The sequence below is a fragment of the Halichoerus grypus genome, chromosome 6, assembly GCF_964656455.1.
Source record: "Halichoerus grypus chromosome 6, mHalGry1.hap1.1, whole genome shotgun sequence".
NCBI classification, from domain to species: domain Eukaryota; kingdom Metazoa; phylum Chordata; class Mammalia; order Carnivora; family Phocidae; genus Halichoerus; species Halichoerus grypus.
The window spans coordinates 31,526,539-31,752,914 of NC_135717.1; the positions used below are offsets into that span (position 1 = coordinate 31,526,539).

The window sequence follows — 226,376 nt, forward strand, 5'->3', positions numbered from 1 at the left end:
AGAATCTCTCACTGAGGAAATTGTGGAGACTTGGAACAAAGGGAGTTTTCAGCTAGGGGCCCCAAAATTCCAAGTGGCACATTGACAGGTGAGAAAGTGGGGGCCAGGATCCTGCGGCTGGTCGTAGGCCAATTTCCAGGTCCGCAGGCCAATTTCCAGGTCCGCCTCCAGCCCTTCTTGTCTTAGAAATGCTTCTCTGTGCATTAGGCATGCCTCCTTTCCCGTGGCCTGTGGTCACCCTGGGCTTCATGACCTGGGGCCTCAGCGCAGCATGGAAACGCAGGGCCCCCAGTTCCCTAAGTCTTCATAGATTCAGGATGGTAGCTGCAGGGTGTTGGGCTGAGCACGGTCTCCGCGGTGTAGGGCCTGTGGGGCTGCCCTGGTCACATTTTCTGATTTGAACGGTGAGTTTGGAATGCCTCCCTGTGGATTTGGAAGTCATGGCAGAGCCATTCTGAGGTGGGGAACACGGAGCTCCCCAACCCTGATGAGCATTTCCTTCATCTCTGTGGGGATGCGCGGGGGAAGGTGGATGGAGAATCGCCTTTAACGAGTTCTTTTAAAGGGGCAGTCAAGAAAAACTACTCTCAGGGGCCTAATAACAAAGTTAAACAAGTGGGGAGGGAGGAAGGAGACCCCCTCGTTGGCTCCTTTATTCCTCCGCTGGAGGCTCCCTGTAACTATGACAACCTGGCTGTCCCAGCCAACCGCCCAGGGCCGCAGAAGGGGCGCTCGAGGCCGCGCTTTTCGGTGGCAAAACTATGGCTTTGCTCTTCTGCTGAACTGCAAGATGCTTTCCTCTTTGTCCCAGGAAAAGGAGCACAGGTATTAGATGGAATTGTGCTCGCACCTCAGCACATCGGTGGCCTGATCTGGAGGGACAAGGGTTCTCTGGGGACAGTGGACTGTGTGTGTGTGTATCTGTAGGTGCATCTATCTGTGTGTGTGTGTGTGCGCGCGCGCATATTTGTGCGGGTGGGGGTGGGAGGGAGGGGGGCTCTTTGCCCCCCTTGAAGAGTTCCGCCTTGGGGGGCAAGGACCAGGAGGTGGCGGCAGGTAGAGCAGACCCTCCTGGAGGGGGCGGCGCGGTGGGTGGCTAGCTGGGCCCCCTGCCCCCCTGGGGAAGCCCAGTTGAAATGGTTGCGGGGGGAGTGTGGGGAGAAGAAGAAAGAGCAGGAGGAATGAGCGAAGTGGCATTTCCTGGCCTGGGGCCTGGGGAAGGGAGGCTGTGGAATTTATTTAGAAAAGCCTTCAAACCAGCTGCCTACGGGTTTTGTTTTGTTTTCACTCCCCTAGCCCGCCGCTCTTGTTCCTTTTCAGCATCCTAAGCGTTGTTTACGAGGCTGTTTGGGACAAAATCAATGTTCCCGAGAGGCAGGGTCCTCAAGTTCAGAAACTAGGCTGCGGCCACGAGACCAGGATGCCCGTGTGCTAAGCAGGCCGGCCTTGATTTCCAGAAGCGCAGGCCTTTCCTTCCTTGAGAGGAAAGGAGCCCCCCCGCCCCCCCAGCACCTCATGTCCGCTCTGGACAACAGACTCAGCTGCCTTGGGTCACTTTTGGAGGAGGGAGCAGTGGTTCTGAAGGGGAGGGATTCGGCTTCCGAGTTGAGTCATTGTTTCCCAGCGGTTTGACCCAGGCTTTTTTTTTCTGCACAATTTGGGGCACTCCAAGGTCTCCTTTCCCCTCCCAGAGCTGTCCGCTAGCCACCGCAGCGCACCGTACTATTTTAGGCCCTCTGTCCGCCCCGGTGTTTTCGGCCCTTGCGGTTTTCTGCTGTGAGTCAGTTTTCATAATAAATTGTGTAGGCAGCTGGGGGTCTGCCTTTCCTGAAACAGGAAGGGACAGCGAGTCCTTGACGTTCGGAGAGGTCGTGAATTCCTCCAGCGCACCGAGGGAGGCGGCCGGCCCCCACCTGGAGTCTGGTGGGGCCAGAAGCGGCAGCTGGGGGCAGGGGTGGGGGGGGCGGTGTTCCTGGGGAAGGAACATCAGCCAGCTTCGGGGGGTGAGCCTGGTGAAGAAGTGTCCTGGGGCTGCCTCCCTTCTTCCTTCTGCTTTTCCGTTCCCGTCTGTCAGAGGAAACTGACAACATTGTATAACCACTTTGCACAATCGTTTTCTCATTTTTATATCCGGGACCCGTTTGCACAAAGATGCCCTGCGATCTCGTCAGCTCCCCTTCTGCCTTCCTCCTGATTAACTGTCCCCGCAGACTTGGATGTGGCCGCCACCCACCATCCCCCCCCCCCCCCCCACAGCCAGGGCCCTTCCAAGGTTTGCCTCTTGCTCCAACAGACCTGCTTCATCTATGCTTTCTAGGGTTGGACCTTTCCTCTTCTCTATAACCTTCCATGACTCCCCGTGTTCCATTGTTCTGCCGTCCTGTAGAAGCAGGAAAGTGTGAGCCACGTGGGTAGTTTAAACATTTCTTAGTAGCCATGTTTTTAAAAAATACAAAAACGGGTGAAAGGAATTGCAACAATGCATTTTACTTAACTTCACTTATCTAAAATGTTATCATTGCCAGTATAAAAAAATTACGAATGAAATATTTCACGTGAATGTTTTACAATTTCTCAAAATCCAGGGTGTATTTTATGTTGACGTCATATCCCAAATTGGATGCTAGTATTTTGTCAGAAACGTTTGATCTAGATTCAGAGCCCATGACGTTTGCTGTTGGAAAAGTAGATTCATATAGCCAAGGTGCCCCTCGGAAAGGTGGGAAAACTTAAGTTTCTATAAGCTTATGGAATTTTCCAGTAATTGCATGGTGTATTAGATTTGTTTAATTTTTTTTTTTAAGAGAGGGAGAGAGTATGCGAGTGGGACCAAGGGGCAGAGAGAGAGGGAGAGAATCTTTTTTTTTTTTTAATTTTTTTATTGTTATGTTAATCCCCATACATTACATCATTAGTTTTAGATATAGTGTTCCATGATTCATTGTTTGTGCATAACACCCAGTGCTCCATGCAGAACGTGCCCTCCTCAATACCCATCACCAGGCTAACCCATCCTCCCACCCCCCTCCCCTCTAGAACCCTCAGTTTGTTTTTCAGAGTCCATTGTCTCTCATGGTTCTTCTCCCCCTCCGATTTCCCCCCCTTCATTCTTCCCCTCCTGCTACATTCTTCTTCTTTTTTTCTTTCTTAACATATATTGCATTATTTGTTTCAGAGGTACAGATCTGAGATTCAACAGTCTTGCACAATTCACAGCGCTTACCAGAGCACATACCCTCCCCAGTGTCCATCACCCAGTCACCCCATCCCTCCCACCCCACCCCCCACTCCAGCAACCCTCAGTTTGTTTCCTGAGATTAAGAATTCCTCATATCAGTGAGGTCATATGATACATGTCTTTCGAGAGAGGGAGAGAATCTTAAGCAGACTCGGTGCTGAGTGCAGAGCCCAACGTCGGGTGGGATCTCACGACCCTGAGACCATGACCTGAGCCGAAATCGAGAGTCGGACGCTTAACCGACTGAGCCACCCAGGCGCCCCTGGATTTTAAATTTTAAATCATGTAACCTTGAAATACAATGTAAAAATTCAATTCCTGGGTCCCAGAGGCCACACTGAATGCCAGTGGCTGAGTGTTGGGGGGGGGGGGTGCTGGGCAACCATATCGGACAGCCCAGATGGAGAACATTTCCATTCTTCCACAAGGTTCCAGCGGGCAGACTTACACAGTAAATCCCAAATACCTCCATAGGGCTTTCAGATTTCCTACAGCCCGGCCCCAACCTGTCTAGCTTTATTTATTGACTCTCTTTGACATGTGTCCACTTTCCCATGCTTCTCTTTCCCCTCTGAAATCCCCTGTCCTCTCCTCCCCCAGAGAAATCTCTTTCCGTCTCTGCTTAAAGACAGAGAGCTTCCTCGAAGGAGTCTCCCCTTCTCCCCGCGGCAGAATTAATTGCTGCCTCCGCTTCTCATGGGTTCCCAAAGACGAGGCAGAGTGTGGGGGGGAAGAGGCGGCAGGACCGTGGCACGCCGCCCTGGGAGCTCATTTCCCCATTTCTCCTGAGGCAGGTTTGAATGGATCTTCTAAGGCTGCAGTAGCCCTGCCCCTTTAGAAAAACACGGTGACACAAGGGCCGCACTGTGTCTTCCAGCCGCCCCGGGGCTGGGGCCGCTGTGCACAGGGCTGCAACAGGAACACACCCTGGGTACCGGCCACGTAATTCTAGGCGGGCATCAGCTCTACCCCCACCGGGGGGGGGGGGTTGGAGCGGGAATGGGGGGGGACCCTTTCTTTGCCCTCACAAAAGGAAATATGTGCCTGGCTCCGATACTCCTTTCTCGAAATGGGAGCCAGCGTGTGTGTGTGTGTGTGTGTGTGTGTGTGTGTGTGTGTGTGTGTGTGTGTGTGTGTTTTTAAAGATTTTATTTATTTGACAGAGAGAGATACAGCGAGAGAGGGAACACAAGCAGGGGGAGTGGGAGAGGGAGAAGCAGGCTTCCCGCTGAGCAGGGAGCCCGATGTGGGGCTCGATCCCAGGACCCTGGGATCATGACCTGAGCTGAAGGCAGATGCTTAACGACTGAGCCACCCAGGCGCCCCATGTTTACTTTTTAAAACTATAACATACAAATAGAAAAGTGCACACATCGTAATTGTACCACTTGGATGTTCACGTAGTGTGCACACCATGTGACCGCCCCCAGGTGAAGAAAAAGCACAGGAGTGGCCCCTTAGAAGACCCCCGCACCCCTCCCTTCCAGCCTCCACTCCCCACCCCTCCAGGAACAACCGCTTCCCCGACTTCTGGCCCGTGACTCATTCTGCCTGCTTCTGGATGTAAATGGCATCACACCGTGTGTCCGTCTCTGCCTTCCTAGTCTGTGGTTGAGTTTGAATGCCTTTGTCTTTTCCGGCATCTAAAATGCTTTTATTTTTTTTATTTTTTAAAGATTATTTATTTATTTGACAGAGACACAGCAAGAGAGGGAACACAAGCAGGGGGAGTGGGAGAGGGAGAAGCAGACTTCCCGCTGAGCAGGGAGCCCGATGTGGGGCTCAATCCCAGGACCCTGGGACCATGACCTGAGCCGAAGGCAGACGCTTAACGACTGAGCCACCCAGGCGCCCCTAAAATGCTTTTAGTAAAAACCACAGTGGTTAAAAAGAAGCAGACAATGCTCCATGTGAAAGGCAGGCCATTGTTACTTGGTCCTTTTCAAGTGTGAAGAAGAAAAGCTTCTGCTCTAAGTGGGGTGATGTGTGCCCATGGCATTTTTCTAGGTTTTGATGATTTGGGGTTGTAAGTATTTACCTTTTAGCTTCATTTAGGGAATCCCTTGTTAGGGTGATCATTCTTGGGTCTGGGAGGGACATTAGCTCCCTTTCTGGCTTTTGACAAGGCTGGACACAAGCCTTGTCTTCATGTTTTCTGTTTGTCCGGTAGAAATTGGAAGATTCGGGTGGAAAAGGGAGAGGGAGAGGGGGGTGTCACTCGCATTTCTGATCCCGTGTCTTCTGGTTTTGCTTTAGGTAAAATGTCTGTTCCAGGATCTTACCAGGCGGCCGCTGGGCCTTCCTCGGTGCCCACCGCACCCCCATCCTATGACGAGACAGTGGCCGTCAACAGTTACTTCCCCATGCCTCCTGCCCTCGTGCCGGGGCCGACCACGGGGCTGGTGACCGGCCCGGACGGCAAGGGCATGAATCCGCCTGCCTACTACACGCAGCCCATGCCCGGCCCCAACCCCAATGCAAGTACGTGCTACCTCCTGCGCCCCCCTTACCTCTCCTTGGCCCTCCACCCTGGCCTTGGGGACTCTGCGAGAATCAGGGGAGCCACGGAAGCGCGTCTGCTTAAGGGTCTAAGCCAAGTGCCGGTCAGTCCGGCTAGACCCCTCGTCCTGGAACGTGTCCCATCTAGTCTTCTGGGTTCCACACCTCAGGGGCTCGCATCTTTTCCCTAACAAAGCAGTTTATGAGCTCTCCCAAGTCGGCCGCAAAGCGACCCTTTGTGCTAACCACAGAGGCCCACCAACAATCCCAGAGAAACTGGGGAATGGGAGTGGGCTTTTAAGGGGCCCCACCCTTCCTGCTGAGGCCAGGGCTGCAGTGGGAGTGGGGGGAGAAGAAACAGCCAGGAGTTAGGAGCTGGTGAGCAGACACTGGCCCAGCCCACGCCTGCGTGGCTTCCCTGCCTTCCAGCAACTTCTTTGTGGCCTTGCCCCCTGGGACTTCCTGCCACCCAGGTGTGCCCAGGTGTGTAGCTGATTCAGCATCCCCAGCAGCCAAGGAGGGAGGAATCGCCAGCTCAGAGAGTAGGCCCGTGAGTCAGACTGCCTGGGTTCGCCTGACCGCCTGGTGCCTCAGTTTCCCCACCTATAAAATAGGGTTCATCAAGTGCCTCCATCAGTGGGTTGTTCAGATGAAATAAAGTTCTATGAGTAATCCTTTGATAAAAGTGAGCTATTGTCGTCGTGTTCAAGTAACTTTGACCCCTTCAGGTAGAAGAGAACAAGGTGACTTCAGACTGATCATGCTCTGATCAATAATTTATTGCACCAAAAAAAAAAAAAAGACTTTAATACAGTTTACATGTGAGTGGTCAAGTATGCTTAAATACTGCTTTTCTGGAAGGAGAGTCTTTCTAGGAGTATTAAGTTCTGTTGGCTTGGACAACAATGAATTTCCCCTAACACATAGATTATAGAAATGGCATTCCAGCACCACAGAAAGGAACAGAAGGAAGTCACTTTGACAGAAATACGAGCTCAAACAACTTTGCCAAAACCCAAAAACATTCTGAATGCTAAGGACTTCACGATTTATATCACTCCAGGCTCTCCTCTGGTGGCTGTGAACGCCTGTACGAGTTTTTCTTACCGTTTTCTCTTTTTAGCACGATTTTATGTACTCATTTCATGTGTCAGCTCAATTCCCAGACTCCTTGCAAAGCCTGGGCCAGCGTCCCCAGGCTCAGTAAATACCAGCCTTATCACTGGGTGTTGGACTTAGTCAAGAGCCCCATGTGAAATGAACGAACTGTGTAATCAAGGGTTCGCCATGACCTGGAGTGTGAGCTGCTTTACTATCCTTATCTTATGGAATCCTGGCAACAACCCTATTACTTCCATTTTTAAAAATAAAAGCGTTACGGAGATATAATTCCCGTCCCCTGGAGTTTAGTCTTTCAAGGTGTCTGATTCGGTGTGGTCAGTATAGTTACAGAGCGCAAGCATCAGCACTCATTCCAGACTCTTTCCACCACCCCAGAAAGAAACCCCATCCCCCCTGCCCCTGGCAACCACTAATCTATGGATGAAGAAAATTGAGGCTAAAACCCCGTCATATCGCCATTTCTGGAGTTACCATCTGCAGACCACCTTCGTGGAACCACACAGGTTGCTGAAAGAGCCTTCTGGGGACCTTGCCCCGGACCTGCTGACTCCTCCTGTCCTGGCTGGGGGGGCGGGGGGGCCGGGGGGCCGGGGGGGAAGGAACCTGCATCAGCAGTAAACTCCCCACCCGATTCCGTGGTCAGTGGGTTCGAAAGCCTGGTCGTGCTGAGCCAAATCCCAGCTCCAGGAACTTCTCCCCATCTCACATGGGGGGGAGGTCGGGGCGTGGAGAGCCCCCCAAATGATAATGCTGGAAATCTGCCACTGTTTTGGTAAAATACACGTCCCGTCAAATTGATCACCAGAAGCGTCTCTCGGGGTACAGTTGAGTGGCATTAACAAGCACATTCACATTGTTGTGCAATCATCACCACCATCCCTTTCTAGAACCTTTTTTTTTTTACTTTTTTTATTGTTATGTTAACCACCATATATTACATCACCAGTTTTTGATTGTAGTGTACCATGATTCATTGTTTGCGTATAACACCCAGTGCAGAACGTGCCCTCTTTAATACCCATCACCGGGCTAACCCATCCTCCCAACCCCCTCCCCTTTCTAGAACTTTTTAAATCTTGTAATCACGGAAATTCTATACATGCCAAACAGCAGCTCCCCGTTACCCCCCTGCCTCTCTCCCAGCCCCTGGTGCCACCGTCTCTTCTCTGTCTGTGAATTGGATGATCCGGGTGCCTCATATACGTGAAATCCTGCCGTGTGTGTCCTGTGGCTGGCTTACGTCCCTCAGTGTCATGTCCCGAAGGTTCGGCCGTGTTGTAACGTGGGGCAGAATGTCCTTTTGAGGCCGAGCGAGACGCCACTGTCTGGCCAGCCCCCATCATGCTTATCCGTTTGCTCACGCGTGGACACTTGGGTGGCTCCCCCTCTTTGGCTCTCGTGAACGGTGGGTGGGCCAGCCCCCCGTGGAGACCGCCCCCCCGGTTGTCTGACGGGTGCTTTCCCCATTCACCGATCGCCCCTACCTGTTCCCACAGTTGCTGTGCAGACCGTGTACGTGCAGCGGCCTGTCTCCTTTTTCGACCGTCCGGTCCAGATGTGCTGTCCTTCCTGCAACAAGGTGATCGTGACCCAGCTGTCCTATAACGCCGGCGCCCTCACCTGGCTCTCCTGCGGGAGCCTGTGCCTGCTGGGGTAAGTCCGGGGCCCACTCGGCTCCCAGGCTGCTCCTCGTTCCTCTCTTGCAGGATTTCTCCAGCGCAGCACGTCTATCTGTGCCGCTCAGACCACTCCCTGCGTGTAGGGCAAGCACAGCAGCCCCGGCATCAGTCTTAGTTAAAAATCAACATTCTGAGGAATGTCTTTTTCTTTCTTTCTTTTTCTTGAAGAATTTCACGACCTAAATAATAATGTTTGCCCGACTGTGAGAGAAGCTTTGAACAACTTGCACATTAAAATACTTCACAGTCATCTCTTCAACACTTCTTATCCTTTTAGGACCCCGAGTATTTTTCCCATGGTCTACACAGGGAAAGTGTGTCTTTATGTCTGCCCCAAGGGTATTATACTGAAAGAGATCATAGTTTTTGTTCTGGGAGAAATTTGAGGAAGCACAGTTTATTTATTTATTTTTTTTCCCCAAACAGATAAAGGCAATCGCCTTATTCCTGGCTCTGTTTTCTCCCTCGAAGGAAACAGTGTCTGTGCATTTCTCTTTTAGGAGCCCTGGCCTCTTGTACAACTGGCTTGTTCCTGTTTGTGGCTTAGCCTAAGAAGGAATGATATTTCTCTTCTTTATTTCGAAGGGAGGCGCAAAGCCCCAGAGAGCTTAGCTTCCTTGAGGACACATGTTCAGTGGGGGTAGAAAGGAGAGCAGACAGGTTTCTTGGCACTGGATTCCCTGTCCTGCCCACGGGACTGCAGTGAAGGCTGACCTCTTCAGTCCCTGGACCAAAAATGTGAAATAAAAGCTCATCGTCCTTGGACATTTTATTAAAAAGCATTTTTTTTTTTTTTAATCTTGGAAACCAGGGAAAGACAGGATGAGAACTCTTGAATGTCAGCCTCTGCTGATCTAGCTCTCAAATCGAGGCAGCTTTTCTATCCCTCCCTCCTTTTCTTCCCTTCACGTGGCGTTGTGGGTTCAAGTCCTACCTCTCACTGCTGTGTGACTGTGGGCAAGTGACTTCACCTCTCTGTGCTCCAGTTCCCTCCTCTGAAAACTGGAGGTAGTAATGCCCCCGCCCAGGGGGGTTGTTGAGGACAAAATAAGTGAATATGTGTGTCCCACAGCTCGTAGCTCGGAGCTCTGTTTGTATTCGTAAGCGTGCGGTAAGGTTTAGTGCTAATGCACTGAGGCGCCCTTACTTGAATTTGGGTAAACTTAGGCAGTAGGAGGAAGTTTTTTGCATGAGGTTGTTTCCTCATCAGGCTGTATCCTGTTTCTCCTTTATGTAAATCATTGTCTTCCTGTAACTTGTTTTTTTGTTTTTTTTTTTTAACTGAATCATAATTGACATGCAATAGTATATCAGTTTCAGACCTACAAGATAGTGATTCGATATTTTTATACATTATAAAATCACCATGATAGGTCTTGTTAACCATCTGTCGCCCTGTCAAGTTATGACAGTGTTACGGATTATATTCCCCATGCTTGCGTTATAAAATGTTGATTTTTAACTAAATTTGGACCAACATTTGTTGTAAGGCTGTGGGGGTGTTTTCTGATACCGTCTAGCTCTCCAACAGCAGCTGGGTGTCTGGTGATTCCATTCAGTTCTGACACTACTTGGAGTTAGTGCAGAGCCCACGGCTTAAGGACCCAGTGCCCTAGACTGCCCCCCAGTAGAGATGCGAGTCGCAAGCCTCGGGCCACCCGGATTTCTGACAACCAGCTATAAATTGAGGGTCCTACCATCCCTTCTTCCAGTTTGCTAATTTGCTAGAGCAGCTCACAGAACTCAGGAAAGCACTTTATTTACATTTACCAGTTTATTATGAAGGACACACACGAGCAACAGCTTGATGAAGAGGGACAGAGGATGAGGTCAAGAAGGGTCCCCAGTGCAAGAGCTTGTGTCCCTGTGGACCTGGGGTGTTACCGCTCTCTTGGCACGAGGATGCGGTTACCAATCCTGAAGCGCTCCAAATATAGTTGTTCAAGTGTTTTTATAACCTGACCCCAGCGCCTGTCCCCTCCCTGAGGTCTGTGGCTGGGGCTGAAACTTCTAACCTTGGAACCACAAACCAAGGATCTTTTTGGTGACCAGCCCTATCCTAAGGCAGGGACCCTGCCCTGGTCGCCTTATTAGCATAAAATCAGGTGTGATTGAAAGGGGCTTGTTTTGAATAACGGAAGGCACTCACTCCGGTCACTCAGGAAATTCCCAGACTTTTGGAGCTAATTGCCAGGAACTGGGGACAGAGACCAGATCTATTTCTTACTCTACCACAGGCTGTCTGAAACTCCTACCTGGGTGCACGGATAATGGATTATGTAGATTAAGAGATGTTATTTGGGGAATTTTGTTTGGTGGTTACCGTAAGAAGCGCCCTCTCCATATGGAAGAATAATCAGTCTAGACACCGGGGTTAGCAAACTACAACCCTGGGGCCAAATCCAGCCCATTTTAGTTCTATGGGAACATACCACACTGTTTACAGATTATCTATGGCGGTTTTGGCAGAACAAGGTCCATGTAGCCTAAAATATGTACCATCTGGCCCTTGACACAAGAAGGTCACTGACCCCAATCTAAGACTGAAAGATGCTGGCACGCCCCAAGAGTTGAAAATACCCCCAGGACGGTCTGTCTTGAGAGAACAGGCTCGGTGTGGGTTGCTGTATTTGTTGCCGTGACAGATAACCACAAACGTGGCGGCTTCAAACAATACAAATCTATTCTCTCACAATTTTGGAAGCCGCAACACAAGTCCACAGTCAAGGTGCTGTGCTCCCTCGGGTGGAGACTCTAGGGTCCTTGGCTCGTGGCTGCAAGACTTCAGTCTCTGCCTGCATCATCACGTGGCCTTTATCCCTCCCTGTCTTTCTGTGTATCCCCTCCTCTTCTTGTAAGGACATCAGTCTTTGAGTTGAGGGAGCCCCCCTGGATCTTCCAGGACGATCCCATCTTGAGATCATTCATGACACCTGCAAAGACCCTGGTCCTAAGGACGGTCAGAACCAGAGTTCCTGTGGGCTTAGGACGGCCGCCTATGGTGGCCGCCATCCACAACTGTGACAGAGGGTGACACGCTCTGTGTCTGTTTTTGTCTTCCAGGTGCATAGCAGGTTGCTGCTTCATCCCCTTCTGTGTGGACGCCCTGCAGGACGTGGACCACTACTGTCCCAACTGCAAAGCTCTCCTGGGCACCTACAAGCGCTTGTAGGACTCGGCCCGACCTGCAGGGCGCCGCATGCTGCCGGAAGCGCTCTCCGCCTCTCACCCCGTCCTGCCCCTGGTGTGTGTGTGGGGGGGTGGTCCCACCTCGGTAGCCGCATCTCTCCAGGGGCTTCACCTTCGTGTCTTCTTTTGGGGGAAAAAAATATCGCAAAAGTAACACACCTCCTCCAGAACCGCAGAGATTGCTGCTTGGAGTTGTGCACAGGACATGCAAAGACATTCACCTCGAGTGCTGGTTCCCGCCTACCGTGTCGCCAAGTCATCCCCACCTAACTGACTGTTGCCCCATCGGAATATCTTCTGGCGATTGGCCATCGGCTGGCTTCACTTCTTGCCTCCGTGGGCCTTTCTGGGGGGAGGTCTCAAGCTGAGAAGCCACAGGTTGCCTTATTTTTCGAGACTGTTCTGGCCCAAATACGGCCGACCCCGCCTTTAGTGCCTGCGTCCGTCCACCTGTTCCCATTTCTGGTGACAGAAATCTTTGCCTCATCGGCGAAGGGCTTGGCTCTCAGAGCCTGTCACTGTGGGCTTTTCATTAGCACACAAATTCACTTTACTTTATTCATTCCTTTTTTAAGTGCCAGGGGGAGCTCTTCCCACCCACGAGGTCCTACATGTGAGCTGGAGATGCAGGGCTGGCTCTTACCGGGGACCTGCCCCCCGCCCCGCAACCCCATTCTCGGCACCAGATCCTCAGCCCCTTCCGGGGAAGGGCTTTTTTTCTTCTAGAGGAATTGTTTGTCTTAACAACCGTTTTTTCTGACCTCCTTTTCATCTTAATTTTGAAAGGAGGGATTTATAGAACCATTTTTCTTAACCATATGATTGCTACCACTTCCTGTTGATCAATGCATTCTTTTTTTTTTGGTCCTTAACAGAAAAAGCAATGGATAACTTTATCCTTTTATCCACTGCCTCTACTTGGGTTTAGTGCGGTTCTTAAAAACATCTGTAATGGGACTCTTCAAGGGGGACCTCTTTGGGAAACCCAGTGGTGTGTTTAGAGAGACAGAGGAACGCACAGGGTGAGCACATCTGCGTATCATGGTGCTGGAGAGCTTGGGGACCTGACGCTTCAAAGGAATCTAAATTCTGATTTTATTTTTCAGAAATAGAATTTGTTGTAGGACATCAGAAGACATGATTTCTAGGACTCAATCAACAAGCCAGAGTTCTCGGTTAGCTGCTGCGTCATCTCCAAAATCAAGATAAAGCTGGGCTCGACTTTCTCGAGAGTCCCCGTTTTGATAATAAATAGGCACAGGGAATGCATGTGAATAATAATATGTAGAAATCCAGCCTAGATCTGGAACGAAAATCTGTATATTGGCCGAAAATTATAGTTGTAACCAGTGATCCAGCTTATTCATTCGATGTTTTGAAAGTTCCAGTAATTATTTTTGCAACAAATACGGATACTACATAGTACTTTGGTGTTATCTGCTTTTGAAAAAATAAAGTCTTTGGTTCACTCAGTGAACTATTTATCAGTTCTTAACGGTGTGAAGAAAGGTCTTGTGTTGCGTTTCCAGCCACTGATACAAAGAACCTTTATTTGTTCCATGATGGTAGAAAACCCTTCATGATAAAAACGTCAGACTCGCTGAATATCCCTCCATGTCAAGATGACCGATGGTGAGTTGGGTGGATGGCCAACGAGTCCGATTTGGACGTTAGGCTGTTGGAGCTCACTAGGCATTATCTATGGCATAAGGCACAGCTTTCAAGTTTTAATAAAATGCACAGAAGAAAGCTGTCCTCATTCATTTTCCAAACAAAACATGCTTTGTTAATTGATCGGGGCAGTTGTGAGATGCGAGAAGGGGGGCATTGTTAACTCTGCCGGGAATATGAATGTCATCCACCCTTCTCCTACCTGGTGATAAAGCTTCATTCCGGAAGGCACAGGACAATCATGTCCTCTTGGTGTGGCCGACGTTGTCGTTTAAACTCTTAACTTCAACAGTCCTGAAAAAATTGCTGCTCACCCGATCTTGAGCGTGTGTTTTCCTTTCATTTGACAAAATGAGGGCTGTGCATATTTAGCGGTTTTGCTCAGATGGGGGTATATAAATTGTCTCAAGCTGTTATTAATTACATATGCAGAGTCTACAAAACAAGAGCCCTATTTCAAGGACCATAAAACATACACTCTGTGGGACTAAAAATAATGTCAGATGCCTGGAGTAGGAAGCCTCCATCTGTCATTCCCTTGTATTGTGTGGAGTGTGGGCTTACTCATATATGGTTACAAATTAAAAGGCTCTTTTGTTTGGCCTCTGTGCATCGGGGACGTCAGAGTTAAGTTTGTTAACACGGAATCACATTCAACTGATGGAAGAGCCCTATATCTGCTTAGACCTCAAAGTAGGATTCTGCCAATTTCAAGCCCCCGATGGCTGTCTGTCTTAACCTGCTGTTAGTCCGTCTAGGAGAGGTGGGCTTCTGCAAAAGTGCGGGGTTTGTGTCTTGTTAACAAAAAGCATTCAGTTAGTTATAGCTTCTATTTAAGCCAACTAGAAGCACATGACTGGTTCCTGGCTGACCACAGCGCTACCCATGAAAATGTTTTCTCTGGGACAATCGGCTTCCCAGTTGCTACTGTGAGCACTTCTGTTGGGCACTGAGCTATTCATAAACGTGGCTTCATACACTCACACAGCTTGGCCTCGCTTTTCTCCCCAGCGACAGCCTCTCGTGTTCAGGATGTTAAAATCCTTCTCTGATATTCTGGGCTCAAAGATCTCTATTAGGAGTAAATGGAGACGTTGGAATTTTACTTCCAAAATTCTGATTTCCATTTTGGATCCTATTAAAGTTATCTCCTGCATTTATGACTTAAATGTTTACAATGAGCCGTCTGTTTTTCATAGGTGCATGGGAGAATTGTAAGTAGATCCAGCAAGGCATGAAAGAGAGAAACCAGGAGGGGTTTTTTTTGGTTGTTTTTTGTTTTTTGTTTTTTCCCCAGTCTTAAGAATTTGAAAGAAACAAGATTCTAAGGCTCAGATTAAAACACACACACAACACACACACACACACACAAAACCCCAGTTCACAGCCAAGGATACCAGCTAGCACATTTAACCGTTTTGTGACTAATCTCCTCAGTATTAGGAAAATGTTCACGCATTTAAGTACGTTTATTTCCCTTTTAAAGAAGCTATCTGAGATCAATTTTAGGTTCACAGCAGATCTGAGTAGGAAGTACAGAGATTTCCCAGGCATCCCCTGTTCCCCACATATGCACAGCCTACCCCCACTAGAGGGGACATTTGTTACGACTGATGAACTTGCACGGACCCATTAACACCCAAAGTCCGTAGTTTCCATCAGGGTTCATTCCCTCCTGGTGGCGTACCTTCTATGGGTTTGGACAAAGGTGTGATGACATGTGTCTACCATTAAAGTATCCTCCAGACTAGTTTCACTGCTCTGCGCTCTGTCTGTCCATCCCTCCCTCCCCCTTAGCCCCTGGCAACCACTAATCCTTTTACTCTCTCCACAGTTTGGCTTTTTCCAGAATGTTCCAGAGTTGGAATCATCCAGGATGGAGCCTCTTCAGATTGGCACCCTTCCCTTGGCATTATGCATGTAAGGTTCCTCCCTGTCTCCTCATGGCTCGAGAGCTCATCTGTTTTGGGTGCTGAATAGTGTTCCGTGGTGCGGACGTGCCACACGTTCGAGTGGATCTAAAGCTCTCGTGCTGCCGCATCTCCCAAGTGCTCGTGCACTGTTTCCCAATCAGGCAGCATCAGCCTCGTGGTGCGTGCAGCGTGACGGGGCAACGCAGAGCACAGTGTTGTTTGTGAACCTGCGTGTGTATAGTCGTGCATGTGTGTAGGGATCACAGTGCAAAGTGAGTGCTAGGGGCGACCTCTGGGAGCCTCCGATCTGCCACCTCTGGTCTTCGTGTTATCACTGATTGACTCCTGCCTGGTCATACAGCTGGGGTACCAAACACCGCCCTGCCTGGGAAGACTGAGCAGTGGGCCCCGCACGGCCCTGCCAACAGGTCTGGGGGCTTCTGTTTTTTAAGCTAAAAGTCACCTGCCACGAAAGTGTCGCATGCCGTGTCGTTTGGAATGTTCGAGGTGCTGTGCAACCCTCACCTCTACCAAATTCTGCACATTTTCATCGCCTCCCCCCTGCATAAAATTGCACCCCCGTGAAGCAGTCATGCCCCTTCGCCTCCTCCCCGGGCACCTGGCGGCCTCCCCTGTGCCTTCTGTTTCTCTGGATTTACCTAGTTGGCGTATTTCATGTAAATGCGGTCCTCTGATCTGTGGCCTTTCGTGTCCGGCTACTTTCATGCAGCCTGTTTTTGTATTTGAGGTTCATCCATGTTGTAGCAGGTCTCAGTGCTTCCTCCCTTTTAGCGGCTGGAAAGTATCCCTCGGTGTGGACACACCACTCCACAGTTTGTTTGGGCTGTTATGAACAGTGGAAGCTGCCGTTTACGTTGGCTTGCGGGTTTTCGCGTGGACGTCTGTTTTCGGTTTTCCTGAGTATCTACCTGTGAGTGGAATTGCTGAGCCATACGATAATTCGGTTTAACTTTTGAAGAACCTCCCTGCTGCTTCTTTTTATTTTATTTTTTTAAAGATTTTATTTATTTATTTGACAGAGAGAGACACAGCGAGAGAGGGAACACAAGCAGGGGGAGTGGGAGAGGGAGAAACAGGCTTCCCGCAGAGCGGGGAGCCTGATGCAGGGCTCGATCCCAGGACCCTGGGATCATGACCTGAGCCGAAGGCAGACGCTTAACGACTGAGCCACCCAGGCGCCCCTCCCTGCTGCTTCTTAAACACATGTTTCCTATTGCAAAGCCACCTCTAGCAAGGGATCCCCTTTGCGAACTGAGCTGGCATGGAGAACTTGGTCATCTCCCGCGACAAGAGCCATTTGGAGCAGCCTAGTGGCCACAGAGCTGGGTTCGGAGCAACCTGCCCCCCAGGCTGGCCCGCCTCGATTCCTGGGCTGATCTGAACCCTCTTCAATCCTGGGGCTCTTACTGAGCCTGAAAAGTGAGGAGGGGTGGGTGCTGCATCTCAGCCCTCTGTGTGGACCCTCTTTTGGGAAGGTGCTACGGACTCCAAAAGAGAGTCCTCAGGTGCAAACTTATTTACCTGTATGCTCGGCTTGGGGTGCAGCAGTGAAGGGGGACGCTGTCCCCTCCCTTGTGGCATTGACAATAGAAGGGGAGAGAGAGACAGCAAATAAACCTAACATTACAAACTGTTACAAGCCAGGAGGGAGAAGGGCGGGGAGACAGGGCTGGGCAGTGATGGCATGTGTGGGGAGGGGCGCCTCATCCTCTAGGGGAGCAAGTCATTCTGGTGTTTTCTCCTTGGTAGGAGGCGGCCTATGGCAGAGGAGTCTGAAAGTTTGCTGCTCTGTGCGACTTAATTTGCTGTTTCTCCCTCTCTGGGTGGAATCACCGGATTCCTCCCATTTTCTTTGGAAGAGCAGCCGTCCTTGAAACCTAATCCTTTCCTCTAGCTCTTGTCTCCTGATTTCCTGTTGATAAGCAGGAAGTGCGGGGCTGGCTTCCAGTAAGTGGTAGATTCTGGTGGGATGTGGCTCTGCCCACCTGCCTCTGGTCGGTGGAAATGGGACATCTGCCCGCAGGGCTGCATAGTTCTCCTAGGTGTCTGCCCCTGAGGGTGGGGACCCCCTCCTGAAGCCGGGTCACCCGAGCAGACTTTGCCATCCCGGTAAGGACACTGTGGGGACGTCCAGGGGGGACGTTTCTGTCGATTTGTTCCCAGGGTGTCCCAGGCTGAGAGAGGAGGGGAGGGCATAGATGGTAAGAACACACACAGCATCTTAGGAGAGTTCTAGAAACTCTATTTTACATTTCTTGTTCATGTTTGAAATTAAAGTGGTAGAAAAAAAATCCTCATCATGAGGCTGGTGGGGAGGTTGTGCGTTGGGGTCTCGCCTTTCTGCACATTCTCAAACCCGAAGCTGTTAGCACAGCAGTGACCTCCTGCATGTGTGTGTGTGTGTGTGTGTGCATGCGCACACACGCGTGTGTGATCATGGCATGTTTGTCAGTTGGCATCTGGACCATGGAATTACAGGATTCTTTCCCCATATCACTGAGAGCCTTTCTTTGTGGTTGCACTGGTTAACTTTCCCCTGCTTTATTGCTTTTTAAAATTAATTAATTAATTTTTTAACTTTTTAAAAGATTTTAAAAAGGAGCGCCTGGGTGGCTCAGTCATTAAGCGTCTGCCTTCAGCTCAGGTCATGGTATCGAGCCCCGTATCGGGCTCCCTGCTCCGCGGGAGGCCTGCTTCTCCCTTTCCCACTCTCCCTGCTTGTGTTCCCTCTCTCGCTGTGTCTCTCTCTGTCAAATAAATAAAATCTTTAAAAAATAAATAAATAAAAAATAAAAGATTTTATTTATTTGAGAGAGAGAGAGTGAGCACAGGGGGAGGAGCAGAGGGAGAGGGACAAGCAGACTCCTCTCTGAGCGAGGAGCTCAACGACGCGGGGCTTGATCTCACGACCCTGAGATCATGACCTGGGCCAAAACCAAGAGTCGGACGCTTAACTGACTGAGCCACCCAGGCGCCCCAAAATACACTTTTGAATATATTTTTATGGAGGGAGGAGCCCAGGGATGTCTGCATGGGGCTCCCGTGTGCCCCCAAGTTGCAGAGCCTGGTCTGGGGTTTGGTTTTCATTTCAAAGCTCTATCATTGATGTGACGGACTCGATTGTGCCTCTTTCCTTCAAGGAGTGCTTCCTGGACGTGTAGCATGGTCCAGGGACACAGCAGCAGACAGAGACGCAGGCTCCTTGCTCTTATTTATTTATTTGAGAGAGAGAGAGAGTGAGTGTGAGCGTGCTCATGAGCATGGGGAGGGGCAGAGGCAGAGGGAGAAGCAGACTCCCCACTGAGCAGGGATCCTGATGCAGGGACTTGATCCCAGGACCCTGGAATCATGACCTGAGCTGAAGGCAGACGCTTAACGACTGAGCCACCCAGGTGCCCTGCTCCTGGCATTTTAAACAAGAACGTTATCATTTTAGGATTGCCTTGCATGTTATAAGGTTATCTTGTGTACTAACGCTTCTTTGCATATTGTCTTCACCAATCCTGCCAAGAATGCTTCCAGATGGAAAGGAAAAACTTCATCCCCATTTTACAGATAGAGTAATGGAGGCACAGACCAAGTGATTTACCAGGGACCACTGAACAATCCATAACAGAGAGACTTCTGGTCCTGAAATTCACCTCATGCTTGCCAAACTACAGATCCCTGGGCCTTTTGCCTGGAGATTCAGATTCAGAAGGCCCGGGAGGGGCTCAGGAGTATGTATTTTTTAAAAAACCATGGGTGGTTCCTCGGGCCCCTGGGTGGTTCAGTTGGTTAAGCATCCGACTCTTGATTTCAGCTCAGGTCATGATCTCAGGGTCGTGAGCTAGAGCCCCGTGTCGGGCTCCTCACTCAGTGGGGAATCTGCTTGAAATTCTCTCTCTACCTCTGCCCCTCTCCCAGCTCACTCACTCTCTCAAATAAATAAACAAATAAAATCTTTAAAAAAAAAAAGCATGCGTGGTTCCTAACGACAACTGAGTCTGGGACATACTGCAACGTGGGATCAGATCAGGTGAGGAACTGAGGACAGACACTCTTGGAAGCCTGGTCCAGATCATCCCTTGTTGGGGGGCGGGGGGCTGTCCCGTGCACTGAAGGGGGCGGGGCAGCATCCGTGGCCTCCACTCATCAGATGCCCACAGCACATGCCCCAGTTGTGACAACCAAAAATGCCTCTAGACGTTGCTAAATGTCCCTCAGGGGACAAAACCACCCGTTGACCCCAGTGCTAAGTACCTGGATCAAAGCACCATCTCCTCTGTTTGGGAGTTGGTGTGTTTCTCATTGACCCAAGCATGTCGTTTTAAAATATGCCCATTTCCGTAAAAAGGCACTGATAAATGCTACGACGTGGATGAAGCTTGAAAACACGATGGCCGGTGAAAGAATGAGGCACAAAGGCCACGGTGGTAGGACTCCGTCTGCACGAGCTCTCCAGAGTAGATAAATGCACAGAGACAAAGCAGCTTGCTGGCTGCCCGCGTCTGGAGGGAGGGGGCTGTGGCTGCCTTGCGGGTACGGGGTCTCCTCTGGGATGGATGAAAAGGTCTTGAACTAGACAGAAGCGGTGGTCATGCAACACTGTGAGTGTATTAAATGCCACTGAATTGTTCACTTGAAAATGCTTCGTTGTAGGCCAGGTGAGTTTTACCTTCATGCAAAATGCGCCCACGTGTGTGATTTACTGTGACAGCCGGTAAAATGGGGCCAGAGTGAATTGTGCGTGCAGGGTAAATCAGAAGGGATATCTCGGGGCGCCTGGCTGGCTCAGTTGGTTAAGCGTGTCCGGCTCTTGATTTCAGCTCAGGTCGTGATCTTAGGGTCGTGGGATCGAGCCCCGTGGTGGGTTCTGCACTCAGCAGGGGGTGTGTTTGTCCCTCTCCCTCTGCTCTTCCCCCTGCTCACTCTCTTTCTCTCATAAATAGATAAATAGATAAATAAATAAATAAATAAAATCTTAAAAAAAGGGCTATCTAAATGAGCTTGTAACCATTAACGAGAATAGTAAGAGTATAACATGTAATTAAATAATATTGGTAAAGCAAAGGGTAGAATTTGAGGGCAGGTCCTCTGTACTACCGTCTTTGGAACCAGGACAGTGCAGGGGAAGGGGGCAGTCCAGGCTTGCTGACCTCCAGAAGGAAAAAGAACTGAAAGCAGCAGTTCCATCAAGAACTGTGCCTGAGTCACCTACAGCCTGCATTGTAGTTGGGGCAAGTCATTTAAACTTCCCTGGGCCAAGTTCCTCTCCTCTCGAAAAAGAGGCAGGCTGATCCTCCCCGCTCTAAAAGTCTGTGCTGGGGAATAGGCGGGTCCAGGGGAAGGCTATGGAACATTCCAGAAAGTGCAGGTACATGCCAGGACATGCTGGAATATGGCAGGGGCCGGCTCTCTTGGCCTATCAGGGTCAAGCTAGGGAACTCAAGACACATGCTCAGCACCAAGCAGTCAGTCTCACTTAGGACCAGGCAGCGTTCAGCTTAGATGAGCAGGATCAGAAGAGCCAAGCAATGAGACAGCCACAAGAACTGACCGCCTGGGTCTCCTTTCCACCACCTGCTGCCAGGTGTGAGTGGCCGCCTTCCTCCCCCGCCTGCAAAGCCATCATGAGAGCGTCTCTCTGGCATTCACGGACCTCAGGCGAGGTGTTTCTTCCTTGGGTCGTGATTAACGGAGCCCATTCCCTGGAAGCAGGAACGAATACATGCTTGGATGTGGGTTCTAGTCCTCATAGGAGCTCATTGATTACCTTGCAGGCCCCAGCAACCGGTGGCGAGGTGGCTGGTGAGTGTCTGAGTGGGGAAAAGTGGGGGAGAAGGGGCTGGGAGAGGCAGGCTTCTGAACCCAGAAGTGTTCAGACTCCCCTGTGGAATCTCCTCTGTAGACAGCCGCGGACAAAGAGTTTCAGGGTAAGAGCTTTATTGTGGGGAGGGGGCAATAGCTTTATTTTATGGAGATAGAATCCGCCCATTTTAAGTGTACGATCTATGGGATTTTTGGGGGGGTATATTCATTCATAGAATTTTGCAACTATCACCATAATCAATTTTACAACATTTTCATCACCCCAAAAACAGACCCCGTACCTTACAGTTGCTAACCCCCAATCTCTCCCCAAACCCCCACCAGCCCTAAGCCCCTACTAATCTACTTCATCTCTATGGGTTTGCTCCTTCTGGGTATTTCATACAGTGTGTGGTTTTCTGTGTCTGGCTTTTTTTTTTTTTCACTTAGCATAATGTCTCCGAGTTTCATCCATGTTGTAGCAGGTGTCAGGAAGGCTTCTGCTGTGCGGATCGACCACATTTTGTTTCTCCATCAATGGCAACCTTTTGCTACGAAATTCATGGTTGTGAAATGGCAACTTGCTGTATCCGCCGTTCAAAAAAGAATCAGCTGTGTGCTATTTGTTAGTAAAATGATGGCTTGTTAGACAGTTTTACTCTGTGTTCTTTGAAGATTTTTCTTCTTTTTTTTTATTATTATTGTGGCAAACCAAGGTAGGAACTTTCGAGGATGAACGGGGTTGCTGTTGATGGTTGTACGAGGCGGCAGGTGTGAGTGGGGGTGGTCCTGGGCAAACCGGCGGTATGGATGCCCGGCTCCTGGACCAGGTGCGCGCAGGGAACTATCTTGCTCCAGCAGACCCTTGATAAGGATGCTGAGGAGGCCAGCCCCTGCTGAAGACCCTGTGTGTGATTTCTCAGGCTGACTGCAGGGCTCACTGCTTCCCACTCTTTCCCCATCTCCCTCCAACTCAGGGTCCATAAAACAACCACAGCCTTTTGTTTTGGGAATCTCCCAATGGCGAGAAGACTCCCCACGTCTGGGCTGATCCACCTGAACCTCAGTGGGCGCCCCGTTCCCCCGGGGCGGGGGTGGGGGGAGAGGAACAGGAGGGCGTCCCACTTACCCCATCACATTGAGTGATTGAAGGGTTAAGGGGTCATTTTAGGCTGGTTGCTTTAACCAGATGTTCCACATCTGAGAGCTGCGGGAATGGGTCCTTGGTCTTCGATTTGTGAAACGGAGCCTGTATTGGGAGGCCTGCAGCTGGTGTGTGAAATGAACAGTAGGCAGGACAACCCGACCCGCTGAAAGAGGAGGGGCCAGCCACCCACGCGGGGTCCGTGGGCAGGTGGTTCTCTACGCATCAGAGACCCCACCTCGGGGAAGTGAAACCTACAGGGTCATTTTCATTGAAGATGTAGTTTCAATACACCCGCACAAAGGAAGTAGGGTCACAAGATTTATTATGGAAAGAAATGGGGTGGGGCCCCAGTGAGTCAGGGGACGGGCAGTCCTCTGCTCCAGGTTATGAGGGAGCAGGGGATGGAGAGCAGGGTAGTCTGCACCTGTGACTTACAAGGCGGTAGGGTGGAGGACCCTGGCTTTTCAAGTGCTCAACTCTAAGTGGTTATCGTAAAAGGTGCCCCCCCCCCCGCCCGGGGAACGCAGGGTGGGAACTTGGGGCGGGAATCCTAAGCTGGGGTTCTCATCTTAAATGTGCAGACACTGGGTGTGAGCTGGGTTGTCCTTGGTCACATGCCTGCATAGCAACTCAGAAGAGCTGACTTCTCATCACAGCTGACCCCGCAATGAGGGATACAGAGGGAAGGGTGGTCTTTGCCCTGGACATTATTACACTGTTGTTTAGAGTTTTGCATCCCTGGTGCTTACCTGCCTTCCCTCTTTCCTGTAAAACATCCAAATGCCTTTTGTGTTTCTTTTCCCTCATTCTTCACTAGCTGCCAGTATTACATGCAGACTTCTTGGCCTTTCACTCATAAACAGTTAAAAGTTCTTAAATGTTCCCAATAATGTCTTTTAGAATATTTTTTAAAGTTTATCTTTTAATCTCTGCACCCAACATGGGGCTCAAACCCACGGCCCCAAGATCAAGAGTCGCATGCTCTTTCAACTGAGCCAGCCAGGCGCCCCCATAAACAGTTAAAATTTTTTAAAAAGATTTTATTTATTTATTTGACAGAGAGAGTGCAAGCAGGGGGAGCGGCAGGGAGAGGGAGAGGCAGGCTCCCTGCTGAGTAGAGAGCCCGATGTGGGGCTTGATTCCTCAGATCCTGGGATTATGACCTGAGCCAAAGGCAGATGCTTAACCGACTGAGCCACCCAGGCGCCCCAAACAGTTAATTTTTGAATAAGCATTCTATGCCTCATAGCAAAATTGAAATGGTGCAGTAAGAATGGACTCTTCCTCACACCTCTGGCTCCCCGACCCAGTCCCCCCCAGTCCCCTCCCCCAGACAAAACCACGGTTACCAGTTCCTGGCAGGTTCTTGCCCGCAGTGTTCTACACATTAACAAGCAAACACATTTATTTTCTCTCTTGCTTCGATCTTTTAACACAGGATGATGGCTTAAAACCTGTAGCGCTCTGCATCTTGCTTTCTTGATGGTGGAAATATGGGGAGCACGGTGGTCACTGATGTCCACACAAAGGCCCCTGGAACCTTGATGTTACAGTACAAGGCTAGAGGGATTTTGCAGATAGGATAAGGTTGACAGACCTTCAAATAGAGAGACTATCCTGGATTATCTGGGTGTGCCCAATGTGTCGAGGTGAGTATGGCCCCCTAAATATGTTCACATTCTGATCCCCAGACCCTGTGAATGTTACTTATATGACAAAAGGGACTTTGCAGATGATAAATGTAAGGACCTTGAGTTGGGGGAGATTATCTTGGATAATCTTTAAGATGGGGACAGGAACCATAAGCCAATGAGTGTAGGAAACCTCCAGAAGCTGGAAAAGGCAAGGAAATGGGTTCTCTCCACTCAGCTTCCAGAAGAAATCAGCCCTGCCAACACCTTGATTTTAGCCCAGTGAGATCCACCTTAGACTTCTTTTTTTTTTTTTTTAAGATTTTTAAGTGATCTCTACACCCAACATGGGGCTCGAACTCAGAACCCTGAGATCAAGAGTTGCATGTTCTGCTGACTGAGTCAGCCAGGCACCCCTGAGTCTCTTTTAGCTGGATGAAAATCTATTGATGTGTTGTTTTCTGTGAAAAGGGTGATCGTATATATACCTGGTTCATTTATTGAATAATCTTTCTCTCCAACTGTTCGTGATGCTATTTTTATCACATGGTAACTCCTGTGTGTACTTTTTTTTTTTCCTGGTCCCTCTGTTCTCCACTTGAACACAATATGGAGCCAGAACACACTAGACCGATAATTTCTAACGCCTTTATTATGCCAATGAATAAATAAATCCAGAGAGGTCACGTGACTTTTCTAAGCTCACACTAACTGTGCAAGTAAAGAGATGAGCTAGCGTTCCCCACCCCACCCCAGCTTTTCCAAACTCACTAGTCAACAGGGAGCAGGCTTTATTTCAAAGATAAAAGATACGGCAAAAAGTAGAAATCATATGATGCCAGCTCTGAGATTATAATGAAATTAAACTGGAGACTAATAATAGATAGCAGGGAAATCCCAAAATACTTGGAGATTAAACAATACACTTCTACATAACATATGGGGCAAAGAAGAAATCTCCAGAGAAACTAAAAAGTATTTCAAACTAAATGAAAATGACAGCACAACTTAACCAAAATTTGTGGGACTCAGCAAAAGCAGTGCTTACAGGGAAATTTATAGCATTGAATGCACACATTAGATAAGCAGAAAGATCTACAATCAGTTATCTAAGCTTCCACCTTAGGAAACTAGAAAAAGAAGAGCAAATCAAAGAAAGCAGAAGAAATCCTAAAAATTAGGGCAGAAACCAATGAAATTGAAAAAGTATATCAGAGTCCACAAAACCAAAAGCTGGTTCTTTGAAAAGATAAATAAAATTTACAAGCCTAGAGCCAGGTTAACTAAGAAAAAGAGAGAAAGGATACGAATTATTAATATCAGAAATGAAAGAGAATGCATCACCATAGATCCTGTGGACATTAAAAGAATAGTAAAGGAATATTAGTCACTCTAAACCCACAAATTTGATAACCTAGACGAAATGGGCCAATTCCTTGAAATGTACAAGCTGCCAATACTCATATAAGAAGGAAGAGACGATTTGAATAGGCCTGTATCTATTAAGGAAATCAATAATTAACCAATCATTAATTAACCTTCAAATCAATATTTAACCTTCCAAAACAAAGCAGCCCAGATGGGTTTGCTGGTGAACTGAACTCTACCAAACATTTAAGGAAGAAATGGTACCAGTTCTCTATAATCTTTTTCAAAAGATAGAAGCAGAGGAAATACTTCCTAACTCTGAGGCCAGCATTAATCCATTACTGAAATCAGACAAACACAGAAACAAAACAAAAAACCCAAACAGAAAACAAACCACAGACCAGTATCTTTCATGAACATAGATGCAAAAATCCTCAACAAAATATTAGCAAATTGAATCCAACAATGTATAAAAGGAATTATACACCACGACCAAGTGGGATTTATCCCAAGTATACAAGGTTGGCTCAACATTTGAAAATCAATTAATGTAATCCATCACACCAAACAGACTAAAGAAGAAAAATCACATGATTTTTATCAGTAGATGCAGGAAAAGCATTTGACAAAATCCAATACCCATTCATGACAAAAACTCTCAGTCAACCAGAAATAGAAGGGAAATTCCTCAACTTGTTAAAGAATATCTATCAAAAAATCTGCAGTTAACATCTCACTTAATAGTGAGAATCTAGAAGCTTTCCCACTGAGATCAGAAATAAGGGAGGGATGTTCCCTCTCACCACTCCTTTTCAACATTGTTCTGGAAGTTCTAGCTAATGCAATAGGACAAGAAAAGGTAATATAAGATATACAGATTGGAAAGGAAGAAATAAAATTGTTTTTCTTCCCAGATGACCTGACCATCTATGTATAAAATCTGAAAGAATCGACTAAAAGACTGTTAGAACTATTAAGCTATTATAGTAAAGTTTCAGGATACAAGGTTCATATACAAAAGTCAATTGCCTTCCTATCTATTAGCAACAAGCAAGTGGAATTTGGAAATAAAAATACCATTTCTAGTGGTATCTCCCAAATGAAAACCTAGGTATAAACCTAACAAAATATGTGTAAGATATACACGAGGAAAACTATAAAACTCTGCTGAAAGAAATAAAACTAAATATATATGCAAAAGACCCTAACAGACACCTTATAAAGATCTATAGATGGCAAATAAGTGCATGAAAAGATACTCTATATTATATGTCATCTGGGAAATGCAAATTAAAATAATGAATTTTACTTTATGCCTATTTATACCTATTTGAATGGCTAAGATCTGAAACACTGACAACATCAAATGCTAGTGAGGATGTGGAGCAACAGGAACTCTCATACGTTGCCCTTGGGAATGTAAAATGCTGCAGCCACTTTCAAAGACAATTGGTGGTTTCTTAGAAAACTAAATATACTCTTACCATGTGACCCAGCAATCATGCTCTTCGCTGTTTGCACAGAGGAGTTAAGAACTTACGTTCACACAAGGGCGCCAGGCTGGCTCAGTCGGTAGAACATGTGACTCTTGATCTCGGGGTCGTGAGTTCAACCCCCACGTTGAGCATAGAGCCTACTTAAAAAAACAAACTTATGTGCACACAAAGCTCTGAACACAGATGTTTATAGCAGCATTATCCATAATTGCCCAAACTTGGAAGCAACTAGGGTGTCCTTCAGTAGGTGGATGGATAAATAAACATGGTACATCCAGGCAATGAAATATTACTCCGTTCTAAAGAGAAATGACCTATCCAGCCATGAAAAGATGGGAGGAAATTTAAATGCATATTCCTGAGTAAAAGAAGCCAACGTGAGAAGACTACATGCTATGTGTATGTACGTGCTATGTACATGACATTCTGGAAAAGACAAAAGTATGGAGACAATAAAGAGGTCAGTGATTTCCAGGGACTGGGAGAGGGAAGAATGAATAGGTGACTTGCAGAGGATTTTTATGGCAGTGAAATACTTTGTATGCTACTATGGTGGGAGATATAGATCATTATACATGTGTCCAAACCCACAGAATGTACAGCCCCAAGAGTGAACCCTAAGGCAAAGTATGAACTTTGGATGGTAACAATGTGTCAATGTAGGTTCTTCAATTGCATCAAATGTCCCACTGTGCTGGGGTCATTTGATAACAGGGGAGGCTCTGCATGTGTGGGGACAGGGGGTATATGGGAAATATCTATGCCTTCCTCTCAATTTTGCTATGAACCTAAAACTGCTCTAAAAAATGAGGTCTTAAAAAATATGGCGGGTGTGGTTCATTAAGGACAAGATCTTTTGTGAAATGCTCTACCCAGGTAAGAAGAGCTCACTGCGCCCCCTACTGGTTAGTTCTCTAGAATGGGATATCTCTTGCCCTACCTATGCAAAATAATGCCATCTTTTTTTTTTTTTTTTAAGATTTTATTTATTTATTTTGAGAGAGAGAATGAGAGAGAGAGAGCACATGAGAGGGGGGAGGGTCAGAGGGAGAAGCAGACTCCCTGCTGAGCAGGGAGCCCGATGCGGGACTCGATCCAGGGACTCCAGGATCATGACCTGAGCCGAAGGCAGTCGCTCAACCAACTGAGCCACCCAGGCGCCCTGCCATCTTTTGATGGATTAACATGGAGGCTTGTTAATTTTCATAAGTCTGACTTGGGTGCAATAGGCCTTAATTTATCCTCTGCCTTAATTCAGAACTGGGAGCTCAATCCCCAGTTATTGGCAAGCCCAGCCCTGCCATCTTTTTTCAAGGAGGAAGCTGGATTTAATTTTGGTGGGAGCATGAGGGGCTGGGAAGGCTTGTCTAGGAGGGTCTTTCTTCGAATCAAGTCCTTGAGTCCTGGTGCTCTGTCCAGCAGGTTCATCAGCTTTTTGTCCAGTAATGATAGAAACATGGAGAAGTGGGATCAGAGATGCAGGGAGCCTTACTCTGGCCAGCTCCGGTAGAATAGGGTGATGGCACATTCAACTAGTCATCAGAATGGTCTGGAGGGAGTCATCCCCACCCACGCCCCCACCGTGGTTCTGATTTTCCAGGCCTAGAATGTACTGTGTTGACTGGGAACCACCATGTAAAACATAGCAGGGTTTTCTCTCAAATTCCTGACCATGAGCAGGGGAGGATTCTAGGACTGTGGACAGAGACTAGAGTCTCCTGGAGAAGATGCAAGAAGTGATAACCATTGAGCTAAGCTGCAGAATTGAGAGAGAGGAGACTCAGGAGCCCGGGGGAGTCCAGCTGTGTGACTTGGGACAAATGACTTAACCTTTCTGTGCCCCACTTCCTTGTCTGTACCCTAGGATATTAGTTGCACCTCACTGGTGGTTTTTGGTGGTGGGCTGAGGGGGAGGTTTGACTGAATGAGTTAATATTCAGTGAGGGTTTTGCCCCGTGCCTGATACAATTTTTTTTAATTGAGATTTATTTGACACACAATAATGTATAAGTTGGAGGTACACAACGTCTTGACTTGATATTTACATTGCAACATGGTTACCATTGTAACATTAGATAACACCACTGTGGTGTCCCATAGCCATCATTTCTTCTAGTATGGGGGGCAACTCAGATCTAATCTCTTAGCAAGTTTAATGTTTATAATCCAGTTTTCTGGTCTGTGATCACTGTACTGTGTATTAGGTCTCTAGGACTCTCTTATCTACTGGTTGCAAGTATACAATTTTCTAATAGCATTATTATCTGTTGTTTTGTTTTGTTTTGTTTTTGAGGTTTCAAGGCAATCTCTCCTTCGTAAACTCCCAGTGATCCTCGGGCATAAAAACCATTCCTTTCTCAGAAGTAAGGCTCTCCTCGGTACGCTTCACGTCTACGTGTGCATCTCATTTCCCCACTGGGATTTTAGCTCCTATAGGCCCGCCCATTCGATGTATTTTCTTCTTTTCTTTATAGCATTTGGCACCACCCAGAACATGTTGTTGGCCTCCAGGCAGCTGTAAGGGGACTTTTCAACCTTCAGCCCTACAGGTTGGGGGCCAGTGAACATGTTTGAGCTGGCAAAATTCCTGGTTTCAAAATAGGAGAAGAAAGTGGACCAAGTATGAGTATAATTGATGGTTTCCCGAAAACATCATGTGTCAACCAGTCAACTGTGTCTCAGTTTAACTCTAAGAAAGTAACATTGAATGTACACTTCACTGTCCATCAGGGGATGATGAATAAACAATCTGTGGTTTATCCGTCCTATGGAATAGTACACAGCCACAAAAAGGAGGAAAACGTGGACAGCCTGCTACATGGCACGTGAGCCTGGAAAACAGGACGCTCGGTGAAGGAGACCAGTCACTAAAGGCCCCATAGCAAATGATTCCGTTCCTGTGAAATGTCCACAGTAGGCAAATCCATGGAGACTGAACGCAGATCAGTGGTGATCAGGGACTGGGGTGACAGGGAATGAGGAGGCTCCTGGTGATGGGGTTTCCTTTTGTGGTGATGAAAACGTTCTAAAATTGTGTGTGGTGATGGTTGCACGACTCTGGTTGGGCCGAAAACCATTGGGTTGTGCACTTTCAATGGGAGAATTGTTGGATCTGTATTATATCGTAATAAAGTGGTTTATAAAAAGCAGATTTATTGTGTGAGGTAGGTGCCAATGAAGAGGTGCTGGGCCCGCAGGGCTGAAGGAGGTGGTGGCCCAGGAGGTTGGCTGCCTGGAGTCTAAAACCAAAGGTGCGGGTGGAGGTCAGTTTGAGCTGAGGAAGAGGAGGTGGGGTCTGGGAAAGGCCACAGAGCACAGGTGAGCAGACCTCCCCCTCTTTTTTTTTTTTTTAAGATTTTATTTATCTAGCAGAGAGAGAGCAGAAGCAGGGGGAGCAGCAGAGGGAGAGGGAGAAGCAGGCTTCCTGCTGAGCAAGGAGCCCGATGCGGGGCTCGATCCCAGGACCCTGGGATCATGACCCGACCCGAAGGCAGATGCTTAACGACTGAGCCACCCAGTCGCCCCTCCCCCCTCTTCTTAACTGCTGGTCCTAATGTGTCAAGGAGGGAGGCCTTGGGCCTGAGCTCTGAGAGACCCTGCAGCTGTCCTGTTTGGTGACAGCCATGGCTAAGGCCTGGCTTCGCCTACCCAGAGCAGTGGGACAGACAAGCCCGACCTAACGGTGATGATGGTTTCACGACATTGTGAATGCACTCAGTGCCACCAAAGTACCATTTAAAAATGGATAAAATGGTAAATTTGATTAGACCCCGTTAAAAGAAAAAGAAATCAAACCATGGCCATGTTTGCCTTCTGCCCCGAGAGCTCCATTTACAAGGCTTGAAGAGGCAAACCTTTCTTTCCTCTATACTGAAAAGGGATTTTCCCCCTCATTGGTCAGAAGCCCCCCCACCCCTCCTCCTGGGTAGAGTGCTAAGAACTTTATTGGACGCTTCTGATTGGCTGGATCTTTGCTCTGGAAGCCCCCTCCTCCTCCTCCCCATCAGCCCTGGGATGGGAGAGTTGATCCAGGCTGAGCCCGCCTCTTTGGGAAAGAAAATTCCTTTCAGGGTGCTCTGTGCCATCAGAGAGGCTGATGGTGGTGATGCTGGTGCCCATGGGGCTCCTCGGTCTGGTCCTGCTCTGGGCGCTGGTGGCAGTGACTTCGGGGAGTAAGTAAAGCTGGCGTGGTGCTGGTTCTCTCTGGGGCGGAGCTGGGCCAGCAGCTCATCCACCTGGGACAGTATTTTAGCAGCTAGATGCCTGTTCACCTGTTCCTCTGCCTCCCTTGGTTTGGCCTTTCATGGGGAAAAGGAGAGCGAGCTTACGGGTGGATCCCTCATTTCTTGCTCCTGTCTTCCACCAACATCCTCTGAAACCTGAGACCAGATCTGTAACCCCGAGCGATGAAATGCTGACCTTGGACTCTTGAGCCCGTGTGCGGGGATGCTTAGCTGTCTGCCGGGGTATATGAGGTGGTGAGCTTGAAGATACTAAGTGGCTCTCTGATGCAGGGTAACTGGGTGAAATGAGCTTTTATGTGTTGTCTGTTTACTGCAGAAGGGTCTAGGGCAGCTCTATCCAATAAAACAGAATGGGGGCCAATGTGTAATTTGAAAGTTTCTAGCAGTCATGTTTAAAAAATGTTAAAAATGAACGGGTGACATTAATTTTAAGAATATATTTTACTGGACCCAGTATAGCCAAAATCTCATTAGAAAATGTAATCAATGTAAAAAAGTATTAATGAGATTTATTTTCCGTTCTCTGAGATCCAGTGTGTATTTTATACTGGGAGTGTATTTCAATTTTTTTAAGATTTTATTTTTAAGTCATCTCTACACCCAATGTGGGGCTCGAACTTACAACCCCGAGAGCAGGAGTCGCGCATGCTACCAAGTGAGCCAGCTGGGTGCCCCCATATTCCAGTTTGGATACTAAATTTTCATTGCAAATACTTAATGTGTGTTTCGATTTCCTAAGATTTAGAGTTGAAAAAGGAGTTTTGTATACTAAGTTGTTCTAAACGTACTTAAGTTTTCCAGTGGCTGACTTCAGTATCGGTTTTTAATTTAAAATTAAATGAATAACAAAAAAATTATGTTAACAAATTACAAAATGAAAAGCTCCTCCATAACACCAGCCACATTTCAGATGCCCGATAGCCACACGTGGCTGGCATCTGTCTATTGCCCTGGATGGTGCAGGTCAGATTACAGCTGTTTTTTGTTTTTTGGGTTTTTTGGCTACATTTTTAGCACTTATTTGCCTGGTGCACAGTAAGTACTCAGTAAATCTGTGCTGGATAAATGAATCAACAGGGACCAGAACTGACATCTGAGAAAGCTGAAATGAGTCCTGATTTCATTTCTAGGCTGTAGAGATAACCTCAATTTCAGTCCCTTTCAGATCTCTCCCTAGAAATGAATAGGATCCTATGGGAAGATTTCTCACCTCCCAAGACTCCGTGTCCCCCCCCTCCTTTGTTGATCTTTTGAGTATGATTATTGAATCATTTTGAAACTTATTTTTAATTTAAATTTTTTTTTAAGTGCTTGAGAAGTGGAAGGGAATAAGACTCAGTTTGAGCACTAATGTTCTTTGCACACATCTCGTTTCTGGAGCTCATGGTGGATGGGGGCTTGCGGGCTCGGCTGCTTTGCAGAGTAGCTGGTGGGTAAAGCAGGTTGTTGGATGAGCAAGCAAGCAGAATGCTGGATCTGTGCCCAATCTGGAGTTTAATTATTATGCATAAATTAATGATTATACGTAAACAGGTTTAATTTGGTGCCCAGAGTACATATTGCCAAAGAGTTGGAGGAAAATTGGGAGGGAAAATCCATTGAGTTAAATGTCTTTGAAATGTAGTTTTATCCATCGATACTCTACTTGAATGCAAAGAGCATTTTGTTAGATGACACACAACATTTGGGAGGTGGGAACATCCTACCATGTTCTTTTGTTGCAAAGGGTCTATACAAAATGGTGTAAAATGCACTTTCCCCTGTTTGGGGGAAGTGCTTTGTCTTTCAAGGGATTAAACAGGCTGACATGGGTAATGGTTAGCATTTGGGGCACAGTGGGGTGGTTTTTTTTTTTTTTAAGATTTTATTTATTTACTTGACAGAGAGAGACACAGCAAGAGAGGGAACACAAGCAGGGGGGAGTGGGAGAGGGAGAAGTAGGCTTCCCGTGGAGCAGGGAGCCTGATTCGGGGCTCGATCCCAGGACCCTGGGATCCTGACCTGAGCCAAAGGCAGGTCGACTTTACGACTTAACGACTTAACGACTTAACGACTGAGCCACCCAGGCGCCCCTGGTGGGGTGGTTTTGAGGATAGAAATAGTATTACTGAAAAGCCGTTGTATGAAAATGGCTGCAGATGGATGGATACCTGGCTGAGGCTGTCCCAGGAGGGCCAATGATGGCCAGAAATATGCAGGCAAGTGGCTGAAAGGAAGGATAAATGAGAATGACAGAAGGTGGAAGTGGGAAGGCCTCAGGCTGGGATGGGCGGAGGGAGAGCTGCTGGGGAGGGGGGCTGGGAGGTTCCCTGCAGAGGGACCTCAGTGGCCCGAGGTAGGGGCTAAGGAGGTCTAAGGAGGTCGGGAGCCCAGGCTGTTCATGCTGTGGTTGTCTTCTGCAGCTGAGAAGGTGGTGGGGGTGGGGATGAGGTGTCCTGAGACCCACCAGGGAGCAACACTAGGGTCCAGCATTCACTGCTGCAGCCCCTTGGTCTGGCTTTGTTGGTTCGTAGTGGTCAGGGAGGGCCCTACTTGGGCGAGACCTGAAGGAGCCTAGGGTGTGAAGAGCAGAAGGAAGAGTGTTCGGGCAGGAGGGAACAGCATGTGCAGAGGCCTTGAGCTGAAGAAGAGCCAGTGTGGCTGGAGGGTGAGGGCAGGATGAGATGTGGCCAGAGGGCAGAGTAAGGCCAGCTCTTGTGGTCAGGATGTCCTTATGAGTGCATGTGGCTCGGGAGTGGTGGGCAGGAGACTGAGGAGCTGTTAAACCAGGAGTGATGGGATCAGGTTTAGGTTTTTAAGATGACTCTAGCTGTGGACGATGAATTGTGGACATGGGGGAATAGTTAGGAGGCTACTTCCATCATCTAGGCAAGAGAAGGTGTGGCTTTGTCTAGAGTGATGGCCAGGGAGATGGAGACACACAGAAGGAGGGAGGGAGGAGAGGAGGGAGGCCGGGATGAAGAGATGGAGAGAGAGATGGGGGGGAGGGGAGGGGAGGGAAAGATGGAGAGATGGAGGGAGGGAGGGGAGGAGGGAGGGAGGGAGGGAGGGAGGGATGGAGAGATGGAGGGAGGGAGAGATGGAGGGAGGGAGAGATGGAGGGAGGGAGAGATGGAGGGAGGGAGGGAGAGATGGAGGGAGGGAGGGAGACCTGCATTTGTTGATGGAATTGGCAGAGCGTGCTGATGTACTGGATTTGGGGTGGCAATAAGGGAAAGGAGTAGAAGTACAGATGACTCCCAGGTCACCAGCTTAAGCAATCGGGACAGTGGTGTGGGCAAGCAAGATGGGGAAGAGCAGGTTGGGTAAGGGGTGGGGAGGTCACTCCCAGCCCTATGGGAGACAGGAGAGCTGGCGTTCTCTCTTATCCCCTTGAACCCTTAACCGTCCCATTCACAAGTAGGTCAGTAGCCCATGGGTTGGGGCTCTCCTCCCTCTGGCCTTGCGCTCGTTCCATCTGATCTGTGATTTCAGAAATTCCAGATTCGCTGGGGAGACAGGCGGCCTCCTGCATGATGGCGTGCACAGGTGAGTAAGTCTCCCAGGAGACCTTATCACACCTCTGGTGACCAGGAGACAGGATGGGGTGGGGGTGGTTGTGGGAACAAGGCTGACCAGCTGCTGGGTGTGATTCAGGACAGCCTTGGAGTGCATGTCCCCATTCCCAGGGGAGGCCGGTTGGGTGGAGCGAGGCCAGTTCTGGAAAAGCCATCTGGTCATCAGCAGTTAGAGAAGCAAACAACACACCCAAGGTAAAGCGCCCACGGGCTTTGGCCTCGTACCTTGTGGTCCCCAGGTGGAATAAACTTCTGTGCTGGGTGATTCTATTTGCATTTTGAGGTGGAGTAGATGAAAGAACCTCGGGGCAAATTCTTTGGAGGGAGAGAAGCATCCTGGGAGTGAAAGGCGTGGCTCTGTTTGAGCACATGAACATGTTAATTCACTTGCAAGCCCCAGAGAAGGGTGGGGTGTCACAGTCGGTTTTGCAATCAGTCCCCTGGCCTAAATAGAGGGTTAGAAAAGTACAGAGCTGTCTGCTCCCTAAATCAGCCCTTTCCGCCACCTCAGCGCCCCTGAGTCCCGTCAGCTTGACGGTTCTGCCCCCATAAGGGATCAGGGCAACACCTTCCTCGCACACGCTATAGTCCTCAAGGTGAGGAGTCGGACTTCCAAGGTTGGCATCCCAGCTGTGTGACCTTGGGTGAGTTAGTTAACCTCTCTGGGCCTCCGTTTCTACCTCTGTAAAATGGGGAAACTAAGAGCACCCACCTCAAAGTTGGGTAAGAGGCCTAAATGGGTTCACATAAGTGTAGATCATTAGTTCTGAACCAGGATGATGGTACCTCTCAGGGATATTTTGCAATGTCTAGAGATAGTTTTGGTTATGGCAACTGGGTGTCCCATCAAGTGGGTAGAGGCCAAAGATGACATATAAAGCTCTTAGAAGGGGGCCTTAGCATCTGAGAACACCGGTTGACATTTACTAAGCACTAACTGCTAATATTGTAATTTTCTTCTTGACCCTCATAGGAGTGTGTAGCCCCCCAGCCTTCCCCTGCACCAGGAGCAGGCAGCTCATGGCCCAGATGGAGGGAGGGAGGTGGGAACAGGATGTCCAAATAGTCTCCGTGCAGTTGGGTCCCAGAGGGTGATGGGTTGTCAAGGTGACACTGTGCCCTCTGTCTGCTCTCCAGGGTCAGCTGATCCCCACCTCCCTGTGGGCACCAGATACACCTATCACTTTTCTACCAACACCAGTACTGGCCTGCAGGGAGACCCAGTGGAAGGAAGTGGCCTTGGCCTCCAAGGCTTGGCCATCGTTGATGTGCTTGGCCCATGCCAGATGGCCTTATGGGTGAGTGTCTTTGGGTAATGGAGAGGTCACAGTGATACTGGGGAAGGCCAAGGGGAAGCCACAGACCCCCCAGCTTTGCAATAGAGAGGAGATTTCTGAGGAATCTCAAAAATCAACAAGTCAGGACTCCAGGGGGTGACATGGGCACATGGCGCCATTTTGGTTGTAGGAGGTGCCCAGTGGGGGAATAGCAGTGTTTAAAAAAAAAAGAGTAAGGGTATTCCTTGGAACAAGTAGAGCCATGGGATGGAGACAAGCTGTGTCTTTGGTAGGAATGAGGGTCAAAGCTCGGGAACCTGCAGGTCCCAGGAGTGAACAAAGCCAAAACAAGTCAAGAGCCTTGTAGACAAATGAACACACTGGAGTGGATATCCAAGGCCTGGATGGGCAACTTTATACTGGACACTGGGCCTTGCTGTGCCTGGGTCCATGGCTCGGGTTAAAGGCAAATGGTAAGGCGGCATGGGGTGGTATTTATTCTGGGTTCAGTTGAGGCAGAATTATGAGCTAGACTTGGTGGTCATAGATTTCCTTTTATCAAGATTTTCCCCAGAGTTCCCTTGTGTTCTTGCAAGTGGAAGTGCCTGCCTATTCTTTCCTGTCTCCTTCCTGATGGTTCTCCTCTGTTTCCTGGACAGACCCTTCCACCCTGCATAAATGGCCTCTTGGTTTCACTGGAGTCTTCCCTCATGCTTAAGAAGCATTTTTTTTTTCTTTCAAAAGATTGTATTTATTTATTTGACAGAGAGAGACACAGCGAGAGAGGGAACACAAGCAGGGGGAGTGGGAGAGGGAGAAGCAGGCTCCCCGCAGAGCAAGAAGCCTGATGCAGGACTCAATCCCAGGACCCTGGGATCATGACGTGAGCCGAAGGCAGTCGCTTAACCGACTGAGCCACCCAGGCGCCCAATATGTAAACTTCTGTGCCTGGGTTCTTTCACTTGGTATAATGTTCTCAAGGTTCATCCACATCATAGCATCTATCAGATCTTCATTTTTAAAAAAATATATTTGTTTAAAGATTTACTTATTTATTTTAGAGGGGGGAGGGGCAGAGGGAAAGTGGGGGAGAGAGAGAGAAGTAGACTCCCTGCTGATCGGGGAGTCCGTTGTGGGGCTCAGTCTCACAACCCTGAGATCATGACCTGAGCTGAAATCGAGTCAGATGCTTCACCAACTGAGTCACCCAGGTGCCCCCTTTTTAACCATTTTTAAGTAATTTTAAGTTAAGTATTTTTAAGTTCAGTGGGTTTTCAAAACTATCTTCCATGACTCTATGGAAAATTTGGAGCATATGGAATGCAGTTATAATGGGTAGCTTTCAAGCAAGTGGTCAGTCAATAAGTGGTATCATTTCCGTGGCTGAGGGATCCACTGTCCCGGACAGCCTCTTGGTGCCAAGGGGGACTGGATTTCACCCCGACATTTCAAGCCTGGGTGACTGGGGAGATGACAGACCCTCTGCTGGGGGAGCGGGGCTGGTTTTCAGGAGAGCGAGGAAATAGGTTTTAGACAAGGTGAGTGAAGATGAGCCACTTTGAAAAAGTGAAATCCAAGGCCAGGGAAAGCGTTCTGTATGGTACTATAATGGTGGATACGTGTCACGGTACGTGTGTGCAAACCCAGAGAGTGCACACCACCAAGAGTGACCACTGGTGTAAACTATGGGCTTCGGGTGATGCTGATGTGTTTGTGCAGGTTCATTGATTGTAACAAATATGCCATGCTACTGGGGATGTTGGAAATGGGGGAGGATGTGGGATGTGGGTATGAATATATATGAGGTATGTGGGAAATCGCTGTACATTCTTCTCAATATTGCTATCAATCTAAAACTGCTCTAGAAAGAGTCTGTTCTTTTAAAAGTGGTTATCGGTCGTGTTAGGGAGGCAGTTTTTAGGGGTGGTCTTATTTTTCATCTTTAGGGAGTCCATCTTCTTTGGCAATAAGTACACATGCGTGCGCGCGGACACAAGCACGTGCACACCCACGCACCCACGCGCGCATGCACGTGCACACACACGCACACGTATGCATGCATACGCCCACGGTGCTTTTGGGACATCCAAGTGTTTTATTCATGGTGGGCAAAGTCTTTTTTTTTGTTTGTTTGTTTGCTTTGCAATCCTAACCTATTTTTACTGGATAGCTGTATGAATCTTTTATCCAAACTTCCAAGGCCTTTTGGGCAAAATGAGAAACTAGTGAGAACTTTCTGAACATTTATCAGGGAGCGGTAGGTCCTGGTTGCTTTAACTATTTACCCCTTGGAGATATTTGGCATCCACCACCTAGAAACTGAACCTTCTGCTCAAGGGAAGGATCTCTCTGCCTACCCCCCACGTGGGGCCAAGTATCATGCTGGGCCCCAGAACTGCTTTGTGTGTGGGGTACAAGTGAGGTCCTGGGGTACCCCAGGAGAGGTCACTGACTCACGGGTGCTTTCTGCTTCAGCTCCAAGATTTCCAGGTGACATCTATCCTGGGGTCCAAGGTGGCAGTTCTGAAGGACTCGGAGAACTTGAGGTAAGACACTAGGCCTTGCTCCTCATGGGACCAGACATGCGAGTCCCGTACCCTCCTCCGACAGCTGCCAGGTGCTGGGTGCACCAAGTTAGATTGGAAGAATGACCCCCCACCTTAGGTTTTGACCTTGTAGGTACCCAGACCAGATCACTGGTGAGGACTGATGTAGGATCCTTGAGCGACTCTCAGTAGCCTCGGGTGGCCTTCCCTTACCTGGTGGACGGAACTCACCTCCTATTTCCCTGCCCGTCACCCCCAGCATGTCTAGATTTTATGTTTGCCAAGCACTCTCCGGGCGTTGTCCTTGAGTGCATTCTGGAAGACACTGGGTGTCTTCCGTTAAAGCCCACCCCTCTCTTCCCTGTCTCTGCTGAGATGGGGGTTTTCTTAGAGACCCATGGCCTTTCCCGTCCCAAGCTAAGCCTCCCTTTTGTGACCCGGCCAAGCCTGGAATTCTCTCTCCAGCTTGTTTCCCAGGACTCCCTGACAGTGGCCTCCGTGGCCTCAAAGCTCAGTCCACCCGCCAGACTGAAGACAAGCCCATCTCTGCAGATTCCTCTTCCTTTTTTATTGCAAATTCATTTGTTTAAAAAAAATAAAGCCTTTGTGCTGGGGTGCAGGGATGGGGGATGCTGCCGAGGGGCAGATGGATCCCCCTGAAAGGCTTAGGGTGGTCTCCTCCACGGGAGCAGTGCGGGCTATTGTCCTTGGGCTCCTCATCAGAAATGCTAAGTCAGAGGGCTGGGGGTTGTCAGATCCTTGAGGCCAGACTGACATTTGCTATTCTGGAAGGGGCGGGCACCATTAGCATTTCTCTAGGGCCAGGCCTGAGACCCAAGGGGTCTCCAGTTGGAGCTGGAGAAGGGGCAGTGACCTCCCGGGGAGGTACAAGTAGGGACACTTCTGTCCCTCAAAATTCTGCCCTGTTGGCTCACTGCTCAAGTTTGGCTCTGTTCTGTCCCCACACACAACTGTGGGGACTTCACCACCCATCACCTCCCACCTCTCATCCCCTCACCTGGCAGATGCAGGACACAGGCTCCTTTCGGCCAGGTGAGGGGTGGCCAGATGAGGGGTGGCCAGATGAGCATTGGGCCGAATTCTGGTCCCAGCTCCTCCCTAACTTGCTGTATGATCCCCCCGAGTAGCTCCCCCTCTCTGGGCCTCTTTTCCTCATCTGCACAGTGATGGAGTCTCAAGTCCTGGGGTTGGGGGGCAGTTTGAGACCCATGACACTGGAGCGCACCTGCCTGGGTTCGAATCCCAGCTGCTGTCCCAAACAAGTCACATTCTGGTCCTGAGCCTCCATTTCTTCCTCTGTAATGTGGGTGTGTGGATGTGGGGGTGTGTGGGTGTGGGGGTGTGGGGGGGAATGCTAGGTACCTCCCCGGTGGGCTGGGAAAATGAGAATCTTTGGAGTTCAGAAAGGTCTTGGAAGTGCAGTTTTCTATTATCTGAGGCTGGGCACACACAGGTACTTTTGGGACAAGTGTTAGTAAGTCCGGGGGCAGCTTTGAGCAAAGAGTTGGCTGCCCCTTGTGTTTGATTCAGAAGTTGCTGGGGAACCCAGCTGAAGAGGGAAGCAAGGCTATTTGGGAAGATGCGGGGGTTGGGGAGGCTTCCTTGGCGGGCCGACCTAGAGCAGGAGGAGCAGGGATACCGTGGCCCCCACAGTGAAGAGGTGGCCTGGTGCCTTGGAGGGCCTCTGCCTGACTCCCGCCCGCCTGTCCCCAGCGCCGCCCTGGGCCGCCACCCGCTGCGCTTCGTCCTGCAGGCAGGGCGCGTGGCCCGCCTGTGTCCCCGCCGCGCAGAGCCTCGCTGGGCGCTGAACGTGAAGCGCGCGGTGCTGAGCCTCCTGCAGGGGCGCCCAGACGCCCGCGGCTCCCAGACCCTCGAAGAGGTGAGGCCGGGGGGAGCCTGGAAGGGGTGGGGGCAGGGAGCTGACAGGGGGCTGACATGGGGCTGATGGGGTCCCGCCCGCCCAGGTGGACGTCCTGGGCAGGTGTCCCACCACATACCAGCCACATGGTGCGGGGCTGCGCAAGACCAAGGACCTGGCCCGCTGCTCCCTGCGCAGAGTGCGCTCCTCCCTGCGCTCCCAGGCCCTGCCCCGGGAGGAGGTAAGTGCCCCCAGGTCCTCCCGTCCCCTCCCCCAGTCCCGTCTTCCTTCCCCTCCTCCCTCCTCAACTGCCCCCTGCCCCGTCTACACCATCAGTCCCTTTCTCTCTCCTTCCCTCCAAACTCCTCTGCTCCCACCCCTCCTCCATCTCTCCTCCCCCTTCGTCCTCCCTTCTCCCTTCCCCACAGCTCCTCTCTGCTGCCTGGCCCCCCACTTCCTCTCCTCCCTCCTGTCCACAGCTCCCTGCAGAGAACGTGTTTTGTAAATAGCACCTTTCTGGGGAAGGATAAGAGGTGATCCTCGGTGCCCGGTGCCCGTAACTACTATTAGACAAAGTCTTGATATCTGGCGTCCCATGCAGCTACCTCTGCTGTTTTTCATTTTCCAACTGAGGTTTTATGACCTGTTCCTGGGACTTTCTTGCTTCCCTTGTGCTCGCCCTGCCCCCGTCATCCTTTGCTTGGGCTGGGGTACTACAACCCAGGTTGGGGGGAGGGTGCTGAGGTCCCGTGTTGAAGCTCCCAGTGCGCCCCACCTCACTCCCTCCAGCCCTCCAGGGGCCCCATCAGCTAGGTTCCTTCACAGCCTGGGCCTCCCCTGAGCCCCTGCCTCTCCCCGCCCCTGTGGTCCAGCAGGCTGGCCTGGCCTCCCAGCTGACCTGCTTCCAGAGTTTCCAGGCTGGCATGCTGAGTGTGGCCTCTTGCACGGAGCTGGACACCGTGCGGCCCCTCTCTGAGAAGGCAAGTGGGGTGCAGATGCAGACGCTGTCCTCGCTCACCCTGCTGCGTGAGATGTCCCTGGATCCGGCCGTCACAGGTGACCAAGCGTGGATATGAGGACCCTCAGAGGAGCCTTGAGACCTCCTTTGGTGGGGGGGCTTAAGCAGGCCTAGGCTCTATCCCTCTGTCCCTGGCTGTCTTGAACCGTTTCTGAAAATGGCTATCATCAGGAGAGTCAGTCTCTTTTTCTAGAAGTTTCTCTAGAAGTTTCTGCTGGCTCAGCTGGCTCAGGCTTGGTCTTGACCTTCTCCCAGGGTGTTTTCAGTGGAGATAGAATCTTCTGGTTCCCTGCTTTTGTGAGAGAATTCTACCTTCCATCTGATGACCTGACCATTTTGGGGGGCAAGCTGACTCAGCTTTCCTGGTTTTCTGGAAAGTCTCTGCCAACACATGAAATTCCCTGGAGCTTGACTCTCTCCTCCAACTTTGCATGGAAAGAAAGAAGCAAGGCATGCATCTGAGGAAAAAGATAATTTTTCATGATTGAAAACTGTTTCTCTGCATAATAAAAATGCTTCTTACTGCTAACATTTGGGAAGGATTTACTTGGGCCAGGAGCTGTGCTGAGTGTTTTATGTGGATTATTTAATTTGGTTTTTATTATGAGCCCATTAGGAAGGTACTGTTATTAGTTACATTTTCAAATAAGGAACTGTGCCTCCAAGGGCTAAGAGGACTTGTCTGAGGTCACATGGCTAGTGAGCGGCAGAACCAAGACTCGAACCCCCGCTCTGCTCTGTAGCCCTGGCCGGGAGCCCTGTGCTTCTGAGCCCAGGCTCACTGCTCCACCTTCGGGAGAACCTGGCAGGTGGGACCAGAGCCCTGCGGCTTCCCAGCATCCTCTCTGGCTCTATGGAACACGGGCTAAGATCCCAGCCTGACCTGCCTCCTGAGCTCTCCCTCAGGCACCTTGCTAGCCGTGACGGGGCATCTAGTCGTGTCTAGTTGGATCTTCACTAAGATACAAGTGGTTTTGTTTTTTTTAAAGATTTGGGTTTTTTTTAATTATTTCTTAAAGCTTTTATTTATTTATTTGACAGAGAGAGACAGAGAGGGAACACAAGCAGGGGGAGTGGGGGAGGGAGAAGCAGGCTCCCCACTGAGCAAGGACCCCGATGCGGGGCTCAATCCCAGGACCCCGGGATCATGACCTGAGCCAAAGGCAGATGCTTAACTGACTGAGCCACCCAGGCGCCCCTAAAGATTTATTTATTTTGAGAAAGAGAGAGAGAGAGAGCGTGTGAGCAGGGGGGAGGGGAAGAGGGAGAGAGAGGGAATCTCAAGCAGATTCCATGCTGAGCACAGAGCCCCACGTGAGGCTTGATCTCATCACCCTGAGATCACGACCTGAGCCGAAACCAAGAGTTGGATGCTCAACCGACTGAGATACCCAGGCGCCCCATACATGGTTTTATTTTTATTTTTAAATTAAAAAAAATTTAATTTGTGTGCTGTACCGTTAGTCCATTTAAAGTGAACAATTCGATGGCTTCTAGTATAGTCACAGAGTCATACACCTACCATGGCAACCAACTTTGCAACATTTTCGTGATTCCACAAATTTCACACCCGTCTGTCATCACCCCCTGTCTCCCCGAGCCCCGGGCAACCACTGGATTTGCCCAATCTGGACATACCGGGTAGATAGAATCATATAGTATGTAACCTTCTAGGACTAGCTCCTTTCACTTAGTATGTTTCAAGGTTTGTCCACATTGTAGCCGATGTCCGACCTTTTTATTTCTGATTAATCTTTGATGGAATGGATGGACTTTTCATGTTTTCTCTCTCAATCCCAAGAGGGCTTTGGAGGTAACCTATTTGACTATCGCTCACAGATGGGTATAAAGGTTGTTTCTTTCCCATCTTTTGCTGGTAGCAACAATGCTGCCATGATTTTCCTTGTGCATGTCCCCACCGCCACACCCCCATACCCCTTGTCGGAAACATGCAGAAGGAAGCATTGGTAGGGTTGGGGGCGGCTCTCATGGGACCTCCTTCTTATTCTGGCATTCCCCCATATGGTCCTCCGCATCTAGTGCTTCCCATATCAGATCTGGACGATGGAGATGTAACTCCAAGCAGCCTGTTGTACGAATGGGAGGAAACACAGTCTCAGGCTACGGTGGTCACAGTGGCCGCATCAGTGAGGAAACTGTGCCTGGCTCAGACCACGAGCTTTGAGGTAAGTGCTTTCTCCAGCCCTAAGCCAGAATCTGCCCTGGGTCCCTGAGACACCGTGTTCTTTTTTGCCAAATCCTTTATGGTCTATCCTCCTAGATGTTCAGGATCAGGGCTGCTACGTACAGTTGCGCAGGTTGTGCACTGCACAGCTGTGCCTGGTTACAAAAGCAAAAGAAGGGGAAGAGATCTAGCTGGTGTGTGCCAAAACTTGTGCCCCAATACAGGTAGGAGATGAGCAAAGAGGAGGCCTTTCTTTCATCTCCTGTTGGGCTCTCAGGCTGGCATTCTGAACGCAGTAGGGATGTGGCTGAGTAACCACTTCAGACTAGGAGTCTCAAGCAGAAGACACTGGAGTTGAGACCTGGGGTGGTCTCTTTGAAATCTAGGGGGAAGGAGCTCTGAAAAGAGCTTGGAAAGGAGCAAAGTCTGGAGTCTGAGCCCTGAGGTTGGGTCTGGGGAGCAGGCCGCCCAGCCTCGCTGGAGTTGGACAGTGAGGACCAGTGGGGCCGGCTCCCACAGGGTCTCATGGTCAGGATGATTTCTAGAATGTTCCAGGCACATAGTGATCTTTGTCCCACCATCCCTACCATTCACAGCTCTGGGTGCCACCACCAGTGACAGTTTGGATGACTTCCACCACAGCCACGATTTCTGCCCCATCTCAGAGTTGCTGCTGACTTAGCGTGGAAGCCAGGGCTTCTCCTGGAAGGCGTGAGAGATAGGGGGATTTTTCTGACTCAGGCCCCAGTGCCTGTGTGCTGAGAAGAACAGAAAGGGGTGTTTTTCCTCTGGTCCCGTAACAGCCTGGGAGGGTTCACACTATCCTTGTTTGTTTATTCCGGAGAATACCCGTTTCATTGGCTGCTTACCCAGGACCCAGGATTTGGGGAACCGAAATCGGTCATTCAGGGGATGAGCAGAACTGGGGCCCCGTCTCCAGCCGTAGGCATGGTGCCAAGTGTTCCAGGCACACCCTTGCCCTCCAAAGCTCAGCTTTCCTGGCAGCACTTGGGCGTGGGGGCTTCTCAGATACACACGTGCCCAGACCCTGAGCCTCGATATTCTGACCTGGCAGGTGTGGGCTGGGAACTGGCATCTGGGTGCGCAGCTCTGGGTGTCTCTGTTTCTCTGGCGGAGTAGGGTACAGGACGATGTTGGGGGGCCAGTGCCCAGCCAGCCATAGCCCTCAGAGCCAGGAGCACCCTTAGGCTGGAATTCTTTGCACCAAAGGCCCTCCTGGGTGCCCTGCCTTGGTGAGGTGAAGCGTTTCTTCGGGAGTTTGTGCAGACTGGGCCAGAGGCATCCAGGCGGGGGTGGGTTGGCCTTCATCTCCAGGGGTGGGGCTGAGATGAGCAGACCCCTGTGTCCTGCTCGGCTTCAGGAGTGCCTGGAGTGCTTGAGTGGGGACACCCACATACCTGTGAACCAAATATGCTGGGCCCCGGGGGCTTGGGGGACAGGTAGAGCAGGGAAAGAGGGGGAGGGGCAAGGAGTCTCTGGCATGGGCTGCAATTTGAAATGATGGATGGTCTGGGAGGGTTTCCTGGGGAGGTGACCTTGAGTAGGGGTCTGAAGGACCTGCAGAGTGGGCTGTGTGGATGTACGGTAAGGGTTGGGGGGGGGCAGAGCACATACGCTCCAGGGCAGGAGCTGCTGCTGGGGGAGTTCAAGGCTGAGTGGCAGGGGGGCCGGTGTGGCTGGAGCCTGGTGGGGAGGGCAAGAGGGGGCCCTTGGCAGATCACTTTTTCTCAGGGTAGTGGGGAGACTTGGAGGGTATTGTGCAGAGGAGGGAGGTCACAATCTGATGTGCGTTTTAACGCTTACACACTGACCAAGGCTGGAGAACAGACTGAGGGCCAGGTGGGATGCTGGGAGCCCAGCTAAGAGGCTATTGCAGTAACGCGGGGAGACATGACATGAAGGACGGTGGGCTGGGGGGCAGGTGGGAGGTGGGGGAGAGAAGGATCAGATTCAGAAAAACACTGAGAAAATATATTTTTTTCATAATATATTGAATATGTAGGGAGATTATATTGATTGTACTTATTGACTACATATTAAATATATAGTAAAATATATAGAATACACAGACTATATTATATGTGTATATACTGAGTGCATATTGCATGTGCACACAGACACTGTACATTTTGTGTACGTATGGATATATAGCGGAGACACCTGCAGCTGGGTCTTCACTGTTTAGTGGGAGCCGGGCTCCCAGCTTGTTGATCCATGGGCCTCACCTGGGGCTTTTGCAGGAGTCAGAGAGCAGCCCAAAGGAAAGGGGCGATCTGCCTCACAAGGTGGTCCTCCAGCCAGTAAGTGACCGGGCCAGCTGTCAAGCCAGGCAGCCTGACCCCACAGCAGGGTTCTTACCTTGACACGACTGGCCCCTTGGGCCAGATCATTCTTTATTGTGGGGGTCGTCCTGTGCATTGTAGGATGTTAGCAGCACCCCTTCCCCCGTTGTGACCACCGAAAGCATCTCTAGGTGGTGCCCGGTATCCCCATTTGAGAACAGCCGCTTTATTTGCTGAACCTCCTGACACCCTGGGAAGCCCCAGGACAGGCCCGCTTCTTCTCGTCTGGCCCCCAGAGCACGCTCTGACCCCCTGCCGCAGGCCTGCCCCTTCCCTCCCGGAGATTGGCAGCACCGGCCCCAGAGGGCACAGGACGGCTGCTCTGTATTTATAGCTCGAGAAAGGAAGTGAATTGTTCCCACTGGGGACGTCCCCCGGGCTGGGGGTGAGTTGCTGAGGACCTTGTTCCTGAAAATGGCTTTTCAGGGATGCCTCAGTGCACACCAAGCAGCTCCTCGGCCCCCCGGAGGGCTGAGGGGACCCCGCTTGGTTGCCCAGGGGACCGACCTCCCCGGCTGCAGCGTGGAATGCCCTTGCCCCTCCCCATTATTGGTGGGCAGGACACAAGATTGGTTTTTCGGTCTGGAAACAAAACCAGGAGTCTGTTCAATCGAGAGCAAATTCCCCAGCCTGACCCTCTGCAGAGAGGCCCAGGAGCTTCGACGTGGGGGGCAGCGGGCTGCGTAGCCATGAGCATCAGTGGGCGATGCGGGGGGAGGCCCGAAGAGAAGCAGGGAGGATGCCAGGGAGAGGGCACAGCTCACGGTTACCGTCCGGTATTCTAGGAATAAGGAGCCCAAGCCTCGGGTCTTTATTAAACACCGATTGTATACAGCCAAGGATTTGAGAGACTATGTAGACCATGGTGTATCAGAGCTGATGGTGGGAATCCAGCAGGCTGGTTGCTAAATGCAGCCATTATTATCGATTGGGTTAGAAATAAGTCCCGTTAGAAACAAAGGTGGTGAGTACTCAAAACCGTCGCCTGCCCGTGACCTCCACGCTCAAGGTCGTTTGCACCTGCTGTCGTGGAAATCGGATGTGCTCCGGTGCATCCGTGCGGCTCTTCCCGAGTCTGCGTGCCATGCCAGCACGTGGACAGCTGGAGAAGGGCCACAGCGGGAGTCGTGGCACCCTGGAAATCAGCAGGTGCTACAGATCAGGGCTTTCCTTTTTCTTGTGTTTTTTTGGGTGTTTTCTTTTTGTTTGTTTTGTCATTCCCCGCAAACACCCCCACGCCCTGCCAGCCCGGAAGACACTGGTTAAGAGTGTGGGTTTAGGAGCTAAGTGGCTTGGGTTCAGTTCTCGACTCAGGGCTGAGACTACTGACACCTGACTTAGGTGCTCAGAGAGTCGCGAATCTTCTCTGTTAAGTGGGGACAGTGACAGCTGCTCCCCATAGGGCGTTGTGAAGGTCAGATGGGATGACGCATGCACATGGCCTAGAATAGTGCCTGGCACACGCTGTACAAAGTGACTGGGGCTGGTGGTGGTGGTAGTATTGTGTGTCCTTGTTCTTAGTGGATAGGCTTCTCCCTTCTCTCCCTGCTGGAGGGGAAACTGGAATGAGCTGCCGAGATCCTTCCTGCCATGCCTGGCTCTGGAAAGCAGTCCTGATGCCAACACTTGGGGCTGGAGGCCTGCCTGGAGGAGGAGGAGCACACCCGGGTGGACACCTGGCCCCCCCCAGGTGGGAAGATGCCTGCCCAGCCAGGCACAGCGGTGTGCATCCTTGCTGGAGGACATAAAAGCATGCGTGTCTAAGCCCAGAGAATCTTGGGTTCTGCTGGGGAAAGCTGGAAGGAAACAGATCTGACCCATCCAGAAGGCAGGCAGCAGGCCTGGAATCAAGAGGCCCTGGGGTAGCTGGCCCAAGCTGGGGGTCCGGACAGAAAGTCTTTAAGGCCGACAGCAGTCAGCGCCAGCCGTGATGGTGGCAGTCACCCCCAACAAGGGCCTGGCTTGGATGTTCTGCACAAGGGAGCAAAGGCAGAGCTGAGGGTAGCCACCAGCTCTGCTAAGAGAAGGCATGTTATGGGAATGCTGCGTGGACCCTGGGGTGGAGGCAGGCATGCTGGCAGAGAGGTGGGTGGGCTGAGCTGGCCAGTGAGGGGCCTGGTTTGCAGCCTGTGTCTTGCTGAGCCAAGCTGTGTGCATGGGAACTGGGTCCCCACCACTCACAGCACGGGAGGCCCGAGGCTAGGCACGCTGCTCCCAGCCCCAGCGGACCCCTGGCTGGCTGGATGTGTGTGGGGGGCTCACTCCTGGCCTTGGCCAAGCCTGGGGAAAGCGTGGGGGCTGCCAGCAGAGAGCGAGGACCAAGCCATGTATCTCCTGAAACCTAGGGAGTGCATGCTCTGAATACAGTTCTTTATTTCCCTGGGTGTATTTGGACCCTCAGCAGCTGTGCTGGTCAGGCCTGCAGACAAGGGACAGAACCTGCAAAACCGTTCTTAGCCATCGCTGCTCGTAATTCTGAAAAAACGTTCTTGTATTTCTTTTTCTTGTTTATTATATTTTTTTCACTTAAAATATTAGAAAAGATTGCCACCTCACTATATGAAATCTGCTAAGACTCCTTAGGATAACTAGATCGTGGTCCTGGTGAACACTTACTGAGCTTTTATCAGAGCGTAAAGCCCACAAATGCAGATAGCATGTCTGTTTTTCTCCCCACCGTGTCCCTAGTGCAGGGCCCGACACATAGTAGGCACCCAATAAATGCTTGTTAAAGAATAAAAATGGCCCAGCCCATGTTCCAGGGATTCCGTGGAGAGGAGCCCAGACATGTGGCCGCATTCCATTGGGTCTCAGGACACCTTAGGTGGAAGATGCTAATGCATTTCCCACTTTCTTTGCAGTCCCACCTGAAGGCAGGGGAATGGCTGAGATGAGCCTGGGGCTCCCCTCCTCCCCCGGGTTGCCCGGTGTCTCATGCTGCCCCCCCTCCCCGATTCCTAGTCCGCAGAACTCTTCCTGACGCTGGTGTCCGAGCTCCAGGGCCTCTCCCCAGATGAACTGATGGCACTCTGGCGACAGTCTTCCTTTAAATGCCGGGACAATTGGTAAGGACCTTTCTGTTGGGGGGGGGCAGGAGCTGGCTGGCAGTCCTGGGGGTGGGGGTGGGGGCTGGCTGGTCTTGACACTGTCCCAGGTCCCCACTGAGGGATGGATGGTGATATCTCGTTTCCTCTCATCCCTGGGATATTGACTTGTCCTTCAGTCTGGGGATGGCTGCCAAGAAGGTGATTAAGCTGGGAGCTTGGAGGTTCCCACGGGCCGAGCCCTCTTGGGACTAAAGCTGAAGGGCCTGACAGAATAAATACAGGCTTTGTTCTCTCCCCAGACTGGGACCCTCTTGCCGAGAGCTGGAATTAGCATTCCAATGTGCCTTGGGTACCCCTCTGCCCGTGGGTGGGGGTGCCGGCCAGGCTGGGATCCCACCACCTGGATTCTACTGATGTGGGGCCAGCAAGGGGGTGTATAGAGACCCCGGGTGCCAAGGGGGGTCTCCGAGGAGCTCTGTGAGCTCGGGGCTGTGCAGGGGGGGAAGCGTGGGGCTCCTTCCCGAAGTCCAGCCGCTCTCCAGTCCCCTGAGATCCAGACGTCTGGGACTTTCTCAAAGGCTTTCAAAAAGATCTCTAAAAGGTTATCAGCTCCAAAATATGAAAAGGAAAAAAAAACCCCTGCAAAATGAGCATTACCAAATGTCTAACTGAATGACTGCAAAACCAAATGGCTAATGCATAGTCACCTTCTGAAGCCTTCTCTCTGTATTCTCTCATTTATTTTTATTTTTATTTTTATTTTCTTAAAGATTATTTCTTTGAGAGAGAGTGTGTGGGGGGAGGGGGAAGCGCAGAAGGAGAGGGAGAGAGAGAATCTTAGGCAGGCTTCATGCTGAGCATGGAGCCCAACGCGGGGCTTGATCTCATGACCCTGAGAGCATGACCTGAGCTGAAATCAAGAGTCGGACACCCCTGTATTCCCTCATTTAACCCCCACAAGGACCCCCGTGGGGTAGGTGGCTTTATTGTATTTCCTACTTTACGTTTGCGGAAGAAATCCAAGGCACAGAGGAGTTAGGAAACTGGCCCAAAGTCACACAGCAGAGTTGGGATTTGAACCCAGGTGGTCTGGGCTTCTTCATCCAGTACCTATGGGCTTAAATAGAAGTGATGTTTGACTGAGGCACCGTTTTTAATTATGTCTGGTGTAGGCAAGGGCCTGGGGTCTTCGGGAGGAACTGCCCGTTTCCACGGTGACATATACCCTGTTTGCTGTTCTGGATTTTCCTACAAGCCTGTGTCTCCTGTGCCCATGTAGATGTTGGGAGTCAGGGAGGCGGGAGACCCATCCCAAATCTAGGAGTTTCTGACAAGATGGATCCTCTAGAAATTCTCTTGCTTCTCCTGCCGCCTCCACTTCTGGCCAGAGCGTGGTTTCCCAGGGCCCACATCTATAGGGAAAAGAGGAGTTGCAAGGGTGGGAAGTGGGAAGAACAGGTAGTTGTTACTCAGATGAAGTGACGTCTGTGTTCCCAAGGACTCCTGGGCATGTCGGGGCAGGCTCATTCATCAGCATTCCCATTTTCCAGATGAGCAAACTGAGGCCAGAGACCGTTTACAGCAGAGAGTGGGTATGTGGGTCAGGGTGGGGTGTCAGGTCCTCTGCCGTCGCGGGTGTCACTCATCAGGGTGGTGGGGGACCCTGTCCACCCACAGCTATGCACCCTGCTGGCTCACGGTGCCTCCCATTTCTGCTGTGCCCTGGGGACCCTCCTCCCATTCGGTCACGTCCCTACTCAGAGCCACCATTGCATAAAAGTTAAAAATCTTTTCTGAGCTTCTGAACCTTTCTGCAATCTCAATAAAGAAAAGAAGAATCCTGATGGTGACCTTGGGCAGAGAACACGAGTGGCAACCTGCTAGCTGTTGGTTCCTGTTGGATGGCAGGGGTGCTTGCTCCTTGGTGATCGTGGCAGCTTTCTGCAAGTGGGCTGGGCTCGTGTTGCATGAAGCCGCTGTTTCCTGGTGGGGGGCAGACCTGCCAGGGTTTGGACTGGGCTGCTCTTGTCCCCGTGGACCCTAAAAGCCAGGGCCCCAGGCCCGCCTTGGCCCCTTCCAAGGTGTGTGATCCTGGACACGTGCCCATCGCATTTCCTGGGGCCTCAAAGTGTTCCCCGCATGACCAGAGTCGGCCTCGACGTGAGGCCTGGAAGGCGCGCCGCAGGTGTGGGCCATCTCTGTGACATCCCTCGGTGTCTCTCGATCTCAGGCAGCCGCTGGTGGACGCCCTGCCCTCCTGTGGCACCGAGCCCTGTGTGGGCCTCATGAAGGACCTTATCGTGTCCGGGGAGGTGGAGGTGGACGAGATGGAGGTGTGGCTCTGGTCGCTGGCCCTTGTCCCACAGCCCACGGATGCCATGGTCCACACGTTGCTGGTGAGCCCCTGTTCCCCCACCCGGCCCTCTGTCATCCTTCCCCCACTTGGCTGCTGATTGGACACAGGGGGTGACCTTCTGTCGGGGCCTTGTACCAACCCCTCCTGGTACCCGTGGGGACAGACCAGAGAGATCTTGGGTTCGAGTCTCAACAGTGTCCCCCCCAGCTGTGTGATTCTGAGCAAGTGACCTAACCTCTCTGAGCCCGTTTTTTGATCTGGAAGATGGGGATAGAACAAGTACCTCCCTCGTGGGCTGGTGGTAAGACACAGGATGATGCGCGTAAATCGATTCTCCCAGAGTCTGAGCACTTTAAATGAGAGCGGCTCTTGTTATTGTAGACAAATATGTCTACTGAGTCTTGAAACCAAGAAGCGTGTGTGAAGGTGGGCCAAGGGTTTGCAACAACCTGGGGGTCTTAGTTAACCCTGACGAAGCCCCTGGGAGGTGGGTGCTTTGATGGCGCCCATATGGCCAGAAAGTGAGGCCCCAGGAGGCTGGCAGCTTGCCTGAGGTGGGGCAGCTGGTTCCCCCCTTCTCCACAGGGTGTGTGTCCTCACTTGTCCTGGGGGCACCATCACTTGTCATCCCTCACCCTGCTGGGCCAGGCTGGTAGTGGGCGAGGATTTAAAGGACACCAGCAGGGAGCAGGGGTGATCCAGATTCGGATCCCAGCTCTATCCCTTAACCATGATGATCTCCAGCCAGGCACTAAACTTTTCTGTGCCTCAGTTTCCCCATCGTGGGGTGGGGGCAATGCGTAGGGAGACTCTGTAGATGAAGGAGTTGTGATGTGTGCCAAGTGTCATGCACGTGGCAGGTGTCAATGCTGTGACCCCTTGTCAAAGATACGCGGTGAGCAGAGCCGGCGGGGTCCCTCGGCTCACAGAGCCCAGGATCTTCATTACCTGCCTCACCTGTCCTCCAGACCAGAACTGGCGCCTCTCCGGACGGGTTTGCTCGTTCTCTTGTCCGGTCCATAAGGACGCACGTGTGCCGGGCGCGTGCAGGGCCTGGGCTGAGGGTGCGGGCTTACTTTTTGCAGCCTGACAGGGGTAGGGAGAGGAAGGGATGAGGGGCCAGGGAAAAGAGGGAGGGGCGAAGAGAGGGGTGGAGGAGGGAGATGGGAGGCAGGCAAGAGAGTATTTTAATATACTTTTTATTGTGGAGTGATTTTAGGTGTTCAGAAGAGTTGCAAAGCTCATACAGAGTTCCTGTGTGTCCGTGGCTCGGGGTCCCCAATGTTAACATACGACGTCACCAGGGTGTATTTGTCACATCTGAGAAACTGACATTAGTGTGTTGTTATTAACCAAACCCCAGCTGTTCAGATCCCACCACTTTCCCCACAATGTCCTGTTGCACAGTCCCAACCAGGGTACCCCGTTGCGGGGTGGGGGGTGGGGGGTGTGTTTTAAATTACACATTAAACTACACAATCAGGAGACTGCGCTAAAGTGTTCTGTTTAATGGTTTTACACCCGCGCAACCACTCCTAGAAGAAGATTGGAGGACATTTCCTGCTTCCCCCCACTTTTCATGCCCCTCTCCATCCGTGACCCCAAAGGTCACGGGGATGCTGACCTTTTTTGGCCATCGCTCAGTTTTGCCTGCTCTTGACCTTCACACTGTGAACTCACGTGCCCCTGGAGTCTGGCTTCTTCCGTATTCTCTGTGATACGCGTCAGTGCTGTGTGTGCGCGTGAGTGTGTATGTGCGTGCGTGTGCATGCATGTGCGTGTGCGGACTCTGTTCCATTTCTGGGCGGCATTCTACCTCTTTGCCATTTCTTCTCTGAATGGTGTCTCTTGAAGAACCGGAGTTAGAGGGTTCTGGTTTGGGAAATGCAGCCTAGCCGTCTGTCTGAGCTAGCGCTTCACCTCCCCAGTGTGCTGTCACTTCCTGTTTTTGTTTTGTTTTCTACCAGCTTTGTGGTTTGGCCTTTTGGGGAAGGTTGGTTTGGGGCAGCATGAGTGAGTGTTCAAGTCCAGTGGAAAAGGGAAATCGGTTGTAGGAGGGTCCCAGACTTGGGGATAATTTTATCTTTTCATCTTTAAACATCAAAAAAGCGAGTGAGAACATGTTAAGCAGACTTGTTTTCACTGAAGCATAACTAAAGCTTTCCTAAGTGAGAGATTTTTGCTTTAGGAGCTGGTGTTCTGATTCCTGTGAAGTCAAGGAAGGCTGACAGTTCGGGGCAGCCCCCCGGGGCAGCCATCCACCCAACAGGGTCATTACTGTCTGGGCTGCTCCGGGAGCCCTGGCCTGAGCCTGGGAGTCCTGGTCCTGCGGGTCCCGGGGAGGTGAGCCCAGGGGCTACAGCTGCCCAGCCTTCCCCACAGCGCTCCACCGCGCCCCTGGCTCCATCCGGGTCCTGGGAGGGCCCAAGTCCACCCCGCTTACCATCCACAGAACTAGAGGAGGCGGGGGCCTCCAGCAGGCGGGAACCCTCCTCCCACGTGCTTGAGTGGCTTCTCTGCACTTTTCATAACCGCCGCGCTCCCTCCCCTGTATGCAGAAAACCGGGAGGGTTTGTTTTCATTTGCCCAATCTAGAATAACGGTGGATGTGCTTTTCCAAGCCGCACATCCCCTTCCTTTTGTGAAGAAAACACACACAGAGACTCACATGCCCTGAGGACACTCACCTGAGGCCGTACGGAGCCACACACACCCGCACACTGAGACGTATGGAGACATACACCCAAGACGCACGCACACATACCTGAACGTGTAGATGTCCACACCCAGACATATCATAGATGTACACCCCCCCAGGATACTCACAGGGACAAGTGGGGACATGCACCCCAGGATACATTGGGTGCACACATACACACATTAGGACACGCATGTATGTGCATGTATACACACAAGGCACACACTGATGTTGGCACGTGCACACCCATCTGGGAATACACCTGCTCACACATACCATCCAGATGAGTTCACACGTGCTAAAGTAATAGAGACTTAATTCCCAGTTCTGTTCCTGCGCCGCGTCCCTGCCCTTGGGCTTCAGCATGCTGGCTGTGTGCGGGCACCTGCCCCGTGGCCCCAGCGCCCTGCTGGGTTCTTGCCGCCCCGCTGCAGTGAGTCAGCGGAGAGCGCGTGGTGGGAGCGTTTACACCGCGGAAACTGGCAAACGCTACACGTGAGGACTCGCGTTTTCCCGATTGGGTGGGTGGGTGGGATGCTTGCTAACCACTTACCCTAACACCTCTGGCCATTCCACCGCGTTCTGCTCAGACGACCTCACCACCCCCACCTCGCTCTTCCAAACTGGTGACCGAGCCCAGGAGTTCTCAGCCTCAGCACTGTTGATGGTGGGAGTGGGCACTTCTCCATCGTGGGGGCTGTCCTGTGTAGTAGAGGGCCTTCGGCAGCAGCCCTGGTCTCTTCCCGCTGGAGGACTTAAAAGCATGCATGTCTAAGCCCAGAGAATCTTGGGTGTTGCTGGGGAAAGGCAGGGTGGGGGGCCCAGGCCTCTGGCTTTTTAGGAATCTGTGTGCAGCCAGGGTGGGGGCCCATCTGTACGTGGCGAGGCCTGTGAAGGACCACTCACCAGCCTTCTCGGCTCGGGTGGGGGCCGGTTTCTGTCCCCAGCCACTCCTGCAGACCTCGGGGACCAGCCCCAGTGCCTTCCTTGGTATCTCAGCCCTGGCGCACAACCTCTGTGCCTCCCTGGATGGGCCCTGTGGACACCTACCTGGCGTCGGCTCCCTCGTGAGGATCCTGGGAGAGGCCTTGGGTGCCAATTGCACCTTCCAGGAGCCGTCGGATGCTGAGCAGGTGAGGACAAGTGGCATCCCGGGCACAGCCCCTTGGTGGGGCCTGACCCACGCAGGGGAGCCCTAGGCTGCGCAGGTGGGTGGGGCGAGCACCCCCACCAGGCCTCAAGGCCCCGCCACAATCTCGTTTCAGCTCCAGCTCGTGCTGAAGGCGATTGGCAACGCAGGCCTGGCGGTCACAGCTCTTACCCCCACACTGAGCACCTGTGCATCCCAGAGGAGCTGCCCCCTTGAGGTCCGGCTGGGGGCCATCCAGGCCTTCCGGAGGGTCCCCTGCTCTGCAGACGTGAGCTCCTGAGTGTCATTGGCTGGGGTGATGATGGGGCGGCAGTGGGTCTTGAACCACCGTTTGTTAATTCCCCTCTGTTTGGTCATTCATTCATCACATGTTTACTGAGCACCTGCTATGTGCTGGGCCCTGGTGTGAATACGTGTCCAGGGCTCTGTCCTCATGGAGCCTGTGCCCGGTGGGAGGCAGATGCTTGGCCAGTAAACACACAAACAAGTGTATGATTATAGACCATACAGAAGGCATCCTTTGCTGCACACCCTCTTGTTCAGGGGGCAGCAAGCTCTGGACCACGGGCCCCAGCCTCGCTTGCTGCCGGCTCATCTGTGTGTCGTCTCAGGCTGCTGTCTTGCTATCGCTGCAGAGTTGAGCAGTGGCAGGAGAGACCGTGTGGCCCACAAAGCCAAAAAAATTTACCATCTGTGCCTTCACCAAAAAGTTTGCTGACCCTTGGACCAGTAGCTCCCCTCTCGTTGTGAGTCAAAACCAAAGTCTTTACGGCGACCGAGCAGGGCCTATGTGCTCTGACCATGGGCCCGCTTAGCACCCCATGGCTTCATCTCCTAATTCCCTCACCCCCCACTGCTCTCCAGCCACACCGACCTGCCTGTTGTTCCTCAAACACTCCAGGCCCACTTCTGCCACAGGCCCTTTGGATGTGCTGTTCCCCCTTCCTGGGATGCTCTTCCCCTGGACATCCCCAGGCTTCGCTTCTTCACTTCCTATAGGTCTTTGTTTAAAACCCACTTTCACCGTGGGGTCCTCCTTGGCTATTTCACCTGAAATTGCATCCCCACTTAATTTTTCCCTCTTTAGTATGTAGCACCTCATGTGTTCTATATTTCACATCTTATCCTTGTTTGCTGTCAGTCTTCCTGCACTAGAATGTAAGCTTCAGGTGGCTCCCGTCACCTAGCACCTAGCTCCTTGCCAGGCACATAGTAGGTGCTCAGTAAATAGTTCTGTAAGAGTGGATGTGGGTGGGTGGCTGTGCTATGAAGGAAACCAGGGCACAGGGTGAGGGAGGTGGCTTCAGGAGGGGGCCAGGGTAAGCCAGGCACTTTAGGAAATATCTGCTGTGTGTCAGGCACAGAGCTGTTTTTATAAATTTTTATTGGAATGCAGCCATACCCATCTATTTACCTTTTGTTACCTGTGGAAATTGGCGAGCCTCTGGACTGGGGCTGGGGGAGGGTGGGCTTAGTGGTGGTGGCCCTACCACCTCCCACAACCCGCCCGCAGGGGAGCGTGTCGGGGAGGCCTCCTGCAGTGGAGACTTTGTGACTTCGTGAGAGCTGGCACCAGGCAGCAGGGCCACCTGCTGAGCCAGAGCAGCTCGGGGGATGTCGTGCTTCTGGGTGGAGGGGGGTGGTGGTAGATGGGCCCCAGGTGATGGCCTTCGCTCTACCCAAGCCAGCGATCTGCGCTCTCCCGTCTGTACCAAAACCCAGAGGAGGATGCTGAGATCCGCATCAACGCCTACCTGGCCCTGATGAGATGCCCTGGCGAGGAGGTGTTTGCGCAGGTGCAGCGGACCCAGGCAGCCGAGCGGTCCACCCAGGGTGAGCAGTGGCAGCTGGGGGAAGGGGTGCTGGGGCTGGCCCAGAGTCTCCTGGTGGGTGCAGGGTTTTGGGAGCATGCTCCTCCTCCGCCCCTCAGGTGCTCTCCTAACTGCTTCCTGTTCTCCTTTTCTTGCCACACCACCTGGCCAAGTGGCCTTGTGTGCCCCCACCTCACATGTATGGCAGTTGGACAACCTTGGACAAGTTGCTTGTCCTCTCTGGTCCTCCATTTCCTCATCTCTAAAAAGGGATGGGAGTCACTGGCTTCCCTTGTAGCTCTGGACAGTTCATGACCTAGTACCTGGAAGGGAGACCCAAGACTGAGGAGGGATGGTATCTGCGAGCCACAGATCCCTTCTGGGGTCAGAGAGGTTCCTTTAAACAGGGGCCTCTGGCCATAGTTCCTAAACCTAAAAGTGAAACTTCAAAAAATAAGTTCAGCTGATTTTCAAAAATCTTTTCTATGATGGACAGTGAGTTGAGTGCCTGGAGCCCGACAGCCTGGGTTCAAATCCCAGCTCAGTCACTTCCTACCTGTGTGCCTTTGGACAAGTTACAAACCTTTCTGAGCCTCTGTTTCTACATCTGTGAAGTGGGGATGATAATACCACCTCCCTCATAAAGGGAGCATAAACTGAGTCAAAACACAAAGAGTTTTAGAACATTTTAAGTGCTGTATGTGTGGCCATTTAAAGTTTCAAAGCAGACAGGAAAGTAGAAATGGAAAATTAAAGCCTACCTTCTTCTTCCCTTGGCCTTCAAATCCCATTTCCTGAAGGCATTCACTGTGAACAGTTCTCTTCTATATCCCAACAGAACTTGGAGTGTGTGGTCGAGTATGTCCATGTATCTCCTAAACAGTATCAACTCAGGATCATGTTATACTTGCTGTTGTGCTCCTTGCTTTTTGCCTTTGTTGTTTCTGGGGGCTCTTTCCACATCAGGGCATGTGGACTCTTATCACTGCTTCATGATATCCTACTAGGAGCTTGCACCATAATCCATTTTACCAGTCCCCACTGATGGGCATTTTGGTCATTTCTGGGTTTTTGCCAAGAGAAACAACCAGCAAAATGAACCTCTCTGCACATCCATCTTTGGGACCTTGTGCTAATCTAGCCATAGAATAATTTCCCAGAGGACAGAGAGCCAAGTTACAGGGTGTACGCATTTAAAAGTCTGTGATACTGCTGAATTACCTTCTAAAGAAATGGTACTGCTGGAAGATGCAACTGTTTGTTGGCAGTTTCAGGGATGGGATGAGATATGTGTGGGATGGGGGGAGAGGCCGCTGAGCCAAGCCCCATCACCAGGGGATCAGCCAAAGGGCTCAGCCTCGATGAAGGCCCTGGGATACCAAGCCTGTGTGTTACCCAATGGGAACAAAAGCCAGACTCCACTTTGTTCTTTGGTGGATTGTTCTAGAAGCTCCCTGGTGGGCATTCTGAGAGCCTGGGACAACCAAGAGGATTCAGGGTTCCCAGTTAGACTCTAATATCCCTTGTTGGACTCTCCCATTACTGCTCTCATTTGATTTTTACTCCTCCAGAGAGCCTGAGAGTGTCCCCATCACGAATTGCATGTCATCCCTTTCCCAACCCTGAAAGATACTCAGTTCTTTGGCTTCCTCTTGACTTGTCTGCACAAACAGCCCTGGGAGATGGGCTGTTATTTCATTTTACAAATGAGGAAACTAAGCCTCAGGGAGGGAGAGTAACGAGCCTGAGGTCACGTAGCTTATGAGTGGTGGAACTGAGATTCAGACTGGGGTCTGACTGTCAAGCCAGAGCTTTTCCCACAATGCCTCCTTTTCCCTTCAGGAAGGCATGTCAGAATGCTGTGCACAGGCCAGATTTCCAAGTTCCATTAAGGAACTGCTGTTTGCCACTATTTCTGGAAAGAAAACATGGATAACTAAGCTCCTGGGAAGCCCCTGGCATGTGGAAATAGCAGGACTCAGGATAGGGGATCGGGGGGCTCTTTTCTCTGGGCTGTGCCAGCTCCAGGTTCATCCTTCCCCTCCCTCCTCTTCCTTCCCCTCCCTGCTGACTGTGGCGGGACTCCAGTGGGCTCCTTTGTGTGGAGTCACCTGATGCAGCTGCTGGAGACCAGCGACCCCCTGAAGCGAGCTCTCCAGGAGGCCCTCCCTGAGGACATCCTGAGTCGGGAGTTCCAGCCGGAGGCCTGGAAACACTCGTCCTATTCTGATGTCACCTTCCGCTCAGGTATGGCCATCCTGGACAGCCGCTTTCCTGCTCTGGGGCCACAAAGCCCTGGGGACCTGGGAACTCTAACCCTTGAGGACATGTGGATCAAAGACACTCTTACCCAAATGTCATCTCTTTATATGTATATTGGCATTGATTTTGTTGCCTGCCTATGAATTGGAGAACTTCTTCCCCTGTGTTACAAGGAGATTAGCACCAAGCTGAGGCTGTCGCCTCCTTATCACAATGAAACAGAGCATTGAGAAGCACCCTATTCTAGCTTAGTCACCTAAACTACCTCGGCAGCTCCGGAGGTCTGGGGGCGGAGAGGGGGTGCTCTGGCTGCCCCCTCTCTGCGTGTCCAGCAGGTGTGGGTATATTTGTGACCCTTCTGGCCTTCCCTATGCCCTTGGTGAGGCTTACGGCTGAGGCACGTGTCCTGTTGGAGAACACGCACCACATCTTGCGCTGTCTCAGACTATGGTGCCTCAGTGGCCAGACCCTGCTCTGTGAGGGGTGGGGAGTGTACTGATCCTCTCTCTCTCCTCCTAGTGTCTGGCAGCCTGGGAGCCAACCTGGAGGGGACCCTTCTCTTTTCTCCGGCCTCCTTTCTCCCCCGTTCTGCCATGACTAACCTGACCGTCCACGCCCTAGGTCGTGCCTTCAACCTCCTGGAGGTAAGGGGAGGGGGCTGCTGTAGCTCTTGGGGCCTCTTCTAGACTCGGGGCCAGAAATGATCCCATCCATCCATCTTTCCATGTATTGCCTCTTGTCTGTATTGATCCACTCCTCCATCTTGTACCCCCAGTTCCTTCCATCCATCTACCCACACATCCATCTCTTTTATCTCATTCATCTCTGTACCTTCCCACTCATCTCTCCATCTGCCCTCTCACTTATCCATTCACCTATTCTCTCAGTCAGCCAGCCACCCACCCAGCCATACAGCTATATATCCCTCTACCTTCATGCATCATCCATCCATCCCTCTCACCCATCCATTTATGTAGCCTCCCATCCATTTCCCCATCAGCCTCTCACCCCTACATCTATTCATCTGTTCTCCTAGTCATCCACACACACTGCTATATACCCACCCACTCACGCATCTATCCGCATATCCACCCCTATATACATCTATACATCTGTCCATCCATCCTTCCTTCCTTCCTTCCTTCCTTCCATCCATCCATCCATCCATCTATCCATCCATCCATCCATCCATCCATCCATCCATCCATCTCCTCTATCTATTCATTAATGTGCCATTATACCCCTCTTTCCATCTACCCTCTTCCACATCCATCCATCCATCCATCCATCCATATATCCACATTTATCTACCCACCCACCTGTCATCCATTGCACAAATATCTGTTTTCTAACCTGACATGTGCCATGTGCTATGCTGGGCTCTGAGAATATGACAGTCAACCGGAGAGACGTGATCTCTGCCCAGAGAGGTAGACAGATAAAAAATTAGTAAACACACAGATAAAACAATTTTAAGTATTTAAGTATTGTGTTCAGGAAGGTGAAGTTTGAGCTTCCACCTGAAGGAGCATGAGCAGCCTAGTGAAGAGCTGGGGTTAGAGCCTTCCAGGCAGGGGCACAAGAATGTACAAAGGTCCTGAGACAAGAAAGGACTTGATGTGTCAAAAGAGCAGAAGTAGATCAGGGAGGGCAGAGAGAAGCAGGGGCACATCATGGAAGGGTTTTAAGCTGGAGAGTGATGTGACATGATTTGAACGTTCTGGCTGTTGTGTGGAGAATGGATTGTGGGGTGCAGCAACAGAAGAGGGAATATCTGTGAGGTCCTATGTCCAGCAAACTTAAGAGTAGTGGGTTACCTTGGCGCCCTTCCATCTCCTTCCCCCAGGCCCCTGTGGCTTGTCCAAGAGAGGGTGCTCTGATTATAGCATCTGAGTGTGACCTAGAAGTTTTGTGCTGGTCTCTCAGAGGAAGGAGTGATAGATTTGGTCTGGGGGTGGGGGATGTGGGAAGGGAGGGATATGGAAATTCAGGGAAGACTTCCCAGAGGTGGTGACATGTGAACCAGGCCCTAAAGAATCAGTAAAGATTTTTGCTGTGCAACATTTGCCCAGCAAATGTGGAACTTGACGATCTGAAAAGGTGGTGCCCCTTTGTTTGGGCCCAGGTGGACCCTGGGGAGCCCAGAGTACCCTGCCCAAGCCTGCTACCCCCTCCCCCCACTTTGAGTCCCCAGCTCTGCAGCTTTGGATCACCCATGGGACCGAGCTGCTCCTCAGTGAGCCCTGGCTTTTCTTCCCAGCTTGGCCTCCGGCTGGAAAATGCAGAGAAAATCGTCCACAGGCTGTTTGGCGGGAAGTCATTCTGGGGGCAGGAAGAGGAGAGAGAGGCCCAGCCAGAGAAATCCCCAGAGCCAGAAGCAGGGCCCACACCACAGGCAGCCAACCCTGACTGTCCAGGAGAAAGGTCCGGAAAGATGAGAGACCTGCAGCAGAAGGTAAGAGGAGGGCGGTACCTGCACCCACCCTGCTCCCACCCCTCACCAGCCTGAGCTTTTGGCCTGAGGACTCAGGCATCGATCAGCTCTGACCCTGCCCGCCCTCCCTCCCCCCCCGGTGCTCATAGAAACAAGTAGCTGGTCCAGAGCTGAGTAGTCACCTGCCTTATCGTGAGAACGTATTGATCAAAGCATCACCGACAATTAGAAAAGTGTCCAAGTGCTAAGTGCATTTCCACCAACAGAATGCCTCCTTATAATCAATGCCCCGACCATTATCAGCACCCCAGAGGCCCCCTGCCCCTCCCTCTTCTAGTCTACCCACCCCAGTCAAGGATGATCACTAATCTGCCTCCTAACTGCACTGATTTAGTTCCACTTTGTAAAAATCAGCTTTGTAGAGGTAGGGTCTACTTTTAATAAGCAGTGTGAGTTTAAAGTATACAGTTTGATAAGTTTGGACATATGTATGCACATTCATAATGATGAGCAACCACCACTTCTATCTAATTCTAAAACATTCTCATCACCCCAAAGGAGACCCTGTCCCCATTAACAGTCAGTCCCCATCCTGTCCTCCCCCAGCCCCTGGCAACCACTAATCTGCTTTGGGTCTCTATGGATTGACCTGTTCTGGACATTTCATATAAATGGAATCAGACAACACGTGACCTGTTGTGTCCGGCGTCTCTCACTGAGCATGATGTTTTGAGATTCATCCGTGTAGCGTGGATCGGTCCTCCATCCCTCTTGAGGACTGAGTAACATTCCATGGTATGGATAGACTCCATTGCGTTTATCCACTCACCTGCTGATGGACATTCGTGTTGTTTCCACCTTTTGGCGAGTGTGAATGATGCTACTCGTGTCATTTTGTTCGCGTGTGTCTGGCTTCTTTGGCTTAAATTTTGTTGGTGACGATCCATCTATGCGGCTGTCTATATTCCTGCTTTGTTCATGCTCCCTGCTGTGCAGCATTCCATGGTATGAACATACCAGAATTTCTTTGTCCGTCCTACTTTTGGTGGACTTTTGGATAATTTCCAGTTTCTGGCTTATTGCAGGTAGTCCTTTGAATATTCTTGCACATGTCTTTTTGGTGAAGGCGTGTATGCGTTTCGGCTGGGCATATGCCCAGGAATGGAGTTAGTGGGTCGTGGAGTCCTTGAATATCCATTCTGTGGGTGGGGAGTTCTATTTTACGTGATTATTCTTCCATTGATGGACGTTTAGGTTGTTGGCACCCTTTGACTCTTGTAAGAAGTCATTGCTATGTACATCTGAGGGGGATCGAGGAAAGTGGCGGGGCATTTGCTGACGTGTTCACACCTTTACCAATCGTCAGGTGTGAACCCATAGGCCCAAGGACACAAAGATGGTCGGGACATGGTCTGTGCCCTTAAAGCCTCTTGGGCTAGAGCTGGGGCTGGCCAGCAACGAGAATGAGGTGGTGGGCGGGGTCTGAAGACTTTTTTTTAGAATCTGCATCCTTTTTGTCTGTTATTTTCACACCTGGAATGGAGAGTCCTATCCCAAGATATATTTAGCACAAGCACAGCAATAGTGGTGACAGTGCTTGGTCTCAGTGTTGGAGGGGCAATAGGGAGCGGTGGGGACTGTGGCCGGTGGGAAATGCATGTGGCAGCCACCGTCCAGCTCTGGTTTCTTACTGCCCCTTGTGGTGGTGGGGAAGGCAGGCCAGTACTTCTCTTTTTCGAGAAGCCAGACAATCTGGATTTTATATGTAGTCACCTAATTATTAAACATTGGAAACAAATTCAAATTTTATTGTATATTATTTTTTTTAAAAGACTTTATGTATTTATTTAACAGTGAGAGACACAGTGAGAGAGAGGGAACACAGGCAGGGGGAGTGGGAGAGGGAGAAGCAGGCTTCCCGCGGAGCAGGGAGCCCGATGCAGGGCTTGATCCCAGGACCCTGGGATCATGACCTGAACCAAAGGCAGATGCTTAACGACTGAGCCACCCAGGTGCCCACAAATTCAAATTTTAAAAAATATGCACTGTGAGGGACTCCTGGGTGGCTCAGTTGGTGGAACCATCTGCCTTCGGCTTGGGTCCTGATCTTGGGGTCCTGGGATCGAGCCCCGTGTTGGGCTCCCCGTTCAGTGGGGAGTCTGCCTCTCCCTCTACCCCTCCCCACTGCTCGTGCTCTCTCTGTCTCTCCAATAAATAAATAAAATCTTTAAAAATACGCACTGTGAAAAATACGAAGAAGGACAAATGGTCACAGACCAGAGGAGACAGGAGAGACAGGACACGTTAATGCAGTGTGGTCCCCGGATTGGCTCCTGGAACAGAGGGAGAATTGGAATGGGGAAACGTGAAATCTGAATGTCTGGAGTTTTGTTAATAGTACATGTCCTTGCTGGCTTCTTTGCTTTCCCTGTGCCCTGGCCAGGAAAGATGCTGCCGATAGAGACAGAGCGAGGGGTGTGCGGGAGCTCTCTGTACCATCTTTGCAACTTTTCTGTAAATCTAAGAATATTCCCAAATAAGATGATGATGAGAACACGCACACCCACACACACTGCCCTGGGCATTTGGGCAGTAGCGTGCAGACCAAAGAAAACACACCCGTGGATTCTGCCTGAGGGCCATGAGTTTTGCAAGCCATGTTCCAGACACCAAAAGCCCTTGCCCTTGCCTTCTGCTCCCCCGGGCCCCCACCTGTGTCCAGGCACCAGACCTGCTTCTGGTCACCGGTCTGGGCTCTACCTCAGGTGGCCCAGAGGCGCGCGGAGCGGCGGGCGCTGCGGTGTGAGCTGAGCGCGAAGGTGTTCGGGCACGAGCTGAGCTTCATGAACTGTGGGGTCATGGGGAGCCACGTGACACGCCAGTCCTTGAACCTGGCCGAGCTATCAGTCAAGCTCCTGAAGGTACCTCAGGCTGGGCTCGGCCCCTCCCCGCCCTGCTGGCCCCATGTTGTTTCCTTTGATGCTTTGGGGGGAAAGTACTAAAGAACGTTTCAGACTTAAGACCATGGTATTTCGAGCCAGGCTGCCCAAGTTCAACCCGCGGCTCCACTTCTTACCTCCTTGGGAGCATTAACTTGTCATGGCCTCGGTTTGTGCGTCTGTGAAATGGGCATGATAGCATAACAATAATGGTAGCAATAAAAGCAGCTACTTTATGGGGCTGTTGTGTTAAATGAGCTAATGCAGTAAAAATGCAACAAAGCCTTTAAAATGCACCTGGCACGTACTCAGTGCTCTGCATCGTGGGCAAGGGCCACATTCCTCCTTACCTGACTCACCCTGGATCCCTGACCTCTGACCCTTTTCCGCAGTAAACTGCCTGCGTTTGAACTCCACTCTACCTGTTTCTACCTACGTAGGTTTGGCCAGGTGACGTCATCTGTTTGTGGGCTCCGTTTTCTCGTCTAGAAACAGGGCATAATGACGCTTTCCCTTCCTCTCCCACCACCCCGGTGTGAGGATCAAATAAGGTTGTGTGTGCTCAGTGCGCGCCTGGCCCACGCCAGGGGCTGTCACCTGCGTCATGACAGTTCTCTGGCCGCAGGGGCAGGAGGTAGAGGTGACCCGGAGGCTGAACCTGGCGGTGCAAGAGCTCACCTTTCCCACCATATCCGGCCTTCCAGCCCGGCTGAGCCTCAATGTCTCGGCCGCCATCAGCGTCCGAGTCCGAGGGACTGCCAACTTCCAGCAGCATCTGGATTTCTCTGTGCGTGGCTACATCAAGCCCAGGTAGCTGGCTGGCTTCTTGGAGCTGGAGGAGGGAGGTGGGTGGGCGGGGGCCTCCCCCTACAGAGGGCCACAGGGAGCTGGGCCATCAGCACGGGCTGGAGGGGATCCCTGCTCTGCAGACCATCCATGGTACCGTGGTACCATCCATCCTTTGATTGAGTGTTTTTTGTGCCAAGAGACTGTGAGGAGATGCTGGGCAGCTGTGCCCACTTGACAGGTGAGAAAACTGAGGCTCAGTGAAGTGACATCCTGTGCCCAAGATGCACAGCAGTGCCAGGCAGCTGGGACTCTAGTGTCTTGCCATGAGCCATGCTTCCCTCTGTTCCACTCGGCCTCCGAGGGGAGGGGAGGAGGGAGGGAGGGAGGACCATTTAAGATGAACGGGCTGTGACTCCTTCGAACCCACATAACTACCGATGAGGCAGACACTCCTCGTATTCCCACGAATGGCTGAGAAAACAGGCTCCAGGCCACCCAGCGTGGGCAGAGTGGGTTCAGGGCTCCGTCTGATTCTGGAGCGGGTCCGGGGCCTGCTGGGCGACTGTCCCCCACTCAGTTGGCCAGGCTGTGGTTTCTGGGTCCGATGTGGGGAGCGTGGGCATCCTATGCTGGCTGCTCTTTGGCACAAAGACCCCAGCTGGGGCTCAGGCAGCCCCCGGTCCCAGCCCTGCCGCCCCCGTCCCGGCCAGGGGACCCCAGCAGGTGGTTTCGCTGCTCCCAGCCTGTGTCTGCGTCTGTAAGTTCAGGCCGATGATGGCGAGGTCCGGATGGACCGGATGACGTGGCTGGCGCGCTGGAGGGCATGGTCCGCGGTGACTCGGGCCTGGCTCGGGCCTGCGGAGAACAGCCGAGAGCGGCCGGGGCGGTGAGCACGGGGGTGCCGTGTGCGTGGCCCCTGGGGCCTGCAGGCTGCAGCCAGCGTGCGGCTCTCCCCTCAGTGCCCTGCTCCGGGTCTCGGCGCAGATGGGCGCGGTGGGCGCCCTGGGCCAGGCCGGGCTGAGGTGGGTGACCGGCGTCCGTGGCACCGCCAGCCTGGATGGTGGGATCCACGCAAGGAAGGGCCGGGACCTCAAGGTGCATCTGAACACTCCCGAGGAGGCCGTGGAGCTGCTCAGCTTCAGGTGGGCGTCCTGCACACGTGAGAGGGAGCCGGTGCGTGCGCGCGTGTGCAAGTGAGGGTGAGGGCGGGTGCGGGCGTGGGTGTGGCCCGAGGGCTTGTGCATGTGTGTCTGTGAGTATGTGTATCTGTGAGCACATGTGCATGATCGCCCATGTGTGAGCGTGAGCTTTGTATGAGTGTATGTGACCTCGTGTGTCTGTGCATATGTGTGTGTGTGTGTGTGTGTGTGTGTCAGTGGGGGAGTGTCTGTGACAGGGACTGTGGGGTGGCTGAGAGGTAGAGGGGGGACCTCCCGTATTCCTCAGCTCTTTACAGGGGTCCCTCTTGGTTGTTCCCAGCCTCCCAGAGAGGTGAGAGTTGGAGAATGAGTTATTTCAGATGAAATAGGAGTGAAGCCAGGCTGCCCTCAGTCACACCTGCTTTGTCTCTGTTGTCCCACCCTAGCCAGGGGCACTCTGTCCTCTTGCTGTCCTCTAGGCCCTTCTCCCAGCAGCAGCCAGTGGGGTCCTTTAAAATGTCAAATCATGTCACTCCCTGCCCCCCCCCACCTCTTTAAAACCCTCTACTTGTTTCTAGGATAACCCAGGTCTTCGTGATTGTCCTTCCTCATAGGCGTCCTGCCCACCTCTCACCTGTTTCCTTCCACTACCTCCTGCCCTTCACTCACTCCCTCTCCCTCCACCCTAACCCCCTTGAACCGCCCTTCTTTTTGTTCTCCTAAAGAGACCACTTTATTCCCACCACAGGACCTTTGCACCTGCTGTTCCCTCTGTCTAGAATGCTGGCTCCTTCTTATCCTTTGAGTCTCTGCTCACGTGTTACCCTCTGCAGAGACTCCCCCCGCCCAGGTAAAGGAGGCCTTGCCCTGTCCCCAAGACAGACCCTGTGCCACCCCCATTCAGGTTTGTCATGGCACTTGTCATCCCGAGTGCTGTGGATGAGTTCCCCAAAGGCCCATCCTGTTCGTGGTGGAATTCGTCCCAGCACCAAACTGCGGCAGCTCAAGCCATATTTGTCCAATGAATCAATGAAAATGACTTGTCTGGGACGTTCCTCTTTCCTCACCCAGCTCTAAGCTGTATCTAGTCACCGGGGATGACGTGAGGAGCCTCAGGAATGTCCAGCGCCCTTCTGAGGCCCAATCCTGTACTGACAAGAAAGGTAGGCCGTGGGGTCTTTGCCTTTGCTGTCCCAGGTTGGGCGTCTGGGAGCCGAGGGGAGCAGTGCCAGCTCCAAATGCTGGAGTTGCTCTTCTGCCCTAAAAATATTTATATCCCTTAATTCTTTGATTCTGCTTCTAGCACTTTACCCTATGAAGATAAACCAAAATCATTTTAAAATGCGCTGTGCACAAAGATGTTCACTGCATCGTTATTTACAAGGGCACAGTCGTAGGTGAATGGCTCATTACATGAGCTTGCAACAGGTTGTTACATTTTCAGATGGTTGGAAAGTCATCAAAGAATATTTCATATGTGAAAAATTTGTGAAATTGATGTTACAATGGCCAGAAATAAAGTTTTATTGGCACATGGCCATGCCCATTTGTTTACCTAACGTCTTTGCCTGCTCTCGATAGTCAACGGCAGAGCTGAGTGGTTGCGACGGATCCTGTGATTAGTGAAGCCTCAGATATTTACTGTCTGGCCACAGATAGAAGAAAAATTCTCCAACTTCTAGTTTAGTGAACCCCCTGAGATATCCTGTAACTTTAAAACCCCATAGTGAAGGAGATATTTTGATAACACTAGAAAATTCTTTGATAGTAACATCGGGGGAAAGGCAACAAAATTGACACGAGATTGGGAAGGAAATACACCAAACCGTGGTGGGTCTTGTGGGTCATTTTTTTGAGTAAGGTCGGGGAGGGGCCGCTCTCAATGAATGGACTCCTTTAGTTGGGGCACCATCCTAAACACGTCGGACGTGTCAGTCCTCACAGCTACACCATGAGGCAGGAACTGTTACCCATCCCAGTTTACAGATGAGCAGCACTGAGGCACAGAGATGTTAAGCAATCTGCCCAAGGTCACACAGCTGGCAAGTGGCAGAGCTGGAATTTGGACCCAGGTGGTCTTACTCTGGAGCCTGCATTCTACACACTCATGCTCTTAAAGTCTACACCAGTGGTCCTCAAGTGGGGGTGGTTTTACGCCCCCCCTCCACAGGGGCCATTTGGCCATGCGTGGAGACATTTGGGTTCTCCTAACTGTTGTTGGGGTGGCTACTGACTTGCAGTGAGTGGAGCAGAGCAGCTCACCATCCTACAGGACGGCTCCCACCACAAAGCCTTATCCAGCCCAGAATGTCAGTGGTGCGGGGGTTGAGGACTCTGGTCCACACTCTTCCCGCCTGGAATTCTCTGGCTCTCTGCTGACCAGAGCGGCCTGCCCCGCTTTCTCCACAGCGTCCCACACCTGGGGCTGGCAGCTATGTACAGAAGTCACCTGGCCAGCAGCTGGTCAGCCCTACCTGCTCTCGGCGCCTGTGTTCGTGGCTGTGACACTGACGAAGAAGGACCGGGGCCTCCGACAGTATCTGCTGGAAGCTGCCTATACCTTCCATTCCCAGGTAGGCCCTGTGGAACGGCCCCTTCTTTCCCAGCCGAGCTGTGGGTCTCCCTAGGTCTTCTACTCCGGCATCAGCCTCATACGGATGTGGGGCTCCTCTCTGGAGCTGTTGGGCTGGGTGGGTCCTGCTGTGGTCTCCTTCCTGCCTCAGGACCCTTGCACATGCCCATCCTCTGGCTCTGGCTCTGTGACTTGTTAAGTCTGAATCAGTCTTCAAATCTCAGTTCAGGGGTCTGCTGCTCAGGGAAGCCTGCCTTGATTATCCCAAAGTGGTCATGTTCTTTTGTTACTTGCTCTAATAGGACCATGTTTTTTCCCTTTAGATCACTTTTATGTGTTTTTGTTTTTGGGGTTTTTTGTTTTTGTTTTGTTTTGTTTTGTTTTGTTTTAGAGCAGGAGAGAGAGAAGGGGTGGGGGCAGAGGGAGAGATTCTTAACCAGGCTTCATGCCCAGCATGGAGCCCGATGCAGGGCTCAATCTCACAACTCTGAGATCATGACCTGAGCCGAAATTAAGAGTCAGAGGCTTAACCGACTGAACCACCCAGGCGCCCTGATCACTCTTATGTTTGTTACTTAAAGCTGCTTGACTACTATCAGTCTTCCCTCCTGGTCACTCACTTCCCAGGAAGAGCTTTAGCGCCTGTGTTTCTCACTCCTGTGTCCTCAGCATCTGGCACAGAACGGGCATTCGACACCCTCCTATCTGATCTCCCAGTTTCTGCTCCTCTCCTTGCCATCTGTTGTCCCCCAGCAGCCAGACAGGTCTTCCTAAATCCTAAAAGGATCTTGTCCCTCCTCTGCTCAGAGTTCTCTGGTGGCTTTTATCACTCTGAGTAGGAGCCGGACACCCTGACCTGCTGGGCTGTCCTCCCCATCTCCTGATTCTTTACGAGGCTTACTGCTCTCCACACACTGATGTCTTTTTTTTTTTTTTTTTTTAATGCCAAGCACATTGCTGCCCCAGGACCTTTGCACTGGCTGTTTCCTCTGCCTGGAACACTTTCCCAGATACCCCCTTGTCTCTCTCTCTCGCTTCCTTCGCTTTCTGAAATACCACCTCCTCAGAGGCAGCCTTCCCTGACTACCCTGTCTGACCCCTTACTCCCACTGAGTTTATTAGCAGAGTACCCATCCCCAGGTGCTCTGCTATCTACAGTTGTGTCTGGTGGTCCTGTGCTTCCCCTCTAGGATGTAGGTGCCACGAGGGTTCACATATTTGTGCATCTCACGCTCAGTCGCACTCCCTGTGCCTACAGCTAGCCTCGCACAGAGCAGTGAACCTTTCCTGGTGGTGTAAGAATGCTCATCAATGCAGGGTCTTAAAGGGGGCTTGTGTCTTAGGCTGTGTTTTCCTTGAAGCGGACCTGAGCTAAGGATTTGGCTAAAAGTGATTGGTTAAGAAAAGTCTCCAGGAGGACCCAGTATAAGAGGGTGGAGAAGTTAGGATAAGGAAGGGGAAGAACTGAGTTGGGGGGGGGGGGGTGATGTCAGGTGAAGTGGCAGCCTCTGCCCAATCCCGGGGCGGGGGTGGCCCTGGAGCATGGGTTACGTCTCAGAGTGTGGTCCCCTTGAGGCTGAGGAGCTGGGCTAGTTTTCACTCCTGTGAAACACAGAGGAGGGCAGTGTTCTGGAGGCCCTGGTGCTAGGTGTCAGCAGCAAAGCGTGCGAAGGCTAACACATAGGCACGCAGAGCGGGCTAAGGGTCCCAAGGGGGCCTCTGCAGGGTGCCCGTGGTGCGTGCCATGCCTTGCGTCTCCCCAGGCTATTTGCCGGACAAAATGAGACCCTGTTGATGTGGTCCTGAGTTGTCCTGCAGGGCTTTGCTCTTCTCCAGGTACTGCCTGAGATCTCCAAATTCCCAGTTTGGTTCTTGTCTTGTGAGGCCAAGGAGGAGCCTAAGACCTCACGTTTTTGAATGGTGGGGCTGAGGGTCTTCTCCCGGGAAGAGGGAAAACTTTTGGAGCTGGATGAGGTTCTCGAGACTGAGAAGTCTGCTCTGTTTTCAGAAGGACAGCTGGCTCCCTCAGGAAGCTTTGGTTCACCTCTTCATGGGCACCCCCAAGTCAGAGGTGCCCAGGGATGTCGGGGTGGACATCAGGTACAGCTTGCCCCAGGGGAAGTTCCGGCTCAAGCTTCTACATCCCAAGAAGAAAATGGAGCTGGATGGTAACGAGTGTCCCCTTCACAGTCGCTGGGGCTCAGAGATAAGAAACCTGGTGGGAGGTCGTCCCGTGGGGAAGACAGGGGCGGAGGTTAAACCCTGGTCCTTAACTCTTGTTTTGTTCCCCAGGAAAGATTGAGACTCTTCAGAGTGCCCGGGTGGGTCACCTGGAGCTGATACTGGATGACAGGGACGTCTACTACATTAAGGTTTGTTGCACATCCTCAGGCCTCCTGTGTTGGCACCTGCCACCTTCCAGCCTCTTTCAGCCTCAGTCCCACGGTCCCTGCTTAAAATAGTCAACATCACTATTGGTGTGTTAGTGGTTCTTACCCTTCCTCCTACCGTAACATTTGTGACCTCTTGGTGCTCAGAAACGTATAAAGAAGGAAAAAGTGGGCTCGAACCTCACTACCATTTAGGTGAAAAATTGACGGTATTAGTAATACAGGAGCATGCATGAAACTCAGTGGAAACGGGCAAGTTAAAGCACGGTACTCCCCGATTTTCCAGAAGAAATGGCTGTGTATGTCCCATGTAATCTGTGTTAGTACCTCGGGGCTGCTCTAACAGAGTACCCCAAATTGGGTGGCTGAAACACCAGAAATTTCTCCTGCACAGCCCTGGAGGCCAGAAGTCCCAAATCAAGGTGTTGGCAGGGTGGTTCCTTGGGAGGCGGGGAGGGAGACACTGTTGTGTGCCTCGGGCGTTCCTTGGCTTCTAGCATCTTTTCCGTATGTCTTCACATTGTCTTCCTCTTTCTGGGTCCAGATTGCCTGTTTCTTTAAGGACACCAGTCATACTGGACCAGGACCCACCCTCACAACCTTGTCTTTTTTTTTTAGATTATTTATTTATTTATTTGACAGAGAGAGAGATAGCGAGAGCAGGAACACAAGCAGGGGGAGTGGGAGAGGGAGAAGCAGGCTTCCCACAGAGCAGAGAGCCCGATGCGGGGCTCGATCCCAGGACCCTGGGATCATGACCTGAGCCGAAGGCAGACGCTTAACGACTGAGCCACCCAGGCGCCCCCACAACCTTGTCTCGTCTTGATCATTTGCAAAGACCCTATTTCCAAATAAGGTCCCATTCATAGATACTAGGGGTTAGGTCTTCAACATCTTTTGAGGGGACATGATTCAACCCATAATGCTATAGATTTGACATACCTTTTACTTTTGAGTTTTGTTTTTTGTGTGTATTTGTTTTACATGAAAAGATCACAACCTTTTCTTTGTTGGCACTTTTTTTCCTACTTGAAAATCTACCTTGACAAACTTTTTGTGACAGCACAAATTGCGAGTACAACTTAAATTTTATTGCATTAAAAAAAATCAGTGATACGTTTAAATAATTAAGTTCAAAGGATATGAAAAGGTATAGAACCGAGTGTCCCACCCGAATGGTAGAGCACGTGGCTATTTAAATAAGGATTAAAGAGAAACACGCCATTCCCCAGTGGCACTAACCACTTGCCAAGAACGTTTCCATCCTTGCAGAAAGTTCTGTTGGTCAGCACAGTTCTAGAATTGAAAACTCTCCCCCAGAGCCAACCACTGTTTGATTTTAGTGTGTGTGACTCTTCTCAGAGGGACATTCTTAGCAGTGGAATTCCAAGAGCAAAGGGTGCATGCATTTTTCTCTTAGAAGCTACTTTTGAAGGTTCTTCACCAGGGGACCCTGGATGGGACTCAGCGGGGCTGTTGAGGTCCCTGCAATTGTGCGCAAGTTTTGCGTCTGTCTGTCCGCCCTGCTGGAGAGAGGCTTCAGACCTCCCATCTGATGTTCAACCTAGTCTGGATGAAACCGGCAGTTTTAGCCTTGCTCCCGCCAAGCAGGACATCCGAGCACCGGTGGCGTTGGGTCTGGCCTGTCCACCTGGGTCTCCGGGGGCTTCTCAGGTCCGCCTTTGAGACTCCACAGCCGGGGCTGGGATTTTGCTGCACAAACACACTCTCCACCCTCAGATCCGCTTCCTTCCCCTGGGTGGGGAGAACACCAAGTGTCTGGGGAGAGCGCCTTCCTCCTAAAGCCCCAGCTGCTTGACTCCTGAGGCTACAGATCATTGCCAAACTCCCAGGAGCCTGCCAGCCTCCTCCGGTTGTTTGCTAAATGCCCAAGTGCTAATTGCTTCCATTTTCCAGCAGACCTTCCCGCCGCTCTCCAGAGGGCTGTCTGCAGCCTGCAAACATTTGCTTTTAGACACCTTCCAGTTTCAGCTGCCTCAGATGCATGACAGCAATGGGAACAGCGGGGTTCTGGAAATTTCCAAAGCCTGTTCTCAGGGGGCCATGGATAGCCTTGGGCTCAGAGGCCCACCTTCAGTCCTCTCAGCAAGCCCGTATGAGATGAAGACACCCAGGCAGAGCAGCTTGGAAATACAAAGCAGCAGATCTGGGTTCAACCCAGCTCAAAGCCTGTGAGGCTTAGGAATGGCGTGTGGGAGCGTGTGGCTTTCAGTGCTTCCTCCCGGTGTGCAGGGAAGTCCCAGGCTGCCCGGGGAGCCCTTGTTTCCCGTCGACCTGGCTCAATGTGACTAGTGCGCTCTTCACCTGCTAAGGGGCCTGGTTTGGATGAAATATTCCATAATCATTCTCTTCACGGGCTGCACTTGGCTAATGCCAGGCAGCCTCTGATATCGACAACGTAAAACCATCACCAAGACACCCCTTAAAGTGAGAGAAGCAGGGCAGAATGGAGAGCCTACATCTGTTTTTGTGAAAAGCAGGAGGGAGCTTATAAGTCTATGCTTCTGTGCACACGTGTGGCTGAATGCACATGAACATGCACACACATACACACACACACAGTCATATACGTCCTTCCTTGCCCAGGTGCAGGGAAGACCAAACATCAGGGATTCTGAGAATCCCTTCCTCTTAGAGCCCCAGCTTTCTGGAGGATGCACAAGAAGATGGGCACAGTGGCTGCCCCTGAGGGAGATGGGGAGACTAAGGAGGGGATTGAAACCTATATTTTTCAGTGTCTTCGTTTTTTTTTTCCAACGACTATTTATCTAGTACCTAGAGTGTGCCAGGTACTGGGAAGAGAGCTCAGTGAAAGAGACACAATTTTCTCCTCTTGGAGCTTACGCTGTAATGGGAGAGACAATAAATGAAATAAATAAGCAAATTGTACGGTGATAGGTGGGTATATATGCTGTAGGAAAAGGAAATCTTTGAGCTGGGCACAGGGGTCTGAGGTTATGTGAGAAGGGTCTGGGGGTTGGCTTCAGTTTTAAATAGGATGGGAAAGGAGGCCCAGAGGATGTGCAGAAGAGAGCCATGGGTTCTTTGGGGGAAAGGATTTCAGGTAAAGGATGCAGCATGTGCAAAGGTCCTGAGGTGATAATTTGCCCAGAGTGTTAATAGCACAGTACTCAGGCTTATGTGTTTGGAGCAGAATAGGAGAGTGGACAGAGAGGTGGGGGGATAGATCACGTAAGGCCTTCCAAAAGAGGAATCAGAAGAGAGCAAATCGTGACTGCCAAGAAACAAAGGCAAAAACGGGATTTCGAGAGTGCCTAAAATAGTGGACAGTCTGGGAATGGTGGGGTCGGTGTTACATCTTCGGGGTGAGCGCATCAGCGGGCAGTTAGCAGAGAGGTCTGCTGGATTGGTCTACAGTTGGCAGCAGCAGTCAGCGATGACAGTTGCAGTCGCTTATGGTTCTCCAGAAAATCTCCAGCACCATGACGTGTAGCATGTGTTTTGGGCTGTCCGTGTGTCCTGCCTGCCAGTATCCTCCCACGGGCAGTCCCTTCGGCCAGGTCTGCACTGCTCACTTCCAGAGAAAGCCTCAGCCTTATTGGTCTTTGCAAGGACTTTGACTTTTACCCTGAGGTAGACGAGTGTGTATGATCCTGTGTGTCTCAAAGGGGTCACTCTGGTGGGGAACAGACATCAGGGCCCCGGGGGGGAGCCGGGACAGCCGGGACGAGGATGTGGGGGTGACACAGGTGCTGATGGCCCACGTGGTCAGATCCCAGAATATTCTGCAGAGAGAACTGGCCCAGAGCTGGCTGACGAGAGGGGCGGGGGGTGTCCTTCACATTTACATCTGAACTTATAACAGGGACTATCTACTTTGAAAAAGGTCAAGTTGAAGAAATTGGAGAAGAACCAGCCAAGAAGGCCATTAGCTAAGCTCTGTCCTCTGTCCGGTCTCCGTTCTTATGGGCAGAGCCAGGCCCGCTGGCCGATCCCCCCCACCGCCCCCAGGTGATGCTGGGGTCTTTTCAGGGCCGGAGTGACCTGTGGCCAGCAGCTGGGGGCGAGGCCCAGCGGTGTGAGGTCCAGCTGGAGGTGAAACTCGTGACAGCAGGGAGTCCTGTGGTCCTTATCGGGAACCTCAGCCAGCAGACCGGCAGCAGGTTGGCCTTCTCCGTGTCATTGAGCAACCTGCTGAGCGACCAGGCCCACCTGTCAGGTAGGAAGAGGGACCCCCTGCTGCCACTCCCTCTCTTCAGTGGGCAAGGCTACTGGAGGGGGAGGGCTGAGTAGCCCACATGGAGTCTCCGTCCCCTCCACCTGGCAGTATTAACATCCCACCCCAGGGAAAAATCCAGGCTCCATATCTGCTCACAACTTCCCTTCGGTCCCCCAGAGGCTCCCCCCAACACTGAATGCCCAAGTTGCACGGGGCACGGTTTAAACCTTAAACACATCGCCTGGCCTGGGCGTGGCCGGTCTGGCAGATGCCCGCCCGGACGCCAGAGCTGGGGTGTGGCCCCCTAGCTATGCTCCTCGTGGGGTGTTCTGGGAGATTCCAAGGGAACGATGTCAGGGGCTGGGGCTGCTGGCCACCTGGCGTGGGCACTTTGGGTATTGTCGCGGGCCCTGCTATACCTGTGTGACCTGGCTGAACGTCCATGTGGCAGGAGCAACTTTCAGAAGGTGAGGTTTACCAGATGGCCTAGAAGGCACTGTCATTTCCCTTCTGTTCTACCTTGTTTTGTTCTACTTTATTTAAACGTTTTGGCCCGAACCCACAAAAGTGACTTTTGGGCCACCGACAGTGGCCACCAAGTAATGCTGTGAGCACTCGGACACCAAGGTTCCTTGGCAGAGACTCGGGCATGGGTTCCACTAGGACCCCCCATCCCCAGGCCCCCTGGGCGGTTCCCATTTCCTTGCCTTGCCTGGTGCTGGGGTGGGGTGTCAGTCCCGGGGTGTGGGCCATGACCACTCCACGCCTGCCCCTCTCACTGCCTACCCCCCGCGCAGTGCTGCTGGAGAAGGCGGTGGAGGACGGGCTGCAGGTGGTGGCCCTGGGCGGCAAGCTCTCTGTGCCCGGTTTCGTGGGACTGCACCTCGTGGGCCTCCTACAGAGGCACAGCCGCCTCTGGACCAGCTCCCTGAGGATCAAGTACGGCCTTCTGGGTATGGCGCCGCATGCCGGGCTGGGGGCGAGGTGGGAGGGGGCAGGACCCGCAGCATCTCCGGGGCTCTGGCTCTGAGGGCCAAGGTGCCACCTTGTCACCTTGTCTTGCCCTCACCACACTCTTCCTTAGCCACTGAACACCTGCCAGTTAAAAAAAAAAAAAAAGCTGTGTGTGTGTTTGGGGGAACATAAGCCTGTCTTTTAAAACCTCTCCCTCCATAGGTTCCAATGAGTGACATTAAGTGGAGCAGATCGGAGCAGGGGTGGGGGGTGGCTGAGACCGGGCTGGATGCTCCTCTCCCTGGAATGGGGATGGAGGGCTGCTGGCCGAGGACGGGCAGGTGTCTCTGGGTTGCGCTGCACAGGTCAGGCGAGGCAGCTGGCCCAGGAGTGCAGCACCATCCAGAAGCTGCGGGCGCATAGTGGCTCAGAGGTGACCTATGAGCTGGAGCTGGACCACGAGCTCCACTGCACGCAGACCCCAGCACTCAGCCACAAGGTGGGTGCCCTGGCTGGGCGGGGGTCTGGAGAGAGCCGGGAGCTCATCCTCACAGAGAAGGGTTTGCTCAAGGTCACGTATGGGAACGGAGCTGGAATCGGAGCTTTGGTCTCAGGCTTCCGTGCGTTGGTTCCGTTGGTCTTTATTGAACACCTGCTGTATGTGTACCACTCGGGGGAGACTTGTGCGCATGGCAGCAGTTGGTCTGTGCCATCCCATTGCTGGGCAGGGGCAGAGAGAGAGAGACAGACCAAACCAAGAGAGCTGTAAGTGACGTGGGTGGTAGGGCAGAGGCTGAGCAAACAGGACAGGTAGTCTGGTTTGGATGGGGCAATGGGGAAGTCTTCTTCAGAAAAAAGAAATTGTAAGCGGAAAATGAAAGCGTGCAACAGTTCTGTTCCTATGGAAGCATGCTGCACGCAGGGGGAATGGCAAGTGCAAAGGTCCTGGGACAGGAGGGAGAAATGGAAGGTCAGGATCTCACAGTTCACCAGAGTGGCTGGCAGGGTGAGCAAAAGGGAGAAGCAAGCAGCTGTGCCTTTGTTTAATTTACTTAGTTCATGTTTGCCTCTCCCCCTGGATCCTTGCCCCCGTGAGTGCAGGGTCTTCTTGATTCTTTATTCTTGGGTATCTGATGTCTGGTGCTGGGCATCATATTACTTGGTACTCGGGAAAGATGTGTTCAGTGAAGGAATAAATGAACGAGCCTGTATTGCCTTGACCTGTGGTTCGGAGATAGGAGAGGGCCGCAGGATGGCAGGTGTAAAACCCTGGTCCGCTTCGAGTCTATCCAGGGAGCCAGAGGCCACTGTGGGAGAGTAGGGGGCAGAGAGCCGTGCGGTTGGAGCCATTTTCCCATGGCAGCTGGCTCTTTCAGACCCTTATTGGGGCGTGGACCAGGGTGAGGCCCATGAGCCACTCGCCTCAGGCTCAGCATTTAAGGGGTACCAACAGCCCAGTCAGGTAGGTGAACCATATTCAGATGCGCTGTCCTGCAAAATCAAAATCAATGCAAAGACCATTCTCCTACAGAACTGTCTTCCCGGAGAGACAAGCTTGCCTCCCCCAGGGTGGGTGGCGGCAAGGAGGCCTGGGGACGGGGCAGGCAAGGCTTTCTCGGGGATCTCCCTGGTGCGGTGTGTCCCCAGGTTCAGCTGCGGCACGAGGAGGGCTTGGGCTCCCTGCACTCACAACTGGAGGCCAGCTACGGGATGCGCTGGAATGAAAGCAGCAATAAGAGGAAGCTCCGCATCAGCCAGACCTTCCAGAACGACTCAGGTCCAGCCCTGAGCAATTACTTCATGGAGGTGAGCCCAACCTCGGCAGAGCTTTAACTTGCATGGTGGCATGGCAGCTGGGCATCCCCCCCATCCCTGGCCCCCCACATGTCCCTTCGGGCCTTGGTTGCAAGGACGCTGCAGGCTAAAACTCAGCTTAGCCTTTCCTTACCCCTCTCCCTTACCCCTCTCCCACCTCTAGTCCCCGTGTCCCTGGGGGAGTCTAAGAGTCTAATATCTGCACGGCGTGCAGGGGTGGGTGGGGGAGGGACGCTCATCTGCAAGGATATTTGCAGCGGGTTGTCTGCAAGGGGGCTTGGGAAGCACAGATTTCCAACTATACATGCATTTGGGAAACGGCTTCACTTTCAGGTTTTACCGGAGGGTTATCTGTTTCTGGTAAGTAACATATACGTGAGTGCTTAGCCACTGAATAGGCGATGGGCTCTTGTAAGGCACGCACTAAGTGTGTTTGTCTTTAAATTGTTTAAAAATTTTTTTAGTTGTGGTAAAATACCTATAACCTAAAATTGACCATTTCTGCCATTTTTAGGTGTATGGTTCGGTGTCATTAGTTACGTTCACAGTGTTGTGCGGCCGTCACCATCATCTGTCCCCAGAACTTTTTCATCTTGTAAGCGTGAAACTCTGTCCCCGTTCAGGAATAACCCCCTACTCCCCACTCCCCCTGACACTTGCTATTTCCTGTTGTTATGGGTGGTAGCCATGCTAATGGGGGTGAGGGAGTACCCCATTGTGGTTTTGATGGGCATTTCCCTAACGCTGAGTGATGTTGAGATCTTTTCCACACCCCTGTCGGCCATTGGTTTATCTTCTTTGGAGAAATGTCTATTTAAGTCCTCGGCCCATTTTCGAGTCAGGTTGTTTGCTTTGTTGTTACTGCATTGTTAGAGTTCTTGATACATTCTGGATATTAACTACTGATCAGATACATAGTTTGCAGATATGTTCTCTCATTCCACCCATTGCCTTTTCCATCCTTTGACAGCATCCTTTGGTCCATAAAAGTTTTACCTGTGCAGGTGGTCTGATTGATCTCTTTTTACTTTTGTGGCCTGGGTTTTGAGTGTCCTATCTAGGAAATCCTTGCCACATCCAATAGTTTTCCCTCTATGCTTTCTTCTAAACGTCTTCTAGTTTCAGCTCTTAACATTTAGGTCTTTGATCCATTCTGAATCAGTTTTTGTGTGTGGTGTGAGGTGAGCATCCAGCTGCATTCTCTTGCATGTGGATATCCACTGGTCCCAGCACCGTGTGTCGGACAGACTGTGCTTTCCCCCGTGGAGTGTGCTTGGCATGCTTGTGGAAAAATGACTTGATCACAAATGTGGGAGTTTATTTGGGGGGCCCTATTCTATTCCATTGGTCTGTATGTCTGTCTGTGTGTCCCTGCCATACTGTTTTGATTACTGTAGCTTTGTGAGACCTCCAACTTTGTGCTCTTTTTCAAGATTGTTTGGGCTGTTCAGGGTCCCTTGAGATCCCATCTGAATTTTAGGACGGATTTTTCGGTTTCTGCCACACACACGAAAATGCCATTGTGATTTTAATAGGGATCGGGTTCGATCTATAGGATGCTCTGGGGAGTACTGACATCTTACCAATATTTAGTCTTTCCATCTACGAACACAGGACATCTTTCCATGTAGTCGCATCTTTAATTTCTTCCAGTAACATTTTGTAATTTCCAGCTTGCAAGTCTTTGGCCTCCTTGGTTAACTTTATTCCCAAGTACTAAATTGCTTTTAAATACCAATACTGTCTGAATAAATTCTCCTTGTGAAAAAAAAAGTCACACTTGAAATAAAGCTAAAATTCCTTTCTCAGTTTCCATCTTCCATCCCGGCCCCCTCCTCAGTTACCTGGAAGAAAGAGCAGTTACATTCTAGGGTGCTGGGAGGGAGATCTCTTTCTGTTCCTTTGCTCTATGTGCCGGTCACAGGCACTTGGTTTTGTTTGGTGAGTCTTGCTGTGTGTATCCTTCAGCTACGGGTGTTGGAGAACTTTCTTGTTACTTTGTAGAGATCTACTCTATTCTTTTAAACTCTTGCATCGTGCTCCATCCGTAGCTATGTTCCATCTTATTTGGCCATTGCGTGCTTGTGGTTTCTGGTGATGCAAGCCTGAACATCCTTGGGCACCCATCCCTGGGTACACGTGTGCCAGAGTCTCTGGGGCACACGTCATAATACATAATTTCTGGGTTTTGGAATTTGCCTATTTTTAATTTGCTGTCTTGTGACAGTTTGGCCTCCAAAATGTTCGAACCGATCACCCTTCCCTCCAGCCATGTCCACGAGGAGCAATTTCCAGACTCCGGCCAATACTTGACTTTTAACATTTGAAAAACTTTGCTGATCTGGATGGAAAGGATATCTTGTTTGAATTTGCATTTCCCCGACCACTTAATAATGCTGAGCGCCACCTTTTCTGTATTTTTTCTACCATTGCATTACCCTTTCTGGGGATGGCATTTTTGTATTGACATTTGAAAAAAACTAGAATTTTGACTTCATTGGTAGGAGTTCTTTATATAATTGCAGTACATGCGTTATGTTACTATTCTAAATTGTGGAAATTTCTTATTTCTGGAAAGCATCTGGTCCCAAAAATTTTAGTGAAGAGATTAAAGAGTGTTTGTTTCTGCAAGCCTTCTCAAATGTGGCAGACACCATGCTAGGTTCTGGGGAGACATGCGTAAGATACTATTTATCCTTAAGAAGCTGACAGTGAACAGAAGAGGGAAGGGCAAAGTGAGCAATGATGAGCCACTTATTATTGCCAGGCTATGTTTCAGATGTGTTGTTTGTATTATTTCATTTAACCCTTGTGAAGTAACCACTATCCTCATTCTGCCGAGGAGAAATTGCGTAAACAGACTTGTCTGAGGTCTCACAGCTATTATGTGGCAGGATTGGAATTGAAATTCCAGTAGGCTTCATTGCATACCTTAGGCTCTTAACCTCTTGGCTGGATTGGATTGTGCCAGAATTAATTGACTAGAAAATAATTTACTAAATGGTTAGTCAAGAGGGGAAAAGACTTCCCAGTTCATTCTATGAGGCCAGTATCATCCTGATGCCCAGACCAGACCAGGACATCATGAGAAAAGAAAAACGAAAGACCTCTTATAAATACAGATACAAAATCCTCAAGAAAACACTACCAAACTGAATTGAGCAATATATAAATAGAATTACACAACATGACCAAAGGGGCTTTATCCCCAGAATTCAAGGTTGGTTTCACATTTGAAAATCAATCAAGGTAATATACCATATTCATGGAGTGAAGGATGGAAACCACATGATCATCTGAAGAGAGGCAGAAAAAGTATTTGGCAAAACCCCATACCCTTTCATGATAAAAACACACAATTAGCAATGGAAGAGCACTTCCTCAACCTGATAAAGGCCATCAATGAAAAATCCACCGCCAACATCAAACTTAATGGTAAAAGCCTAACTGCTTTCCCTCTAAGATCAGGAAGAAGCTAGGATGTCTGGTCTCACCACCTCTATTCAACATTGTACTGGAGGTTTTAGCTAGGGCAGTTAAGCAAGAAAAAAAAAAAAATGAAATGCATCCAGATTGGAAAGGAAGAAGTAAAACTATTTCTGCTTACAGATGACACTGTTATATGTAGAAGACCCTAATGAATCCACGAAAAGATCTATTAGACCTAATAAATGAGTTCCTCAAAGTTGCAGCAGACAAGATAAATATATGAAAGTCAGTTGTAGGGCGCCTGGGTGGCTAAGATGGTTAAGCATCTGCCTTCGGCTCAGGTCACGATCTCAGGGTCCTGGGATCGAGTCCCGCATCAGGCTCCCTGCTCCTTGGGAGCCTGCTTCTCCCTCTGCCTCTCTCTCTCTCTCTCTGTCTCTCATGAATAAATAAATAAAATCTTTAAAAAAAAAAAAAAAGAAAGTCAGTTGTATTTCTCTACACTAGCAATGAAAACTGTGAAAATTAAATTAAGAATTCCATTTGCAGTAGTGTCAAAAAAGGATAAATACTTCAGCACAAATATAACAAAAGAAAGTAGAACTAATACTCTGAAAACCACAAAACGTTGTTGAAAGAAATTAAGGAAAGCTGAAATAAATGGGAAGACATCCCATGTTCTTGGATCGTAAAACGAATCTTAAGATGGCAACATTTCCTAAATTCATCTACAGATTCGATAGTCCCTATCTATGCCTATCCAAAACCACGTGATCTCTTTTTGCTGAAACTGACAAGCTGATCCTAAAATTCATATGGAATTGCAAGGGACACAGAAGAGCCCAAACCACCTTGAAAAAGAAGAACAAAGTTGGAGAACTCATTCTTTCCAATTTCAAAACTTACTACAAAGCTCTGGTAACGAAGGTAGTATGGTAGTGGTGTAAGGGTAGACATACAGACCAATGGAGTAGAATTGGGAGTCCTGAAATAAAGCCTTATATTTACAGTCGGTTGATTTTTGACAAGGTTGCCAAAACCACTGAAGAGGGGAAAGAATAGTCTTTTCACCAACGAGTGCTGGTACCACTGGATATCCATGTGCAAAAAGAATGAAGTTGGACGCTTACCTAATACCATATATAAAAACTAATGCAAACCAGATCGTAGACCTAAATTGAAGAACTATAAACCTCTTGGAAGAAAACATAAAAGTGAATCTTTACCACTTTAGAATAGGCAAGGGTTTCTGAGCTTTGACACTAAAAGTGTATTAACAGCAACAAAAACTGATACATTGGGCTTCATCAAAATTTAAAAAGTTTATGCTTCCAAAGACTCCATCGAGAAAGAGAAGTAACCCACAGGATGGAAGAAAACATCTACAAGTTTTATGTCTGATAAGGGATTTTTTTCCCCAAATATATAGATAACTCTTACAACTCAACAAGAAAAAGACAAGGGATTTGAATAGATATTTCTTCACAAAAGGTATACACGTGGTCAATAAGCACATGAAACGATGCTCAGTGTGATTAGGGAAATCAGAATCACAGTGAGATAGTACTACAAACCCACGAGCAAGGGTAAAAACAAAAAAGACACTTAAGTGTTGGTGAGAATATGGAGATGTTAGACCTCTCGTATACTGGTTGGGATCACCAAATGGTATGACAGTATGGAAAAACAGTTTGGCGTATCTTTAAAATGTTAAGAACAGAGTTACCAAATGACGTAACAATTCTACTCCTAGGAACTAGAGAGAATTGAAAACCTGTGTTCACACAAACCTGTATGGAATAGTTATAGAGTATTATTCATAATAGCCAAAAAGGAGAAACAACACAAATGCTCTTCAACAATGAATGGATAAATAAAATAGGATTTATCCATACAATAGAATATTGTTCAGCAATAAAAAGGAATAAAGTTCTGATACATGCTATAATACACCATGCATGAATCTTGAAATCATCATGCTAAGTGAAAGAAGCCAGACGCAGAAGGCCACATATTATATGATTCCACTTATACAAAATGTCCAGAATAGGCAAATCCATAGTAACAGAAAGTAGATTCATGGTTTCCAGGGGGCAACAGGGAGCGACTGCTAATGGGTACAGGGTTTCTTTGGGAGTGGGCTGGGCAGTTCCTGATAACCAGGGAACTCAGTCCAACCCCTGGCTGTCGCGGTGAGCCGGTAGAATGTTCTAGGTTGGGAGTGGAGTCATCTGATTAGCATCTTGAGCACGGGTCTCCTCCAGTTTGTGCTGCAGGTGCCTGAGAGGCAGGTGGATTACCGTATGCAGCTGTATCACTCAAGCCTTCGCCAGCCACACGTGGAGAGCAGCACACACCTGAAGGTGCAGTACAATGGGCAGCTGCCCTTTGTGGCAGGCTTGCAGTGGAAGGACACGTCTCGAGCTACCCTGTGGAAGTGGGAAGGTGAGTGTCATCTCTAGACTCTTTGGCTAGGCGTTAAGATCTCTGGACCCCAGGCCTTTGCCCGGACTGTGCCCATTACCTGGAGTAACCTTTCCTATGTGTTGGTCTGGATGTCAAGACTCAGACCTTTAATGTGTCCCATGACACAATTATATCCTGATTCCTTCCCCTCATCAATAGAGCTCTACATGACTGTCCCTTGCCTGATTCTCCAGGCTTCTCTTACCCCAGTTTACCTGTTGCCCATTATCCTGCAGCCCCACTGGCCTCTTTTCCATTTCTCCAAACATACCTCAGGGCCTTTGCAGTTGCTGTTTCTTCTCCCCAGAACACTCTCTCACTTTTAAGAAATGGATTTGCCATAGTTTATCCTTGAATTAATTTTATTTTTATTGCAGTAATACATAGGTTGAAAAGTAAAGTAGAAACTATGAGTTGGTAATTGTTGAAGGTGGTGAGTATTACATAGGGGCTCATCATATTATGTTCTCTACTCATGTATGTACCTGAAATAATTCTTTAAAAGTTTATTTTTTAAAGCTAGTGTATAATAAATACAGTAATCCTCTGCTTCATGTCTTCCTATCCCAAGTTTTGCTTAAAACAGCAACCACTGTAAACTGTGTTAGCTCTTTCTTGTTAAGCTCTTTGGCTCTTAAAACACTATAATTATACTGTTATTTCTTGATTTTTCTTTTTTAGGCCTTCTCCATATATTTCTAACCAGAGAGGATGAGAATTTAACTCTTAAACCCTTTTCAGATATCTATTTCCCTTCATCCCCCTACAAGAGTTGGTCAGTGAATATTCAATATTTACTTAATTGTGACTCTATATGTGTCCTTCATAGCTGAGATACATGGTATACTATGATTCTAACTTTATGTTTTTCCTGGAGTTATAATTGTCTTTTTCCCGTTTGACCAGTTTTCTATTTTCCTCTTTATAATTATTCCCAGAATTTTTAGTATAAGTACAAAACTTTTTCCAGATGGTCAGACACATCAGATTATGTATCAGCTTCAATTAGTTCTTATATGTTTCTTGGAGACCTTCTTCCTGGATCCTCTGTCTTTCTGCTCCAATGTAGACCGGTTGCACAGCTTTGGTTCTGGGGCATCCCTTCCCTGTCATCCTGGGAATTCCTTCCACTTCTCTGGGTCACAGCCCTGTTTCTTGCACTCATGTCGTCTTCTTTCTTGGTTTACTCTTTTGTTTTGATGGAGCACATCTTCCAGCAGCTTCCTGAGAGAAGTGTATTAGTTTCCTAGGGCTGCTTTAACAAATGACCACAAACTGAGTGGCTTAAAACAACAGAAATGTATTCTCTCACCAGTTCTAGAGACTAGAATTCTGAGTTCAAGGTGTCGTCAGGGCCATGCTCCCTCTGTAACCTGGATAGAATTCTTCCCTGCCTTTTCCTAGCTCCTGATGGTGGCCGTTGCTACTTGGGGTTCCTTGGCATATAGTGACATTGCTCTCATTTCTGTCTCTGTTGTCACTTGGCTTTCTCCTGGTGTGTGTGTGTCTGTGTTTAGACTTCCCTCTTCTTTTTTTTTTTTTTTAACTTTTTATTTATTTATTTGACACAGAGAGAGAGAGGGAGACAGGGAGAGAGGGAACACAAGCAGGGGGAGTGGGAGAGGGAGAAGCAGGCTTCCCACTGAGCAGGGAGCCTGATGCGGGGCTCGATCCCAGGACCCCGGGATCACGACCTGAGCCGAAGGCAGACACTTAACCGACTGAGCCGCCCAGGCGCCCCTTCCCTCTTCTTAAAAAGACACCAGTCCTATTGGTTTTAGGGCCCACCCTACTCTAGTATGACCTCATCATAACTACTTATATCTGTGATGACCTCATTTCCCAAATAAGGTCACATTCTGGGATATACTGGGGGGTTGGGATTTTGTATATTTTTGAGAGACACAATTCAACCCATAATGGGATGTAAACATTTTGCACCCCTGAATGTTTAAATTGTCTTCATTGTACCTGGGTAATTTGGCCAAGTAGAGAATTTTAGTTTTCCTCTTGGGATTTTGAGGACATCGCTCCAGTGTCATTTCAAATAGGATGCTATTTCTGGGCCATCATCCTTCGTATGTGCCCACTTTCTCACTCTCTGGAAGCTTTTAGGAACTTCTTTGTATTCCGAGCGTCTTCAGATCTTATTATGATGTGCCCTGGTGTACATTGACTTTCATCCATTGTACTGGGCACTTCGCTTAGACCCTTTCAACTTGGAAACGTCATTTGGGTCTGGGTAATGTGCTTGTACAGTTTCTTTGATAATCTCCTTCTTTCTGGCTTCTGGAATTCCTGTTGGTCAGATATTGGTCCTCAGAAACTGAGCCTCTAATTTTCTTTCTTTTCTCTCCTTGGTTCCATCTCCTTATCTTTTTTTGTTCTGTTTTGAGGACCTATTTCCTTAACTCCATCTGCCAGCCCTTCTAGTACATTTTAATTTTGGCTATCTTGTATTTCCAAGAGCTCTTTTTTGTTCCCAAGAGTTCTTTTCTTGTAGTGTCCTGCTCTGCGAACACAACTCTTCTTACTTCTCTGAGCGGATACGTTACAGAACTGGGGGACTTTGATCTGTTCTCCCTGAGTTTCTCTTAACTTTTTTTCTGAATTGCTATTAGTAGCTTTCCTCAAATGTCAGACAAGACTTAGGTATGTGCTGTGTTTAAGGACTGGCCACTCAGAGCTTGTTTGGAAGAAGCTCTACATGTGTTTGGGGGTACACTTTGATGGGCTTCTCTGTCGAGCAGTTGAACGGGGACCCCTGGGGTTTGTATCTGTGGATCTTTCTTTTTCATTCTGTTCTTTCGCGGAGCAGTTTTCCCATCCCCTGTGGGACGGGTGCAAGCGGGACAGGGCCCTGGGCTATTCTCTTCAGCATCTCCCTGTTCTCACATGGGCAGCTCACCCTCTGTCCTCATTGTGTCTCGTTTCCCTACATCCAGGCTTCTCTGCCTCAGTTTGCCCAGACAGTAAATCTCCAGCAGGTGGGAGGTCACCCTCCCCTTTGACAGACTCCCACTGCTTTTCATTTAGGTCTCTGCTCAATTGTCACTTTCTCATGGGAACCTTGGCTGTCCTGGGCCGATCCTCATCAACCCCCCCCCCCCCGCCCTTTATTTTCCTCCATGGCACTCAGCATTTTTTACTTAGGTCTCATTATATGTTTATTTGTTCAAGATCTGTCCCTCCTGCCATCCACTGCCTCTGGACTGCTAGTTCCATGAAGGCAGGAGCTGTGCCTGCTTGTTCACTGCGCATCCCCAGTGTCCCGAGCAATACTGGCTGACTTAGTCCTTGAATGGATTAGGCTATTCATAACAAAATATGAGACCTGCTTTCAGTGAATCATGGACAGGCAAAAGGTTATATTGAATGTCACCTTTTTGATGATGGTGGTGAGAGTGATGGCTCTTCCTTTTTTTTTTTTTAAAGATTTTATTTATTTATTTGAGAGGGAGAGAGAGCACATAAGCAGGAGGGAGAAGGCAGAGGGAGAGGGAGAAGCAGACTCCCCGCGGAGCAGGGAGCCCGATGCGGCGCTCGATCCCAGGACCCTGGGATCATGACCTGAGCTGAAGGCAGATGCTTAACCCACTGAGCCACCCAAGCGCCCCAGTATTTACTCTTCTTAATGAGTGCTTCCTCTGTCCCAGTACCCAGTGAGCAGTCTTACTGTACCCATTTTATAGATGATGGCAGCACAGGCTTAAAGAGGTTACAGCTTGGAAAGTAAAGGCCACGTTCTTTATTACCTTTATTACCACACGCCTGTGCCGTCTCTCCAACTTCTTCATGCATTTCTTTTGCCCAACATGTCTCTATGAAAACTTGTCAAACCTACAGAAAAGTGCAATGGATTGTATCATTAACATCAACATACTTTCAGCCCAAGATTCCACCGTTAACATTTTACCCCCACATATCTACCCTTACCACCCGTGTTATTTGTTGGTGCAGGTCGAAGTAAGCTGTAGACCTCTGTACATTTCATGCCTTAACTAGAGTGGAATACACTCCAGGGTACCATTTAATGAGTTTTGACAGGTGCGCACACCGGTGTCGCCCCTGTCAAGATTCAGAACATGAGCAGCGTTCTGTAAAGTTCCCTCCTGTCCCATCCCAGTCATCCTCAGTTCTGAGACATGCCCACAGGGGCTGTGATGAGGCTACCTCTTGGTACCTGCCAGTAGCTCTTTTCATATTGGTCGTACCTGCTTCTCCCTCTCTACCTCTTGCAGGAGCCTTGAACATGGATAGTCCGTGGCTGATGGTCTCCGTGGCTCACAGGCTGGACTGGCCACGCCGACCCATGTTCCAGGCTGTCCTGGAGCTGACACTGGGCAAGGCCTGGACCCTCAAGAACCTGGTGATGAACGTGGCCTACAGGAACCAGGGTCTTGACAGGGAGGGCAAGATCCACCTCTACACCCCGGCTACCACTTACCTCCGGGTGCGCATGCTCGGTTACGTCCTCTGCTCCCCTCCCTGCCATTGGACTCACGGCCCAGGAACCTGGTTCCCTGCCATTCAGAACTTCTTGCATGCAGAGGGAGAACAGCACCCAGGCCTGATACCAGGTCACAGATGTGGGCAGTTTGGATGGCCCAGCATTTATAGTCTTCAGAATTAGTTGCCAAGTGAATTTGGGAGAGTGGACCGCCCCACCCCCTCCATCTCAGTTTCCCGTATTCTTGCTTAGCCGCTGATAGGTTAAAACATGAAAGCAGGTTGAAGGGGAACTCGGAAACAAGTAGACATCAGGCCTTTGCCAAAAACCAGAATGAAAACTTCAAGGTCGTAGGTCAGTTTCATACCAGCTGCTGTGTGTAATTGAGTATGCTTCTTTGCACCTGTTTGATCTCTGAAGCATAACAGTTGGGAAGAAAACCAACCCGTGAAGGATGCCCCAGGTGTCCCCCCAGGGAGCCTGACACATAGCCTCTTCCCGTGTTGGGATGACGAGTGGGACACAGCAGGAGGTCCGGGCCTGACTTGGACCCAGAAAGAGGCAGCTCTGTGGGCCCACCTGGGGACAGCAGAGTCCCTCTGAGGCAGGGGCTGAGTGGTAGCAGGGTGGGGTCAGCCAACCAGCTCCTGCAGACACCCCAGCCAGGGGCCTGACAGTGGCCTGTCCCAGGCGGGTGGCGGGGGGGGGGGGGGCGTTTGGCAGCAGAGATGGTAGCAGGAACTAGTTTGCAGGTGGAACCGATAGATTTGCTGGTGGATGGGCAGTGGGAGGGAGCGCAAGACAAGACCTAAATGGCCCCAAGGTTTTGGCCCAAGCAGCTGGGTAGAAGGAGGGGCCCTTCCCTGAAACGGTAAGCTGGCAATGGGGGTCCTGTAGGTTCTGGGGGGAGACCCAAGGTCAGTGACCTATGGGACAAGGTTTTATGGAGTTCTAGTATGTGGCAGGGGCCTCAGTCATGCCTAAACCCCATTTTGACCCCATCACCTCCACTTGGGAGGCCCTGAGCTGTGTGAACAGGGGGCGTGGCCTACGGGGTACGGGCACCTTGCTATTCCTGCTGGGGCTTGTGCCAGGGGCAGTGGGCTCGGGTGCACAGCCCTGCACAGAGCTATGGTGCTCTACCTCCCCTGTTCCTTCACCGCCCCAGGTCCCCGATCACTCCTCGACGGGGGCTTCAGGTCCCTGTTCGGGCACCACTTGTCGGCCTCAGAGACTCCCCCAGCTCTTCCCAGGGCTCTGAAGACCATAGCAATGGTGCAGGAAGAGAAGGCCACCTGCGGGTGCATGCCCCTCGGGATACAGAGACCCTGCCTGCTAATAATAGTGGCCCAGTGAGATCATACTCCCTTTCCGAGCCAAAGAGGAGAGAGGGGGAAGGGAGTTATCTTCTCTCATAACCGATACTTCAGATTCTCTCTTTGCTCAGGGCTGAGGGATGGAGGGAAGTTTGTCCTCTTTCCTCAAGACCCTGTAGGGAACAGCAATTTCAGCCTGGACCCGTCGGGAAAGGCCTCACAGGGATGGTATCAGAGGGGTTTTGAAGGATGAGTAGGAGTTCCCCAAGTGGGAATGGGGAGAAAGGGCATCCCAGGGGGAGGGCATAGGGTGTGCAAAGGCTTTGGTCGTCCTCCCCTGCCTCGCCGTAGGTATCCACGGTGACAACGTTGGCCCAGAGCCTCTTCCGCAGCCGGAGTGAAGTAGAATCAGCCTGGAGTGCCGCAGTGTGGAGCGAGATCCACGCAGAGAACAGCCAGGACCTTAAGATACTTCACTGCTGGTTGAAGGGCCCCCTGCAGGAGATGAACCTAACGGCCGCCTACAGGCACATGGAGCAGGTGGGTCCAGGCGGCCCATGCTGGAGGCTCCGCTGTTGAGAGACCCCCAAATCCCTCACCTGGGATGGGAAAGCATTTAGTGCTCAGCCTATGACCTTGGGCCTTCCTGAGCTCAGTTTCTTTATCTGTAAAATGGACCCCAGCCGTATTAGCGCAGACCCTGGAGCAAAGCTCCGCCTCATGGAGCCAGAAGCCCGAGACCATTCCCCGCTGGGCACCTGGGGAGGTCCAGGCACGGCGGTGCGCCCATGCGATCTTGGAGTCTGCTCTGGGGTGAGGCTGCGGTCCTGTTCAGCAACCCCTTCTCAGGTGGTCACTCCCGAGGTGATGGGCGGGCAGGGGGAGCTGCCCCTTGGACCCCCGGGCACCATGTTTAAGGAGCCCAGCCCCCGCTGGGCCATCCCTCTCCATCAGCCCGGTCCTTGTTACAGCCCCAGAAGACCCACGTGTCGCTGACGGCCCTGGTGACCAGCACCAGGGGCCAGCCTCGGGGCCTGGAGTTGGAGGGCAAGCTGGAGGAGGTGATGCGGGACAGGAGCTGGTACCAGAAGCGGGGGACCTTCCTCCTCAGGTCCGTGCGGCCCCTTCCCCTTATGTGCGGCATCTGCCAGGAGGGTCTGCAGCATGGAGGGTCCCGGGGGGGCAGGGTAAGCCGTGCTACCTGGGAGGCCCACGCTGCTCCACGGGGCCCAGGCGGAGCCCAGAGCTCAGAGATAATCGCCTGCCTCCCTCAGAAGTCCCTGCACAGCTAGCCCCCTTCCATGAGGATGCTAAGAAATCTGGGAGCAGAAGTCTGTCCTCACCCCAGCCTGAAAGCTGCTCTGGGGAATCTTTCTAGTTCCTAGAGGCGCAGCTGGTTGGAAAGGTTGTTCTTGTGGTCTGGGGGTGTAAGGGGGTGGGTGGGTGGGGGAATCAGCAGACCTAGCCTCAGCTCCAGCCTGTGTCCAGACCAGCTGCCTGGCCTTAGTTATCTTCTATAAAAACAGCAATAACCACGACGTGACAGGGGCTGTTATCTGCACAGACCTCGTTCCTTCGTTCATTTCATTTATGTTCATTGAGCACCTCCTGTGTGCCGTGATGCACTTTTCTGGGAAAACAGGGAATAAAAAGGACAGAACTCCTGCCCTCAGGGAGCTTGCATTCACTGCACAGACATTATCTCCTATGATCCCAACCATGGTTGGGATTGGGGTCGGGGGCTAGTATTTGAGCCCCCATTTCCCAGATGGGAAAACTGAGGCACAGAGAAGTCAGTGCTCAAGGTAACAGACCCCAGCTGCTGCCTGTCCTTGGGTCTCTGTTGCCAGGGGCTGGTGATGACCCCCGCCGTGCCCAGGTCACTGGGTTTTCACGAGGGCATGGCGACATGGGGAATGGACGTAGATTGGCGAGACACAGGGCTGATGTGTGTCCTGATGTTCTCCTCTCTGTGACGGTCTTAACCCTGCAAGCTTGTGACAGGCCCAGTCTGAGCTCCTGGGGCCCAGTTGTCCCCTGACCCTGCCAGAAGCTTTAATGCCTTTGGCCCACTCTCCCCTCTCCATGCCAGGCACACCTTGCCTCTGCCCATCCCGCAGAGCCTCCTCCTGCAGGAGAGCTTCACAGCGGATAGGCAACACCAGCGATGCTCCCTGGAAACTAGGCTCGTCCTGAACGGCCAAGAGGAGACCCTGCAGACCGTAGTCCTGGGCTACCAGGCCAGACACCCCTACGTGAGTGGGCTCCGGGGTGCAGCTGGGAAAGGGCCTGAGAGCAGGGGGAGGCCCCCGTCTGCCGCTGACCCATCTCTGTATGTGTGTGCGCGTGTGTGCCCTTCCCTCCCAGGTCTGCGCAGGCCTGACCCACCCATACGACGGCAAGGCTGTCCCCAGGAACGTGGAGGGGTGCGCTGTTGCTTGGAGCCAGCACGCCGTAAGTGAGCAGAGCCCGGGGACTGGGCACCCCAGCGGTCCCCGATCCAAGCTGCCATCTCCTCTGAACTGGACGAGCAGAATGCTCTCTGGCCTGGGTTTTCTGTTCCACTCTGTCCCCACTATTCTAGCCTACCTGACGGCTAGAGGGGGCTTTCCAGTATGCCGGCAGAATCATGCCACTCCTTCTCTCTGGACGAAGACCCTGGCTGTGCCCTTCTGGTCTTACTGACCCTCCAGGCCACCTGAGACCACTCTGTCCCTTCTGCTGCCACCTTTCACTCAGCCTCCTTTTGGTTCCTCACCCAGCTCTTTCCTGCCCCAGGACCTTTGTGTGTTCTGTGCCCGGAGCTGTCACTCCTTCAGCTTTGCCTCCTTCCCTTGTACTCACTGCTGAGGGTTTAGCTCACGCGTCCTCTCTTCCAGGAAGCTTTTCGTGGCCCCCAGACCACCTCCCATCCCCCGGTTACGTGTCCTGCACACCCCACACTTCTGTTCCTAGCACTTCCCGCAAATCTCAGTCCTATTTTGACGTGATTCTCTGACCAATCACTGTTCCCCCTGCTAGTCCGTAAGATCCGTGATTGATACCGTGTCTGCATACCTCACGTCATGGCACTTTATTTCATTACACTTTGCAGATATTGCATTTTTTTTAATACACATTGAAGGCTTGTGGCAACCCTGCATCCAGCAAGGCTGTTGGTACCGTTTTTCCAACAGCATTTGCTCACTCTGTCTCCGTGTTCTATTTTGGTGACTTGGGCAATATTTCACTTTTTCATTATTATCCCATTGGTTATGGTGATCTGTGATCTGTGATTACAACTGGCTGAAAGCTCAGTTAGCATTTTTTCACAATGAGGATTCTTTAGATGAAGGTATGTACTTTTTTTCTTTAGTCGTAATGCTACTGCACGTTTAGTTGACGACAGTGTAAACATAACTGGTGTGCGCACTGGGAAAGCAAGAATTTCATCTGACTCGCTTGTTGCCAGACTGGCTCCCTGGTTTCCGGGGCGGTCTGGAACCGAACCCGCGGTATCTCCAAGGTACGCCTCTGTTTACCATCGGAGCTGCAGGGCCTGGCGCATCATCATCCGCGCTCAATGAATCGTTGTCACCCCCGAGTTATTGAGAGTCTGTTGTGCACCTGACCCAGAGCAGCAGGCGACAACCTTTTTCCGAGAAGGAGCGGATAGTAACGATTTTTGCCTCTGGGGGCCGTGAGGTCTCTGTTGCAAGTACTCATCCGTGCCTTGGTAGCACAGACGCATTCTAGAAAACACACGTGAATGGGCCCGACTGTCTTCTGATAAAACTTTAGCTAAGGACTAAATGCTTGTGTGCGACCCCCCCCACACACTGCCAGATTCATATGTTGAAGCCCTAATGTGAAGGTATAGGGAGGCAGGGTCTCTGGGAGGTGGTTAGGTCATGAGGCTGGAGCCCCCACGATGAGATTTCTGTCCACCTGGCGAGGGCGCAGGAAGGAGAGAGCCGCCTGCCAGCCAGGAAGAGGGCCTTCTCCAGAACCCAACCATGCTGGCGCCCTGGTCTCGGACTTCCAGCCTCCAGAACCATGAGGAATAAATTTCGGTTGTTTAAACCACTCCGTTTATGGGACTTCTGCGAGAGCAGCCTGAACTGACAAAGGCAACTTTATTTACAAACACGAGGCAGGTCTGGCTCCCTGGCCGCAGCTCTCGGACCCCTGGCTTAGAAGGTGTTGGCATTAGTCTTCCTGCGACTGAAATTCATTTTTGCCCACATGCCCATAGTGAATGATCCCACAGCTCTGGGCCCCCGTTTCCTCGTCTATAAAACAGAGACAACAGTACCCATCTCTTAGGCCGTGGTTATGGGGACTGAAACGTAATGTAATAATCGTCCTCAGGTACTTGACACGTGCCCACTCGGCCCTCATCCCAGACTCCTTCTGGATCCCTGTAGGAGTAAAAGCCCCGGGAGGTAACCCCATTCTCCAGCAAGCGTTTATTGAGCACCTACTATGTGTCAGGCCCTGGACGAAGAAGTTAGTGGGGGTTTCTCCCTGGTGGGAGATACAAAGGTCTGCTGAAGGAGGGTGAAGGGGGGCCAGCTGTTGAGCACTGAGACCTCTTCTTCGAGGGTCCCCATCTGCCCCACCAGTTAAACAAGGCTGTGGATGGCTCCCAGAGCTTGGTAGCCAGAGTCCTTGGAGCTCCTGAGACGAAACAAAGGACAGAATGGCAGCCCAACACACCTGCAGAAAAACCTCCCCATGGTGTTGAGTGTTTTTTTTCAAACCGGAGATTGCAGAATGGCGCCATGGGCCAGGTCCAGCCTGCAGATGTGTTTTGTTTGGCCTGCTTCGCACTTCACATTTTTAAAAACATTGTCCACATTTAAAATCAGAAGATTTGGGGTAAAACCCAGATTTCTGCTTCTAATTAAAAAGAAATCAGAAGATTGGACACACGGGACCTAAAATCCCACCTGCGGACAAGAGGCGAGAACCAAGTCAACGGGGACCCTTGACCCCAAGTCAATGGAGTTGAATTTGGCTCTCTGTTCTTTCAAAAAACCCTGTCTTTGTTTAATGACACAAATTTATTTTTCTCCTCTTGGGCTTTTATTTATCCCTCTTCCATCTTGTTTCTAAAATAAAGCCACGGATTCTTCTAAAGTTGTACACCGACGATAAAATTCCGCAGCAAGACATTTTTAACGTCCCCATCAGCACAGATCGGAACAGATGGTGTACCCTGCTCCCGTGGGCTTGGCATGTGGGGGAGGCTACAGAGTTGCTGAGAGAATATGTGATGAACCATGTGTGTTAGTGTCTTGTGGCTGTTTTATCACAGTACCATGAACTTGGTGGCTTAAGACAACGCAACTCACCTTACGTGATCTGGAGATAAGAAATCCAAAATGGGTTTCACTTGGCTAAAATCAGGTGTTGTCAGAGCTACATTCCTTTGGGAGGCTCCAGGAGAGAATCCATTTCCTTGCCTTTTCTAGCTACTAAAAGCCACCTGTTCTCTTGGGTCATGGTCCTTTTCTCCATCTTCAAACCCAGCAGGAGTAGCATCTTCTCTCTCTCTCTGACCCTTCTGCCTCCCTCTTATAAGAACGCTTACCATTACCTTGGGCCCACCAGCTGATCCAGGATAATCTTCCCATCTGAAGATTCTTAACTGCAAAGTCCCTTTTGCCATGTAAGGTAACGTATTTATAGGTTCCAGGGATCTAGACGTGGGCATCTTTGGGAGGGAGGGTATTATCCTTCCTGCCACACTATGAATTCAACATTCTTTCACTTCAGCCTGGCTTTGGCCTTGGGGTTGCAGGTGATCACGAGTGATTCTGCACCCTTCCAGATATTTACTGAACAGTTGCCATGTGCCAAGACCTGTGTTAAGTATGAGACATACCACATTGAACAAAACAGACTAATACCAGGGCGCTCCCTTGGAGTGAGACAGGTCCTCAGATTTGACCCCTCAAGCCCATGCCATTAACCCTACTTTAGCATCCCTGTTTGAAAGACCCGCGTGCACCTGTCCCCACTTCCTGCCCTGTGTGTGGATAGTGTGGACAGCTTTAACCCATCCATCTTGGGGCCATTTTCTTCTACCTGGTGGATTCTAAGGCTGGCTTCTGCAGGTACTTGGAGATGGGAAGTCCTCTCTCTCAGTGCCACTGGTTCTTGCTCACCCAGGCTCAGAACAGGGAGGTCGAGGCCACTTTGAAAGTCAACCAGAAAGTCATGCTGCACTTAAAGGGTCTGCACCGTGACCGATCTCAGCGTGGGGAAATCTGGCACAGCCTGGCCCTGGACGCAGCTCACGCCTCCCAGGTACCTGTCCCCAGGTTGGGCGAACACTGGTTTGCAGCCTCTGAGCGGACCTCAGCTATTGGAGAGAGTAAGTGGTACTGTTTCTTTCCAGCTGAGGCTCCCCCAAGCCCTGCGTTTGGATGGGGACGTCGTCTTCAGACGGGGTCCCCGGGGAGCATTTGACTGCAGCCTGGACACAAGGGCCATCATCAACCACAATGTCACATCCCAGGTCAGATGGCTCAGCTCCGCCTCCTCGCTGAGGGAGGGGAGGTGTTCGGGTCAGAGGGCAGGTGTCCCTGTGCGGTGGCTGAAGAGGGGGCGGGGTGGCCATGGCAGTGCGCGTGGGATGACTCAGGATGCGTTGGCTGTTGTAATAAAAGCCTGCTTTCCTGTGAAGGTTTACTGCCCAGTCCTGTCACAGTGCAGTGCGGTTCTGTGGCTTTGCTGCCATTTGTACAGGGGGACGGGGACAGTGGGAATCATGCAGGAGGTTTTCTTGGGCCGGCCCCTTAAGGGGGGGGCAGGCCACTCCTGCTCACATTCCATTGGCCAGAACTCATTACATGACCCTACCCAGCTGCAAGGGGGGCTGGGAAATGTAGTTTTAGCTGTGTGTCCAGGAGGGAAAGAAAATGCAGCTTGGTGACCATATATAGTAGCTGCCATAGGTATATATTTGCTCGTTCCATACACGGATTGTGTCTCTGCCACATGCCGGGCTCTGCACTATGTACTGGGCTTGCCTGGGCGACGGTTTCTCTCTCTATCTCCATCTCCAGGGAGCTTTCAAGTCCAAATCTTAGCTCCACTGCTGATTGACTGTGCGACCTTGGGTAAATTATTCAACCCCACTGAATATCGGTTTTCTTGCTGTGAAATGGGGATAGTGATACCAGCCTGTGAGAGCTGGGGTGGGGATTAAATGAGGTGACAGTTATAAAGCTAGTAGTTGAGTGTCCGCTTCACGGTCAGGGTCAAATAGAATGCAGCCGTGAACATGGGAGACAGGAGCAGACGCTGTGGCAGGGGACATAGGGGCACCGAGGTCCCAGAGTTATCTTCCCAGCTCCATGTCTGGGGCCTCACTTCTCATGCTTCCCAGTAACGCAGCCTGAGTAGGATTGGGGCTAAGAAGCATCACAGAAGGTGGTTTCTGGCATGTGCTCTTGGCTTGGGCTGTGGGCATACTCTGGGATGACCTGTTGCTCTTCGAGTGCCCAGCCAGCTACCTTCTGGAGTTCTGCATCTCCCTCCTCTGCTCCCTCTGACCCTCCTCCTCCACCCCCCACCCTGTCAACAGGTCTCGGTCCAGCTGAACAGACCTGACTCCCACTTGGCGTTCCTCCTCCAGCTCAGACATCCCCACAGACCAACATTCCCTCCAGACTTACAGTACAGACGTGGTCGCTCTGGGATGACCTCAGGTTGCCTGCCAAGTGCTGTCTCCGAGCGGCGCAGACAACTTGCTGGGAGATGGGGCGGAAGGAAGGGAGGATGGAGGCCCGGGTGTGGGGTAGGGGAGGCCACACCAGGATGTTGGGCTTAGCCAGACAGCCAGCCCAAGAATCAAGAACAGATGGCAGGGAGGTTTCCAAATCCATCATTTGGAAGTGATTGTCCAGGCCAGAAGGAGTTTGAGCTCCCTGGGTGGGGCGGAGGGGATAGAAGGATCACAGTTCACCCTTGAAAATGGAGAGAGGCAGAATTGTCCTCTCAACCCTGTTCTGTATTTGGAAGAAGCCATCTGATCCTTTTTTGACCTCGGAGTGTTTTGCCCAGTGTGGGGTGGAAACACTGAAGGGTTTAACTCTACAAGGAAATAAAGGGCAGGAAAGGGGGGCCAGGCAGGAGGGCTGTGCTCTGCTGCCCCAGCACTGGGTGCTTAGAAAACCCCACATGTTAGCTGATTCACCGAACAAGCCTCGTGTGCTGTACTCAGGAATTAGCGGACTGGGGACTTGGAGGCATAGATGGGTAGTCCCATCTGGGATGAGGCCCAGAACTTGACAGCAATTTTTAAATGCCTGCCATGTGCTCAGCCATGTGCTGGTGGCTTCGGGAACTCTAAAGGAGCCTGAGAAGAGCTTTCGATTATGGAAACTGGTCCTCCTCAGAGGCACCTGTTTTCACAGGTCAACAGCTCTGAAATCAGGATGTGTCTTCAAATTCCCACCGGTTCGTTGTTTTGTTACCAGCTTTTTCGCTTTCATGGAGGGGGGTGGGTGTCCATAAAATCACAGCGCATCTCAGGGCCCCTGGCATCCCAGATCTGAGGGTGTGCTATCACTCTAATCGATGGTGTTAGGAGCTGATGCCTCTGGAGTGTTGACCACGTGCCAGGCTCTGTTCGCAACACTTTACGTAAGTGGCTCATCTCATGGATGCCCCATGACACTGCTCTGGTAGCATTCTGCAGATGAGAATCTGACACAGAGAGTGGTGACATGACTTGTACATAGTTACTGAGCGTGTAGGTGGAGGATCCCGGATGGGAGCCTGATGCCCCTGGCTGTGCTCATCACGGGGCAGATGTACTGAAAACCTGGATGCTGGGTCATCTCAAGGGCTCAGACTTTATCATCACTTTTTTTAAAAAAAGATTTTATTTATATATTTGTTTTAGAGAGAGCGAGCGCACAAGCAGGGGGAGGGGCAGAGGCAGAGGGAGAAGCAGGCTTCCCGCTGAGCAGGGAGCCCCAAGCAGGACTCGATCCCAGGACCCTGGGATCATGACTTGAGCCGAAGGCAGATGTTTCACGGACTGAGCCACCCAGATGCCCCTATCATTACTTTTTATTTATTTATTTATTTATTTTTAATTTTTTTTTATTTTTTAAAGATTTTATTTATTTATTTGACAGAGAGAGAGCACAAGTAGGCAGAGCGGCAGGCAGAGGGAGAGGGAGAAGCAGGCTTCCCGCGGAGCAGGGAGCCCGATGCGGGGCTCGATCCCAGGACCCTGGGATCATGACCTGAGCTGAAGGCAGACGCTTAACGACTGAGCCACCCAGGCGCCCCTATCATTACTTTTTAAAACAGCAGGAGCCTTTGTTCACCTTAGCTCTGTGGGTGAAGTGGGGCTGGGGAGCTCAGCCTTGTCAGCCTCTGTCCCCCCTCTTGAAGCCCCCCGCAAAGCATCCGCTGCTGGAGCCGCACGCAGCAACTCGCCTGGCAACTATGTGTAGTCCTTCCCCTCCTCGCGCGGCCAGCGCTCCAAGGAGATCAAGGCCTGTTATCCGGGCATTCTTTGTTATCAAGGAGGTGCACCCGGTTGGCCGCCCCTAGAGCCCCTGACCTTGAACGCCGAACATGTTTTTTCTCCATATCCTGCCTGATGGGAATATAGAGGGAGCAGAGCATCCGTACATTCCCAGGGAGAGGGGAAAGCACCTGTGGGAACGGATGCGTGTTGTCTCCCTAGCCAGATATCAGTGGTCATGAGTACAGTGTGATCGCATCGTTGTGTAGGTATCTACCCGATGTCATGACCTATAGCATTTGTGGTCCCGTTGTCTGCACAACGGGGCCACTTGCATAATTTGTACCTAGGACCGTACCAGGCCATCCCAAATAGTATATCCTATTGGCAGAGTCTTATTTATCTGCTCCTGTATCAGTTGGAAAACTTTCTTCTTTGTGTCTTCCCGGGAGGGGGAGCCCATACACCCTGGGAACACGTGTCAGGCCAGAGATGGGCAAAGAGGGGTTTTCCTAAGCGTAGAGGCGTTTCCAAGGGCTGAGATTGGCAGTTTGGATTCACCAGGCAAGGCCCGCAGTTGCTGATTGCGGGGGTTCACGACCCACCCAGCAGGTGGTCTTATTCTGTATAGGAGCCAAGGTTAGCCCAATCAGCGAACAGGTTCCCCTGCACAATCTAAGGGGGAGAAGTACGCTGTTGAGTAGGCACCAGAAAAGGCAAGTCATGATTGTCTAACTGAACGCGTGAGATACCACCACCCCTGGCTGAGGTTATGTTTGCCAACACCAACTCGTCCCCGCTCTGGTACGCAGTGGGGTGAACCTCCGTCTAACGATGCCTCATGAGGCAATTAGGATAGCGTCCCTTTTTATATGAGGCCCGGGTTGTGTGCCTCCATTGTTTTTGGCGGAATGGGGTGGAGAAATGGGTGGTGGATAGGTCTCCTTCTGTCCCTTCCCCCATGGGACCCAAACTCCAAACCACGGTGGACTTGTCTGCCATTTCCAGGGTCATTTAATTATATCTCCCCGTGGAGGTAGATCTCGTGTCGGGGGCATTAAAGGTTACCTTGTGTCCCCACCTGCAGCAGAGAACATCCTTCCTGCGTGCTGTGTCTGCTTGTATTCTAAGTCAGGTCCGTGAGTGAGGAGCGTATAGGCCCTGGGACGGTTGAAACGTACGTGGTCATTTAATGTCCACAGAGCTGTTGACCGGTGGCGTGTCCAAAGGGCCGGTGGATGGGTTTGTCATCACATCTGTTGCCAAGTGCATCCGTGCCCTGCATCAGTCCAGCTGCAGCGGGAGGGGATGGTACGGGGAAATGCCAGTGGGTGTCTTGAGCTTCGGCTCCCTCCTGCACTTCACGTCCTGCAAAGCGGGGGCCTTGGTGGCTGTCAGTGGGCGCCCCGCGAGCTGCGCACAGCTGTTCTAGGCCACCGATGGTGGCTTCACTGGGTAGCATGCTTACTGGGGCAAGCTTGCAGGCGTCCTGCATCAGTGTCCACACGCATCCGAGCAGAACAGCAGCCTCCAGAGAGAGGCAAGGGACCCATGCAGTCGACCTGCCCCCTTGCTACCTGTCCAGTGTCTCTTGGCAAAGGTCACGGTCATTCCCAGCACAGGTTGGGCGTTGTTGGCAGGCGGTTGCGATGTCTTTGTAACACGGTGGTAGACCCCCAGTTCTTAGCAGTGGCCCACCAGGACTGTTGTTCTGGATGTCTCATCTTCTCGACGAGCCAGGTGGCGATGTCTTCTGTTGGCACATCTTCCAGGAGGTGGACGCAGGCCAACTCATTAGCCTGTTGATTTCCGGCTGGGGTGTGTGCTGTGTGTGCATCTACGTGGTAAACGGTGATGTTCATACCTCTTAGGCATCAGAGTATGTCCTTCCGTATGTCGTTGCCCCAGAGTGCGTGCCCGATCCCCGTGCCGTCCTGTGCCTCCTGCTGGAGCAGCCACAGGGTCAGTCCTCCGTAGGCTGCCCCGCTCTCAGCTGTCTGTGCACAGAACAGTGGGGTCAGGGGGCGCCTGGCTGGCCCAGTCGGTAGAGCACATGACTCTTGATCTCTCGGGGTTGTAAGTTCGAGCCCCGCGTTGGGTGTAGAGATTACTTAAAAATAAAATCGTTAAAGGGGATCCTGGGTGGCTCAGGTTAAGCTTCTGCCTTCGACTCAGGTCACGATCCCAGAGTCATGGGATCAAGTCCCATGTTGGGCTCCCTGCTCAGTGGGGAGTCTGCTTCTCCCTCTGCCCCTCCCCCCACCCATGTTCTTTCTCTTACTCTCTCGCTCTCTCGCAAATAAATAAATAAAACCTTTAAAAAAAATGAAATCATTAAAAAAAAAAAAAGGATCAGGAACAGGCTCACAGAGCCGTACCATCATGCTGCTTGAGGCTCGACCCATTGACTACTGTGTCCCCTGCTGGAGCCTCTCTGTGGAGGGTTGGACCCATCAGGGTACCGCACATGCTCAGGGAGTGGTCCGTCTCCTTCCGGACCCACCCAGTGGGTCCCAAATTCTAATCTTACACTGGTGTACTTTTCAAACGTACTCCTTCAATCTTAGCCCTAACCACACATAAAATTCTTTCCTGAAGATTCTCCTTCCCGAACCTTCTACAACTTTCTTTTTTCATCTAGATTTTGTCCTAAGCTTCCCTCTCTCTAAACAACCAGTGTCATTTCAGGAAAAAATTGTTTTCTTTTCCCTTAACCAAAATGTATTCTCATTCTGAAACCTTTCTTACGCATCTCCCGCCTTTCCTACAGACAGAGTGTGGCTTTCCTTATTATTTCCAGCAGTCTGTATTTTAAAGAGCCTCCCCCCCTCTTTTTTCTTCAGTCTCTGCAGGCGATGTTTTGGTTATTTCCTGGGGTGTTCATATTATAAAGACATGACAAGATTTACAACTTCAAGGGACAGAGAAAGGATGCTAGTTTTTCTCCTAAGAGTTAGGAGGATAATTGCTATTTAACATTTTTCTTTGTAGTAGGGGTTAGAAAACATGGAAAATTTTGTCTGTTTCCTCATCAGTTATCACTAGATTGATTGGCTGATTTATCGCTTTTTAGAGATTCTACCTCTTAGTGTCCTAATCAGGCTTTATTACAAGTTCCTGGATCTTTTTTTTTCTTTTCCAAGTTTGTATTTAAATTTCAGTTAAAATTCAGTGTAATGTTAGTTTCAGGTGTACAACATAGTGATTTAATAATTCCACGTATCACCCAGGGCTCATCACAAGTACGCTCCTTAATTCCCATCACCTGTCCCTCTCCCCTCCCCCGCTCTGGTGACCATCAGTGTGTTCTCTAGAGTTAAGAGTTTGTTTCTTGGTTTGTCTCTCTTTTTAACCCCCCTAAGTTCATGTGTTTTGTTTCTTAAATTCCACATATGAGTGAAATCATATGGTATTTGCTTTCTCTGATTGACTTGTTTCGCTTAGCCTAATCCTCTGGAGCTCCATCCATGTCATTGCAAATGACAAGATTTCATTCTTTTTGATGCATGAGTCATATTCCATTGTGTATACATACCACATCTTCTTTATCCATTCATCAGTTGATGGACATTGGGGCTCTTTCCATAATTTGGCTGTTGTAGATAATGCTGTTATAAACATCGGGGTGCATGTGTCCCTTCGAATTAGTATTTTTTAAAGATTTATTTATTTATTTGCAAGAGAGAGAGAGCACGAGCACAAGCAGGGGGAGCGGCCGGCAGAGGGAGAAGCAGACTTCCCACTGAGCAAGGAGCTCGATGTGGGGCTCGATCCCAGGACCCTGGGATCATGATCTGAGCCGAAGGCAGACGCTTCACCAACTGAGCCACTCAGGCATCCCCAAATTAGTATTTTTGTATCTTTTGGGTAAATACCTAGTAGTCAAGTGCCTGGATCTTAATCAGTGGCATCCTGTGCCCTTCTAGCTTTGCGAAACGGTGCGTTGAGGTCTCTAACTTACTATCATGCTCTCGTTTCCCTTCCCTGCACAGCATGCACTTTCTCCAACAAGTGCATTAGACTTGCTGGCATTTTCGGGGCATCCCGTACTCATGCAGTGGTCCACAAGCATCTGACCTATGGGCCACTCCCTCCCACACAGAGGTCCCTGGCCAAGTTGGCATTTCCCCCACAGATTTCCCTTTTCCCCTTTCCAACACCTCCGCACTCATGGGGTTTTCTCCAGCTTCCTGGCTAGCTCACCAGTTATGCAGCTGATCCCTGGCAGACTCTAAGCCAAGGGTGGGTGATGGCCCAGTGAGACTGAAGAAATGACCTGGAGACAGCAATCAAAACAGAGGTTTCTTGGGGGCACTTACATACAGGGAGGCCAGGAGCAGCAGACTGGAGAAAACATCCGTTGCTGGGATCTACACGCAACAAATTTTATAGTGCAGCAACCGGCCCAGCAAATATTCGTAGCCTCTCCCTCCTTGCATGACCAGCGCTCCAAGGAGATCAAGACGTGCCATGTGGACATTCTTTGTTACGAAGGAGATGCTCGAGGTTGGCCACCTCCAGGGCCCATGACCTTGGATGCGGAACATGTTTTTTCTACGTAACCTGCTTGATGGGAGTATAGAGGGAGCACAGCATCCGTACATTCTCAAGACAGTGATTAGCAGGGTCATTCGGGGTATGCTTGCACAAACCAGCCAGCCAGCATGTACCATACACCCCCTCTATGAAATTTTAATCCCATAGACATCCTGTATTTGTGTGCTGTATGCACATCTGTGATTTGCACACAAGAAGTTTGTTTGTTTGTTTTTTAACAATTTTTTTTTTTTTTTTTAAGATTTTATTTATTTATTTGAGAGAGAGAGAATGAGAGAGAGCGAGTACATGAGAGGGGGGAGGGTCAGAGGGAGAAGCAGACTCCCTGCCGAGCAGGGAGCCCGATGCGGGACTCGATCCAGGGACTCCAGGATCATGACCTGAGCCGAAGGCAGTCGCTTAACCAACTGAGCCACCCAGGCGCCCTGTTTGTTTGTTTTTTAATACACCCCCAACAAACCAGGTTTTGCATTTGGGGGCAATATTACCCGTGTTGAGAATGCATGTTCTTTGGGGGTCCTCAGGCCCACAGAGGCCAGGAGGAAAACACGGGTGTATCCTAAAAGTTCTCAGCCCAAGCCACGTTGGAATCACTTATGGAGGTTTTAGAACATACCTAGACCCCAGCCTGGAGATGCTGAATTGATTGGTCAGGGGGTCCCAGGCATACTTTAAAAAAAATTAATAAACTTAATATTTCAGAGCAGTTTTAGGTTTCCAGAAAAGTTGCAGAGAAAGTATGGAGAGTTCCCATGTAATGCCCCCACCCCCCGACCCACCCTGTGTTCCCTCTTACAAACATCTTACATTAGTGTAGTACATTCCAACGGGCAAGCTGATATTAATATATTATTATTAACCAAAGTCCATAGTTTACATCCAGGTTCACTCTTGGGGGTGTATAGTTCTATGGGTTTTGCCAGACGCAGAATATCATATACCCATATTTACTGTATTACAGAGAAGAGTTTCACTGCCCTAAAAATCCCCCATGTTCCACCTACGGATCCCTTCTACCCTTAACCCTTGGCTACCACTGAACCACTATGTAGCCTTCTCAGGCTGGCCGCTTTCACTGAGTAAGATGCATTTAAGGATTTTTCAAGTCTTTTTTGTGGCTTGAGAACTCATTTCTTTTTATCACTAAGTAATGTTCCCTTGTGTGGATAGACCGGTTCATCACCTCCTCTTTGGAGGGATAAGGCATGCTTTTAAAAGTTTCCCACTTGACTGCAATGTACATCCTAGGGCTGGAACAACTTCTGCCCTATAGATGGGGAAACTGAGGCTCAGATAAGGAAAGGGGCTTCAGGTTCTGCAAAGTTGGTGGAGGAGCAGGCCTCCCTGCTCCACCCCCACCCTTAGGGGCCTGACCAAGCCTGGCCCCCAGTATGGCTCCTCCTTGTGCACCGGACACCTTCCCCTTTGAGTCCCAGAGCTTCTGGGGGTCTTCTGGACCCCGGGGGGGGGCACTGTTGGGGGCATCCTTTTCTGTAACTGAGTGGCCCAGGGGTCTTCTGCTCCCTGCCCCCCTGCTGTTCCCTTCAGGCACAAGCATGAATTTTAGAGCCCATGCAGGCCCATATTAAATATGTGACTCTCTTTGGGCCTCAGTCTCCCAATCTGTAAGATGGAAATTCCCATTTCACACATGCTGGGAAGGACAAGGTAAGACTCTGTCCCTGGGCCAGGAGCTGGGGTCCGGGAAGGCAGTCCACCACCGTTCCCTCTGCCTCCTCTCTTCCTGTGTGCTTGCTGTCTGTGGGGCTTGGTGGTTCTCAGAGCTGGAGAGGCTCGGGAAGGCTTCCTGGAGGAAGGGCCCTCCCATGTAGCTGGTTCCCACAGACCCTTCCAGTAATCCCTCCACTTCTAAGCCCTCTCCTGCCTCCCCTCAGGTGCAGGTGGCTGCCCGACGATACAAAGACCACGGCCTCAGTGGCTCCCTGTCTGTGCACACGTCCAGCCGGGAGCTGGTTCTGCTGGAGGCCAGCACCAGCCAGGACACCCAGAGACGCAGCCGGGGCTGGGACATGAGTGTCCTCCTCCACCAAGCAGTCCTCAGCGCCCCCCGGGCCATTCAGCTGCAGCTGTCCAGCAAGGTGGCCCCAGCCAGGTGAGGGTCCCCAGGGGCTGTGCGAGGCAGGGGAAGGGCCTCCAAGGGCAGAGGGCTCGTGTCCTGGGAGATGGGAAATCTTCGTTCAGAGAGGTGCCCTCTTCCATGACTCGGGGACCAGGTCTAAATCACCCCTACTTTGGCCGTTCTTGATTTTAAGCCATTGAGGGAAAGGAAGAAGGAGGCATTCAGTTTTCTTCATCATTCTTTTTTCTTTTCTTTCTTAGTAATGACTGCATTCATTGTGGATGACTTGAAAGATGACAATAAAGTATAAAGCATAAAACAGGAGTCTCTAGAGATAGTCACGGGGAGTAAGTTGGTACAGTCCTTCACCTCGGACTGTATCTTCACATGGGCGTTTATCCACTACGATATGGCCATCAGGGTCCTGGGCCATGGAGCCAGCTGCCCGGGTTCAAACCCCAGCTCAGCCTCTGGGACTTTGGGCCAGCCACTGTGCCCTCCTGTGCCTGAGTCTCTCCCCCTGCTTCTTGGGGTTGTCCTCGGGTTACTGGAGCAGCACACGTGCATGCCCCACCAGGGCCTGGCCAGCGAGGATGTTCACTGCCTAGCTGCCATTGTCACTGGCCCTCGGAGTATGACTCATTCTGGCACAGGTCAGATCTCCCTTGAATGTTAGTGCCCTGTTTCCCGCGGAGTCCCAGCATTGGCTTTGTGAATTTGAGGAGACCCAAGGCTCTGGGTATGGTTCTAGATAAACCCGTCCCCAGAATTACCACCTAGAGCTGTCCATCCACGGATTCATCCATCTGTCCGAATGTCCAGCATTGTCTCCAGTCTTTCAAGGGTTTGAGGCAGATTATAAAAACCTATATTGTTCTAGGTCAGGAATTGACAACCTTTCAGGCAAAGGGCCAGTTGGTAAGTATTTTTGAATCTATGGGCCATACAGTCTTGGTGGCAACGACTCTGCTGTTGTAGCCCAGAGACACCTGAGATGACATGCACATGAATGGGCGTGGCTGTCTCAATAAAACTTTATTTACAAAACAGGCAGTGGGCTGATTTTGGCCCACAGATGTATAGGTTGCCAACTTTTGTTCTAGATTTTTCAAAACACATGAGGAAATGAGCGTGAAGGGAAAAGAAAAATGGAGAAAATAGGAAGGTGCTCAAAGTGGCTTTAGGAAACAAAATGCATGTCATGAGGTCCTGTACATTTTTTAGAGCTCAGCTTAAAATTTGGCTCTGAGCCTCCTAGTAGTCAATGAAAAAAGAGAAACCAACCAGTGGCGTTATTTTCAAAGGCCATGGGGAAACACATACACACTCACACCTGTGTGAGTATGCACCAAAGAAGGCATGGCTGATCTTGTTTCTGGTGTTGATCCTCAAGGGAGGTGTCTCTCGTGGTGTCCTATGAAGAACATCTGGGTGGATGATAGGGACCATGTCCTCTTCCCCAATTCTCCAGGACGTTTAATACCAGCCTTGTTGAAGCTCTTTATTTTCTCATCACTCATCATCATATGATGCATTGATAACTTATCAGCAATATCCACTCAATATCAGTGGTTCTATTTTATCCCCCACTTTACAGAAGAAGAAACTAGGGCTCAGAGAGCTTATGTCCTTGTCCAAGGCCACAGTTAGTGAGTAGCAGCACTGGGATTCAAACCTAGGTTTGGCTGACCCCAAAGCCCATGATCTTAACCCCTATTACACTGCATCCCTGTGGGCTGAGAGCCAGTAAAATCAGTCCTATGATGGGTCTGGACAGTGGGGTTCAGGGACCCACCTCCTGTCTGTGGGGATAAGTTTGTACCTTATCCCCATCACGTTCCTTCCTAGGGTTTGGCTGTTTTATAAGGTGCTGGTGGACCAGAACACAGCACAGCTTCTCCTCAAGGCTTCCATGGAGAAGAGGGGAGGCCAGGTCCTGACCCTGCAGAGCCAAGTCCAGCACACGGTGGCTTGTTGGACAGCTCTGCCCCGCCTCCTGACCCTCAAGGGCATGCTGAAGCAGAAGGAGACGCTCAGAGAGGGTGAGCCTGGGGAACACCACAGGGCAGGGGCAGTGGGGGTCTTGGGCAAGCATTTTCTGTGGAACCACAGAGTAGATTAAATCCTGCATGTTTTCAAGTCCACTGATAGTCTGTTTCAGTATCTCACACATTGATGATACCTCTTTGTCAGAAACAAATACCCGTTCTGACAAAGTGAATCTTCTAACAAAATACCAAACCGGCTTCTTATGCAAGACTTGTCAGAGCCTTTAATGTACTAATGGATATTGGAAAAACCCAGGAGGAAGAGTTAGGGGCAGTGTTTCCCAAGCATATTTTTTCTAATACTTTTAATTCTGATGTAATTTCAGACTTACAGAAAAGTAGCAAGAACTTTACAAAGAATCCCATGGGCCCAGCTCCATCAATTACTGACATTTTACCACATTGCTTTATCATACTTCTTCCTTATCTCTTTCTGTCTCTATATATACACATATATGTGTGTATGTACTATTTTTATTTGTGTATGAAAATACATTTTATTCCTGAACTGTGTTTTACTAAGTTGCAGACATGATAGTTCTTCACCCCTAAATAGTGCAGTATTTATTTCTTAAAAATAAAGATAACTCTCGGGGTGCCTGGGTGGCTCAGTTGCTTAAGTATCTGGCTTCAGCTCAGGTCATGATCTCAGGGATCGAGCCTTGAGTCTGGCTGTCCACTCAGCGGGGAGCCTGCTTCTCCCTCTCCCTCTGCCGCTCCCCTGGCTCATGCTCTCTCTCTCTCTGTCAACTAAAGAAATAAAATCTTTAAAAATAAAATAAAAGATATTTTTCTACATTCTACAGTGCAGCTATCAAAATCAGAAAATTGAGAGTATTTCTTTCCCTTTCATGATATTTACATTTTTGAAGAGTACGGGGCAGTCATTTTGTAGACCATCCCTTATTTGGGGGTTGGTCTCATACTTCCTCATGACTACTTTCAAGGAAGCCAAAGTAGTAAGGCACCATCAAATTCAGAGGTACCTGAGGTCAGTACATCCCAGTATTGGTGACATTAGCTTTGATCACTTGATTAACACAGTGTCTGCTGGATTTCTCCCGTTTTTTTTTTTTTCCTTCATATTCTGACCTCAAAAAACAGGTTGAAGAGCATTTCCTCCTCTTTTATTTTCCAAGAGTTTGTGTAAGATTGGTGCTCATGCTCCCTTAAGTGTCTGATGGACTCTACCCACAAAGCCACCTGGAGTGCTCTTTGTGGAAAAGTTTTTTGGAACGTGCATTGATATAGAGGTATTGAGGTTTTCTATTTCATCATGTGTCAGTTCGTAAGTTAAACTTTTCAGGGTATTTGTCCATTTCAACTAAGTTGTCAAATTTATTGGCATAAAGTTGTTCATTATATCTGTTATATCCTTTTAATGTATATGGGATCTATAGTGCTGGCCTGCTCTCCTTCCTGATAGTTGTTACTTTGTGCTTCTCTCTGTTCCTTTGGTCTAGTTAGGATTTCATCAGTTTTGTTGATCTTGTCAGCCAGCATTGGGTTTTGTTTTCTCTCTAGTTGTCTCTTTCCAATTTCTTTGATTCCAGCTCTTATCTCTGTTATTTCCTTTCTTACCCTTAATTTGGATTTACTCTAGTTTATTAAGGTGGACCTTCAAGCCGTTGATTTTTAGACCTTTTTTCTTTCCTAATATAAGCATATAAAACTGTATATTTGCCTCTCAGTATTCTGTGAACTGCTTCCCACAAATTTGGATGTCGTGTTATTTCCATTACTATTTATTTTGAAATATTTTTGGATTTCTCTTGTGATTTCTTCTTTGACCCATGGGTTATTTAGAAGTATATTGCTTAATTTCCAAATATTTGAAAATTTTCTAGATAGCTTCTTGATATTTATTTTCATTGTGGTCAGAGGGTCAGTCTTAAATTTTGTTGTGACTTGTTTTACAAGCCAGTATATAGTCTATCTGTGAACATACGTTATGCACTGAAAAAGAATTTGTATTCTGCTGTTGTTGGGTGTAATGTTCTATAAAGGTCAGTTAGGTCAAGTGTTTGGTTGTGCTATCCTGATATATATCCTTAGTGATTTTCTTTTTGTCTTGTAATTGTAGTAGTTAATGAGAGAGGGGTATTAACCTCTCCAGCTGTGATTGTGGATGTCTCTATTTCTTCCTTTTATTCTGTCCATTTTTGCTTCATGTATGTTGACAAGCTGGTATTAGGTATATGAGCATTTATGATTGTTACACTTTCTTGATGAATCAACCCAATTATTGTGAAATGTGCTGTGTCTTATATGACTCTTTGGAGTCTGTTTTGTCTGATATTAATGTAGCTACTCTTGCTTTTTTATTGGCATTTACATTGTGTGTATTTTGCCACCTTTTTTCTTTAAACATATCTGTTTCTTTATATTTGAATTTCTTGTAGACCACATATAGTTGGATTTTACTTTTATGTCTAGTCTGACAATCTCTGCCTTTTAATTATACTAGTTAGTTGATTGATGTTTAATGTAATTATAGATATAATTGGATTTACATCTATTTTTCTATTTTCTGTTTTCCCAATATATTTTTGTTCCTCTAGTCTTCTTTTCTTGCCCGCTTTTGGATCAATGAAAAAATTAGAACTCAGTTTTAATTTATCTATTGCTCCTTAAGCTTCTGTTCCTTGATATTATTTAATGTTCTACTTAGCATTTGTATTGAAGTATCTCACATTAATTGTAAGAACCTAGACTTTCATCTCCCCCATCCTTTCTGCTATAGTTGCCCTCTGTGTTAGATCTACATACACTATAAACCTCCAATACAATATAATAATTTTTGCTTTAGTCATATTGATTTGAAAACAGTTAAGAGGAATAAAGTGGTCTTTTATATTTTTACATACATATTCATCATTTTTGATGTTCTTCCTTCTTTCCTAAAGATCAAACCTTTTTTCTGGTATCATTTCCTGTCATTTTAAAGAACCACCTTTAGCATTTCTTGGCAGGCAGGCTAACTATCAGTGAATCCCCTTCATTTTGATTTGTCTGAAAATGTTATGTTTGCCTTCACTCTCAAAGGGTATTTTGTATGTGCATATATCTTAACACATTTAGAAAATTTTCACTTTGGGAAAATTATTTCTTGAGATATTTTTTCTGTCCCATTTTCTCTTTCCTCTCCTCCTTGGGATTTCCAGTTGATGAGTTTTAGAACTTTTGATACTGTTCCGCAGGTCTCTGAAGTTCCCTTGATGTTTTTTGTCTTTTTCTTTCTTCAGATGTCTATTGATTTGTCTTCCAGCTCACTCACTTTTTCTTCTGTCTTCTCCAAATACCACCCAATAAAAATTTTTGGACTATTCAATCCTTTTTTTTTTTTTTAAATCTCAGATTTTGTATTTTTTGTTCTAGAATCTCCATCAGGGTTTTTCTTTTTTTTTTAAACTTTATTTAAATTCAATTAATTAACATGTAGTATATTATTAGTTTCAGAGGTAGAGTTCAGTGATTCATCAGTCTTCTATAACACCCAATGCCCTCCTTAATGTCCATCACCCATATCCCCCATTCCTTCAGCAACCCTCAGTTTGTTTCCTATGATTAAGAGTCTCTAATGGTCTGTTTCCCTCTCTGATTTCATCTTGTTTTATTTTTCCCTCCCTTCCCCTACGCTTCTCTGTTTTGTTTCTTAAATTCCACATATCAGTGAAATCATATAATAATTGTCTTTCTCTGATTGACTTATTTCACTTAGCATAATATCCTCTCGTTCCATCTATTTCATTGCAAATGGCAAGATTTCATTTTTTTGATGGATGAGTAATATTCCATTGTATATATATACCACATCTTCTTTATCCATCTGTTGTTGGACTTCGGGGCTCTTTCCATAGTTTGCCTATTGTGGACATTGCTGCTATAAACACTGGGGTGCAGGTGCCCCTTCAGATCACTACATTTGTATCTTTGGGGTAAATACCTAGTAGTGCAATTTCTGGGCCATAGAGTAGCTCTATTTTTAACTTTTTGAGGAATCTCCATACTGTATTCCAGAGTGACTGCATCAGCTTGCATTCCCACCAACAGTGTAAGAGGTTTCCTCATTCTCTGCATCCTCGCCAACATCTGTTGTTTCCTGACTTGTTAATTTTAGCCATTCTGACAGGTGTGAGGTGATATCTCATTGTGGTTTTGATTTGTATTTCCCTGATGCTGAGTACCATCAGGGTTTTTCAAAAATGATTTCCATTTTAGAACTGGGATTTCCTATCTGTTCATTCAATACAAGAATATTTTCCTTATGTTCTTGAGCATAGTTATAAGAACTGTTGTAAAATCCTTGTCTGCTAAAATCCTTGTCCTGTTTCTTTGTACGTCTAGGAATTTGAGATTGTATTCTGGACATTTTGAATAATGTAGAGACTCTGAATTCTTTTTTATTTCTCTAAACAGTGTTTCTGTTTGTTTGCTGTTTCTGGTTTTTCTCTTATTTTAGCTGGCAGCTAGGCTCAGAATCCAAACTCTCTCCTCTCTGGGAGGATGCAGCTGAAATCAGTTCAGTTGTCTTATTTTTGCTGGACTGCTTGGAGTCTGTTCCACCCTTGTGAAGTTCAGGGATCAGCAAAGATTTGAACAGAGTTTATAAGTAGAATTTAGGGTTTCCCCTGGGTGTCTTTCTCCAGAATTCCCCACTTTACTTCCCATTTGTTGTTGTTACTTTGAACTCTGTTCTCAGACTCTTGCATCAGTTAGACTACAGATTGCTGTCTGAATGTTGTCCACCTTCATGGCACCAAAAAAGAGTAAACACATGCAAATCATTTAGCACTGGTCATTTCCTCCAAGTGTTAACTCCAATCCAGGGTCTGCCTATTTGTGGTCACTCTCCTGTCACTTCAGATAATTGTTTATTAATTTTGCCTAGAGTTTACAGTTACCATCTTGGGAGCATTGGTCCAGTTAAGCTCCCCCACCATTAATAGAAATGGAACTCCTCCCATGTCTTTTTGACATGTTCCTATATTCTCTGACCACTTCCTTCCTTTATGACCAAAAAGATGTTTCAGTCTCATTTCATATTTTCTGTGACGTGAAATAATCCATTTCTCAAGGATCCTTGGTTCCTTTCAGTGCAAAATAGTATGTAGAAACTAAGATCTGGGTGCTAGGTATGTTTATTCCTACTGGACTATCAGTCCCGGGCCTTCTCAATGGATGGATCTAGAAAATGGAAGCATACACACACACACACACACACACACACACACACACACACACACTCTCTTCTATATCTGCCTACAGATAGATAAGTTTAAAACCATTAGTTCACACTGATGTCCTCAATTTCAGTCTATCCTCAAAAAGCTCATTCTCACTGTTTTCCATTTTCATATTTTTTATTCCCTTCTCCAACAGAAAGAAACCTAGCTCCAATTATCCATAACATGTTTACTTATTTGTTCAGCCCAAGAATACATAGAAAGTAGTTTCAGAGTTACTAACCTATACCTCTATGAAAGTAAACTTTATTAACTAGAATTCAGTATTTGATTAGAGTTCCTTTTGTCTTTGGCCTGAATGTAATGTGGTTGAGATTCATCCAAGTAGTTGTTGAAGGCATAAATCCAAACACTGTGTTCAAAAGTTCGTTAGGATTAATCCCCCTACCCACTCCCATGTGATTCTGTTAATCATTTGAAATACAGTTGGATTCACTGGTTTCTGTTTGTATTCCATTTTTAGGTTTTCCCCTATCCTTACTGATTTTATGTATTTGTTTTTTGATTATGTGAAACATTAACAATGTTCCCAAAGCCAGGATTACACAAAAAGGGACCCTTTGCCCACGCATCCTTGACCCCAGCACCCTAGCTGGACATCTGTCCAGGGCCCAGTGTTTCAGAACCTAAAGACTCTGCTCTTCCCCCAAGAGGTGGATGCCATTCTCTGGTCTGGTAGTAACATTAGCACCAACCCTCCTACTCCCAAATTGGCTAAAATGTGCCCAAACCAAATTTCATGATAAAATAACAAAGGTTTGAAAAAATTAAACCTGGGGCGCCTGGGTGGCTCAGATGGTTAAGTGTCTGCCTTTGGCTCAGGTCATGATCCCGGGGTTCTGGGATCGAGCCCCACGAGCAGGGAGCCTACCTTTCCCTCTCCCTCTGCCTGCCACTCCCCCTGCTATACTCTCTCTCTCTCTCTCTCTGTCAAATAAAAACTCTAAAAAAAAAAATTTAAGCCCATTCAAATAAAAAAATGTCACAGAGAACTCTTCTTGTCAACTTTACTTTGAGTTACACTGATGGTCTCTCTTTCATCCTTTAACACATAACACATATTACTTCATTTTTGAAGGCAATGATTGAGGTATAATTTCTTGGAGTGTAATTTACATATAGGAAAAAACCCTTTATGTTCTGATAAACTCATACAGTTGTGTAGCTACCAACACGGTCTTGATACAGTTCCATCTGTATCATCTCCCCCCAAAGTCTCTTCTTGCCACCCACTGTAGTCAGTCTCTCTCCCACTCTCATCCCTGGCAACCACTGAGCTGTTGTCCATCCCCATAGTTTTGGCTTTTCTATAATGTGACATCAATGGGAACATACAGTATGTAAACTTTTGAGTGTGGTATCTTTTGCCCAACATAATGTGGTCGACACGCATCCAAGTTGTGACACATATCCATAGTTTATTCCTTTTTATTGCTGAGTAGTATTCCGTGGTGTGGAGATACTGCAAATTATCCACTCACAGTTGAAGGACATTTGGGTGGTTTTCAGTATTTTCCAGTTATGAATAAAGCTGCTGTAATGATTAGCCTACAGGTTTTTGTGGGAGTCTATGATTTCATTTCTCTTGAGTAAATACCTAGGAGCGGAATTGCGGGATTGTACAGCAAATATATGTTGAAATCTACAGGAAACTGCCAGACCATTTCACATTCCCACCAGCGTGGTGAGAATCCTTGTTGCGCTGCATCCTTGCTAGCAATTGGTGTTGTCGATTTTTGATTTCGGTGTTTTCAGTTGTGATTTATAATTGAATCCCATTTTGGTTTAAATTTGTGTTTTCCTCAGGACAAATTATGTTGAACATCTTTTCAGAGGCTTATATACTACTTTTAAATTTTCCTGAGCAAAGTGTCTCTTCAAACATTTCCCCACTTAAAAAATTGAGTTGTTTTCTTGAATTCCCAAACTGAATTTGGGAATTATTTACACAAGTCCTTTGTAAGATGTGTGTTTTGAAAATATCTTCTCCCAATCTGTGGCTTTATATTCTTTCACTGGAGTCTTTTGAACAGCGGAGCTTTTAAATTTTGATCAAGTCCAATTGATTATTTTTTTAATGAATAACGCTTTTGCCGTCATATAAGACATCTCTATTTACTAAATCTGAGGCCACGTCTTGGAAGTTTTATGGTTTTAGATTATTAAATTTGGGCTTGTGGTTAATTTTGAATTAATTTGGGTGTATGATTGGGTAAAGATCAAGTTCATTTTTTTACTTGTGGATTTTCAATCATTTCAGCACATTTATTACAAAGACCATCCTTTCTCTGCTGAATTATCTTTGTACCTTTGTCAAATATCAATCAACCATGTGTGTGGGTCTATTCCTGGACTCTATGTTGTCCCATCCAACAATATTTCATTTTTGCTTCTTTTTTTTTTAAAGATTTTATTTATTTATTTGACAGAGAGAGACACAGTGAGAGAGGGAACACAAGCAGGGGGAGTGGGAGAGGGAGAAGCAGGCTTCCCGCTGAGCAGGGAGCCCGATGCGGGGCTCGATCCCAGGACCCTGGGATCATGACCTAAGCCGAAGGCACACGCTTAACCAACTGAGCCACCCAGGCGCCCTATCATTTTCGCTTCTTAATAGTCTAGTGAAATCTTACTCTGGTTATCCATGATTAACTGGTTAGTATCTTAGAGGATATGGTGACATAGGGCCCTACAATGTAAGGAATTTGTAAAAAGATGATCGCAAGATTCTGCGAGAAACTCTATCCGTGTGGAAAGTGCTCTGTACTCTGTGATTGAGATTTGCATGAGTTCTTTGTCTGGAAGCACAGAACAAGGGGGTTTAAAGCAGCCCAGGGGTGCACAAGGGCCTCCTTCATGGAGGTGGTAACCCACGAGTCCAACCTTTGAATGATAGGAGGGGAGGTATAAGGGCAGTTGGACCACACTGAGGCTCTGAAAGAAACTGGTCAGGGCAGGAGATTGAAACGGTTCTGATACGAGCGAGAATTTCCCTATTGCATGAGTTATATATGGGCATGGATTCGCCCAAATGTGTAGAATCTTCTTCTCTGGATGGATGAGACCTCTGAGCAATATTTCTGTCCCTAGAATTCCAGGTTGGATCCCTCAAGTCTTCCTGGGTCTCAGTTTTGTTATCTGTATAATGGGGCCATTCTATCACTATGGTCTGTGACTCTCTTGAGCAGGAATTGAGCACCGGTATTAACGGACACCCCTTGTTAGGCATGCTGCTTCCCCCCTGCCCCCCCCCCGCCCCAAGCCCTTTTGTTTGTGAATTAGCTTGCTTGGTCCTCAGAGCATCCTGGGAGGGAGCTGGTTTAATTTGGTCCATTTCCCAGATGTGCCCCACACCCTGACAAGAGTTAGAATTACATCATGGATCTAGGAGCTTCCTACCCCAGGATCCTTTTCCCTCCTGCCCAGAGCAGCCCAGTCCCCTGGGCTGACCCCCTGCTCTGGACACCTTCTCTGCCATCCTCTGCAGGAACCATCAGGATCACTGCTGACTCAGCTGTGCTGGGCTTCCTCCTGCGGGACAAGCATGAGAAGGCAGGGAACAGCACCAGCGTGCACAGTGTGACCGGCATCCTTCCCCAGAAGAGCAGCCAGGCCTTGCCAAGAGAGCTTTGGCTGAGAGGGCGACTGCAGGCCCAGCCAGGGAGCCTCGGGGGCCAGGCCCGCCTCCGAGCCCACACGGCCAGCCTGGCTCTGGGCGGGGTCTGCACCTGGGGCCCTGGGCACGGCCAGCTCTCAGGCAGCCTGAGCCACAACATCAGCACCTTGAGTGAGGCAGGTAGGAGGGGCGGACAGGGCCGCATGCCTTCCTCCCCAAGGGCTCCCAGTTCCTGAAGCCAAGGGAGGGGGGAGAGAAAGGAGCCTCCAGCTTCCAGCTCTATTTCCTTCCCCTGCCGGCGTCTGTTCTTCATCCAGAACACACAATACAGAGATAGTCGTAGTTCCTGAGTATTGACATGCTTCCAAACCCAGTGGCAGAGAGCCCCTGCTGCCACCCCCTCCCCCAGGGCCCCCCACCACACCACCTCCCCTCCAGCTTCTCAGTCTTGGAAGCTGGTCTAGTGGGGCCTCCACCATATGCTACTGTACCACAGATAGGAAATAGGACACCCAGCTTCTTAGGGACATTTCAGTAAGGCCTGGAGGGGCCCAAAGGTGCAGCAGCTAGGGGAGAGCGAAAGATCAGACCCCCGCCCCCCGCCCCATTCCCCTCCTGCTCTGTGAGAGCCAGTCCCTGTCCCTGGGGGGCTTAGAAATGAGAAGGGGACACCTGACCTTCTCACTCGTGAGTGTGGTACCTGGTGAAATCATCACTGCTGAGGATCGGAAATGGTTTCATGTTGACACTTTCATATGCTTCGCTCAGGTATATTGGGGGAAGTGGGACCTGAGAGGCCAGAGTTTGCCTCAAGGCCTGCCGACCCTGCAGAGAGAAGGTGGGCTCACAGCCGCCCACCCCCTGCCCGCTTAGGGCTCCCATGGAGTGCAGACTAGGCTCAGCCATCTCCGTGGTTCCCTTTGCTCCCAGGACTCCCCTCGGAGGCAGAGATGCTCTTGTCACACACCCACGGGGCTTCCAACCTCTCGGGGAGCCTGGCACTGCGGAGTGCGTGGGGTCAGCTGGACGCTGCCCTCGGCCTGGACTGCCCGGCCCCCGGCGCCGGGGGCGGCAGGCTCCGCGCCAGCCTGGCCCACACGGTGCCCAGCCTCAGGCGCTGGGGCCTCCCCTTCTCCGTGGACAGCCAAGGTCACTTCCAGGTAGGGGGGGTGGGTGGGGGGCTGGCCACGGGGCCCCGGGGCGGGGCGGGGGGAGTAGCGGGTCCGAGGGACACCCACAGCTTCGCTTCTGCCCAGAGCACGGGACACCGCGTGGCGGCCGGGCTGACGGCGAGCGTGGACAGCGAGCAGCTCCGCGTGGCCCTGGAGGCGAGGCGACAGCGCGGCCACCACGGGCTGACCCTGGAGCTGCACCATGGCCTCTCGGCGCTGCTGGGCACCGTGCCCGCGCGGCTCAGGGTGAGTGACCCACCCCGTGAGTGCACCCCAGCTGCCTCTGTCTCTCCAACTTCACGGGTGGGGGTCACCCCACCCAGCGGCTCCTGCCACTGCGCCCCTGCCGCCCGTCCCGGCTAGACCCCTCCCACCCAGCCTGGCCCCTCCCCTGCCACGTTGGCCCCTCCCCTGAGCCCCCATCTTCCCTCCCAACTTCCCACTCTCCCTTCCATCCACCGTCCCTTCCATCCTTGCCATCCTGCCTGTATCTCGTCCTCTTTCTTCTGTCCACTCGTCTTCTCCTCCACCTGTCCTATCACCCCCCCACCTAGTAAAGTTAAAACTGGCCACACCCTGGCCGTCCGCTCGTCCTCTGGGTACCTCCCCTGGAGGAACTTCCAACACTGCAGAAGGAAGGGAGGGCGAGCGCAGCTGACTCTTGCGTTAGTCTCCAGAATGAAAAGCAGGAAGCCCCGTGTGCGCTGGCGCTCGGCCGGCCGCACCCTCCGCAGTGTGTGGGAGGTGGGCCGAGCGATTCGGGCACCCCGCGTGCTGCAGCCAGGCTACCTCACCTCCTCACTGACCGGTTGCGTGACTTCGGGCAAGGTGCTTACTCTTTCTGTGCCTCAGTGTCCTAATCTGCAAAAAGCGACTGCTAACAGTTCCTAGAACCAGTTAGAACCTGGCACACGCAGGCCCCGTGAGGACGTGAGCTCTGGTTCCCTCGGTTTAATGAGGATGCTGTGGGTTAGCGCTCGGGCTTCTGGACTTCTCTTTGGGGGGTTATTTTCCACAAAGGGAGGTGGGGTTGAGCCGGATGTGTGCGCTCCATGTGGGCTCTAGGTTGGGGGAAGAGGCCTCCCGTTGCTACGTTCCCCAGAGTGGCCGTCAGCAGGCCCCCCTCCCCGCCCTGCTGGTCTCCGCAGGTCAGCTGTGCTAGAGACGCCTCGCCTGACCAGCTGTCAGGGCTGTGCTGGGGGGACTTCGCCAGGCAGCCTCTCGAGGTACATGGGTCTCTGTTATAGGTGGGACAGTGGTGGCAGATGGTGGTCCAGCGTAGGTAGCTCCAAGCTCTCCTGGGCCGGGGCACAAGTGAACAGTGGTTCCTCTCTATCACAGGCAGATCGTGACAGGGAGACCTCCCTGAGCTCTGGCAGGTCCTGTGGCTCCTGGACCCGGGGTGCACTAGGCATGGGGCAACCACAGGGCTGCCTGCAGACCTTGTCAGTGCTGCTCTGCAGGCAACTGAGTGGGCAGCTGGTTGCAGGCCTGGCCTGGCTGAGCTCTGTGGCCTGATGGCAGTGGAGGGGGACGTAGCCCAGAGGACTGCCTGGAGGAGGAGGACAGAGGTGTTCTGCTCCTGAGGCCCGCCACCCTAGCCTGGCCGTGTGCTAGCGTCCCCCACAGGAGCTGGGTCACACTGGGGCCTAAATGGTGGGAGGGTTAACTAAGAGAATAGGAGGGTCAGGACTGAAAGGGTTTCAACGGGCTGGACAGAGGGGCTGCCTCCCCCCCCCCCATCAGATTGAAGAGTCAGGGCACGTGGAATTGGCAGCTGCAGGCATGGCACACACTTGGGGGAGGGGCTTGCTAGAAAGAGTAACTGGAGAACGGTTGGGACGGGAGCGGTGAATGGATAGCCCTTCCCTCACATAGCTGTGGTCTGGAATGCTGGGAAAGAGCTAGAAATCAAGGCGTTCCTCAGTTCTAGAGCAGCTCAGCAAATCCAGGCCTATGGGGAGGGGGACATCAGGGACCCTGAAATGCTCTGAGAGGACACGTGACTTGTCGCCATTTTCAGCTCTTCAGAGAGAAGCACATGGGCAGGACTAGAGTTTGTTCACTGGGTTTGTGGGTGGCCCAGCGGTTGGGGGCTCCCTTGACCACCCAGGCCAGGTAGAGAGTGAACCACTACTTGGTGGGGTGTTGTAGGGACACCTGCTCGGCCTCACCGTGCCTTTCTCGGGGGCAGAATCTGGCTGTGTTGTCCTTGAATGGCTCCCTCCTGGTCCACACCCGCACGGCCAGCCTGGCAGCTCAGGTATCTTCTGGGGACACGTTCGCCCGGGCCCACGTCCACACAGCCTGCGGCCACCGCCATACCCATCTGGATGCCAGCCTCCAGCACGCATGGCCCCCCCTTCAGGCTCTGGGGGTTGCCCCCGACAACCACATCCAGCTGTCTGTGGGGGGGCACGAACCCCCCAGGGCCAGGCTGGAGGTGGCCCTGGGCCAGTGCACCCTGACCGCTCGTGGGGATATTGGTGCTGAGGTCAACACCACTCACATCAACTGGACCCTGTCCCTGGTGAATCGCTGTCCTCTGCTGGAGGTAAGCCCCCTCCCCGCCCGGCAGTGCAGGGGCCTGGCAGGGCTCCCGCCCCCTCTATATTATTAACTTCTTACTGTATACCCAGCTCTGCACTCAGCATGAGAAACTTCCATCCTGACTTTGGGGGATGCATCGACTACAAAGCTTTGAGCCAAAAATGGAACCCGAACTTAGTTTTCTCCCTTTTCACAAAGGGGCCCCCTTGGTTGTCTTCCTTTCTGGGGCTCAAGTTGATTCTTTTCTCCTGATCTTGCTAATCCTGCCCCCAGGATTCAGGGTCTGGGAGTAATCAGGAGAACATTAAGAAGTAACAGCTGACTTTTGTGAGCACTGTATGCTGAGGCTTCTCAGACATGCTCCCCAAATCCTCACCCCCTCTAGGAAGGGGCTGCTTGTGTCCCTAGTCCCAGGGTCTGGGGCCCAGGGAAGTTGGGAGATCAGAGTGGAATTAACCCCATCCCTCCCCTCTCATTCCCATCTTGGGTTGGTGCCTCCATGTGGGGCGTGTCGTCAGCCCCCGTGGGACAAGTTACTTAGGCTCTCTGCCCTCCAACCAACGATCGTTGATATCGATGCTGAATTTCCAATAGCCGGTGCTTTCCGGGTGCCTGGCTCTGGCCAGCAAGTCCCAAGTATTAGCTCATTGACATCTCCCAGTGACAGGTTGCTGTGATCAACCCCCATTTCCCAGATGGATAAACTGAGGTTGCAGGTTCAGAAAGATAGAGTCAGTGTTGGAGCCAGAACTGGAGCCCACGACTGTCAGTGGGGTACCCAGGGTATCGGCCACTTCGCAGAGGGAGGTGCCAGTGGAGTTGAGGCCATAGGGTGACACCACCCTCTTCCCAGCCAGGCCCGTCCCCAGCTCCCCGACCTTGGCTTCTGAAGCTGCCCTTAAATCCAGCCACTTCTCCATATTCCAGGTGACGGGCATTCCGCAGGCCCTGCACTCCGAAGGCAGCCTGAGCTGGGGCCCCTGCGAGGTCAGTCTGGCCACGGGCCTCCGCAGTGACCGTGGGGATGCCCACCTGCAGTTGGCCCGCACCTGTGGGCCCCAAACCTCGGTCATCGGGCGCCTGGCCCACTCCCTGCCCCCGCTGGGCCGCCTGGGCCTGCCACCCAGCAGCGCCATCAGCCTGGCCGTCCGGCCCCGCCCTGCCGCCCGCAGCTCCCTGGCCGTCCAGCTGGGGCCATGCCGGCTGCAGGGCACGCTGGAGCAGCGCCCCGGGAACCAGAGCGCATGGACACTGGCCAGCAAGCCCGGCTGCCCGCTGCTGGAGGTGGGTATGGCAGCCAGCAGGGCAGCCGGAGGGGCCTCCAGAGCCCCTGCCAGTGTGCGGCCTGGGCCTGGCTGGCTCCCTCCTCCAGGCGCTTCCCGAGACCCCAGTTGCTATTTCCCAGATCCTCTCTCCAACACTCGGTTCCTCTCTAGTCTCGTATTCCCGTTTGGCGGACGGGAAAATCGAGGCCGAGAGAGCTAAGGGTCACTCAGCGCTGTGCAACAGAAGGACCACAGACTTGGAATTTATGAATTTGTCTTTTCAGGGAAATTCTGAGTGCAGAAAGGCAATGAGGGGCACTCACCTCTTCTGAGGGTGGGGACAGGCACGTGTTGGTTATGAGACCACAGCCTGGGCTTTATCCGGGCCAAGAGATGGTCTGAGAAGTGTCCTGTGATGTTTGGGGGAGGGGAACCCAAGTCTCAAGAAAGGGGGACACTGAGTCAGACAGGACTGGCGTCCTCATCTGAGGGGGACAGGCACCCTGCCTGTCCCCTTGTCTCTCCCCCTCCCGATGGAGCTTCCTGGGGGTAGGGATAGGGTCTGGTCCCCTCGGCATCCCGAGCACTCGCAGATGCCCTGCCACTATTAAATGACCCGACTGAGCCGTGAGAGCGTAAAGCATCATGGGAGGCCCACCGACTCGAGCTCTAGGATGAAGGAAAAGTTCTTCCTTTGCGTCCAGGACGATAGCCAGTAACCACATGTAGCTACTGAGCATGGTGCTCACCAGTGCAACCGAGAAACTGAGTTTCTCCTTTTACTTCCTTTTAATTTAAATCGCAACAGCCCCACGTCGTTAGCGACTATCCTATTGGACGGCCTAGATTAGAGGCACAGATAGATCAGGTACAGACCTCAGCTCTGCTGGTACCCCCTGGTACCCTGGGCATGCGCTTTGCCTCTTTGAGCCTCAGTATCCCCATCTGTCACGTGGGGACAGTGACTACCCAGCTCAGGGCTGGGAACAGGCTGAAGAGAGGTGGTTCCTGCAGAGCACTTAGCATGAGGCTGTGGGGGTACTGAGTTTCTACACTGGATAGTTGTGTTTTGTGATTACTGCTGTTTTGTTGTTATCTGCATGGGGTGGGGGGAGCAAGGGAAGCACAGATTGGGGGGCTGGGGGCTGGAGGGATTAGAGGGTGGCTGATGGAGAATCGGGTTCGCTCCTGACCTGGGACCTCTCTCTGAACCCCCTCTGGTCTGGCAGGGCCTGGGCCTCCCAGCAGGGACAGAGCTCATTGGCTCCCTGCAGGCCGCAGGTGGGGAAGCAGAGGCATCCGGGGCCCTCGCATGGGCCGGCCAGACCGCCTCCCTGACCTTGGCGGCGGCCGTGCACCAGTCCGAGGCCACACTCCGAGTGAAGCTAAGTCACGCGCTGCCCGCATTGCGGGCCGTCCCCCCGGAGGCCTTGCTGACTGTCCAGCTTGGGTGGGAGGCCGGGCACCGGCTGGGTCTGGAGCTGCAGGTGGGGGCCTGTGAGCTGCAGGGCAGTGGTGAGCTGCTCCTGGACCGTGGGCTACGGTGGCAGGTGCTCGCCCAGAGCTCCTGCGAGGCCCTGCAGGTAGGTGGCACTTCGGTGTGGGGGGGGAGTGGGCCTCAGGGTCTCGAGGGGGCAGGGCAGGGGCCTTCTTTTCGACCACTGGAGAAACAAGGGGGATTGACTGAACCCCAGAGGAAGGGACTCATCAAATACTTATTGAGCCCACTCTGTGCCCTGGAAATACAGCCATGAACCAAGCAGAGGTAAATGCCTGCCTGGGGGAGACAGGCAATCCCCGGCATACATCAGTGAAGGGCAGACTCTGTTACCTAGTGATAAGGACTACGGGGAGGCAGAAAGTGGGAATGGGGGATGAACGACAGGACAGATACTGCAATTTTTTATAAGTCGATCAAGATTGTCCCTAGAGACAAGATGACATTTGAGCAGAGACTTGAAGGAGAGGAAGGAGGAGCCGTGTGGAAATCTAGGGAAAGAGCCTTCTAGGCAGGGCCAGTGCAAAGGCCCTGAGGCAGAGCCAGAGAGGCAAGGGCGTTTGCTAGGACCAGGGTCAGCAAACCATTTCTCTAAAAGTCCAGAGAGTAAAGATCTTCAGCTTTGCAGACCGTGCAGCCTCTGTTGTAACTACTCAGCCCCGTGGTTATAGCCCGAAACACCATATAAACAATATATACACAAATGGGCGTGACTGTGTTCCAATAAAGCTTTATCACAGCAGGTGGTGGGCTGGATTTGGCCCGTGGGCCATCGTTCACTGACTCCTGTTTTATGAAAAGCACATGAGGTGGGAGGGTACTCAGATTCAGGATCCTTTGTAGAGGCTGAGAGAGAGGACTGGGTGGAAGTTGGGGTATGGGGGTTTGAGAGAGGGGGTGGGGGAGCAGGGTGCTCCTTCTGCCAGGCGCTAAGGTGAGGAGCCAAAAGATGCTCTGTGTACCAGCCTTGCTGTCAGTTTTCTGGAGGGTTCCCGTGTGTGTTGGGAGCAGATGTCTGGGTTTGCCCGGGGAGGGGGAGAGCCAAGAAGGGGGAGGATTTCCAGCTCCCCTGGTTTCGAGACTCTTGGGCAGGTTGGTTCACAAGACCGGGTTCTCCTGGCTGCCAAAATCGGATCCCTGGGGATTCGGGGAGGGCGGGGAGGCAGGAGGGGAAGTTCAGCAAATAGCGGAGAGCTACCGACAGGGGGCCCTCGGGCACTTTGAGAGAGTGATCAAAGTCACAAACCCTCTCCTAGAAAGACATTCACGCCCCATTGGGTGGACAGTTCAAGGGAGAGGCCATGGGACCCCTGATGCCCATTTTGAACCCTGTCCTGGTCAAGAGCCCTGCTTTCGTGTCTCTTTAAACCCCTCCAGGCCCTGGGGGTCCCGGGCCGAGTCAACAGCTCCGGGACCGTGGCCGTGAACTCTGTGGCTGCGGACGCCTGGGTTCTGGTCGCCGTCGACAACAGTACACTGCAAGGGCTGCTCATCCTCAAGGCTACAGAGGTGAGGGCATGGGCGTCGGGGTGCCTGGGGTGGCCAGGGAAGGGGTGCTGAGGCCCGAGGAGAAGCACCGGGCACTCGCCTAGCTCCAAAGAGGCCCCGGGAGATGGGAGCCTCAGGACCCATACGTGGAGAATGAGGCTTCCAAGAAGAAGCCCCTCGGCCCCCCGCTTTTCTCTTGCTTGTTTGCTTAAAAAAAAGTTTTATCGAAGTGCAGCATAAATACTATAAGGAGGGTGCAGAGATGAAAAATGCTCAGCTTGGTGAAATTTTCGCAAACCAAACACCACCTACCTCAAGGCACGGAATGTGACCAGAACCCTAGAAGCCCCGCTCTGGCCCCCTTCCACTCACCAGCCAGGCCCAGGAGTCCCCATGCACGCACGTTCTTGACTGTCACGTCCGTAGAAGCACACAGCGTGTTCCTTTTCACAGCTCCCTCCTCTTGTCAAACATTAATTAAACACAAATTTATTAAACACAAATTAAAATTAAACACAAATAAACATTGTGTGGGGCGCCTGGGGGGCTCAGTCGGTTAAGCCTCTGACTCTTGGTTTCAGCTCAGGTCGTGATCTCGGGATGGTGAGATCGAGCCTCGCGTCGGGCTCTACGCTCAGCGTGGAGTCTGCTTAAGACTTTCTCTCCCTCTCCTCCTCCTTCCTCCCCTCAAACAAAGAAGTACATCTTAAAACAACAACCCATTATGTTTGTGAGGTTGCATGGCTTGTTGCCAATCATACCTCATTGCTGTATAGTATTCCACAGTGCGCGTATATTATAAATCCTCTGTCTGTTCTACCAATTAGCTTTTGGGTGGTGTCATCCTTTTACTGTACATCTTATGAATTAATCATGTACCTGTTTTTATTTTGTTTTAAAAATTTTTATTGTGGTAAAATATAAAATTTACCATCTCGGGATGCCTGGGTGGCGCCGTCAGTTAAGTGTCTGCCTTCGGCTCGGGTCATGATCAGGTCTTGGGATCGAGCCCCGCATAGGGCTCCCTGCTCAGCGGGAAGCCTGCTTCTCCCTCTCCCACTCCCCCTGCTTGTGCGCTCTCTCTCTGACAAATAAATACCTAAAAATTTTTTTTTTTTTAATTTACCGTCTTAACCATTTGTAAGTATAGAGTTCATTAGTCTTCTGAATATTCACGTTCTTGTGCAACCCTCCCCACCATCCATCTCTGGGACTCTCTTCACATTGCAAAACTGAAACTCTATCCCCATGACCCAGTAACTGCCCATTCCCTGCTCCCCCCAGCCCCTGGCAACCCCCCTTCTACCTTCTGTCTCTTTGGGTTTGACTACTCAAGGTACCTCCTACAGGTGAAATCACACAGGATCTTTTTGTGACTGGCTTCTTTCGCTGAGTGTCATGTCCTCAAGGTTCATCCATGTTGTAGCAGGTGTCAGAATGTCCTTCCTTCTTAAGGCTGAGTAATACCATCATCCGTCAGCCGATGCTCAGGTTGCTTCCTCCCTTTGGCTATTGTGAGTAGCGCTTCTATGAGCACGGTCATGCAGATACCTTCTCAAGACCCTGCTTTCAATTCTTAGGGACGTAAGTGTCCGGTTTTTGCCTCTTACAAATAGCGCTGCCTCAAGCACGCTTGCATGTGTTTGAATGAACACGCACCGAGTGGAATCGCTAGATCAGAGGGTGTGTGTAGGTTCAGCTCTGCCTGCTTGATTTCATGTGAACTCGCTGGCCTTCCCAGAGCTCCCTGGGAGAGTCACTAACCATCACTTAAGTGTGCGGAGCAACCTTGCAAGTCATTCTGCACGTCATTCTGTGAGCATCATCTGAATGTCTCGGGAGTTTTTATTTGTCTCAGGGCCAGGTGTTTTTCCTTCCTGCTGTCTCCCAACCTGCAAGGCGTGTCCTTCTCAAACATTCTGTGGGTCCCTCCCTGTACCTCGCCGAAGACTCTCTTTCTGAGGTTCTTTTCCTGGGCTCCTCCCAGTGAACTTTGTGCTTGCCGCTTACTTTCTATCAGGCATCCCAAATGCACTCACTGCATTTGCTGGAAATTCTCCTGTTTTTCTACGGTGCGGTCGGCAACAGGGAGGGGGAGACAGGAGGCTTGATTTCATTCTGAGCGGTTTATGTTCCCCTCTGTGGGCGAGCCTGGCCACCTCCCAGGCACTGAGTTCTTGTTTCTCTTACTGCTCTGCAGAGCCGGCAGGAGGCGGAGATGTTGCTCACACACGGCCCGGCCCAGCCCAGCCCCGCGAGCCTCCCCGCCCGGGTGCTGCTGGAGCTGGCCACCGAGAGCCATGGACCCGGCTACAGACGCTCCCTGCGGGTCGCACTGGACGGCAGACAGGTGTGCAGTTCTGCGAGTGGGGCCTCCGGGAGCTGGGGGGTCTTGGGGGTTGTGGGGACAGCCCAGCCCAAGGCCCGGGTCTCAGTCGTCCACGCCGGCAGGTGTCCGAGGAGCTGACGTTCACTCGGCAGCCAGAGCACATCTCCCTGGACTACACCCTCGAGCACAACATCCCCGCGCTGCGGACGCTGTGGGTGGAGGACAAGCTGGGCCTGCAGGTCAGCCTCGGCGAGCGCCAGTGGTAATGGAAATCCGTGCGTGCGTGCGTGCATGCATTCAACAAACATTCTTGGAAGGATGGTGGAGTCAAGGGGGTGGTGGAATAAGGTTCAGGCCTCCTCGGAGCCTCAGTCTCCTCCTCTGGAAACTGGGGATAACGCTCCTTTCGCTCCTTTCCCTAGCCCAACCACGCCCCTGGGATGGTTGCACATTCTCCTTTTCCAAAGCCTCCCTGCGGACCCAGTGCTTGTCCTCGACCCCCTTTTAAGCCTTCTCCACACGCTCTCTCCCTGGACGGGCTGCGCCAGTGGCTCACTTGGGTGCCATCCATTCAGTGAAGCTCCCCATTGCTCCCTCCCCTGGACCCCAGACCTGCAGATCCATCTGCTTGTGTATCCCCACTTGGGGCCTGGTGGGCACCCGGCTTGCCCAACCCCGCCCCCTGCCCCTCCCATTTCCCCTCATCCCCCCCCAGCAGCACAGGCAAAACCCTCGGTGTCGTCCTCCATCCCTGTTTCACTCACACACACCAGACCCCGCCTTCCGCAGATGCTGGTGCACCCTCCCGGATGAACCCGGAGCCCGACCCCTTCTCCCCATCTCCAGCTTTGTCACCTGCTCCAGGCCACCTGAGGTCACACCTGGGGTCCAGCCACCTAGCTGGGCCCCCGCCTTCCACCCCTGCCTCCTTGGGTCTCTACCCAGAGCCCCTCCACATCCATTTGAGTTCCTCAGACACCAGCCTGGCCCCAGAAAGCCTCGTGCAGAGATCTGGTCCTGTCCCCTCTCTGAGCTCACCCCCTGGGACCCTCTGTAAAGATGCCCTTGTTTCTCCTCTGCCGCTCAGAGCACTTCTGGGACCAGCTGGATGGGGACTACCCCCGCCAACCCACCCGCAACCAATTTGCCGGTGCCCCCTTCCCTGCACGTGGATGTGTTCAGCCCACCCCAGAGCCCCGGAGCCCCACAGTTGAGGGATTTTCATGGAGGCTTCATCCCATGAGCATGATGGATCGTTAACTCACTCTGCAGCCCCTCCTCCCCTCCCTGAGGATGGGGGCCGGGGCTGAAGGCTCCAATTTCTCACCAGGGCTTGGTCTTTCTGGGGAGCCCACCGAGAGTCACCTCAGTAGAACAAAAGAGCTTGTCTCGCCCAGGAAATTCTAAGGGATTTAGGAGCTCCGTGTAAGATGCTCCTCTCCCCCACTCACTGGGGAGCTCGCAAGGGTGGGAGCTCTGTGTCAGGAACGGGGATCACAGACCAAGTATGAGCAGGAAGTGGGGACAGAGACGTATATACCTACGCCTGGGTATTTCTTAAAATCTCACACCCTCCCTGATCGCTTTCTCTTTTCCATCATCTTCCCATCACCGGGCCCGCGATGCCTTCTGCCTCGTCCTGGTCTCGTCTCCCACAGCCGGCGTTCGGGCTGCACGCGCTCTGCATGCCTGTGTTTCGTGCAGGACTGCATCTCTGGGTGCAGAACCGGGCCCGGCACATAGTAGGTGCTCAGCCAGCATCACTGAAGGCCGGGGCAACTCTTCCTGCTTTTACAAAGCGGCTGACGTCACGCAGCGGGGGGCTTTATGCCGCGTGCCCGGATGGGGTGCAGAGGTCGCAAACGCAAAGCCTTCGGGGACCAGGCGGAGAGCTGAAATGGGTTGGGTGGGCTGCCGGGGGACTTAGAGAGCTCATGCCCTGTCGAAAATCTTCCAAAGTTACGTATAAATTTTGCCAACTTTTTTATTGTGGTATAATACATAGAAGAATTACCATTTTAAGTATTTTAAAGTGTTTAAAGTTCCAAGGCGCTTAGTCCATTCACAACGGTGTGCCACCCTTCTCTCATTCCAGAACTTTCTCCCCACCCCAGATGGAAACCCCATAGCTATAGGCAGCCACTCTGGGGCCAGCACGCCCCACCCAGCAACACAGCGCATGTAACCTTGTTCTTCCTTAAACTGGCTCCTGCAACGGGGTCTCGGCTCCCCCCCGCCCCCCCCACCGCAGCACTGTGGGTCTGTCCGCGTGTCATTCCAGGCCTCTGTGGACGTTCCCAGCAGCGGCTCCAGCTTTGAGCATTCTGGACGCATCTCGGCAGGGCCCACCTCCCTGAACTACTCCGTGAGCTGTTACCGCCGTGCTGGGCACCTGCAGCTCGCTGCCTGGAGTGAGCACAACAGCGTGAGCCTGTTACAGGCCGGGCTCCCGGGCAAGGCCCGCCTGAGTGCCAAGCTGCAGACACATGGTAAGGCGCCCAGCGCACGGCCCCCGGACCGGAGGGCTAGCTCCCTCCACCCTGGAGCCTGCTCACCAGTCTCGGAACATCCTTGCCCTTGAAGGTCTGATTCCCGGGGCAGCCTGTATTCCTTGCCTAGGCTTGCCGAAGATGTATAATCTCTAACAGTCCTGGAGGCCGGGTGTCTGCAGGGCCATGCTCCTGCCGAAGACTCTATGGGGAGAATCCTTCCTTGCCTCTTCCAGCTCCCAGAGGCCCCAGCTGATCCTCGGCTTGTGGCCGCATCCCTCTGATCTCTGCCTCTGTGTCTGTCCCTCTTCTCTTCTTATAAGGTCCCCAGTCATTGGATTAGGGCCCTCCCTACTTCAGCAAGGCCGCATCTCAACCTGATCTCTGCAGGGACCCCATTTCCGAATAAGGTCACATTCATAGGAACTAGCGGTTATGGCTTCAGCATAATTTTTAGGGATAAACAGTTTAACCTCTAATGGAGCGGGAAGGTAATGAGAGCCAGAGTTGATGGAGGGCTTACTGCATACCAGGCAAGCTCTCCATACACAGGAGCTCAGTGAATCTGCTCAGCCATCCATTCACACCAAGGGAAGGTCAAAGCCTGTAGTGGGGCCTCTGAGCCCTCAGGATCCTGGGATCCACACCCTCAGTTCTCTGACCCCATCTTCTAGCCCCTGCTCATTTCACTCCTTGCTAGTCTTCAAACACATCAGGCTGGCTCCTGCCTCAGGACCTTTGCACATGCTGTTCCCCTGTACATCTGCTTGCCTCAATCCCTCGCCGCCTTCAGATATTTTTCAAACGTCATCTTCTCAGTGAGGCCTTCCCCTCCCACCCTATTTATTGGTACCCCCACACCCCTCGGGCTCCCCCCATCCCTGTTCCTGGCTTGGTCGCTCTAACACATAATGTGACTTTACTTACTCGGTACCTCCATTTCTCATCACCTGTCTTCTGCCCACCCCACACTAGAATGTACACTCCACAAGGACAGGGATGATTTTTGCCTGTTTGCAGAGTGGAGTATAGTAGGTATTCAATTAAACATCTGTTGAATGAATTCATGAATCTATGAGGTAGGGGTTAGTAACTGTCCCCATCCTGCAGGGGAGGAATGGAAGCTCAGAGAGGTTGAGTCACTTGTCCCAGGCCACAGAGCCATTGAACAATGAGATCAGGACCTGAATCCAGGCAGTATGACTCCAGAGTCACCCTCTGACCCTTGTGTAGAATGCAGAGATCAGGACCTCTGGGGGAATCCCAGGGTCATCTCCTGGCCTCAAACTTTTCCATCCTTGGCCTTCAGCCCCCTGAGGGCTGAGTGGGAACCTGGATCAGCCAGGGGGACTGACTTCACAGACTGCTCTGAGGAAGGGCTTACTGGGGACATGATGGGTAAATGATGCGTGGGTAAAGGATGACCCAGTTCCTGGCCCTGAGAGGTCCGGTGTGGTCACCTGCAGCCAGGGAGATGTCTCACTTCCACACTGCTGCCCACGGTTGGCTGTCCCAACCCCTTGGGGGGCATTTTCTTAGTGTCCCTTTCCAACATTCTTGGTGTCCCTGACAGTCTGAAACATCCCCAAGCATGAAGACTGGGGGGCCCCTTCAATGTGTGTCCCCTCCTCCTCGGGCCCCACGCACAGCAGGTGTATGTGGTTGAACACTGCTCAGGGAAGGAAGGAGAACATTTCCTGGGATGTGTATGCCCGATGGGTAGGTGTTCGCAGATGTGTTATCTCTATTCACCTTGGCAACGTCACTCAAGGTGGGCAGGCTGTGCCCTCTTTATTGATGAGGAAATCGAGGCTTAGACCACCACCCGCCCCGATGGGCCCAGATGGCAGGTGATGGTGCTGGGCCGGGTGAAACAGTCCGGAGCTGTGAGCTGTACCCCTCCTCCCACCCCACCCCCCAGGGAACCTGGCCTCTGACACAAGCTAGGCTTCACCTCTTTACCCTGGAGAACTGTTTCCTACTGTAGCAAGGGGGATTTAAGTCCAAAAATAAGAACAAAGCTCCTAGAATCACCTTTCCTGGAGGGTTTTTACCTGTCCGCCACATGGAGGTGTGGCCGGCTGGGCGGCAGGGCCCTGGAGGTTCCCCGGTGGGCGGCATGGGTAGTGAACCTCCAGCCTGGGCCAGGTGGGCTGCAGGTCAGTATCATTTGATATTGTTCAGATGTTTGATAAACCTGGAGAGAAGTATTCATTCATCCGTTTCCTCACTCCCTGCGGTGTGTCCGGAGCTGTGCCAAGTGCTGGGAACAGAGCAGGGAACAGACTAAAGGCCCTGCCCTCACGGGGCTGACTGTCCCCAGGGAGGGAGAAGGAAGGGTCGGGAGGTACTTGAGGTGGGCACTCAGAGGTGTCACCTCAACAGCAACCCTGGGAAGAGGAGTGGCCAGGCCAGGAGCATCGAGGGGGACCCCGCCGCCTGACCATTGAAGCCCCAGGGGCTCAGAGAAGGGAACGCCTTGCCTGGCGTTGATCCCACATGCACAGGGAGGTGAACCGAGTCCCCAGCAGCCTCTGCCCTTCTCTGCCCCTAGAGACCCAGACCCGGGCCAGCGTGGCCCTCCACGGAGGGGATGGTGGCGTCAGCGTGGACGTGGCAGGCCTGGTGTCCTGGCCGACGAACGGCTCCCTGGAGCTGGTGGTGAACGCCAGCCACACGGCCCCTGCTCTCCAGAGGCTGGGCCTGCCCTTGACCAGCCAGGTGAGGAGTGGGTGGGCCCCCCAGGCCAGGCTGGACTCCCCGCTCATTCCGTTCACTCCATCCAGTTCCCCAGCATGCTGGGGACCTACTATGTGCATGACGGACAGATGCTCTTGCGCTGTGTCTCTCGGGCACTTCACAGTTTGTAGAGGCTGTTGGTGATGCTAACAGCTGTCCGCAGCGTCTGCCGAGCCATCTCTGTAGTCCCGGCCGCGGGCTGTGGGCACGGCCCGGGTTCCAGCTCCCTGCCCTGCGTGCTCGCCGCCCTCCTGCTCTTCCACTCGGGCCAAAGCCCAGCCTTTGTTGGTGGAGCCCCTGCTCCGTGCTCAGTGCCGACCTGGGGGCTTTCTGTGCCCTGATTCAGTTCCTCCTCCTAACACCCCGCGACGGGCAGGCGGCCTAGCTCTTACGAATCCCAGCTCTGGACGCCAGATCCCAGCTCTGACTCGTGTGTCTGTGGGGCCTCGGGCAGATTCCTTAGCCTCTCTGCGCCCTCAGTCTGCTCACGAAATGGGGCTGATAACTGTCCCGATAACACGGGGTTTGGGAGGATGGAGAGCGTTCACACTGTGAACACACTCGGGGTGGTGCCTGGTGGAGCAGATGCTTTTTCACTGTCTGTGGGTCACACGCGAGCGTGCGTGTCACCGGCCCAAGGTCACATAGCAAGGAGGCAGCAAAAGGGACTCAGGCTGGTACCCGGGCCCTTTCCCACGATGCCCTCCCACCTCCGAGAAGGGCAATCTGCTGTGGCCCCCTGAATGGGGCCAGGCCCTGGTCACTGTCACTTGGTGCAAGGTCGCCTAGTCAGGACACCTTCTGGAAGCTTCATTCACAACCTCTTGTTTCGGGTTACCAGCACTGCCCTGCCCACACTCCACTCTGCCGTGAGGAGAGGCCATTCCCAGAGGCCCAGTCACCCCTCATGCAGCGAGTCCTTGTCACTGTCCCCACGACCCAGCAGGCCCATTTCCCGCTCTCCCTGACCTCCTCTAAACCCCCTTTTCCTAGCCTCGGTCCGGTGGTGGGGAGATGTGGGGGAGCTCATTCTTTGCTGATGTCTGGGGTGCGGGTCTGGTGGGGTGCAATCCGGGCTGCCGGGGGGGAGCTGCAGAGTGAGGCCTGGGAGGGTCCCCGGGCCCCTTCACTCCCCACACCTCACAGCCTGCTCCTTCCTCAGCTCGTGTTCCAGAAGCTGTGGGCAGAGGAACAGATGTGCTCTTCCCTACGGCTCACCTGTGATTCTCAAGCCAGCCTGGTCCTCGACATGCGTGGCCAGAGCCAGGCGCTCCGGTGAGGGGTTCTCTGTAGCTCTGGGGGCCCCCTCCCCCCGAGAAGAGAGGGGTGGGTGAGGGAGACATCAGCAGAGCCCCTGCTGTGCACTGACCTCCAACCCCCAGCACCCCCCCCCCCAGACCCCCCTACAGCCCCACTGCACAGATGTGGGAAGGAAGGTGCAGGGAAACAAAGTAACTCGCCCAAGGTCACACGGCTAGTGAAGTAACCTTGACCTTTGGGGGCAGGACCTGGACGAGCAGTTCTTGGTCTGGCAAACGAAATGTATCCTAGGCCTCAAATACAAATTAATAAATGGTACAACCCAGGCCTCAGGCCCTCTCTCTCCTTCCAGCAAAGAGCTGCAGGTCTCCGGCCAGCACCGCCTCCCCATCCTCCTGGGCCGCTGCCCCAGCAGAGCCTCAGCCTCAGCCAAGGTAACTGTGCCCGGCCGCCCCTGAGCCCTAACTGGTTCCAGATGCCCTGCCCGAGGCAGGCGGGGGCCATGCGGGCCGGGCCCCGCCGGGGAGCGCTCACACATCCCCATCTGTGCGCAGGCCCCGCTGGGCTGCCCTCGGAAACCCCTGGCTCCGGCTTTCTCAAACATCCCCAGGCTTACATTCCTGGGCCAGGCCCGCAGCCCCCAGCTGGGCCCACAAGACCCCAGGGAGCAGGGGAGGCCGGCCCGCCCCGTGCCTGGCGCCTGGCGCCGCCTCACCCCGCCTGGCATGCTCCCAGCAGCCGGATCACATGGCACAGCCCTTTGAGCTGAACCAGCGCCGCCTCCCAGGTGCCCCAGCTTCTGCCCACGGCCCAGGGTCTCTGCATGTCTTCCTGCCCTTGTCCGCGAATCCTCTCCCCGCCTGCAACCCCCAGGACAGCCCCCGGTCATGCATCTGGCCTGCATGTAGCATTTGGGGGTCCTGGGTGGGGGGTAGATGGCAGGCCCAGGCTGGCGCTGCCCCCCTTCCTCCGTTACCATGACCTGTTTCCCTGTCTGCCCCTCTTACCCAAATCAGGAATGCCCAGCACCCGGCCCAGGGCCCAGCACATAGTAGGTGCTCAGTGAAAGATGTTGACTAGTGAATGAGTGACTGATTGTTCCATTTGCCAACTAGTTGCTTGGTTATCCCACTAGCCACACAGTTTTGTTAACTGCCTTCCCTGCCCAGGCCTGGACTGCCTTTGTTCACAGAGCACCTACTGTGCGCCAGGCCCTGCCCTAGCACGTTCCCACACCATTCCAGTGTTCCCAAGCTTTGCTGCCGACTGCATATTCAGGGACCTCTTCGTTTCCCCCCAATCTTTATTTTGAATAGTTTCCAACCTATAGAAAAGTTATTTGAGGACAGTGAACATTCCCCAGTTGTTAATAGCCTACCACAACTTTCTCCCCGTACTTACTTGTCATATATATTTCTATATTCACGCATGTGCACGGGTACATTTTCTTTATCATTAAGAGATGATATGGACGGGTTTCTGGACACATACCTCTTTACTCCAAAATACTTCAGCGAGGGGCGCCTGGGTGGCTCAGTTGGTTAAGCGACTGCCTTCGGCTCAGGTCATGATCCTGGAGTCCCAGGATCGAGCCCCCACATCGGGCTCCCTGCTCGGCGGGGAGTCTGCTTCTCCCTCTGACCATCCCCCCTCTCATGTTCTCTCTCTCATTCTCTCTCTCTCTCTCAGATAAATAAGTGAAATCTTAAAAAAAAAAAAATACTTCAGCAAGTGGTTCTGATGACAAGGCTATTTTCTTATACAACGCAGCATAATTTCAAAATTCAGGAAATTTAACATGATGTAGTCATACTGTTATTTAATATATGGTCCATAATAAAATTTCCCAGTTGCCCCAATAATGTTCTTTCAAGCTGAATTTTTTGTTTGTTTTCAGTTTGTTTTAAACCCAGGACACACTCCAGGATCACCCAGAGTACTTAGTTGCCCTATATCTTAAGTGACTTAATCTAGAACAGAGGTCTGCGAACTTGTACTATAAAGAGCCAGATGGTAAATATTTTAGCCTTGAAACCCAAGATGATCTCTGTTGTAACTGCTCAGTGTTGCCACTGTAACAAAAAAGCAGCCGTAGCCAGTGTGTAACTAAATGGGCATGGCTGTGTTACAATAAAACTTGATTTACAAAAGCAAGTGGTGGGCCGAATTTGGGCTAAAGCAGACCCTTGATTTAGAAATTCTTCTCCCACACTGTACCTGTTTTCCCCCCAATATTTCATTATTAAACTTTTTAGACCCTGGAAAATTAAAACAATTTTATAGTGAACATCCACATACCCAGTGCCTCGGTTTTCTCACTCTTATTCCACTCCACTTGCTTTATCAGATAGCTCTCCATCCATCTGTATTTTTGACGCATTTCAAAGTAAGTTGCAGATGTTGATATGCTTTCCCCTAAGCATCTCATTGTCTTTAACCACCTTTTTAAAAAAAGATTTATTTATTTATTTGAGAGAGAGAGAGAGAGTGTGTGTGTGTGTGTGCGCACGCGTCCGCGTGCAGGGAGAAGGGGCAGAGGGAGAGGGAGAATCTCAAGCAGACTTCACGCTGAGCACAGAGCCTGATATGGGGCTTGATCTCACAACTCTGAGATCACGAACCTGAGATCATGACCTGAGCCAAAATCAAGAGTCAGACACTTAACCGACTGTGCTACCCAGGTGTCCCCATCCTTAATCACCTTTAAGAAGAAGTCATATATTGACAATTTTGAAATGTCCAGGCAATTATTTTGCAAAAATCCTCCATTTGGATTTGTCAGACTCTTTGTTCAAGATTCAGGTTGAATGTTTTGACTGAGGTCAAACTAATCTACGGAGCTCTTTAAAAATATCAGTTTCAGGGGCGCCTGGGGGCTCAGTCGTTAAGCGTCTGCTTTCGGCTCAGGTCGTGATCCCAGGGTCCTGGGATCGAGCCCCACATCGGGCTCCCTGTTCCGCGGGAAGCCTGCTTCTCCCTCTCCTACTCCCCCTGCTTGTGTTCCCTCCCTCGCTATGTCTCTCTCTGTCAAATAAATAAATAAAATCTTAAAAAAAAAAAAATCAGTTTCTCCATCCTGTTCCCAGAGGTTCTGTTTTTACAAGCTGTAGTAGATAGGGACCCAGAATCTTTATGTGTAGCTAGTGTCCTAAGTGATTCTGTCACATAGCCAGTCTGGAAGATAGCACATTATTTCATACAATTTTCACATCAACACATTAATAAAGTGTCATCATCCCAATTTATCAGGTTGGAAAGCAGAGACTTAGGTGGTTAAGGAGCTAGCCAGAGGTCATCCACCCCATGTGACAGAGAGCCAAATGGGCATCTGTTTGATGGCCCAACCTGTGCTTTGTTCCTTGCACTAGACTGCCCCCTGCTGTCCACTATGGTAATGCAACTGGAATTCTTGCCTGATGGCCCCAGGCCATTAGCTGTCTTCAAGTCAGTGTGACAGCATGAAGGACAGGGGGAAGTGGCTGTCATGGGCACCCCTGACGGCCTAAATCGAGGCTCAGGACCCTTGTTTCACCAGATTTCAAACCGTCCAGGAAGCCTGTGGGTGTCTGGGGCCAGAGCCTACAGCCTGGAGCCAGGATCTATTGGAATATTCCATCAGAGACCAAGGAGAAAATCTCTCACCTGCTTTTCTTCTGACCCAGCTACAGTACTCGGAGCATGAGGCCGAGAGCATGATTTTCTTGGCGGTGGAGGAGCATCATTTCCACGTGGGCACCAGGCTGGTGACTGCGAAGGCCAAGGTCACCAACATCATCAGGCTGGAACAGACCTTCCCCCAGGTGCGTGGAGGGTGGCCAGGGCGGGCTGTGGGTGGGGGTGGGGGTGCGGCAGTTCCAGGAGAAAAGAGGGATTTGTGAGGGGCTGTGAAGTGGGTGAAGTGCGCTGGAATGGATTCTCAGCTGCTCTCAGTGTCCCTCCCTCCCTCCTCCCCCCACATTATTTGTTCAGCCCCTACTAGGGCCCGGGGCAGGCACCACTCAAGAAGCTGAGGATATTGCCTGGGACAGGACTGGTGGGTCCTTCCTCTCATCTGGTGGGGAGAAAATCACACAGATAAATAAGAGAACATTCTTAGATGGATACATTCTAGAGAGAAAAGAAAATGGGGTCATAGGAGTGGGTGTGTGGTTGGGGAGCTCTTTAGGTGGCCAGGAAGGCCTCACAAAAAAGGTGACATCTGAGCTAGCTGCGGATGACAGGCAAGTGTTGGCCATTTGAAAATCTGGTGAAAGGGCATTGCAGGCTGAGGGAACAACATGTGCAAAGGGCCTGGGGCAGGAACGAGTTGGCCTGTTTGAGGCATGGCCGCTGGGCTAGAGCAGAGCGGGTAAGTAGGAGATCATGGGGGTCTGATCATAGGGCAGGACAAGCCACAGGGAGGAGTTTGGATTTCGTTCTCTGAAATTGGAAGCCTTTTGAGGATGCGATCCAAATGATGATTTCGGATCCCTCCAGCTGCTATATGGGGAGCGACCTACAGGGGGCAGCAGAAATACCAGTGAGGAAGACCCTGGGCTTAGCAGGGTAAGAAACAGTGGTGTCTTGCGTCCAGGTGGGGCAGTAAGACATTCAAGAGTAAACTCCCCCCTCCTCCCAGCAAGTCCCCCTGCAGGGCCCTTGAGCCACCCTCCAATGGGGGCACCCACCTAACGGGGAGAGTCTCCTTCTCTGAGCCTTTGCACAGGCCATTCCTTCTGCCTAGAATGCCCTTCCTTGTGTTGTCCACCAACTTCTTTCTCTGTGTTCCTTTGCCTCTTGAGTATCTTTCATGCTACATTTGTCCCCTTGTCCCATCATTTTTTGTCTCTGTGATGTCTCCCCATCCGCCGGGAGCCCCTGAAGAGCCACGACCAGTCTTGGTTATCTCTGTATCCCATCGCTCAGCCCTGGGTCTGGATCCTAATGTCTGCTCAGCACATGTTTGAGAAACCCTACTCCCGACCACAGCAGCTCCCACGAAGCACTGCCCACAGGTTAGCCCTGGGCAGACACACCCTCGCATTATCTCAGAGATTAGCGCTGTTCTTCTCATCCGCTCGCATAGACTTATAGACGGGGGAAACTGAGCTCAGAGAAGTTAGGAAACCGGCCCAAGGCCACACAGCTTGGAAGCGGAGCTGAGGGGTGGTGATCTTTTCACAGGGCCATACCTGTGCCCCACACCCCTCCCTCACATTGGGGAGCCTTTGGCTTTATGACTTCCCGATGGATCTGACAGCCCAGTAAACCATTTATGCCCCACAGATGTTCCCTGTCTTTCTTCTTCTGAAAGTGCCTCTTCTTTCCTACCCCAAGCAGGAGTGAGGGCCGGGTTCCCCAGTGACCCAGAGCTGTCTTTCTCTTCCAGTTCAGCGTCCTTCCTAGGGAGCTGGTCCTGCAGACCTTGTACGAGAGAGCCCGTGGGACCCACACCCTGCACCAGACAGTTTTGTGGGATGACCAGGAGGCAGTCCTCAACGGGAGCCTCTCCAGGCCCTTCCGCAGGCCCGCTGGGAACCTCAGCCTCCAGGGTGAGTGTCCGAGAGGTCACTGGTGGGGGCGGCCTGTGGGCTCAGTGAACCATCTTTGAACAACTGCTTATCCCAGGTGCTGTTCCAGGCCCTGGGGATCCATCCGGAAGTAAGATGGCCCCAGGTCCCTGCCCTCAGGGGGAGGGGCAGTGAGCAGGGATGTGAACATGGAGAAAATCACATCAGAGTGTTTCTGAGAGTGGGAAGGATTCGACTGAGGGGTTCGGGGCTCCTTTAGGTGGGGTAGGGGACGAAGGCATGTCTGAGGAGGTAACATCCACACTGAGCCCTGAATGATGAGAAAGAACTGGCTGTGGCGGGGATCTGAGGAGGGGCATTGCAGGCAAAAAGAAAAGCAGGTGCAAAGGCCCTGAGGTGGGACAAGGCTGGGATGGTAGAACCACAGCAGCGAAGCCACTGTGGCCGGAGTGCCCTGAAGGGGGGGTGAGGAGAGGAGACAGGCGGGAGGGCTGAGGGACCCGGGTCATGCAGGGTCCCGGTCCCCCAGCCGGGAGTTAGGGCTATCCTGAGTGTGAGAAGACAGGAAGTGTGCTAGATGGGGCAACCCCAAGCTGCCCAGGGGGTTTCAGAGCGGAGGCTGATGGTCGGCAGGGGCAGTGAGTGCTGTCCCCTAGCAGCCCCACGGATGGCACCCATGTCCCCTGAGGCCATCCAGGAAACAGGTGGCCCTGGGAGGGGCTGTGCCATCACAAGGACTGTCAGTTTCTGTATGGCGAGTCCCCTTTACACAGAGCAGAGCCTGTCCTGCTGTCTGCCACGTGGGAGACACAGTGCAGACCCCCCCCCCCCCGGGAGCACAGCTTGCTGGGTGGTCGGATGGCGTCCCCTGTACAAGGCAGAGGAGACGTGTGGCCCCTCAGCACACCAGGGCAGCGAGCCTGTGCATGCACGGGGTTCGTGGGGGGTGCTGAGCAGCCCGAGGACCCCGCTCTGTGGTTAAGGAGCGTGGGAGTTGGGGGGTCAGAGGGTGGAAGGAATGAGGGTTACGGCGCTGAGGGTGAGGCGCACGGAAGTGGGTCAGTGTTCCCTGGACCGATGACCCCGTGGCACCTCGAGACGCAGCTGGTGTCACCGTCTCTGGGCGCAGCTCCCAGGAACCTGCGTAGGGACAAGTGGGACCCCTTCCAGAGAGTTCCGAGGTCACCAAGGTGGCCCCTGTCTACTGGGGAGTCTCAGCTGGACTCCTGCCCAGGGGTCCGGGAAGACAGGACCAACTGGTGGCCTCAGGAGCTGGGGTTAGGCGAAGCACGAGGTCAGGGCAGCTGGACTCCACGTAGGGGACAAGGGAGGGGACCCTGGAGGCACGGAGACTGTCCGCTGTGAGGCCTCAGCTGTGGGGATGGCCACCTGTGTCACAGTCCGGGACAGAGGGAGAGCGGAGGGCAGCTGAGTGTGGCCCGGGTGGGTGAGGGGCAGTCACCGGGGCACCAGGCACCCGCAGCGTGAGGGAGGTCACAGCGGTACGAGACGTTGGCTGGGAGGTGGAGGGGGCAGCTCTTGCTGTGTGACGAATGTCCGGGAACTCGGGCTGGCGGGCATGTGCTGCTGATGTCGGCTGGGCTGTCTGGCTCGTTCCGGGGCCCGCAGGCGGCCAGCCTGGCTTCACTCCCTCGGTGGCTGGGCGGGGGTCCCCAGAGGGCGAGCGGGCGCGGAGGCCTCTTCAGGCCTGCGCTGGGATCCGGTGGCCTCACCCTCACCACATTCTCTTAGCAAGTCCCAGGCCAGCCCAGGTTCAGGGGCCACGGGGACGGATTCCGCCTCGACGCAGGAGGTGCGGAGTCTCCTTGAGGAGGTGGGGAGTGGAGACTTGGGGCTCTCACGGGGACAGCACGGGGACCGCGCTGAGTGGTGTGGTGGCCGAGTGAGGGCGGAGCTCCTGAATTTTGTGCAGATGACCCGAGCGCGGGGCCACCTGCCCGAGCCGGCGGCTGTGTCCGCTGAGATCCCCCTGAGCCCTCGTGCTCCCCTCACGTGCCCGCCCCTCCCTGTGCCCCCACCCAGCAGAGCTCAGCCACCCGCTGTCCCTGTCCCTGTCCCCACCGCCGCGCGGCAGCCTCCGCCTGTCCTGCGAGCACTCACCACGGGAACACCGGGACGACCTGGTCGTGGGCTGGGATGGCAAGGACCAGGTAGGTGTCAGGGCCGGAAGGAGACCCCGGGAACTCCACCGACCCTGGAGCCTGGGCGGGACAGTCGGGGCCCAGGCCTGCCCGAGCCTGAGGAGCCTCACCAGGGCCGGCCCGGCGGGTCCCCGTCCCCAGGAGCCGGTAGGGGGCAGAATCGGGTCCCGGCAGCACCTGAGCCACAACAGGAATGCCTCTGGCTGACACCTGCTGAGGGCACCTCAGCCCCGCTTTCACATGATGAAATCGAAGCCCAGAGAGGTACAGCGACTTGCCCGGAGTCACAGAGCTTAGTGGAAAGCAGGGCTGGTGTTCTAACCTATGAAGGCCTCCAGCCCCTCTGTCCTCAGTCCTGTCTCTGTCATACACTGTCCCTGTCTGCTCTCCTCCAAGCCTCAACATTGCCCTCTGCAGAATGGGCTGCGTCTCTCCAAGGCCCCCCCCACAGTGGGGCTGTGTGCTCAGAGCCCGCTGCCCTCACGCCCTTGCCCTGGAAGGCGTCTGTGCAGGGTGGGGAGGGGGCTGCCCCTGTGGGCAAGGCCTCCGGCTCAGCCTGTCCCGCTCCCCAGGTGGTGGTCTCGTCCTCTCTGCAGCTGGGGAAGGGCAGGCTGGCCACCCGCCTGGCCCTGGCTCACCCCTTCAACCTCTCCTGGTGGCACGTGGAGGCCAGCGGCCTGGCTGAGGGCAGGGGTGGCCAGCAGAGCGGGCAGGTGAGTGGGGAGCATCCGAGGTGCCCGCGCTGGGGGCGTCTGGGGGTTGGGGAGCTGCATGGCTGAGCCCACAGCCCACGACCTGGGTACCGCGTGCAGGGGAAGAAGGGTCTGCTCGTCTCCCGTCGGGAAGGACTCTAACAGAGTCACAGATTCCTGAAGTTTGTACCCCGAAGGGTCCTTCATTTGTTCATTCTTTCATCGATACCTTATTAAGCACCTACTGCACGTCAGGCCGTGTTCGAAGCACACCGGCCTGCATCTAAAGAGCTCGCACTTTGGCAGGGCGAGAGCTTACGCGCATGTCCGACTCCTCATTTATACACTGGTCCGCTGAGTCGGGAGCTGCAGAGGGTCCACACAGGGCAGCTGGGCTCCTCAACCAGCCGGGTGGCCTCGGGTCGCTCCTGGACCCTCCCTGAGCCTCGGCGTTCTCAGCTGTGAAATGGAAGCCAGAAGGCCAGTGTGTGTCAAGAGTAGACCATCTGTGCCAGGCCAGACAGAGAGCCTGGCTAAAATTCAAGCCAACGAATGAAGAAAAAATGGAGAGCTGTGATAACCCCTGTGAAGAAAGCGGGGAGGAGGCGGAGACAGAGGCTAATCAGATGCGGTGGTCAGGGAGGGCCTCCTGGGGGAAGTGGCTTATGCCCTGAGGACCTCCGGATGAGAGGGAGCCAGCTCGTGACAAGCTGGAGGAATAGCATTCCGGGGTGGGGGTGGGAGGGCAGGAAGAGCGCGTGCAAAGGCCCTGAGGTAGGAACAGGCTGGCGAGCTTCAGGAAGAGCCAGAGGCGGTTAGGCTGGAACAGAGTAAGTGGTGGGGCAGGCACCGGGGAGAGGAGATCAGCTGAGGGCCCCTGCCTTCGTCGGCTCGGGCTGCCGTCACAGAACACTGCGGCTGTGTGGCTAGGTGCTCTTTGCTTAAAACAGAAACACGTATTCCTCCCCTTTCTAGAGGCTAGAAGTCCGAGATGAAGGCGCCGGCCTGTCCGGTTCTGGTGAGCGCCCTCTTGCTGGCTCGCAGTCTCCTGCGTCCTCACCTGCCGGGGAGAGAGCTCTCTGGGGTCTCTTCTCATAGGGGCGCTAATCGCATCTTGAGGCCCACCCCATGACCTCATCGACACCTAGTCCCTTCCCGTCAGCCCTGCCTCCTAATACCATCCCTGGGGATGAGGGCTTCCACAGCACAACAGGGGCATGGGGCGCACGGTTCAGTCCCCAGCAGCCCCAGAGGCCCAGAGTGAGCGGCACGGATTTCCTTCTGGCTTTGGAGACAGCAAGGCTTGGGTATTGGGAATGAGGCATCTTCCATCTAAATACTTCCGGTCTCCTGGGCTGGGCATGGCTCTGAGCACCTGCAGATGCGAGCAGGAGGGAGGACAGGGTCTCCAGCTCCCCTCCTTCGTCCCCTACAGTGGGGGGCTCCATCCTCCCCACTCTACCTTTCCCACCCCTCCCACTCCCTTCTCCATCCCCTGCACGCACACAGATGGAGAGCATCAGCCTCTCCTCTGGCCCTCCCCTCCACCACCCTCCATCTCCTTGCAGGTCCAGTTGGCCTGGGACAGAGGGCAACCCGTGACCTTGCACCTCACCTGGACCAACAGGTCCTCGGAGTTCAATACCATCTGGGATGGCTGCCTGGCCGCCTCCCCGGGGCAGGTATGCGCTGGCGGGACTGCCAAGCCAAGCACGGGGCTCTCCCTAACTCTGGGCCCCTGTGCTGGCTCCCCCAAGTCCCATATTCCATCTTCTTGTCAGCTCCAGGAAATTTGGGGCCTGAGTGCCCTCCGGGCCTGTGGGGCCGTAACACAGACCCCGGCCGTGTTCAGCGAGCAGCTCGATCTGTCCTGGGACCGGCGCCGGGTGCAGCAGAACCTGACATATGAGGTGAGGCCTAGAAAGCCGGGTCCCAGGCAGGTCACCTGTACAAAGTTTCTGGCTCTGAGGCCATGGGGTCTTGTGCCAACGCTAGCTGTGCTGGATGATGGTGAGCAACTCACTTCGCCACTGTGAGCCTTGGTGTTCTCATCTGTGAAATGGGTTCCCTGACTGGGGTATAGTGACAGCTCTGCGGGGATGAGGGAAGCAAGGCGCCCAGCATGAGGTGAGCACTTGGAGCCAGACGAGGGAAGGAGCTGGTGACACCAGAGGGCTTTTGGGGGCAGAGGGAGATCAGGTTCCTGGAGGCGTCAGGTTGGAGTCTTCCCGGCATCACTGCCCACCTGGGGCTGCGGCTGGGGCTGAGCACTGTTCTGCAGAGCCTGGGACAGGGACCGGACCACGGAGAAATGGGGAGAAATGGCCCTGAAAGCCAACCTTGTTCCTCCTGGGGTCTCGCACCCTGGGCTCTGGGACCCTTTAAACTCAGGCCCCCGGTGCTCCCCGCAAACATCCGCCCAGCGTATAAATCACTGCTGTGGCCGACTGGAGCTCTCATGATGGGACTTCCAGCACCTGACCCTCTCTCGTGAGGTCTCCCGTCTGCAGCTGGCCTTGGCCCCTCTCCCCTCTCATGGGATGAGCCCCTGCCTCACGGTGCCCTCTCCTGCCAGAGGCATTGGCCATCGCAGGCGGACAGGATCCACGCCGAGGCCAAGCTGCAGCACATCTTCACCGGCTCCTGCACCACTCAGAGCTTCCAGGGGGAGGTGCGGACCGACTATACCCACCGGCTGCACCATTCCCTGCACCTGGGGCTCTGCGACCTGCCCAGGGTGAGTCTGTCCCGGGGAGGGGGCCCGGGCACCCATGGACGGAGGGTGAGGAGAGAGGACAGCATCCACAGAGCGCAGGGGTGTGTGCGAGGGAGCTGGGTGCCCACATCACCGCTCTGCCATCTGCCGGTGGGGTGATCCCAGGCAGGGCGGGTCGACCCTCTCAAAGTCCAGGGTTCCATCTGAGGAACAGAAGAGGCAGTAGGCTTCAGCACGTAGGGTGACTGTGAGATATGAGATGCAACACAGGAAGAGAGCTTTACACGTAAATGAAAGGTGCTCAGCTGCATCGTTGTTGGAGGTGAGGTGTTGGGACCCCTTTCCCAAAACATTCTTCCTGGGTTTGTTAGCTGGTTGATTGGTCCTTCCTCCTACCTACCAACTCTCCCATCCATCCACCCACCTACTCCCCACCCTTCTGTCCATCCATCCCCCCATCCATCCATCCATACACCCACCCAGCCACCTACTCACCACCTTCCCATCTATCCACCCACCCATCCACCTACTCACCCACTTTCCCATCCATCCACCCATGTACTCCCCACCCTTCTGTCCATCCATCCCCCCAACCATCCATCCATAAACCCACCCATCCACCTACTCACCCACCTTCCCATCCATTCACCCACCTATCCACCTACTCACCCACTTTCCCATCCATCCAGCCACCTACTCACCCACCCTCCCATCCATCCATCCATCCATCCACCCACCCACCTACTCCCCACCTTCCTGTCAGTCCATCTGTCCATCTACCCAGCCACCCACCTACTCACCTACCCATCTACCTACTCACCCACCCTCCTATCCATCCATCCATCCATTTCCCCAACTATCCATCTATCCCAGGGTCAGAGATTTTCTGTAAAGGGTCAGATAGCAAATATTTTAGCTTTTCTTTTTTTTTTTTTTAAGACTTTATTTATTTATTTGACACAGAGAGAGAGAGTGCGCACAAGCTGGGGGAGTGGCAGGCAGAGGGAGAGGGAGAAGCAGGCTTCCCGCTTGAGCAGGGAGCCCGATGCGGGGCTCGATCCCATGCCCCGGGGATCATGACCTGAGCCGAAGGCAGACGCTTAACGACTGAGCCACCCAGGTGCCCCATATTTTAGCTTTTCAAGCCATATGATCTCTGTTACCATCACTCAACTGTGCTGTCATAGGTTATATGTAAACTCATGGGTGTGGCCATCTTCCGATGCATATTTATTAACAAGAACAAGCAGTGAGCCAAATTTGGCTCTTGAGCCAGGTTGCCAACCCTATTCATCCATTCGTTCAGGAAGCATTTGTGGGTTTTACTTAATGCAGGGCCCTCTCCTAGGTGCAGGGACAAAGAAGGTGAAGGGGACAGACTGGGTGCCCCACCCCTTGGAGCTCACATTCCAGTGGGTGGAAAAAGTTAAACAAGATGCATGATACGGGGGCACCTGGGTGGCTCAGTTGGTTAAGCGTCTGCCTTCGGCTCAGGTCATGATCCCAGGGTCCTGGGATCGAGCCCTGCATCAGGTTCCTGGCTCAGTGAGGAGCCTGCTTCTCCCTCTCCCTCTGCCTCTCTCCCTGCTCATGCTTTCTCTCTCTCTCTCTATCTCTGTGTCTCAAATGAATAAATAAAATCTTAAAAAAAAAAAAAAAGATGCATGATATGTACTGAGGCATGATGAATGCTGTGAAGGAATGACGCAGGGAGAGGGGACAGGGGATTGCAGGGGGCCCCACTGACAAATGCGAGCTCTGCACAGGGAACAGCCAGTGCAAAGGCCCTGTGGCAGAGCATGCTGAGGGTATTGGAGGAACAGAGGGCAGCCTTTAGAGAGCAAGGAGGTGAGGCTAAGAAGATTATGCTGACTCGTGGGCCATGTCAGGCAACCAGCTTTTCTTAGTACAACGGGGAGGCGGAGAGTTTTGAGCAAGGGGATCATGTCCGATTTGCATTTTTCACCGTCAGTCTGGCTCCCGAGTGGAGGAGGGACCATGGGCTGAACTAGAAGGGAGACCCAACAGGCTCTTGCGACAGCCCCGGGGGTCTGGACCAGGCCCGGGCATGGTGGGGAGAGGAAGTTGCAGCCCCTGTGCCTCCCTGACCGCTGACACCCACCCTCTCGTTCCAGGCTCTCTCAGTCTCTGGGGAGCACACCCTGGGCCACAATGGGCTCCTGCTGGATTCCCGCTGCCAGATGGGCCTCGCCCCGGACCCAGACCATGGCCTGCACCTCAGCCTGACCCTCCGCAACCACAGCAAGCCTCGGGCACCAGACTTCTCCGGGGAGCTGGAGGTGGGTGGCCAGGTCGGGGCTGCCTGCACCCCCCCCACACACCCCCAGGAGGATGCCCTTCCTCCAGCTCTGGCCTGCGAGGCCACCACCGCCTGGATGGCCCTGCCACCTGGTGGTCACTGTCAGAACCGCAGGCTGGCACGCTGCTCGGCTTCCTCCCCTGCAAAGCGGGGAGTAATCGCTGCACCTACCCTAGCTCCCGTGGGATTCATGCCGCAAGGATTAAATATGTTACTACGTGCAGATCACTTAGAGCAGTGCCTGGGACAAGGCAGCCACTCAGTATTACCGATTCTCCCAGCAGCCCAGGAAGGTAGGGGGGCGCAGAGCTGGGCTCGATGCCTTCTCTGTCCCCACCGGCTGAGTGATCTTGGGAAGGGCCCTCGCTGAGCCCTGCCTCCTCATCTGTAAGTGGGGAGCGGACATATTTCGCAAGGCAGCGGGTAGGGTTCCGGGCACCCCCTCCCTCTGCCCCCTTTAAAATAGGCACACAGTAGGTGCCCCATCACTGTTACCATCTGCCCACCTCCGCGTCCCCCTGGCCAAGTGCCCCTGACTTCGTGACTTTCCTTCTTCTGACCTCAGTTGTCTCCTCTGTCCAATGGGAACAAATCCCACCTCATCTGCAGAGCTGTTTGCACATAGTAGGTGCTCGTGAGGTTTCCTTCCAGCATCCGGAGCTGGATGGGGATGGCTCTTCTGCCTCTGGAGGTCGCTCGGCCTGTTCCCTGCATGGTGGCACGGTGGTATCAAAAGAGCCTCGCTCTCCAGGGCTGTCCGGGGTAACCGCTTCGTTTCCCCGCCTGCCAGCCAGGCCCCCAGCCGCTCCCGCACCTGTAATCCCAGTGCCCCAAGGCCTGCCGGCCTGGGAGTGGGCCCCCTGCCCCATGTGGGGGTCCATGCGGTGGAGAGAGGTCTTTCCCAGCCTTGTTTGGTCCTCATGACACTGTGAAATTTCAAAAGGCTCTCTGGGCTGCACCCCACCCACTTGGAAACCTCGAGGATGGATTTTCTGGAACATGTGTAGTGAGCCCCCTGAATTAGATTCCTAGGGCTGCCGAACGGAGGACCCCCAGCGCGGTGCTGGAACACAACAGGATTTTTTTCCTTTCACAGTGCTAGAGGCTAGAAGTCTGAAATCAGGGTGTCAACAAGTCCGCACGCCCAGCAGAAGCTCTAGGGCACTGTCCCCCCGTGCCTCTTCCTGCTTCTGGGGGTCACCGGCAGGCCTGGGCGCTCCTTGGCTTATGGCCGTGTCATTCCAACCTCTGCGTCTTCACACGGCTATCTCCCAAGGCTATGGGTCGTTGCATTTAGGGCCCACCTGAATCCAGGACAACCACATCTGCAGGGACCCTATTTCCGAATAATCGGAACCAGGGTTCAAACTTCCATGTGCCTTTTTGAGGAACACGTTCACCCCGTAAGGCGCCCTCCTGTAACACACACACACACACACACACACACAGTAATTCCGATTCCTGCTGAAGTTCGAAGGCCACCGTACTGCGTCATTTGACAGAACTGGAAACCGAGGCACAGACAGGGCAACGCACTTATTCAGGGTGGTATGGCTCGTTGGTAGCAGCATCTGGACTCGAACATGGGGCAGCTGAGTCCCGGCCAGAGGTGGCTCCCCTCCCCCCAACAGGCCTCCCCTTGCAGGGTGTCCTCCAGGGTTCCTTCTGTGACCTCCAGCCTCATTGTCCATTCAGAGCTCACCTGTCCCGAGTCCCCCTCCTGCAAGGCTGGGCATCTGCAAGGGTCGCGACAAAGTGCTCGGGGACTGTGTTTGTGCCCCGTGCTCCCCACAACAGCTCCTTGAACGTGCTGAGGCATTTGCCGTGCTTCTCCTGAAATTACAGAAAGCACGGCAGGTAGAAACAGCTGGGCACCAGGGACGGCAAAAATGTCAAGGCCCAGGGCCACCCGGATCAGTTAAGACAGCGGTGCCGGGGCGAGGCCTGGCCTCGGCGATGTTTAAGCCATGGGGATGGCGGGTGCCCCTGGCTTATCAGGCCCCAGATGTGGATTTAATAGGTACTTTCTGCAGTTGGCAGGGATAGTCAACCTTGTGGGGTTGTACGTGGGGGTCCCAGTGCCCCGGGAGATGTGGGGCAGGGGTGGGCACTGCCTTTTCTCTCCTTGGGCCCGGGGCTAGCAAGAGCGGGGGGACCAGGCCCCACTCTGCTCTCTGCTCTCCTGTTTGCAGATCCTCAGTGCCAAGGCTCAGCAGCTCGGCCTGCGGGGCCGGGTCTCCACCTCAGCTTCTCGGGCCAGCATCCAGCTAGAGGGAATTGTGGACAATGGGGACGAGAAATTGAGGCTGTCGGTGTCCCGGGCCCCGAGCTGCCTCCAGGCCGCTGTGACCCATGAGGAAGGTGAGTAGAGACAGCGAGGACTGCTCAGATGGCTGGGGCGGGGCCCAGCTGGGCCCCAGAGAGGACAGAGATCGGGGTGTTGATAGTTGAGGAGTCAGGGAACCCGGTTAGGACTTCGTGGCGCCCCCAGCTCGGAGGAGACGGTGAGCCCCCTGCAGCCACCTGTATGGGGCTGTGATGTCAGGAGAGGTTGGGAGAAGGGTCCAGGTGGGCAGACGGGAAGTGGGTATGGGCTGGGGGATGAGAAGGAGCCCAGGCCTCAGGGGGTCGGGAAGCTGATTTGGGTGGTGCGCTTCCAGGCCTGCAAACGCTAGGGCCTGGGGCTGACGGGAAGCTCTCCGTGGAAAGGAGGAGGTGTGGACAGCCGGGCGGCAGCCAGGCGAGTCCCAGGGGCAACAACAGGACCCTTCCTGGCCCCAGGGAGCCGAGAGGAGAGCGTGGTGCTGCGGGCATGTGCCCACAGGCGAACGGCCGAGGTGGAGGCCCTGCTCCAGGACGGCGGGCAGCCCGTGCAGCCCCTGGGACGCCTGAGCCTGCAGGCTGCCAACCAGAGTCTTCGCCTGGAGGCACACGGCTGCCCGGGAACCCTGCTGGGCCGCGTGGAGGTGAGGCGGCCCCGGGGGTGGGGGATGCTGTTTTCCCTGGGGCCCAGACCACAGTGCCGGGGCTGCGAGCCTTTTGGGTCCAACAAGGCCCAGAAAACCAGAGGCAGCCCCGTAGCATGCAAACATATCCTGGGGCCCTATGGCCGGCACCGAGAACCTCCTGTCCACCCCAGTCCCGGGAAGCACCCCCCTCCCCGGAGTCCCCAGCCTGTCCCTCTGTGCCCACAGTCCAGGATGGCAGCCATCGGGGCCCAGGTGGGAGCCCAGCTGGAGAAGAAGATCCGAGGCTTGGATGCCTACGTGGAAAGGTTCCGGCGCCTGGTGGGTAGACTGCACCGGGGGGTCGGGGACACACTTTGAGAAGGGGAGGTGCTGTGTGGAGATGCCCCCCCCTTCCCCCGGCGCATCCTGTGCCCTCCACTCACCAGGCGTGAGGATCTTCTGGAGTGCCCCAGACCCTCACACCGATCCTGCCTCGATTTCCCTGCCCAGGTGCAGCCGGCGGGCACCCTGGACAGCATGGTGGGCCCCCTCCTGCAGTTGTCCCACAGGGGACTGGGAGCCGTGGTGGCGAGTGGCCGGGCAGTGGCCGCGCCATGGGGCCAGGCCAGGCAGGTGCTGATACACCACTTGCCCCCCTACCTGGAGAGACTACGGGCGGGGCTGGAGCAGCTGCGGAACGAGCTGGAACGTGAGTGCACGAGCGAGGGCCCGACCCCAGAGCCCTCCCGGCCTGCGGGGCCTCATGGGCCTGCAGCCTTCGTGTTCTCTCTGCTGCCTCCATCCCTGCAGCTCTCCAAGCTAACATCCCTCATGCCCGCTGCCTTGGTTCTTTGCGGACTGCTGGTCTATTTTTTTTTTTCCAGTCCCCGCCTGATTTCTTTTGGGCCTACAGCTTTATTTCTATTAGGCCCAGTGCTGGAAGATCCCAGAGCCCATTTCTGGTTCTGTGATCAGCGCCAGCGTGGCTGTGTGGTTCAGGCTTCTGTCCTGGTTACTAAGTCGCCGCTGCCCCGAGCGTCCTCCAAGTGATGCTGGGAACCTCAGGCCTCTCCACACGAGCACCAGGGCCGATAGCTGGCCCTTCTCTCCCACCCTGCTTCTGTCTCTGGGTCAGAATCCCCACGGCCACCCCCAGCTTCCGTGGCTCGCTAGGGCTCAGTTCTCGGAATATTTTCCTGCTCACAGCTAGGATTTGTTACAGCGAAAGCACACAGAGCAAGATCAGCAAAGGGAAGTGGTGCGGGGGCCCGAGCGAGGGAGGGAAACCAGGCACAAGCTTCCAGAATCTTCTCCCGGGGAGGTCACCCAGGACGCCTTCAATTCCCCCAGCGTCACATGGTGACCACCACTGGTCTGCCAGGGAAGCTCGTTAGAGGTCCTGCACCGAGGGTTTTCTTAGGGGGCTGGTCCTGGAGGAAGCCTCCCCTGGCACACACCACCATTCCGGACTCACAGGAGGAAAGGGGGTGTTGGGCACAAGCCATTTGTCCCTGCAAATGGTTTGGGCAGAGCGAGGCCCTCTGTTCGGTTCTGGGAGTGGTGGCAACCCTCCTCCCATCCGGGCTCCCACGTGCCAGCCCAGGGCCGACCTTGGGAACGGGCCTTGCAGAGGGGAAGTCTCGGGCCTGCACTCCCTCGTGCCGCCACCTTATTCCCTGGAACAGGCCCTGTTTCCTGGAGGCCTGGGTCATCAAGGGGGCCGGTCCCCCTGCCGGGGTCTGGGCTGCGGGCAGTGACATCTGGCCTGAGGTCAGGACTCCGGGTGGGGGGATGGGGAGGGGGCTCACGGTGGGTGGCGGCCACCTGTTGCAGGGCCCCTGGCCACACTGAAGGACGCCTACCTGGAGGTGACCCCACAGCCCCTGGACGAGGTGTGGCGGGAGCGGGCCGAGGAGGCCGTGCGGCTGTGGCGGGCCCTGGGGCCCAGGCCCATCGGGGCAGCCGTGGAGCTGGTGAGGTGGGGCGAGGGGGTGGGACGCGGGCCTGCCAGGTGGGGTGAACCCTGATGGCTCTTCCCGCCCGCCTCCTGCAGGCCGCCCACCAGATGCTGTCTTGGGCCGAATCCACTTTGTCCCAGGCCCTGCGGAGGCTCTGCAAGCCCTTGCTGGCCCTGTACAGCTTCTCAGCCAGGTACCTTGGGGACCGGGGACCGTCCTTCTCTGCCTCCCTGCCCCAGGCCGGGCCCCAGGCTACAGCACCCTTGGTCTCGTGTATTCCTTAGGACGACCCTGCCAGGGGGGCATTTTCAGTCCTCATCTGTTAAGTTGAGGCTTATTCTTCATTCCACGGGTATTGGATGAACAGGTTCTCCGGGTGGGAGCTGTTTTAGGTTCTATGGATACAGCAGTGAACGAGACCCATCCCCGTCCTCACACTGAACAAAGAGCTAGGTTATCTACACCGTACTCGGCCACACTTTCCTCCAGAGGGGCCTCAGGGTAAAAGTTTTCAGGCTTTGTAGGCTCGGTGGTCTCTCCCTTCATCTTCCCTTTGTTTTTCAATAATCCTTTAAAAACAGAAGAGCCCCTCTTACCTTGCAGGCCCTCCAGAAACTGGACACGGGCTGGATCTCGCCCATGAGACATAGTTTCCTAGCCTGTGCTTTGGTATATCGGGTGGTAAATGCTGGAGACGAACAGGCAGGACAAGTGGGGTGGGGGGCACCCTTGGCATGGTGAAGCCATGGTCTGCTTCTTTGAGAAGGTGGCGTTTGCACAAGGGCTGGAAGGAGCTGGGGGAGGGGGCCCTGTGGGCATCATGGGAAGAGTTTCAGGCAGAGGCCACAGCCAGTGCAAAGGCCCAGGGGTGGGAGTGTGCCTGGCCTGCTGGAGGAGTATGGAGGAAATCAGTGGGGCTGGAGTGGAGGCTACAAGAGCCTGAGGGTTGAGGGGCATCCAGGTGGCCTGGAGTCTTTGTGATGACATTGACTTCTACTCTGTGATGGGAACTCACAAAAGGTTTCGAGCTGAGAAAAGACATGATGTATATCCCATTTAAAAAGATCCCTCTGGGGGCGCCTGGGTGGCTCAGCCATTTAGCGTCTGCCTTCGGCTCAGGTCAGGATCCCAGGGTCCTGGGATCCAGCCCCGCATTAGGCTTCCTGCTCAGAGGGAAGCCTGCTTCTCCCTCTCCCACTCCCCCTGCTTGTGTTCCCTCTCTCGCTGTCTCTGTCAAAAAATAAATAAAAATTAAAAAAAATAAAAAGATCCCTCTGGCCCTGGTGGTGAGACTCGGCTGGGCGCAGGGGCGTGGTGTGGATGGAAGTGCGGAGCCCCGTAAGGAGTGGCCCTCGGTTGTGGGTGTCCGGGCGAGACTTGGGAGCCACAGAAGGGCTGCGAGGTGTTTAGATTCTGGATGTGTTGTAAGGTCAAGCCTGGAGATTTGCTGACAGATTGGCTTAGGTGTTGGAACAGGTGGCGCCGAGGTTTTTGGCCTTGCAAATGGCAGGAGGGACGGTCTGGTCCATTGGCGGAGCAATGAGGGATGACTGGTGGCAGGCAGATGGGGGCTTTATCAGTTTCCTCTTGCTGCCATAGCCCCTTGACCCACACATTTAGTGATTTCAAACAACACAGACTTATCCTTGTGTCGTTCTAGAGGTCCGAAGTCTGGGAAATCCGTTTCAGTGGGCTACAGCCAACGTGTCGGCCGGGCTGGCTCCCAGGGAGGCTCCAGGGGAGAACCCACCCCCTTTACCTTTTCCAGCCTCTAGGAGCACCGGCGCTCCTTGGCTCAGAGACCCTTCCTCCACCTTCAAAGCTGAAAGCCACAGCATCACTTTCTCTCCAGACTCTGTCCTTCTATCTTGTCTCTCTGACCCTCCTCCCGCCCTTTTTCTGATGACATGAGCTCACCCGGATAATCCATCCCAGAATCCTTCACTTAGGCACACCCGCAAAGTGCCTTTGGCCACATCAGTTCCCGTAGTCCTAGGGCCCAGGCACTTGGAGGTCTTCGGGGGCCTTTATTCAGTCTGTGTGGCAGGAGCGGGGATGGTCAGGGCGCCATTCTGGACGCATTGAGCTTGAGAAGCCATGAGGACTGATACACCAGGTTGAAGTTGGCCTTGGAGTTCCGTACTTGTGTGACCTTGGGCTGGCCTGTGACCTTGAGCTCTGATGGCTGATGAAGGGGCATGCAGGACCCTCCTCGTGAGGCTGGCTGGGCCAGCAGCCCCCTGGCTTGGGTATGTGTCCCCTAGTGCCCCCCCACTTCTAGCCCAAGTCGCTGCTCAGCAGCCGAACTGGAAACGGCCAGTAGGAACTGCTATTTTGAGGTCTGGGCCGTACAACAGTCTGGGAGTTGTCAGAGAGGGGACTGGACCGGATGGGGCAGCAGAACCAGCCTCAGAGAAGGCCTGGGCTCTGGGGTGCGTGCGCCCCTCCCCCTCCCAGGCTGGGGCCCCCATCAGCAGTGGGGGGGGGGTGCTCGGAATGGCAGCGGCCCCAGCCAAGCGACCTCACAGCGCGTGGGGACCGGGGGAACGCTTGGGCTTGAATCCCGTTCTGACTCGGGCAAACTTGGATCAGTGCTCGGTGCCTCGGGTGGTGCTCAGGCCACCAGGGCTCTCGGTGCTGTCACAACGTGGGCTGGCCGAGGGAAGCTGCCAAGGGGGCACGGTGTCAGCTGGTATGCAGAGGAATGTACTAGTCGGGGCTGTTTGCAAAGGTAGGGGCTGACTGGTGCGGTTAGGGGGCTCCTGCCCGGGGGAGGTCCTGGCAAGGGGTCAGCACTGGGTGCTTGTGCTGAGGAAGGGGTGCAGGGGGCAGGGAGGCCTCTGAGACCACTTCCGGCCCCACCGCTGCAGGTCCTCCGGGCCTCCTGGGGGAGGTAAATGTCCTCCCCCACCCCCGGCCCCCTGCACCTACCTCCACCCGCAGTCGAGGGCATGAACTATTCCTCATCTACCTCCAAGCCCAACGTGTGCTGAGACCTCTCTGCTCCTTCAGACCCCACAAAGTCGACCTGACCCCTGTTTTCTGCCCTGAGAAAGTTTCAGGGTCCTCCCTTGATGGTCGAACTCCCAAGGTCCCCTTTGGCTCCGACCTCCCCTTTCTCCGATGCTTTTGCTGCCCACCCCACCTCCAGGAGCCCTAGATGTGGGCTGGCCCATTCTCGGGGTTCACATAGACCTGACCCAAGGCCCTGGGGGGCAGCACGTATGTTCCCCCCCCCCCCCCCGGCAGGAGCCCAGACATCTGTGTCCTTCCAGCGAGGCCGCTGTGTCTGCCCCGAGCCTGGACCCTCCTCCACCTCCTCTGTGCTCCTTCCAGGAACTGTTCGGTGCGGGTGACTTTGCCGCTGCTGCCGGCGGGGAACGAGCCCCTGGCTGTGGCCCGGGTGACCGGCTACGTGGTGGAGAAGCTGCTGCGGCCGCTCGGCGAGCTGTCCAGGACCAACGTGTGGGCCGAGTACTACCGGCTGCAGCATCGTCTGCTGGAGAGCCCCCACGACTGTGAGTCTCCGGCCGCCCTCCTCCCTGGGAAGCCCTGGACCCTGTGGGGTGGGGCAGCAGGACGTGGCAGGGCAGACAGAGAGGGGCCTGGTCCTGGGTGGCCCCCGGGACCTGAGCCCAGTACCGCAGGGCCCAGAGGTTACTGGACTGTCCCAGGTCATAGTGGACGAGGACTGGGCTGCAGATCCGGGCTTTCGTCCAGCATAGGAAAGCCTGAGTCTGGGGCCCAACCCAGAAGTGGGCCAAGCGGCTTGGGGCTCGAGGCCAGCTCCCTCCCCCTTGTCGGTCCTGGAGACGCAAAAGGCAGACCTCCAGCTGGAGCCGGAAGGCGGCTAATGGAGTCCAGACTCGTGGTCAGGCAGGGCCGGCCACCACGGGCTGTGCCAAGACCGGATGTGGCTCCAGGGGCTTGGGGCCCCGTGGGAGTTTGCATCCAGCTCGTGCCCGAGTGTGGCCTGGGCGAGTCTTCCCACCTCTCTGGGACTTGGTTTCCCCTCTGTGCACTGGAGGTGGCACCAGGGCTCACTCCTCTGGGTGACAGGCACGTGTGGTTTGTGAGCCGAGTTCCTTGGTGCCGGGGTGGGCCTCAAGTCCACAGGCAGGTGTGGCACTCAGGGCCTGGTAGGACTGGTGTATCAGTGTGGTTCGTACCGACCACGCGGGAATGCTGAGGCTCGGGGCAAGCGGTTGCCCTCCTAGGGTCAGGGGTACTTTCTCTGCTGGGCAGCACGGTGAGGTTGAAGTCGGCCTTGGAGTTCCGTACTTGTGTGACCTTGGGCTGGCCTGTGACCTTGAGCTCTGATGGCTGATGAAGGGGCATGCAGGACCCTCCTCGTGAGGCTGGCTGGGCCAGCAGCCCCCTGGCTTGGGTATGTGTCCCCTAGTGCCCCCCCACTTCTAGCCCAAGTCGCTGCTCAGCAGCCGAACTGGCCCGGTGGGGCACGCTGTCCCTGTCTCGATCTTCTGCCCACCTGGACGAGGGCAGAGCCAGGCCCCCATGGTAACTTCCTTGCATTAGATGGAGCCTTTGGTCATACTTTTGTGCGTTTTTTATAGTGATTATTTTTCAATAGCTTCATTGACCCACAATTCGCATACCACCCTGTTTAGTTCAAGCATATAATTCAGTGGCTTTGAATATATTCACAGAGGTTCACATCCCCCACCGCCGTCGGTTGTAGAGCATTTTCATGACCTCACAAGCATCCTCTGTCCCTTAGCTGTCACCCTCTGTCCTTGGCTCCCACCTGTCTCCCTCCTGGCTCCATGGATTTGCCTACTCTGGACACTTCATATGAAAGGAATCCTGTATCAGCCCTTTCTTTTTATTGTCGACTTCGCTGGAGATGGTGGAGAAGAGCTGGGGATAGACCCCCCCCCCCATGTGGGCTGCCCAAGGGGTCACAGGCCAGAAAGGCTCTGGACACCCTGGAGTACCCCCTGCGCTCAGGGCCCCCAGGGTAGCGGGCAGAGCGGGCAGAGCCATCTTACCTGCCCTGGGCTTTCTTCTTCCCAGACCATGCTGTGGTGGCCGGGGCCAGGTATGTGGTGACCTTTGATGGCCAGGTGTGGAGCCTGGGTGTCCACTGTGGCCGTCTGCTGCTGGCCAAGGACTTTGCCCACGACACGTTCTCACTGACACTGAACCGGGCCCGCTCGGGGCTCCCGTCCCTGTCCGTGGAGCTGAACCGTACCACCCTGGTGCTCTACCCGAGCCTGAAGGTGAGCATGCAAGAGTGGGAGGGGCAGAGGGCCCAGAAGGATGACACGTTCCTGTCACATCCACACACCCATGGCCTGGGCCCCAGACCCTTCCCACCTGGTGCCCCACGTTGCCTGCCACCTGTCTGCTCAGCCCCTGTCTGGCCCCCAGACCTACAGGCTGTATGATTCCTCCTCGCCTACGGAGAGCTGTCTGCATGTCGATCTGCCTCCTGCCAAGACGAGGAGGGATGTCCCCAGGATCGAGCTGACCAGTGAGGACGGCATCTCCGTCACCTGTGATGTCCGAGCTGGTCTCTGCAGCCTGACTCTGGGCCTCTGGCTCCACGGTGGGTCTGGGTCCCAGCTAGCAGCCTCCGAGCCGGTGGGGTCGGCCTTGCAGAGGCTGGCAGATCCCCAGCCAGGGACACTCTCGGGGTCCTCGGGACGCTGGGGGCAGGATGCCCAGGGACTCCCTCAGGCTGCTGCTGATCTTTGGGGCTTACAACCTGAGCAGGCAGGAGAACAGTCTGAAGGGCTCAGGATGGGAAGGAGGTCCAAGGCCATGTCTCCCTGCTGGGTCATGGCAGTGCTGGGACCGTCCCCACTGCAGGTGGACAGATCCTGCTCGGCTCGGTGCCCACTGGCCTTGTCTCTGCAGCTGTAATACCCCGGTCGCCGCCTCCTCCCCTTCTCCTCCCCATTGTTGGCTGTGGTTTGGATGACCTCACTGAAGCTCATGGACGGGCCACCATTCTCACAGCCCGGATTTAAGCCCAGGGTTCTCTGACCCCATATTCTACCTCCTTTCTGGGACATCGACTCCGGGTTCAGGGCGGCCCCAGAACAGCTCTCCCGTCGGCCCAGGCCACTTGGGATGAGGACGGTGGGCATGGGGAGGGTCCCCAGAAGGGACACAAATGCTTTGCTCCCTTCTCCTGTCCCTCTGATGAGGGGCTAGAGCCCAGGGGTGGTGTGGGCGTCGGGTGTGGAGGGTCCGGGCGTTTCTGGAACCTGGGCCCAGACAGGCTCTCACCTGGCCCCCTTTCTGCACAGGGGTGTCTGCTGGCCTTCTGGGCACCAATGACAATGAGGTGGGCAATGAGCTGATGTTGCCGGATGGCACAGAGGCGCAGAGCCTGGAGGAGCTCGCCCTCGCCTGGCAGGTGAGCTGGTGCGCCAGCCCTCCTCCTCTGGGGGGTCGTGTGTCCCGGGGGCTGTGTGGGTAGAGATTGGCTTGGGGCATGTGTACTCTGCAGACAGTTTCTCTGTCCAAGCTGCCCAAGAAGGAGGAGGTCCAGGCGGCAGGCCTGAGTCTGGGCTTTGTCTCACTAGGTGGGTGGCGACTGCAGGGCCATGGAGAAAACTCAGGAGTGCCCAGGCTGGAGCCCCACCTGCTGGGCCTTCTTCCAGGACCCCCGTTCCTGCCTGGGGAACTGCTTCAGGGTGGTGAGTGTGAGGCTGGGTCTGGACCCCAGCAGAAGCCATGCAGCAGGTAGACCAGGGGACCCAAACTGACCCCTATCTTGCCTCTGCCCCTCCCCTGTGCTACTCGCAAGGGCATAACGCGCAAGGACCGTGACCGTGGGTGCTGGATTTCAGGTGGACCCCATGCCATTCCTCAGCCTGTGCATCCAGGAGACCTGTGGCACCCAGGAGCTCCACCCTGCCTGTAACCTGGCAGCTGCCTACATCCACTTGTGTGCCCGGGGCTTCGTGCCCCTGGACCCTCCTCCGCAGTGCGGTAAGCCACCCCCCACCAGCCATCCAGCTCACCCCTACCTGGCTGACCCCTGCCTTGCCTCCCAGAGGGAAAACTAGTTCCTTTCTCTTACTTAGTTCATTATATGACAACGGAGTGCCTGTCCGCCTGGCAGGAGCTAAGAGTCAAAACAAAGTTCTGTGCAAAGGAGTACTTAGAAAAAAGAGGCCCAAAGCCTCCCCCTGCCCAAGCCAAGGCTGGTGAGCCCTGGGACATCTGACACAGGAGACAATAGCATAGACAACTATAAACTCACCTCCTGAAAATGTATAACCACAGATCTGCTCTTCAGGGGTTTGAATGTACACTCTCTCCAATGTCTGGAAAGCCCTGGGTCAACCACTGTTGTGCATGATTCCCACAGCTGAAGCTCCACTGCACAGGGCTGGAAGTCAGCGACTGCCCCAAACAACAGGAGAAGGACCTCTGTTAAAGGAAAGATTACTCATGATGCTTGGAAAAGACCAGGCAGGCAGGCTGTATTCAGGGGGACTATCACAGTGGTATAGGGAGCACTGCAATGGGGTTTGGCCATATAGGGGAGAGAGATCAGGCTCTGATTACAACAGGGAAAAGTGGGGACTGAGAGCCAAGGAGCAGGGTGGGGGGTCTGTGGATGGAAAATTACCAAGAGGAACCATCAGGGATGGTGAAGTTCTGGCTAACTCGACCTGCCAGGACTCTTGCTGGAGGCAGCCCAGACTGATCAGAGGAACCCTGGCTGATGGCAAGGTAACCTATTATTCTGGCTAAATTGACCTAGCAGAATTCTTGCTAGGCCTGGCCAAGGCAGAGACAGAAGCCCCCCCACCCCAATGTCAGGTCCTCACTGAGATTTCCGCAGAACCTGAGTAGAATCTGGTCAAAGAAAGATACTAGAATTTGAAACTATTAAATACATATATTAACTGAAATTTAAAACTTACCAGATTTGGGGCGCCTGGGTGCCTCAGTGGGTTAAGCGTCTGACTCTTGATTTCAGCTCAGGTCATGATCTCAGGGTCACAGCATCAAGCCCAATGTCAGGCTCTACACTGAGCATGGAGCCCGCTTAACATTCTCTTTCCCCCCACACGTACTCTCTCTAAAAATAAATAAAATATTGAAAAAATTAATGAACTGGAAAATATGAGAGAGTCTCACGAAATTTCAGAATGGGAAAATAAAGAGGTTGAGAACTGGAACTCCTCAGATTCCAGAAGCACAAGGTATCCCAGATACTGTCAATCAACCCCGATTAAGACACATCAGAGTGGCAAAGAAGTGATCTTTCAAGGAACAAGTAGACAACCAATCTCCCACCAGCAAGGACCGAAGATGGTAGAATATACACCTTTAAAGCATTAAGAGAACAACTGTCACGTTAGATTTTATACCCAGCTCAACTATGATTTAATGTTAAAGGTGAAACAGATTTTTAGCACTGCGCTATCTGAAACCATCTTTCCCACTGATGGAGACTCACTCAAGGAAGAGAACCCCACACATTTATTCATATGCATCCGTGGCTGTTTTTGTGCCGCAACAGTAGAGTGTTGGCAACGACTGCCAAGTCTAATTCCATTCATTACAGTAAGTGTTGGCTGATCCTCCGTGTGAACCAGAGGAAGCAGGAGGGAGAAATTAAAGAGTAATTAATGAAATAGGAAGAAATGAACAAGAAGTCAAAACTACAGATCCAGTAGAGATTTTGAAAAGTCATTTGACACCTTTGCTGATAAATTTCAAGATGTAGGTTAAGTACAATCTGGCCAGATTGATTTGAGAAAGAATGTTTAAATCATTTCCTAGCCATTCAATCACTGAACCTACAGGCTGAAATGTACCTCTGAAAGACATCAGGCAAAGCTGAGTGAAGTGAGTAGCACACCAAAAAATAGATTTCAAGATTAAAATTTTTTTGTTCTGTGAAAGACCTTCTTTAAGAGAACGCAAAGATAAATACTTACAAACCCACATATCTGACAAAGGACTCTTATCTAGAATAGGTAAACTCAAATTTAACAGGGAAAAAAAATGGATTGCCACCCAAAGCTGGGGTGGCAATCCTTATATCAGACAAATTAGATTTTAAACCAAAGACTATAATAAGAGATGAGGAAGGACACTATATCATACTGAGTCATTCCAACAAGAAGATCTAACAATTGTAAATATCTATGCCCCTAACATGGGAGCAGCCAATTTTATAAACCAATTAACAAAATCAAAGAAACACATTGACAGCAATACAGTAATAGTAGGGGACTTTAACACCCCCCTCACCAAAATGGACAGATTATCTAAGCAAAAGATCAACAAGGAAATAAAGACTTTAAATGACACACTGGACCAGATGGACTTCACAGATATATTCAGAACATTCCATCCCAAAGCAATAGAATACACATTCTTCTCTAGTGCCCATGGAACATTCTCCAGAATAGATCACATCTTAGGTCACAAATCAAGTCTCAACTGGTACCAAAAGATTGGGATCATCCCCTGCATATTTTCGGACCACAATGCTTTGAAACTAGAACTCAATCACAAGAGGAAAATCGGAAAGAACTCAAATACGTGGAGGCTAAAGAGCATCCTACTAAAGAATGAATGGGTCAACCAGGAAATTAAAGAAGAATTTAAAAAATTCATGGAAACAAATGAAAATGAAAACACAACTATTCAAAATCTTTGGGATGCAGCAAAGACAGTCCTAAGAAGAAAGTATATAGCAATCAAGCCTTTCTCAAGAAACAAGAAAGGTCTCAAATACACAACCTAACCCTACACCTAAAGGAGCTGTAGAAAGAACAGCAAATCAAGCCTAAACCCAGCAGGAGAAGAGAAATAATAAAGATCAGAGCAGAAATCAATGAAATAGAAACCACAAGAACAGTAGAACAGATCAATGAAACTAGGAGCTTGTTCTTTGAAAGAATAAGATTGATAAACCCCTGGCCAGACTTATCAAAAAGAAAAATGACCCAAATAAAATCATGAAGGAGGGGCACCTGGGTGGCTCATTCGTTAAGCGTCTGCCTTCGGCTCAGGTCATGGTCCCAGGGTCCTGGGATCAAGCCCCGCATCGGGCTCATTGCTCAGCGGGAAGCCTGCTTCTCCCTCTCCCACTCCCCCTGCTTGTGTTCCCTCTCTTGCTGTGTTTCTCTCCGTCAAATAAAATCTTTAAAAAAAAAAAAAAAATCATGAAGGAAAGAGGAGAGATCACAACCAACACCAAAGAAATACAAACAATTATAAGAACATATGATGAGCAACTATATGCCAGCAAATTAGATAATCTGGAAGAAATGGATGCATTCCTAGAGATGTATAAACTACCAAAACTGAACCCGGAAGAAATAGAAAACCTGAACAGACCCATAACCACTAAGGAAATTGAAGCAGTCATCAAAAATCTCCCAAAAAACAAGAGCCCAGGGCCAGATGGCTTCCCAGGGGAATTCTACCTAACATTTAAAGAAGAATTAATACCTACTCTTCTGAAACTGTTCCAAAAAATAGAAATGGAAGGAAAACTTCCAGACTCATTTTATGAGGCCAGCATTACCTTGATCCCAAAATCAGACAAAGACCCCATCAAAAAGGAGAATTACAGACCAATATCCCTGATGAACATGGATGCAAAAATTCTCACCAAAATACTAGTCAATAGGATCCAACAGTACATTAAAAGGATTATTCACCACAACCAAGTGGGATTTATTCCTAGGCTACAAGGTTGGTTCAACATCTGCAAATCAATGTGATACAATACATTAACAAAAGAAAGAACAAGAACCATACGATCCTCTCAATAGATGCAGAAAAAGCATTTGACAAAGTACAGCATCCTTTCTTGATTAAAACTCTTTAGAGTGTAGGGATAGAAGGTATATACCTCAATATCATAAAAGCCATCTATGGGACGCCTGGGTGGCTCAGTCAGTTAAGCGTCTGCCTTCAGCTCAGGTCATGATCCCAGAGTCCTGGGATCGAGTCCTGCATCAGGCTCCCTGCTCCACGGGGAGCCTGCTTCTCCCTCTGCCTCTGCCTCTCTCTCTATCTCTCATGAATAAATAAATAAAATCTTTAAAAAATTAAAAAATTAAAAAATAATAAAAAAATAAAAGCCATCTATGAAAAACCCACAGCAAATATCATTCTCAATGGGGAAACACTGAGAGCTTTCCCCCTAAGGTCAGGAACACGGCAGGGATGTCCACTATCACCACTGCTATTCAACATAGTATTAGAAGTCCTAGCCACAGCAATCAGACAACAACAAAAAAATAAAAGGCATCCAAATCAGCAAAGAAGTCAAACTCTCACTCTTTGCAGATGATATGATACTTTATGTGGAAAACCCAAAAGACTCCACCCCAAAACTGCTAGAATTCATACAGGAATTCAGTAAAGTGGCAGGATATAAAATCAATGCACAGAAATCAGTGGCATTCCTATACACCAACAACAAGACAGAAGAAAATTAAGGAGTTGATCCCATTTACAATTGCACCCAAAACCATAAGATACCTAGGAACAAATCTAACCAAAGAGGCAAAGAATCTGTACTCAGAAAACTATAAAATACTCATGAAAGAAATTGAGGAAGACACAAAGAAATGGAAAAACGTTCCATGCTCATGGATTGGAAGAACCAATATTGTGAAGATGTCAATGCTACCTAGAGCAATCTACACATTTAATGCAATCCCTATCAAAATACCATCAACTTTTTTCAAAGAAATGGAACAAATAATCCTAAAATTTGTATGGAACCAGAAAAGATCCCGAATAGCCAGAGGAATGTTGAAAAAGAAAAGCAAAGCTGGCGGCATCACAATTCCGTATTTCAAGCTCTATGACAAAGCTGTCATCATCAAGACAGTATGGTACTGGCACAAAAACAGACACATAGATCAATGGAACAGAATGGAGAGCCCAGAAATGGACCCTCAACTCTATGGTCAACTAATCTTCAACAAAGCAGGAAAGAATGTCCAATGGAAAAAAGTCTCTTCAACAAATGGTGTTGGGAAAATTGGACAGCCACATGCAGAAGAATGGAACTTGACCATTTCCTTATACCACACACAAAAATAGACTCAAAATGGATGAAAGACCTAAATGTGAGACAGGAGTCCATCAAAATCCTAGAGGAGAACACAGGCAGCAACCTCTTCGACCTCAGCCACGGCAACTTCTTCCTAGAAACATCGCCAAAGGCAAGGGAAACAAGGGCAAAAATGAACTATTGGGACTTCATCAAGATAAGAAGCTTTTGCACAGCAAAGGAAACAGTCAACAAAACCAAAAGACAACCGACAGAATGGGAGAAGATATTTGCAAATGACATATCAGATAAAGGGCTAGTATCCAAAATCTATAAAGAACTCATCAAACTCAACACCAAAAGAACAAAGAATCCAATCAAGAAATGGGCAGAAGACATGAACAGACATTTTTCCAAAGAAGACATCCAAACGGCCAACAGACACATGAAAAAGTGTTCAATATCGCTCGGCATCAGGGAAATCCAAATCAAAACCTCAGTGAGATACCACCTCACACCAGTCAGAATGGCTAAAATTAACAAGTCAGGAAATGACAGATGTTGGCGGGGATGCGGAGAAAGGGGAACCCTCCTACACTGTTGGTGGGAATGCAAGCTGGTGCAGCCACTCTGGAAAACAGTATGGAGGTTCCTCAAAAAGTTGAAAATAGAGCTACCATACGATCCAGCAATTGCACTACTGGGTATTTACCCCAAAGATATAAAAGTAGGGACCCGAAAGGGTACGTGCACCCCGATGTTTATAGCAGCAATGTCCACAGTGGCCAAACTGTGGAAAGAGCCAAGATGTCCATCAACAGATGAGTGGATAAAGAAGATGTGGTATATATATACAATGGAATATTATGCAGCCATCAAAAGGAATAAGATCTTGCCATTTGCAACGACGTGGATGGAACTGGAGGGTATTATGCTGAGCGAAATAAGTCAATCAGAGAAAGACATGTATCATCTGATCTCACTGATATGAGGAATTCTTAATCTCAGGAAACAAACTGAGGGTTGCTGGAGTGGTGGGGGGTGGGAGGGATGGGGTGGCTGGGTGATAGACATTGGGGAGGGTATGTGCTATGGTGAGTGCTGTGAATTGTGTAAGACTGTTGAATCACAGACCTGTACCTCTGAAACAAATAATGCATTATATGTTAAAAAAAAAAAAAAAAAAGAAGAAGAAGATAGTAGGAAGGGAAAAATGAAGAGAGGGATATCGGAGGGGTAAATGAACCATGAGAGACTATGGACTCTGAGAAACAAACTGAGGGTTCTAGAGCGGAGGCGAGAGGATAGGTTAGCCTGGTGGTGGGTATTAAAGAGAACACGTATTGAATGGAGCACTGGGTGTTATACGCAAACAATGAATCATGGAACACTACATCAAAAACTAATGATGTAACGTATGGTGATTAACATAATAAAATTAAAAAAAAAAGAAAGAAAAAAATGGAAAATGGGCAAAATGCCTGGAGACATTTCACCTAAGAAGACATACGAGTGACACACAAAAAAAATGTTCAACAGTACTAGCCATTAGTCAAATGAGAACACTATATACCTATTAGGACAGTTTAAAAAAAAAAAAAAAGTGACACCAAATACTGGAAAAATGTGGAGAAGCTAGTTCTTGCATATATTGCTGGTGGGAAAATGTAAAATGGTACACTCTGGAAAAAAGCTAAACATACACTTACCATTTGATCCAGCAATTGCATTCCTAGACATTTATCCCAGAGAAATTAAAAAATATGTTTCATGCAAAAGCCTGTCATGATTATTCGTAGCACTATTATCTGTAATAGCCCAGAACTTAAAACAACCAGAAGAGCCTACTTTGGGTATGTCCCTATACCCTGGGATCCTACTCAGCAATGAAAAGGAACATATTTTTTATTTGACAGAGAGAGAGCGCACAAGCAGGGGGAGTGGCAGGCAGAGGGAGAAGGAGGCTCCTTGTGGAGCAGGAAGCCTGATGTGGGGCTCGATCCCAAGACCCTGGGATCATGACCTGAGCAGAAGGCAGACACTTAACTGAGCCACCCAGGCGCCCCGGAAAGGAACATACTACTGATACAGGCAACAACTTGGATGAATCTCAAGAGCATTACGCTGAGTAAAAAGAAAGCCAAATTGAGAAGGTCACATATTATAAGATATTATTTATATAACATTCTCAAAATGATCAGTTATAGATATTAAGAATAAATTAGCAGCTGCCAGGGTCAGGGGTGGTGGGGAAAGGAGTGGTCGTGGCTACTTCCCTGAGGTAGCACAAGGGAAATGTTATGGTGGTAGAAAGAATTCTGCATTTTGATGGTGGAGGTAGGAAGATGAATCTACACCTATGATGAAATGTCAGAACTATATACACATGTTCTACCAACATTAATTTCTGGGTTTTGATATTGTACTAATAATTATGGAAGATGTGACCACTGGGAGAAACTGCATGAAAGATACACAGGACCTCTCTGTACTTACTATCTCTGAACCTTCTGCAAATCTGTAATTATTTCAAAACAAGAAGTTTTAAATGTTACACACCAGGCCCAGATCGTGTTATAGGCAAGTTGTAATATTTTACCGTTAAGTGTTCCAGAATAGAAAAATAAAACCTTTCTCTTCTCATTTTAATGAAGTATTATGATATGAACATCCCACAAGAACAATACAGGAAGAGAAAGAAGCCCAGCTGCACACTTGAATACAGATGTTACTAATACATTAATAAGCAAAATTCAACAATCTCTGGAATCCAAGGGATGTACTGAAGTATGAAAGATCATTCAGAACCCTTCTGGTGGGGTATCTAATAATTGCATTGGAAACATCTTGATCAAAATCCAGAGAAGGACAAGTGACATTGGCAAGATGGCAGGCCTAGAAGCCAAGACCCTCACTCCTCCATGGAAACACCAAATGTATAATAAAATGGACCAAAGTATTCCGTGAGAAGTCTAAAAGCAGCAGTATCATCCAAATGAGTGCCCAACCAAGAAGAAGCTGACCTCAAGACAGTAGGGAATCCCATGGTGTTTTTGCTTGCCTGTTACAGTATGGTTTCAAGGAAGCCAACCAATTCCGGACTCCTTCCTCGGGATGGAAGGAAAAGTGTGGAACTTGGCTTATGACGTTCGGACTGGCCTGGGGGCTGCCAGAGGGGCAGGGTTCTGTCTCTTCTGTCTCTCCTGGCTCAGAGTGCTGATGAGAAGGGTGGCCTAGCCTGGATGTCAGGTTGGAAGTTGCTGAAAGCACTTATGGGTACCCATGCAAGAGAGGGCTGTAGGGAGTCTGCAGACCAGCAAGCGGCTAGGGGCAAGATTATAGGCAGAATGCAATACTGTATCTAAACCGCTGAGAAGCAGGGGTGAGGCTCCTAGGGAAAGGAAAATATATAAAAGAAGCTGGGTATACTGGGGATGTGAAATTAAGGCACACACATGGGCCCAGGGAAGACACAACCCTCCAAAAATATTTGGGAGAACCCTGAGCCTTTATATCAGGCTGATCCGTGAACGTGTTCCCCCCACGCAGGGACAGTCTACAAAGACTGGGAGAGGTGGAGGTCTTTTCAAATGCCCAGTCTCAACAAAAGATGACAAGACATAAAAGAAAGAGGGAAGGAGGGCCCATTCAAAGGAGTACAGAAAACCTCCAGAAATGAACTCTCAAGACCCATAGGCCTCTCTCACTTACATGGCAGAGACTTTAAAACAACTGTCCTAAATATGCTCAATCACCTGAAGAAGGTGGGCAGACAACTAAATGAAATGAAGAAAATAACGTAGGAGCAAAATGAGAATATCAACAAAGAGAAAGAAACTTTAATAACCAAATTCTGGAGGTGAAAAATCCAGTATATGACTTTATGCTGACTGCAGGAGATTCGCTTTAGATCTGAGGACACATAAAGGTTGAAAGCCAAAGGATGGAAAGAGATCGTCTATACAAATAGTAACCAAAAGAGAACAGGGGTGGCTATGCTGATAAGGGACAAATCAAATTTAAGAAAAAAAAAAACCATTACAAGGGACAGGAAGGGACATTATGTAATGATAAAAGGGTCCATTCACCAAGAAGAACAATTATAAGTATATATGCACCAGACATCAGAGCTTCTAAATATCTGAAGCAAACATGGACAGAATTGAAGGGAGAAAAACATAGTTCTGCATTGAGGGTGCCTGGGTAGCTCAGTTGGTTAAGCATCTGCCTTTGGCTCAGGTCATGATCTCAGGGTCCTGGGATTGAGCACTGCATCGGGCTCCCCACTCAGTGGGGAGTCTGCTTCTCCTTCTGCCCCTCTCCCCCAATCATGCTCTCTCTCTCTCAAATAAATAAATTTTTTTTTTTTAAAGATAGTTCCACATTGAGACCTTAAACCCTCCCAACCCACCCACCCACTTTCAACCATGGATAGAACAACCAGAAGGATGATCATTAAGGGAATAGAGAATTTGAACACTACAGATCAATTGGACCTAACAAACATACAGCACTCCACCCAACAACAGCAGGATATATATTTTTCTCAAGTGCACATACAAATTCTCCAGAATACACCATATGTTACACCACAAAATAAGTCTTTTTTCAAAAGATTTTATTTATTCATTTGACAGAGAGAGGACAAGCAGGGGGAGCAGCAGAGGGAGAGGGAGAAGCAGGCTCCCTGCTCAGCAGGGAGCCTGATGTGGGGCTTAATCCCAGGACCCTGAGATCATGACCTGAGCCGAAGGCAGATGCTTAACCAACTGATCCACCCAGGCACCCCCCAAAAATAAGTCTTAATAAATTTTTGAAAACTGAGATCACACAAACTATCTTTTCCAATCACAAAAGAATGAAATTCCTAGAAACTTAGAACCAGAAATCAATAGCAAGTGGAAAATTGGAAAATCAAAAATTGTGCAAAATTAAACAACACTCTTGACCAATGGGTCAAATAAATCACAGTATCTTGAAAGTATGATGAAATGGGGGAAAAAAAAACATGCCAAAACCATGGTATTTAGAGAAAGCAGTGCCAAGAAGGAAGGTTACATTCTTTTCCTATAAATACTTACATGAAAAAAGATCTCAGATCAACAACCTAACTTTACACCTTAATGAATTAAAAAAAGTGAACCCAAAACTAGCAGAAGGAAATCACAAAGATTCAGAGATAAATGAAATAGTGAATAAAGAGAAAAATTAAGTTTTTTTTAAAAGATCAATAAAACTGAGAAAACTTAGCTAGATTGGCTAATTAAAAAAAAAAAAAAAAGAGGATTCACCTAAAATCAAATGAAATAGAGGACATTGCAGCCAATTTTTACAAAAATAAAAAGGATTTTAGGAGTACTGTGAACAATTGTATAACAAATTGGACAACCTAAATGAAATGGATAAATTCCTAGAAACCTCTAACTTGCCAGGACTGAATCATGAAGGAATAGAAATCTGAACAGCCCTGTAACTAGTGAGAGGATTGAAACAGTAACTAAAAACCTCCTCACAAAGGAAAAAAAAAGGAAAAAAAACAAAAAAAACAAAAACCAGCCCAGGACCGGATGGCTTCACTAGTAGATTCTATCAAGCATTTAAAGAATGAAAAGCTATCCTCCTCAAACTCTTACAAAAAATTGAAGAGCGAACATGTCCAAATCTACTCTATGAGGCCAGCATTCCCTCTATACCAAAGCCAGAGAAAAACACTTCAAGAAACAAACTACAGACCAATATCCCTGAAGAATATAGATGCAAAATCCTAAAGAAAAGAAAAGAGTACTAACAAACAGAATTCAAGAGTGTATTAGAAGGATTATACACCACAACCAAGTGGGATTTATTCCTGAAATGCAAGGACGGGTCAACATAGGAAAATTATTTGATAGAATATAACACATTACCAGAATGAAAGACAAAAACCACATGCTTGTCTCAGTTGATGCAAAGAAAACATTTGAACAAAAATTCAATATCCTTTCATGATAAAAACACTCAAAAAACAGACTAGAAGGAAATTTCAACTAATAAAAGGCACACACGACAAGCCCACAGATAACATATCCAATGGTAAAAGACTGAAAGCTTTTACTCTGAGATCAGGGTAAGACAGGGATGTCTATATTGGCCTCTTCTATTAAATATAGTACTAGGAGCGCTAGCCAAAACAATTAGGCAAGAAAAAAAAAAGGCATCCAAATTGGAAAGGAAGACATTATCTCTGTTCTCGGACAAAATGAACATATAAATATATATAAAACCTATGTACCTCCAGAAAACTCTAAAGATTATACAGACATACACTCTATTACAACTAATAAATTTGGCAAAGTTGCAGAATACAAAATTAACACAAAAACTGGTTGCATTTCTATACACTAACCAAAAGGAAATTAGGAGAATAAATTCCATTTACCATCTTATTAAAAGACATAAAATACTTGGGAATAAACTTAACCAAGGAGCTATAAGACCTGTACACTGCAAACTATAAAACATCGCTGAAAGAAATTAAAGAAGATAGAAATAAATGGAAAAATATCCCACGTTAATAGATTGGAATACTTAGTGTCATTAGGATGTCAATACTACTCATTAGGATGTCAAAACTACTCATTAGGAGGTCAATACTTAAAGGAATCACCATCAAAATCCCAATAGCCCTTTTTTACAGAAATTTAAAAAAGCAATCGGGGCACCTGGGTGGCTCAGTCATTAAGTGTCTGCCTTTGGCTCAGGTCATGATCCCGGGGTCCTGGGATCGAGCCCCACATTGGGCTCCCTGCTCAGCAGGAAGCCTGCTTCTCCCTCTCCCACTCCCCCTGCTTGTGTTCCCTCTCTCGCTGTCTGTCTCTATGTCAAATCAATAAAATCTTTTTTAAAAATCCATCCTAAGGGGCACCTGGGTGGCTCAGTCGGTTAAGCATCTGCCTTCGGCTCAGGTCATGGTCCCGGGGTCCTGGGATCGAGCCCCACATCGGGCTCCCTGTTTGGCGGGAAGCCTGCTTCTCCCTCTCCCACTCCCCCTGCTTGTGTTCCCTCTCTTGCTCTCTCATCAAATGAATAAATAAAAATCTTTAAAAAAAAAAAAATCCATCCTAAAAATCATATGGACTCTCAAGGGCCCCCAAATAGCCAAAGCAATCTTGAAAAAGAGCAAAGTTAGAGGTCTTCTACTTCCTGGTTTCAAACTTATAACAAAGCTACAGTAATCAAAGCAGTATGGTATTAACACAAAGATATACAGACCAATGGAATAGAATAGAGAGCCCAGAAGGAAACTCTTGTGATTTTTGGCAAGAGTGTCAAGACCATTCAATGGACAAAGCACAGTCTTTCCATCAAATAGTGGGGAGGCAGGGCAGGGGGTGGGGATGGGTGTCTACATCCAAAAGGATGAAGTTGGACCCTTCTTTTATACCCCATACAAACATTTGCTCAAAATGGATCAAATGCCTAAATATAAAAACAAACTATAAAGCCCTCAGAAAACGGGGAAAGTTTCACGACACTGAATTTGGCACCAAGGGCACAGTCATCTAAAGAAGACAGACAAATTGGACTTCATCAGAATTGAACACTTCTGTGCACAAAATGACACAATCAACAAAGTATAAAGGCAACTTATGGAATGGGAGAAAATATTTGCAAATTTTATCTGATGAGGGGTAAATATTCCGAATATATAGAGAACTCCTGCAAACTCACCACCAACAAAACAACTTCATTAAAAAATGGTCAAAGGAGGAGCATGTGACTCTTGATCTTGGGGTCATGAGTTCGAACCCACATTGGAGATTACTAAAAATAAACTGAAAAATGTTAGAAAAAATGGTCAAAGGACCCGAATAGACATTTCTCCAAAGAAGACATCCAGACAGCTGACAAGCATGTGCAAAGATGCTCAATATCACTCATCGTCAGGGAAATGTGAATCAAAACCACAATGACCTATCACCTCACACCCATTAGTATGGCTACTATATTAAAAAAAAAAAAAAAAGGAAATAAGTGTTAGCAAGGATGTGGAGAAATTGGAACCTTTGTGTACTCTTGGTGGACATGCCAAAAAAAAAAAAAAAAAAGATGCACCCACTCTGGAAAACATTATGATGGTTCCTCAAAAAATTAAACATAGAATCACCATATGATCTAGCAACTCCACTTCTGGGTATATACCCAAAGGAATTGAAAGTACGGACTCTAACAGATTTTGGTACCTCCATATTTGTAGCAGCTTTATTCACAATAGCTTAAAGGTACAAGCAACCCAAAAGTCCATCACAGATGAATGGATAAGCCAATGTGTGATACATACAATGCAACATTATCCTTAAAAAGGAAAGACATTCTGACACTTGTTACATATGGGCGAACCCTGAGGACATTATGCTAAATGAAGGAAGCCAGTCACAAAGAGGCCAATACTGCATGAATCTACTTTTGGGAGGCACCTAGAGGAGTCAAAATCATGGAGACAAAGTCTCCCACTGCTGGTGGAGGGGGGGAAGGGGGGCCGTTGCTTAACGGGGACAGAGTTTCAGGTTTGCAGGATGAAAAAAAAAAGTTCTGGAGGTGAATGGTGGCGATGGTCGCACAACACTATGAATGTCCTAAAGAGCGCTTTCCTGTGCACTTATACGTGGTAATTAAAATTTTTTAAGTTAAAGAACGTTTACGGAGCACCCACTCCATGCTAGGCATGGTGATACACCAATAAGCACTGTACTTCTAAGTGAGGTAACTATAAAAAAAATGAACACATTTAAGGAGCCAGAATTCTAAGAGCATGAACCGGCACAGACAGACGGACACCCAAACACACAGGAATTTATAACTGGGTTTATCTGAAACAGACTGAACATTTTGGCAGAAAGCTAGAAAATATCTTAAAAGTATATCTCATCTGGAAAAGAACCAAAAATATAATCTCTGTAGAGGACAGAAAAGGCATTGAATAGAATTCTTTAACGTTCATATTTCATTTTTTAAGAAATTCAACCCATGACCAATAGGCGGGAACCCCCCCCCCCACCCAGAAGTAGATGCTGTGACATGTTTGGTGTCTAGACTTTTCCATCACGGTTGGGTGGGGACACTTCAGAAGCCATGTGAAGTCAGCAGCCAGATAAAGATACGCTCTCTCTGCTTCTACCGCACACTCTATTGTCAACCCCATTCCACCCAGACCAGAAAACAATTAAGGACAAGAGATCTGAAAGAACAACTTATAAACTCACCTGCTGATGGCAACTTGCCTAGGGAGGGCGCCCAGGGTCCGTCACTTCTAAGTTGAAGAGATCCACATTTTGGTGTGAGCCACAGATACCAGGGGTGAGGCTAGATTGCTCTGAAAGTGGAGGGAAACCACCCAGAGGTCACCAGATACTCTAGATCTACCCGAATGTCCCTGCTGCTTTGGTGACCTGGATATACTCTCTTTATCCTTCAGGAGTCAGCTCAGGCATGACCCCCCTGAACTTCCCTTCACCCCCACTTTGGGTTGGGTGCATCCCCCGTGCTCCCAAAGCCTTGGGCTGGAGTTCAGCCCTCTCCCTAGGCTGGGAACCCCAGGGTGGGGTCGAGGTTGGGGGCACACCATGTCTTGGTTCTCTGCATCGCAGGTGTAGGGAACCACCTGACCATACCTCCTGCTCTTTTCCAAAGGGGGAGAGGTCCTTTTAATGAGGGTTCCCCTGGGCCTGATGCTGCTGGGGACTGCCAAAAGGGCTCCCCATCCTCTGGGCGCACCGCACGGCCTTCTCTTCTCTTTCCAGTTTGAGATTGTGCCTAAGCCAGCACCAGGCGGCCAAAGATTTCAGACTCCTTCACCTTCTCCCACCAATCCCAGCTCCTCAGCAAGGCCAGGATTCTTGGCTGGGACAGAAACACCAGCATGAAACGCCAGGAGGCTCAGGGATCACACTTGCTCCATATACAGCAAAGGAGAGCTTGGAGTCGAGGATTTCAAAATACTTCTGGGGACAATGAAGTTCACAACTGGTCGGGAGGATTCTCTACCTTCCTCTATACCTGCACTGCTCTCTAGGAGACAGCCTGGCCCCCTGGGCCCACCTCTGCAGATGGACCTCCATTCCAGCAACTGTTCTTGTGCAAGAGGTTTTTTCCCTTGCTCAGCTGCTAAGTCTGAGGCCTCCACTGTGTGAGCCTGGCCTGCCCTGGGGTCTTCCTAGCTCGGGATTGGCTTTCCCTGCCCTCTACAGCATCTCCCTTAAGACATGAGGCTCCTTGAAGTGGACTGATGGTCCCCAATTCCTTCATCATAGGCCTGGTGGGAGAGTGTCCCTCTTTAGGGTAGATACTGAATCTGAAACTGAATTGTTTTGGGGGGCACTTGAGAGGGCCTCCTTTTTGAGGGGCTGGTTTCCACAAACACCTGCTAGGGGCACCCAGGCCCCAAGGATACAGCCTTCAAAGCTGTTCACTTTCTTTGGGAAGGCAGACTTGTCCCTTAAATTTTGTACTGAAAAATAAATCTGGCAGAATCCCTTAACACAAACACTGGATTGATGGGGCTAATCATCCACTGGAATGATAGAGGAGGCTTGGGTGGCTGTGAAATCTGCCCACCAGTAGGAGGCCCCCCCCCAAGCTCTCTGTACCCAGAGTCCTAAGGTCCCGATTCTGGAACAAAGGGCAAAGCATCAGACACCAGGAATGGGTCAACCAGAATATGAGATGCCAGATTCAGTTGCCCAGGCCTCCCCACACATAAATCCCCAGCACACAGCAGATGCTCAATAAAGTTTAGAAGAAGGAACTCTATAGAGAGTTTGAGAGTTTTCTGAAGATGGAGTGAATGGGGCCAGCCCAGTGCATTCCCACACGCTGGAGGGACGTGGCAGGGGAGGGGTGCTCTGAGTTGTTGAGCATGGGCTCTACTGTCATGGGTTACCGAAAGACCCCAGAGTCCAGGCACTACTCTTTGAAAGATGTTTGATCTTTTCTTAGACCTTACAGTAGCCCAGTGAGGCATGCATGACCCCATGTAATGGAAGAAGCAGGCTCAGAGAGCCCAGCGGACTTACACGAGGTCATCCAACTAGCAGACGGCCAGGCTGGCACTGATCTGGGCCCGTTGGACCCTCAAGGCTGCCAGCATCAGCCACCACCTCCTACATTTGCAAGAGCTGTGCTCTATATAGTCTACCATTGACATGAAGAGTCAAGTGCACATTCGCCCTGTTCCAAGACACATCCGTAGTGCTTATTCATTTTTCCTTACTGCACATTAAAATGCCCGATGAGCCATGTCACACATGATCAGAAATGCACCCACAACCGTCAGGCGCACTATGCTAGGCCTTGTTGCAGGGAACTTGGCCCAGGAAGAAAAGGAAGGAACGAGACTGCTCATAGTGGAAAGCAAATCACTGGAATGTTGGAGGGGGGCTGGGCAGAGGCTGAGCAGTTCAGAGGTTGATGCGCAGTTGATTTATAACCACACGACCTCAGTTTCTAGATCTGTTCAAAGGATCGGTGATTTCTGGTCCAGACAGGAAACTGCAGAAGGTTCCCAACCTGCCTCCCACGCTCTGTCCCCAACCAAGCACTTACCAGGAAGACAGCAGTAGGCTGGGCATGCGCCCAGACCCCAAGGGGGAAGCTCAGTTCTCCTTTCTCAAGGCAGATTTGACGACACCAACACTGCAATTTGGAGTGTATGGCTGGGTATGCACGCACATGTGCAGAATTTAGAGAAAAATGGATGGGACAGGGAATGATTCCATTGAAAATACCTATTAACAGTTCTACAGCATATAAAGAGCAGGTACAAATAAATTTTTTTTTTTTAAGATTTATTTATTTGACAGAGAGATAGAGAGAACAAGTAGGCAGAGAGGCAGGCAGAGGGAGAAGGAGAAGCAGGCTCCCCGCCGAGCAGGGAGCCCGATGTGGGGCTCGATCCCAGGACCCTGGGATCATGACCTGAGCCGAAGGCAGCTGCTTAACCAACTGAGCCACGCAGGCGCCCCCAAATAAAATTTTTAAAAATCCAGTCTCCATGGAGTGACTTGGTAAAGGAGAGAACAGGCAAAAGAAGAGAAATACAGCTAAGGGGTAAACATTAGGCAGAAAATTTAATTTTACTGGTAACCAAATACAAATGAAAGTAACAATGATAGTTTTATTACACTGCAGAGTAGGTATTTAAGTAATAATACCCAGAACCGGTGAGGCTGTGGGCAAAACCAGAGCCCTCAAATTCTGTAACTGGCAGTTTGAATTAGTACCTCAGGAGTGGGTTTCTAACGTCTTTTTAAAACCATTCATTCCTTTGACCTAATAAGCCCCACTCCTGGGACTTTATCCAAAACCAGGGAGGGAGGGGAAATAGGAATGATTCCCAAGAATTTCAAAATAACTTCATTATTAAAAATGATGAAAAATTACAGACCGCTAACAGGGAAATGATTTTTTAAAGTTGTGGTCTATTAATTTGATACACTGTCTCGAACTCATTTGTCAAGAAGTCCAACATGAGGCAATATATTAACATGAAAAAAGATTAGCCTCTAAGTGAAGCAGAAGACAAGACTGCATAAAAATCTGCACTAAGAATGACCGCATATGGACAAGAACCGGTAGGGGATATAGGAAAATGGAAACAGCTCATATAGGAAGAGTGATCACACTGTAGGCGATAGTTTTTTCTTTTAAAAATTCCTTTTGGGGGTGCCCGTGTGGTTCAGACAGTTAAGCGTCCAACTCTGGGTTTCGGCTCAGGTCATGATTTCAGGGTCCAGATCGAGTGGGGTGTGGAGCCTGCTGGAGATTCTCTCTCCCGCTCTGGCCCTGCCCGCACCCCACATGCTTCCTCTCTCCCTTTCTCTAAATGTGACTCTTGATCTCAGGGTCGGGAGTTTGAGCCCCACACTGGGTACAGAGATCATTAAAAGGAAAAATAAACTTTAGGGGCGCCTGGGTGGCTCAGTCGGTTAAGTATAGGACTCTTGATCTTGACTCAGGTCTTGATGTCAGGGTCATGGGTTTAAGCCCCGTGTTGGGCTTCACGCCCAGCGTGGAGCCTGTTTAAAAAAAAAAAAAATTATTTAGAAAGAAAAATAAACTTAAAAAAAATAAAGATGCCTTTTATAATTGGTATGATGCTGTTTGTCCCAGAGATTTTTAAAAACTGAAAGGAAGGGAGAGGAGAATGGAAAGATAGTATTTAATGAGTATAGAGTCTCAGGGAAGATGAAAACATTATGGAAATGTATGGTGGGGGTGATTGTACAACATTGTGAATGTGTCTGATGCTGCTGGATGAGAGACTTAAAAATGGTAAATTTTAGGTTATGTGCATTTTACTATAGTAGAAAAAAGTAGTAGGAAGGAAATACAGGCTCAAGGGAATTTTTTTGTTTCTGAAGTCAGACGGGTTGGGGGTAGCCATGAGTGGTACCTGTTTATAGGGACAGAAGCCTAGAGGGAGAAGGGGAAGGTGGAGACAGAGGAGGGTGAGGAAGAGGACGGAGGAGGCAGGTGACCCCTTCCTACTTGAAGCTGCTTTCTGTCTTCAGGGAGAATAACATGCAGGTCGTTTCTTGGAGGAAGCTTCTGTAGGGGAGGGAAAAAATGTTTTTGCTCTACCCATCTTGGGTTCTGTGGCTGGGGCCCTGTCAATTATGCTGACAAGAGACAGACTGGCAAGAGGAAAACAAGTTTATTAGCATGTGCATCAAGCATGCACATGGGAACACTCGCATGAGTAAGAGAGAGAGAGTTAACAAAAGAATAACACATTTTTGGAGAAGAGATAAGTCAAAGCAGAAGGACTTTGAGCTTCTAGAGGCAGAACACTGAGGGAAGATAGATATACTGGGAAACTAAGGGTGGTTAAGGCTAGTCTTTAGCCGGGTTTGTTATGCAGATCCCTCTGGTGATGCTAAGGGACTCGAGTTCTCTCTAGGGATTAACCTGTGCCCTTCCAGGTAGGTAGGGGAGGGAGAAATCTTTATAAATTTAGTACTGCTCTAGACAAATAGGGGAAGGGTGGAGACTTTTCCTGAGTCTGCTGCTTCCCAGCGCCTCAAATCCTTATCCCCATGGGGCATATTTTCAGGCGGCACCTTCTGCTACCCTTCCCCTGTCAGTCCCGTTCTTGCCATCTGTGGGGCTTCCGACCAAATTAAAGCATATAAAGAGCAAGTATCAATACATTTTTTTTCTTTTTTTCACAGATCTAGTCTCCATGAGATGGTTTGAGTGAAGCCTGAGTTTTACAACAAAAGGGGGCAAGGGAAAACTGCTTATGTTTGACCACTGTCTAAGTAAGGAGGAAACTGACCCAGTCAACACACATCTTGGGGAAAACCATGTGAGCTTTTATTACCTAACCTCAGTTATGGATTATTCTTTAAAGACAGGGAAGGGGGTAGAAGTGAGGTCATATTGAAGCTCTCTGGCCAGCATTTCCACCCTCAGGGGAGGAGTGGAGCCGATGCTTGGCTGCTGAATGCAGAGGACGCTTTCCAGTGACTTCCTGTTGCCCCAGGGGCTCTGAGAGATGATGTATATCTTAGCCTATTTCTACAAGAACAACTTGGAAGAATGTAGCATTTTCTGAATGTAAAACTTTTCAAAAATTAAGAGAAAAATGGTAACCTTAAGTCAACTTAAGACTTATTTTATTTGGTCGTGGGGAAGGGGGTTTAAGCTAATCAAGACAAGAAGGGGCTGTCGAGGCCACAGTCTAGGCAAGCAAATTTGAAGGCCTAGAGGAGACAGATTTTCTGAGGGCTGGGGGGAAGTACCAACAAGAACCTGGGGGGGTTCAGAACAAGTCTCCCCAAAATGTGCAACTTTGGCACATGAACTATTTTGCGCTGAAGGCAATTGAGACCCTGCCAGCTCAAGAGAATGTTGCCCCTCCCTAAGTACCCAGAAGAATCTAAACTGAGGGGTCTTTCCCAGACTAAGGGCTATTACCAGAGATAAAGTTTATCTGCATGATTCATCTGTATGGCAGGGCAAACATCTCATTACCAAACATCTGTTCTTATTGCCCTGCCAATGCCCTCCTCCCCCTTTGAAGCCCCAGACCCCCATCCCATCTCTTAGCTCAGGACAGCATATAAACCTCATTTTTCCTTTCTGTCTTTGAACCTCTCCTGTGTATTCCTGTGGATTCCCATACATATAAAATTAAATTTGGTTTCCTCCTGTTAATCTGTCTCATGTCAATTTAATTCTTAGACCAGCCAGAAGAATCTGTGAAAGGTAGAGGAAATCTTTTCCTCCCTAACATACCAAAAAGGGAAAAGAGCTATACCAGAAGAAACTTGGGAAGGTTGTTGCAGAGATACCACCATTCCTGAAGCCCCGTGGTGGGAGGGGAAGGGAGAAACCTCAGGCATGGATCCTTTCCCAGGTGAAGGGAACCAACCTAAAGTCAACCTTTAGGAATGCTAATCTCAATGCCATTTAAATTGACCCAGGGCGGGCACCTGGGTGGCTCAGTCGATTGAGTGTCTGCCTTCAGCTAGGGTCATGATCCCGGGGTCCTCCTTGCTCAGCAGGGAGCCTGCTTCTCCCTCTGCCTGCCACTCCCCCTGCTTGTGCTCTCCCTTTCTCTCTCTCTCTCTGGCAAATAAATAAATAAAATCTTTAAAAAAAATAAAAAAATAAAAAATAAATTGACCCAGGGACTAGAGGAGGAAGAAACACTTCCAAGTTTTTTATCAGGGACATTATATGGAAAGCCAACAATTACAGCACAATAAAGGAAAACCACAGATGAACTTCGCTTACATAAAAATCAAAGCAAAAATCCCAAATAAAGTATTAGCAAATAAGCTCCACCATGATCGTTAAAGGGAGAAATCACCAGAACCGAGTGAGACTTGTACAGTATGATAAGGACACCTTTTAATTTACTTTATATTAATGTATTAAAGGAGATAAATCATGCTCATCATAGATGCTGAAAGGCATTTGACAAAATTTACCATTTATAACAAAATCTCTTATCAAATTAGAAAGAAGGATGCTTTCTTAACATGATAAAATTACACACATAGACTCACACATCCATCAAGCCAAAAATCAGCATCATCTGTAATGGTTGGAAGCAAGAGAAGTTTCCATGAGACTCTGGAACTAAAGAATGCCCCCTATCACTACTATTTTTTTGGATGATTCTAACTGATGAAAGTAGTTAAGAAGGGGGAAAAAAAAGAAATTTGAGGAGAAAGAAAGGAGAGAAATAACTGTGTTTACTTTGGAGAGTCCAAAAGAAGAAATGGAAAAATGTGGCAGACAGAAAGAGATTTCACTAAGGGATAGGGTATCGAAGCACATACCCAAATACCTAGCTTTCCTATGTACAAACAGTAAGCAGTTGGACAAATTAACAAAAGAAAATGTCCCGTTCACAACAGCAACCCCCACTCCATAAAAAGAAAACTGCCAGAAACAAATGCACTGGAATGTATGCAATCCAGATGGAGCGATCTTTTTAAAGCCCCTGGAGGAGAAAAAAGACTTCAAATGTAAAGAAAGCTGTACTGCATATGTTCTTATCTAGAAAAAAAATCTCTCTCTCAACGCGAGAAAGGTGTAACTGTCAATATTGAGTGTCGGGGAGGATGTGCAACTGGAGCCCTCACACATGGTGGGGGTGTGAGATGACGTGCCCACTCTGGAAGGAAGACAGGTTGGCAATTTCTTCAAAAGTTACACACCCTTTTGCCATACAGCTCAGCAATTCTCCTAGGTTGCTACTCAAGAGAAATGAAGATGTGCTCTCACACAAAGACTGGTGCACGAGCACCCACCAACTGCAATGAATGAACAGACAAGGTGTGGTGTGTCTGGGCTATGGAAGGCTGCTCAGCAGTGAAAAGGAATTACTGGTACCCACTACAAGAGAGACGAATCTCGAACACAGTAGGCTGGGTGAAAGAAGTCAGATGCTGCAGACCACAGGTTGTGGGACTGCATTTACATGAAATGTCCCGAAAAGGAAAATTAGTAAAGGCAGAAAGTGGGAGAGTGGCTGCCTGGGGCTGGCGGGGGGAATAGGGAGGGACAGCAAATGGCACAGGTGCTCTTCTTGGGGTGGAGTGTTCTAAAACTGGACCATAGTGATAGCTGCACAATTCTATAAATTCGCTAAACATCACTGAAGTGTACACTTAAAATGGGTGATTTTGAAGGTATAAAAATAAAGCCACTAAAAAAGCAACTTCTTAAATTTAACATGTAAATATGATCTCAACGACAATACCCCACTGGGATCTATGTGCCCACACATAATTTTTCAACTACATGAGCTGATTCTAAAGTTCATGAAATTTTTAAAAACAACAACAACCAGAAAATTTCTGAAAGAATAAAAGAACAACTAACACTATTAGGTACTAAAACAGATTATGATCCTATAGTAATTAAAACAATTTCATACCAACAAATATATGTATGAAAATGTATATAAAATGTATCAATGGAACAGAAGTGAAAAATACACATAATACATTCAGGAATTTAACATATAAGGAAAGAATTCATTTCAAATCAGTGGAGGGAAGTACTCTCTAGTTATTGGTATTAGAATGACTTGGTAGCATCTGGGAAAAACACTGTTAGACCCCTCTACCTTTTCCTTTCTTTCTTTCTTTTTTTTTTTTTTTTAAAGATTTTATTTATTTATTTGACAGAGACACAGCAAGAGAGAGAACACAAGCAGGGGAAGTGGGAGAAGGAGAAGCAGGCTTCCCGCCGAGCAGGGAGCCCGATGTGGGGCTTGATCCCAGGACCCTGGGACCATGACCTGAGCCGAAGGCAGACGCTTAACAACTGAGCCACCCAGGCGCCCCTCTACCTTTTTCTTTCATCCAAATGAATTACGGATGAGTCAGAGATTTAAACATAAAAAAAATCAAACTGTTAAAGTACTAGAAGAAAACCCAAAGAAACTTTTAACCATCTCTTGGTAGGAAAGTCCTTTCTAAGCAGGACTCAAACCCCAGAAATCCAGAATATATATGTTTTATGATCTAATAAAAAAGTTTTAAAAGTCTGCAAGCCAGCCTCAGTGGATTATTACCACTCCCATCCTAAACAACTCTGAAACTAAGCAGAATACATAAAATAATCATTTGTAGGAATTGGAGAGCACAGCACAGAGCTGCAGATCTTGAGAGAAGAAAAGTACTTGAGATGAAGTCCATGTTCACCATGGCTTTCTTTAGAAAGGAGAAAAAGAATTGACACTGAGCAGGGATGTAGAGCCCAAACAGAGATCAGTGGTCTTGTTAACTGGAAGGAACAGAGATAAGAGTTCAAAGATGCTAGAGCACCTAAGACTTGCAGGGCAAGCACAGGAGAGGAAGGAGCCACACAGAGGGAGCCCCAGAAATCTGCATAGAGGTTCACCTCAGATCCTTGGCCAGATCCTAAGCTGTGTATGTGCAGAACGAGACTCTGAGGTCTAGTGGAAAACAGCTTGGATGTGTGTGTGTTGGGGGGACGGTAAGTAAACTGAACAGAAATATTAGAGGTCATACAATTCCAACCCTAGGAGGAAAGATTCTGATTAATCATCCGAGGCTTTCAGTTGACACCCCCAAAAAAGCCAGGCCTTAAGAGTTTGGAGCATACCCTAGGAGTAGGGGTCATATGCTAGAACTTGGGAGAGGAGGAGGTGGGATTTCAAATAGACCCATTCTAACAAAGCTGAAACCAAGCCTTGATATGTTCAAGGTGATTAGTCAGTCAATTTAACTGTCTGCAAGAACAAGACTCAACATTCTTGGGGTGCCTGGGTGGCTCAGTTGCTTAAGCGTCTGCCTTCAGCTCAAGTCATGATCCCAGGGTCCTGGGATTGAGCCCCACGTCCAGCTCCCTGCTCAGCAGGGAGCCTGCTTCTCCCTCTCCTCCCCACTCATGCTCTCTTTCTCACAAATAAATAAAATCTTAAAAAAAAAAAAAGCAACATTCTTTAGAGGAAGATAATATAATCCAGAATCTTTACAACATGTCACCCACAATGTTCAACATACAATCCAAATTTACTAGCTGTGTGAAACAGGAAAACACAATTAATAAAAGCAGATCCACACATGACCCAGATGCTGGAATAGGCAAAGACCTGAAAATATGTTAAAGAATTTGGAGGTAAAATGGGAAAATGGATGAAAAGATGGAAATTTAAGAGAAAAATGGAAACTCTAGGAAAGACCAAATAGAAGTTTTAGAATTGAAAAAATACAGATATCTGAAATGAAAAATCTATCAGAGGATTTTTTTTAATTTTATTTATTTATTTGACAAAGAGAGAGACAGTGAGAGAGGGAACACAAGCAGGGGGAGTGGAGAGGGAGAAGCAGACTCCCCACTGAGCAGGGAGCCCGATGCAGGGCTCGATCCCAGGACCCCAGGATCATGACCTGAGCCGAAGACAGACGTTTATCGACTGAGCCACCCAGGCGCCCCTATCAGAGGATTTTAACCACAGACTGGACACAGCCCAAGAGAGGAATCGGTGAATTTGAAGATAGGTCGATGGTAGTTATCCAGACTGAAGCACAGAAAGAAATAAGAATTAAAAATGAAATGGCAAGAGAGGGGAAAAGAGTAAGAAACAAAGAACACATGTCTGAGATTTGCAGGACAACATCGAGTTGTCTGATATATGTGTAATTGGAGTCCCACAAGGAGAGAGAGAGAGAATAGGCCAGAAGAATATCTTAAGGGATAATAGCCAGTAATTAATCAAAATTGATGAAAGATACCAACCCACAGATCCAAGAAGCTCCACAAACCCCAAAAAGGATTAAGACAAAGACAACCACACCTAGGCACATCATAAACTAATGGAAACCAAATAAATGGAGAAAAATCTTAAAAGCAGCTTAAGGATGAAAGAGACATTCCATTCGTGGGAACAACAATAAGAATGACCACTGAATTCATTAGAAACAGTGGAAGCCAGGGTTGGCCACAGGCAAAACATTTGCAGGAACGCGCGGGGCTGTGGGCCAAAGGCAAAGAAAACAAGAAGCAAATATCACATTTTGGGTTACCCTTCTATGTTCACATGGAGTAAGGTCTCCTGGCAGGGATGGATTTGCTTTTGAAGTTCATCAATTTGGTCAGTTTTCTCTGATAGAAGTAACAAAAGATGTATCACCCATAAGCACAGGTGGTTTTGGAACATGATGACTTGGGGAGTGGCAATTTTAATGCATCGTTGTCTGGTCTTTGTATTTTGCTTTGTGCCCTGTGACAGACGATGAGGTCAGGTGTCCATGCGCAGGGACCTCCTGTTCTAGAGAAAAGACATTGCCTGGCCCGGAGCCCTGCCCCCTCCAGTTGCCCCCACTTTTTCACCACCACATGTCACACCCAGCCAGCCTCTCAGCCTAGACTAGGGCAAGCCCTGCTCATTTCACTAGTCTCGGCGGGCTGACAGCCCAGAAAAGATGGTGGGGTGAACAAATCCATCTGTGCGCCCAGACCAGATGCCCACCCTGCACTCGCTCTCCAGACCAGGGCTGGCTTCATGGGTAAGCACACTGCAGAGTCAGTACACTGCACTAAGAAGTACCCCCACGCTTGCCCGAATGCCCTGTTATCACCATCTTGAATCTTAATAGTGTTTGGTCCAGTGGCCCTGTGTTTCCATTTTACGCTGGGCCCCACAAGTTTTGTACCTTGTTCTGCTTCAGAGCCACTAATCCCTAGATTCTCGGGTGCCTGAAACAGGTCAGAGTTTCCATAAAGCAAGGGGCTGGCCAGCGACAGAGCCCCTCCAAACAGGGCACCCTATCTCTGGCTCTAGAGTAACCATCCTGCAGCTACTTCCTAAAGGAGCCTTAAACAGCTTGACTGTTTTAAGGATTAGCAGCCCACTTGCACAAGAGTGGGTCCGTTTCACAGAACTGTGAAATTATTAGGAACAAGAGGGGCCAGCGCTAAAGGGCTGGGACCCCTTATACATATGCATTCTGTGCTAAAAACCCCTGGGAGGCACAGGACCCAGTCGGCCTTATGGGGTCCCTGGAAGTGGCCCATCCTGAGCAGGACAAGTCTCCACAACCCTTTTTTTTCAACGTTGGAACAGCTCCCAGGGTTGAACAAAGGTGATGTTTGCACCATAGCTGGCCCAGCTCAGCAGCAGACCAGCTGTGTCTCAGTGGCCCTGGTGGATCAAACCCACAGCTCAGGCCAGTCACCCCGGGCTCTAGCCGGCCAGCCTAACTGGGACCAGCCATTCCCAGCTGTGTTCCCGGATCTGAAAGGCCCTTCCCTTCCTGAGAAGCCTCTTTTGGGGTTTCAGGAAGGAAGTGGGGACAGAGAGAGGAAACCACAAACCCTTATAACTCTAATAACAGTATCACCTTTGGTCGGCACCCCCCTCGGACAGACGCTGTGGTCACGGGGAGAGGGTGTTCCACTGGCTGCATTTCATCCTGAAACCACCCAACAGCTCTGAGAGGCCCACAGATGGAGACCAGCCAGCAAAGCTGGGTCATGGACGCCCTGGGTCCCTCTGGCCTGGGGGCCTGAGATCACGTTTGCCTCTGCACCTTCTGGACCAGAGGAGCCCGCGGTGTTGGCCATGGCCAAGTTTCATTCTGCTGACAGAGGTTTCTCTTGAAGGAGACTGGTGAGGCCAGGGCCCAGCCAGCTCATCTGTCCCTGGGAACAGAGAACCCCAACTAGGAAGGGAAAGTAGGACTGTCAGCTTCTGCATCTCTGAAGATAGCCTTATAGAAGGATGGAAGGACCCAACACCGTGCTTCTTAATCAAAGGGTGAGGGGTTCCTTGGCTCCAAGAGGACTTAAATGTCACCTGTTTCCTTTTCCTGCCCGGTCCCCAAACTCGGCCTCCAGAGCCTTTCGTTTTGAAGGCTAAATTTAAAGCCAGGACGAATCCCTCCTCTCTATCCCTGACACCTAGCCCTGTGCCCTAGCCAAGAAGGCTGGTGACGGGCAGGGTCCTTGCTCCTGAGACCAAGTGGGCAGTACCTGGAAGACCCTCAGACATAGGCATGAGCTCTTTGCCCCTTTTGTAACTGTGGTGACCACCCTGAGAGCCAATTACACCCCCTTAAGCCTTCTGGGAACACTTAAGTCCTGGGCACTGCAGAAAGGATTAAGTCAACTGAGAAGAGGCATGTTTTTCCAATTAGTTATAAACCACCCATGTTGGAACTTGCGCAAAACTGGCCACTGGCTTTCATATTACCCAAGAGTCCTTGCTCGATCTTTCTCCATTAATAAGTTCACGGGGCTTTCAAGCAAATTTGGTTCTAAAGGCCCATGACCATGGAATAAACAGGATGCTCACAGAGAAATGCCTCCACCAGAAGGCTAAAGCCCAAAGTCTCATCTTCCATGAGCCAAGCAGTGAGGGAACAGATGGAAATTCGCTTAGACCTACCAAACATTTCCTACCTCGGGCTCATTAACACACGCCAATGTGTGCAATTATGTTTATGTTGGAATTGGATATGCATTTTACTACATGCATATTTTTTTTTTAAGCAGATTTTTTCCCACTGACATTTCTCTCCCATGCCAAGTCTGGTCCAGCCTGCCAAACTGGGGAGATCAAGAGCTTGAGCCAGTGAGCTCATTCTGAAAGAGCCTTGTCACAAGCCAGAAAAGCAAAGAATGTGGGGAAAGCAGGGAAAACGCCATTCTCACGCTACGAAGACAAGGCAGACTTGCAACGGGCAGGGCAGCTCTAGCATCAGGGGAGGGAAGACGAATGGGTCAGAGGAGTTTAACAAGGTCATGCTTCTTCCCATTTTGCCGATGAGGAAACAGGCTCATGGAGGCCATGCGTCCCAGGTGCCACACACATTGAGTTGTGGGGGAGCTGGGATTTGAAGCCATGTTGTCCAGCTTAGAACCCACTTTATCCCTTACGTGGTTGTATCTAGCAGGTGGTCCTTGTGATGGCCAGAATTCTAGGATGCCTTCCCAAGATCCCCACCCCTCGTGCAGACACATGGTTCCCAGTTATTCAATCCAACCCTTACTGAGGTGTTGCTGTGAAGGCACCATGGGGAGGTCATTAGTGTCCCAAACCAGCTGACCTTGAGACAGACGGGCCTGCCCTTATCATATGTATGCTTTCAATTGGAGCCCAGAGGGCAGAGGGGGAAATCGGGGATTGGGAGCTCAAGAGTTTGACACTGTTTCTGGCTTGAAGATGAAGGGGGATACGTGGCAAGAAATGGGGGTGGTCTCTAGGAGTGAAGAGCAGCCCCCAGCCTGCAGCCAATGAGGGAATGGGGGCCGCAGTCCTGCAACCACAAGGAACTGGATTCTGCCAACAGCCTGAATCAGCTTGAAAGCAGATCGTCCCCAGAGCCTCCTGCAAATAGCCCAGCCAGCCTAACACCTTGATTTCTGCCTAGCGAGGCTTTGAGCAGAAAACCCAACCGTGCCGTGTCAGATGACCTACTGAGCTGGTGGCAATCTGTTATGTGGTATGATGGTCCCTCACGAATGGTCTCAAAGCACATGTCCCAGCTGTCACACCGAGCAGAGACTTGGAGTTCTCCTGTGCCCCCTCTGGGGCCCCCGGAGGCCTGACGCTGCCTCTGGAGCACTGGTCCTTCTCTAAAGGTCCTTCTCTAAAGCATACTAAGAGGACCAGCTTTGGAATTAGAAGATGTTTCCAGGGCCTCACCTGTCTTCTCACTGCCGACCTCAGGGCGAGCCACGGGACCCAGACCCGTGCTGCCCAGTACCACCCGCAGCCATGGGCCACAAAAGGCGGTTTACATTCAAATTCATTAAAATTAAGAATTCAGCGGCACCTGGGTGGCTTAGTTGGTGAAGCGCCTGCCTTCGGCTCAGGTCATGATCCCAGGGTCCTGGGATTGAGCCCTGCATCCGGCTCCCTGCTCAGCAGTGAGTCTGTTTCTCCCTCTCCTTCTGCCCCTCTGCCTGCTTATGCTTGTTCGCTCTCCCTCTCTCTCTCTCTCTCAAACAAAGTCTTAAAAAAAAAAAAAAAAAAAGAATTAAGAATTCAGTTAGGTAAGATTGCCAGACAAAATGCAGGACACCCAGTTCAATTTGAATGTCAGAAAACAATTTTTTAGCATAACTAAATCCCAAATATTGCATGGGACATAAAGAATATTAGTTTGTCTGAAATTCAAATTTAACTGGGCAGCCTGTGTTTTTTTTTTAATTAATAAAGGTCACCGGGGTGCACAAACACCAGTTTTAGATCCACAGAATTGTGACAAAAGTAGAGAGTTCCCAACTACCTCACACCCAGATCTGCCTATTGGTAACACCTTAAGTTAGTATGGCACATTTGCTGCAAACAGACTGATGTTATTAATTAAAGTGCATACTCTTTTCGGACTTCCTCTTGTCCTGTGCCCTTTCTCCGGGCAGAATCCCACATTACACTGAGCTGTCCGGTCTCCTTAGGCTCCACCTGATCTAAAAAGCCACCTTTGGCTATGGTCCCAGCTCCCCCTGGCTTTGACAATTTCTCAAGCGTTCCCCGTTTTTGATGACCTTGACAGTTTTGAGGAGCACTCGGCAGGGATTTTGTCGCATGTCCGTCAACTAGGATTTGTCTCAGGTTTTTCTCATGGTGGAGGGTAAAGCTTGGGGGGGAGGGGGACAAGGTCACAGAGGGTAGGGGTCATTCTCACCACACCCTACCAAGGGCAAATCACACTCTCAACGGGACTTATCATGGCTGAGGTTCACCTTGGTCGCCTGGCTGAGGTGTGGGGGTCCAGGTTTCTCCACTGGAAAGCTACCCTCTCCCCTACACCTTTCCACGGGGTCTTCTTTGGAAGGAAGTCACCACGCACGACCCACACTTAAGGAATGGGAGGCATCCTTTATTTGTTTGCTAAATTTGGCAACCCTACCAGAGGCCTAGATGCACATCAAGTGCTCGATAGCTCGATGAGGCTAGGGGCTGCTATACTGGGTGCACGGCTCTATTCTAGGTCAAGGAAAAGCAAACAGGCTACCCAAACAGGTCATTCACAGACCACCGGTACTATTGTTCACTGAATATTTTTCCTTCAAATGGACTCACTTTTTAAAAAGGAGACCTGAGGGGCGCCTGGGTGGCTCAGTTGGTGAAGCGTCTGCCTTCGGCTCAGGTCATGATCTCAGGGTCCTGGGTTGGAGCCCCGCATCGGGCTCCCTGCTCAGCGGGGAGTCTGCATGTCCCTCTCCCTCTGCCCCTCCCCCTCCCTCTTGCTCCTCCCCCTCCCTCTTGCTCTCTTTCTCTTAAATCAAATCTTAAAAAAAAAAAGCCTTGATATCACTACCTTGCGACACCCTAGCTGCAGCCCAGCACCGAGGATGATCCAGGACACCCAGCGGGTGCAGCGGGTAGGTGGTCTAGCCCGGTTCCTCCGTGGGGGCTTTTCCCATCCTCTGTTCCTCCTCCTCAGGGAAGCTGGAGGGATGAGTGGCTTGGTCCTGGTCCCAAGAGTTCCTGAGTTCTTCATTTGCCCTTCCTTCGGACTCCAGGCGCCCCATCTGAGAAGGCAAAAGGCTCAGCGGTCAACCAGCCCTCGGGCAGCTCGGACTAACCCCCAGGTGCTCCCGGCCAGAAAGCCATAGATCTGTGGCTGCTACACCTGGTTGGTTATAAGACTCACCGGGGAGCTTTCTAAATGCTTACATCTTCCTGAGCCCTGCCCACACGAATTCTAATTAAAGATGTGGGGAGAGAGGAGGTTGAAAGCAGCCCAGGTGGGCCTGAGAATCAGCCACGTGCCCTAGTCCTGAATCTTCCGGGCGTCCGCACGGGCTCGGAGGTGCTCTGGCGAAGTCTTGGCTCCCAAAGGCAACACGGCTGTGCCCTGGAAGACCCCAGAGCGGGGCAGAGCCCCGGCTGACTTTCCAAAACAGGCCCTGCCTATTCGATGGAAACTGATAGGTCTGCTTTCCCTCCGTGCCCAGAGAGTTAGGTGCCAACAGACCCTTCTGAGAAGCTCTCTTCCTTTCCCTATTTGCCCAGGGGGGAGGGAAGTCCAATGGTTAGGTATTTCCACGTTCTGGGGCCTCATTGCTTCTTCTTCTTAATCCTTCTTGCCTGGATCTCTGGTCCCTCGGATCAGGGACAGAACCAGACGGCATCCCCTCTGGGTTGTCACCCACTGCATTTTGGGGGATGAACTCGGTTTCTTGGGTTCCACAGGTCACCAATGGAGAGGAGTGGTGCTCAGGATGGGTTATACCCAAGGCTTGCCCACAGCACGCTCAGGTGATTTCGATGATGAGATTTAGGGAAGATGCAGGGCCTCTGGACCAAGCGAATGCACCTTTGCCTTTGGGACAGACATGTACTTTTTGGGGACAGAGGGCAGACTGGGTAGGTAGAATACTTTTGGGGGACAGAGGGCAGACTGGGTAGGTAGAATGCCTCCCCCAAAGAGGTCCGTATCCTAATCCCTGCGAATGTTACCTTTGCAGACTTCGCAGATGTGATTAGATTAATGGCCTTGAGATGGGGGAGGTTATCCTGGTGAGCCCGATTTGATCACAGAAGTTTCTGGAGCTGTAAACCAGAGAGAGGAGGCAGAGTGGGAGGTCAGAGATTTGAAGCATGTGTAGACACCATGCTCCACAGGGAACCACCACATGTCTTTTGTTCACTGTGTGTGTCCCCAGAGCCTGGAACCCAGCAGGTGCTCAGTAAGTGCTTTGTGATAGAAAGACCAATGAGGTGACCATCTTTTGAGCACCTGCTAAGACAGCCACGTAGGCAAGCGACTTCACCTCTCTGACCCCAAGTCACCTCTTCTGTACCGATGACAGAAATAAGGTTCAGAGAAGTGAAGCCCACTCACCCAAGGGCACCCAGTTAACAGGCAGTAGGGCAGGGGTTCAAAAGCAGGACCACTGGAACCCATCCAACACTGTCCCCCTCCCGCACCCCCAAGATGGCTTGGCCACGATGGGCAAAACTCCCAGGGTGGACAGCTGTGAAGCTTCTCAGTTTGTTCCTTTGCGTCCTGCGGCTTTCCATTCCTGTGCCTGGCGGTCATCCCGTTTCTGACGGCGCAGGGCAGCAGTGTCTGCGGCCCGCCGACAGGGGGAGCTAGCACCTAAGTGGAAAGACCAGGAGCTTCCCGAGGGGGTCCGAGGACTTAGAGAAGAGCCAGCTCAGAATGAAGGCCATGGCCACCTCCCCGACAACGGGGGACATCAGCTGGCCTGACACCTCTCTCTGCCACAGGCTGCCGGCTAGATGCTCTTGGGCAAAGAACTGCATCCCTTTACCGGGGGGGTGGGGGGGTGGCGGGGGGGGGGTGGGGGGGTTGGGAGATGAAGGTCCCAGAGACACTGACACAATAAAATGAAGTAACATAGGGGAAATCTCCTAGCACAGTCCCTGGCATGTAATTCCTGGTTGAATTTGCATTTTTTTTTTAAATCAAGAGATGTTTACTGATTCCCGTAGGACTGTAATTTCAGATTCTGCCCAAAGTGCATTAATTTGCCCTTTGGGGGTGGGGGGGGTGCTCCGCTGTCTCCTCTCTTTTCCTCCAGCCTTTTTTTTTTTTTTTAATGTTATGTTAGTCACCACACAGTAAGCACTCCTCCAGCCTTTTTTAAATCAAGTTGTCCGTTTGTACTTCAGAACGCTCTGCTCTCTCCAACATTCTAGCAAGCACCCTCAGGCCGGTTATACATTACCCAGGGTACTCAATTCAAAGGGTGCTTTTCATTAGGCATGGCCTGTAAGGGCTCCTCTTGTTTGAAAACTGTTGTGTGCCAAGTGTAAACTCAAGAGCATTGTTCCCTGTGGATTCCCTCTGTCTTCCGACCTAAAATGCAGCCATTCACCCAACCTTTGCTGACAGCCCACGTAGGTTTTGCAAGGCCCTGCTTGGAGCAGAGATAGATAAGACCTGATCACATCACGGGAAAGCCTCCTCCGATGGGTACAGAGATACTAACAGATGATTTCAGAACAATGTATGTGCCTATCTATAGAGATCCCCACTGAGAAGGGGCATCTACTCCGGTTCCCACGAACCTAAGGTAGCATCCTGTGAGGGAAGAACTAGCTCCACGGCTCCCTGCTAGCTCCACGGCTCCCAGGGACTGACCTCCAAGTCCAAAGTTAGCGGGGAAAAGGCAGGACCAGGACTGGAGCCCCGGTGTGCTCAGGCACTCTCTCCCTTATCCTAAGCAGGCAGGGGCTCCCTGGAGACATCCTCTTGCACGCTGCAAAATGCCTGCTACAATGTAGGTCATTGTGGCTGAAACTGCTTTTTTTTTTCTCCTTATCCTTGCAAACAGGCAGCTGTTCGGTGGTGAGTCTAGACTGTGGCCTGGGCTTTAGCAACACCAGCCCTAGCCCATTTGGTGGCCTGACAACTCTCAGGGCCACACAGTCATGCCTGAGACCCTGGGGACCTGAATGTCACCCCACAGTGTGTCCATCCGAGCTTGTTCCCTCCTCCGGCATTAAATCATACCGGAATGGGCCAGGACACAGAACCCTCGACCGTTTCACGAGGTCACTGCTTCCCTTTCCTGCTTCACCTGATGCATCAGAATTTTTCGGTAAAACTTCGGCTTTACAAGAAGACGCAGCAGGAATGACAAGGGAACTCTGATCCAAAACCAGCTAAATGAAGGGTGTGTGTGTGTGTGTGTGTGTGTGTGTGTGTGTTTTCTTCTTCTAATGTAAAGCAGTTCCAAGAAAAGTGAAGTCACTGCCTAGGGTGCTTATTTTCAGTTCTTAGAAAAGAGACCATTTCAAAAGGGAAGCTGGGTGGCGGGAGCACACACAGCCTGCCCTCATCTGCTGGGGAAGTGGGGGGGGGGGGAGGCTTGCTGATAAACCAACTGTGATTTGGCTCCAGAAAACTAAAACCCCCAACTGAGATGCGTTTTCGTTTAGTGATGTCAAGGAGGAAATGCTATGAATCGGTGAGAGCTATTAATATTCGGGGGAACCACAACGGCTGGGGCCACCATGCTGAGGTGACACACTTCCAGCACGGAGCCCCTGGGAGCCACAGGCAGGGCGCGGGGACTGTCAGAAAAACCCCGGGCACCCTCTGGTCCCCACCTCCCACACTCCTGACAGAGGTCACTGCCCAGGCCACCCTATCAGCTCAATCAGCATTTCTCAACCAGGCACTATTTACCAAAGTTAGGTGAGGACAAACGGCACAGGAGACAGGGGAAGGTTCTCGGCAGCCTGGGGTCTGTTTTCTAGCAGGAAAGCAGGTTTCGGGGAAGGGGGGAAGGCTCAAGAGAGCAGACTTCTGGGTAGGTCCCAGATCGAGGACTCCTATTGGGAGCCCCGTAACAATGGTGAAATCATGTTTTCGGCTGAGGATCCTGTAACGGAGATCCCATGGACTATGTCAGAATTAAATGTCCGTGTAATCAAAGCAACTGGGCCACGGTCCCGGCCAAGAGGAGCCCTAAGGAGACACGACAACTAAATAGAACAGGGTATCCTGGACGGGATTCTGGAACAGAAAAAGGACGTTAGAAAAAAAAAATGAAGGAAGTCTGAATAAAGTACAGACTTTAGTTAATAATAACACCTCCGTGGCGGTTCATTAATCCTAACAAATATGCCATGCTAACGTAAGATGTTAATCATAAAGGAGACTGGTTGCAGTATATGGGAACTCTATGTACTGTCTCTGCAGGCTTTCTGTAGATCTAAAATTATTCTTAAAAAAAAAGATTTTTTTTTTAAAGGCAGTCGGTGGCTGTAAGGACTCACTCCTCCTCCCAGAAACAATCACTCGGTGCCTGCCATGTGCCAAGCGCATGGACAAGTGATTTCTGTGCATCTTCATTTATTCCTCATATCGGTGCCAGGAGCTGGGGGAAATCTGCATTTTTATGAGATGAGCAAAATAAAGCACAGAGACATTCGTTAACTTGCTCACAGTCACACCGCAAGTTTAACGACGCATAAAGGGCTCATGTTCAGGTCCACCCGCTGCAAAGTTCCTGATAAAGCTCGGCAAACAGTGCCTGAAAAATCCCCAAACTTTGAACAGAAGCTGGCTTGAAACCAAGCTTCAAGCAGTCCACAACCCCAGGTCAGTAATAAAAACAGCGTGTGCTTTCCAATTTGCCTTGCCTTTAGAAGTTTAAAAACATAAAATAAAATAGAACTACCATCAGAAAAAAAAAATTGCAAATGCAAAACACCAAAACACTGACAACACCAGATGCTGGTGACGACATAGGGTAACGAGGACTCTCATATGCGGCTGATAGGAGAGCAAAGCGGTGCAGCCATTCCAGAAGACAGTGCTAAAGACTGAGCATGTGTCCCCTCCGCCACATTCCTACGTTGAAACCTAACCCCCGATGTGATGGTATTTGGAGGTGGGGCCTTTGGGGGGTGATGAGGTCATGAGGGTGGAGCCCCCATGGGTGGGATCAGTGCCCATAAAAGAGGCCCCAGAGAGCTCCTCACCCCTTCCACTATGTGAGGACAGCCATCTATGAACAGGAAGAGGCACCCTGAATCTGCTGGCATCTTGGACTTCCCAAAGCTTCCAGAACTGAAAAAATTTTAAATGTCGGTGGCTTTAACCACCCCCACCCCCACAGTCTATGGCGTCTTATAAGAGCTGCCTGAATGGACTGAGACAGTCTGGCAGTTTCTCCCAAAAGCTAACACAGGCTTATGTATGACCACCATTGGTGCTCCCAGGCATTTAGCCCATAGAAATGAAAACCTGTGTCCACATAAAACCTGCACACGAATGTTTCTAACAGCTCTATTAATAACCGGCAAAAATTGGAATCAAACAAATGTCTTTCAATAGATAACTAGGGTACATCTATACAATAGAGTATTATTCAGCTATCAGAAGAAATGAGCAATCAAGTTACCAAAACATACAGAGGAACCTTAGATGCACATTGCTAAGTGAAAAGAGGCCAGTCGAAAAAGACTATATACCATATGATTCCAGCTATCAGACATTCTGGAAAAGGCAAACTATGGAGACAATAGAAAGATAAGCGGTTGCCAGGGGTTGAGGGAGAGGGAGGGGTCAACAGGTGGAACACAGAGGATTTTCAGGATGGTGATACAATTCTGTACAACACTATCATGGTAGATACATGATATTATGTCTTTGAGAAACTTGTAGAACTATGGATCACAAAGCAAGAACCCTAATGAAAACTGTGGACTTTAGCTAGTGATGTTTTATCAATGTGGCTCCTCAATTATAACAAACGTACCACACCAATGCAAGGTATTAACAATAGAAGAACCTGAGGGATGGGGGCGCCTGGGTGGCTCAGTCGTTAAGCGTCTGCCTTCAGCTCAGGTCATGATCTCAGGGTCCTGGGATCGAGCCCCACATCGGGCTCCCTGCTCCGCAGGAGGCCTGCTTCTCCCTCTCCCACTCCCCCTGCTTGTGTTCCCTCTCTCGCTGTGTCTCTCTCTGTCAAATAAATAAATAAAATCTTTAAAAAAAAAAAAAAAAAGAACCTGAGGGATGGGGTATATGGGAACTCTGGACTTTCTGCTTTTTTCTATAAACCTAAAGCTACTCTAAAAAATAGTCTATTTTTTTAAAAGTAGGCTCCTCGCCCAACGTGGGGCTCGAACTCATGATCCCGACATTAAGAGTCCCATGCTCTACTGACTGAGCCAGTCAGGTATCCCCCAAATAGTCTATTTTTTAAAAAGGGGGTACCTGGGTGGCTCAGTTGGTTAAGCGTCTGCCTTCGGCTCAGATCATGATCCCAGGGTCCTGGTATCGAGTCCCGAGTAGGGCTCCCTGCTCAGCGGGGAGTCTGCTTCTCCTTCTACCTCTGCCCCTCCCCCTGCTCATTCTCTCTCTCTCTCAAATAAATAAATAAATAAATCTTAAAAAGATACAGCATATAAAATAATTTATTAGTGGTAGAAGATCAATAATCCAACAAAACTCTACAGGAATGTAGGAATATAATATTTACAATCTTGGGAAAAATAAGGTATGGGTAAGAGAGCAGTGAATATAATTACAACAAAAAGTCATTCCACCCAGAAAATGTCAGAACTCTAAGATGCTTACGCTGCACCCCTTATACAGTGCTGTCTGTCAATTATATTTCAATAACACTGGGAGGAAAAAAAGAAAACAAAAAAAACCCTCTACACCAGGACGTTGCTCCCTTGCAGCATCTCACCAGAAGTTACGAGGCAGACGTTTAGTTAATGCCTAAGAGTCATTCTCAGTCTTGATTTTAGTTTCAACAAGAAATTTTCTAAGTGTTTCAACAACTCCAAGTGAGGAAGAATGGCAGGTGTTAACCCTCGGTGTCTCCAGGAAATGTACCTTAACTACTCGGAGGCCCCGAGAGCAGAGAGAGCGGTCTTTGAGAGGCTGCTGGTGCCCACAGCAGGAAAAAACTGTTTTGACTTGCAAGCTGGACATGGAAGTCGTTGATGGGAGAAGAGGCGGGCCATGATGTCATTCCCATTTCATGTGGTCTACTTCCCGGCCCCCAACCACAGTTTAATCACCACGGGCAATGAGCGAGATTCAACCTTGACATCGTAAAAACAGGGTCCCAGCGGCAACGGAAAAAGTACCATCACTTATAAAACCTGGAAAATGCAACATGAGATTTCTGCGTGCTTTAAAGAGCAATTAACACACATAGACCGAAAGGAAGGGGAAAAAAACAACAAACAAAACGGAGCACACATCTGCTTTTCATCTGCAAACAGTCGGCAAAGCAAGGGGCATCGAGGGCTGAGTTAAGTGAAGTGTCCCAGTGCTTAGAAATCCTACCTCTGGACTCCTTGGTCAACCAAAGCAAAACTCTTGGAGAAACTTATGAGAAATGTACATGGAATGCTATCTGTGAAATCTACATGGTATAAGAACCTAAATTGTTTCATGATTTCGGTGGTTTATTTTTTTTATTTTTTTAGGATTTCGGTTGTTATTAGCAAGGGTTCCAATGTCATCTAAGGAATATTCCTGTGTAAATCTTCCACTTCTAGCTCCCACATGCTTTCGTGGATGGGGTTATCGGAGAGGTCTGTCATCTTCACAGCCTGAAGGCACGGCTCGGGGCTACACGCCTGCACCACTCCCATTACCATCACGTACTTTCCTACAAGAAGAGAAGCCCTTGGTGATGTTCACATTGATACAAAAACGAAATAGATACCCCATTCTTCAGAGCTTAACTTTATCAGAGAAGCAAGTTAGAGATAAAAAAAATGCAGAGAGTAGATACCAACATTTAACTTGGGCTTCTGGTTTAAAAATCATAAAACAAAATTGCAGCAAGCTACCATCATGCACAAAACAATCACGTCTAAGAAATGGAAGAGACTCACATCTGAGTTAGGAGTTATAATTAGACTGTTCTAAGGCAGGGGCAAAACCCCTAAGCTTTTCTCTTATCTCTGTTTCTTGCCCAATGCCTCGGAGTATGTGGCTGATCTCTGTGCACAGGACCAGTCCTCTTTCTGCAAAGATATCCCCTGATGGCCCCAAAGCAAATCCAACTTTCCCTTGATGCCCAGAGGAGCTGGGCACGCCACAGCACCCTGCCATGCCACCCCGTTGTTCCAACTGCCCAGCACCAATCCCTGCCACCAGCTGGGCACATGCTAGCAAATCAACAGAGCAGGCTGCCATTGGATGATCTCATGACATATTAACCACGACTCTCTTCCCATTCCCTTGGGGAAGTGGCTCTCCTTGAAAGCAAAACTTGGCCAGTCTTAACCACACAAAACTCAACAGTGTAAAAAACTCCAAACACAGCAGGAAGGGCAGGCACTCTGCCAGCTCCCACTGCATGCCCCTTCGAGGCTGCTTTAATCACACTGCTTCTAACAGCAGGGCTGAGTTTGCTTGCAGGCCCCCCGGGCTCTGGCTGAAGGAAGCCTGGCAAGCTGACACCTGCCTCTCTGGATTGCTACCCCTTGCACGATGCACCATGTAATTAGGTTCCTCTGAATCCACCTCCAGATTTTACTTGATCAAGTAACATGGGGCTCCTCAGTGACAGGAGCTAGTTCTCAAACTGCACTTTGCCAATACCTCCCAAAAGACTCTCAAATGCTGGTAGAGAGAGAACCCCCAGAAAAAGAATGACTGAGGACCCAAGGAAGGACGACCAAGCCCAAGGAAATCCCAGCCAGGGGAGGGTAACAGGAAATCTACATGAAGGCACACACAACTAAAGGGATGGGCTAGCTCACTGGCATGAGCTCGCTCTTCTGGCAATTACACAGCCTGGTTAGTAGGGTTCATTCTACCCACACCCTCTCTGCCCCCAGCAGTGTCTCCCCACTCTCTCCCCACTCCTCCACCACACCCGCTCCTTTCCACCAGGCCTTCATCCGCTGGCCTGGACCAGACCAACCGCTTCCAGTCGCTCCGCCTCCAGCTGCTTCCTCTTCACAACCATCCCCACCCTGCTGGTGCCGTGATTTCTCCCAAATGTAGCTCCGGCCTCCAGGTACTTGAATTTCTTAGGCTGTTCGTATGTCATGAAATCGTCCTCTGATTTTTTGACCCATTTGAAAATGTAAAAAAAAAAAAAAAAAAAATGGCTCGTGGCCATTTGAAGAGGCAGCAGCCTGTGGTTTGCTGATCCTGTGCTTCAATAATGCAACAGCGGAGAGGACAGAGAGAGGAGGCTGAAGGATGGGGCAAGGGGTGGGGAACAGGAGCACAGGAATGACAGTCATGAAGTCTTGAACCCTCAGTGTGAGCCCGGCACTGTGTTGAGGCCATTTTTCTTTTAACTGAATCTGCACAACAGGCCCCTTTTTGACCCAGGCAGGACAGATCCAGAAAGGTTAAGAAAAATGCTCCAGCGGTTCAGCTGGAAAAGAACAGAGCCAGGAATTCAACATAATGCTGAAGATACAGAGGTCATGAAGACAGTCCTGGTCCTCCAGTGGGCTGGCCCAGTGTTTCTCAAAGTGTGGCCCCACGGCCAGGCCATCCGCATCAGCAACACCAGGGAGCTGGTTAGAATGCAAATTCTCAGCCTCACCCAGACCTACAGAAACTCTGAGGGTGGCAGCCAGATCTCTGCGAAGTAACAAGCCTTCGGGGTAAGTCTGAGCACCCCGCTGATTTAAGAGGCAAACATTTGAGAACTACAGCCTAAGGCAGTTCCAAGAAGGAGAGGTACTGGAGAGCTATCTATTCCTAGAAGTCAGGGAGGGCTTCCAGGAGGAAGGCACACTCGAGTCTAAACGTTAGGGATGAACAGAGGCTTCGTGGTAACAGCGTTTTTCAAAACTTGATGGGGGAGGGGAAAAAATCATCCGTGGGAAAGGGACTTGGGCCTGGCCGCGGGCGGGGAACAGAAAGAAAGGGTACCGTGGCGGGGGACCGGCCAGGGACCGGCCAGCCCCGCCCTCCGACCGCCCGCAACCAGGGTCAGCTCCGCGTCCGAGTCCGGCCGTTACCTGGGACTAGGCAGGGCCGCCCGCGCGGCACCCGCTCCAGGCCGCGCACTGAGAAGGCCCCGCTAGGGTCCCGCAGCCGCGCCTCGTCGCCGCCCGCCGCCACCACCGTGCCCTGCATCCACACGGTCACCAGCTCCAGGGGCCCGCGGCCCGCCGCCGCCCGCGACAGCCGCCACGCACCCGGGCCGCCCTCCGCGTCGCGCCGCAGCTGCTCCGCCAGGACCTTGAACGGCGGCGACCGCGGTAGCCGCACGGCCGCTGGGCCGCCGCCAGGAACCGAATCCCCAGCCCCTGCAGCCGCGGCCGCCATGCTGCCCCGCCTCCACTTTCCCGCCAACTTTGATAGGCAGCGGGGCCCGGACCGTGGCCACCAATCAGAGGCGCTCTGGCGAAACGGAGCAATGGTCGGCGTCAGGAGGCGGGGCTTCCCGGTCCAGCGGCCTCCTCCAGCCTTCGGGAGTGCGCATGCGTACGTCAAGTAAATAAACGTTCCCAACCCATGAATGAATGGGTGAAGCGAATTACAAGAGAATACATAAATGAACGAGGGAGGGAAAGAACTTGTTTCAACGCATCTCAAGATTTGATGTGCATGCAAGTCACCTGGAGAATGTGAGTATTCATCTTTACATCGCCTTGCATAGTAGGATTACTCTGAGGTTAATCAATACTAGTCAATACTGGAAGGAATAGTAGCTTGATGAGCCCATGAATTTTGGGAGTGATGAAGAATCGAGTCAAGGGAGAAGGCTGGGATGAGGACAGGGACAGCTCGTAAAACTGCCCCTTTCATAAGTCAATCAGAGAAAGACAAGTATCATATGATCTCACTGATATGAGGAATTTGAGAAACAAGACAAAGGATCATAGGGGAAGGGAAGAAAAAATGAAACAAGATGAAACCAGAGAGGGAGACAAACCATAAGAGACTCTTAATCTCAGGAAACAAATTTAGGGTTGCTGGAGTGCTGGGGGGGTGGGAGGGATGGGAGGAGCTGGGTGATGGACACTGGGGAGGGTATGTGCTATGGTGAGCGCTGTGAATTGTGTAAGACTGATGAATCACAGACCTGTACCCCTGAAACAATTAATACATTATATGTTAAAAAAAAAAAAAAGAAAGAAAGAAAAAGATAGTAGGAAGGGAAAAATGAAGGTGGGGAATCGGAGGGGGAGACGAACCATGAGAGACTATGGACTCTGAGAAACAAACAGGGTTTTAGAGGGGAGGGGGATGGGGGGATGGGGGGATGGGTTAGCCCGGTGACGGGTATTAAGGAGGGCACGTATTGCATGGAGCACTAGTGTTATACGCAAACAATGAATCATGGAACACTACATCAAAAACTAATGATGTAATGTATGGTGACTAACATAACATAATAAAATAAAATTAATTTAAAAATTGCCCCTTTCAGTACTATTTTTATTTATTATATTTTAATAACAAAATAATTTAAAACCTAAAATAACAAAAGAGATGCACATTCATTGTAGAACATTTAGAAAGGGAAATCTGGAATAACAAAAAAATTGTAAAAATCACTCAGAGATATCCACTGTTAACTTTTGAGTGAATTAACATCCATATTTTAAAAATATATACATGTTTTTTTAAGATTTTATTTATTTATTTGACAGAGAGAGACAGCAAGAGAAGGAACAGAAGCAGGGGGAGACGGAGAGGGAGAAGCAGCCTTCCTGATGAGCAGGGAGCCCGATGCGGGGCTAGATCCCAGGACCCTGGGATCATGACCCGAGCCGAAGGCAGACGCTTAACGACTGAGCCACCCAGGTGCCCCTACATATATATTTTTGATATACAAACAATGTTTTCTATATTTCTTCACTTAATAATATTTTCTCATAACAAATATCCCTCTGCTTCCTGTCGAATGACTGTGTAATATTCCATTAGTCAGACCACCTGTTTAATCAGTATCCTATAGTTGAACATTAAGACCATTTCAAATTTTTCATTTTATAAAATCACTACTGTGAACCTACTTGGACCTGAATCTTTGTACATATGTTGCAGATAAATGCCTAGAAATGGAATTTCTCCCTCAACATTGTATGTCTCCAGTTAGCAAAATCCACAAATCCTTAACCAGGCAAATCCTTAAAGTCAAGACCAGTCCTTAGTAAGGAGACTTTGTACTCGTAGGACCTCTGGCAGTACATACATACATATTTGTACTGCATACAGAGAGCACACAGAGGGTATGCAGCAAGAGCTTGGTCTTTATAAAGCAGTTAAGACATTGAGCCAGGCCCTGTCCTAAGAGCTTTGTAGGGAGTATTCTCCCACACCCTGTAAAGACTGTTCTACCCAGATAAGGAAACAGGCTCATGAAAACTAAGCAGCTTACCCTTGAGCTCTCTTGCAATAACCTCTATGGGGTCCTGGCCTCTACACCTCATCTCTGAACCAGGCCACTGGGTTGAGAAGGAAGCAGGCACATTAACTAATAGAAAATCCAACCTTTCGGGCATCTGGATGACTCAGTCAGTTAAGCATCTGCCTTTGCCTCAGGTCATGATCTCAGGGTCCTGGGATGGAGCCCCACGTTGGGCTCCCTGCTCAGCATGGAGTCTGCTTCCCCTCTCCCTCTGCCCCTCCCCCGCTTGTGTGTGTGCTCACTCTCTCTCTCTCAAATAAATAAATAAAATCATAAAAAAAAAAATAAAGAAAATCCAACCCTTCGTGTGTGGTGGGTCCCCACTGGCCTTTCCCTAGGTACGTGAAGGCCAGAGAAGACGGGGAAAGGAGCTGGGATAAAGGCAGAGGCTCCCATGCCTCTTGTCCGAGCCTGGGAATTTCCACCATTCTCTTGGCCTTCAAGTTTATACACACACACACACACACACACACACACACACACACACACACGGGCACACGCAACCCTCAAGTTCCCTGATCTTTCCAAAACACCAGTCTGAACATATCAGTGCCTGGTTTAAGCCTCCTGATGGTGTTATCCATACACCTGGAATATGAGCATCCTAGGGAGAGAGGGCACTCCACACAGAGAGCCCAGAGAGGATAGAGGGAGCAGGAAGCATTGAGCAAATTGCCGGGATTTCAGGGTGGCTGGGATGCAGGGTGCAAATGGAGGACTACGGATGAGACGAGGCTGTACCCACATAACCTCATTTCTTAGCCCCATTTTTCAGGTGACGTGAGGGAGGTTCAGGCCAATGACAGGCCTGAGGCCACATGGCCAGTGCGGGTAGAGCCAGCATGCAAATTCATGTCCATCTGACCCCAGACTTCCTGCTCTTGAACAACTCGTGTCATCTCACTGTGCACATTCTCGCCCGCCCTCCTCCCTCACCTTTGCTCGTGCTGTTCTTGGCCTGACGTGCGTTCCCCCCAATCCCTCCCTGTTGAAACCTGGCTCAGTGACCAAGTGCCTGCCACCACCGAGGCTGCTTCTGTTCAGGGAGACATTCTTGAGCTAATGATTCAAGCCGATCCCTCCCTTCCTGAGCAGTTTGCTGACACCCCTAATCCCGGGTCTCTTCTGACCCTTGAGGCTGGGTAAGGCCATATTGTGGAAGCTGCCCGAGGAGCAGCATCTCTGCCCTCCACCCACTAGAGGCCAGCAGCACCCTCCTGGAGTCGTGGCGACTGGAAATGGCTTCAGACACCGCCTGTGTCCCCAGGAGGTCTACATCTCGCCGCCCCCCCCACCCCAATCCTCACTTCACTCTGTCTTGAACCATAAACACTGGAGCCTCTCCTTCTTGGCAGCTCTGCGAGGGATCCAAGCTCAGAGGCCATCCACGCCAGGCAGGGAACGCTCACGGAACAGTAAAAAACTGGCCTTCCTGTGTCCCAATGAACAGGCTGATCAAATTCAGCCCATGGCTGCCTCGCAGGAAGGTGGGGCCACAGTTGCCGGATCTGATTTCTCAAGACCTCCTCATCTATAATCTCCACATTGAAACAAATGTTGGCAACATATTCAATTCTAAACAAATAAGTAAAAGCTGTCTGTGGGTGACTCTGGCCCAGGAGCAGCCAGTCCGCAAACTTGGTCTCTACAAGGCAAGCTCTTCTCCTAGTTCCCTGGGGGGCTTGTGTGTTAACCAACGTGTAGCTCCTGAACCACTCGGAAAATATCTAAGGGGCAACCGCGTGTCACCAGCTCCCAGCACTGCAAAATTGGTGTCTTCATTTCCTATTGTGGGCAGACCACCGGGGTCTACAGACACACACCGGGTGAGCGCTCCCTCCATGGAAGATGATCTCCCTCCCTACCCTCCACCCTCAGCCTGGGCCTGAAGCATCCCTCCCTGGGCAGGCCTTCCTGGGCCCCAGCTTCCTGGCCAGATCAAAGACCCTTGGTAGGGAGTTTCCTGCCACCTGAGGACAAAGGTAAGCCAAGGGGATTTCCAGGCCTTGATCTCACATTCTACCTACCCATTCACCAGTTCTCAGGCAGATCAGGCCAAAATGCATCTGGTTGCCTGGAACAGAGACTGAACCCTACCGCCCCAAGAAAAGGAGTTTGTTCTGGAAGGATATTCACGCAGTAGCCTCTTCAAAATAGCCGTAACTGTCATTAACTGCACATTTACTAAGTGCTAAGCACCATGCCAGGTGCTTCATGCGTGGAGTCTCAGTGACTCCTCATGACTGTGTTAAGAAGTAGGTGCGTTTCTTTTCTTTCCTTTTTTTTTTTTAAAGATTTTATTTATTTATTTTAGAAAGAGAGAGAGAGCGAGTGGGGGAAGGAGCAGAGGGAGAAGGAGAGAGAGGATCTCAAGCAGACTCTGTGCTGAGCCTGCAACATGACACAGGGCTCGATCTCATGATCCTGAGATTGTGAGCTGAGCCAAAATCAAGAGTCGGCCGCTTAACCAACTGAGCCACCCAGGTGCCCCAGTAAGTGTGTTTCTTGAGCCCTTTTTATAGAAGAAGAAACTGATCCTTGGAGACGTGATGTGACCCCCCCCACCAAAGACCACACAGCTAGTAAGAGGTGAAGCCAGGGGTTCTGATCCCCATGTGGAACCAAAGGTCCCTCCTGGGTGTCTTAATCATCAGGACCCCAGATGCGGGAGACCTTTCCCCACTATCCTGGGTCATCCGGGGTAGAATTCCCTGAGGAATTTAGAAAGGAAGGAAGGAAGAAAGGGAGGGAGGGGAGAAGGAAGGAAGGAAGGAAGAGAGGGAGGGAGGAAGGAAGGAAGAGAGGGAGCGAGGGAGGGAGGGAGGGAGGAAGGAAGGAAGGAAGGGAGGGAGGAAGGAAGAGAGGGAGGGAGGAAGGAAGGAAGAGAGGGAGGGAGGGAGGGAGGAAGGAAGGAAGAAAGGGAGCGAGGGAGGGAGGGAGGGAGGAAGGAAGGGAGGGAGGAAGGAAGGAAGGAAGGAAGGAAGGAAGGAAGGAAGGAAGGAAGAGAAAGAGGGAGGGAGGGAGGGAGGAAGGAGGACCAGTTTCTATAAAAAATAATAATAATAATAAACTAATCCTGGATTTTAGTTAATGAGATGCATGCCGAAAGATACAGGTGGAGGAGGCCAGTGTATAGATGTCTCCAACTTACTCTGAAAGGGTGGGTAGATAGAGGGAAGGACAGGTGGATAGACATGCAGTAAGGTGAGTAAACTCCAGAAAGACCGGAGCTGGAGCAGCCCTGCAGAGGTGTCCTACCTGGGGGAAAGGGGCCCGGGCCTTTGTTCTCCCTACTGACCAGTCACTGGAGGTAGGGGTGTTAACTTAGGGCCGTTCCCACGGAGGGGCTCAGCTGGGCACCATCAGCTGCCAACTTTGCCAACAGCTGGGGAGTAAGCCCTCAGTCCAGAAGGCGGGTCTGATGCCTCCCACCTGCCCCGTTCGCCCAGTTCTGTTCCGACCAACACGCATGCATTTGTTCAACAAGCATGTCGGAAGTTCAAGCCCCACATCTGGTGTAGAGATTATTTTAAAATAAAATCTTAAATACATAAATAAAAAGAAAGAAAGAAAAAGTTAGGGGCGCCTGGGTGGCTCAGTCGGTTAAGTGTCTGCCTTCGGCTCAGGTCATGATCCCAGGGTCCTGGGATCGAGCCCCTCATCGGGCTCCCTGCTCAGCGGGAAGCCTGCTTCTCCCTCTCCCACTCCCCTGCTTGTGCTCCCTCTCTCGTGCTCTCTCTGTCAAATAAATAAATAAAATCTTTAAAAAAAAAAAGAAAAGAAAAAGTTAGCTTTTATCAAGGCCTTACTGTGCACCTGGCACTGTTACAGGTCTTTGCACACGTGACCTCATGTAAGCCTCTTGATGTCGCTATAGGGCAGACAACATCATTGTACCCGTTTTACAGATCAGAGAGGTCCAAGAATGTACTCGAAGCATACAACTCATAAAAAAAAGGGCAGGATAAGAGAACCTGGAAGGCTAGCTCCAGAGCCTGGGCCCATAACTGCTACAGTGCCCTCCCTCGCTCCTTCACTCATGCCTCAAACACCGGCCGCTGGAATCAAGGTGGGGGTGCCCAGGGCTGGCCCATTGGGAGCCCTGGGGCTAAGTCTTTCCCTACCACTGCCTGGCTGGGTGGCCTTGGGCAAGACCCTGTCTCCCTCTGAGCTTTAGTTTCCGCTTCTGTGGAATTAAGGAGCTGGGTCACCCTAACTCATGGCTTCCCTGCAAATAGGATCTCTGTCTACAGCCAGACTTGATCATCAGTTGCCCAGGACTTACTTCAACCTCTGGTGCCTCAAAGGAAATCTTCTGGTCCCCAAGGAAATCCTCACCTCCCATGCCAACCCTGGCTGGTGACCCCCTCACCAAAGACACAGATGACCCTCCTCCCCCCAAAAAAATAAATAGCAAGAGGCAACAATCACTGAGCCTCTGCCTCACACACACGATCTCATTTCATCCTCACAATAACCTGTGAGGTAGGTACTGTTTTTATACCCGAAGATGTTTACCTCACCCAGGAGCAGAACCATGCACTCTCACCATACCTCACCCCGCATTCCCAGTCCCGGGTAGATACCCTCCAGAAATGAAAACTTAGGTTCATGCCAAAAATATGGATGTTTATAGAAGTCTGTTCATGACTGCCCCACACTGGAAACAACCCAGAGATCATTCAGCAGGTGCACGGAGAAACACACCGTGGCACATTCACACCCGGAAATACGACTCAGCAAGAAAAAGGAATAGACATTTGGTAGGCGCAGCAACTTAGGATCAATCTCAAATACATTATATCGGGCACAAAAGAAACCGGACCCAACGGTAGGATTCCACTTATTATGACATCCTGGCATGACTAAAACCATAGGGACAGAAAACAGATTAGTGGTTGCCAGGGGCTGGGGGAAGCAGAGGGGACTGAATAGAAAGGGGTAGCAGGAGGGCACTTTTTAGGGTGATAGAATTATCTTGTGTCCTGGTTGCGGTGGTGGTCGTTACGCAAATATCTACCTGTGTTAAAATTCATAGAACTGGACACACCCACACAGACACACACACACACACACACCCAGTGCAGAATCCCCGCCCCAGGCTAGATGGCTCCATGCACAAGGCAGCAGGCTGTCTGTTGTCATGGGCTCTGGCTCAGACAGAAAACACCAGGTCCTCTTCAGGGGGCTCAGCCCAGGGGACCAACCAAGTTCAACCGTGTCTGAGTTCATGCTTATAAAGTACCAGGGGAGTGGGGAGTGACTGCTGAATGGGTACATGCCTCCTTTTGGGCTGAGGAAAATGTTCTGGAACTAGGCAGAGACAGCGGTTGTACAACAATGTGAATGTGCCAAACGCCACTGAATCGTACCCTTTAAGATGGTTGCTTTTATGTTATATAAATTTCACCTTTATTTGGGGGCACCTGGGTGGCTCCGCCGGTTAAGCGTCTGCCTTCAGCTCGGGTCATGATCTCAGGGTCCTGGGATCGAGCCCCGAGTCGGGCTCCCTGCTCAGCGGGGAGCCTGCTTCTCACTCTCCCACTGCCCCTCCCCGCCCCCGCTCTTGTGTGCAGTCTCTCTCAAATAAATAAAATCTTTTTTAAAATTCACCTTTATTTAAAAAAAGGGGAAGGGGCGCCTGGGTGGCTCAGTCGTTAAGCGTCTGCCTTCGGCTCAGGTCATGATCCCAGGGTCCTGAGATCGAGCCCCGCATCGGGCTCCCTGCTCCGCGGGAAGCCTGCTTCTCCCTCTCCCACTCCCCCTGCTTGTGTTCCCTCTCTCGCGCGCTCTCTCTCTCTGTCAAATAAATAAATAAAATCTTTTAAAAAAATAAAAAATAAAAAATAAAAAAAAATAAAAATAAAAATAAAAAAAGGGGAAAAAAAAAAAAAACCTCAAACCAGAAAAAAACAAAAATGTATCCAGGGATTACTATGCCCTAAATCTACCCCCAAGGAGCCAGGCTTCATACGAGACCACGTGACTTGGCCAAGGCCACACAGCCAGTATGAGGCTGACCCTGAATCAGTAGCCTTCTAAGCTTGAATCCTTGCCACTGGACATAAAGTGATAAGATGGGTTAAATATCATCCCCCCACCAAAAAAAAGTGACTTCCTATTACCTAGAAGCCGACTGTTTCTCCTCAGCCATGAATGACCTCGGATCAGTGTAGGTGTGGCTTGGAAAAAACACATTTCTCCAAAACAAAAATGGGGGACAGAATCCAGTCCAGGATGCCTTCTCCCCGGAGTGGCGTGACCTGATTTATGTGAAAATTCTCTCCAACGTTTACACAGGAAACCCAGGGGCTCAGTCAGTGAAGCGGCCGACTCTTGGTTTCGGCTCCGGGCGCAATCTCAGGGTCATAAGATCATGGGGCTCCATGCTTAGCGGGGAGTCTGCTTAAGGTTCTCTCTCTCCCTCCCCCTCTGCCTCTTCCCCTGCTTGTGCTTTCTCTCTCGCAAGCAAATAAATAAATAAATAAGAAACCCAGGCCTATATTTTGTACTTGTCATGAATCCCTTTTCCCCAAAATGATCACAATTCTGTGAAAGTGGAACTGCTCTACACAGTTGAGACGGAGCATCATCCTGCGTGTTTGTACAGAAAGAACAAAACCTTCCGAGCAAAACGGTGAATAGGAATGCCTTAGATCATGGGGCAGACAGGAAAAGTGGGGGCATGGGATGTCAACATGGCCCCCCCCAAGGACAGCCAGCGCTTGGGCTTAGGCTAAGGGGCAGAGGGATGGACATGAGGATCTCCCCCACCCCTGCCCCACCCCCGCTGGAGCCTCAAAGCAGTTTCTCCAAACCTAAATACCTCAACTGCCAGAAAGGGGTAGTTTCCCAACTGTGCTGGGACTGTGGTTTTCTCTGGGGGGCCATGACCCTCATTAGAGGTTCACCGAGGCATAGAGCCCGGCTGCTCACCTCTGAAGGACTCAGACTTCAGCCTTGCAAAACAGCGACACTCCTGAGTGAACCCAGCTGGGAATAAAGGAAGTGTGAGTCAACCCTGAGAGGTTCTTAAAAACGGCTGTATTCAGGTGCTGCAACCGGGCCGGAGACAAGTCTGTGTGAGGCTGGGTTGGGCACCAGGTGCCGACCCCCACCCCCAGCCATCCTCGGGGACCCGTGGGCAGCAGACTGGCTGCAGAGGGCTGGGCTGTGCCAGCCGGGGAGCTCCCAGGAAGGCGCTTCTGCCCAGACACCTGCTGGGCAGGGGGCTTGGGCAGTGGGAGGGAGCAGGCTCCAGGAGGGACGGTCAGGAGAGCCCTTGGACAAAGGGAGAAGAACCCCATTGTATGCAAGTGTTACCTTGCCTGGGAGATGTGATGTGGCCCCATTTTACAGAGAAAGACTGAGTCTGATCTCTTTACTCATTTCTTCTTTCAACAAGCATTCACCGAATGCCTGCTATGTAGGTGCCAGGTGCTGGGATGCAGTAGTGAACAAAACAGACAAGGACCCTGATTTTATGAAGTCTGTAGTTTGGTGAGAGATGAGGAGTAAGGAGACCCTGTGATAGGTGATGTGTATACAAGTGAAGGAGATCAGTCGGGAGGGTGCAGAGAAGACCTTTCCCTGGAAAGGCTCTGTCAGCTGCCAGGGCTTAGTCTGAGACCTTTGAATGATGAGTGATCCAGGGAAGGGCAGTGCAGGCAGAAGGGACAGCAGATGCAAAGGCCCTGAGGTGGGAATGACTCTGTCTGAGGACCAGAAAGACCCAGCGCAGGTGGATGTAGTGAGTGAGGTGGTCATGGGTGGGGAGGGGGGGATTGTCAAGAGATTGGGGGAGGACCTGATCAGGGAGAGACACACTTTGTTCTAAATGCAACAGGGATTCTCTAGTATTGGTGGGGGGTGGGGGGGTGTTCTGATTTTCATTTTTGTAGCTGTTCCTGGCTGCTGTGTAGAAAGTGGACTGTAGGGGCAGAGAGGCCCCTGGCTGTCTTTGCAGTAACTGAGGTGCTTGGGGCTTGGAGCAAGGTGGCAGGGGGAGGTGAGGAGAAGTGGCTGGTTTCAGCCCCCTCCCTCCACCGTGGCCTGATAAAGGGTGACAAAGAAAGGAGTCAAGAATGACGCCCTGCTTGGGGGCCTGAGCAATTGGGTTTAGGCAGGTGGCCCTGACCGAGACGAGGACGGTTTGAGCAAGGTCCCCCAGGCAGGAATTGACTGTCTCTCCTTCTCCCTGTAACTCCCATCACCCCCAAAGGGAGACCCAGAGTGCCCTGTATTCCTGCCGCTCCTTGCCTCAGTCTCTCCATCCTGAACTCATGCTGCTCCCCAAGGCACAGAGCCCTTCCCACTCTGTCCCCTGACATGCCCTCTCTGTCCCGCCCCCACACCTTTGCTCAGTCCCTCCTGCCAGAGGGCCCTTTCTCCCTTGGGCTGAGAGGAAGCCCTCCCCCGCACCCCCATGTTAGGATGCCTCTGAGGGGCTGGACAGGGCAGCGACTCTAAAAGCCAGGGCCTCCTTGATTTGAATTCCACCTTGACCTCCTCCTAGCACGCACACCTGAGCAAGTTCCTTCACGGGACTCCGTTTCTACATCCACAAAATGGGGTTGAAAATATAAGTCCCGACCACCGTGGGGTAGCTGCAGGTGTAAAGAAGGCGCGCTCACTCATTCGGCTCCTGGGACATGAGACGTGACACCAAGGGTTAGACGGTATTTTTCCAGATGGAAGAGAAATGCCGTGGGGAAGCAAGCACTCTGATATTTCTGTGCTCGGACCCCTGTGCTAACTCAGGGAAGCACATCCGGGTGAGTGAAAAGGCTGGTGCCCACCAGGAGGACTATCCCGTTCATGGCTGAGTCTCCAACGTGTCCCCGACGGATGCCCGCATGATTGCGAGGACTTCCTCGCCTGCCTTTACAGGAGGGGAAACTGAGGCCCAGGCCCACACACGGATATGCTATGGGCAGGCTCCTTCACGAGTCTTTCTCTGGCCAGCTGGAACCTGGAGACGGGTCCCCCAGATGCACCCACATTTCCCGAGGCGGCTCTATGCTCAACAGCCCTGGTAGCACACGCCCTCCCTCAGGCCCCACAGTTGGCTTCATGCCACCAATGCCATAGCCAGTTGGGCCCGCAGCTGACATTGGGCCAGATGTCCTGCCTTCATTTACATCCCTTCCACACTGTGCAGCCAGAGGAGCGAGAAGGGGAAGCCACAGGTCAGACCGAGCCTCGGTCACAGTGCCTATTGTCGCTGCCGTGCAGTGTCTGCTGGAAACTAGACCATGAGGTTTACAGGAATCAGGGCCTTTGAGCAGCACCAGATGTGAAAGCAAAACTCACACATGCACACATGCATGCACACAGAGGAACATACATGAGCACGCACACGCGGCACACACGTATGAGCACATGCAGATGCCTACAGGCATGCGTGTGCAAAGCACGCTCGCTCCTCTCCCTGTGGACCACCCCCATCCCAGATGGCAAACTCGTACCACCCCACCCACCAGGAAGCCCCCCATCCCAGCAATCACAGCCGCTTGGAAGCAGCGGGAGACCTGAGAGATGATCACAATCAGAAAAACAACCCCCTTCCTCTGGTGGGGGCTCGTGGAAAGCCGTGGATGCTCACAGCTCCCACAGGAGGCAGGAGGGCTCTCATCTTCCAGAAGAGGAAACTGAGGCCCCAAAGGTAATGGTGTCTTGTCCAGGGCACCAAGGTCCGCACATCTCCTGCCCCAGCCCAGCGTGTCTGTACAGAGAGGTGGGTCCAGGCACAGACAGCGCTGTCCCCGGGAAGGGTCCCTGGCCCACGGTTTCCAACTGATCCTGGAAGGGTCCTTGGCAGGCTGGCATCGGGGGCCAGTGAGCAAGAGCCCCAGCAGCCACATGGTGGGGGCTGAAGGGGAGGAGACTTGCCCAGGGTCACCCAGTATGCGGGGTCTCTAGGGCTGCTGTAACAAATTACCACTAACTAGGCGGCTTAAAACAATAGAAATTGATTCTTGAACAATTCTGGAAGCCAGAAGTCTGAAATCAAGGTGCCAGCAGGCCCATGCTCCCTCTGGAGGCTCTGGGGAAGACTCCTTCCTTCTCCCTTCCAACTGCATGATTCCAATCTCTGCCTCCCCACCTCTGTGTCTGTGTGTCCAAATCTCCTGCCCTTCTCTTCTAAGGACACCTATCAATGGGTTGTGGCCCACCCTAAATCCAGATGTTCTCATCAAAAGACCCTTTATTATATCTGCAAAGACTTTTTTTTCCCCCAAAATAAGATCCCATTCACAGAGTCTGAGGGCACTGGATGTGAACCTATTTCTTTGAGGGATACTATGCAACCCACTATACTTGATGAGCCAGGGGCAATACCAGGTAGAGGCCTCCCCACATCTCAGCCCTTATCTGGGGTATCATTAACATGACCAGAAGTGGGACAGGAGACAGAATTTGGAGCCTCTCAGTCTGGCTTGGAATCCTGACCTTACCTCTTATTTGCTGTGGGACCTCAAGCAAGTGACTCACCCTCTCTGTGCCTTGATTTCTTCACATGTAAAATGAGGATAAGACAGTCCTTGCCTCATAATGGAAATTACATGAGTTGATACTTATTAAGGCTCAGAACAGTGCCTCCCTGGAACCTAGAAAGCTCTCAATTAATGTCTGATAAATAAATACAAAAATCATGTCTGGCACACTTGATTCAGTAAGTGCTAAATATCGGCTGAGGGAGGTGCTGGGGAGGAAAAATTTTCCTCCTCTCCTTAAGTTTCTTTTGGCTGGTCTAAGAAATTGACAGATCAGCAGGAGAAAATCAAATGTGATTACAGACATGCAGGGGCCCTATAAGAATAGAAGGCCCACGGGCAGTCAGGCAGTTGAGGTTTCGATGGCATCCAGAGCTGAGGAGAAGTGGGCAGGGGTCTGGGACTTCAAACGGAAGGAAGACAATTCACAGGAAGATGAAAAAGAGTAAATGTTTGGTAAGTAAATATTTGCTGGGCCACTCAGAAGCAGTGGGACACAGAGAGAAATTTTAATCAACAGACTTTTGCCAGCTTCCTCCCTGTCTACCACATCTAGTTCATATTACGTTACAGTTATCTGTGGGGACAGCCCCTACAGCAGGTCCTCTGTCTAAATTCTTTCTTCTTAAAAAAAAGATTTTATTTATTTATTTATTTTAGAGAAAGAGAGTGTGTGCATCAGTGGGGGGGAGGGACAGAGGGAGAGGGAGGGAATCTCAAGCAGACTCTGTGCTGAGCGTGGAGCCCAACATGGGGCTTGATCTCACGACCCTGAGATCGTGACCTGAGCCAAAATCAAGAGTCAGACACTTAACTGAATGAGCCACCCAGGCGTCCCTGTCTAAATTTTTTCAGGCAGTTAGGGGGAAGGTCAAAGTTCCTTCCTGAGCCTTCTGTTTCTTAAAAATAATCAACCTAAAATAATCTACAGGCCAAAGAGACACATCTTGGGCTGGCAAGGTTTGCTCCTTTAAAGTTGCTGGTAATGCTCCAAAGGATCCCTCACCAAGCATCTTTCTGGGTTCCCCCCTTCACTGCCCCCCCCCCAAGAGAGGCAGAGAATGTTGCGATTGTCCCACTTGTCAGATAAGAACACTGAGTCCCAGTGGAGGCAGGGGGGACAGCTGCTAACCTGGGGTCCTGGCCCTGGGTGAGGGTCCCACATGCTGGCTCGCAGACTACATCTGACCCCCAACAAGGGCTTCAAAGCAAAAAGAGAAAAGCAGGACAAGTTCATAGGTGATTCATAAAGCTAAAGCTAATCCTGGCAAACAGAATGATGAAGAGCCCTGTTTCTCTGAGGGTGGTCCCTGGGCCAGCAGCATCAGCCTCACGTGGGGACTGGCTAGGAATGCACATTCTTGGGGCCCCCCACAGAGCTTCAAAAGTTGCAGGCAAGGCTTTCCAGGCGCTGCTGAAGCATGCTAAAGTTTGAGGACCACTGGCCTAGGGGTGTAAAGTGCAGACAGAGAGCCAGGCACCCTGGGGGGTTGGAATCTGGGATCCGCCACCTAATAGCTCTGTGGCCTCAGGTGCATCACTGTATGTCTCCAGATATCCACTTCCCAGCTGGAAATGGAGATCATGATCAAGTCTGGGGCACGGGGCTGCACCAAGGACTCGAGTTCACACCTGGCACTGTGCAGATGCTGATTAATCACTGTAATTATTCTATTGTAGGGACTGGCTTTCCCCGGACTTTATGAGCTTCCACCAGTGTGTGCACATTCCTTTTGGGAAGGGATGAAAATGGGAGATATTAACTGGTTTCTTCAAAACTCTACTTGGGGGGCGCCTGGGTGGCTCAGTCGGTTAAGCGACTGCCTTCGGCTCAGGTCATGGTCCCAGGGTCCTGGGATCGAGCCCCACATCGGGCTCCCTGCTCCGTGGGAAGCCTGCTTCTCCCTCTCCCACTCCCCCTGCTTGTGTTCCCTCTCTCGCTGTCTCTCTCTCTGTCAATTAAATAAATAAATGAAATCTTAAAAAAAAAAAAACAAAAAACTCTACTTGGTAAGTTTTTAAGGTTGGTAGTTAACTTTCCAATCAAGTCTGAGATCCTTGGGATCCTAAAATCAGGGAGCCAGCACTTTAAGATGGGAGGTCACTGGCCCTTTCACAAGTGGGTAAACTGAGGGCCCTTGGGCCCCTCTGGGGAGCGCCAACCCCACAGGAAATAGCATTTGGCTTCTATGGAAATTTCACTGACCTGCCCCTTGCAAGCAATCAGGAGTGGGTAGTTCCAGATGGGGGCCTTTCCCCAGATGCCTGAATTTTCTTAGAACCTCGCCTGGGCAGAGGGATACTGCTAGTCTTGGGTCTGAGCGGCACTGCAAGGGTGATGTCAAGGACCACAGCAAAAATCCCAGGGGCCATTCATGGCCACCTGTCCTGCAAAGGGAAGACACTCCCACCTTACAGCCGAGGACGCTAAGGACCAGAGCTGAAGATGTGAGCCCAAGGTCACAAAGGTGCTAGGTGGCAGAGCAAGGATTCAAACTGACGTGTGTCGAGCCTCAAAGCCTGGGAGATTTCCAGGTTTGGGGGCCTCCAGGCACTCCTGGCCACTACCACCCAAGCCCCCAGCCTAGCCTGACCAAGGCTGAGGAAGAGGGAGGCTACGGCTTCCAAATCCCATCCACTGTCCTTGTCTACCTGCCGAGGTTTGGCTTCCAATGGAGGAAGCTGGGGATGGGTGGGGGGGTCAGTTCTGCAGAAGATTCATCGCCTGTCACAGGAGGGATTCGGGGTCCCTCCACCTCACCCGATTTCCAGGCAGGCCACCCAGATATAGCAGTCTGGGACATGGGGCCAAGTGCCAGATCTCAGACCCAGAGGCTGAGGGACATGTCTGCAGAACCTCTCAGCCTCAGCTTCTGCCTCTGAAACATGGCTTCCCATTCCTGACCTGGGGATCTCTGATTTCTGAGAAGCTGCAGAAGAAGCAACACCGGCCCACTGTTTCTGGTTGCCTGTTGTCCCCAGAGAGCCCAGTGGCAGGACTCCCAGTCGGAATGCACCTGCTGGGCTCAGCAGACAGGGAACTGGGACCAGTGGGGGAGGGGTGGGGACTCCGGGCCAAGGTCAGCTCCCAAGCGGGATGGGGGGGCTGTGGGGGGTGGGGGGGTGTATGATGGTGGGTGGCGGCTGGGGGCTACCCAGCACTTACTATGTGTCCGAATTTGAAGGGCTCCTCAGGTTTGCACATTTCAGCCTCGCCAACAACTGGGCGAGGCTGGGTTTTACAGCAAGACCAAGGCACAGAGAAGTTGAGTAGCCACCCATGGTCACACAGCACGTCTGTGCAGAGCTGATTTGGACCTCACACACGGGTTTCAGAGGCCACACTGCATCACTCAGCCCTGTGGCCCTTGGGGACCAGGAACTCAGCAAGGAAATGACAGCATGAGTGAGGCAGGGACAGGGTGGGGACAGCCAAGGGCGGGGAGCAGGCACAGGCACTGGGGGTCGCCCCTAGCAGGGGAGGCTGGACAGCTGGGCCTGCGGGGCCTGCGGTGGTGCTGCTGGGCCAGGAGGCGTGTCCAGACAGGCGGTACAGGGGCCAGGGGCCACCCCCCCGCCCTCCCCTCCACTATGCCTTCCCTTTGAAGCAGCGATTCCACTTCTTGGAACCTGCCCTGAGGCAATGCTCCCCTTCCTCCTCCTGGGGGCTAAGCACCAGTGTGGGTGGCTTTGTCTCTCCACCCAGGGACCTCACGCATTTCCTGAGAAAGGTACTCCTTCCCCCCAGCACCTGGTAGGAAGGGGGGAAGATTACAGAGAGCACTGTGGGTGGCCAGGCCCAGCGAATTCCTCTTGAGACCATTCCTGGGCTGGGTATGTTCTCCAGTGTCACTGAATGCTGTTTCATTCCCCATCCATATAGCACCCCAAACCATCTGTGCCTGTGTGATCATTTCCATGGAGGAATCCCCTACATACAGTACAGAGCACACCTCTGAAGCGTGTGGCTTGAACAATTTTTACACACACATATGAAAGTCACTGCCCCGATCAAGATCCAGGCCCTGGCTACTCAAAGTGTGGTCCTCAGGCCAGGGGCACCAAGCTCTCCGGGGAGCTTTTAGAAATGCAGAACTGCCTGCCCACCAGCACCTACCCGATGGGTCACAATCTGCCTTCCATTGAATAAGACCCCAGGGGATTCATGTCCCATAGCGGTGGTGGTGGGAACCATTGTATTCCAGGGGCTTCCGACACCCCCGCCCCCGGCACTTTCTCAAGCATGTCAAACAAGCTTTGTAGCTCTCAAGTGCAAAACGAGCTTATGAGGCAGAAACTATTATTATCATATTAATATAAATATTCATATCAACGGCACATCGATATGACTATGAATAGCCTATCTGTGTCATTTCACCAGGGAGAAAACCAAACCTTGGAGAGGTTTCACGACCTGCCCAAGAGTTCTACACAGTGGGGCAGTCTGGATGGGAACCCAGACTGAGTCCACAGCCCTGATTTTACTAAATCTCCCAGAGAGTGAGCAACACAGGACGTCCCTCCAGCAAGCTGGTTTAAGAAAGAAAGCTTCTTTTTTCTTTCTTCCTTTGAAAAAGAACCCCACAATAATGATGCGTGCTTATGATTTAAACAAAAATTCAAAGCCTCCAAAGGCTTTCAAAAAACAATCAGCTTGGGGCGCCTGGGTGGCTCAGTTGGTTAAGCGACTGCCTTCGGCTCAGGTCATGATCCTGGAGTCCCAGGATCGAGTCCCACATCGGGCTCCCTGCTCAGCGGGGAGTCTGCTTCTCCCTCTGACCCTCTCCCGTCTCATGCTCTCTCTATCTCATTCTCTCTCTCAAATAAATAAATAAATCTTTAAAAAAAAAAAAAAACAATCAGCTTCCCTCCCAGCCATCCGTGGCCTCCTGGCCATCCTTCCTGGAGGCCCCCACTCTGGTCAATTTCCTGCGTGCCTTTTCAAAAAGACGCTTGCAGGTACCAGCACGTGGAAATAACTCATGTTTTCTCTTCCTTGTGCAAATGGGAGCATGTTCTGCAACCAGACCTGCCCCTTGCTTTTATCACCCTGTACTTCATCTCCCTATCAGCACATAAAACCTTGGTTATGGTGCGGATGTACCATAATTTACCTCCAGACTGCAGGGTACACAGGTTGCTCCCTGTCTTTTATGACCATGGCCTTGCTGGGCCGAGTCACCTTGCACTGGACTCCTCTGCACCTCTGGGGCATTGCTGCAGGATGGCGCCCAGAGGAGGAACGGCCCTGCCCCTGCTGTGCGTGATGTTGACCTTGACAGTTACAAGGAGCATTCCTTATCTGCCAGCCTTGGACCGCTTTCAAGATGCCTGGCGCCTCTGGCACATACATCCTGGGTGGGGGCTGACAGGAGGGGTCCATAGTAGGGAAGGTCGGTGCTTTCCGAGAAACTGAAAATGGAACTGGAGAAAGTCCTGGCAGCTCTCGAGGCTCCTTGAGAGCGGGAAACTCGGCTGTGTAGCCCCTTCTCCAGAAATAAGAGCCTGGAGCCTCCCTTTCCCTGAACACTTTCACCCTCCCACATACACACACACGCATACCCCAAAGCTGCTCAGACTTAAGCTATGCCTTGGACCAGGGTCCGGTTAAGTGTGTTCACTTAACCAATGATCACGTGGCACAGATGTATCAGGACACATTGGTGCCCGTCTCCTTTGGGCCAGGTGGAGCCTTATCTGTTCACTTTCCAACTGTTTATGGAATGCTAGCTGGGTGTCAGGGACTGTTTCAAACACAGGATAGATATTAGTTCATTTAATCCTCGAAAACATACTGAGGTAGGTATGGTTATTATGCCCATTTTACAGAGGAGGAAAGTGAGGCTGGACAGGTTAAGAACCACAGCAAGGTGACACAGCTAGTGAGGACAGAGCCCGCATCCTCACCATGAACCTATGGGCAATGGCTCTCAGGAATGGGCGGGCACCAACGTCCCCTGGGGGTGGCGCTTGTTGAAACTCACTCTGCTGGGCCCCGCCCACCCCCAGAGTTCCTAACCCCCAAGGTGTGAGGGAGGACTGAGAGTCCTCATTTCTCACAAGCTCCAGGGGATGCTGTGCTTCGGGTCAGGGACCACACTGTGGGCATCGCTGCTGTAAGCCCTATAGAACTTTCTCAAAACACGCCAACGTGCAATGGCCCTCTGCATTCCAGAAGGATCCCTTACTGGACAAGAGTTGGTCATCAAGGCCCTCAGACTAGGGATTCTTCACCAAAGGTCTCATGCACGCCCACCCTTACCCCATGGCCTGTGGCCTGGGCTTCACCAGTGACCCAGACCCCAAATGAGGAGCCACTTCATAACACACTCACCTGAAGGCACAAAACGAAAAAGACAAGAGCAGGTGTGGTGAGCATGGGAGGGCCGTGGGACTCCCGTGAGCGGCCACCGGGAATGTGAATTGGTACAACATTGCAAAAATCTGTTTGGCAGCATTTGCTAAGGCTGGACGCATACACGGCCTACACCCCCGCGATCCCACTTCCGAGGATATGCCCAGGGGAAACGTGGTCGCGTGTTCACCAAAAGACGCACACGCACAAGAATGCTCAGATCAGCGATATTCATAACAGCCCAAACTGAGAACACAGGCCTCATCAACAATAGAACAGATAAATAAATTGTGTCCTATTCACACAACAGACTAGCACGCAGCACCGACAGGGCCTGAGCGTCCTGCACACATAGCCTTCGAAGCAGCTAGACTCAAACAAGGACATGCTGCATGACTCCATTTATGATGTTTGAGAACAGGGAAGGACGCTAGTGACAGAGTCTGATCGAAGGGGACCTGTTTCGGGGAGAGGTTTTGAGGGTGCAGGGCCCACGGGAGCTACGTTTTCTCCATCAATCCCGTGGGCCCCACGTGAGCACGTACGCAAGTCAAATTGCATCCAAGATTGGGGCACTTTACCACTTACATGTTAGGCCACAATAATTTCATTTTTTATTGTTGTAAAATACACATAACATAAATTTTACCATCTTTACTGCTTTTTAAAAAAGATTTTATTTATTTGAGAGAAAGAATGCGTGTGCATGAGCAGAGCAGGGTGGGGGGGACCAGAGGGGGAGGGAGGGGGAAAGAATCCCAAGCAGACTCCTCGCTGAGCACGGAGCCCCACCTGGGGCTCGATCCCATGACCGTGAGATCACAACCTGAGCCGAAACCAAGACTCGGACACTTAACCAACTGAGCCAACCAGGTGCCCCTTAAGTGTTTTTAAGTGCACAGTTTAGTAGTGTTAAGTATATTTATGTTCTTGTGCATCTAATTTCCCGAGCTCTTCATCTTGCAAAACTGAAACTCTGTCCCCATTAAACACTGATGCCCCAGCCCTTGCCCCAGCCCCTGGCAACCACCATTCCACTTTCTGTCTCTGTGAATTTGGTGACTCTAGGCACATCCTCTATGTGAAATCCTGCAATATTGTCCTTTTGTGACTGGCTTCTTTCCTTTGCATGATGTCCTTAAGGTTCACCCATGTTGTAAGTATCAGAATCTCCTTCTTTTTTCAGGCTGGATAATATGCCACTGTATGGAGAGACCACACTTTGTTTATCCATTCATCCACTGGTGGACACTTGGGTTGCTTCCATCTTTGGCAGTTCTGTATAATGCTGCTATGACCATGGCTGTGCCGATGCATGACATTTTTTTAAAGATTTTATTTATTTATTAAACAGAGAGAGAGCACAAGTAGGGGGGAGCAGCAGGCAGAGGGAGAAGCAGGCTCCCCACTGATTGAGGAGCCTGATGCAGGACTCGATCCCAGGACCCTGGATCATGACCTGAGCCGAAGGCAGACGCTTAACAGACTGAGCCACCCAGGCGCCCCAACAACACTTTTGTTTTACTATTTCACACACACAAGTGAGGAGGCAGAAGAGAGGGTCTGAAGCTGAGTTCTGGGGACCCAGCCAGGCACTGAGGTTGAGTGACTTCGTGCAATGTGAATAATCCTGCTGCTGCCCTCATGGGGCTGGGAGATGTGCACGGAGCACCGAGCACGGGCCTGGCCCAGCACGGGGTCCCATCAGCACTAGCTACTATTGTTCCTATTCTCACCTTCACACACACACACGCGCGCGCGTGCGCCTCTGCACCCAGTTCCCAGACCCCAGAGGGGGTCGTGATCTCCCAGGGGCAGTCCTTCTTACGGAGTGGGGCCAAAGCCAGGAGAGTCCCTGAGGAATCTGCAAAGGATGGCAAATGCAAATGATATCTTCTTTTCCTAAAGGCAAGTGGCATTCAATTCCAGGACAGAACGGATTTGTGGGAGGGAGAAGGGCCTCTTCCTAGGAACTGAGGGAATTAATGAGGGTCATTTAACACAGGCCAGTTTTAGCTCTAGTTTATTCCCCTCCAATTCTTGGTAATCAGCAAGCTCATTTCTCATGGGGTTACATCTGGTTACAAGCGGCTCGTGGGGCATGTCCTGTGTCCCTGGGGCCCAGGGGTCCACATCCCCTTCAATCTCTACAGAGTGAGTGTGCAGTTTTCTGGGTGAGGGTCTGTAGTGCTCAGCGGCTTGTCCAGGGGCATCTGTGCCCCCTTCTCTCTCTCTCTCTCTCTCTCACACACACACACACACACACACACACACACACACACACACAGAGTCACCTTAAACCAGGAGGTTTGCTCCTTTCCCTTGGAGGTTTGTTAAAACCCAATTCCCCAAGACCCTCTCTTCCACAGCATGGGATTCAGAAGGGCTGGGGTGGGCCCCAGAACCTGGATCTTACCAGGACCATGGGAGGGGCCACAGTCCATATCTGAAACTACACTGCCCACCTTGCCCCAGCTCCCTCTGCAGCTGGGGGCCTGCGGGCGGGCCCAGCTCCAGCTCTTGGCTCGCCAAGGGTGAGAAGTTCTTCTCTTGTGCAAATTTTTAAAAAAAATAGCTTTATTGAGAGACACCCACATACCATGCATTTCACTCAATTAAAGTGGTTTTTAGTCTAGGCTGAGATGTGCAACCATCACCACAATCAATTTTAGAACATTTTCATCACCCCAAAAAGGCACCCTCCTGTACCCATTTATAGTTACTCCCCCGGCCCCCTCCCCTCAACCCTAGGCAAGCCCTAATCTATTTTCTGTCTCTCTGGATTTGCTTTACACATTTCATATAAATGGAATCCTCCAATATGTGGTCTTCTGTGTCTGCCTTCTATCATGGAATGTTTCCAAGGCCCATCTGTGTTGTAGCATGGACCAGGGCTTTACTCATCTTTGTTGCCAAATACGTTGTGTTATACAGCCAGGGGGCACCTCACCCCAGAAATGCTGATCCAGTCAGTTGGAGGGGTAGGAGCAGGACAAGACTCTGTAAGGCTGGGGGCGGGGGTGGTTCTGCCTGCTGCCAGGGCTGACAAGCCCTGCTGTCCCTCCTTCCAGATTTCAGGGCAGGTCTTTTTTTTTTTTTTTTAAAGATTGTATTTACTCATTTGAGACAGAGATACAGAGAGAGAGAGAGAAAGCATGAGCAGGGAGAGAGGCAGAGGGAGAGGGAGAAGCAGGCTCCTCGCTGAGCCAGAAGCCCGATGTGGGGCTCGATCCCAGGACCCTGGGATCATGACCTGAGCTGAAGGCAGACGCTTAACCATCTGAGCCAACCAGGCGCCCCTTCAGGGCAGGTCTTAAGGGCACTTTTTCACAGACCAGGAAATCAGGGCTTAGAGAGAGAGCATGGCACCAGTCCAGGGTCCCACAGACACAGCAGCTGACGCGGATCTGACTTCCTCCCTCCGTTTAGCCAGCATTAATGAGGCGCCGACTGTTTGCCAGGCACCGTGAAATCCAAACGGCCAAGTCTGAGACATTCTCTCCTGTTATTCAGTGTCCCTGACCAAGGCAGAAAGCCTGGCCTCTGTTTAATCATAAGTAAAGTGAAATTGAGCAGGGAGAGGAAGAGAGACAGCTAGGATAGGGGATTTTTTTTTAATGAATGTTTTAAATAAAGTGACAGTTCTCCGTCTTTGGGGAGCGCCCACCCACAGAGAATCTGGTGGGCACAATGGGACCCTGTCTCTGGGAGAACACTGTCACAGGGACCTTGTTTTGCCTACAATTATAGAGGATTCTCCATCCTTTGAAGTCCACTGGTTTATGGTAGATGAAAGCCCCTTGTCTTAAAGAGAGAGAACAATGTAATCCTATGTTGAACACATTATTTCCTGAGCACCCATGATTTGCCAGGTGCCAGGGCTGCAGCTGGGAGCAAGACGATACCCTTGCCCTCAAGGGCACTGTGATCTGGTGCAAGGAGGCAGGCAGCATATAAATAATGAGGCAGGACAAGGCACCATCTAGATCCATCTAGGTGTGTGGCCGGCCAAGGATGTGAGCAGGTGCAAAAGGTTTGCGGTGGCCCTGGGAGGGCAGGGCAGGCGTGTGACATTTTGTTGAGACCTGGATGAAGAGAAGGCATTACAGGCAGAGGGAAGAGGCCAGCAAAGGCCCTGAGGCAGGAACATGATTTTAATTCCAGGAACTGAAAGGGGGAACAAGGGCCTAACACATAATAGATGGTGGGGGGGTGGTCACACAGGTGAGTAGGGGCAGGGTGAGAGAGTTAATCTGTGCAATCGCCAGATGTGTGTGTGTGCGTGTGCGCGCGTGCCTGGCTCCTTTTCTAGGCCAGAGGATGCAGCAATGAATAGGCCGGACCCGGTCCAGTTCTCTGGGAGCTGGGGGTGAACAGGGAGTAAGCACCTTTTACAAAATATGTCTCAATAGCTGAGAGGGTGGGAGCCATCGGGCCAAGGAAGGCAGGAGTAAAAGCCCGAGGCTGGGAAAACAAAGGGCCCCACTTGCAGGTAAAATGGTATAGGTGTGGCTTGCACAGACTGGGACGGCCGGGTGTTTGCCAAACACAAAATGAGACAAAAGGTGTTTTCCACTAAGACCCAGGAATTGGGGTCCCCCCTGTAGTCACACCTGCTAGCGTCTGCCAGAACTCTGAAACCGGGAAACACTGGAGCATCCGAACATTTTTTTTTTCCTGAGACTAGATATTTTACATACATAAATATATGTGTATATAATTTTTCCTGTGTCAGGTGCCAGGCCATATGCTAAGATATTACTATTATTTATACCCTGGTTGTTGTTTTACCTGCATCTCACCTACAATGGGTTGAGTACCGCCCCTAGAAACGTGCATGTCCTAACCCTGAGACCTGGGAGGGCGACCTTATTTGGAAACAGCCTCTTTGCACGTGTAATTAAGGCTCTGGAGATGCGATCATCCTGGACTTGGGGTGGGCCCTGACTCCAGTGACAAGGATCTTCCTAAGAGAAGGCTGTGTAAAGACCCAGGCAGAGATCGGAGTGCCTGGGTCTACGATCCAAGGAAGAGCAAAGGTTTCTGGCAGCCACCAGATGCCAGGAGAGAGGTTCCTCCCCTAGAGCCTCCAGGAGGAACCAGCCCAGCCGACACCTTGGTTTCGGACTTCCGGCCTCCGGGACCGTGAGAGAACACATTTCTGTTCTTTAAGCCACCCAGATTGTGGTCACTTGTTGCTGCCGCCCCAGGAAATGAATACAACGTATATAACTTATCCAACAGTTCACATCCACAGGGGTTCTTGCTGATTCTTTATATGGTTACGAGGAGGGAGATGGCAAACTTTTGGGGATCCGTCCCTTGTCTGCCTGATTTTGAACCTTCCATTCCTTGCGTACCCTTGGACAAGTTCTCTGGCTTTTCTGGGACGACATCTGTCCCATCTGTCCCACGACAGGAGCGGAGGATGACACGAAGTGGGGACGGGAGGGTGCAAATGCGGTGCGACCACGAGCACAGAAGGCCTCTCTGCAGAGCCAGGGGCTAAAGTTCCTAACTGTCTATTGTCGGGGTGGCTGTCACACGGTTTTGGTAAGCCTCTAGCTCCTCCCTTCAAGAAAGGGGCAGAAAGAGCAGGGGTCAGGGCTCATGGGGTAAGTTCCAGGTGGGATTCTGCAGAGGGAACACGGTTGCCGGGAAAATTCTGAGCCAGCCTTCAGCCCAAGGGATGGAGGCCCTCCCAGGAAGAGGGAAGGGGGGCGATTTATGATTTGAAAAGGCCCAACCCAGGCTGACCTCTCCCCTGGGCTCAGCGGGCACAGTGCCTGGAGCCAGGATGCTTTTAGGGGTCTATGGAAATGTTTTAGGTCCTTTTAAAATAAAAGGGAAAACCAAATATGGTTAATAATCAATGTACCTTGAGAGCTTGTTTGGAGGTTCTAGCAGGGGAGCGCAGCTACTCGTATACCCTTGACCGAAGAACGGTCCTCCTCTATCGGGGAAGGTCGTCCTCTTCGACCTAGCGCGCAGCTTCGGGAGGGACGCACATGGAGCGGTGAGGGAGGAAGGGGACACCCGCCTAGACAGCCAGATCAGCCGAATCAACCCTGGCGATCAATGGGGTGACAGATGTCGCAGCCAGATGGCCCTCACATCCTGGTTAATAATCAGTGTGCCATAATGACTCCAGCCTGGATTATATGGATCTTTATGCCAATGCAGTCATAAAATATTATTTTATTTTTTTCTTTTTTATGGAAGAAGGTATCCGCATCCCTGGACAAACCACCCGGCAGAGGGATGGATGCTGAGGACCAAGAGGATTCAGCCAGCCTAAGCGAGCAAGGAATTTCAAAATCCAGACAGGCCAGGGAGCAGAGAGGCCTGATCTGGAAAGCATCCCTGGCCAAACACATGCTCCCTGCCCTCCTGGTCATCAAGCCACCATTCGGGGAGGGTCACTGCTCCTCGAACAGCAAACCAAGTGTTCATGGTCTGGGCCTTGCTCTCAGGCCTCTCGGGAAACATGGTGTTTCATCCTCCCGAATCTTATGAGGCAAGCACCATTATTCCCATTTGGCAGGTGAACACACTGAGGCCAAGAGAGCCCCTGCATAGCACCTGGCACACCATAGGTGCTCAACAAATACCTGCTGCGTGTGGACTGGATAAATAGGAGGGACGTTAAGCCCTGTGCTCCAGCTCACACGACTGGTAAGGGAGAGCTAGGATTTGAACCCAAGCAGCCCTGCTCCAGAACCTCTATAACTCCCACCCTCTACTGCCCTTTGGCATCTGTACCAGGGTCTTGCTTCTAATCCTTACACAGAACCTCTAAGGTTGAGCTTATGAGCCCTGTTTCCAGATGAGCAAACCAAGGTTCAGAGGGCTGAACACGCCTGTCCAAATTCCCCCTAACTCCGTAGATGCCTCTTTCCCCTCCACCTGCAGTGTCCTTTCATCCAAGGGGCAAGCAGCCGTGCATGACCAGGCAGCCCGAGGGTTGGCATTCACCTGTCGCCCTACCCTACCACGGCAGGCTCCCCATGGTTGGCTGACCCTCGCCCAGTACCCCAACAGGAAAACAATGGATAACCTGCCACAAGTCCAGGTGTGGTGGGGGGCGGCTGGCAGCTGCCCGGTCCCGTCATCCTGACAGCCAGAGGGCTACCACCTGATTTCAGGCTGGCCCCCCCAGGCTGCCAGTCTTAGAGAAATCAGGCTTTGGGGCAAGGAGGAGGGTTCGAGAGGGTCAGGCCAAGGTTTCTCTTGCCCCAGATTCCCCAAGGGGAACGCAAAGAACCTGTGACTTGGGTTCCCCAGTTGGCCCTTGGATAACTTAGCTCATCTCCTTCAGCCCCAGGGGAGCCCCCACTTGTCAAATGGGGGCTCTGGGGACAAGACAGCCGGCTCTGATTATTCCTGACTGGAAGCACTCGGGCCAGCCTCAGACTTCGCTGGCCTCAGTTTCTTCATCTTTAAAATGGGGATAACAGTGATGGCAAAGGTTTCTCCTGGAGAGCAGACATGCGGGGAGAAGACCCATCTTGGACATTTC

The 226,376-nt window shown here is 51.0% G+C and overlaps 4 protein-coding genes across 5 annotated transcripts; 3 read left to right on the plus strand and 1 right to left on the minus strand.

The window, feature by feature from the left end:
• Positions 1-5,494: 5,494 nt before the first annotated feature.
• Positions 5,495-13,217, plus strand: LITAF (lipopolysaccharide induced TNF factor). Its single transcript, XM_078074796.1, has 3 exons — positions 5,495-5,719; positions 8,356-8,512; positions 11,602-13,217. The coding sequence occupies exons 1-3, from the start codon at positions 5,500-5,502 to the stop codon at positions 11,708-11,710; spliced, it is 486 nt and encodes a 161-aa protein (XP_077930922.1). The 5' UTR covers positions 5,495-5,499; the 3' UTR covers positions 11,711-13,217.
• A 17,652-nt stretch (positions 13,218-30,869) lies between these two features.
• On the plus strand, positions 30,870-179,365 carry LOC118528540 (uncharacterized). The gene is made up of 67 exons (XM_078074038.1): positions 30,870-30,936; positions 34,483-34,536; positions 35,703-35,863; positions 38,318-38,388; positions 40,123-40,288; positions 40,374-40,508; positions 41,143-41,323; positions 43,326-43,471; positions 48,795-48,898; positions 51,111-51,276; positions 54,882-55,067; positions 55,200-55,352; positions 56,773-56,917; positions 58,984-59,142; positions 59,677-59,801; positions 61,418-61,612; positions 64,357-64,512; positions 65,156-65,340; positions 66,279-66,461; positions 67,530-67,621; positions 68,868-69,031; positions 71,039-71,198; positions 71,323-71,402; positions 75,435-75,621; positions 76,419-76,574; positions 76,941-77,074; positions 78,223-78,381; positions 84,084-84,264; positions 88,527-88,738; positions 90,403-90,591; positions 91,023-91,162; positions 92,144-92,306; positions 92,419-92,505; positions 96,208-96,345; positions 96,437-96,556; positions 97,628-97,716; positions 105,975-106,196; positions 108,012-108,205; positions 116,942-117,250; positions 118,001-118,230; positions 118,327-118,488; positions 119,391-119,468; positions 129,654-129,861; positions 132,416-132,582; positions 133,763-133,875; positions 134,213-134,294; positions 137,523-137,660; positions 139,229-139,391; positions 141,414-141,541; positions 142,105-142,245; positions 143,793-143,906; positions 144,006-144,134; positions 144,800-144,961; positions 147,076-147,240; positions 149,453-149,621; positions 150,042-150,226; positions 150,455-150,547; positions 150,719-150,917; positions 152,042-152,181; positions 152,262-152,359; positions 155,503-155,684; positions 157,201-157,406; positions 157,558-157,735; positions 158,442-158,551; positions 158,721-158,834; positions 158,988-159,129; positions 178,390-179,365. The coding sequence occupies exons 1-67, from the start codon at positions 30,870-30,872 to the stop codon at positions 178,416-178,418; spliced, it is 9,939 nt and encodes a 3,312-aa protein (XP_077930164.1). The 3' UTR covers positions 178,419-179,365.
• LOC144382028 (uncharacterized) lies at positions 119,760-127,638 on the plus strand. The gene is made up of 7 exons (XM_078073996.1): positions 119,760-119,777; positions 120,437-120,796; positions 121,720-122,076; positions 123,287-123,640; positions 124,933-125,064; positions 127,244-127,393; positions 127,495-127,638. Exons 1-7 carry the CDS (start codon positions 119,760-119,762, stop codon positions 127,636-127,638), a joined length of 1,515 nt encoding a protein of 504 aa, XP_077930122.1.
• Positions 179,366-196,046: 16,681 nt separating the features above from the next.
• RMI2 (RecQ mediated genome instability 2) lies at positions 196,047-200,008 on the minus strand. Of its 2 annotated transcripts, none has more exons than XM_078074797.1 (2): positions 199,605-200,008; positions 196,047-196,763 (listed from the first exon to the last, which is right to left on the minus strand). In XM_078074797.1, the coding sequence occupies exons 1-2, from the start codon at positions 199,912-199,914 to the stop codon at positions 196,699-196,701; spliced, it is 375 nt and encodes a 124-aa protein (XP_077930923.1). In that variant the 5' UTR covers positions 199,915-200,008; the 3' UTR covers positions 196,047-196,698. The 2 variants fall into 2 exon arrangements, with proteins under 2 accessions (XP_077930923.1, XP_035926158.1); XM_036070265.2 differs by having other exon boundaries at positions 196,047-197,278.
• Between the last annotated feature and the right edge of the window lie 26,368 nt (positions 200,009-226,376).

Coding starts and splice junctions, on each gene's coding strand:
- LOC144382028 (XM_078073996.1), top strand. Junction 123,641..124,932: donor GCTCCTGCGAGGCCCTGCAG/GTAGGTGGCACT, acceptor AAACCCCTCCAG/GCCCTGGGGGTCCCGGGCCG. Junction 125,065..127,243: donor TCATCCTCAAGGCTACAGAG/GTGAGGGCATGG, acceptor ACTGCTCTGCAG/AGCCGGCAGGAGGCGGAGAT.
- RMI2 (XM_036070265.2), bottom strand. CDS start 199,914: ATGGCGGCCGCGGCTGCAGGGGCTGGGGATTCGGTTCCTGGCGGCGGC. Junction 197,279..199,604: donor GCGGCCCTGCCTAGTCCCAG/GTAACGGCCGGA, acceptor CTCTTCTTGTAG/GAAAGTACGTGATGGTAATG.
- LITAF (XM_078074796.1), top strand. CDS start 5,500: ATGTCTGTTCCAGGATCTTACCAGGCGGCCGCTGGGCCTTCCTCGGTG. Junction 5,720..8,355: donor CGGCCCCAACCCCAATGCAA/GTACGTGCTACC, acceptor CTGTTCCCACAG/TTGCTGTGCAGACCGTGTAC. Junction 8,513..11,601: donor GGGAGCCTGTGCCTGCTGGG/GTAAGTCCGGGG, acceptor TTTGTCTTCCAG/GTGCATAGCAGGTTGCTGCT.
- LOC118528540 (XM_078074038.1), top strand. CDS start 30,870: ATGCTGGTGCCCATGGGGCTCCTCGGTCTGGTCCTGCTCTGGGCGCTG. Junction 51,277..54,881: donor CCATGGTCCACACGTTGCTG/GTGAGCCCCTGT, acceptor TTCTGTCCCCAG/CCACTCCTGCAGACCTCGGG. Junction 96,346..96,436: donor ACGCAGCTCACGCCTCCCAG/GTACCTGTCCCC, acceptor GTTTCTTTCCAG/CTGAGGCTCCCCCAAGCCCT.